This window comes from Xenopus laevis, chromosome 4L, assembly GCF_017654675.1.
Source record: "Xenopus laevis strain J_2021 chromosome 4L, Xenopus_laevis_v10.1, whole genome shotgun sequence".
Classification (NCBI taxonomy): domain Eukaryota; kingdom Metazoa; phylum Chordata; class Amphibia; order Anura; family Pipidae; genus Xenopus; species Xenopus laevis.
The window spans coordinates 62948123-63230988 of record NC_054377.1 but is presented as its reverse complement, the minus strand read 5'-3'; the positions used below and the strand labels follow the sequence as shown (position 1 = coordinate 63230988).

The following is a 282866-nucleotide window of genomic DNA, read 5'->3' as shown; positions in this document are numbered from 1 at the left end:
TGTTCTAAACTGTAAATCACGTTTTAGATTTTTTAATTGACAATGTAATTATAAATAAATAGTTATTTTTAATGATATAGTATTAAAATTTTGCAATTCCAAGCCTAATATTCAGAATTACAGTTACAGGATTGTTGCCTTTTTTGCAATTCTAGCTAGATTCTTGACACCCTTTCAGGAAGCCTGCAAAATAAATGGAAGTTCAGACAAGTAGAAATATCGGGGCACTACATTTGGAAGGGAAAGAAGTAAAGGTTGGGTACGGTAGTTTAGAAAAAAAAATAAAACAAATAAGAAATGGATAATGGTAGGGTATTGCATGTAATGACCATGAAGATTTTCATTCATCCAGGTCATGGTATATCTAGTATAAGTAATTCGAAAACAACTGGACTTGCTGAATAATCAATGAAGACGTTTCACTACTCATCCGAGCAGCTTCTTCAGTTCAACTGCCTGGTGTCAGCTTCTTTCTCTGCATAAACCATCAGAGACCTTCATTCATTAGTGGCAGGCTAGATATATACTGCTGTGTTATGCAGACTGCTCTTGTATCTATGCTATTCTATTTTTCAGAATACAACTGTTGCCTTTATTGTCTTAAATGATCTACTTTGCAAGGACCAAATATGAAGTAACCTCAGTCCCCTGTTTGCCTAGTTCATTGTACTCATATTGACGAAGGCGGCATACTGCCTCTTTAATAGTTTCCTAACCTACCATTGTCTTAGGCTGGTTATACACATTGCATAGATCTTGTGCATTATTATAATCCATTCCATCGCAAGTCAGCAGGATGTGCGGTTATTTTTGCGAAGGCAGTAGAATGTGAGACATAACAGTGGCATGCACAAAATTGTTTCTGTCTGTCCAATGTTATACTTGTTAACTTCTCCATGATGAATACCCTATCCATTCTAGCTTTGACCGACCTCCAAAAAGTTTTTTATTTTTTTAGCACAAATCACCAGGGGCATGTAAATGTACAGTGTCAAAAGTTGTTGTATTTGTATCTTTCATTTCAGGTGATACAACTTTGTTTAGACTGTGAAAAAATATCGGTACTGTTACGGAATTTGGATTTCACGCCAGAGAATGCTCAAAAGGTCTTGATATTTGTTGGCTCTGATAAAGAGGCTGAGCTGGTTCACAAAGTGAGTATGAACATTTTTTAGTATAGTTAGATTGTATAGGGAATATTTTGTAAATATATTTGCTTAATTTGTACAATGTATAATTTTTTTGCTTGTATATATCTTTCTTATTAGCACATATTTATAGCCAAGACAACATCTGCCTTTCCTGTATTGGCTAGCAAACAGTTCAGATGCTCTGCCCCAGTGTAGGGGAGCTTTCCTCAAAGGGTCATATTTTATGTGAATTTTATCCTTGCTTAACTCCATTAAAGTTTGCTTCTATTTGTCAGGTGTTTTTTCACAACACGAGAGGAGGTGCTGTATATTATGAGATGCAAAAGTGGCTGCTCTGTCTATATTATAATTGTAAATGCCTGAACCTGACTGTGGCCTTCCAGATTTCCCCAATTAATAATCATCAACCAAGGGCACACACAGGAGCATAGGGCAGGCAGAGTATGTCACGCACAGGGAGTATAGGGCAAGCAGAGTATGGCACACACAGGGAGCAAAGGGCAGGTAGAGTATGTACACACAGAGAGCACAGGGAAGGCAAAGTATGGCATGCAAAGGGAGCATAGGGCAGGCAGAGTAGGGCACACACAGGGAGCATAGGTCAGGCAGAGTATGGCACAAGGAGCATAGGGCAGGTAGAGTAGGGCACACAAAGGGAGCATAGGGCAGGCAGAGTATGGCGCGCACACACAGGGAGCATAGGGCAGGCAGAGTATGGCGCGCACACACAGGGAGCATAGGGCAGGCAGAGTATGGCACACACACAGGGAGCATAGGGCAGGCAAATTATGGCGCACACACAGGGAGCATAGAGCAGGCAGAGTATGGCACACACACAGGGAGCATAGGACAGGCAGAGTATGGCACGCACAGGGAATATAGGTAGGGCAGCAGATAGGCAAATTTATCAGGCCCCTCCAGCAGTTTGTATAAGGTGTGAAAAATGTGGGCACTTTCAGTCTGGGTCTGAGGTGTGAAGAGTAGAGGTGATACAGATGTAAACAATGTAGAGGGGAGTATAGGTGTGAACAATACAGGGCTTTTTAGAGTCTCTTCTTAACATTTACAAATTCTTCCTGAGAATGCTCCCTGCCAGTCCTGTATAATTTAACAGCCTCCATGGGTTCTCCTGGTTATTTGTAGCATTAATTTGTATTGGGATTATGAAAAAGACAGAAGCCAAAGTTCTGAACTCTTTCCCTACGTGGTTGTCTTTCGTGAATTGATATCCCCAGGCTCCATGTATTAAAATGCAAGCAAAAACTGAAAAAAAAACATATCAAAGGATTATTGCTGTGTGCTCCAGAAAGGAAGCAGGCCCACCAGCGATATGCTGTTTCTCTATATCTGTAATTTGCATTTGTCTTACCTAACTACATAAAAAATAAAAACAATCTGCAGACAAAGCTTTTGCACGTGTTTGAATATTTGAAATGTTGTTATGAAGATGGGTACAATACATGTTGATTGACATTGATGGCCTCTCATTTTAGGCTGTCCAAAACCATTCCATTTATAGTTTAGTGGTGAACAAGAAGCAAGTGCAAAGTTTCAGTAATGTGTTAGAACAATGGAAGAAGATGTTAAGTCGTGGAACACACATTGTTTTAGGTAAGCAGTAATTTAAAAAGTGTGATCCTTAGTTTTTTTTATTGTTTATTATTTAAAGTTATATTTTGTAAATATATTTGCTTAATTTGTACAATGTATAATTTTTTTGCTTGTGTATATATCTTTCTTATTAGCACATATTTATAGCCAAGACAACATCTGCCTTTCCTGTATTGGTTAGCAAACAGTTCAGATGCTCTGCCCCAGTGTAGGGGAGCTTTCCTCAAAGGGTCATATTTTATGTGAATTTTATCCTTGCTTAACTCCATTAAAGTTTGCTTCTATTTGTCAGGTGTTTTTTCACAACACGAGAGGAGGTGCTGTATATTATGAGATTATTTTTTGGGAGGAGGCGTTGTTATCCTGATAACTGCTATCCTGGTAGATTTATTGATTTACCTGTCTTTGATGTTCACCAAAATTCAACTCTGCCAGAGCTGTAGGCAGTTCTGATTTTTTTGCTAATAATGTAAGTAAACTCAAGTTTAGATCCAGTCATTCGTTTTGAGGCCTCAGTTGGAAGAGTCTATAATGGAGTTTGCATTGAGATGCTTGACAAAGGGGCTTGCCCCGAAACGTTGCACTTCCGGTAATAAATCTTTGCAAGGTGTTCACCTGCATTCACAGCTTGTGTGCCAGTGTGCCTTTTCTAAGTTTGCATTGGCCATACACGTAACAATTACGATCTTTCCTGCAACCATTGGTCACACAAAAGATTGTTCATTTTCATTGTCAGATACACAGGTATAAATAATATAATTCTATCTGACAAATCCGCAATATTCCCTGGCTGATGTTTCCCGATCCAAATTTTTCTCCTTCGCCGATCGTCAAGACGACCATTATACAAGCCAATATCGGTCGCCTTGACTCCCACAATACATGCACCAAACTAAGTGAAAATGTGTTTGTGTGTGGCAGGTTTGCTTTTTTCTTTTTTTATTATAGCACTCCATGGTGAGGAGAGGTCTTTGTAGTCAGAACAGCCAGGGATTAATAATGGTTACAAGCCAAATTTCATTTGAAGGCAAGTCCTCCAGAGATCTCAGAGATGAAGGGTGCCCCCATAAAAACCAGGAAAAGATAATTGGACAACCCATTTTTTTTTATGATTAATCTATTTCATATTTGCTCAATGAGTGGAAAAAGTTCTCTTTGATGTGGAGAGGTCTGGGTGGTGGACTATCTTGGCTCTGTCAGATTCTGTTTTGCCCACCTCCCTAGTGCAAACTGCACTTAAGTCATGCAGAGCATTTAAAGGCTAACTAAACCCCTAAAAATTATGCTATGCGTTATATATACATAAGTTCCTGCACCAGCAGTTCATTATCTCTACAACAGTAATGATTTATGCCTTTAAAGCTGTACACAGGAGCTTGCCATCTTGGATTTTGTTATAAGTGCCAGTGACATGCTCAGTGAGCTCAGGTTAGTTGAGAAACTAAGTATAGGGGTTGCCATGTAACAGAAAATGAGATCTCAGATGTTGTTGTTACAGGGCTGTGCAAATTGCACAGGTTTCTGTGCTGCCAAGTAATGTGACTCTAAATTATCAGCCTTATATCATGAATTTATATTATGTATACACTGTATATTGTGTCGGTCCCTAGCTCAGAAAAACTTATAGGGTATAACTTTTGATTTGGAACATAACAAAAGTGGTGTAAAGGTGATACCTTTATTGTGCCAACATCGCTTCTTTGTAATCAGCTTTGAAGAAGGAACTGCAATGTTCTGAAATGCTTGCTGTGATTATCATTAGTTAGCCAATAAAGGTATCACATTTACACCACTTTTGTTATGCTTCATATGCTTCTACTTGATAAATTTTTCAACAGGCTAAAACTGTACAAAGGACGTTATTTGAATCCCTAGCTCATACAACTTCTAGAGCAACAAATTGCAACACTGTGGTAGATTGATAATCTTGAGAGGAGTCTCTTGGTCACTAAGCAAGATTTTCGCGGGGTCAGATAGTTTGGGGCAGTGATGAGGCAGTTAGCTGGGTGGCCATTATAAAATCTGGTGCGGGCAAAAGTAAAAGGATTGCTGCTCCGGGGTTTATATATCTTAACAGACTCACCAGATTGTGTGAGGAAGATGGGAGTGTGAACTCTGGATTGGCAGTTCTAGATGGGGCTGATCTCTCTAATACCCTGGAAACCAGTTTCTCTAGTAGTGGTGGGGAGGGGAGGGGAGGAGAGCTAGGCCAAAACAGATTGTGGTTATAGGGGATTCAATTATTAAAAAAGTGGATAGGGTAATTTATTGTCGGGATCGATACAGCCAAACAGTTTGCTGTGTTCCTGGTGCCAGGTTGATCGGGTAGACAAATTATTGGGTGGGGTGGAGCTGGGCATGACCCAGCTGCCTTAGAATAAATTGGTTCTAATGACAAAATAAATGGTAGATGGAGAACCTTAAAGAATGAGTTTAGGGATCTATACTCAAAGATTAAGGGAAGGTCTTCCAATGTAATTTTTTCCAAAATATTTACTGTGCCACGTGCAGGTTTAGGAAGACAGACGGAGCTTAGGGAGTTAAATATGTGGCTAAAGTCTTGGTGTATCAAGGAAGGGTTTGGTTTCCTAGAGCACTAGGCTGATTTTTCCTTGGTGTACAATCTATATAGTCATGACAGATTGCACTTCAATGGAAGGGGGTCCACTGTGCTAGAGGAAAGAATGACTAAGAGGGTGGAGGAGTGTTTAAACTAGGCAAGAGGGGGGGGTGAGTGAAACAGAGTATTATGGGGAAGCTAAAGTAGATGTCTTTAAAATGCTATTTAATAAATATACATGTCTGTATATTCCCCTTGTAAGCAAGGAACGTTGTCGCAAAGGAAAACCTTTGTGGTTTGACAGAATTGTTGAGGTTGGTAAGAAAAGACGTGCTTTTAAGGCTTTCAAGTTAGTCGGGAGAGCTGAATCATTTGCCGGGTATAAGGAGGCCAATAAATCATGAAAAAAGATAAAATCAAGGAGTAAATCCGACAAGCTAAAATCGAGCAGTATAATTAACCCCAAAAAAACTTTTTAAATGCTTAGATAAAAAATTAAGCAGGATGGGGTTGGAACATTGTTATCAGAGGGGGTCAGTAAAGCAGAGTTTCTGAGCTGTTATTTTTCATCTGTCTATACAACAGAGGAACCAAGTAATGAAGGTTTTCTTCTAAATAGTCCTAATTCTATTAATTCAACAAATGATGCATGGTTTACATAAGGAGAAATTCAAAAGAGACTTGAATATGTAAAGATATGCAAAGGACCGGGACCGGATGGTATTCATCCCAGGGTACTAAACGAGCTTAGCTCTGTGATTGCCATACCTCTTTATTTATTTTTTTTAGGATTCATTGAGGTCTGGCATTGTGCAGAGAGACTGGTTAATTGCTGTGTTGCCGCAATTCAAAAAAGGGATCCCATTCTCAGCCTCAAAACTATAGGCCAATTAGTCTGACGTCATGGTAGGAAAGAGTTACGGAGGGGTATCCTATATAATAAAGTTGAAGTGTCTCTGCGTCCAGTCCCTGTGTCCGTGGGATTGCGCTACTGCGCATGTGCCCCACGGACCACCTAGCGCCCGTTAATTTAATGGGCTTAATGTCTAGTTAAGGGATAAAATACTTGACTTTATTGCAAATCTTAAGTTTGTACCAGCATGGTGTAACTGATCTTTCCAAACAAATGTTATTGCCTTTTATGAGGAAGTGAGCAGGAACCTCAATGTTACAATGGCAGTGGATGTAATCTACTTGGATTTTACTAAAGCATTTGACAGAGTACCACAGAGAGGGTTAATGGTTAAATTAACGAATATTGGCCTGAAACATAGTGTTTGTAATTGGATCGAGAACTGGCTAAAAGATTCAAAAAGTGGTGGTAAATGGAACATTTTCTGATTGGACCAGTCAGTGGAGTACTGCATGGGGTCTGTGCTTGGTCCTTTGCTTTTCAACTTGTTTATTAATGACCTGGAGGCATTGAAAGTACTGTTTCTATTTTTGCTGATGATTTCTAAATTGTGCAGAACTATATGTTCCATGCAGGATGCTGCCACTTTACAGAGTGATTTGACTAGATTAGAAAACTGGGCAGGAAACTGCAAAATGAGGTCCAATGTTGATAAATGCAAGGTTATGTTCTTAGGCAGAAATAATATAAATGCAAGTTATACCCTTAATGGTAGTGTGTTGTTGGGGCTTTCCTTAATTGAGAAGGGTCTAGGGTTTTTTGTAGACAACACGTTGTCTAATTCCAGTCAGTGTCATTCTGTTGCTACTAAAGAAAATAAAGTTTTGACTTGCATAAAAAAAGACATTAACTCAAGGGATGAAAACCTAAGGTTTCCTCTTTATAAGGCCCTGGTAAGGCCTCGCCTTGAGTATGCAGTGCAGTTTTGGGCTCTGGTCCTTAAAGGAAAACTATACCCCCCAAACAATGTAGGTCTCTATTAAAAGATACTGAGTAAAACAGCTCATGTGTAAAACCCTGCTTCATGTAAATGAACCATTATCATAATAATATACTTTTTCAGTAGTATGTGCCATTGGGTAATCATAAATAGAAAATTGCCATTTTAAAAAATAAGGGCCGCCCCCTGAGATCGTAAGATTCACTGTGCACACATACAAACCACATGTAAGGTCACATGAGCCAATTAACAGACAGAGTTCTGCCTTTTGCTTCCTCACTTCTTCCTGTTACAGTTAGTGTTGTAGTATTTCTGGTCAGGTGATCTCTGAGGCAGCACGGATAGAGTCACGAAATGGTGGTTCAAGGCAAGAGATGTAAAAGGGCAATATTTATGTAAATATATATTCCAGTTTGGTAAGATTCTTTAATATGTCATTCAATTTGATATAAACTATCTGTTGCTTAAGTATTCATTTTGGGGGTATAGTTTTCCTTTAAAAAGGATTTAAGTGCAGAGATGTGCAATAAACTGGTTAAGGGGATGGAAGATTTAAAGGGATGCTGTCATTATTTTTATGGTGTAACTTGTATTTCTAATTTACACTGTTTACACTGCAAATAATTCACTCTACCATATAAAATGTCATTCCTGAACCAATAAGTGTACTTTTGTAATTGTAATATTGGTGTGTAGGCCGCCATCTCAGGTCATTTTGCCCGGTCATGTTCTTTGAAAAAAAGCCAGTGCTGCACAATGGAACTGTTTTCAGACAGGCTATTATTTCTCCCACTCAGTGTAACTGAAGGTGTTGCAGTGGGACCTGGATGTTTACTATTGAGTGCTGTTCTTAGATATACCAGGGAGCTGTTATCTTGTGTTAAGTTGTTGCTATATGGTTACCTTCCAATTGTTCTGTTGTTAAACTGCTGGAATAAAAACATGTTTTCCCATGACAGTATCCCTTTAAAATATGAGGGTAGATTGTCAAGGTTGGTTTTGTTTTCTTTGGAGAAAATATGCTTGCAAAGGGACATAATTACTCTTTATAAGTACATTTGAGGGCATTATAGACCTCTAGTGGCAGATCTATTTTCAATAAAATGGATCATCAGACCAGAGGCCTTCCCTTTAGACTAGAGGTACTTTCATTTGAAGCAGCTTAGGTGGTTGTTCACAGTGAGGGCAGTTATCTAATGCCTTCCCAGATGATATTGTGAGAGCTGATTCTGTTTACACCTGTAAGAGTGGCTTGGATGATTTCTTGGACAAGCATAATATCCAAGGCTATAGTGATGCTAAAATCTACAAATAATATAGTGAATGTGTGTAGTTATGTGTGCTGGGTTTGAACTTGATGGACTTTGGTCTTTTTTCAACCCAACTAATCTATGTAGTGACAGCAGCATAGGGGATGTGCTGTCAATCAGCAGAAGAGAAGACTGGAGCTACTTGGGACATGTTCAGTGGCACAGATCTTCACAATTGAAGTGCTGTGGTGGAATTGGGCTGGCATAAAACCCAGTAATAGTAGTTCCTGGGCTCTCCACCCCTCCGGATGCAATTTTCATGCTGGATTTGTTCTGGTGTGATGGTCCGGCAGGCCTGGGTGCATCTGCCGCAACCAGGTAGTTCTGCCCCTGATAGAACCCCAAAAATTATTTACAGCATTTTTAGCCTGCTTCTTTTCAAAGCTTTAAGTTCTCTGTTCATTTTAGGTTCCAACTTGCAGATCTTTCAGTTATAACAGACAGGAAGTAGCATTATACACCCATAGAATGGAGTAGAAATGTAAACAATAGCCTGCTGCAAAATCATGCCACCCCCAGCCCAGTATTACTGACAACTGCAACCTGTGTCGGACTGGGCTGGCGGGACACCGGGAAAAAACCCGGTGAGCCCCGGCCCTCATGGACCCCGCCAGCCCAGACCTGCTCCCCCTAAAAACAATACTGCACCTCTGTGCACGTGCGCGCAGTGATGGCATTCGCTCAGGCACGCTCCGCACCGGCATTCGTGCAGGCGCGCATTGCACCAACAGGCAAGCAGAGGGAAGCCGGGAGGTGGTCCCCGGTGACTGCCTAGATGGGCCCTTCATGTGGCAGTCCTGGTGGGCCCCTATTGCTCCAGTCCGACCCTGACTGCAACACTCCCTGTTGACTATCATAGAGAGCAAGTACTGCTAAAATCATGAGAATACCTATCATTGTATCACAATCACTTTAAGTTTGGTCTGCAGTGTGTTCTGCAATATATTGCTGTATTGAATGAATCTATATTTTAAAATAAATTAGGAGCTTTTATGCAATTAAAATATTAAAACCCCTGAATTTTTCTATTATATTGTATGTAACCTTTCTTTTCTGCTGTTTTCCACAGTTGTTACAGATGAATATTTACCTCTTCTCGAAATCACAGATGCCACATGTATAATTCACTTCAGTTTTCCAGACAGTGAAAATGTCTTTGGTCTGCGCCTCTATTCTTTGCTGGGTTACATACAAAGTAAAACGGAGCAGGTAATAAATTTCATTGTGCTTTATAGTATTGATTTCTTGGCACTCATTGTCTGTATGGGTTTGCTTTCCTTTCCAAGGCTGTCATTTTCTTCTGCCTAGTAGAACATAAAAGTAGAAAATAAGTAACTCTTCCTGTCAGTGCAGACTTCTGGAGGTTAAGCCTGGCCACCTTTTGAAGCAGGACAAAAAAAAACAATTTATATCTGCTCCCTCTCCGTATATCCACAGAAAAGTCATCATCTGTTTTTCCATAGGAGGCAAGGCGCTGGGGATATTCCTCAGCAGTTTTCAGAATAGTGTTGTTAGGGTTTTAGGCTAATGTTGTATAGTTTGAAGTAACAGTAACGGATCTCCCGGTCACTTGGGGTGGATTCTGTCCAGAAGACACTTGAATGTGCATTTTATTTTCTGGTCCAAATCTGCTTGTGTGCAATAAGAGGTGGGTTCAATTCATGCTTGTTACTACACACAATTAGTTTGCACCTGCACGTTCCTTATAAACCAATATCAACTAGTTTCATCTAGTGCAGCCAGGAAGTGCCTACTAAAATGCTGCAGCTATATCTATCTCTATCACATCTAATGTTAGATCCCCAACCTTCTAACCTGTCCAATTAAAAACAGAAAACATGAATATGCAAAAGTGCAGGTATAACATGTTAATATCCTAGGATACCGATTATTAAAAGCCCATTAGCATTCCTTCTGTGGATTAAGCTAAAGGGACATTACCCTGTTCTCCATAACCTTAAAATCACCACTTAAAAATACCTAAGCCCTTACCTCTTTACTAAGAGCAAAATACCTCTGCAGGAAGTGCAAGTTTTAAGTTGCTTTTTAAACTGTATTATCTGCAAGAAAGTATTATGCATTTTAATGATGACCTTGTGCTTTTGTATTTGAAGATTTAAGCATAGAAATTAGTTTACATTAGTTATGCTTTTATGCATATCTTCATATTCATTTTCCCCCTAAATGTAGGTCATGCCTTTAGAAGACAGCTTCTCAGTAGCCAGATCTGTTTTGCTTATGACGGAAAAACATATTCACCATTCAACTGATATACTGCGTTACTTACGACACACAGAGGCCACAATTCCGCCAGAGCTAAGTGATCTAACTCAAGGAATTTTGCAGGCCAATGAGAGCAGGAAGTTTGCTAAAGATATCTGCCGGTATATCAAAACTTTTGGGTTTTGCAGGTAAGCTGAATACTATTGCAAGTTTTGTATAAACACATTTGCGGCTGAATGGCAATGTGAATGGTGTTTTTTAAGTAACCAATTGTCCGCAAAGGAGAACTGAAGTCTGAAAAAAACTTAGAGGTAGTTGACCTTTGAATTTGTTTTTATCATGTAGACCGTGATATTCTGAGACAGTTGGTCTTTATGTTTTATTGTTGTGGTTTTACATAATTTGGTTGCTAAGGTCCAGTTTACCCAAGCAACCAGAAAGTTTTATGTAAGAAGCTGAAAAGGATAAGGCCTGGGTAGTAAGATATTTAATAAAAAGTACTTATGACAATACCAATGACAATCCAAATTAAGCCCCAGCAAATTTTCATATGCCGGGTTCAGTGACCCGCATTTAAATGCTAGAAAGATCCAAGAGTTCTCACTCAATGCATGCCTGACAGGAGAAAATGTAGGTGCATTGACTGACTGATGTTAACGCAGCATGTATGTTGCCCTTTGTGTGTGAGCCCTGTTCTTCCTGAAGGACTGACTTAAAAGTGTTGTTTACCTTCAAACAACTAGTTGTTTTCCGATAGATCACCAGAAATAACGACTTTTTCCAATGACTTTCTATTTTCTATGTATCACAGTTTTTCTAATATTGAAGTGTAAAGTGTCTTTTGTCACCTTGTAAAGCAGCTCTGGGAGGGGGGTCGCCGACCCCCTAAACTGTTCTAAATTGATACATTTAGTTGATACATTTCTTATCTCTGTCCCTGCTGAGCAGAATCTCTGGGTTTCATTAAAGGCAGCTGTTAGAATTGATACAATATTTGCTAATACTCCAGAGGAGATGCTGCTGTGAAATGTATCAACTAAAAATTGCAAAATTGTAACAGTTCAGAGTCTGCACCTGAATTACTGAGCTGCCAGACTGAAACACCAGAGACACGAACATTCAACTGTAAACTTAGATTTTGGAAAAACAGTAAAAAATAAATAATGAAGAGTAATTGAAAAAAGTCTTTAGTTTTGGGGAACAATCTGAAAACAACCGAACTGAAAACAGTGTTTGGAAGGGGAACAACCCCTTTAAGTAGAAAGACACAAAAAAGAGTGTGTACAAAACAGTTAAGTTCACCAGTCTTAACATGGGATCCGGGTGCACATGCCTCAAATCCGCATCTCGAGAGATTTTCTGTCAATCACTCACTCAGGGGCAAGAATTGACCCTTGGTAGGTATTTGGCACTGGCCTTAATTTACAGCAAACATTCTGTAGGGGGAGCACATTTTGAAGTTGGCCATTTTATACACATTCATCTTAAAAGTAGTTTTGTGGGGGTTTTTTTTCCTTTTTTTAGGTTAGATTCTTTTACATGCCCTGATTGCCATAACCTCCTTCCACCTTCAGACCTTCAGAGTGAAAAGTCTTCCATGTCAACTGACCAGTACATATCTGTAAGTATACTAAGAATTTTAGCATAAACGTGTGTGTTTGACTGTAAACTAGTAACCCTTTACATAATAATACACAACCTTTTTTATTTTGTATATTAAATTTATAAACTCAGTAGGTTCTCTCTCTCTCTCTTTCTAGATATATACACTTATACATGTTTGCCTGTAAAATAAATCGTATAACTTTGTTGTTCTAGAAATCATAATTTATTTAAAAATATTTTTTTTTCACCTTTCCTTTTTGATTCAATAGGTTCTGCCACTACAGATTTTGACTCCAGTTCACTTTTTTGGAAGAATTGTAATTAAAGATGATAAATATACTCATCTACTTGAAGAAATAAATGCATTTTATAAAATGCCAGGCAATCAGATATTGGCCCAGGAAGTGAACATTTCACAAATATATGCTATGCAGGAGGGGCTACTTTATCATAGGTATGTTCATTGACGGTACATGGTTAACATAATCCCTTTTATATTAAATATAGTGTTTACTTAAAGGGATACTGTCATGGGAAAACATGTTATTTTCAAAATGCGTCAGTTAATAGTGCTGATCCAGCAGAATTCTGCACTGAAATCCAATTTTCAAAAGAGCAAACAGATTTTTTAATATTCGATTTTGAAATCTGACATGGAACTAGACATATTGTCAGTTTCCCAGCTGCCACTTAGAAATCTATTCACTATTATTAAAACCTGCTATAATCTCACAAAAAGACTGAAAATGTAAGACAAACTCCCTCTTGTGGGTCCCCAGTGTATAAATACATTTTTTGTCTAAATTACCACCCTGTCCATCTCCATGTACACGATCTATACTAACAACATGTCTAGCTCCATGTCAGATTTCAAAATTAAATATTAAAAAAACTGTTTGCTCTTTTGAATAATGGATTCCAATTCAGAATTTTGCTGGAACAGCACTTAATGGAGCGCATTTAAACAAATGTTTTCCTGTGACAGAATTCCTTTAAAAACTCTGGATGACCTGTTTCATGCTTCATATATGCATGGTTATAGGAAAGTTCCTTTTATGTGTCAGCCACAAAAAATAAGAGTTAGAAAAAATAGACTGTTTAATTAGCCATACTAGATATTTAGTAGTAGGTAATTGAATTAAACACACAACCAAAGTGCTCCTGTAGAAAACACTACTGATTCATCCCCTTTAAGGCACCTGCACTAACTATTTAAAAAATAATATTACAGGTATGGGATCTGTTTACCTGGAAACCTGTTACCAAAAAGCACCAATTTACATGATGGCCGTCTCCTATAGACTTCATTGTAATGAAATAAATATAAATAAATATATATATATATATATATATATATATATATATATATATATGTGTATATATATATGTGTGTATATATATATATGTGTGTATATAATATCCATCTGAAAGCCAGCACTCTCAAAAAGTGGAAATAGCTTGCCTGGGTGCAGTGTCAATCATTTCAATTATAATCCATCCGGTAGTGCGGTTTCTACTGGTTGGATTTTGTATGTATATATATATATATATATATAGTGGATAATGTACCCCCTACTGTAATTTATAAAGATATGTCACCGAGGAGTTATGTGACCAAATAAAAGCACGAGGCCGAGTGCTTTTATACAGGTCACATAACTCCGAGGTGACTTCTAGTATCTTTATAAATTTCAGTAGGGGGTACATTATGCATTATAATGTACATTTGTGTGAAATGCCGGGAGGGGGGGTGGGGGGTTCGGAGGGGTTGGCGTCCAATTCTGGTTGCCGGCGTCCAATTTGGGAGCACCCGGGTCAAATTCAGACGCGCTGCATAAAATTTGGACGTGCTACGTCAAATTCGCCAGCCGGGGACCCCCTTTTATAAACTGCGCGTTCTGATGTCCGAACGCGCTGTTTATAAGGATATAATTTACAGTTTGGTCCTATAGGGAAATGACCAGACTGTAGAATATACATATATAATACACAAAAGCCATGAATATCCTGTAAATTATATCCTTATAAACGGTGAGTTCTGATGTCATCAGTTATAAACGGTGAGTTCTGATGTAATTTCTGTCACATGACTCATTGAAATTTGTGTATTATAATAAATAAAGTACCCCCCAGTTGTAAAATATGAGGATATTCGAAGTTACCTCGGAGTTCCATGACCTGTATAAAAACACTCAGCCTTCGGCCTCGTGTTTTTATATGGTCATGAAACTCCTTGGTAACTTATAATATCCCTATATTTTACAAAAGGGGGTACTTTATTCACTATATATATATATCAGGAAAAAAAGCACTCCAAGAGCTTTGTATTGGAGAAAAAAAAATTTGTGTTTATTCTTCAATGTTTCGGCACCATAACTCGGGCCGTCTTCTAGGCTTCTGTTTCCTATTAATCTACTTAGTATCTGCATGGAAAATCTTATTGTTGTGAGCAGTGGAAAGCTTTTAATTTTTATTTTATTATACATAGTTGTAAAAAACAAGATTCAGGATAGCTGAATACTGTACCATGACACATAGAAATGTTCCTGCTAATATTATTACTAGCAAACAGCCAGTCACTTAGAGAGACACACTACTTACACAGTTTGATACTGGAGTAGTGTGGAGTGCGGTTTTACTGTGTAGCTTGTGGTTTTTTGGACTACTCTTACTACACCTCATAAGTGCAGTGTATTGTAATTTTTGTGATCTAATTTTTCATTTGTGCAAGTCATTTCCTTTAAACACTATGGATGGTTATTCCTCACTTCCCTCCCTTCCAAAAATTCTGATGATGTGCACATGCAGCCTGTCACCAGTCAGTCAAACTGTGCATGTGTAATAGTAAGAAAGCTGCTTAAAGTAGAACCAAAGTATAAAGGGATACTGTCATGGAAAATTTTTTTTTTTCAAAAAGCATCAGTTAATAATGTTGCTCCAGCAGAATTCCATTTCTCAAGAGTAAACAGATTTTTTTTTTATATTTAATTCTGAAATCTGACATGGGCCTAGACATATTGTCAGTTTCCCAGCTGCCCAGAGTCATGTGACTTGTGCTCTGATAAACCAGTCACTTTACTGCTGTACTGCAAGTTGGAGTGATATCATCCCGCCCCCCCCAGCAGCCTAACAACAGAACAATGGGGAGGTATCCAGATAGCAGCTCCCTAAAACAGGATAACAGCTGCCTGGTAGATCTAAAAACAGCACTCAATAGTAAAATCCAGGTCCCACTGCGACAAATTCAGTTACATTGAATAGGAGAAACAGCAGCATGCCAGAAAGCAGTTCCATTCTAAAGTGCTGCCTCTTTCTGAAATCACATGACTAGGCTTGGGCGAATTTGACCCATTTCGTTTGCGAAAAAATTGCCGCCGGTGAAATGTAGCCGACGCCCATTAAAGTCTATAGCATAGCGCTATACAAGTGTATGGGCGTCATTTCCGCAGCGAAACAAGGCGAAAAAATTATTATAACTATATTATATAGTGAATTATTAGCAATGTAAACAATTTAATTTAGAAATAAAAACTACATCATAAAAAATACTGACAGAATCCCTTTAACATAAGTAGAGAAGAAATGCTGTACATTATGTTCTGAGCTCCTGTACGAGCCCAAGGCAACTACAGCCCTTTAGCAGTAGAGATCTGTGCCTCAAAATATGCCCCAGTAGCTCCCCATCTTCTTTTCTGCTGATTAACTGCACATGCTCTGTGCTGCTGTTAGTTATTGAGCCTAGGGACTGGCTTGGCAGTACACATAGAATATAAATGTTACAATATAAGGCTGATAATTACTACAAGGAAACCAGTACAACTGGCATCAGAATTTAATAATCAGCCTTGTACCATCAGCTTATATTACAGGCCAACCTTACTTTCTGCTTGATATTTTGCAAGAACCCCTAAGCTTAGCTTCACAACAGCTGCTCAGAGCCCACTGAGCATGTGAGTGTCACAGACACTACCAAACAGTGACCCCTTGTGACAGGTTTAAAGTCCTGGATCATTGCTGCTATTCAGCAGCTGAAACCGTATAAATATTGATAGATAGACAGACAGAGAGAGAGAAATGATAGCATTTTTAGCCATATTAATTTTAAGGGTTAAGTTCTCCTTTATCACTTTTATATTGTTACCTTTATAGTAGTTACCCTGGCCAGAAAGATTCTTGTGAAGGAAAAAGTGTAAGTTGTAGTGTTCTTAGCCCAATAATTCTATTAAAGGGTAGGGTTTTTTGATAAATTTCTTCTTGTATTTCTTTAAAGGGTTAAAGTATTTTCTGAAAAAAAGGAGAATGGAGTTTTGAATTTTAGCGTACAATTTATTGATGATGGAAGAATTGATAAAGTTCGAGACACCCAGCTATTGCAGTTGCCTTCTGAGTTTGAAAAAATACCACCACAGTCAACTGAGTTTATCATATGCAGAGTTCAACCCATTGATAATGAGGTTGAATGGGATCCCATTGTAAGTTACTTTATTTTCATTGTTAGCATTGTTTTCTTAAAAGGCCAGTATAACTTTATTCATGTTGCCTATTTATTTATTTATTTAAACCCATGCAAATGTTAAAAATGACTGCTGCAAAATTCTGCCATAATATTATGGGGATTATTTACTAAAATCCGAATTTCTCATATTTTATTAAAAAAATACCACCGCCAAACTCCCATGGCCGATTTAAGCTTACTTATTAATTAAAAAAACTTTGTTTAATTGGATAACAGAAAACTTTATAAAACCGAGTGAATACCTGAAGAGCTCAAATTTTTCGGGTTTTTTTTCCAGAATTGCTCAAATGTTTTGAGTGTTTGCCTGAAAACGTCAGCAGAAAAAGTCTGATTTTTGGGCTAAACATGGCCAAGACCATGAAAACTTCAAATTCAAATAGGTACCTCTCCCATTGACTTATACAGTAGCTCGACTGGTCTGAGATGGCAGATTTTCAGATTCGGGCTTTTTGCAGGGCTATAACAAATTTCTAAATTTGAGATTTTTTTCAAACTTTAAGGGGCAGATTCATTAAGGGTCGAATTTCGAAGTTAAAAATACTTCGAAATTCGACCCTCGAATTGAAATCCTTCGACTTCGAATATCGAAGTCGAAGGATTTAGCGCTAATCCTGCGATCGATCGATCGAAGGATTTTTCATTCGATCGAACGATTAAATCCTTCGAAACGAACGATTCGAAGGATTTTAATCCAACGATCGAAGGAAAATCCTTCGATCAAAAAATCACAGGCAAGCCTATGGGGACCTTCCCCATAGGCTAACATTGACTTCGGTAGGTTTTACCTGCCGAAGTAGAGGGTCGAAGTTTTTTTTAAAGGGGAAGTACTTCGACTATCGAATGGTCGAATAGTCGAACGATTTTTCGTTCGATTTCGTTCGAATTCGAACGAATTTAACCAATTCGATGGTCGAAGTACCAAAAAAATACTTCGAAATTCGAATTTTTTTCATTCGAATCCTTCACTCGAGCTTAGTGAATCGGCCCCTAAATGTTCAGAATTTAATAACACCCTATATGTTCAGTTTATAGCTTAGCCTTGTATAAGCAGCCATGGTCTCAATCCTCCTTTATGATCCAGTTTTGAGAAGTGAGGTGGGGCAAGGCCTGATCTTCATTGGGGCATAGTGTGATGATATTCTGTTACATGATCAGATAAATGTGGTGGTATTTTGCATTCTTCATATCAGGGTAAAATCAGGGTTTTTGCCTTGGGAAAATAAAAAATATTGCAAGTAGTCTTATATATATATATATATATATATATTTATATATATATATATATATATATATATATATATATATATATATATATATATATATATATATATATATATATATATATATATATATATATATATATATAATCCCCCCTTGCTAAACATACTGCTCAAATAGGTTAGGTCATAGTAGAACATAATCTACATAGTAGACTTTATGGCATAGGCAAGGCACTCACATGTCTACTTAATTGTCCTTAAATTTATTTAGTGAACCAAGATTAAGATTTGTCAGTATGTATTTATATGATTAAAAATGGATTAATAGCTGTTTTCTTAAACAAGTTGGTATCATCTTTTTGAAATAGGTTACAAGGAGCATTAGTAAAGCCATTAAAGGGAAACTTCATACAGCAAAAGTTGTACTCCATATTGGCAATACCTACTGGCTGGATCCAATGGTAAGATGCCCTATTTTAAAGTAGCCATAGTTGAGATTATGTAAATCTTTTATAATAAAACAATATTGATGAACTAACACAGATCATATATCCTTATGATCAAATCGATAACATACAGTGGTGTGAAAAACTATTTGCCCCCTTCCTGATTTCTTATTCTTTTGCATGTTTGTCACACTTAAATGTTTCTGCTCATCAAAAACCGTTAACTATTAGTCAAAGATAAAATAATGCAGTTTTTAAATGAAGGTTTACGTTAAGGGAGAAAAAAAACTCCAAATCTACATGGGCCTGTGTGAAAAAGTGATTGCCCCCCTTGTTAAAAAATAACTTAACTGTGGTTTATCACACCTGAGTTCAATTTCAAAGGTTATAAAGCCATTTCTAAAGCTTTGGGAACCACAGTGAGAGCCATTATCCACAAATGGCAAAAACATGGAACAGTGGTGAACCTTCCCAGGAGTGGCCGGCCGACCAAAATTACCCCAAGAGCGCAGAGACAACTCATCCGAGAGGCCACAAAAGACCCCAGGACAACATCTAAAGAACTGCAGGCCTCACTTGCCTCAATTAAGGTCAGTGTTCACGACTCCACCATAAGAAAGAGACTGGGCAAAAACGGCCTGCATGGCAGATTTCCAAGGCGCAAACCACTTTTAAGCAAAAAGAACATTAAGGCTCGTCTCAATTTTGCTAAAAAAACATCTCAATGATTGCCAAGACTTTTGGGAAAATACCTTGTGGACCGACGAGACAAAAGTTGAACTTTTTGGAAGGTGCGCGTCCCGTTACATCTGGCGTAAAAGTAACACAGCATTTCAGAAAAAGAACATCATACCAACAGTAAAATATGGTGGTGGTAGTGTGATGGTCTGGGGTTGTTTTGCTGCTTCAGGACCTGGAAGACTTGCTGTGGTAGATGGAACCATGAATTCTACTGTCTACCAAAAAATCCTGAAGGAGAATGTCCGGCCATCTGTTCGTCAACTCAAGCTGAAGCGATCTTGGGTGCTGCAGCAGGACAATGACCCAAAACACACCAGCAAATCCACCTCTGAATGGCTGAAGAAAAACAAAATGAAGACTTTGGAGTGGCCTAGTCAAAGTCCTGACCTGAATCCTATTGAGATGTTGTGGCATGACCTTAAAAAGGCGGTTCATGCTAGAAAACCCTCAAATAAAGCTGAATTACAACAATTCTGCAAAGATGAGTGGGCCAAAATTGCAAGTTATCGCAAACGCTTGATTGCAGTTATTGCTGCTAAGGGTGGCCCAACCAGTTATTAGGTTCAGGGGGCAATTACTTTTTCACACAGGTTTGGATTTCTTTTCTCCCTAAATAATAAAAACCCTCATTTAAAAACTGCATTTTGTGTTTACTTGTGTTATCTTTGACTAATAGTTAAATGTGATTGATGATCAGAAACATTTTGTGTGACAAACATGCAAAAGAATAAGAAATCAGGAAGGGGGCAAATAGTTTTTCACACCACTGTAGATAACTACATTATTTGATTTGTTATAACTCCCTGATGTAGCTGTTCTTGTACTGTTTTGGCCATTTGAAGGGAAAATATACTCCCTATATAATGTAGTTGCTAATGATCTTCCCTCTGTCCCCTCTGCATACCAATTTATGGCTTTTTTAAGGCTTGTATTAGGCCAATGTCACGTGGAGTTTTTCCGCTGGTGTAAATATGGTGAAAGAGAAAATGCCATTCTGCTGCCATCTGCACTATGTTTAGTAAGCACAGACAGGCACGACATTCCCCTATCAGTGTGCTTCTTTTGCATTGTTTTTAAACTGGTTGTGAAAACTCTGCATGGGACATCTGTGATATCTTCATTATCAGCAGTTATTGGAGAGATTCAGGGCAAACAATTTATAGATTACACCATTTTGTATATGTTTAATTGGAATCTGAAAGTCCTGTTTGCATCACATTTCATCTCATATTATTTGATTGATAGTTTAGAATTTTTAGTAGTAAACTACTATACCATTTACCATGAGCATTTGGGGATGTAGGTTTCAAAGCAGATTTCAGTGTAACAGGGGTACTATATTATGATGAGATAACAAAGGGGTCTTCACAAAGTGGAGTAGTTACTCACCACATTTAGGAAGTGGCCCAGGTGCACCGCCCTGAGCCCTCAGCATGTGGAGCGGACAACCGTGAAAAAATTGGAGCAGGCACTCAAATAAAGGCAATCTTCCATCAAGTTGTAGGAATCAAGTAGAAAAGATTTATTGTGACCTCTGCCTTACGCGTTTCATGTTACAAACACTTAATCATAGGCCTATGATTAAGTGTTTGTAACACGAAACGCGTAAGGCAGAGGACACAATAAATCTTTTCTACTTGATTCCTACACCTTGATGGAAGATTGCCTTTATTTGAGTGCCTGCTCCAATTTTTTAACAGGGGTACTATGTAACATTGTAATTTAAAAACTGTTTTTGTTCAATGTTGTAGGTGCAAATAAGCAAACTGTCTGGCTTTGGAGCTTGTATAAATGAGCTGAATGTTCGCCATGAGATCTTGTCTACTGGGATGGGGATTGATAATCCCCAACACATAATTCATCTTGAGGAATTATTGAAAAAGACACAAGTAGCAACTATTCAGCAAAACTCAACTAACAGGTGTGTGTAGTATTAATTGTTGTAAAGGTTGTGGGTTTGTCTTATGCTAATTATAGTTCTTACAGTCTGATAACTTGTGGAAGTTTTACTCTAAAATCTGATTCATTTCACACACAAACAAAATGTTGATTTTGCAGGGTATCGGATGCAGATTTATCAAGCAATAATTTGAGCACTAATCACTGTATTTCTACTTCCAATTTGGATGCAAACTGTAGTAAGTGCTTGCCTTTTCATTTCCTTACTAATACTCTTTATAACTTATCAGTCCATAAAGATGTGTACAAGTATACAGGCCTGATTGCCTCGGTTCTAGATACCCACATTGTCAAAAGGTTTTTCTTTTAGAAAATCATTTTAGAATAGGCACCAACAATTGATTATATTGTAAAGCAATTTTCTCTGTTTATAAACAAAAGCAAATTACAAACTCACATATGACACCCAAGTCTCTACTCAGTAAAAGTTCCTGGTTGGTTGGATTGCAACCTATCTGCCTGTGGCATGTTACTTTTCTCCATGCTTCATTGGGGAGCCATTGGGCAACCTAGCATGTGGGCTATGGACCCTGGCTGTTGGACCCTGGCTCTGGCAGAGAATTAGAAGGAGAGTTTTATGCACTTGATTTGGTTATATAGATGTGGGATTTCAGTAGGGGGGAAAGTAATATCTGCTCTGAAACAGTGGGAAGAAAAGGGGTTAAATGCTGCTACAGAGATGGGTTAATGGCTGATGTATGGGATCTGGGAGGTAAGCTTTTAGGCTAATATCACACTGGGGTACTTTTCAGATGATGTATATCAGCAACTGTACAAGCCACTTTATCTGAAGAATTAATGGCTCCAGGGGATACATATGTGTCAATATGTCCTGTGCAATTATTTATTTTTGACAGTAGAAGATTGAATCTCCTGCAGTGACAAATCTGCCATTAAAGGAGAACTAACCCCTAAAAATGAATATGGCTAAAAATGCCACATTTTATATACTGAACCTATTGCATTAGTGTAAAGTTTCAGCTTCTCAATAGCAGCAGTAACGCCGGATTTCAAACCTGTCACGGGGTCACCATCTTGGAAAGTGTCTGCAACACTCAAATGCTCAGTGGGCTCTGAGCAGCTGTTGAGAAGCTAAGCTTTGAGGTCACCACAAATTATCAAGCAGAAAATTAGGCTGGTCTGTAATATAAGATGATGCTACAGGGCTGATTATTAAATTCTGATGCTAACTGCTCTGAATTCTGAGTTGCCATGTAGTAATTATCTGTATTAATTACTAATCAGCCTAATATTGTGACATGTATATTCTAAATGTACTGTATATTGTGAGTTGGTCTCTAAGCTCAGTAAGTGACAGCAGCACAGAGCATGTGCAGTGAATCAGCAGAAAATAAGATGGGGAGCTATTGGGGCATCTTTGAAGAACAGATCTTTACTGATAAAGGGCTCTGGTTGCCTTGGGCTGGTACAGAAGCCTAAAACATAATGTACTTCATTTATTAAGCTAAATTCTCCTTTAAACTCCCTCTACCAGTCTTGTAATAGTACTAAGAGCACAGGTGTGCATACCACTGTTAATGGCAAAGGGATTCGATCATAATCAGGTCTAGACTGGAATTCATAATAGGCCCTGTTATTTCAGGTACACAGAGGCTCAAACAGCCTCCCCCCACGTGCCCAATAAACAGTGACTGTCTATGGTGTTTTACAACAGCCCCCTGTCATTTGCTAGAATCCACAGATTCACAGTCCAGTCCTGGCAGAGATTAGATGAGTTAGACAGAGCAGAGAATTGACACTTGTTGTTGGTCCCTATGAATGAAGCTCCTTAGAATCATCAAGAATGTCATCATATGATATTTGCTTACTAAAAACTGGGACTGGAACACCCAGGCATATTTCCACCAAATTTTACAGTTTGGCATTATGCATCTTCTGACATCAGCCAAATTCTTCTCCTCATTCATTTATTAGACTGCCAGATAGTGAAACACCATTCAGCATTTACAGAACAAGTTTCTTTTACTGCAGAGAGCAGTAGTAGAGACCTATATTATCACACTCCATCCTATGCTTGGCATTGCACAAGGTGATATTCACTTGTGTGTAGCTGATTGCCCATAACATGTAAGTTTATTTCATTTTAGTGCTTGGGCAGTAACTCACAGCAACAATTATGCTTTGGTTGTTTTGCCTGCACCCTACTAAAAAAAAAAAGTTAATAGCTGACTGGTTGCCTTGGCTTACAGGTTTGTCCAGTGTTACTTAATGATCCCAGCTGACTTTAAGGCAGATACATATCTGGTTGCTCTTAAGGTGGCCATAGACACACAGATCGGATCGTACGAATCGAGGATTCGTACGATTTTCGGATCGTGTGTGGCGTGTGCCGACATCTTTCGCCCAGCGGAGATCGGTCGTTTGGTCGATCGGTCAGGATTGATTTTGACCCGACCGATCCCGCCGGAGCTCATGGCACATCGTAATCTGATCGTTCGGCCATACGGCCGTACAATCAGATTACCCCCGATATAGCCATGCCTGTTAATGGCATATCGGGGAAAGATCCGCTCGTTTGGCAACATCGCATCTGCATTGCATCTATGGCCACCTTTATAGTCAGGTAGCCACTGCCTACAGCTCAGATCTAAATTAATCCCAAAACCAATTTTGTTATTGTAATGTTATGGGTGGAGTTAAAGTGGTCCTGACCCAAACCTTGATTTTTGCTGCAGAAAATATCATTTTAAGTCACATTCCAGGACAAATTAATTAAATATATTCAATGGATTTAATATGTATATATGAATATTATTGTCATCAAAAGCAGTGTTTGTTTATCATATCTTGTTAGCTAGGTCTGTCAAAGAAATGGCATTTTTGGATGTTTTGCCACTTGTGGCGAGTACTATTTTCCCACAGGCACAAAGAGCCCCGTGTGCCATTGTCTTAAGAAAAATTTAACCAAACTCAGGACTCTTAGCATTCATTTAATCAGCTTTTATTGTCTCTGATAACTGTAAGAGCCACATTAAAAAAAAAAAAAATTTGTCTCTGCTAATGCCAAGAGCAAAATAGTGCTCTCCACACTATTGATGCAGCCCCCCTCTTACACTATCCACACTACCTTACACTACCCACTTTTAAGAGAGTGGGGGAATCACCCCTAAATTTAAAATAAATGAACGTTATAGTTTTGTGTTAACTACTTATGCAGAAATTACTGGGACAAGGGTCATAGTTTAGACTAAAGTACACACCCACTGGAGATGCAGGCTAATAGGTTGGAGGAGCTCCCAGTGTAGACAGCCATGTTTGGTCACATGCATGCACCCGGAACGCATCTCATGAGCAATCGGGGCGCTAAAGGTTGGCATCCATGGGCAGATGTTTTCATTTGGAGATGTTGCCAAACCTGTCCCATCGACAATTTTTTAGGCACCAAACTGTTTCATCAAGCTGATACAAGGCATCCTTTATATTTGTACATATCACTGACAATATATACATGATTTGATTACCTACATTTCAGAAAAGAAATGTAGTGTTCTGTTGTTCACTAGTAGTCTCTGTTAATAATGTGTTTTATTGTTTTGTTTCCCAAAAAGGTGCAGGGGATGTGGGCCTACAAAACAAACTGCAGTACAATCCACTAAAAAGTAATAGGTAAACTTGCATGCCATATATGACACAATATGTAAGCATGTTAATTAAATTGCTGTTATTATTAATAGGACGGTATAGCATCCATTTCTGGTTCTGGAAGCAAAACATATTGGGAAATTCCAAAAAGTGGTGATATTAAGACAAAATAAAAGTGGAGATAGGTTTGTCAGATTTCCCACAAACCTTTATCTCCATTTCCAGATTTAGTCTATCGCCAAACGTTTTAAACAACATTTTACCTCATTTTTTTGAATTTGTCTTTAGCTATAACCTGTCAGTCTGCCAATAGGGGACTCACAGCAGTACCTGTGCCTTGTAATAATGTTTATGCATTTCAGACGAGATTCCGTGATATTTTTATAGGCCATTGTGGCAGAACACTCACTTTATCACATAAACTGAGCAAATTACCTTACCTCTCAGTTAATGAATGCGGCACCTTATGAGTTTTATATCCATTAGGCGTTGTCTCCTGTTAAAGGGGCAGTAAAACCACCACTAGTTATTTTATTTTAGTGTCAGTGCACAGATCATCCATCCCCTTTCTCCAACCACATCAGTTACACTTGCACCAATTTAATTGTGACCCATTGTGCATCCAGAAATTAAATTAAGAGCCAGACCTGCATCTTTGGCCATGTGATTTCCATTCCCATAATTTAAGATGATGCTACAAGGCTGATTATTAAATTCTGATGCTAGTTGCATTGGTTTCTGTGCTGCCATGTAGTAATTATCTGTATTAATTACTTATCAGCCTTATATTGTGATGTATATTCTATGTGTACTGTATATTGTGAGTGGGTCCTTAAGTTTAGTAAGGACTAAAACATATTTATTACATCAGTTCTAGCCCACTGCTTTAGTTCTCCTATAAATGTAGTGTTCGTAATCGGTCTTTCTTTCGCCAAAAAGTTTCGATTGAGTTGGTATTTTGGCAGATTTCTTTTTGTGAATACAGAGATTGTATTTAAACCAGTTTTTAAAAAAAATGATTCCTCCTCTTTTGTGAATTCCCGATTTGTGTCTTAAAAGCGACCAGTCTGCATGCTGGCGATAAATAGGGCTGTTTATAGTGATTTGTGCTATAGTGAAAACAATAGCCTATTTATATATATATATATATATATATATATAAAACATTTCTTTTTAAGCTTGCATCCAGAAGTGAAATGGTTTCAGAAAGATACAGCAGTAATCCTGACGATCAAGTTACGCGATGTTACAGATCATGCCTGTATGTTTTATGATTCTAGAGTTGTGTTTAGGTAAGTGTGCCTACCAATTTTAACAAAACAAAATGAACTATAGTGTATAACCCTGTATGCAAATATGCACAATTATTTTGAATGTGGTTCTCACTTACTGATAGCTATGGTGAAATGCACTTACATTTTCATTGTTATCCTTTATATAGTGCCAAAATACTACTATACAGTACTATACAGTTTTGTGCATTTAAAAATTACACCCGGTTATTAACATAAAGCAAAGAAGGACAATTCTAAAAACATTCTCCTATGCAAAGAGTTATAAATTACCGGGGCAGTAAATGCTCTAAATCACACCATGTGCCATTATGACCAGCTATGAATTTCAGAAACTCTTCAGATTTAGCCTGGCTTAGTGTTGTGGACACATTCCTGTGAATGATAAAACTCAGGTCAGTATCAACACCAGAAAACCTACCTTTGGGATTTTTGTATGTATGTTTTTTTAATCTCACGCTAATTCCCCCCTCAGCTCTCTATACAGTTAATTGAACATAATTTGAAGGAGTACAAACTAGTGAGAGCAGAAAAAGATGAATAAAGACAAATAATTCCTCAGAGGGCTTTGCTTGCCTCTTCAATTAAACAGATCATTATCATACCCTTTTCTATGAAAAAGAATGTGTGACATGCTTATCTGTACATGTATGGGCTGCTTTACTAACTGGACAAGCATTCTTTATTCGTTATTCTGTATTTTTTATGCAGTTGTTGTGCTGGAGCAAAGGACTATGTGGCAGATTTGAAACTAAGTGAGGCAATACTAAGTGAAAACTGTGAGTGCAGCATGAAGAGTGGGGAACCAGTAATAACATTAATGAAGGCAAGCAACAGACCTTGGAACAGCCTTCTGAAAGAAAAGGTAGGTATGAACTTGGCCATAAATACAAAGATGAAGTCATATGAATCTTTGTTTTGTCCAATTTTTGGAGCGTGTGTGGGTTGTGCAGACATTTTTCATGCCATGGCGATTGAGTGTTTAGTCATTCTGAAAGCTTAGAAGATTTCTGTCGGCTAATGATAATATCTCTGCATGAATTGTCAATCTGACGATATCAATGGGTGACTGTCACTACTCTTTATTGGACATATTGTCTGTGAATCAATGGCCAGAACATCATCTGTTTTGTTATTTTTGCTACTTTATTTAACCTCAATGTTTAGTGGTAGGTCAGGAGATTGCAATGAACAATCGTCCATTGGGACATAAGGATATATCTGCACGTCTATGGCCAGCTTTACTCTGCAATTTACCATTTTGTTTCTTTTGAAACCGTAAATTATGATAAATTGAAATAACTTATCAACTTTTTCTTTAGCATCCAAATGTGAGTCTTGATTTTGACCACTGGGAAGATTCTGAGGACAGTGATGGTTTCCCTTTTGGTAAGAAATGTTTTCAGAAAGATCAGGATCTAATAATACATTGATCAGGGCAAAGCCTGGGGAGACCGAAAAAAAGATCTCATTGCCTGTAAATATATTTTCACTGATTTACTAGACACCCATGTTAAATATCATACGGGATATGTGTTGTCGTAGCGAAGGATGCACCTAATGCTGATCACTGGCTCGATCACTTGAAACTGCTTTTATACTAATTGCAAGTTATCTCTATACACTGTCAGAAAAAAAGTGCCAGTGTAAATTGAAATTATTATGGATTATATTCTTAGCTAGTGAGCACACAAAAAGCCATAAAAGCATGAAGTCAAGAGAGACAGTGGATGTATGATATCCATGTATGACGGATATTGATCTGTTCAGGGATTGGCATGGTGCATCACAGAGTAAATTTTCAGATACCCAAAAGTACCAATATCCATTGTACATGAATATCAGTGTGAATCAACAGGGAGCCAGTTGTTTGCATTAATGCACTAAACAGTCATTTAAACCTGTAGGCATAACTGTATAATGGCAAGGCCTGGAGACTTACATTCCATGCTGTTTATGATAGCTTCTCTGAGGAGAATGTTACATATTGATAACATTGAACAGAAGTAGGCAACTCACTGAAGCATAGGACAGGTAGGCTCCAAAAAACACACGCTGCAGCACTTGCTTATTGTGCGAACAAACTAGGCAACGTTCGGGCCCTTTCTCAAGCCTAAGACAGGTATGCATTAGGGATGCACCGAATCCACTATTTTGGATTCAGCCGAACCCCCGGCTCGTTCACGAAAGATTCGTCCTAATTTGAATCCTAATTAGGGGTGGGAAGGGGAAAACATTTTTTTACTTCCTTGTTTTGTGAAAAAAAGTCATTCAATTTCCCTCCCCACCCCTATTTGCATATGCAAATTAGGATCTGGTTTGACTGGCCAGAAGAATTGGGCCGAATCCTGGATTTGGTGCATCCCTAGTAAGCGTTAATAGTCATTATACGCATGTAATGTATTCCTTGAACTTTTATACACAGATGCATAGATGTAGCCTGAAAGGAAAAGTCAACCCAAAAAATATATAAAAAGTAAATGTGCCTGATAAAAGAAAACATGATTCTAAAAAACCTTTCAGTATACATTCATTACACCTATTCTATAGTTGTTAAGTTATTTATTATGTGTATTGCTATTGAAGGCAGTGTTTGTCCCTTTAAATTCCTTTAGTCATATAAACCTTTAATGCTATGTCAATTTTTTTCAGAAATAAAATTCTATTTTTTTTTTTCCTTTCTAGTCTCCTGCAAGCCCAAGTGTCTTGACAAATTTGTAATTGAAGAAGTTGAGTCTTCGGAGTTCAGTGAATCTGACACTGAATCTGATTAGCTTTACACTTTCTTCACTTCATTCCCTGCTTTGAAACAACCAACAGCATGGAAAGACATACAGATGATTTTTAACATGTTTATTTCTTATCTGTCTTCAAAACATAATTGTTAATGCTTCTGCAGTTAACTTTGTTACTTTGGACCTGACAAGTGGTGCAGTGTCAGTGTAAAATATAACCAAAGTACAGCTTAGAGCTGTGTGTAAAAGTCATTTGTAATCATCATCATTTAAAGCCTTTATGTGGTTGGTTATGCAATAAAAGGTGCAAAGTTTGCTACAGGTCTACTCACCTATATTAACCAATCAGCAGGTGGCATTTACTGGTCACCAGTTTAAAAGTGAACATCTTATTGGTTGCTATAGGTTACTGCACTTGAGTAAACTGTTTTATTACATGTGGAGGAAAGTGTTTTCAGAGGGGTCGTTCAACTTAGAGTGACAATGTAAGACAATTTACAATTGGTTTTCATTTGTTATTATTTGTGTTTTTTTGTGTACTTGTTTTATGAGTTATTTAGCTTTTTATTCAGCAGCTTTCCAGTTTGCAATTTCAGGAATCTGGTTGCTAGGGTCCAAATTACCCTAGCAATAATGCACTGATTTGAATAAGAAACTGGACTATGAATAGGAGAGGCCTGAATAGAAAGACAAATAAATAATGAAGAACAGCTAAAAAGTTGGTTAGAATTGGCCATTCTATAACATACTAAAAGTTAACTTAAAGGTGAACCACTCCTTTAAAGTAGCCTTCATTTGGGTGTCATACACATCTGGGTTACATAAGAATGCTGATTTATGATTTATCAAAAAGAAACCACAAACATATAGTTTCTGATGGTGTATTTTACAAATACCTGTTTCTATTTTTGTCAAACTGTTATCCAAGTATGGGAATTACGGAAAGGCTGTATCCCATAGACTCCTTTGATATACAAATATTTTTTTTTTTTTTTTTAATTCTCTGTAGTAATAAAACAGTAGCTTGTACTTGATCCCAACTAAGATATAATTAATCCTTATTGGAAGCAAAACCAGCCTATTGGGTTTATTTAATGTTTACATGATTTTCTAGTAGACTTAAAGGAGAAGGAAAGTCATCCTGCAATTGGGGTTGCAAATGTTAGGCACCCCCAAGTGAATGTATTTACTTATCCGAAACCCCGGGCCGGTGCTCCTATCAGCAGAAAACTGCACTGGCCTGAGGATCTTCCAGTTAGCACCACGGAGCGATCCACTTCCGGCTTCTTCTTGCTTCAAATTTCCCAGGGCAAACGCTTGCACAGTTCAGCGAAATAGCCGGCTTTTTAGTTCTACTGTGCATGCACAGCCGTGCGAAGAAAGAGGAAAACGGAAGAGGATCACTCCGTAGTGCTCACTTGTATAACCCCCGGGCCGGTGCAGTTTTCTGCTGATAGGAACACCAGCCGAGGGTTTCAGGTAAGTCAATTCTTAAGGGTGCCTAAAATTTGGCACCCCCAAGTGCAGGATGACTTTCCTTATCCTTCAAAGGAGAATTCAACCCGTAGTTTAAAAAAACCCTCTCCCCCTACCCTGGGTAGACCCTCCTCCCCCCAGCCTACCTGCCCCCCGGGCAAATGCCCCTAATTTTTTACTCACCCCTCCGTGCAGATTCTGGCCTTGGAGTTCACGGCAGCCATCTTCTTCTTCACCGGTAATCTTTGTGTATTGACAGCATTTTCAGCACATGCGCAGTTGGAGTAAATTTCTGGTCCCGAACAACTGCGCATGCGACGAAAGTCACGGAAATTTCCAAAAAATTTTCAGAAATTTTCGTGATTTTTGGCACACGCGTAGTGGTTCGGGACAGGAAATTTACTCCAACTGCGCATGAGCCAAAACTTCCGAAAAAGACCAAAGAAAAAATATGGCGCCCATGAATTCCCGTGGCCAGAGTCTTCACAGAGGGGTAAGTAAAAAATTAGGGGCATTTGCCTGGGGGGGCAGGTAGGCTGGTGGGAGGGGGGGGGTCTACCCAGGGTAGGGGGAGGGGTTTTTTTTATTACGTGTTGAATTCTCCTTTAGGTGTAAAAATTCAAATTATGGAAAGCTCCATTATCTGGAAAACCCCAAGCATTCTGGATAACTGGTCCCATTCCTGTATATTATTTGGCATGCCATTTAGAATGCAGTGGAGAATATGTTTCTGACATATACTTGGTTGTATTGTTTTGCCTGTTGAGCTTATTTTTCGAAATATAAACCAAATATAAACCAAAGAAAATGTAGGAGAATAGCATAACATAATTAGAGTAGCATACTTAGTTTATTGCAAGTTTTGAGTTTTAGCAAACAATGTAAGAAAAATGCTCTTACTGATTTTCTGATTAGCGTATTAGTGATCCATATTCCTAACTAGTGCCTTTTAAAACCTTACACTGGTAACCTTAACCTAAAGAGCAAGAGAAGTGACCCCCTGTTTGAAGGAAAAAACAAGTGGGCTCAAAGATCAGTGAGCAATTAAGCCTCATTTAAAGGGACACTATCATCAATTTCTTAACTTTGTCTTAGAAAAATAAAACATTGAGGGGGAAAAAAACTTGAATTTGAGAAAGTAGTAGCCAGCTCTATGTTTGATATGAGGGTTTCCTGCCCTGGAATGCTTTATGATTTATTTATGAGATTCTAGCTAGAGTATTCTGTCACAGTGCTCATCATGGATACTGAGTGAAATCAACAAAATGGTACCTGTCCACCAAGGAATGTTGTATCATTTCCTACCAGTGTAACGGCAGACTTACTTAACCCTGCTTTCTAGTTTGGGGAAAAATATCTCACCGACGTCTCAGTTCACTTGTTGCATTAGAAGAACCCAAGGGATGAAGGTGACATTTTTGATTGTGAGGCTTGCAGTAGAATTGCATATTAATATTTAGCAGTTGGTCTCTGTTTTGTGAGGCCAAGCTGGAAAAGTAGACTTTCAGCCGACAGCTGTGTTGATTAGAATATTGGATGCTAATATGAATCTTCTTTATAGAAATGGTTGCTGTCACACCTCCATACTGGAACAAGATGGTAGCCTTTCCTATTCACTGTCTGATGCTGTTCATTCAGATATTGTTTGGGTCAATCAGATAATTGTATTAGCCAGGGACTGCATCATTGCATGTATGTGATGGACAGCTGACTGCATTCAGGTCCCCCCAACAGGATCTGTTCATTCAAATGCCAAACATTTTTTCCAGTTCAGACCATCACATTTGTTCAAACCTTACTGAACAATAATAGAAGATCTAAACTGTCTTATGTTTAATAAATTTGCTTTACAAATAGCCTTTATCTTTTTTTCTTGCATTAGTTTTAGGTATTTAACAATATATTTGTCATTTCCTCCGCGTTATTGCAGGGTTTTTTTTCTGGTTGCAAAAAACACACTTGTGTTGTGAGCAACAAAATTTCACCTGCTAGCAACGGTCAGAATTTTGCTTGTAATAGATGAAATTAGTTGTCTGTGGTTGGAAAAAACATGTTAAATATTTGATGCACAGTAATAAACCATTTATACAATTGTGGCCAAATTACTGGCACCTTTGCACTTTTTCCCCTTAACTCACAAATTATTTTTAAATTCATTGGTCTACTGCAAGTTTGACAAAACCAAGCTTTCCACAATTCCTTGTTTCATTAGTAAGAAGTTTGTTATTCCATTCTGAACTTAATAATATCAATGACACTGATAGTGTTACACACCTAGGGGGCATACTGTATTTATTATGCTGTGTAAAACCAAACTCGCCAAACAAACAATGTAAAAAGCTGTATAAATTAAAGGGGGGATTTATCAAGGTGCGTGTAATTTTATGCCATGCAAACGTTCGATTTGCTGACGTTATTTTACATTGCTTCCGGCTTTCAACGTTTTTTACACCGCAAATCCTGGCCATGTGTCATGTTTTATCCCTCACAGCATAATAAATATGCCCTCTAGACTAAGAGGAACATTTATTAAAGGTCGAATTTCAATTCATGTGAGTTTTTTTTAAATCTCCTTTTAAATTCAAATATACTCAAAATTCGGTTGGTGCATTAATAAAAACTATAATATCAAAAACTCTCAGTAATTTAACAGACTCAAATCGAATTTCACAAAACTCGATTCAAGTTTTTTTCTCCGAAAAAAACCTTGAATGTCAGGAAGGCTACTAACGTCCAAATTGGTCCTCTCCCATTTCTAGATGAACTCGGCAGGTTTTAGGTGGCGAATAGACCTATTCGAGTTTTAAAGGGCCAGAGTATGATAAATCTCGAAATTTGAATTAAAACTCAAATCGAGTTTGGATAATTCACAATTCAATTCATATCTAGTATAGGTCAATCTAAAATCAACTGGACTTGCTGAGTAATCAATGAAGACGTTTCACTACTCATCCGAGCAGCTTCTTCAGTTCAACTGACTGGTGTGGGAAGTTTTCGGCATATAAACTCTTCCACTAATCCATTTACAATGGCACATTGTAACTCTTCAAAGAGGTGACATCTGAAGAAATTCACAGAGGTGTTGATTCTGTGTAGTTACTGTGATTATCCAATGTGTCATGCATTGTAATGGATGTGTGAAGTGTTCTGAATCCGCCGGGGTACAGATGTTAGAACAGCATTGTATGTAGCAGACAGGTGGTGTCGAAGGCCCCCGCCTCTGTTCAGAGATGGTTTCTCCACCATGACATGAATTGCCTCTTTCACTCCTCGTTCAAACCAGCGGTCTTCTTTATCCAAGATTTGGACCTTGCTGTCTTCAAAGGAGTGTCCCTTGTCTTTTAAGTGGATAATCCTATGACAACTACACAGAATCAACACCTCTGTGAAATTCTTCAGATGTCACCTCTTTGAAGAGTTACAATGTGCCATTGTAAATGGATTAGTGGAAGAGTTTAAATGCAGAAAACTTCCCACACCAGTCAGTTGAACTGAAGAAGCTGCTCGGATGAGTAGTGAAACGTCTTCATTGATTACTCAGCAAGTCCAGTTGCTTTTAGATTGACCTATACTAGATATACCATGACCTGGATGAATGAAAATCTTCATAGTCAATTCAATTCATGTGAGACTTTTGCTTCCTATAGCATTAAATGAGATTTATATGTGACTACTGAAAGTTTAGTACACTTTTTTTTTGTAATCTGTACCAGTTTCTCAAATTTGAATGATGCGTTCTCCCTATTGCAGTTTTCACAATAGGATGTAGATTTGGACTATTTGCTGAAACTTTTGAACAGTCCTGCTTTATGCCTGTAACCATTTCTGGGTGCTTTTTGAAATGTGCTGCTACAGTTGTGCTGGAGATCTGCAATGGAGACCACGCTTTCTGACAGTAGATTAAGGGACAGATTTATTAAGGTTCGAGTTGTGTTTTTCACAAAAATTTTAGTTTTCAAGGGGGTTTTTTTGGTCAAAAATCTATTTTTCAGTTTTAAAAAAACTTGGATTTTGAGGTTTTTTTTTTTTTAAAAAAAAAACAACAAATTTTTGGAGATTTATTATATTCCAGTCGAGGTCATGTAGGAGTCAATGGCAGAGGTCCCTTGAACCATTTGAAGATGTTAATAGCCTTAAATTTTTTTTGGAGGGATTTGCCCAACATCAATTTGAGCGATTTGAGTTTTTTTCGAGTTTTTGGGTTGTTAACCCTTAATTTGCTGATTCAAGTGTTTTCTTAAATTAGAAACTATTCAAGTTGTGAGCACATTCGAGGTATAAAAGAAACTCTAACATTGGACCTTTGATAAGTAACTTCCTAAGTGTATTTCACTATGTCAGTCATTCTCTACAATATTTGATCAGCTTTTCTCTTGGGTCTATGTACTGATAGATTGTACCATGGGCCTCTCACTTCTTTATAACTTTGCATATGGGGAACACAGAAACTGGTCTCTGGACTTAGACTTGCTGTCTTGAGACACAAAATTTATATAATTTTTCACCTTTCTCCTTTTCTTTCTATTGTAAAATTGTCCATTTTTTTTGCATTATTTCACTGCAAATAAAACCCGTAAATACTAACAATTGTAATTTTCAATAGTCTTACACAACTGGTGCATTTTTTTTAAAGTGTGGCAATATTGTTGGTCGATTATGCAGCTAAATTCAAATGTCTTGAGCACCCTTGCAAAATTAAATATTGAGTTAATTTGAAATTAATAGTGTAGAAGTGTGTTAAAAAAAGCAAAATGAAAATGTAAGTGCACACTTACATGTCATTTCACAGCAGTAAAAAAATAGTTCTTTCATGTGCAAAAGTTTTCACAGATTGGTTTCATGATCAAGTCTTTCACATGTAGGGATTTTTGCCCACTCTTCCTTGTGGATCACTTGTAATTCTGAGATTTTCTTGGAATAAAATGCATGTTTACCCACAGATTTTTGATTATGTTTAAGTCTAGACTGTAAGGGCTATTCCAAAACCAGGAAACATATACAGTTTGGTTTCTGCTATACTCCATACCTATCCGTGTTGCTTTTCTTCCAAGTAGCTTGTGGTGGTGTTTGAGGTATGTTCAGGCATTGTCTTGTATAGGAGCTATCTCCTTTTTCCCTTTTTTTTATCCCTTCAGCTTCTTAGTTGACTTTCATATTGGCATCCAGAATTTGCCAATATTTAATGGAATATTTAGTAGAGGGAATTCTTCCCTCTACACGCAAAATGTCTCCTGGGTCGCTGCCTGCCACACAACCCCAAACCATCCCATGTTTAAAAGCAAGCAAGGTGCTTTTTCATCAATATTTACGTCGTCATTCCACAGCGATTGTTTCCAAAAGGCCTTCTTGTCTTGTAAAGAAACCTGCATCAGATAAATATGTCTGTGAATTCTTTGCATCTTCGTCTTCTGGGTCTTGCCTCGACGTCCACAGTTCCAGATCAGTCAGCTTAATTTTAAGATCCTCACTCGGTTGCTTAGAGGAGCAATTCAAAATGACTGTAAAGGCCTAATGAGGTAGGGAAGGTGCAAAAGCAGTGGAAAGGTGCCCACATTTTTGCACGCCACACTATTTTTTTTATTTATATTTTGTTAAATAGGTATACAGCTGGATAGTAACATTTGATTCTAGCAGTTGTTTGTGTACTACTTTTCACTTAAAACATTAAATATGTAATTTGGCCAGGGGTGCCAAAACATTTGCATTTAACTGTATATCTAAAATAATTAGAAAAAATAAAATATATTTGTAAAAAAAACTATTTTTATATATTGACCAAATGTCAGTGATGGTTCCAATTTAAATATATACCAAAATGTTGAGCTGTTAAAACAGACTGATGAAAGGAAAAGAGTGCTAAGGAAACTAGCCAATGTAATTTAAAATATATATACTTTACAAAAGCTGGATGACCTAACTGAAGGGAAAACTCCCCCAAAAAAACTTTTTTTCTTTTTGCACAATGAAAAATATAATTGTAAGTAACTTTCCATCATTTTAGGGTTCTTTCCCAGCATTTCTTGTACTTTTCATATGAATGAAAAGTGCAAGTCTGTTCAACCAAAATGCTTTTCATGTAATTGTGCCACTTGATCACGGAAAATTCATATTTTTTCAGATCCATGACCACCATGAAACTTTTTCCAAGTAGACACTTGCCTGCACCATAATTGACTCAACATTCATAAAATTCACCTGCTCTCCATGCCAGCCTATTTATTTTTAGCCTTAACATATGGTTAATGTGCCCTGGCAAAGTTACTTTATGTATTTGGTTCACTTTAAGGTCCTCTCATTAGCAGACACCATAAGAGCTACAGTTTGGAAAATATTATGTGTAGTTTTTACAAATATATATTTTGAGGTTGAAAAAAAAAAAAACGACAAAATTCGCTGGACTTTTTTCTTGAACTCTAGCTTATTTAACAACAAAATATTATTGCACGCTTTTGGTAATCAGTTTTTTCCATTCATTTTTATAAGGCTGAAAAATATCCCATGCTGTGTCGCTTGTTCATCCATTAGCAAAGTCTGTAAGGAGCACTTTAATTTATAACTTTTTTTTATTTCTGTTCCTTTTTCCCCAGGAAACTAAAAATAAAATGTATATAATTGTTCCCATTAACTTCTATACAGCCTTGGCAGCTTTTATTTGTCAAGCTTTTTTTTGTCCAATTTTTCAGTCTTCTGCTTCACTAAACGGAGTATTTATGGAAATACTTGCACATATTTATTTAGCATCTATGTTTTTCTCAAATCAAAAAAAATGGCAAAAATGATTTTTGATAAATCTATGTTCAAATCCTGATGGTTATCCATTTGGGAAAAGACATGGGGGCAGATTCACTAATGGGCAAAGTGGGCGTCGCTAGCGAAAATTCTCCAAAAATCTCATCTGCAGGGACATCGCCAATTCATGAACAGGTGTAGAGTAATTTGCTAGCAAACGAGACTGTCGCTAGCATTCATTCGCACCCTATCACCAGGCGACTTCTCGCTCTGGCGAACGGCCGTTACTCCGCAAATTGACTAAGATGAGAATTTTACTGAACGTTACCTCTTTCTCCAGAGTTTACTTTGCCACCTCAGACCAGGCAAACTGATAAAACGAAGCTACATCTTCCTCAATCTTATGTCAGTGACATCATATCCTGTATGTCGGAAATGCATTAAAGTTGTAAAAAAAGCTTCAAAAGTCAGAACTATTAAAGATTTTTGTGTTACAAATGCCTTTTTTTCAGACATTTGAGGGGCACGCCACATTTGTTTTAGGGTGGGCTCATGTGTAGGGTATTAGAGGATCTCTTCTGTCTTTATTATGGTTCCTTGGACAAAAAGTGGCCACTTCAAGCATTTGCACCAGTTTCTCTAATAAAGACGCACTATTCAAATTCACCTAAGCGTACTAACAAAGTTACGCTAGGCATAAATGAACGCAAGCGAAACTTCACAATACAATTCTGGCACTGCAGAAGTAACGCTAGCGTTAATTTGCCAGCGTTCGGCTGCTGAGATGCAACTTTGCATTTTAGTGAATTAGCGTTGTTTTTTTTGCACCTGGTAGAGTGCGGGGAATCGGTCGCTGGCAAAAAATCATCACCCTTTGCCCCATGGTTCCAGGTCAGTCCCTGTACCAACCAAGTAAATATTTTTTTTTTTTAAGGGTGCCCCCTTGGCATGGATGTGCGTTTCTCACAAAAAAAATACACAATTACCTACAGATAATTAATATAAATAATTTCAACATCTGTCAACTCTTCCCCTTGGGAGTTTGTTTATGACCCAGTTCTATTGACCCCCATCACTCTGTCATTCCCCCAATTTTTTCACAGCAGTTAGATATGCACATGTTGAGTGACACAAAAATGGATTTGTGCATATGCACATTGACAGCACTCACGGAATTGCATTAGCCATGCCCATACAGGAAGATAAGCAGGATACAAATACCTTTCATGATGCTCTACAGGACCTCAGACAGTGAGCCATTCTTTTATGAAATAGTACATGTGTTGGCAAGAAACAGTTTATATGTAGGTGCCTGTTCAACAGTTCCAAACTTCGAATGTGTAATAATGAATTTCTACTTTTGTTGTTACTGGTCTTTCAAGTCAATTCTGCTGCTGTAGGGAGAATTTTATCAATGAGAAAATGGTACATTTCAAGTGTTCATGTAGCTTCAGATGTGATGGAGGCACCAACATTGATAGGTATAGGAACCCTTTTGCACACTCCTTGCTTAGTTGCCCTGCATTTCAGTGGTGTCCCAGGCAGCCACTTCTGTCTACACCTAGTTGGGGCCCTGAGTAATAGGAGTTTTGATCCCAGTATTTTTCCTGATACAACTGTGGAGTTGAAAGTCCCTGGTTTATTGTAAAGTTTAGGGGCATAACTAGCTCAACAATATTTTATCTTCAGAAAAATGTCACTTAACTAAAGACTAAAGTTTGCTTTCAGGCCCAGTTGACCAGTTTTATGTTGATGATAGTGTCCTTTATTACATGTAAGCTTGTTCCCAACTTAATCAATAGATGTCCTGTGAAGCATGTTGGATTGGTACACTACAAAGTCATAGTCAAAAGTATCCAGGTACCTGTCATTTCTTGACTTTGATTTTACTATACATGCCTTTGTTTGCTCAAGGATTACTTGTAAATATAATTTGAATTCTTTGATTCACCAAATGTAGTTGCCTGTTTAATGTTTGTGTTGTGGTTACATGTCACAGGATTGTGATTAAACTGAAAAATATTATTGTATTGCTTTTTTCTGTTCTGCTTTTGCTTGCTAAATGTAAATATGAAATAAATTGATGCAAAACTCTATATATATATATATATATATATATTTTTCATTTCTTATAAAATGTCAAGTTACTTTGAAAGAACCGTTTATTAATGAAACATTTTCAATATAGGGGACTATTTATCAAGTGGTAGTGAAGTTTACAAAAAAATTGAGGGGCTCATATTAATTTGTTTCAGCACAAATAAAAACTGTCCACATCCTTAATAATGACTTGTATTTTGGGAGGGTTCCTTCTCTGTTATAGACTGTGGATTGTAGTAATTATTTGCAGTAACATTTGACTTTACTGAAAAACACAATGGCAAATAAGGTTCAGTGTTGATAAATAAACAGTTATGTACTTATTTATGTAGACATAACAAATACTAGTTATTTATGTAGACATAACAAATACTAGTTATACACTAAATCATAGTGTGTCAGGGATCTCTTTAATTGAGAAGGATTTGAGGATTTTTGTGGATAACAAACAGTGTAACTCTAGACAGTAGCAGTCAGTGGCTACTAATTCTGAATAAAGTGTTGTCTGGCATAACAAACAGTATTAACTTGAGATCCCTGGTGAGGCCTCATCTGGAGTATGCAGTGCAGTTTTGGACTCCAGTCCTTAAGAGGGATATAAATGAGCTGGAGAGAGTGCAGAGACGTGCAACTAAATTGGTTAGAGGGACGGAAGACTTAAATTATGAGGGTAGACTGTCAAGGTTGGGGTTGTTTTCTCTGGAAAAACGGAACTTGCAATGGGACATGATTACTCTTCAAGTACATTAGAGGACATTATAGACAAATACTGGGGAACTTTTTTCAATAGAAAACAACTACCTTATAATAAACAGTGCTTAGTGAAGTAATTTCTGTCACATTTTAAAAATACAATAGTAAAATATGATGCTATTATAAATCACCTTGGAGTTCCATGACCTGTATAAAAGCTCTCAACCTTCAGCCTTAAACTTTTATGTGGTCATGAAACTCCATGGTGACAGGGGAGAGGTACAATATTTACTATATAAAAAGTCGGACATCTGATGTAGGGGTATGTGCAATGCAGAACAGTGTAAAAATGGCAAAAGACCACAAATGGCCATATGTTAGTACTTTGCACACTATGTCCTGCATTTTATTAATTGCAACCAGGGGAGCGCAGACACCAGCATTAGCCATCGCTTTATTGATGATGGGCAGGAGGAGACTCTTAACCACTTCAGATTCACAACTTGGGAAGTGGAGGACAACCTCCTATTATAAAATCTTCAGACTCCTAGTATAAAATAAGTGTCTGCAGCTCTCTTCCAACCCCGATTTGAATTTTAATTGGAATTTCGAGATTTTTCAAACCCTGGAAATAATTAGAATTGGACTATTCCCCACCTTAAACCTGCTGAATTCATGTATAAGTCAAAGGGGCAAATTCACCAATTTACTAACGGGCGCTGGCGTAAATTCGCTAGGACATACTCTAGCGCTACTTCACACCCTTATGCCAGGCGAAGTTGCACTATGGTGAAGGGACGTAACTACACTAATTCACTAACTTGCGAATTTTACTGAACGTTACCTCTTGCGCCAGACTTGCCTTCGCCACCTCAGACCAGGTGAAGTGCAATAGAGAAGATAGGGATTGCTTAAAAAAAAATGTCCCAACAAACGCTGACGTCTTTTACTTTTTTAAGGGTGATAGGCTGAAAAAGATCGAAAAATTTTGGGGGGTACCCTCCTTCCCCCCTACATTTCCTAACATATGGCACATAAACTATACAGTGGGCACATGTATAGGGCAATATAACAACTCTATTTTATTTTATGAAGGCTTCCCAGGCTTGTGTAGTGTAATGTATTTGCCGCTACATATACTTCCATTGTACTTTAACTTGGCGTCGTATGCAAATTAGGCATCGCTAGTGTAACTTCGCTTTGCTTGACGAATTAATGCTAGTGCAACTTCGCTACCGTTCACCTCCCTGTGTGCAAATTCGCATTTTAGTGAATTTGTGTAGCGCTGGCGAAACTACACCTGCCAAATTGCGGCGAAGCTGTCGCTGGCGCATGTTCGGATCTTAGTGAATTTGCCCCAAAGGGAGAGGTCCGGTAAACAATTTGAAGATGTTATTAGCCTTCCTGACATTCAAGTTTTTTTTCGGAGAAAAAAAGTCGATTCGAGTTTTCGGGTCAGTAATATTTGTTCGAGTTTTAGATATTATTTATGTTTTATTAGAGTTTCAAAAAAACTCGCATGAATTTGAAATTCAACCTTTGATAAATGGGCCAGTAGATCATAAAGGAATTATTAAAGGATTTATAGTGTCACATGCAACTCAGTGAAGATCTTACTACACCAGTCACATGGTGACCCAATCTACTTACCAGACTTAAATAGATATCCAAGCATTTCAAAGTGCTCATACAAAACACATAGAACTACTGGCCTTGATATGCGCTGTTGTCCATTGAATGTTTGTACTGTAAGTAGCCAGGATGCCATAATCTTTTATACCTTTTAGTAAATTTATTTCACTATATGCACTTTTATCTCATATATGATGGGTTTAGCATTCCACTGAGGAGTCGGAGCAAGTCCCTGTTTAATTAACTGGTACAGTAGTTATATGGAATGATGATGGCTATTATCATGCCATAACTAAGGCAAAATACATTCTCAGATATGTGCCCATGTACTCACACATGTTTTAAGGCCAATGTACAAAGTATTTTGCGTGAAAACACAAAATGTTGTACTTATCCCAGCCCTGACACTTCTCTAAGCACACAGAGGGAACATTGCTATGAGCACTTGCCTTCTCTAGTCAACCTTTTATGAAATAACAGTACTGTATATATCTATATCTATACCTGACACACACTTATTTCCAGTGACATAACTATATAGGGCAAATGCCCCAGGATTCATAGGACTTGTTGGGGGGAGCTGGAAATTATAGGTTGCAAAGGTGATGGATCCAAAATGACCCACAACCTGGGATTTTCAGGGGGGGGGGGGGCGATTTTAAGGTTTTAAATTCATGCAAATGTGTATTTCTTCAAATGATTAGATTAGATTTTGATCCTGAAGTTTTTACATTTTTGTTTGCAGAATAAAAGGTCACCAGTAATAATGTGTGTTTTTGTCACATTTATTTTGTTGTAGTCATTTTTTCTAGGGGTAGAGGGAACTCGTGAAAATAACAGGTAACGGAATCAGACAAACTGTGGACCCATAATTATAAAGAACATGGTTCGTTCTTCATATGTTACTTCTACTTTTGCTCAGAACGAAGAATGGAATGCTTTTTTTTTTTTTTTATATATATATTTGAAATATCCCAGGGTGGTCCCATGGTGTTTATAACAATGGGAGATGTCAGCAAACCAGTTTAACATTTTAGAAAGACAGGTATGGGACCTAATTTCCAGAATGCTCAAGACCTGGGGTTTTCCAGATAACGGATCTTTCCATAATTTGGATCTTCATACCTTAAAGGGATACTGTCATTGGAAAAAAAAAAATTTCAGAATGAATCAGTTAATAGTGCTGCTCCAGCAGAATTTTGCACTGAAATCCATTTCTCAAAAGAGCAAACAGATTTTTTTATATTCAGTTTTGAAATCTGACATGGGGCTAGACATTTTGTCAATTTCCCAGCTGCCCCAAGTCATGTGACTTGTGTTCTGATAAACTTCAATCACTCTTTACTGCTGTACTGCAAGTTGGAGTGATATCACCCCCCCTCCCTTTCCCCCTCCCCCCCCAGCAGCCAAACAAAAGAACAATGGGAAGGTAACCAGATAGCAGCTCCCTAACACAAGATAACAGCTGCCTGGTAGATCTAAGAACAACACTCAATAGTAAAAACCCATGTCTCACTGAGACACATTCAGTTACATTGAGAAGGAAAAACAGCAGCCTGCCAGAAAGCATTTCTCTCCTAAAGTGCAGGCACAAGTCACATGACCAGGGGCAGCTGGGAAATTGACAAAATGTCTAGCCCCATGTCAGATTTCAAAATTGAATATAAAAAAATCTGTTTGCTCTTTTGAGAAATGGATTTCAGTGCAGAATTCTGCTTGAGCAGCACTATTAACTGATTCATTTTGAAAAAAAACATTTTTTCCCATGACAGTATCCCTTTAAGTCTACTAGAAAATCATGTAAAGAATATATCACAATTTGCACATCGTCACAATATCTGCTGCGTAGATGTTTTAATACCTGAAAAATACATTTGTAAGTTCATTTACCTCATAAGGCGAATGAACGTAATAACATTTACAATATGTACAAAAAAAAGGGGCAATGGGGCCCCACAGAATGCAATTAAATAATTGTTTTCAGCAGTCCATGGTTACATTCGTTCATTAGCTCTGGTCGGTAGCGCACTTATTCTTTTTTCTCTTCAGGCGGAACCACTTCCATCAACATCTGGACAAATGTAGTTATTGGTCCTGGAATTTAGACGAAAATAATGTTTAAAAGATTTAAAAGAAATCCAAGACATTTTTTAAAAAAGATTCGTACTTCCTTGAGTAACCAGAACCAGTGTTTGTGATTGTTTCCCTTTCTTATGATACTGCCATTATTGCTTTTAACCAGTCCACAAAAAAAGACTATAAGAATATGTCGTACTTGCTCAAGATGGATATGGTCCAAGTCAATAAATGAATAACTAAACTGATATAGTAAAAATGGTGATAGCTGATAATGGAATAAATTGATTATTCACTAAAATATGCTGATGAGTTGAACTTGCAGTCATAAATGTGCCAAGTACGATAAGATGTAACTCGCAATCCATAAAGGAAATATAAAAGTCACAAACTTGTAACTTAATCATCACCAGTCGATTCATACATAGGCTGCTCCCACTATATAATCGTGGACCGTGAACTATTTTTTCAAGGCAAACGATACACCTTTTCTACTTCTCCATGCAGATACTGATAGTTTTGAATTAATATCACAAAAACCCAGGAAATAAGGTACTAAAGGCAAGGATCTTCATTATTTATTTTGTATGGTTTTTATATTATTAGCGTTGTTATAGTGTTGACGGTTGACTGATCCCCTCAACCAGTTTCACACTGGTCCACCAGGATACCAGTAAAAATCCTAGTGGCCCTGACCCTTTTGTGCCTTGCCAGCTGCCCGCAAGCCACCAATGTGCAACATCGGAAAAGATTCAAGCAAAAATAAAGATGGCTGTGCATTCCACTGTGGAATGCACCACCATAATTAATTTTTTATGACTTATTGAGAGCAAAATGAGTAAGTATCTCAGCAGGAGAGGCTGTGGCTGAGGGCGGAGTGGAAGCGGGGAGTGCCAGTGACTGTGTGGTGGGCCTTTGGGTTGGTATTCAGTGGGCCCCATGTTCCCCAGTCCAACTCTTCCCACAACCAGAGGCCACCCCTTTAGACTAGAAGAAAAGAACTTTCATTTGAAGCAACATAGGGGGTTCTTCACAGTCAGGACAGTGAGGTTGTGGAATGCACTGCCGGGTGATGTTGTGATGGCTGATTCAGTTAATGCCTTTAAGAATGGCTTGGATGATTTTTTGGACAGACATAATATCAAATGCTATTGTGATACTAAACTGTTAGTATAGGTATGGGTATATAGAATTGAATTCAAAGTAGGGAGGGGTGTGTGTATGGATGCTGGGTTTTCATTTGGAGGGGTTGAACTTGATGGACTTTGTCTTTTTTCAACCCAATTTAACTATGTAACTATGTAACTATGTAACTATGTAACCACTAACCCCAAAACAAATTGCCCTCATTTTTTTTTTATTGCTCATTGGTTTTTTTCAGGCCCTCTGCTATTCATTTTCATTCATATTTCTAATGTAAAATTAGAGTAATTAACTCGTCTCTCAGCAACCATATAGCAGTTCAAATTCCAAGCTTTGTATTTCAGAAAAAATTATGCAAATTGTTTCAAGTACTGCTTTCTACATCATACTAAATGTTAATAGTATGGTAAAACAGCCCTTTGAATTAAAATAGAGGTTTTTTTTCTCTTACCCAGGGACTGGCGATAAGTTTTTATTAAGCCCCCATACAGTGGATTATATATAACATAAAAAACACATTGAATGCAAATCGAATACGCAGACCCTGGTGTTTTATAGCAGAGGTTCTGGAAATGAATCATTAGTAAAGGCGCTGTTTCTTTACAGAGTTAAATTGGTAGCTCAAGACCCCTCCAAAATGAAGAATGAATTAGAAAACAGGTTTCTGGATAACAGATCCCATACCTGTACTAACTTATCCATGGGGAATCTGACTACATAGCTCCATCTGAAAACTAACTACGGACTTTAACTTCTATAAAAACAAATTGTGCTAAATTACGATTTAAATGAAATGATATCGGAAATGTGACTTACTTGTTATTTTTTGTGCCCATTTGACTTTGTAATGCACGAACGGGAAATATACTATAAGACCACTTAAAATAAATAGCACGCAATACAGGTAAGCTAATTCCGGCTCGTCGATGATAGGCGCCAACACCAAATAAATCGAGATTAAAACCATGATAATGGGGATTACTATTGGAACCTGGAAAAAAAAAAAAAAAAGTGTGATTATTAGAATATAGTATTTTTTAGTATTTCAGAATTCATATAGTTTGCCCCTAAACAAAAGCTGAAAAGAATGTTGTGCTGTGTCGATCATAAATATTAGCTACGTTTACACAAATGATTCATTTACTTGTATACATAAAATGTATTTCATGATATGAATTGTATCCATGATATGGATAGATTATTTTGCTTTTATTATAAAGTATTATCAATAAAGAAAGGCCTTCATCTTAATACAAAGGACATATTGGAATACAACCCACTGGTAAGAAAATCCATAGAGGGGATTCACAATAGTGGAGGAAGCATTCTTTTTGGAAGAAAATGGTGTTAAAACTGGTGTTAATACAATCTCTGAATTCACCAACAGAAATCCGCCAAAATACCGACCAACCGGCCACTTTTCATTTTTTGGTGAAAGAAAGACAATTTACAGACACTTTTGTGAATATGTCATTAAAACTACAAAAAATGTAGTTAAAAATAATGTTTTCTGCTCCATTTTCAAAATGGAGTAAAACTCAGTGTCCCTCTTCCCTCGGTGTCAGCTCTGCATTGTTTCACCCAATCACAATTCACCCCATTTTTTAGGTGCAGTTTAGAGCCCTGTTTTTTTGTATAACCAGAACTGAGAAACAATCGGTTTATAAACAAGAACAAAAATGATATTTGATATTACAGTAGTTTATTGGAAACATAAAATATGTGGGGCACAGATACTGCTGTGAGTTACCTAATGGCAGACTTACAGATTTAGAAGATAAATTCAGAATAAAATCGGTAAAACATACCTCCCAACATTTTTAAAATAGAGAGAGGGACAAAAAGATTTGGTGCTCGCAGTGCGTTGAAAATGTTTGACCACGCACATTTGGTGACCACACCCCCTAATTAACATGTTAATTTTACAAAATTTGGCAGGTTATGAAGGTTTGAACACATTTCAGTGGTTTTTGTGTTTTAGTATAGTTTTGCTAATGAAGGTGAATTGCCCTTTAAGCTGCAAGTCACAGTTTCCCCAAGAGACCTGCTTATCTTAAATTGTTACCATTGCTTCTGTGCTGATCTGAAATTGTTACAAAAGTATCTAAGTGCACCTGCACGTATTCTGGGCTCTCTGCCACAAGCCAATTAAGTTAGAAACTTTGTATCTTTTTCTGGCTGTTCAGTGTAGGAGATCAAGGAGAAAGTCGTGACATTTCACTAACAAACCCAGGACTGTGGGTTGAGCTGTCAAAATCGGGACTGTCCCACGAAAAACAGGACAGTTGGGAGGTATCTTTAAAATGTTTTGTAAAAGACTAAGGGGGAAGTCACAAAAGTGGTGATAATGAGACAAAATAAAAGTGGAGATAGATTTGTTGGATGTTCCACTATATTTAAAAATCTCTTTTTCCATTTCTGTGAATTTGTCTTTTAAACAGACAGTTACTGTACCAGTCTTTCACCCAATATTATAAACAAAAAGTTACCAATTTTTTTCTGAATTTGTCTTTAGCCATAACCTGTCAGTCTGCCATTAGTTATGAGTTATATCCATTAGGCATTGTCTCCTGTTAAACAAGCATGAAAACTGCCACCAGTTTTAGTGTCCGTGCACAGATCATCCATCCCCTTTCCCCAACCACATCAGTTACACTTGCATTAACTTAATTGTGACCCATTGTGCATCCAGAAATTAAATTAAGAGCCAGACATGCATCTTTGGACATGGGACTTCAGTAACAGGACAAAAAAAAAAAAAAAAGAGGAAACAACAGGAGGGAAGAGCACTGCATAAGTAAATACATAAAAATATAACAGAATAAGTAACACAGTAGGATAGCAATGGAGGATACCGCATAGCAGAAAGGGTGAATGATGAACTATGGTGCCTTTTTTATTACTGGCTTTACCTTAATAGGTCGTTTCAGTTCTTTCCTGGTGAATCTCATAACAACAAGAGCAGCAATGGTTAAACCATAAAACAGCCAAACAGCAAAGCTGAAGTAGTTAATGAGGGTGTCGATGTCAGCTGGAATAATGTAAATCATCCCAATAATGCCCTGTATGATAAGAGAAATGAAACAAATAGATATGAAATGTGGGGACCTAGATAGATACATACACATTTTCTGCTGCCAGCATTAAACCATAGCACTAGACTGAACACCCAGAGTTTGCTATTTCTCTTTTACCCAGTCTTATTATTTTTGTAAGCGTGTTTCCAAATTCTATACAAATAAGAGTAATACTCAAAAATTGCTTTGGCAACGACACTTTATTGGATCTTTTCTTTGTGTATTAGCCTCATCCCTTAGTCATCCTTTTCTTAGAGGCCCATTTACTATTGGTTGAATATCGAGGGTTAATTAACCCTCGATATTTGTCCCTCGAAGTAAAATCCTTTGACTATCGAAGTCGAAGGATTTACCGCAAATGCTTTGATCGAACGATCGAAGGAAAAACGAATCGAACGATTCGAAGGATTTTAATCCATCGATCGAAGGATTTTCCTTCAATCAAAAAAAAAGCTTAGAAAGCTTATGAGGACCTTCCCCATAGGCTAACATTGGTGCTCGGTAGGTTTTAGGTGGCGAAGTAGGTAGTCAAAGTTTTTTTTAAAGAGACAGTACTTCGACTATCGAATGGTCAAGCGATTTTTAGTTCGATTCGAAGTCGTAGTCGAGGTTGAAGTAGCCAAAAAAAAAAAACTTCGAAATTCGAAGTTTTTTTCATTCGAATCCTTCACTCGAGCTTAGTAAATGTGCCCCTTAGTGTTCAAGTTTCAGTTGCTAGTAAAGGTATGGGATCTGTTATCCAGAAAGCTCTGAATCAGTGACATAACTAGATGTTACTAGGCCTCACAGCAAATTCGTTTTAGGGCCCCCAACATATACAAAGGTTGTCCTGTTTTACCAATATATGTTGAATTTGCTCTTTCTTTGGTCCTCTATACCTTCAGTTGCCACCTGGCCAGTATTTTACCGGCCTGGCCGGTAAAAATGGTGGTTGATCCCAATGTTATTAATAGGGAAAAAAGATAAATATATAGGAAGGCCGGTATTTTCCAGAAAAGGTGGCAACCCTATCTATACCTCCTGGGACCCCCTGCAGCCGCAGGGTCTGCTTCCTCTGTTGTTACGCCCCTGCTCTGAATTACAGAAAGGCCGTTTCCCATGCATTATAAAAAATGATTTCCTTTTTCTCTGTAATAATAAAACAGTACCTTGAACTTGATCCCAACTAAGATATAATTCATGCTTATTGGAAGCAAAACCAGCCTATTGGGGTTATTTAATATTTAAATGATTTTCTAGTAGAATTAGGGAATGAAGATCCAAATTACAGAAAGATTCATTATCCCCACATCCTGACCATTTTCAATTACAGGCCCCTTACCTGTACTGTAGATTGCAGTTTAAATGTGACTAGACTCAACGTGTTGTGCAAAAAAGCTGCGGTTGCTTTTGTGGGAAATAAATCGCCTGACTTTTCCCCATTTATTTTACATTGCTTTTTTTACACAAATTTCCAGTATAAATCATTTTACACAGCATAATAAATAGACCCCTTATTGTACAGTGACTTCTATGAGAAAGCAGTAGAGGAATCCATAAAACTGGTTCGTGACACTTACGTAGAAGACAATTGCAGGAGATGGAGTTAAACGCTTGACACTGATATAGGACAAGAATTTCAACATGTGACCCTCGCGGCCGGCAACATAGGCAAGTCTGTGGGAAGAGAGACATTTTGAGTTTGGAGAATGCCGACTATTGAATAAAGACATTAGTTATCATATATTTTCCAAATGCTTTCCCAGGAGCAATTTATTGGGAAAACATACAAAACGCTTCAGCTTCAGCCAGGCAAGTAAAGTTCGGGCAAATTCGGAAAGCGAAAGCAACTGGTATGTTTTCCCACTGGTGATTTTTCATTATTTCCAGTAGGAAAGCATTTGGAGGAGACTAATTGTGTCAGTGGTATAAACTGGCCATATACAGGCTAATATTTGCTTCTGACTAGGCCAATCCTGCCTACACCAGAAGTCTACTGACCTGTATATGGGGGTCAGAACAGCAATCTCATGGATGTGATAGTCTTTTTGTGCAGCCTGACCAAATGAGCAGATCTTTGTATGGCTCTTTAGTGATAATTCATGAGCCTGACTATTGAAGATTTAATGCCATGCAGGCAATGGGAAATCCTGGGTAACAGCACCCCCAGTGCTAAGAGATATATAGAACTACAAGTGCTAGTAATACCTGTTTCACGCCAGCAGATAACGCTTTATCAATAGTGGTGTAAACCCTTAATTAATTAATCTTCTCACTGCTTTACCTGGCTCATTAACAGGGTTGGATTTTTTCCAACCAGCACCCACCCTAACTTACCACTTCTAAACCCAGAGCTGACCCAGCCATAGCTGAGAAGGGACTTGAAGACCCAAGCTCAACCCTGGAGGAAGAAGCAGGATCCAAAAATTCTATACAACCAAAGAAGGGGCTAGATATTGGGAGCCTGACCACAGCACACAAACAATGAGTTAAATATCTAAACCTACCTGACCTGTAGGTAAATACAAGTGTCCTGTGGCTAGCTATAGACATAAAAAGACCTTTGTCCAATTTGGGTACCATATTCGACTGATCTGACAGTTTGGCCTGCAATCAGATCACATTGGAGGCATGTGTAGACCTGTTGGGAGAGGACCATGTCCAGTGGCTGAGGTGTTCCTCACCTGGCATGAGATTCAGACCTGATCTATAGAAATCTTGCTGATCCCCAACTAAACACCACTCCAGAGGATCATCATTTTTCCCTATTAATTAGCCAATAAGATGCTAGTTTGATCAGGAATGGGCAGGTTAGCAGACAATATTATGTATGACTATCGTAGACAGTAAATAACCACCTCCCTCTCCATAATACACACGGGAATATTATTTATTATGCTGAGTAAAACGAAATTAGCCAAAAAAACTGTAAAAATCTGTGTAAAATATCACATGGTGTGTGTCAGTGGCGTAACTAGATATTACTGGGCCCCACAGCAAATTATTTTTCAGGCCCCCAAAATGTTGGGGTCTGCTTCCTCTATAGTTACGCCCCTGGTGTGTGTCATTTTACGCCATGCGAATGCCAGATTTGCCGTCATTATTTTACAATGCTTCCTTCGGAAGTCACTCTAAGAAAAAACGCATAAAATTGTTACGCCATTTCTACACAGTTTTTTACACTGTGAAGCCTGGTGATTTGTGGTGTATCATCCTGCTATTTTTTTACACAGCATAATAAATATGTCCCACAGTCTCTTCTTGCCGCAGTGAGACTTTTTTTTGTAGGTAAATAGATATTATTATTTTTTACTCTATTTATATAGTGCTGCCCTCATGGGTATTCACAGAAGCTATTTGTTTAACATGTATATACAATACAGAAATATAATCCGAGTCATATCATCCTTGTGTCAAATGCTATGTTTCCTATTTTATAAGTATATTTTAAAGGAGAAGGAAAGGTTAAAACTAAGTAAGCCTTATCAGAAAGGTCCACCTAAATATACCAGTAAACCCTCAAAGTAGTTCTGCTCTGAGTCCTCTGTCAAAAGAAACACAGCATTTCTTTCCTTCTATTGTGTACACATGGGCTTCTGTATCAGACTTCCTGCATTCAACTTAAACCTCCTTGCCCCGGGCGTGAGCATGCTCAGTTTGCTCCTCTTTCCCCCTCCCCTCTCTGCTGTAATCTGAGCACAGAGCTATAAGTGAGGCAGGAATGGATGTCACACAAAGCTAATACTGCAGCTGCTATCCTAAACAGAGAGCTTCTAGAGCTTTTTACTTAGGCATGTAAAACATTCTACAGAATTAATATAGCATTCTAGCTTGCACTATTGCAGATAATCTTTTGGCAATAAAATGCTTCTGTAGCTTTACTTCTCCTTTAAGAATAGGGCTCCTTGTTTTCTCTTGCACATACGTTTCCTAGTTGTGTGTTCTGCTCACTTCTGGTTTCGTGCTTATTCAAAATCAAATGATGTAAATACATAGACAAACAAAACTACTGACCTTCCAGAAGTAAAACATGTGCCATTGGCTGCTCCAATAGTTGAAAATGCTACAAACAATGGAACCACCCAGGATGCAGGGTACAGAACTCGATCCCCAAATGTCTGAAATTAAATAATATATATATTTTTTTTTTTTTTTTTAAGATTCAAATACTTTAAATAATTCAAATATCCCTTTACTATAGGGATAATATGCCTATAAAATCCAAGGTTAAAGGAGACACAAATCTTCCCCATTTGAGGCAGCTAGCTTCCAAAAGCTGGCATCAAAAACGTATGGATTATTCTTCAATAAAAAGCATCCCTTCTAGTGCTATGTCAGCCATCTTGCTGCTGTCTAATATTTTGGAATAGTGACTTCATTTTTGCCTGATGACAATGTGTTTACAAAATAAATTTTGCCTAATCCACAGGAATTTTTCTGTAGTCTTTATTAAATCTGTATAAACCATTTATATATCAAAAGAGTTATCACACATCCACTGAAGTTTAGAGGATTTTCTATCTTAGTGATAGTTTCCCTTTAAAGCTTAATTTACCAGGGTCACTTTACATTATCCGGTCCAATATACTTGCCCTGCTTAAGAATAGATCATCTACCAAATTAATGATGAACAAGGGCACTGTTAAAGAATACAAAAATAACAATATAACAGTAGGACCTAAACAGAGTAGTGTGTGAATCTTGTAATCAAAGTCTTCACATATATGGGATTACCCCTACTGTGATCTCTAGTAATAAATGTGAATAATAGATAGAGAGACAGATGAACTGTAATCATTAAAAGCGCATTATACATGTTATTACTATTTTTGCTTATTAGGGTAGACCCAGATGTTATTAACGTGCTGCCAGTGGATAAGTATATACAAAGGCATTTTATATTAAAGGGTTATTCACCTTCAAACAACTAGTTGTTTTCCGATTGATCACCAGAAATAACGTATTTTTCCAATTACTTTCCATTTTCTATGTGTCACCGTTTTTCTATTATTGAAGTGTAAAGTGTCTTTTTTCACCTTCTAAAGCAGCTCTGGGAGGGGGGTCGCCGACCCTGTAAATTTCTAGATTGATACTTTAGTTGATACATTTCTTATCTTTGTCCCTGCTGAGCAGAATCTCTGGGTTTCATTATAGGCAGCTGATAGACTTGATACAATAGTTGCTAATACTCCAGAGATGCTGCTGAGAAATGTATCAACTGAATGTTGCAAAATTGTAACAGTTTAGAGTCTGCACCGGAATTACTGAGCTGCCAGACGCAAACACCAGAGACACGAACATTCAACTTTAAACTTAGATTTTGGAAAAACAGTAAAAAATAAATAACTGAAGGTTATTGAAAAAAGTCTATTTCTGGGGAACAATCTGAAAACAACTGAGCTGAAAAAAGTGTTTGGAAGGTGAACAACCCCTATAAACGTACTAGGAGAAGCTAGCAAGCCTTGGGAGAAGCCCTGCTGTTTCAATACTGTCTGCTTCACTGCTATTCTCAGAGCTTTTCAGTAAATCAGCAGCTAGAGGGGATTTTAATTCCAAAGTGTTGCGGCTATTGTTTGTTTGACGTAGGTTGGATATGCCTAAGAATACGTAGCCTCATCCCCAGCAATATTTTACCTCTTATACTTTTTAGTTCTGCTAAGCTCCTGCAAGCACAAATATTTATTTACCAGTGCTACCACATTGCATACATAATAGTGTACACATAAGTATATGTCTATATTTATCTGTCTTTCTGCCAGCTGGGTTACGTGTACCTTGTTTTATAATAGGTCTTTGATTTTGAAGCAGGGAGATGGGCTGTCCCTCTATTTCTGTTATAACATATATATGACAATATAACTATATCCTTACTTGCCCTTGCCCTATGGGTGTGATTCCTCACTGGATAAGGGTCAGGGCAAACAGGCAGATTTGGGGAGATTAGTCGCCCAGCGACAAATCTCCTCTTCTTCGGGCGACTAATCTCCCTGAACTGCCTCCCCTGCCTTCCCGCTGGCTAAAATGTAAATCGCCGACAGGATGGCACTCAGCGCGATTCATTTTTCAAAGTTGCCCGAAGTTTCCTCCCTGAATCTGCCTGTGTGCCCTGACCCTTAGTGCTTGGAAGTCTGTAACTCCGCACAATGAATAATGAACTAAATAACCCTTAACAAAAATCGAACTGCTATTAACTTACCACTGCTACAGCTTGAGACTGCAGAAGCTCTGTCGGTGTCAAGACAGTGAAGTAAGCAATGTTGATCAAAATGTAGCAAACAATGACAAGAGGAATTCCAATAATTATAGATAGGGGTAGATTTCTAGGGAAAAAAAGAAAACCGTTCAGTTTACATTATTTATAAATTACTGCCAAAGAGTTACAGTCCCTTATATAATAGGAATACTTATGCTGGCATAAATTTATTGTATATCTCATTAAGGGGCAGATGTATCAAGGGTCGAATTTCGAGGGGTTAAATCCCTCGAAATTCGACTGGGGAATAGATTCGCATAGGGAATTCGGGCAAATTTACACGCTGGCTAATAGTCGAATGGGCGAATATTCGCTCGGGGGAAAAGTCGAGCAAAGGATTTTCATTCGATCGAATGCCTTTTTATTCGATCAAAAACTTAGAAAAAAAGCCTATGGGACTTTCCCATAGGCTTTTAAAGCAATTCGGTAGGTTTAATCTGGTGAAGTAGGCAGTCGAATGATTTTTAAAAGAGACAGTACTTCAACTATTGAATGGGCGAATAGTCGCAGCGTCACAGCGTTTTTTCGCTCGATCTATTGGAATCAGTCGAGTCGAGAGTCGAGATGTTAAGAGAAAACCTAAGAAGTTTCTATAGAAAATATCATATATGCCATGTTCATCTAGAAACAACCCAACTGACACCTTACCAGACTCCCACAGTGGCCTAATTATGCCCAGTGACAAGATGCAAATATTTGCAAAAACCTGCTTTGAGTATTTTAGTAAATTGCAAATAGCAAATTTTAATTTCTGGTGAAAAGTAATTTTGACGTTTCCCACTTTTGCAAATATTTTCCCATTTTTGATGGTTTTCCTTAAAGATGATTCTATTTCCATAAAATAATGCTTTGAAAGGAAAACCTGCAACTACAGATAATGACAATTTTAAATCAGTTCACTAAATTAGAAATCAAATTAATATGGAAATCACTGGAGATTATGGCTGCTGCAAGGTGCAATTGAAAAATAATAGAATAATATATGTAGGTTCTCTATGCCAAGAGGTCAGAGACTTTTTGAAATGTGAAATATGGGGTTCCACATGAAAGGGGGTGCTGAGCTGATCAGGGTTCTTCTGTAAACATCTGGTAACAGCAACATTTGATATTGAAATGTAATTTATTTTGTTTTTTAATGTTATAGTCTCACTTTCTAGTAAGTGAATGGCATCTACAGTAATTTTTATGCAAATGGTACCATTAATCCTAAAGACAGCCCCATAAATTGCCTAGCTTCTCCTTCAGGATTTTTACTACTGAACTCTGAAGGCACTTAGATTCAGGATTTTTACCTGTATGGATTTTTAAGCTCTTCGGTGATATAATTTAGCTGGTTCCTAAAGAAAGGGAACATTTAGTAAATGGTTGTTGGAATATTACTTGTATTTGTACTAAAATTACTATTATGAATCCTAAGAATCTGAGGAGTTTGAGCCTGACAAATAACTGTAAATGTGTGACCAGTACAACTATATACACTAACAAGCACAATCTTGACATGATGATCCATATTATAATTATATATATATAGAGAGAGAGAGAGAGAGAGAGAGAGAGAGAGAGAGAGAGAGAGAGAGGGATATCCTTCACAATAGACCAGCACTCCAGTAGAATTTCAAATTCTACTGGAGTGCTGGTCTATTGTGAAGGATACATATTAATTTATGTATATATAGTAAAGCACCTACTTCTCAAAGCTCTCAGCAAATCTACCGAAGTAGCTATATTATATGTATATATATATTTACAGTATAAATACTGTGTTTTCAAACTGTTACAAGAATAACTAATATAGTAATGGACAAGTAAGCACACTTGATCAAGGGTAAGAATCTAACTGAGAGAGAAATGTAGAGGACTAACACTATAAATAATGTTTTAGAGCAGTGATGCCCACCCAGTGGCTCGGGAGCGGCATGTTGCTCACCAACCCCTTGGATGTTGCTCTCAGTGGCCTTAAAGGAATTGTTCAGTGTAAAAATAAAAACTGGATAAATAGATAGGCTGTGCAAAATAAAAAATGTTTCTAATATAGTTAGTTAGCCAAAAACGCAATGTATAAAGGCTGGAGTGATTTGATGTATATTATGTCAGTCAGACACTACTTCCTGCTTTTCAGCTCTCTTGGTTTACAATGACTGGTTACCCTGGTTACCAGGCAGTAACCAATCAGAGACTTGAGGGGGCACATGGGTCATATCTTTTGCTTTTGAATCTGAGCTCAATGCTGAGGATCAATTACAAACTCACTGAACAGAAATGTACCATGTGGCCCCCCTTCAAGTCGCTGACAAACTCAGAGTTATAGAGCTGAAAAGCAGGAAGTTGGATTCTGGCTGTTTTATTAGACATCCAGTCACTCCAGCCTTTATACATTACATTTTTGGCTAACTAACTATATTAGAAACATTTTTTATTTTGCACAGCCTATCTATTTACACAGTTTTTATTTTTACACTGAACTATTCCTTTAAAGCAGGTGATTATTTTTCAATTCTTGGCTTGATGGCAAGCTTAAGTTACATAAAACATGTGTACTGCCAAACACAGCCTCCTGTAGGCTGCCAGTGAACATATTAAACTCAAGAAATGCTTCACATTAGCGATCAGTCTTAACTTAACTTTATATCTTCTGAGTGGGGTTTAACCTGTCCAAAGTCCAAACTGCAGCTAATAAGCTATCAAATCAAATATGTATAAGTGTGGGAACACACAGCAACATGAACAGACTTTTCATAAATAAGAGATATGCCATCATGAGCTTTATGTTTCCCTGCAGATTTATATTATAGGAGCTCATTACTTTGCATTGAAATTTATAGCAGGCTCACATAAAAATTGGGGGAGTGCTGGATCTGGAATTCCTTTGTGGAAGCAGCCAAACAATCTCTATATAGGGAAGAAAAGGCTACACCTGCTATGAAGCAAGATGTTTTGGCCATGTAGTCATGGGAATTTAGGCTGATAGCTACTGAGCATTTTTGGGAGGGGAGTTTGCAGGAGGCAAACGCAGAAAAGCAAGTCATGTAGGTCTTGGGAAACTCTGAACACTAATGGGCCGAAATATTATTTGTTGTTAGATGAACAATACAGCAAATAATATCCCAGTTGGATGTTGCAGCACTAATATCCAAATTCTCAATCAATTGTTACTACTGTTAATTATGCTTCCAGTGTCAGACTCAGTACAGTAGGAACTATCATCAATGCAACAGAAATAATTCTCAACAGACAACAAAAAGCTTACCATCCATCATATGCCCACAGGCCATTATACAAAGCCAAACTGATACCCCCAGCCGTGATTTTAGCACCATCAAAACTATTTTCAAAGTTCTGGGTTTTTCCTGGAGAAGATATTGTTTATTGATTATTAAGTATTTATAAAGTGTCAACACATTGCCCAGGGCTGTACAATATATACATCAAGCACACAGAGAATGTACAAACAAATGCTTATTAAAGCTTATAAGGAGAATGGGGTATGAGACACAAGATATCGGGATGGGCAATATCACGAGTTAGCAAAGTAAGATATATAGCACAGACTCAGAGTATTACATTTTGCAAAATTATATATTTGTAAAGGAGACATTGCAAACAAACAAAAAGCACATCAAGGCAATGAGAACACACTGTACAATTGTCCCTCTGCACCCCCTCAGGTCAATAAATTGGCTGACCCAAATATATTTACAGATTTTACCAGTGGGAATACTTCTTTAAGGGATAAGGTCATGGGAAAACATGTTTTTTTTTAAAACACATCAGTTAATAGTGCTGCTCCAGCAGAATTCTGCACTGAAATCCATTTGTGAAAAGAGCAAACTGATTTTTTTACATTTAATTTTTAAATCTGACATGGGGCTAGACATAGTGTCAGTTTCCTAGGAACCCCCAATCATGTGACTTGTGTTCTGATAAACTTCAGTCACTCTTTACTGCAAGTTACAGTGATATCACCACCTCCCTCCCCCCCAATGGGAAGGTAACCAGATAGCAACTCCCTGACACAAGATAACAGCTCCCTGGTAGAGCTCAATGGTAAAAATCCAGGTCCCACTGCGACTCCTTCAGTTACACCAAGTAGGAGAAAAACAGCCTGTCAGAAAGCAGTTCCATAGTGCAGCACTGGCTCTTTCTGAAAGCAAATGACCTGAGATGGCTGTCTACACACAATATTACAACTAAAAAAATACACATTGGTTCAGGAATCAAATTTTATATTGTAGAGTGCATTATTTGCAGTGTAAACAGTGTAATTTAGAAATAAAAACTACACCATAAAAATAATGACAGAATCCCTTTAATGACACAATACCAGTGACTGGTGTAATTAAACTTACAAGGATCACTGTACAAATGTTGCGTTCCCAATATTTTATTATAATGAATTGAAGAGGGCATATTGATGATGAATTTTGGATGCTAGAAAACTGTTTAAATCATCCAGCTCCATTTGCAGAACCACACAACATGGGGCCAGAATTACACAGGTCACATGCAATTAGCAAAAAAGCATTCTCATGCAATTATTGGGTCACTGACCCTGGAGATCAGAGAGATGTTGCTTTAAGAATACAATTGTGATGTTGCTGCACTGCAGCCCCCAGCATGCTTTAATCCTTGATCATATGTTAGAGGATGCTGGAAATTGTCCAGCAAAACCAGAGTATGGTTAATAAATTATATTTACATCCCTTTAAAGGAAACATAATGGATCTGACTAACTTAGGTAATAAATTATTCCAGTACAGTTACCCATAGCAACAAAACAAATCTTAATAAACTGCTTATTAAAAAAATTAAACGGCTAACGATAATTATCATGCTTGCATGACATCTGAATTGCAATTACTAAGTAATCAAAACAAACAACGGTAAAAAGAGAAACGTATAATCCGATAGACAGATACTTCCCGAGATACTCATTGTGTGTATGTACAATAAGCATATGAATCTCTGAAATCTATATTTGAAATATACAAGCTGAACTTGGCTAAACACTCTAGTTGTGACTAGGACACAACAAAGCTAATATATTTCAAATATCCTCCTGATGTGGAGTTTCATTTACTAAATGAAAAATACTCCTAAGTGGCAAAATCCAAAATGACCAGGTTAAACATGTTTTTTTTCAAATGCTCCACTTCCAATGTTATTTTAAGGGAATTTTCATAAAACTGGAATTCAGAATCTGCTCGTAGTATTCGCCAGCTGGGTGAGGAATGTTAGGTCCAACATATTGTCGCTGTGGGCAATGGCCAAATAGATAGACATAGCTGAAGTGTTTATCCAAATTAGTATAAGGCCAGGCTTAAATATGATTTATGGTTGCACACCTACTGCAGATTCCTTGGTCACCATATATGGAAGTAGTATTTGTTCATATAGTGAATCTAAAATCTCATCCCATTCTGGTTATGATCTTTTCCACGTATGTTAATGATAGCACTGTTGGAACATATAGGTAACCATACCTCAGCTATAATGTTGCCCTAGTGTAGATGAATATAGTGAATTAGTTTGATTTGGAACAAAATTCCCAAACATTTAGTTATCTCCATGCAAAGACCACTGACACTGCTCTCAAAGAAGTGCCCAAAAATATGTCTTTTCTCTTACCCCACCCTTAGTTTCAGGATACCTCTATACCCAGTGCTCAGCAGTTTACAGCAATGTCCTTGTCATGGTGGGGATTATAGACATTCAGATGTATTCCTTGATGAGTGGGAGAAGCTTTGTTTCCCAAGTGTGGCAGAAATTGTATGTTTTTGTGTTGTATTTGATTGGATGTCTATCAAACTGAACTTCCTACATGGCAATAACAAAGAGCAATCTACTGAAGCAGAGTATGTACATTTATACCATAGAAAACAATTTGAAAGAATAATGAATGATTTGTTGCTGTCACTGTATTTACAATGAAACACGTACCTTGTGCTAGCAGAACGATGCCACTTACAATAATGATTATAACAATAATCATCTTGGCCGCCGTGAAGAAATTCTGAACATAACTTGCCAGCTTTACGCTGAGTGAATTCACCAGTGTGATTGTCACTGAGAAACAAAGCAGACGGTTATAATTACAGCAGATACAACTCCATCAGTTTATCAACTCACAGGTGTCTAAGGGGCTTGATATGAACCAGCCAGTTTAGAGAATAAACGATTAGGGATTAAATTGCTGACGTAAACCTTATGGGATATTGTTTTTTGCTTGTGATCTTCCTTCTTCATTGATTTGTAACATATATATATATATATATATATATATATATATATATATATATATATATATATATATATATTTAATGAGATATTGCTATATTTAATGAGATATTGAGATATTTAATGAGGTATTAACTATGAACCTGTGGAATTTAAAACATATTTTTAGAAATGGATACAGAGATTTCACAGGAAAGGTGCTGAATTAAAAGCCTTTTTGTCAATTTACCCATCCACTGTTGAAGGTTCCCTATATCATTTATTATCAATTATATAAAAAAAAATAGGTACTGAATATCTATGGGAATTTTCTTCACTGGAACTCTTTAATAGAGTAGGGTTTTTTGGGGGGAGGGAGTACTAGGGGGGGGATCAGAAGGTTCTGCAGGTCCTGGACAAATAGAACATCTGGCCCCCATTTTTACTTTGTTATTTGTAAATGTCAATGTGACTAAAATAAATGTGAATTTTAAGTATTTCAACATATATTCTTGATAGATCATGGCAATTAAATAATAAAAACCACTGTAAATTGTGTCATGCATGCTGCAAGTTTTACAGCCCTAAACAACGTTAACCCTATAGATACACTGAAGCCTTAATAAATCAGAAGTAGAATTATTATTAGCAATAAGCAGACTAAAAAAATCAAGTATCGATGACTGGATTTTAATTCATATTTTAAATATTATTTGATATATACTGTATATATATATATATATATATATATATATATATATATATATATATATATATATATATATATATAATATTAATTTTTATTGTATATTTGTCCCATTTGTCTGGTTGTTATGCTGGGTACCCGCATTGTTTTTGTTAATTTATCAGGCCAGCCCAGCTGGCTCACTGCGGGGAATTTCTAGAGCAAGGGGTTGTCAGTGTTTATTAACAAAGACTGTTTCTTGTGGAACCTGCTTGCTAGGTCTAAAGATAAACAGGCATTCAACCAAAATGTGTGATTTATTAAATGTTAGATAAGCTTCTGTCAATTATCCTTTGGTGTTAATAGGAAATCTGTTTGTATCAACATATCATCTAAGCAGAGGTGACCTGCAAAATACTAACTGCAATCTAGGAGGTGACTTATCGTGCTAGATCCGTTGTTGGTTGGACAGTCACTGATGGAAAGTATTGAGAAGAGACTAGAATAAGTTGAATAAGGGGTGGGAGAATAGGTATTGGTTTTTAGGAAAATGTGGGAGATTGGGTAGATAAAGTAAAAGAATACAGATGAAATTAAAGGCAATACTATAACTTAAACAAATATAATTCTCAACACTTCCATTGGTACATAACCTTGTTACTTACAGATTGCAGCAGCAGCCAGACACTTAACGACAACCACTGGGGGGTCACAGCCAGGGTAAAACGCCGCTGACACATACTCTGCAAAGCTGAGGCATATTATAGCAAATGAGGATGGTTTCATGACAATGAGGCTGGCCCATGAGAAAAGGAAAGCTGGGATTGGCCCAAAAGCTTCCATGAGGTAGGGATACTCTCCTCCAGACTTTGTTATCATTGTGCCAAGCTCAGCAAAGCACAAGGCACCTGAAAATAAACAAAGTACAGATAAATATTTGCATACAGGTAGGACTCTAGTTGGATACAGAACAATAAAGCAGCTATACATGTATAAATTCATCGTTTCTAAGAAACATCGAAATATGCACTGAAAGAACAATTACCTAAAGTTATTTTTGCTCCTCCTAATCGAGCGCCTCACTCATCTCAGCATAAAGGGGGTTGTTCACATTTAGTAATTGGGCTTCATGTTTTATTATTTGTGGTTTTTCAGTTATTTAGCTTTAGTAATTGGGCTTCATGTTTTATTATTGAGTTATTTAGCTTTAGTAATTGGGCTTCATGTTTTATTATTTGTGGTTTTTGAGTTATTTAGTTTTTTATTCAGAAACTCTCCAGTTTGCAGTTTCATCAATCTGGCTGCTAGAGTCCAAATGACCAGATATCAGTAGGAGAATGCCTGAATACAAAAATGAGTAATAAAAAGCGATGACAATCAGGGTCGGACTGGGCCGGCCCAGATCCGCGCTTCTTCCTCTCTACCCTGCGTCTTCCTCCTTATGCCGCCCGCGGCAAAAACAGTGCACGTAAGCCCATTTCACACATGCCCCTTTTCCTGTCTGGTGGGTTAATTTTCTGGTAAAACAAATGTTCCGAGATACAGCTTGCTTAAAAGACATTACTACAAGCACTTGGCATTGTTTTGATCTTTACCCATTGTAGCGATAACTCCACAAACTGCCCAAATAATCAGGCACGGTCCTATTGCTCCTGTGTTGGAAAGGACAGATTTAGGGGAAATGAAGATGCCCGATCCAATTATGGTTCCAACAATAAGGCTTATTCCACTGATTAGACCAACCTAAAGAGAAACAGAAGGTGTCTGGTTCATTATGAAGTCATCATTTTTAACATTTCCATTTTGGCATATAAGCATGGACCAAATGAGCAGCCTTCTCAGGAAAGCCTTCCTGTACCCCACAATCAAGACAAAGCCTGAAAACAAGCATTCAAAGCATGAACAATAAAATTGAATAGGCTAAGTATGTTAGTCACTGAGATGCATGAAAGAAGTCCCTGGGGTGAAAAATAAGTTCTTTGATTAGCTATTTGGTAGCCTCTGTGTGGGCTGGAAACCTACAGGAGGCTCGGTTTGGCGGTACACCTGGTTTATATGGAACCAAATTTGTCTCCAAACCAGGAATTCAAAAATAAGCACCTGCTTTGAGGACACTGGGAACAATATCCAAGGGGTCGCTCACAAGCCACTGGTTGGGGATCACTGCTTCTGACCATTGGTAGTGGTACTTAAAATAGTGCACCCTAGTATTATGAAAGCGAGAGCCTTTTGTCCATTTTTGACAATAAAATAGTTTTAACTTGTTTGCACCTCTGAAGTGTAACTAATAACAGGCTCAACGTGTGACTTAAATGAACCTTTAGTCTTGGCATGGTACAGCAGAACATTTCTTCAATGGTATCTTTTTTTTTTTACAGTGCATAAGGCAGATTTAAGTAGTAATATCTAGAATGAAAATTATAGATGTTTTTAATATTTTATTATATTATATATATATATAAAAAAAAAGAAAAAGAAAACCAGATCACAGACACACCCACAGATGGTGCATTGTATAAAGGGAGAGTAAAGTATGTCAGGGTTTAAAAATAATGACAAAAAGAGAAACTTACCATAAAACTTGGTGGGTGGTTACATCAGTCCCAAGGGATTCAAAACAGAATGAAATCCCTGATTTCTATATACACATAGCCCACATGAAGGGTAAGGGTAGAAAGGGGGTCTCAGGAGCTAGTTAAATGCAATCACACATAATTTGCGCTTCTATATAAATATCAGAATTATAATTTTTTTTAATATTCATTTGTCATTTAATTTCAAACATGACTAAAGTGACAGATTTACACATTCCAGTGTGCCATAATTTGTACTGCAGAAATGCTGATTTAACACTTTACGGACTTTAACCCTGGCTATAAGATATTTTTCAAACTCATATATACTCTGTGCCCTTTTGTTTAAGTTCAATGATAAGCCTTCAACAAGTAATTATATGTCATTTAAGAAATGCCATAAAGTTCATCCAGCAGCCATATAGAGTTTTATAATAATTATCTCAAGTGCCAAGAATGTTCAGTTGTATGTGCAGAACATATACGGTAATGAAACTATATCTATTTTCTTACAATATAAAGTAAACCTTATTGAAAGGTTATGGGGCTCATTTATGTGGTGCAAGGGCCAAAGGTAGACCCAATTGTGCATCAATGCAAGCACTAGATATTATATGTGCCACCAAATCTTTAGCATGTATAGTGCATAAACCATAGCAGTATGAGGTGCAAAGTGCAGCATTACATGAGAGTGCATGGCCTGTATCTGACACGTGCCTTTGAATACCAATTAAATCCTGAGTTCCACTAGCACTACTTGCATGTATATTATTTTGCTACAGATTATTAAATTGCAAACTGAAGGCCTAGGAGTTGTACTTATGGGGATTCTGTCATGATTTTAATGGTGTGGTTTTCATTTCTAAATTACACTGTTAACACTGCAAATAATTCACTCTACCATATAAAATTTCATACAATATAAAATTTAATTCCTGAACCGACAGGTGTATTTTATTAGTTGTAATAGTGGTGTGTAGGCAGCCATCTCTGGTAATTTTGCCTGGTCATGTGCATTCAGAAAGAGCCAGCACTTTAGGATGGAACTGCTTTCTGGCATTTTCTGGCTCTTGATGAAGTGGCAGGAAGCCACGAAACGCGTTAAGTGGGCAGCCCTCATGAGAGATCTGCTGATTTGATTTTTAATGGGTGACCAATAAAAGGAAAGGGAAGGGGGGGTGATATCACTCAAATTTGCAGTACAGCAGTAAAGAGTGACTGAAGTTTATCAGTGCACATGACTGGGGACACCTGGGAAACTGACAATATGTCTAGGCCCATGTCAGATTTCAAAATTAAATATAAAAAAAAAAATGGATTTCAGTGCGGAAGTCTGCTGGAGCAGCACTATAAACTGATTTTTTTGAAAAAAACCCCAGTAACCCTTTAAATCCATTTTTAATTTGCAGCTTGAAGGCACTAATGAAAACAAATAAAAATGTCTAACTCTACATTTTGCATATCAGATGAGCAGGTTTCCCAGGGAAAAACATTTCTCTAATACACTACATTCTAATACATTCTCTAATTTGCAACTCGCCCCATGAAGTTCAGTGGAGCAAGATTTATGAATGCCGGAATGCTGACTAACCAAAAGTTCTTACTCACTGGGCCAGATTTATGACAATACAGTAAGGGGCATATTTATTATGCTGTGTAAAACAAAATTCACAGAAAATACGGTGTAAAAAACTGTGTAAAATTTCTCATGGTGTGTGTAAACTTTTTTATGCCATTTTTACACGCCGAAACCTGGCGTATTATCCTGCCGTTTTTTACACAGCATCTCCGACACCCTCTCCATGTTTATGTAGCTTCCTTCCTACATTTGCACCAAACAATCTTATGTATATTAAGGGAAACTCACTACTGTTAAATATAAGTCTGTTAGAAGACACATTAGATTATCTTATACATACTGGGATTGCAGGTCTTGGTGACTATTGTATGATAATGTTTAACACTAAGGGGCAGATTTATCAGTTAAAAATACTTCGTAATTCGACCATTGAATTGAAATACTTCGACTTCAAAAATTGAAGTCAAAGTTTTTTTCATCCAATTTGGGTATCCTGTGGTCGAAATAAAATTGTTCGATCTATATACTAAATCCTTCGAATCGAACGATTCGAAGGATTTTACTTTGACTTCCAAAAACTTAGAAAAATGCTCTAGAAGGTCCCCATAGGCTAACATAGCACTTCGGCAGGTTTAATTTAGCGAAGTATTGAAGTCGAAGTTTTTTTAAAGAGACAGTACTTCGATTATTGAATGGTCGAATATTCAAACGATTTTACTTCAAATCGAATTCGAAGTCGTAGTATCCTATTCCATGGTCGAATTTTTTTTCTTCGAAAATTCCCTCGAATTCACTTCGACCCTCGATAAATCTGCCTCTAGGAGTATATACATATATATTATCTATCCATTTTATCCGCATGCTACAAAACCCTTGCTTACAGAAATCAATAAGGTACTTGATACTTTGCACTTTGTATTTTCCTATATGACAGCAGGATTTTCACTTTTAAAAGGTGCAGTAAACAGTGACGCAAAGCAGCATAATAAACATGGTATTTTCTTTATCAGCTGGAATGTTGCATTTTTTCTAGAAGCATGTCAAGGCCAAAGAAAATCTGGACACTAAAACTATTTAACTTACATAATATAACTAATTGCCTATATTCTAAGTGAGTGCTGCTGCGAGTGAGTCAGCCACTGGCAATAAAATAGCTTTACATACAGCTGATCATATTTAACTATATAAATGCAAAATTTCATACAACAATTTCAGTGAGTGAGTGATGTGTTATCTCTCACCACTCTGTGATTTACAGTTTCATATATTTTGCCTTCTTAGTAGCAGCGCGCAACATGTTACTCCCAAACCCATTGGATGTTGCTCCCAGTGGCCTCAAAGCAGGTGCTTATTTTTGAATTCCAGGCTTGGAGGCAAACAAACAAACAATGTATATTGCCAAACCAAGTCTCAGGTAGGCTGCCAGTCCACATACTGACAAGGTGCACTGACTTTCCTGACTGTACAGGGATGCATTGATTCCTTTTGTATTTCTTGATGATGTTGGCTTTAAAGCTGGCCATAGACATGCCGATTATTAGGCTATATGCCCTCAGACCTGCAACTAACCAGTCAGATAAATAAAGTAGTAAAGAGAACAAATCAGACAATGTTCTGACCATGAATTGACAGGACGCAATCTAATGAAAGTTAAAGTATGTCCGACAAATATTTCTGACAATCTCCCATTGATATCGTCAGATAGGCAATAGATGCAGAGATATTATCGTTAGCCAACAAAATCTTCTAACCTGTCTGATCAACTAAACGACCAATCATCATGGTATGAAAATTGTCAGGACAATCCACACAGTCCAAAAATCGTATGAACTAGGGATGCACCGAATCCAGGATTCGGTTCGGGATTTGGATTTTTTCAGCAGGATTCGGATTCGGGCGAATCCTTCTGCCCAGCCGAACTGAATCCGAATCCTAATTTGCATATGCAAATTAGGGGCAGGGAGGGAAATCGTGTGACTTTTTGTCACAAAACAAGGAAGTAAAATTTTTTCCCATTCCCACCCCTAATTAGCATATTCAAATTAGGGTTCAGATTCGGTTCGGTATTCGGCTGAATCTTTCACGAAGGATTCGGGGGTTCGGCCGAATCCAAAATAGTAGATTCGATGCATCCCTAGTATGAACCTTTGTTTCATATGACGTTATCTTTACGTCTATGGCCAGCTTTAAGCTAGCAAGGGTGGTCTGAACAATCACAACCCATGAATTTCAATGCAGAGATTTATTTTCTAGAATTATTTTCCCCTGGAACTGCTACATTTAAGGGGGGAGTGGTTAATCGGTAAAATGCTCACCAGGCTTCTGTCCTCTGGTTTGAAACCTCAATAAGAAAAGAAAAAAAAGTGCATGGAACGCACAAGAAGAGTAAACTCATGTGTAGGTGGTTAGCACAGTTGTTTAAAACAAACAGGCATTTAGGGGCTACCAATAGCCAATCACAGCCCACATTTGGCACCCCCAGGAGCTTTTGGCATGTTTGTGTTGCTCTCCAAATTCTTTTACATTCAAATTGGGGACTTCTGTCCTAGACTGTGGTGTATGACACCCAGTGGCGTAACTACCAGGGGAGCAGGGGCTGCGATTGGGCCATGAGACCCCCCACAAACGATGACTGACAGTATATAATTCCTACTTCCCACCACCACTTGGGAGGATTTCTGGGCAAGATTACTTTGGTTTCCAGTTTTTATTATTTGTGTTTTTTGAGCTGACTTTTTTTTCAGCAGCTCTCCAGCAATTTCAGCCATCTGGTTGCTAGGGTCCAAATTTCCCTAGCAACCATGCATTGATTTGCATAACAAAAATGAAGTATGACTAGGAGAGGGCCTGAATAGAAAGATGAGTAATATAAAGTAACAATAACAATACATCTGTAGCTTTACAGAGCATTTGTTTTAGATGAGGTCAGTGATCCCCACTTGAAAGGCAAATAATTAATAAACAACAAATAACGAAGACCAATTGAAAGGTTTCTTAGAATTAGCCATTCTATAACATACTAAAAGCTTATGGTGAGCCACCCCTTTAAGTTGGTTTCATACAACATAGTTTAGTATTATTAGAACAATATTGGATTGTAGACCAGAAATAAAAAGACAGGGGTTAGGATTCCAGTATGGAAGCTCTCCTTCAATAAAGGCATTTGTGCAAGGGGAGAAGCAATACCCTGTAGACAATATTCGTGCAGGGAGGCAAATCTTGCTGCAGAAGGTAGTTTGCTTGCACAGAATGCATGTAAGCGTCGAACTATTTCTTCATTGAAACGTGACAGCCATAACAAAGCTCATGGACTATACATGAGATAATCCTGACTAACTTCAGATCCCACATCATTAAGGAATACATAGGAAGTAATGCCACCGTGTATAGTCAGGAAAGTCTCCTGTACAATACACCCTGTCAGACAACACTTCAGCATTCAGCAGGGGGTAGTTATGTGTCTGTCTGAAGAGTTTAGGCAGAAACCACTCCTGTGTCTCTTAGCACACACTCACAGTACTTTATCTTTCTTGTAACTCTGTGTATCTATATTTATTGCAGTGTATGTTCTTTTGCAGGAATGTAAAAGTGCTGCATATGCAAAAAGCACTATAGAAGGAAACTTATAGATGCATACAACTGTAACACATTAACAAATCAGAAAGCCAGTTCTTGCCTGTTGCTTTAGATTCATGGAGTTGGATTCTTGGCTTTGAATGGATTTCTGGTCTGCGTCCCCATTCTGCAGCCCCTTGCGTTTCTTGGCCATTGCTGCTCAGTCGGATTGTCCGTCTGTCTGAGGCCCCTGTATTAAAATATTGCAAATTGTGTACAATTACTGATTTCTTCTAGAACTTCTACCTCTGTTCACAGTTTCTGTGTTAAAATACCTGGAACTATACTCTGACAATTACCATCAAGCAAGAGTCTGTGTATTTCAGCTCCGGGGTGTATATTGTTTATTCTGTTGCAGTTATATTACTGGTCAAAATGAACTCTTCCTTTTGAAACACTGCCAATGTTATAGCTGCTATACAATAAGTACATTCAGGGGAAGAGATAAATACTTATTTATATATAGAGGAGGCATCCTTGGGACCTGACATATAAAAAAGACAAATGCAGCTTTTTTTTTTAGTATCGTTTTGTGCTCGATAAATTGCCATTGATTAATCAATAAGTTAAAGGCTAAACAGCAAGTGTTGACTGTGAATAACTGTTAAACAGGCATTAAAAACATTTGGTGGTTAACTGTGCATTCTGGGAGTGCTTGGTATTAGTAGGATAAAGAGAAATTGACAATTAACAGTTGGCTGCTGTGTTACCTGCCTGATGGTGATAAACTGCTTTCTCTGTGTGCTAAAGTAAAATTGAATCCACAGGAGGTAGGCTGCAAATAATTGCAATAATAGTTAATATATTTATATAATTCTTGTATAAGGCCAGATTAACTGGTGAATGGTGAATTTCATTTATTGTTTAAATTAGCTATATTCCCCCCCCCCCCGAGGAATACTAAATTTAAAGGGAGTGGCTAATTACTAACATTTTCAGCAGGCTTTCTGGTTAGATCAAGTGAAATTTAGGGTGGGGCTAAACACCACGGGAGATTTTGATCAGATTTTGTGGGTCAGATTTTATCTCATCTTGCCAACAGTGGTGGGATGCTGGGACGTGTACCTCTTTTTCTGCCTTACATTTGGGAATTATGTGCATGTTTGCATACCTCCCAACATTTTGGAAATAAAAAGAGGGATAAAAAATTTGCCGCGCCAAATTTTTTTTGTCCACTCCCATTTTTGTGGCCACACCCCGTAATTACCATGTTCATTTTACAAAATTTGGCAGGTTATGAAAGTTTGAACATGTTTCTGTGTTTTTCCCCCAGTTATTACAGTTTTGCTAATGAAGGGGAATTGCCCTTTAAGCTGTGAGTAGGGTTGCCACCTTTTCTAGAAAAAAATGGCAACCCTAGCTGTGAGTCTAACTTCTCCCAAGGCACCTGTTATCTTATATTGTTACAATTACTTATTTGCTTATCTCAAAATGGTTACGAAAGTATCTTATCTGAACAGCCAGGCTGTTCTGGGCTCTCTGCCAAAAGCCAATTAAGTTAGAAACATTGTTTCTTTATTTTTAGCTGTTCAGTGCAGAGGAAATTGAGATTTTCCAGGACAAACGCGGGTCTGCGGGTTGAGCGGTCAAATGAGGGACTGTCGGGAGGTATGTGTTAGCACATGGAGGGGGGGTTGTTTGTGCGAGCATGCTCATGAAGCTGAAACAGCAGGCGGGTGCCCTGCACCTCAGGCCCTTTCACTGTGCAGATGCCTTCAGATTTAATCCATCCTCTGTATAACGAATCATGCCGCCATCATTCTTTACTTTCTTGGGGTTCCCTCAGCAGGCATAGGCATGTGTCTGTATATTTGGATAACATTTTATGATTTTACTCTGCAGGCACAAGTACGTGTCTTTGCAAGAATCCTAAAAAATTAAAGGCATGTAAAAACCTAATAGGATGAACATGGAGTTATGCTCATATATCAAACACCCAGCACTTTGTACTGCCCTATTAAAAGAAAAAGCAAATCAGCTACAAATGGAAAACTATTGTTTAATGACATTACCGTATTTCACACGCTTTCTGGATAAAGGCATTATTGATCCCACACGTGTATTGTAATGTACTGTGCACAAGGCATCCCTTGTACTTTAATTTCCTTATAATTTGCCCTTGAACAGGCAATACATGTGATATTATAATAAACTATTCTTTGTTCTTTCCATTAATATAATTAAACTCTGGTTCCTTACCAATAACTAAATAAGAAAACAATTGAGGCATACATATAATTGTGCAAATCTACAGGTTGAAATTATAAACTCTCCTTAAACAGCTTCATTTTCACCAATCATATCATGATTGTTGGCTGCCGAGAAATGTAATGACGTTTGAACTGATTAATTAATATTAATAATCTGTTTCTATCAAGGGAAATGATGATGCTTAAGTTCTTGTTTTATAGTTTAAGGATGTTATCTGAAGGTTGGTCCCTTGTCTATCACATGGATAGCTCAATACAGTTAGAATGTTTGCAATATAAGATGTTTGATACCCAGAAGAGCCCTGGAAAGGATCAGTATTAATATGAATATGATAACAGATTACCCATTAACACAAAAAACTTTGAAACTGCTGTAGAATAATGTGTGAAATTATAGTCATGCAGGATTTTGATTGTGGCAAGGAAAAAAAAAACACAACTTTTTTGTAATTATCAAAACATTAGGCATTTTAAACCACAAACAAAAAGACGAGCTCCTCAGGTGCCCTAGAAATATTCTATGATCAAGATAAGGGTCAGACTTTTAGAAACAAACATGTCATCTACTGACACTATTTCAATAAAATATAAATATGAAAGAACAGTACCTGGTTTGTGGAAGGCTTCTGGATTGAGAACTAAAATCCTTCAAGCTCCACTTTCCTTAAACCCTATCGGTAAGGTTCAGAAGGTAAAGATTGCCAGCCCAGAAGAGGGTTGGGGAGCTACAGAGCAGAGGTCACTGTCAGTAATTATTAAACATGCTCCTAATTGCCCCAGAAGAATTTAAAAGCATCATGTTAAGCAAGTTCATTGATTGTTCTTGCCGTTGCCTTTCTGGGTTCAGTATGACTTCTCGCCCAACACTTTGCAGATAATGTGTACTAGAATGTGTCGGAACAGGCTGAGGTCAGATTGCCATGAGGCAGCTTCCTGGCTCACTATACAAAGTGCTGTTTGTCCTGCTAAACCTACACACAAAGGAACTTTGAAACTAATTACAGCAGTCATCCACATAGAAACAAATTCTTCAAAATAAGCAAAACAATGCCTGCCATTACTTGGAAATATTATGACTGTACTATTTTTAACATTTGTATTGTAAATAATAAACTTTTCTCATTAGTGCAAGATAAAGGGCAAGATCTCGGCTTTTTTTTTAGAATACTGCCCTCAACACAGGCATTTCATCGAGTATTCCTGACAATATCTAGAAAAAAATGGTTTTATATTTTGTATTCCAGGAAAGGCAAAAACACACATTATCTCTGTAGATCACCGTAAGCTGCCATGGGCTTTCCCTGATTCTTTTTTCATTGACGTATAGCCAACATGTCTTCCGTCTCCTCTGAGATGACCAGCTGTCCGTTTTAATAATGTATTTATTATTTTTATTATTGATAAAATATATTTATCCAGTGCCAACATATCCCACAGTGCTATACATTAAGGGGCCGATTCACTAACTTTGAGTGAAGGATTCGAAGGTAAAAAACTTTGAATTTTGAAGTTTTTTTTGGGCTACTTTGACCATTGAATGGGCTACTTCGACCTTCGACTACGACTTCGAATCAAAGGATTCGTAGTAAAAATCGTTCGACTATTCGACCATTCGATAGTCGAAGTACTGTCTCTTTAAAAAAAACTTGGACCCCCTAGTTCGCCATCTAAAAGCTACCGAAGTCAATGTTTCAATGTTAGCCTATGGGGAAGGTTATCCTTCAATCGAACTATCTGCGCTAAATCCTTCGACTTCGATATTCGAAGTCGAAGGATTTTAATTCCTAGTCAAATATCGAGGGTTAATTAACCCTCGATATTCGACCCTTAGAGAATCGGCCCCTAAATGGGAGTATACACTGAACATAAAGATTACATAAAAAAAAAAAAAACAACCGCTACAAGAGTCAAAGTGGGTCCTTCCTCAGAAAGATACGTTTACATAGCTGTGTTCAGTGTCGGACTGGCCCGGCGGGACACCGGGAAAAAACCCGGTGGGCCCCGACCCTCGTGGGCCCCCGCCGGGCCAGGCCCCCTCAACAGATATCTTGTTTTTTGAAATAAAAAAAAAAATCTTCGTCGATGCGCAGTGTGCGCATGCGTGCAGACGCAGCGCCGTGCGCGCGTACACACAGAGGGTGCCACCGTGTGCGCATGCACACTGAAGGGCGCCGCACGGCGCGTTGCAGCAGGGGGACGGGGGCCTGTAGGGGGGCCCTGGACTGGAGTCCCGGTGGGCCCCGGGCCCCCCAGTCCGACCCTGGCTGTGTTCCACCTGCATTTTGGAGTATAGCCAATCAGATAGCATGGGCTGTGTTTGTTCCTGCCTTGCTCAGCAGTGGAACCCACGAAGGAGCAAACAGTTGTGTGTAAGGGCCCTAAGGTCATAAGTTTCCCAACTTACAGAGACACAGCTGACCCAATCCATTTGATCCAATCGTTTGGGCATTAACCCCAAGATGGGCATATTGAGGAAAGACCCACTTGTTTGTTGACCTTGCCAAATGAGTGGATCTTCAGTGTATGGCCATCTTTAGGCCCCCTTCTAATATTAATTTTTGTTCAAGCCACTTCATGGTTTCTAGGTGGAATTGCTAATATACTGCTGATGTTATACTGATAACATTGCAAACTGGAGAAATCCTACAAAGTGTCAAGTTGCATTGTTCTATTCATGTTTTTAAAAAAAAATCTTGAAATATGAAATTGATTGAATGTTGAAGATACACTTCTGACTTGACCATCAGGTTTTAGTTGGCAATTTTACTGAGATTTTTTTTTCTATTGATAAAATTTAAACTCGAGTTCGCAAAAAACTTTGGGGCAAATTCACTAAGAATCGAAGTTGCGCCAGGCGCAACTTCGCCGCTCTTTGCCGCACTTCGCCAGGCGAATTTTCGCCAGCGCTCCGCAAATTCACTAAAATGCGAAGTTGGGCTAGCGTTGATTAGCTATATAAAGCGAAGTTGCGCTAGCGAAGGCTAATTTGCATACGGCGCGAAATTCAAATTTCAATGGAGGAACACGTATCTGCACTACAAATGCCTAGAAAACCTTCAAATCTGCAAATAAAAATTTTATTTTGCCCTACACATGTGCCCACTGTCTAGGTAAGTTGCCATGAGTCAGGAAATGTAGGGGGGAGGAAGGGGAGCCCCAAAAAAATTTCGATCTTTTTCAGCCTATCAGCCATCATGTAGAAAACACGCCAGCGTTTTTTGGGACTTAGAAAAAATTTTGACTTTTTTTGAAACAATCCCTATCTACTCTATTGCGCTTCGCCAGGTCTGAGGTGGCGAACGAAGTCTAGCGTAAAAGGTAGCGTTCGCTACACTGCGCAAGTTAGTGAATTTGCGTAGTTTCGTCACTAGCGAAAATTCACCTGGCGTAAGGTTGCGAAGTATCTGCAAATAAAAATTTTATTTTGCCCTACACATGTGCCCACTGTCTAGGTAAGTTGCCATGAGTCAGGAAATGTAGGGGGGAGGAAGGGGAGCCCCAAAAAAATTTCGATCTTTTTCAGCCTATCACCCATCATGTAGAAAACACGCCAGCGTTTTTTGGGACTTAGAAAAAATTTTGACTTTTTTTGAAACAATCCCTATCTACTCTATTGCGCTTCGCCAGGTCTGAGGTGGCGAACGAAGTCTAGCGTAAAAGGTAGCGTTCACTACACTGCGCAAGTTAGTGAATTTGCGTAGTTTCGTCACTAGCGAAAATTCGCCTGGCGTAAGGTTGCGAAGTAACACTAGCGAAACTACGCCAGCGTTCGTTAGTGAATTTGCGCAGTAGCGAAAATGCCGAACGCTAGCGAAAAAACGCTAGCGAAAAAACGCTAGCGTTCGGCGCTTCGTGCCTTAGTGAATTTGCCCCTTTGTGTCCAGGTTTTTTGTTACAATTTTCTAAAATTGCAGAAAAAAATCCCAAATTGGAATAAATGTGCACCTTATTGTCTATATCATACTAAAAGTTTGTTTTATTGAAAACTAGTCATTCACACCACAAGGAATAATGTCAGACGAAAAGTTTTGTTTTTTTCAACAGCAGAACAAGCACTGTTACTAATTGAAACATTTTTTCAAAAGAGCAAACAGATTTTTAATTTAATTTTGAAATCTGACATCAGTTTTACAGGTGCCTCCAGTAATGTGACTTGTGCATTGCTTACAATGCTCCAACTTAGTGGTAGATATGAGAATAGCACTCATAGTAAAAATCCAAGTCCCACTTTGACTCCTTCAGTTATATAGTAGGAGAAGCAATAGCTTAACTAAAAGCATTTCTATTATGAAGTGCTGGCTTTTTTTTGGAAGCACAGGATCAGGCAAAATTACCTGAGATGGCTGCCTGCACACACCAATATTACAACTAAAAAAATATTTTATTGGTTCAATAATAACATTTTAAATGATAGAATGAATTATGTGCAATGCACACAGTGTAATTTAGTACAGTTAGCAATAAACAGTTTTGGCAGGGAACTGGTAATACCAGAAAGAACAAGAGAGAAACGACTCAATGTTCTATGACTGATTGCTGCCGAAAAGCTGAAGAAACTCCAAAGGGCTCACATGCAAAGCAGAATTGCAGTTGCGTGAATCAGCATCATTGTGTGTCTAAAGCTTCTCTTTGCAGTTGCTCCTTTTAGCGCATTTGCTCAGATGCCACATAGTGTGGCTATTGTCACTGGGGAACCTTGGAGTTACCACCTGTCACGGCCGGCACCGAATACCAGAACAAGTGCCAAGTACCCTGGTCTCGGCTTCACCAGTAGTGTGACAACCGTTGGGCTTCGGGAGGAGCCCTCAGCTTACTTGGGTGCCACGTGGACTTGTTCTGGCTGGCAAAGGGGCACGGCTGTTAGCAGAGTCTTTTTGGGCCGAAGGTCACGGTACAAAGGATTAGGCAGAATTGTAGTCAGGCAGGCTGGGTTGAGGCAGGCAGATAGCAAGGATCGTCAAGCAGGCAAAAAGGGTCAAAACCGGGTGATCAATCAAAGGGTTAACAGAAGAGTAGTCGTAAGCAGGCAAAGGTCAGGATCCAGAAGTCAGAATAGTCAAAGTAGCCAGGCAGGGGTCACAACAGGAATCAAACAGGTTCAGAAGAAAGCAGACAAATAGCACAAGGCTCAGGAGCACCAGGAATACAATCCTATCACAGGCAATGACAAACAGTAAGAATACCCCTTTAATACTTAAAATTTCGCGCCATTGCGCGCTGACGTCATCACACGCTGATGTCATCACGACAGCGTGCATGCGCCTTCAAAATCCCCGCCGCACCACTAGACTGCCAGGGCAAGGTATTTTTATTACACCACCATCTTGAAGGTGGTGGTAGCTCCAGGGTCCTTACGGCAGCCTGTGTCAATAAACAGTGTACAGTACTTCTGCCTAACAAATCACACGCACAACATTTTTATGAAGGCATTGAAAATGATGACTTCCCGATTTCACCAAATTTTAGCATGTTTACGTCCAATTTGCTTTGAAGTGGAAGCATTTTTTTTAACATATCTTTTTTTATTTCGTGAATAAAATGTCAACAGTACAGGTTTGTCATTGCGTCATTTTTCACAATATCGTGTTTCATATGTGATATACATTGAAAGGTAGTTCAACAATATTAACTTGCGTAAATATATGGCAATTATTACAATTTCCATTAAACAACAGAAAAAGAAAAAGAAAATAAACCAAGAATAACCAAAAAAAAAACAAAAAAAAACAAAACAAAAAAAAAAAAAAACAAAGGGGGAAGTGGAAGCATTTTAATGCAGTTGCACAAATGCAACTCCCCTTTGGTGAACCTGACACTGAAACTGCTGAATTGTGGGTAAAAAATTGCATTTTGCATCTGAAATTGCACTTTATACAAAACTACTCTTTAGAGAAAATCACTGGCAACAGGAGTGGCAACGCTCCCATTGTGCCCTCCCTCGCACATGCTGTGACACACAGGGGGAGTGGCCAGAGGCGAGTGTCGGTGACGAGCAGCAGTGGGGGGAACAAGGGTCTGGGCCAGGAGTAGGTGAAAAAAGAAGTACGTGCCTAGTGCCCCTTCATAGATGTTCCCTAGGCATGTGCTTCTTCTGCCTAACCCTGGTTCTGGCCCTGCTCCCATGGTTGGAAATGTGTCATTCTCAGGAGATTTGTCCTCGGATATATATTTCTTTGTTTGGAGAATGCCTAATGCAGTCTACACTAGCACAATGAGTAAAACATTATGCAGCATTATCATTATATTACTTCCTATTACCACCCTACAGCGAAGACTTAAATCCAGAAAAAATTCTCCAGCAAATATGGTGCCCTTTTGGAGACCAGGTTCTAAATCTAAATGCATAACCATTGCTCCATGCTTGCTATTATCCAGGATAAATCATTATTACCATTAGTTTAAACTTGATGCTGTTCTTGGCTTCATATGATTGTTGCTGAAATGCATTAAACATGGTTTTTCAGCCTCAGAACACTTATCCACCCTTCTGACCTTATATTACAGTGTAAAATTATCCAGCAAAAACTGTGTAATCTCAGATAGATAACAATGAGATGAATGACATAGTACTAGTAGGGATCTTTCTCTGGGAAAATTCTCTTGCATCTTTAATCTTGGGAATCCTAGTCAGAGGGACTGATAGTACTAGAGACTTTTTTGCTTTACAACCCATTTAAACAAGGGGGCAGGGAATGTAGATGTATATAATGGCACATGAGTGTTACCTTAAAGGGGAACTAAAGTCTAAAATAGAATAAGGCTAGAAATGCTGTATTTTGTATACTTAACATAAACATGAACTTACTGCACCACAAGCCTAACCAAACAAATGATTTATGCTTTTAAAGTTGGCCACAGGGGGTCACCATCTTGTAACTTTATTAAACATCTTTGCAAGACCAAGACTATGCACATGCCCAGTGTGGTCTGGGCCTAGGCTAAGCTTAGGGATCGTCATAAATTATCAAAACCGCACAAGTCAAATAATTTCTGCCATAGAAGCCGATACAGAAAGATTATTATAATAATAGACAATACAGACTGTACTGGGCCCTGTGTTGGCATGTAATCTAATTTGGATTTTATAGTTCTCCAACTCTGCAGAACCAGAATCCCAGTTTATCTGTTTAAATCTGGCTTCATGATCGTTGTTCCTGCCAGTGGAGTTGGAAACATTAAAGGGGATGTAAAGGCAAAAATAAAATCCAATATGAATCTCTACACAGTCGCCGACTGCTATACCGGAAAACAAACAAAACTGCTTGAGTTCTGCATGGCTGGGAAGTTAGGTTGGGGTTCCCCCCTAATGTTTGAAATTATGATTGTTTCCACAGCAGTCAGAACAAGTAAAACAAATGGGGAATTTCACTGCATACAGTCAGGTACACATTTTTTAAATTAAAGTATATTGGAGATTGTTTCCTTTTTCATTAAATAAAGTAATAATGGGATTTTATTTTTTTGCCTTTACATCCCCCTTTAAATCTAGACCTGAAGATCTACTTGTTTGGCGAGGATGACAAATTGGCAGATCTTCACCTAATATGACCACCATGAGCTAGGCAATATTGGACTGATCCAATTAGTTGGCCTTCGGGCCAATGATCAGTCATGGTAGGCACCTATGCAGGCCCGTTGGGAGAGAACTGCATCAATGTAGCCATACAGTCTCCATGCAACAGGATTTTAAACCTGTCCAATAGATATCTGGCTGGTATACAACAAGGTGAAAGATGGATTTAAGTCAGAATTCCTTTTGTAGGATTTATGCATATAATCATTTCCCTATTATTTGAATAGATCATCTGTGGATTCTAGACTGAGCACACTGGATGACATAACAGTAGAATACTGCTAAAAAAAACAGACCTAGAAATTGCCAAATGGCACAGAGGAATTTGCTCTTAAGAGGGCATCCTCTTCTCTTTCAAGAGAATTGAACTTATCTACTCTGGTTAAACACGAATAGGGTTATTTAATAAAATACACAAAAGTTACCTAGGTGCAGTAACCTATAGCAACCAAACATTGGGTAACTTTTACTGGTCAAATAAAAGACACTGAGGGGTGCTATAGACATATATAAGCAAACATCTTTTTTTGTTGACATTTGTTACTGCACCTGGGTAAACATAGTGCCTTTTATTACATATAGGGGTAACTCATTTGGCAAACACCAGTGGCCAAAATCAGGACAAGAACTAGGCATAGGCAAAAGAGGGGCATGCCTAGGCTGAAAAGGATGGGGTGGCATTGGGCACATACCTCTTCTACCTGCCTACTCCTAGTTGGGCTTATTGTTATCACCGCTCAAGCATGTTTTGGTTGCTTAGATCTTCTGTACAACTTGGACTGGCACTGCCCAAAACCACTTGTCAGTTTACCTTTAATTATGGCACATGCTGGAGATGAACGGCAGTTCATAAATGATGACAGTTTTTCTGAATGGAGACTGCCTCCCACCACCAGCAGGTGACAATTGGTTTGACCACCCCTATGTTCCACCTGAGCACACCAGTTGTTAAAACAACAATGTCGTTTACAAGAGATTAGCATCTTTATATACTCACATACTAATTACAGCTGCTCTTACAAAAAGAGTATTTGGTCTGTATACCTTTTAGTCTAATTACTGGATAATGTGTAATCTAACTGGAGAAACATGCAAAATATAAGCTCTATGCATTATCACATCTATAAGCACAGTTAAGATAAAACATTGTTGGGTGTGTAACCATTAATGTGCCCTAGAGATGTGTAACATGATTCAGCTTACTGTATAACTTGCAGAGGGACTGTGAGTGTTGATGCTGCAGAAAACGATCCATATTGCAAGTCTGATAGCTTTATATCTGCATCTGGGTTGCTCTCATGAACCCCATGCCCCATCCTGATCAATAGTTGTCAGCATGAAAAATAGCACAAAGATAAGAAACGCAGTGTGCTGGAACATTTGTCATTACAGGTACATCTGTATAAATCACCTGTCTGGGTAACCATGTGCCCCTATTGCAAAGCCTCTCATACAGAACTGGACTAGGGAAATAGGCCCTGGTATTTAAGTGCACAAAATTCCAAACAGCCGCCTCCCCCCACCAGCCCAATAAACAGTGACTGTCTATGGCATCTTACAGCAGCCAGTCTGGCATTTGCCAGAAGCCATAGCCAGTCCGGGGCTGCTATCAAACAATACTTTAGGGGGCAGATTTATCAAGGGTTTAACAGTTTTGAATTCGAATTTCAAGTGTCAAAATTCACACATTTAAATTTTAATCCCCCTATTCGAATGTAAGTTCAAATGTAAATTCGAATGTTAGATTTATCACACCTTGACCATGGATACAGCCCCAAAGGGTAAGGGCACACCTGGCGATTCAGGGAGATTTAGTCGCCTGGCAACTAATTGTCTCTTCTTTGGGGCGAATAATCTCCCTGAACGGCTTTTCCGTCTTGCGCCGGCTATAATGAAAAATCGTCTGCGGTATGGCACACACGGCGCTTTGTTTTCTGAAGTTGCCTCACGAGGGAACCAGTCGACTTTGGAATACGAAGCACCACGTGTGCCATGCCGCAGGCATTCGAATAGGGGGATTAAAATTTAAATGTGTGAATTTTGACACTTGAAATTCGAATTCAAAACTGTTCAACCCTTGATGGAGAAATTAGTCGCCCCAAAGAAGAAGCGATTAGTCTCAGGCCACTAAATCTCCCTGAATTGCCAGGTGTGCCCTTACCCTAAAACCTGGCAAGTTCATTTACAAGTCAATGCCACTTGTACGAGCATTATGGATAAAACATCCTATACCTGTATGTACAGTGTAATAAAATAATACATTATGCCCCCCCAGACATTTTCTTGCAATTAATTGTTTTTATACAGTATGCTTCCTGTATTGCTTCCTTACTTGAATATAAATCCATAAACATATCCAGATTAAAAGAAGATCATAAAAAACGGCCTAATCACTATATGGCTGTGATAACTGTCTTGTGTTCTTGTGTCAATGTCCCTTTCAAGATTATTTCTAATCATTAATAGTATGTACACTGCTATCAGTCTGCATTTTTCATTATCTACGTATATTATACATTTTATAAACGTATAAACATTTAACATAATCAAGCTGCTATATCTACGCACTAAGGCCAAGGCAATGTATTTTGATCCTTGTATATACAGTATCCATGTTACCTGCAATGACATACAAGCTAGGGGCATTTCAATTCAAATTTACATCAGCATTTAGCCAACAAAAATGTGGTTCTGGACTCAAGGACCATAGTAAATAGTATGAGGTCACTTTCTGAAATCTCCAAGCTGCAGTTTAAGTTCAAGGAATGTTCTGGGTAGTCAATCAAGTGAAATAAATAGTGTAGAAATATTTGCCTGGTCTCTTAAATAATGAAGAATTAGTAGTGATTGTAAAAGTTGGTTGTAAATTTGTAGCATGGAAAGCACCTTGTCGACTAGTGTTTTCCAAACAGAACTTCGTTCTTCTCATAATTGGTTATGAACCTGAGGCAGACATAAATGTGGTTCAAGACGTTGTGTTACATGTAGTTTTGATGGTATCCACATACTCTGTATGCATCCCATTTTTCGTGGGACAGTCCCGATTTTGACAGCTCAGCCCACAGTTCTGGATTGTAACTGAAATGTCCCGGCTTTCTCTTTGATCTCCTGCACTGAACAGCCAGGAGATGTCCCGTTTATAAAATACTCAAGGTACTCACTCTTCACTATCCCTCTATCCGCATCTGTCTTTTTTTTGGAGGGGGCTTCCTTTCCTTGAAGTTATATTAGAGCTATCAAAATCTGACTTCAGCACAATTCTGCATACAGAGAGGCAGGATTTAAGGTAGTTTTAAAAAAGTAAACTCTAATGTATATTTTAGTGGGAAGGAGCTCCACTCAAAGGCTATATTAGACCTAACTGTCAATAAAAACCAGACTCCCAACTCCTGCATTAAAGGAGAACTAAATTCTAAATGAATATGGCTAAAAATGCCATATTTTATATACTGAACTTATTGCACCAGCCTATCGTTTCAGCTTGTGAATAGCAGCAATGATCCAGGACTTCAAACTTGTGACAGGGGGTCACCATCTTGGAAAGTGTCTGCAACACTCACATGCTCAGTGGGCTCTGAGCAGCTGTTGAGAAGCTAAGCTTAGGGGTCATTGCAAATTATCAAGCAGAAAATTAGTTCGGCCTCTAATATAAGTTGATGCTACAGGGCTGTAAGTGACAGCAGCACAGAGCATGTGCAGTGAATCAGCAGAAAAAAAGATGGGGAGCTACTGGGGCATCTTTGGAGACACAGATCTTTACTGCTAAAGGGTTGTGGTTGCCTTGGGCTGGTACAGAAGCCCAAAACATAATGTACAACATTTCTAGCTACTTCTTTACTTAAAGCGATTCTGACACCTTTTTTTTTTTTTTTTTTTTAACACTGCCTGTGGATTTCTGATGGTGTATTGATCTTAGCTGTGTTTTTTTTTTTTAAAAACGAAGTTTCCCTTACTTTTGCCAAGCGATCTTCAGTGCAGCCTTTGGGGCATCCATTTTGGATAGTCCATTCAGAGCTTCCGCTTCTCAACGCGTCCTGTTTGAAGTAAATCCGCCGACAGCCAATCGGATGCGTCTTAGTTATGCTACAGATTCTGCCCTTACTGCTTCAGCGTCGCGTGTGACGTCATCACGCATTGCGCCGCACCATGTGACTTTGGCGGCCAATAGGAAACTACTATACCGGCTTTCAGTGTTATAGGCACGAAATTCGAACTTTTGAAAGCAGTTGAAACTTTGTTGCCTATTGTAAGTATGTATGGCAATTCACTGCACTCACTGACACATATTTAATACACTTTTAATACATATTATACCTTTTCTGGACACGAATCTTTTAGGAGATATTTTATTGGAATAAATGACAGCCAGGCAGCATTTCAAGAGATAACATTATTATTTTATATGGCTGTCTCCTTATTCACATACTTCTATGGAAATTTCATGACACAATTAATTCAGCAGAATAACTTTTATTACAAGCTTACAGCTTTCCATATATAAGTTTATATACAGTATATACTGTATGTATGTTGCTTTTTTTCGTTAAATTCTCTCTTTATAGATCATTTATTATTTTCTATATTTAAATTAAACTTTTCAATTGGTCTTTTTTTTTTTTTTAATTTGATAGTTTTGCATTTATTTGTCATCAGTCTTTTTTTTCCAAATCGGGGTTATAGACCCATGTAAATACAAAATATCTGTAAGATGAGACATGTCATTGCTAATTATTCTATATTTATTATATATTTCAGGCCCATTACTATTTTTTTTAACTGCCTCTTTATCAAATTAATGTCTGGTTGCTATGTATATTTGGATCCTAACAACCAGATTTTTAAATTTGTAAACTGGAGAGCTGACCAATAAAATAATTTAACATGTAAAGCCATCTCTTTTTTAAAACAAATTTCAAATTGTTCCCAAATATCACTCGATGTTCAGCACACAAATTTAAAGGAACAGTATCACCCAAAATTTTTTAATGTTTGTTTTTATTTTTTGTACTGTGTTTGATTCAGAATCACTATTGTAGTTCATAGATCGCTATTTAGCAAAGGTGTAAAATTTAAAAAGGCTATATGGCACAGGTTGATTAGTGAATAAAAGATAACACCATTATGTTTTACAGAGCTTATCTGCTGTGTTGATATACTACTGAGCCTTTTCTCCTTTGAATGGCTGCCCCCATGGCTACACAGCAGCTTGTTTATAGAAACTATAGTAGTACTTATCTGTTATCTACTGTGTATCCTGTGCTTGAATGGCTGCCCCCATGGCTACACAGCAGCTTGTTTATAGAAACTATAGTAGTACTTATCTGTTATCTACTGTGTATCCTGTGCTTGAATGGCTGCCCCAATGGCTACACAGCAGCTTGTTTATATAAACCATAGTAGTACTTATCTGTTATCTACTGTGTATCCTGTGCTTGAATGGCTGCCCCCATGGCTACACAGCAGCTTGTTTTTATAAACTATAGTAGTACTTATCTGTTATCTACTGTGTGTCCTGTGCTTGAATGACTGTCCCCATGGCTACACAGCAGCTTGTTTATATAAACTATAGTAGTAATTATCTGTTATCTACTGTGTGTCCTGTGCTTGAATTGCAGCCTGTTTATATCAACTATAGTAGTACTCATCTGTTATCTACTGTGTATCCTGTGCTTGAATGGCTACACAGCAACTTGTTTATATCAACTATAGTAGTAATTATCTGTTATCTACTGTGTATCCTGTGCTTGATTTGCAGCCTGTTTATATCAACTATAGTAGTAATTATCTGTTATCTACTGTGTATCCTGTGCTTGATTTGCAGCCTGTTTATATCAACTATAGTAGTACTCATCTGTTATCTACTGTGTATCCTGAGATTGAATTGCTACACAGCAACTTGTTTATATCAACTATAGTAGTAATTTTCTGTTATCTACTGTGTATCCTGTGCTTGATTTGCAGGCTGTTTATATCAACTATAGTAGTACTCATCTGTTATCTACTGTGTATCCTGTGCTTGAATGGCTACACAGCAACTTGTTTATATCAACTATAGTAGTAATTATCTGTTATCTACTGTGTATCCTGTGCTTGATTTGCAGCCTGTTTATATCAACTATAGTAGTAATTATCTGTTATCTACCGTGTATCCTGTGCTTGAATGGCTGCCACACAGCAACTTGTTTAAATAAACTATAGCAATAATTATCTGTTATCTACTGTGTGTCCTGTGCTTGAATGGCTACATAGCAACTTGTTTATATCAACTATAGTAGTACTTATCTGTTATCTACTGTGTATCCTGTGCTTGAATTGCAGCCTGTTTATATCAACTATAGTAGAAACTATCTGTTATCTACTGTGTATCCTGTGTTTGAATGCCTGCCTCACAGCAACTTGTTTATATAAACTATAGTAGTAGTAATTATCTGTTATCTACTGTGTATCCTGTGCTTGAATGGCTGCCCCCATGGCTACACAGCAACTTGTTTATTACAACTACAGTAGTAATTATCTGTTATCGACTGTGTATCTTGTGCTTGAATTGCAGCCTGTTTATATCAACTATAGTAGTAATTATCTGTTATCTACTGTGTATCCTGTGCTTGAATTGCAGCCTGTTTATATCAACTATAGTAGTACTCGTCTGTTATCTACTGTGTATCCTGTGCTTGAATGGCTACAGAGCAACTTGTTTATATCAACTATAGTAGTAATTATCTGTTATCTACTGTGTATCCTGTACTTGAATTGCAGCCTGTTTATATCAACTATAGTAGTACTCATCTGTTATCAACTGTGTATCCTGTGCTTGAATGGCTACAGAGCAACTTGTTTATATCAACTATAGTTGTAATTATCTGTTATCTACTGTGTATCCTGTTCTTGATTTGCAGCCTGTTTATATCAACTATAGTAGTAATTATCTGTTATCTACTGTGTATCCTGTGCTTGAATGGCTGCCCCCATGGCTACACAGCAGCTTGTTTATATAAACTATAGTAGTACTTATCTGTTATCTACTGTGTGTCCTGTGCTTGAATGGCTGCCCCATGGCTACTCAGCAGCTTAATCAGATAGTAGCTCCCTAACACAATAACATTTATGTTGTTTGTGTGTTTTGACTAATATTGCTAATTTACTAATCTTAATGCTACATTTATTTCAGCTTTTTTCAAGATGCCTCAATGTATAGTGAAAGGATGTAGCAGTAGAAGTAATATTAAAACCAAATTAAAAAATATTATTCTACACGTCTTTCCAAAAAATGTACAAAGAATACAACTGTGGTTAACATCAATTGGGCAATTTCTTGATGAACAAATTGTTTCTCTAGCTGCACGAATTCTTGAGAAAAAAAACACAGATAGTTTTCGGATCTGTTCACAGCACTTCACACCGGATTGTTATTTTCTTCAAAGAGAACGAAGGTTGCTAAAGGAAAGTGCAGTCCCCACTGTCTTCCCAGAACTTTCTACAATCAATAAGGAATCTGCAGATAGTGTGGATGAAAACCCAGAGTCCATGGAAAAAGATTCACTGGATTCCATAAGCAGGCCAAGAAAACGAAAAAGAAAAAATACTTTTAGTGATGCAAGCACCAACACTGAAACCACAGCGTATGTGGATAATGGCACTCAATGTGATTTTGACATTGCAGAAAAGTACGCTCAGGTACCTGAGGAATCACACATCTATGAACCTGTCATTGTGGATATTTTTAAAGAACATTCTTATATCCAGTATGAATCCACTCATATGAAGCAAGATCCAATAACATCCCCCATTCTTCATCCTGTGGCTCTTTCAAATGAAAATGACATTTTAGATATCAGCGGCATTTTTGACGATATTTGTAGTACTATTGAAAATGCAGATGTTAGTCATTCTACGGTTTCATCATCTCTGCGGTGCATAACTACTACACCAAAGAAAACACCTGCAAACATAATCAATTTACCATCATTTGCTGAATTGACAATTATTTCTGACAAAACTCAACTTGAGGAATCTCTCAATGAATCTGTTGACGAAGCATTTGTAAGTTGTACAAATGATCCTGACTTTAGTATTGGCAGTGAGGCAATCGAAGAAAGCTTTGTTAGTGAACTTGATTCTGAAATACAAGAGTCTTTTATTCTTTCTCAAGAACGCACTCTGCTTCTAGACAGAAAATTCCTAATTTTTGAATCCAGTTTAGATACCTTACTTTACAAAGTTAAATGCCAGGCTTTTTCCGATTGCAATTGTCTGGTTGATAATTTTACCAAGAAAACAGAAGGATCGTTACTAACGGTTATGGGTTACTGCTCGGCAGGGCACCGGTTTCCACTTTTTGAGAGTCAGCCGAGGATAAATAGATATGCAGCAGGTAATATTCTTATAGCAGCTGCTACATTGTGTAGCGGTTCCAGCATACACAAGGTGCATGAATTTTTTAATATAATAGGCATGGAGCAAATTTCAGAAAGAACTTTTTTTCGATACCAGAAAAAATTCCTGTTTCCTGCTGTGTACAATATGTGGCTCAAAGAAAAAAAAGAAGTCAAACAAATAATCGGACGCCAACCAGTAGGCTTGATGGGAGATGGGCAGTGCGACAGCCCTGGATTTTCTGCAAAATATTGCGCATACTCAATGATGGAGTTATCTTCCAAAAAAGTAGTTGACTTCCAAATTGCACAAAAAAGCGAGACGAAAACCTCTCCTGCAATGGAAAAGTATGCATTTGAAAAATGCCTAGATAGAATTATCGAAGCTGGGATGGATGTGCGTTTACTAGCCACAGACAAACATCCTGGCATTAAAAGTTTAATGGAAAAAAAATATGGTGGCATTCATCACGAATTAGATATATGGCATTATGCCAAGAATATTAAGAAAAAAATAATTGCAGCAAGTAAAGGCAAACAGTGCAAAATTTTGGCATCCTGGTCAGAGCCTGTCGTGAGGCATTTTTGGTGGTCTTCCAGAAACTGTCAGGAAGATCCTGAAATGCTTCGAGAAATGTGGCAGTCAGTTTTGCACCATTCTATTAACGAGCATACATGGAGAGGTGCAGAGATTTACAAAAAGTGCTCCCATGCAACACTCACGGAAGAACAAGTTACAAGAACGGATTGGCTGATTAAGGATTCCCCAGCTTATGTGAAGTTACATGAAATTGTAAACAATCCACAGCTTCTAAAAGATCTACCACAACTTATACATTATTGCCATACAGGTGCATTGGAATCCTATCACAGTGTTATGCTAAAATACAGAACAAAAAGGATTCATTTTAGCATGGACTCCATGGAAGCCCGTACCGTTCTGGCCATTTTATCGCATAATCATAATACAGACAGAAAGCAAGCTACAGTGACATGCCCTAGAAAGGGAACAGGCTCCAAAGGCGAAGCTAGAACAAACCTTGTTTTTCCAAGATCAAGAAAGAGATGGGTTGTTAGAAACATTTTCGAAAAAAGATCGAATGAACATCTGATTGATGTACTTGAAGAAATTCTTCTACTATGCCAAAACAAGATTTGCAGCAACTGGCAATCACGATCATCCATTCTTCCAAAACATCTGACTGAGGAGCCAAAACCGGATAAGAAAGCAGCTGTAGCTGAACATTTTTCAAGATTTCCTTCTCCTTTAAGAAAGAATGAAGAGAGACAGGTGCTGAGAGGGAGGATAGTGAAGAGTACCTTGAATATTTCAGAAACACTAGAGATTTTTTAATTGAGATTTAGAAAATTTCTTATTTAAGTGAGATGAAGCTTATATTAAAGGGATACTGTCATGGGGAATTTTTTTTTATCAGTTAATAGTGCTGCTCCAGCAGAATTCAGCACTGAAATCCATTTCTCAAAAGAGCAAATAGATTTTTTTTATATTCAATTTTGAAATCTGACATGGGGCTAGACATTTTGTCAATTTCCGAGCTGCCCCAGGTCATGTGACTTGTGCTCTGATAAACTTCAATCACTTTACTGCAAGTTGGAGTGATATCTACCCCCCCTTTCCCCCCCAGCAGCCAAACAAAAGAACAATGGGAAGGTAACCAGATAGCAGCTCCCTAACACAAGATAACAGCTGCCTGGTAGATCTAAGAATAGCACTCAATAGTAAAAACCCATGTGTCACTGAGACACATTCAGTTACATCGAGAAGGAAAAACAGCAGCCTGCCAGAAAGCATTTCTCTCCTAAAGTGCAGGCACAAGTCACATGACCAGGGGCAGCTGGGAAATTGACAAAATGTCTAGCCCCATGTCAGATTTCAAAATTGAATATAAAAAAAATCTATTTGCTCTTTTGAGAAATGGATTTCAGTGCTGAATTCTGCTGGAGCAGCACTATTAACTGATTCATTTTGAATCAGTTAATAGTATCCCTTTAAATTTTCATTTTTGTGATGGCTCCCCTTTAAAGACAACTTAAAGGTGAACTACCTCTTTAAGTAAATATATAATCATTTGAGTTGGTATCTAGGGATCTAATACCTGCACTAAGTATATAATCCTCTTGTGAATGCTAATGACAAGTGATTGAACATCTGACATTCCTATGGGTGAATCGTAAAACACAGAGCTATGGAACAGTGCAAGAATGGCACATGCCATTTTTCTTTACAGCCGTTCATAATCACTTCTACATGGTGCACATTATGATAAGCTCATCCAGATATACAATTATTGCCCAGTAAAATAGAATTTCTAAAACTCTAGATAACATCCTTAGTGAACCTGCCGACCTTTCTCATTCCATTGTGGTTTTACTGCCCGACTGCAGATTTATTTTCTATTTCTAAAATCTTAAAGGTGTAATTCACATTGTTATTAACTTTCAATATGATGTAGACCGTGGTATTTTAAAACAATTTGCAATTGGTCTTTATTATGTTTTAATTATTTAGCTCTCAAAGTTTGGAATTTCAGAAGCTATCTTGTTTTTAGAATTTACCACAGTGGTTTAAATAGGAGATTGGATGATTAATCGGAGAGGGCCTGAACAGAAAGATAAGTTGTAAAGAATAACCATTGGGTTGTATAGTGTAGAGCAGTGATCCCCAATCAGTAGTTTGTGAGCAACATGATGCTCACCAACCCCTTGGATGTAGCTCTCAGGGTTCAAAGCAAGTGATTATTTTTGAATTTCAAGCTTGAAAGCAAGTTTAAATTGTATATATACTGAGTATGGTGCCAAGTAGAGCCTCCTGTAGGATGCCAGTCCACATAGGGGCTACTAAATAGCCAATCACAGCCCTTATTTGACACCCCAAGGGACTTTTCATGCTTGTGTTGCTCCCCAACTCTTTTTACATTTGAATATGGCTCACGAGTAAAAAAGTTTGGGGACCCTTGGTGTAGAGCAATAGTTTTTTTTTACTGCTTGGGTTAGTTACCCAAATTTAAAGCTGGAAAGTGACAGAAGGCAGCAATGGCAAATAAACAATAAAAACGAAGACCATTTGAAAATTTGCTAAGAATAGGTCATTATATAATATACTAAAAAACGCTACTCTGGGACCTTTCTCAAGGCCTTGAGAAAGGTCCCAGAGGGGACCGAAACGTAACGTTGGCTGTATATGCACTTTCAAAATATAGACTTTTGACTTGTTTCACATAAACTCCCAGTGTTGCTGGTCGTTTTTGTCGAGAGTGCCAGCATCTCTTGGAGATATATATGTGTGTGTTTGTTTAAAAAAGACATTTACATTTACTAGGTGGCATTACATAGTAACATAGTAACATAGTAAGTAAGGTTGAAAAAAAGACACGTCCATCGAGTTCAACCTTTTTTTTTTTTTTTTTTTATTAACTACCTATCTGCCAGTTGATCCAGAGGAAGGCAAAAAACCCATCTGAAGCCTCTCCAATTGCCTTAGAGGGGGAAAAATTCCTTCCTGACTCCAAAATGGCAATCGGACTAGTCCCTGGATCAACTTGGACTATGAGCTATTTCCCATAACCCTGTATTCCCTTACTTGCTAAAAAGCCATCCAACCCCTTCTTAAAGCTATCTAATGTATCAGCCTGTACAACTGATTCAGGGAGAGAATTCCACATCTTCACAGCTCTCACTGTAAAAAGCCCCTTCCAAATATTTAGGCGGAACCTCTTTTCTTCTAATCGGAATGGGTGACCTCGTGTCAGCTGGAAAGACCTACTGGTAAATAAAGCATTAGAGAGATTATTATATGATCCCCTTATATATTTATACATAGTCATCATATCACCCCTTAAGCGCCTCTTCTCCAGCGTGAACATCTCCAATTTGGCCAGTCTTTCCTCATAGCTAAGATTTTCAATACCTTTTACCAGCTTAGTTGCCCTTCTCTGTACCCTCTCTAATACAATAATGTCCTGTTTGAGTGATGGAGACCAAAACTGTATGGCATATTCTAGATGGGGCCTTACAAGTGCTCTATACAGTGGAAGAATGACCCCCTCCTCCCTTGACTCTATGCCCCTTTTAATACAGCTCAAGACTTTATTTGCCCTTGATGCTGCTGACTGGCATTGCTTGCTACAACCAAGTTTATCATCTACAAGGGCTCCAAGGTCCTTTTCCATAATGGATTTGCCTATTGCAGTCCCATTAAGGGTATAAGTGGCTTGGATATTTTTACATCCCAGGTGCATGACTTTACATTTATCAACATTGAATTTCATTTGCCACTTAGCTGCCCAGATTGCCAGTTTGTCAAGATCATGTTGCAAGGATGCCACATCCTGGATGGAATTAATTGGGCTGGATAATTTTGTGTCATCTGCAAACACTGATACATTACTTACAACACCCTCCCCTAAGTCATTAATGAACAAGTTAAATAAAAGTGGACCCAATACTGAGCCCTGGGGACCCCACTAAGAACCTTACTCCAAGTAGAGAATGTCCCATTAACAACCACCCTCTGTACCCGATCCTGTAGCCAGTTTCCTATCCACGTGCAAACGACTTCATTAAGCCCAACAGACCTTAGTTTAGAAAGCAGTCGTTTGTGGGGCACAGTATCAAACGCTTTGGCAAAATCCAAATAGATCACATCTACTGCCCCCCCACTATCCAGAATCTTACTTACCACATCATAAAATGCAATCAAATTCGTCTGACATGACCTATCCTTCATTAAGCCATGCTGATTGTTGCTCATAATGCCATTCATTAGGACAAAATTTTGAATGTGATCCCTTAACAAGCCTTCAAATAATTTGCCCACCACAGATGTCAAATTTACTGGCCTATAATTGCCAGGCTGAGATCGTAATCCCTTTTTAAATATTGGAATAACATCAGCTTTTCTCCAATCCATAGGCACCATACCAGATGACAGTGAATCTGAGAAAATCAGAAATAAGGGCTGGTCTAAAACTGAACTAAGCTCTCTTAGAACCCGGGGGTGTATGCCATCAGGCCCTGGAGCCTTGTTTACATTAATTTGTATTAAAGCTTTTTGAATCATATCCTGAGTCAGCCACTGACTAGATTGAGCTGAACCATTCGTGCAGTTATTAAGTGAGCCTGTGAACCCAGACTCCTCTATTGTATACACTGATGAAAAGAACTGATTTAACACATTTGCCTTATCTGTATCTGTTACAACCATACTGGTACCATTATTTAATGGAGCAATACTCTCAACCTGCATCTTTTTACTATTAATATATTTAAAAAACTTTTTAGGGTTAGTTTTCACCTCCACCGCAATTAACTCTTCACTTATTTTCTTAGCCTTCCGGATTGCTGATTTACAACATTTATTACAGTGTTTATATTCATTAAATGCAGCTTCTGTCCCTACAGATTTGTAGTTTTTAAATGCCTTTCTCTTCTTTCCCATTAACTTCTTTACTTCTGTATTAAGCCACACAGGATGATTCTTAGAGCTTCTACGTTTAGTCCTTAAGGGAATAAATTGAGAACAGTAATGATTTAATATCATTTTAAAGGACAACCATTTCTGTTCTGTGTTTTTAGCTGAAAACCTAATGCCCCAATTAATGCTCTGTAGGGCAGCCCTCAAGGCACTAAAATTAGCTTTTGCAAAATTCATGGTTTTCGTTGCCCCAGTATATTTTTGTTTTTTGCACCAGACATTAAATGATATAACATTATGGTCACTATTACCCAGGGGTTCAATGACTTGCACATTTGCTATAAGTTCTGGGTCATTTGAGATCACTAAATCAAGAATAGCATTTTTTCTGGTTGGCTCCTCAACAACCTGTGCTAAAAAACTGTCGTGCAATAAGTTTATAAACTTGTTCCCATTAACTGATCTAGCAGTACCGTTGCTCCAGTCAATATCTGGGTAATTAAAATCCCCCATTATCATTACTCTACCTAAACTAGCAGCCTTTTCTATTTGCATTAGGAGCTTTGTCTCTTCCTCCTCACTTACATTAGGGGGTCTATAGCATACTCCTACAATTAATTTGCTGGATTCTTTACAATTGGTGAAGAACTCCACCCATACGACTTCTGCCCCCTCATTTTCTAACATAACCTCCTCCTTTATATGAGCTTTTAAATCCTGCCTAACATACAGACATACCCCTCCTCCTTTTCTATTGCCATTATGATGGAAAAAAACAAGAAAAACAAAGGATATGGCAAAAAATCTCAATAAAACTACAGATACAGTAACTGGGTCAGATCTACTTTCTCATGGAAATTTCAAGGGCAAATTACACATGACTGTATTTCTAAATCAAATTGTCGATCACCCTACACAAAAGAGAAGATAAAAATGACCCAAAGAGCCTGTAGGACGAATTTATTATTGTGGGGGAAGGTGCAAATGCAAAGTGACACCGATATTTTGTACTTTACTCCTTTGCAACCGTTTACACTAACCAAATTCAACACAGTTGTTTCCTTTCTGTCACAATTTGTTTGTGGTAAAACATATCGTGGCCATTCTTACCTGCTTATTCTCCATGGATCTCCATGGTCTTTGACACAAAATCTGTTCTGATCATTTAGGTGAAATTCTTCTTCACCATAGAATCAGCCATAGCTGATGTGAATAAGAGGAAACTACACTGTCCTGTGGGTATCTTCCTAGATTTTCTCCTTACTACAATACATCAGGCAACAACTTTTCCAGGATTATACCTGCTGATTCACATTGGCAAGTAATGAAGCACATACACTTTATTTATAAATAAAATCTATGTTTTTACTAAATAATTGTTATTACAAAATAAGTAAGGGAGCAAACAGCAGTGAATTATTCCAGAAACTCTGCTTAATCAGTCTCGTTGTCACAAGATTGCAAGCTCTTGCCAGCAGCTCCAATCCTGCTGTTTCATTCAGTAAGCCTTGTGCAAATGACAATAAAATGAGACAAGAATATTCCCTTTTATAGAGTATTTTTTAGTTGATTGTAGAGGAGAGAGTTGTCATCACTCTTCTTCTGCATTGAACAGGGTACATTTAATGGGATCTTTTGGTTTTTTCATAACAGAAAATAGAATTAGATATTTTATTTGCAATTATATTCAGATACATTATAAATTAAGTGTAGTAAGAAGAAGGGCAACTAAGCTGGTAAAGGTATGGAAAATCTTAGCTATGAGGAAAGACTGGCCAAATTGGGGATGTTCACGCTGGAGAAGAGGAGCTTAAGGGGTGATATGATGACTATGTATTAATATATAAGGGGATCATATAATAATCTCTCTAATGCTTTATTTACCAGTAGGAAGGGTTTTTTTTTTTACAGGGAGAGCGGTGAAGATGTGGCATTCTCTCCCTGAATCAGTTGTACAGGCTGATACATTAGATAGCTTTAAGAAGGGGTCGGACTGCTTTTTAGCAAGTGAAGGAATACAGGGTTATGGGAAATAGCTCATAGTACAAGTTGATCCATGGACTAGTCTGATTGTCATTTTGGAGTCATAAAGTTATAAAAAGTTAAAAGTTTGTACTTGATGGACGTGTCTTTTTTCAAACTAACTTACTATGTTACTCTGTATAGAACCCATAATGAAATACTAGAATGCTAACTGAATTAGAGAAGACTGAGGGGTTATTTACCAAAACACAAATTTTTCTGGTTGGTCTTTTTGGGGCAAAAACTCAAATTTTCCATGGAAAAAAAAAATCTAGAATTTTTGGAGATGTGTTATACCCCGAAGCTGCAAAAAGCACTGATCTGAAAATCTGCCATCTTAAACATGTCAAAGTCATGTATAAGTCAATGGCAGATGTCCCTATTCCAATTTGAAGATATCATGGTCTGCGCTGAGTTTAGCCCGATAATCTGAAATATTCAGAGTTTTAAGACAATAACCCGAAAAAAATCTAGCAATTCGGAAAAGTCCAAAAAAAAAAAAAAATTTGAGTTTTCTATTTTGGTCAAGCTTTCTTTATTAAAGAAAAAATAATTTGAGTATAGGGCTGGAGAGAGTGGACTTATGTAGTTGGCCATCTTGAATACATTAGAGTATATGAGTGGACAATCACTGTTTCACAAGCAGGGCTTTTGCACTAATTGCCTGGATTTTGTCTGCTGTCCTTCTCAAGTGTTTGGCCAAATCGAAGCCTTAAAATGGGCAAAATGTGTTTTGTCGTGAAAAGATTCAGGCTTTGGTTGAATCCGAAAAAAGTCGATTTGGTGCATTCCTACTATTAATACAGTACATCTATATGGGTAAATGAAGAGGAATTATGTGATCACACCCTTACTGCACTCCTGCTTTATAATTTGAAAATAATTGAATGTTTAATAGTGAACAAAACTACTTAACCTGTATAAATTAATATATGCAAGTGTATGTATGGCCTGTGCAAGTAGAAATCTGTGTCCTGTAAGAGAGATACTAACATATGCAGAACAGATATTTTTGCCTTTAACTCTACTTTATAGGATCATCCTCACGAGGAGAGGCATTGACATCACAGTAAGCAAAGCCAAATTCATTGACAGGACTGTGTTGGAAGACTTGTGAAGTCTCGCTGGTATTCCACTTGTTGTGCATGAGAGCATTATGTAAAAGCTCCTTCATCTGTTTATTTTCATTGGAGGTCGATTCCCAGATGACTTCAAGTTCACCTTCCACTTGCCTTGAAAAAAAGAAAAAAAAGAAACAGCTAATTGTTTGGAAGAGCAATCATGAAAATCAAATCAGGTCTCATCCGCCTCATGTTATTTTTAGTCGTACCAAGACGCCTCCTGAGATGATAAAAAATCATTTTCATTTGCCAGACACACAAGACCATTTAATGACACTACTGGGAAAATTCTGCTTTGTAGAGCGTCAGTACAGTGTATGCTTGTATTTACAAGAATAATATATATATATATATATATATATATATATATATATATATACACATACATAGAAGCATATCATCAATATTGCTACTTCCTAATAAAAACACAATCGTTCAACTTGTTAGCATTTAAAGTGACACGGACACCCTTCTTTTACTATAAATCATAGACCTACCTTAAAGGACCAGTAAAGTACCATCAAAATTTAAAAAAAAAAAAAAAATTCGTTAGTATACATTGAAAAAAAAAACCCTCCTCTTGCGCTCCTCTTCAGAAAAGGCGATCGCGATCCATCGTGCGGCGTTCTATTTCTCCACCCTGCCTTCCTTAAAGGAGATAGCCAGGGAGAAGAAATTGAGCGCCGCACGATGGATCATTGCCCTGTTGACTTTTCTGAAGAGGTGCAGAAGCGGAGTTTCAGTAAGTTATTTCTTAATGAAGGCTTTACGATTTTAAAGTTTAATTTGTCTTGGTGGTTTTTTTGTTTTTTTCCCAATGTATATATGATGATACTGGTCCTTTAAGCCTGTGCTTCATTTATGTGCTGAGAAAATATTCTTCTCTTCGATTTCAGGAGTGCAGAGGGGTGGGGGTTTTAAAGGGGTAGGTTGGACACACCGGTAATTAACTACATAATTTATAATTATTTAAGTCCTCTGTTCAGCCATATCTTACTTACAGTATATACTAGAGTGCCCATGTTGTCTCCATTAATTGTGTAAAATAAGGCTACCATTCATCATCACCACAAGGAAGTGGTAACACTATTCTGGGACTAATACACTGTGCTGTTAATTTGTCTGGACTAATATGCTCACGTTAATATACTGTAATACAGGCATGTCTGTGCAGGAAGCATAGGATTTAATCTAACACAGATGCTCCAGGCTAAAATCAAATACCAATATATATTTAGCAAATACCCCTTTTATTTTTAGATAAATAGATGCTGCATTGATGCCTATAAAGTATTGCTGCAATAAAATGCATTGCTGTGCACTTTCAGTTAAAGATGTTGACCAGGTCTGACTACTACAAAAATATGTAACATTGAATAGCTTAATCAGTTCTAAACATATATAGCAGACTGCACATGTAGTTAGGCGTAATGCAACTGAATTTATCGTTAAAACAGCCCTATCATTTGTGTAATGGACATGTTATCCAGAAAGCTCCAAATTACAGGAAGGCCATCTCCCATAGACTCAATTTTAATCAAATAATTGTATTTTTTTAATGACTTCCTTTTTCTCTGCAATAATAAAACAGTTCCTTGCACTTGATCTTAACAAAGATATAATTAATCCTTATTGGTGGCAACAAAATCCTATTGGGTTGTGGAATGCCCTGCTGGGTGATGTGATTGCAGATTCTATTAATGCCTTTAAGAATGGTTTGGATGATTCTTTGAACAAGCACAACATAAAATGCTATTGTGATACTATAATCTACAAATAGTGTAGATATTGGTATACGGTATATAGTTTATAGCTATATATATAATGTCCATAAAGGTGAACGCACTCTTACCGGATTTAATAGAAGTGGGTGCATCGGTCAAAAGCTTAATGATACATCATGATAAATGGACCCGCACTCCAAGGTTTTTCGTGAAAATCGTGATATATTTTATTCACAAATGCATATCCAACGTTTCGGTCCCCATCAGTGGCGGAACTACAGGGGGAGCAGGGGGTGCGATCGGGCCAGGGCCCGCACACCCTCAGGGCCCCCGGCAGCTCACGCGCTACTGACAAATGCGGCTGTGCGGAGCCCGGCTGCGTGTCACGCACCAGGGCCCGCCCCCTCTAGTGACGCTACTTTTTTTTCCTTGAAACGTTGGATATGCATATAGGCTAAGTAAAAACCTCATCTTGTAGGCAATATTGAATAATATATGGTTTTACACTGGGCTAAAAATTAATATCTTCAAGAATAGCTCTTTTTTGAAGCTTCCTATAGATCTGCTATGGTCTCTGTCCCAGTTTCAAATGAGGGGTGGGGCATGTCCTATCAGTCCCTGACAAAAGCACAGTAGGAGGGGGACAGTCACACAACTAAAGGGATACTGTCATGGGAATTTTTTTTTTAAAAAAAAATGAATCAGTTAATAGTGCTGCTCCAGCAGACTTCTGCACTGAAATCCATTTCTCAAAAGAGCAAACAGATTTTTTTATATTCAATTTTGAAATCTGACATGGGGCTAGACATTTTGTCATTTTCCCAGCTGCCCCTGGTCATGTGACTTGTGCCTGCACTTTAGGAGGGAAATGCTTTCTGGCAGGCTGCTGTTTTTCCTTCTCAATGTAACTGAATGTGTCTCAGTGAGACATGGGTTTTTACTATTGAGTGTTGTTCTTAGATCTACCAGGTAGCTGTTATCTTGTGTTAGGGAGCTGTTATCTGGTTACGTTCCCATTGTTCTTTTGTTAGGCTGCTGTGGGGGACAAGGGAGGGGGGTGAAATCACTCCAACTTGCAGTACAGCAGTAAAGAGTGATTGAAGTTTATCAGAGCACAAGTCACATGACTTGGGGCAGATGGGAAATTGACAAAATGTCTAGCCCCATGTCAGATTTCAAAATTGAATATAAAATATTCTGTTTGCTCTTTTGAGAAATGGATTTCAGTGCAGAATTCTGCTGGAGCAGCACTATTAACTGATTCATTTTGAAAAAAATGTTTTTTCCCATGACAGTATCCCTTAAAGACAGGCTTCAGCTCCCTATCAGGTCAGCCTAGATGCTAGGAAAAGGAGGCAGCAGGAAGTGGAACAGATGGGAGGGATTAGTAGGGTTCTTGCAGAAATTTTCAATAAATCAGCCAGAAGCACTACTTATTATCCAAATAAAGCATTACTGCATTGTTTGGAGCGTGTACTGAATTGTTATTGAAATATTGGGGAAGCGAGAGTCGCATGGTCATAGAACTCTTACAGCTCTATGTAATTAAACATATACATGGAGTAAATAAATTGCAAATAAATAATAAATATTTGCATTCCGCAAAGCAAAAACGCTGATTGCACAGTTTATTTTTATTACAATTGTTTGCCCAATGTAGCAGCTAAAGACATTTAGTATCAATATTTTTATTGAATGTTTCCTTTATTTTTATACCTTCTTGTCACAATATCCAAATTTGTAAGCAAATTATAAAACAGTATCTATACATTGCAGAAGGTTGAACCTATGGCTATACAATCTTGTGACAATTTTGCAGTAATGAATTGTAAGTTATAAGGTAAATAAACATAACCAGGAAAGAAAAAAACATAAATAAAAAACTTAACCAAAAATAAACCGCTGCCTCTCTAGAATGTTTCCGTTAAATCATTTGCCTTTACGTCCTATGCTTGTGGGAATGGAATCTTTGGATCTTTTCTATAAGGTCAATAGGTGTCTGGGGGTAATACCCTGAAACCTATATTCAACCCATGGTTACCAAGTCTGCTGAAAGATACTATGTTTATACCTTAATATATAGGTATGGGGCCTGTTATCTTTAATGCTTGGGACCTGGGGTTTTCAAGATAACGGATCTTTCCATAATTTGGTCCAAACATTATATCCACATAACAGTCCCACAAGCGGACTTTAAGGCAAATGATGTAAGGGAAACATTTTAGAGAGGCAGCTGTTTGTTGTACTTGTACTAAGATATTATTTATCCTTATTGGAAGCAAAACCAGCCTATTGGATTTTATTAAATGTTTATGATTTTCTAGTAGACTTAAGGTATGAAGATTCAAATTACAGAAACATCTGTTATCTGGAAAGTCCCAGGTACCAAACATTCTGGATTACAGGTCCCATACCTATACGAGGTACTATTTTATTATTACAGAGAAAAATCAAATGATTTATAAAAATTTGGGTTATTTGGATAAAATGGAGTCTATGGGAGAAGGCCTTGTAATTCGGAGAGCTTTCTAGGTAACAGGTTTCCAGATAACAGATCCCATACCTGTATTGGTAAACAAAGCTTGGTTACAAAGGATCCAGTCCATTTTAGTTTTTACCAACTCAAAGTTAATGAAAGGCTGTTTAGCAACTGTCATTGGGTTTTAGGTACTTCCTCAGGGATAGCGCCTAAAAGAGCTAAAAGAGCTACAAAGGCATTAATATGTAATATAGAAAATGTCAAATTGTACAGTGGTTTCTAGAAATGGACCACCTTGGGGCAGGACCATTGTCCCACGAGTGGGACACCCCCCGAAAAAATTCTCATTTGTCCGCGGATAGATCCTAGCTATTCTAGCTGGGGTAAGGTACCATTGGAATAAAATCTTATTTCCAGCCTCTAAGAGAATTGTGTTTAAGTAACTACCCCATATTTGAGACCACTCTTTTTCTGATAGCTTTTTACCAAAATCAGTTTCCCAAGATACTCTAGGTGTGTTTAACGGTCTATATAGTAACAAAATTGCACCTATGGGAGCTACACCAGCCTTGCACCACCTTTCACAATAAGATGATACTGTATCATGTGAGTCTGAGGAGGTCCAGCAGGCTAAAATAAAATGTAAAATTTGGTAGGCCCGAAACTTTTCATTAGGAGGCAGCAAAAATTCTGTTAAGGCCCCTATGGAATAAGCACCTCTTGGTGTCAACAAGGAGTGTACTGAAGTGACAGTTATGTTCCCACCATTCAAACTGAGATTGATAGATACCAGCAGGAAATTTAGGGTTTCCCAATATAGGGGCGGCTGGTGTGTGCGCCGTGATTAAATGGTGCTTTGGAGCCACTGGGTCCCAAATGTGTAGGGAATTTGCTAAAGTTCATTTTCCTCATTCCCTTAGAGATCCCTAGAGAGGAGGAGGCTGTATATGGGAAGGTATAAGAACTTTGCGGTCTACACATAGTGGCAGTTTGTCAGTATTATGATGTAATGGCAATTGTGCTAATTGTGCTAAGTCCAGCAACCATCCTTGAGGCATCCCTTTATTCCATACAAACTGCAACAATGGCTTTAAACATTTCATTACATTTATTTTATTTTATAATTGTATTACTGTACATTTAATTACAATCACTGCGCATTGTGGCAAACATTAAGGGGCACATTTACTAAGCTCGAGTGAAGGATTCGAATTAAAAAAACTTCGAATTTCGAAGTGTTTTTTTGGCTACTTCGACCATCGAATGGGCTACTTCGACCTTCGACTACTACTTCGACTTCGAAACGAACGATTCGAACTAAAAATCGTTCGACTATTCGACCATTCGATAATCGAAGTACTGTCTCTTTAAGAAAAACTTCGACCCCCTAGTTCGGCAGCTAAAAGCTACTAAACTCAATGTTAGCCTATGGGGAAGGTCCCCATAGGCTTGCCTGCGTTTTTTTTGATCGAAGGATATTCCTTCGATCGTTGGATTAAAATCCTTCGAATCGTTCGATTCGAAGGATTTAATCTTTCGATCGAACGAATAATCCTTCGATCGTTCGATCGCAGGATTTGCGCTAAATCGTTCGACTTCGATATTCGAAGTCGAACGATTTTAGTTCCTGGTCGAATATCGAGGGTTAATTAACCCTCGATATTCGACCCTTAGTAAATCTGCCCCTAAAACTGTGCAACTTTATTTTAGTTGTGGGTTGAGTTGCATGTTCGCAAAATATATTTTAAATGTGCTCAAAGAACAAATTAGCCACAAAGATGAAAAATTGCTCATGTTGAACACATCCTGTGATCTTATTGGACTGCAGATTATCATGTTCAAAAGTTTAATGTGCTACTGCACTATGTTCATGAGTGTGTTGTGCATGGGTTTGGAGGAGGAAGTAGAAGGAGATATATGGGCAGGCCATACTGTAAGGTTCTCATTCCTGATAAAATAACCAGGTCCTGTTTTAAAGACAAAACAAACCTGGCATTTACCACATGGTCCCAATCTCAATGTGGCCTCTTGGCTAAAGTGTGGTGCAATAAACCCTATATATAAAATTATATATTTTAATATCTTTATAAAGTTTGAACTGCAATAATTACCAGCACCCCCTGGCATTTATACATGGAGACAGAACAAACTATTCAAAGCGGGAGTGCAAGCCATGTTATGTTTGACGAAGGGGTTCTCCCCAAAATGTTACATGGCTTGCACTCTATTCTATGAACTCTGCATTTTTATTGTCTGTTCTGCTTGTCTCCACATTCATTCCAATAACTGTATAAAGAACCAGAAAGTAAAGTCTGTGGAGAACTATAACTTCCAGCATAGTGCCTACATTTGCTGGAAATCTAAATCTGCGCTTTGGGGTTCCTGCAGGATTGTCCATAAACCAGAATATTCTGCTAATGCAAGCCCCACATGTTAAAGGAAAGAAACAATATGATGAAGCGAGTTCTCGTTCTGCTCTGACAGAAGTGTAATATTCTATTCAAACCCCTACGAGTAAAACAATAAATTGATTGTTGAATTCACTGCAGCATCCAAATAACAGGACAGATGGAGGTTGCGTGTGGTTCCTGAGAGCCGAAGGCAATTACGACTGGCATATCTACCAGTGTCAGTTACTCATTTACACAGGGATTAACAGTTCACACTTTGTGAAATCTGCTCCAGCATTTCTGTACAGCTGTACATAGTTGCTTTTACAATAATAACTGGGAAATAAAGAAATTTAAACATTACAGATTGCAGATAAGTCTAAATATTGTTTCTTTATGACAAGGCAACAGGTTTATGTTATTTCTATGTATAACATCAGGGTAGTCATTTACATTGGGGGGGGGGGGGCTTGTAGTAGCCTAAAACTTATATCTGTTTATTTTATGAATGGCTACAGCTTACTAAGCAATGCAATGTAAACCTCCATTATGTCTGGATACAACTATTAATCCTATCTAAATATAACTGTAAATAGATTATACACACTATTGCCATACATCTGAAAGAAGTAAAGGGCATGACAGACCCTGTAATTGTTAAAGTACAAATGCTGCCACCTTTATCAGAAGCATGAAAAAACACATTGAGATGTGGCTGCTGACACAATGAGCAAGTACAAGCCTTGCACCTATCACAAATTAATACTGAATTGAAAGACACTGCAGCTGGACTGAATGGATCAGCTGTGTTTATATGCCTCTACTGTTGCTGTTTGTTGTATTTAGAGTGGCAATTAGATTTCAGGCATATACATTCATTACAGGTACCGTATATTGATCTTTATACGGTTGTTTTTTCGTTATTGCTAAAGGACAACCAAACAGAACACAGCATAACAATGCATGAAAACACCCTAATTTCAGCAGAGGTGCTGCATCTGTTTTGCTGAGGGAAGACAGCTGCAGTTTCTAATTATTATAGACCATAGTCTTTTTACACATTCGGGATGTGTATTCATGCATCGTATATGTTTTTTGATTTGTGTTAGATTCTCGTGTATTTCATTGTATGGCAATGCAAGTGTTAACTGATGTAACTCTGCCCTGTAAGTCTGTACCCAAAGGGCATTGCAGTTGAACACAGAAAAAAATGATTTGTAACACTAGCAAAAAACAAAGAATACATGGATCAATGAACCATTATTTACTGTAAGGGAAATATTTACTATTGATTACAGATTTTGCTATTTTTTTTCCTCTTCCCTGATTGTTCGAAAAGTGTTTACCATCTTGATCAGTTGGTCAGAGCGTATTTAACGGTTTTAAGTTCCATTCCTTTCTGTTACATGCGGTGTTAGCGGTTAGTGACAGTGCTAAGCTCTAACACCCCCTGAATTGTTAATTCCATCTGTAAATTAATTTGGGGTTTAACGATTTGTACAAACTCTGTTCCACACTGGAATGATTGTTTCCGATGTAAAATGGAGATTATTAAATCTGATCTTTGTTATGACTCTGGTGAATGTTACATAAGGCATTTTTTCTGTCTGCAAAAATCCAGAAATCAGTCAATGTGGCTCATTTATGACCGATTTTTTCCTTTTTTAAAGCAACAACAATCGATAATGATAGTTACTACTCAGTTAAACATAAAACAATCTGTCATATATCAGCCCATCAGTCATAACAAGTATTGTGTGTATAAATGCCATATCCATAGTAATAAAAATATTGAAATAAAACCCTTTAAGTGCTTTCTCTAACTCTGCTTTTGTAGCTTTCAGCTTGGCTTTGGAAACTTATTCCTTAGCAGACTATACATTTGTCTGAACAGTGTCTTCTGCTTAGACACAGACCTTGCCATGACTACAGATTCTTAGTGATTATCTTTCTGCAGCTGGGCTTCTTTTGGGGGTGGGAGGAGGGTATCCACCATTTTCTGTATGAATTGTACACAAACCACATGAGAGAGAGCAGAGCCTCGGCAGATGGGACCAAGATGAAAAGCCAAGTGCCCACAGCCCTGCAGCTGCCCTCCTTCCAACAGACATGTCTAAATGGTTTGTTTTTCGCTGTGACTGACTTACCTTTTCTGCTGCAACACTTCATCAAGGGTTTCCTGTCTATCTTGCAGCAGCCGCTGGAGGTGCCTCATTTCACGCTGATACTGGACTGCTTTCCCTGCAAAGTCTTCCTCCTGCTCTGACAGTCTGTGGCTGATGTCTTGCAGTTTTCCAGCAGCCTTCTTCTTGTACACCTGTAACAATTGAAATGAGTGTGCAGTTTGCAAGGATGCTTAAAATACAGCACCCATGCTCAGCTAATGTTTCGGCTCAATGAGGAGTTGCTAGAATAATAAGTCAGGTGGGTCTTTTTAAATATACAAAATCTGTTTAATTATCAACCCTAACTCGTCCCCAATATGTTCTATATAGCAAATAATGCTGACTAGAATGTCAGTGTAAAATCCATTTCACAACAGCAAAAGAGGTAGCTGTTTCCTTAAAATATATTTAAAGCAGACGTCCTATTGATTGAAGATTTAATAGGAAACAAAATTGACTTATGCATTTGTTATGCATCACATGAGGTAAGTAGATACATCTTTGCACACAAAATCTAACTCCTCTGACTTTTAACACAAACACATTAATGCATATTTTATTACTTTCTGATTTTTATTATTAATAGCTCAAAACATGCTGCAAGGAGAATTAAATAGTTCTGACTCATGACCCCTCTAGAGACTCTCAAGGTCATATATTAACAGGTCAACCATGTCCTCCCAGGAAACAATGTCAATCCCGAACCTCCCCGGAGAGGAAATTGTTAATAAATATAGATCTGTGTTGTTTTCAATAGCATTCCTTGATAGACTGTGGAGTGTGAGGGCATTCCCCTGTGTTAAGCCTTTGCTGTGTGATTACTCTAATTAACATGTACACCACTAAACTTGTATAGGATATACCCCATACTACAAGCATGAAACAGACTGCAGAATAGTCTTTGCTATAGAAAGGCAACTTAAAGCTGAACTGAAACAGGTTTACCTAAAAGCACACTGTAATGAAAGCCTTTAATGCTATGAGTCATGTATCTAATTAGCCAGTGTTCTGTTAGCTAATGGATGCAATAGATTTCACATAGGATCTGCATTACTAACATGTTAACAGAGTAGGGACTACATCCTTCATGTCCCACAGCACTGATATGAATTGGTTCATAAATGAAGCTTCAGATCCAGATGAGTTATTTTAGTACGTCTGTGGGTCCTCTGCTTCACTGATCACAGACTCAAGCTGCCAAGGAAGTGTAGTGAATGAGATCAATCAATGGATAAGCATGTAACAGAGTTAACACTGTCAGAAATGGAAGTGGGGTAACACTTTCTAGAACAGACCACAGACCGGTCCGAACATGCATTCCAATACCGGCAACACTTGCAACTTAATAACAAGGCAACTGTACTAAAGACTACAGATATGGGACTTGTTATTCAGAATGCTTGGGACTTGTGGTTTCAGGATAAGGAGTAACTCTGTGATTTGGATACTTTAAACCTGCTAAAAGAATTGTTTAAACATTAAATAAACCCAATTAGATTGTTTGTCTCGAATAAGGATTAATTATATCTTAGGTGCGATCAAGTATCAAATATTTATTTACGATTACAGAGAAAAAGGAACATGTTTAAAATTTTAAAATTATTTGATTAAAATGGAGATGACCTCCCCGTAATATGGAGCTTTTTGGATTACAGGTTTCTAGATAACGGACCAAATACCTGTATAAGCTTGCCACTCTCACCTAAAATAAAGCCACTGCCATAATATTCTCTTTTTTACCATAGTTTCAGACCAAAGCAATAAATAGACAAGTCAAGCTCTTCAATAATGCAGTTTAATTTTTTGAAACCTATCGAAAGTTATTGTTTAAAATAATGACTGGGGAAAAAGAATCTGTAAAATGGATAATTTCTATTTAATCTTATTTACTGTTTTTATTATAAAACAGGGGAGCTGCCATTTTAGTTGACGTCGTTTTCCCCCCAGAATTCCAGCGCAACTGCAGGCAAAACTAAGTTGCAAGCATCGCAACTTGTACGTGATGTACTTATATGGATGCAAATTGGCATCTGTTTGGTAAATTAGACTAAAGTGTCACAACAATAACTCGAAAGGCAGACGGCACTTCTGAAAATAGGGTTTATTGGAATTCCTGCTGGTAAAAACCTGACGCGTTTCGGGAGTTATCTCTTAGTCAACAGTATCATGTATCACAATAGTATCATGATGGAATACGATAACTTGAAAATTGGTGGTTATTCTGTTTTCCTACTTAAAGGGGTAGTTGGGCTTAACTAACCAATTAAATTGTAGTATGCTGTAGATAATGATCTCCGATAAACTGCAATTAATAATTTAAATTCTGAATTTTTTCCACAGTTTATAGATTTGGAACTGAAATTGCAATTGCAAGGGCTAAACCTAAACATGGAAGTCACAATATAAGAATAGCTGAGGGCCTCAGCAGAAAGAGAAGCAATAAAAACACAATGCAACTGAAGTCTCACACTCAATCTTTTTCTGCTTTGGTTGTCCAGGTCAGTGACTCGAACAACTAGACAGCATTTTATTTTTATATCAAGCTGGTAAGAAGCAGAATAGGAACTCTAATTATTCTCAAAACCATGAAAATGGATTCCAGTGGAAATGCTTTTTTTTTTTTTTTAGAACAGACTTATCTAGGTTGACCTTCCCCTTTAAATATTTTGTTTTTGTCTAGACAAGTACTATTCCAAAACTGTGCCACCTTAGCTGTGGTTGTACTATAACTCCCAGCCTCCAAAATGACAGGTTAAAAGCTTACACTTCCATTGCCACCTACACATTTATCTGCTGATGCACTAATGTAGCTTGTTGCTTTCTTTTCATTTATCCATCACATAATGTGCCATGCCTTGACATTTCTAGCTGACTCACAATTTGCATGACAAGAGTATTTGTGTGTGGCACACTATCCTCTCTAGAATATCTTTTTTTATATTGTCAGCAGCTGAGAACAACACTAGTTGTGCTTACTGTTGATATCATACTTCTTGCACATGGTGTCTACCTTGCTAAATTAATTCATTTGCTCAGGTACAAATGAGTTATACTGGCTGGCAAAATTCTTAGGTTGCAGCGCTAGGGTCCTAGGTTCCATTCCAGCCAGGGAACTATCAGAACTAAATTTGTATATTCTCCCCTTGCTTGTGTGGCTTTCCTCAAGATTCTCTGCTCCCTACCACTCCAAAAAAACACACAGACAAGTTAACAGCAAGTTAACAGTTCTTATAAAATTGACCATAGTGTGTGTGAATGATAAAGTTACTTTAGACTGTAAGACCCACTGGGGCAGGCACTGATGTTAATATATTCAATGTAATGTGCTATAGTATATAATTCATATTATTCAGATCACCTGAGCTAGTGGAGCAAGTGTGTACATGTCCCACTGTAATACTACATGTGCAGGATTAAAGGTTTAGTTATAGTAAAACAAAGAAGGGGATTTGTGTTTCTATATATCTATATTGCATCATAAACCTGCACTGAAAAAAACTGCTCCACAAGTACATTATAGCTTATATAAATAAGCTTCTTTGTAGCCTTTGGTGCTGCTTGGGCTGTTAGGCCCACATTTGCACATAAATAAGCTGGTTAGAATTGGAATACAGTGGCTTTAGTATTTAATTCCTGATAGAGATCAAATATTATTCATGTCGCTGTACTCCGCTACAGGATAGAAAACATTTCCATATAAAAATTCTGAGAAATAGTTTGCAGTTGCTGGACAAACAGATATAAGGGCCAATTAGCTAAACCTACTCAAAGTGTTAAAAAAAAAATTGCAATTTGTAATATGGAAAACAAAATTTGAGTCAGATACACGATATTCACCAGCCATTTATAGGCACTTTTCTGCAGCAAAAGGGGGCGGCACATGGGCATTTCCTTTACATGTGTGCACCTCTATTGGCAAAATATTAGTTCTCGCAGGTGCAAACTGCAAAGGAAGCCCTGTAATTGCTTAAAACGTGTGTTAAGGATAGTGTTTCTTTACACCCAATGCACCCAAGTCTCGTGCATCAAAATAGATGCAACCAGCAAACTCGTACTTGATGTTAGTACAGATTAATTCAAGCAGGCTTTGTGCAACAATATAGCAGAAGTCAGCTGATTGTACCAGAACAGACTTCTGGTACAGTCAGGTCAGAGGAAATACCATTTAGAAATGATTTATACAGAAAAGCCATTTACAGAGTGTTGTCAGAAGCATGCCTACTGTGTATTCTGCTCGAGATGCAGTTGTGAATGTATAATAGTTAAAATAGGACTGTACAATCTAGAAAAGCATGTCACTGCAGGCAGCATGTCATTATTGTGACATTTTGATGAATGAGAAATGGCAGCCAAAGAGCGGCCTCATGCTGTTAATCCAACATGGGTTCTAACCTTTTGCAGGATAAAGAAACCATTTATATGGATTTGTATTTGTTGGCATGGAGAAAACTTTGTTAAAATAGTTTGAATGCAGACACATTGGACAGTGCATGAAATGTATTATTTTCCCTTAATGACTATGCTTATTCCATGTCTTTTTTAGAAATCCAAAGCTGTATAAAATGCTACTTCGCCATAAACAAGGTACCTAGTGGACAACTATAAATGACATCTTGCTGTAAAGATGACAGTGGAAGAAAAGCTCACAACTGAAGAACTGGAATGCAAAATATGCTATCAGAGATTTAATGCTAATAGTCGCAAACCCAAAATTTTAGATTGCCTTCACCGTGTATGTGCTAGATGTCTAACAAAAATACTTAATATAGGAGACGGCTCCCCATGCATTTGCTGTCCATTCTGTCGCAATGAGACTGAACTGCAGGAAGATGAAGTGGAAGGATTGCCGGATGATACCAATATTATCTGTAAACTCAGTGAAAAAAACAAGGCGCAATGTAGTTCTAAATGCAATGAGGTGGTTTTGACACCTAAAAATCTTGCTTCATCTAGCCCATCTCATGGATCTTCAAACTGTTTAGTGATAACAATAATGGAAGTACAAAGAGACTCTATTCAGACGCCAAGTCAAAACACCCTTTCTGACTACTATGCTGAACAGAGTATTGAATCTGCTTCTGTAAGCTCACAGGGCCAAATAGATCATGACCTTTTCTCCAAACTCTGCAACCACGTGCCAAGAATACTAGTCTGGCTTCTTGGATTTTTCTATTTTGGCTCCCTTCCTCTTGGAATTTACCTGCTTGTAATTCAGAAAGTCACTCTTGGGATAGTATGTGTTAGTCTTGTTCCTTCTAGTCTAACTATATGCCTTGTATATGGCTTCTGTCAGTGCCTGTGCCAAGGAATGTGTGATTGCTCAAGAAGTTGACAAAATGCCATACTGCATAAATAACTGTTCAAGTGATAAATATTTTTTGTTAACTACAGCCTATAATAGCACGCTACAGAACCAGTGAAAACATGTAAAGTTGGCTAGGCATGTATAGCCAATATTAAACTGTAATTTTGATATATGTTTGATCTACATATGATGACTTTGCAGTTTTAAAATATACTGAAAGGAGATTTTTGTGCTGTATACTTGTCAGTAGAATAACCTGGTTAAAGCTCACACATGAAGATCTGCGTGAATTAATGTGTGGTACCTTGTTTAAAGATCAAACGCGCCCGTAAGACTTCTCACTTGCTGTTCTACACATGCCAAGTGCAGATATGGGACCTGTTATCCAGAATGATCAGGGGGTTTTCTGGATAAGGGGTCTTTCCGTAATTTGGATCTCCATATCTTAAGTCTAATTGAAAATAATTTAATAATCATTAAATAAACCCAATAGGATTCCAATAAAGATTAATTGTATCTTAATTAGGATCATGTACAAGGTACATTTTTACAGTTTTCTAATTACAGAGAAAAAGGAAATATTTTTTGAAAATTTATTATGAGTTATTTGATTATAATGGAGTCTATGGGAGATGGGCTTCTCATAATTCTCAGCTTTCTGGATAACTGGGTTCCAGGTAATGGATCCCATGCTTGTAATTATTGCTTTTATAAAGGATCATGAAATGAATGTAATGTTTTAATTTAATTTAGAGAGGCACAATACCAGTGGCACATTCTCTGACAGGACACCACTGAATATAGCAGCAAAGCCAGCTGTTCACCAAGTATTACAGTGAGTGACAGTATTATGAAACGACTGATCAAAACTGACAGCTACAGCGAGACAGCCTCCCTTTATTGTCGAGAAGCTAGGACTATAGACTATGAAAAAAAACTTACCAGATGGGATGTAAGTGCCTTCTGGGAATATTACAAAGCCTGAGCATGCTTAATGGCTCCCGTTTCCATGGTAGGCCACAAAGGGTTGGATGTACAATACAAACGTATAAAAAGTGTTCCTTTGAATATACACAATCTAGTTCTCAAACAGTTACAGACTACATAACAGAAAATGTAAAACACTGATATAATGCTATTAAAGACAACCTAACAATGAACTAGCTGCAGGATTTAGTAGCTCGAAATAGTAACTTTAAACCCCACACAAGTAATCAGGATGTCTGAATGTGACATTTTTGTTTGATTGGCAGAGATCTGTATCCTTGTATGTACCTCCACATTAAAGCTGGATAAGCTTTATTGTATTTGTGCACACCAGTAAAGTCTTAGTTGCAGCCAATGCAATTATAGGATAGCCATCTTTGCTTACTACAGTCTGGAGGCTCCCCTAGGCTGCATTATGCAGTAGTAGACCAATGGGACACAGGACGACTCTTGTGCATATTCTCCAGCGTGTATTTTAGAAAGAAATATAGGCCATAGTCCTCGGGCATCAAAGACCTAAAACTGCCCTCCATATTCTACCATATTCTATCGTGTTCAAAGGGAATCTCATTCTAGCAGTAATGGTTTGTAGGCAAATCTCTTCTTAAAATGTGTGTAAGAGCATTTTCTGACTAGTGCTTTCATGTGGTTCCTACTGACTACAATGAGAGGCAGAAGAGAATATCCTTGTGCCATATGGAATACATGGTGTTATGACTAGTACAATGTTCTCTGTAAGGGCCACGGAAAACAATTCCATATAATGGCAACTGTGATGACATATACATTGCAGTACTGTTTTACATTTATACTGTAAACATTCTGGTAATCATTACTTTTCTGGTGCAAAAGAAATAATGTAGACTTTTGTCAGCTTTATCAATGTCCTCATTAAACATTCATTAGAGGGTTAAGTAGTTTGAGTTTTGCACTAATTGCTTATTATAAAGCTGAGAAATTTCATATTATGTTTTACAATCTTCAGCTTTTCCATTTGAAGCATCTATTTTAGCCAGATTAATTGTCAGTAACCAGTACAATCCTTGTCGCTGCTTAATTTTGACAGTTCTTTGAACACATTAAACTGCTTGTTATTTACTAAAGAATTGTGCACATATTTATAATGCTCAATGATAATATGCATCAGGACTACATTATAAAAATTTTAGAAAATGCATAGAATTTAAAAGGGCCTCTAAGGGCAAAATCAAATACTGATGTTCATTTAGAACCACTTAAAGGGATTCCGTCATGATTTTTATGATGTAGTAGTTTTTATCTCTAAATTACATTGTTTACACTGCAAATACTTCACTCTACAATATAACATTTCATTCCTGAACCAGCAATTGTATTTTTTTAGTTGTAATATTGGTGTGCCATCTCAGGTGATTTTGCCTGGTCATGTACTTTCAGAAAGAGTCAGCACTTTTGGATGGAATTGCTTTCTGGCAGGCTGTTGTTTCTCCTACTCAATGTAACAATGTGTCGCAGTGGGACCTGGATTTTACTTTTGATGCTGTTCTTAGATCTGCCAGGCTGCTGGTATCTTGTGTCAGTGAGCTGCTTTCTGTTTACCTTCCCATTGTTCTGTTGTTAGGCTGCTGTTGGGGGAGGAGGGGTGATAGCACAGCAACTTGCAGTGCAGCAGTAAGGAGGAATGACTGAAGTTTATCAGTACACAAGTCACATGACTGGGGGCAGCTGGGAAACTGATATGTCTAGCCCCGTGTCAGATTTAAAAAAAAAATATGTTTGCTCTTTTGAGAAACGTATTTCAATGCAGAAGTTTGCTGGAGCAGCACTATTAACTGATGCCTTTGAAAAAAAAACATTTTCCCCCATGACAGAATACCTTTACGGGGCTTGTGTATTTAGTACACTTGGTAGGAATCCTGATTATAGCTAGCCATAGAAGATTGATAGTAAAACACCTAAACATTCTATTTTACATTCTGTAGGTATCATTTTTAAACACCGAACACTTCATCCCCATGAAGGCAAGGCATCTTTCCTATAACTGCTAAAAGAGCACCTTTAATGCAAAAGAGGAAACAAAAAAACACAATATATAGACTTTCAAGATTCAAAAACATACCTTCACTAATTCTTCGAGCTTTCCTAAACGTACATTTCCTTCCAACATCTTATTAAAGAAACTTTGTTTTTCAGATTTTAAGCTTTTAGCCTGTAGAGAAAAAAATATTAATCAACCTTGGTGCTGAGATATATTGGAACTGTGAATGACATTTATAAAACTGTAGATACTGTATGCATAAAATACACAGCCTAACTCAAAGATATTTAAATATATTACTTGTTGCAAAACAACAGGAAGTAATTTATGTGAAAAGAAAAGGTAAACTATCTATAAATATCCTACCAAACATATGTTTATGTTTTTATTTATTATCATGTACAGTGGTGTGAAAAACTATTTGCCCCCTTCCTGATTTCTTATTCTTTTGCATGTTTGTCACACAAAATGTTTCTGATCATCAAACACATTTAACTATTAGTCAAAGATAACACAAGTAAACACAAAATGCAGTTTTTAAATGAGGGTTTTTATTATTTAGGGAGAAAAGAAATCCAAACCTGTGTGAAAAAGTAATTGCCCCTTGAACCTAATAACTGGTTGGGCCAACCATAGCAGCAATAACTGCAATCAAGCGTTTGCGATAACTTGCAACGAGTCTTTTACAGCGCTCTGGAGGAATTTTGGCCCACTCATCTTTGCAGAATTGTTGTAATTCAGCTTTATTTGAGGGTTTTCTAGCATGAACCGCCTTTTTAAGGTCATGCCACAACATCTCAATAGGATTCAGGTCAGGACTTTGACTAGGCCACTCCAAAGTCTTCATTTTGTTTTTCTTCAGCCATTCAGAGGTGGATTTGCTGGTGTGTTTTGGGTCATTGTCCTGCTGCAGAACCCAAGATCGCTTCAGCTTGAGTTGACGAACAGATGGCCGGACATTCTCCTTCAGGATTTTCTGGTAGACAGTAGAATTCATGGTTCCATCTATCACAGCAAGTCTTCCAGGTCCTGAAGCAGCAAAACAACCCCAGACCATCACACTACCACCACCATATTTTACTGTTGGTATGATGTTCTTTTTCTGAAATGCTGTGTTACTTTTACGCCAGATGTAACGGGACGCGCACCTTCCAAAAAGTTCAACTTTTGTCTCGTCGGTCCACAAGGTATTTTCCCAAAAGTCTTGGCAATCATTGAGATGTTTTTTAGCAAAATTGAGACGAGCCTTAATGTTATTTTTGCTTAAAAGTGGTTTGCGCCTTGGAAATCTGCCATGCAGGCTGTTTTTGCCCAGTCTCTTTCTTATGGTGGAGTTGTGAACACTGACCTTAATTGAGGCAAGTGAGGCCTGCAGTTCTTTAGATGTTGTCCTGGGGTCTTTTGTGGCCTCTCGGATGAGTTGTCTCTGCGCTCTTGGGGTAATTTTGGTCGGCCGGCCACTCCTGGGAAGGTTCACCACTGTTCCATGTTTTTGCCATTTGTGGATAATGGCTCTCACTGTGGTTCGCTGGAGTCCCAAAGCTTTAGAAATGGCTTTATAACCTTTGAAATTGAACTCAGGTGTGATAAACCACAGTTAAGTTATTTTTTAACAAGGGGGGCAATCACTTTTTCACACAGGCCCATGTAGATTTGGAGTTTTTTTTCTCCCTTAATAACATAAACCTTCATTTAAAAACTGCATTTTGTGTTCAATTATGTTATCTTTGACTAATAGTTAACGGTTTTTGATGAGCAGAAACATTTAAGTGTGACAAACATGCAAAAGAATAAGAAATCAGGAAGGGGGCAAATAGTTTTTCACACCACTGTACATAGGGTTGCCACCTGGCCGGTAAAAATGATGGTTAATCCCAATGTTATTTATAGGGGAAAAAACATAAATCTATAGGAAGGCCAGTATTTTTTTCAGAAAAGGTGGCAACCCTACATGTACAATAGATGACAATAGCTACTGCAGTAATTTTGTGATGGCTTTGCACACTTGATCAGACTGCATAAGGATATTAGAATGCACAACACTTAAATGGAACACTATAAAAATCATATTCTATGTTCTTATTGTGGTCCTATGCATGTACTGCAAGTACTGGTTCATTTCATTATTTTCTAATGGATCTCTACTCAAAAAAAAAAAAAAAAAAAGATCAATGCTGGGGAATGGTGTTCAGTGTTACAATTTCCATGGTAACAGATGAATGAAATTGGTTACTCAAAAGAACACAGAATAACAACAAATAACAACAAATGACAAAAAAACGGTGAGTCTACTGTGTGTAAATGTAATTGAAAAAAAAAAAAAACTATGAAAAACAGATTTTATTAACAGATATGCAGTTTCCTTCTTGAAAAATGTAATACCCTTGGATCTAATACCTGGTATTGCCCTCTTTGGCATAAACAACCTCAACGATTTCTCTGAAATTGACTGAGAATTTTTTGCCTACTCCTTCAGGCAGATTTTTTTAGCTGTGTCATATTGGGGGGGGGTTAATATGGACAGTTATTTCAAATTCCCCCCGCAGTATCTCAAAAGGCTTTAGATCCAGGAGGCTTTGAATTGGCCATACCAGAACCATCATTTTTTTCAGCCATACATTGAAGGATTTATTGGAATGTTTAGGGTCAATCATGTTACAAGGTCCACTTTCAGCTGAGCTTCAATCTTCTGGCAGCTGGTCAAAGCATCCTGGTACAATGAAGAATTCATAGTGGATTCTATGCTAAGACCTTAATGCAGCAAAGTAGCCCTAAACCATAACATTTCCACCACCATTCTTTACAGGGTTTATCATGTTATTTAGGCAAAAAACGGTCTTTGGTTTTCGCCTTGCATGGCTTCTGGTTTTGTGAGCAAATAATTATCTCTGCCTTGTCTGCCCAGAGCATATTATTCCAGAAGTCTCAAGGTTTCATTTTTGACTGCAGCCACAGTTCTAGTTGTGTATAAATGGACCCATTCATAGTAGGTACTTGTGTCCAAAGCTAACCATTGTACTTCCATATAACAGAAGTTTCCAGTGGAACTTTGGAGCTACTGCACCAGCTACAGGGTTCCCCAGGGTTAACGTCATGCACTTTGACAACACTGGCAAGAGCTTTCAGTAGTTCCTGTGATTAAATTCTGGGTTTCTTAGAAACTTATTTCAGGATCTTGGATTCTGCTCTTGATCTCAACTTGCAGGGGAGGCCTGGTTTAAGCAAGTTTCCAGTTGTTTTATATCGTCTTCACTTGTAGATGATTTTCCAAACAGTGAATTAATTGATGTCCAATTATTTGGTCATCTTTTTAAATCCATTCACAGACCCATTTTTCTAAAGGCCTCAGAGACAGTGCACTTTTAATCTAGGAATGGTGATACCACAAATCAAACTAAATGTCTGAGGTTTGGATCCTCCAAGAATCTCTTTATCAAAATTTAAATAATTTGCACCTGATCTGGTGCAGCTGAATCAAATTTTGGTATTTGAGGTTGAGTGTTAACACATGAAATATACAATTAAATTACACAAAGGACTACAAAATGTAAATTGTGCATTCTATTTATTATATCACGTTTTCCCCATCAATATTGATAAAATAAAGTTTGTGTTTCTTGAAATATTCTGCAAAAAGTCAAAAAATGTCCTGGGGTGTTACCTTTTACCATGACAGTGATTAATTTATGTTAAAATCCATGTCACTTTGTGACTCACATAAAAGCTTTAACTTAAAGCATGTTGTGATTACCCTTAAATGACTGGGAAACACACACATCCAGTTCAGCGACATTAAAAATGAATTTTGCTTTCATGTTCAAGTTTAAATGCTGTGAAGCGTTACAAATCACGTGGAATACAATTGATTTACTAACAAGTACAGTATATATTTTTCTTGATTTTTAAACCGCAGTGGCTCAAAATCATTTGTACAACATCTTAATCAGGAGCTAAACAGCTCTGGACTTTGTGCTATGCTTCATAATGCTGTCAAATAAAACAAGCTAATGGAGTTCATCAAAGTGGTTTTCATGTTATAGTGTAAGATATACACTAACTGCTTAATTATACTGTTAAAGTTTTGTTTACGAGCCAAATCTTTTCATTGTGAAATATTTTCATGGTCAAAAATCAATTCACTGTGAAAGAATTTGTTCTTGACATGAATCCTACTGTTGAGGTAACCTTAAAATTATCAACATACAAGCATCAAAGCAAATCAAATTCTGCAAAGATGGCTCTGTGAGTAGCTCTGGCTTTAGGCAGATAATTGCTGCCTTCCATCTGTAGTGCCAGGAACTATTAACCATGTTCAGCCCTCTAATTCATCAAGGGCACACTTAGTAGCATTTTTTGCCTGGGTACAAGTAAATTAAATGTTAAATAAAATGATTACACATTAGCAGTAGTATATCTACACCACACAAGTCAGAAACTATTATTATAGATTAAATATGTTCCTTTTTTTCACTGTAGGCCCAAGGGTGTTGTTGGAGTATTTGTTTTATCTTGATGACAATAGTAGATAAGAACAAGAAAATGACAGACTTTGGACAGTACATATTTCAGAACCTTATATGTGCACTCAAAGAAAATGTGTTAAGGGATGGTCTACAAGGTCTTCCAAATGAATCACATAGGTGGCCTATCCTGTACCAATAATGTCTCAAAAAACTTGTTGATAAGTTACTTGAAACTATACCAACAGTCTCAAATTAGGGGTGGGAAGGGGAAAACATTTTTTACTTCCTTGTTTTGTGACAAAAAGTCACCAGATTTCCCTCCCTGCCCCTAATTTACATATGCAAATTCGGATTCGGTTTGGCCTAGCAGAAGGATTTGCTGAATCCGAATCCTGCTGAAAAAGACCAAATCCTGGATTCGGTGCATCCCTAGTTAAGGTACCATAATTGAAAATACAGTACTAAGAAAAACTATAAAATACTGTTGACTGATACTGCAAAAGGTAAACAAAATCTAAACTTGAGTTATTATGCATGTCATAATATGACATGAATAATAGTTCCCAGTAAGCACCACAAACAATGTAAGTACAAATTAAAACCAAGGAAAAAAGATAACTTTCATTACCTGGTACAATGCCAATTCTGACCTGGTTTTCAAGCAGGAAACAAATTACAAGCTCTCAAGAGCAGCTTGTTGTGAACTTCCATGACATTTATAAAATATCATGATAAAAGTGTTTAGTAATATCAGTATTCACTTATATAATGGATAGCATTTGTTACAAGAACTAAAAGAAGAGTTCAAATCACACAATGCTCCATACATATGTAACAATCTTATTTCTTCCAGTTCCATACCACTGATTCTGCCTCCCACAGCATACGATCTATATTAAGATCTGGAACTTGGATCAGAAGGAGGTGCAATTCCCTTTCATCTGGAGGAAGTGAGGCTGTTTAGCTTGTGTTGAACAGAGTAGATCCAAATGAAAGCGTATTTGCTATTTTTATGGGAACAATGCCCAACAAGAAAGATGTAGTGATATCTCAATTTGAGTGTTACTTATAACTCTGGTTTGGTGCCTCAAAGTTCACAACCAGGAGGACAAGTATTCAACATACTGTAGGATCGAGCACACAGTAGGCAGGCTCTGCTGCAATGACTTTTATTCGGATCACAACATGTTTCGGATCTGCTTGGATCCTTTTTCAAGTGAAAATACAAAAAACCAAAACACACCTTTTAAAAGTAACAAACTCCACCCCCAATGCATTCAATTGGTGTCAATCTTCCATACTGACAAGTAACCCTTTAATCACCAATTTGTATCCAGCAATAATATTAAAAATATTAAAATATTGGACACACATTTTTAATATTATTGCTGGATACAAATTGGTGATTAAAGGGTTACTCGTCAGTATGGAAGATTGACACCAATTGAATGCATTGGGGGTGGAGTTTGTTACTGAGTGTTTTAAAAGGTGTGTTTTGTTTTTTTGTATTTTCACTTGAAAAAGGATCCATGCAGATCCGAAACATGTTGTGATCCAAATAAAAGTCATTGCAGCAGAGCCTGCCTACTGTGTGCTGCATCCTACACTATGTTGAATGATTATATGTTGGTCTACTGGTGTGGCCCGATTGGAAAGTGAGCACTTTACACAAGTGGAAGCATTGGACTAAATAGATTGTATTATCCAGGAGGACAAGTATCCAGTGTTGACTCTTTTCCAAAGAACAAGCAACAACTACTGCCATGTACTGTATTGTCAAAAAGTACAGTTGAAACATGTACCATTTTAGCCATTCCAGTATAACAATTAGTGCTGTTTCTAACTGAGCATTGTAGTCCTGCAAATAACTATGAATGCTTCATTAAAAAATCAATTTTAAATATTTATGCAAAATACATTAAATGAAGGCACTTTTAAATTAACGACAAAGCACCTGCAAAAACCTTTGCTTAAATTCAGGTTTCTGTTCAATTTATAAAAGAAGGACAGGTGGAAACTATGACCAGATACACACAGGGGAATTGGAATATAAAGACATTGCACAATATGTAAAATATTCATGATAACAATTACTGAACATTTACCAGGTTGAATGAAGCTGCCCAGTGATCAGATAGGTCAGATAGAAATTGCTGGCATTAAAACCATTTTCCCTGAAACAAGGAAAGAGAAAAGATAACAGAAGCTTTGCACTTACCACTTGCATCAGTTCATCCCGTTCCAAGGAAATATTTTCTGCAAGTGTAATAATGTTGGCTAAATACTGATGGGCTGCAACCTCTTTCTCCAATGCATCTTCCAGCTGTTGCTTCAACTGGCCTAGTTTTCTCTGTAGTTTTCTATTCACACAGAATTGTAAATTGTAAACAACAGGCACAATGCAACTCTCATTTTGCCTTTATAGTTATTAAGAAAGGCTCGTAAACAGGGACCTTATGCCATATGCCGACTGGCAATACAAAAATATCCTAGTTGGATAATGAAACATCAAGGGGCAGATTTATTAAGGATCTAATTGAAAATTCAAATCAGATTTTTGAAAATGTTTTTAGGTCAAAACTATCAAAATTGACTATGCAATTATCCAAACTCGATTCAATTTTTTTTTAAAAATTCAACTTGATTTGAATTGCACTATTCGCCACCTAAAACCTGCCGAATTCCTGTATAAGTCAATGGGAGAGGTCCAATGACCAATTTGAAGCCTTCCTGACATTCAAGTTTTTTTCATAGAAAAAACACCAAATCGAGTTTGGCCGAATTTGTTTCGATTCAAACTTGAGTTTTCAGGTCAGTAAAATTTTTCAGAGTTTTCCATATTAAATTTTTTTAAAATAAATAATAGAATATTCGAATTTAAAGTTAAATCTAATTCATGTGAGTTAAAGAAAACGCACATGAATTCGAAATTCGGCACTTGATAAATGTGCCTCCCAAATGTTAATCTACCAGTAAAGTCATTGAATTAAAACAAACAAAACTATTTTAACCACACCAATGTTTATATAGAATTTAACAAATGTGAATAAAAATAATTTTTACATTTCTTATGTGTTTTTCTTATGCATGTGTATTACATACGAGTTCATCCATGACACATGTAAGTACTTGAACAGGCAGGCTATATTAGTCCGCATTCATAAACCTGTCTCTGGAGGGGAAGGCCAATTAAAAGAGAGTTACAGTAGTCTAGACGTGATATGACGAGAGAGTGAATAAGAATTTTGGCAGCATCTTGGGTGATAAATTATCGTATTTTGGATATGTTCCTTAGGTGGAAGTGACATGATTTAATAAGTGACTGGATATAAGGAGTGAATGACAGGGCAGAATCTAGGATAACCCCAAGGCACCGGGCCTGGGGAGAGGGGTAATAGTGGAATTGTTAGCAATGATGGATACTTCCGGGATGTTACTGGTGTAAGTTGGAGGAAAGAGAACCATTTCAGTTTTAGAGAGGTTTAATTTAAGGTAGTGTTGCGACATCCAGGCAGAGATAGTGGACAGGCAAGAGGAGACACAAGTTAGGAGTTCTGGGTTGAGATCAGGAGATGAGAGATAGATCTGGGTATCATCAGCATAGAGGTGGTAATGGAAACCATACAAGTTGCTTAATTTGCAGAGGGAGGAAGTATAGAGGGAGAATAGTAATGGTCCCAGGACAGAGCCTTGAGGAACCCCAACAGAAAGAGGTAGGGGAGAAGATGCTACTCCGTTGTAGGAGACACTGGGTTGCAAAACTTGCTTGATATTTTTGTGTTTAGGCATCTTCAGTGCACACGCCAGTAAAAAAAAAAAAAAAAAAAGTTTAATCAAATATTGCAGGTACGTGGTTGGTTTTTAAAAATGTAATCTGAGATAATAGTTTGATCCATTTCAAATCTCTGCGATGTTGCCAGGCGATAGTTTATGAAACATAGTTGTTTTTACATAGGTGCAAGCTCAGATTGCAGAAACAGTTGCTAATGTATATCATGTTGCTAATGTGTCTTATGAGCTTACATTCACACTGAGCATTTTATTATAGTGCAATATATATATATATATATATATATATATATATATATATATATATATATATATATATATATATATATATATATATATATATATATAGCAGTCCAGTGAAAGCACTCACGGCAATGACCCTTCAGGGGTATATCAAAATATTTTTATTAGTGCATGGTGCATCTCAACGCGTTTCGACTCGCAGAGAGCCGTATATACATATGTTTATATGAATAGCACCTGGGTGCCTTTTTGGATTTCAGTGGAGTGCGGATCACGAAGGACTGTATATATATGTATGCGCATTACAAAAATAAAACATGCTATTCAAAAGCAATCCCTGCCCTATTAATGTAAATGACAGTTTGCAGGCCCATATGACAATTGACTAGCATAGTAGTGTATAGTACAGTACTGTGCTCTTAATAGCACGTCAAGGTTCAAGTTATACTAAATTCTACTACAACGATTCTTTCCATAAAGTGTGCTACAGATGTAGACCATTATCAAATTACACATACGCCTTCCAGTTTCAACATATTACTATTATACTAAATATTAACAATCATTCATTTATGAAGAAATAATGAAAGTATAGGAAAAATTTTACAAATGAACCCCAGAGAAAAGTGAGTGCAAAAAATAAACCAACAAACCTATTCGATTTTTTCACTGTTTCTACTTCAGCATCAAGAATCTTGTTATCAGCCAATAGGTCGTTTCTCTCCAAAAGAAGACTCTTCTTTTGTAATTGCAACGTGGCTATCTTGTCCATTAGATCCTTTTCTTCAATTTTACTTGTATCTTGTTTGTGCTGCATCTGACTGCAGAATATGAGGACATTTATATGAAATAACAGCTCTATTATTCCTTGCATAATACCATCAAGTCAACTTTACTTAAAGAACGAAAGGTAACAACTAACTACTTCCCAGTATAATAGTTGCCACAATAGCTGGCCCATTGATTTGTTTTTAGCCCAAAAACGAATTAAATAAATTACTTTCGGTTGTTTAAAGTTGTTAAAGCTTTGTCTCTGAAAGCCACCGCCATCTTAGTTACATAAATGCTACTTCCCAGTGCCCAAATTTCACTAGTGTGCATGAGCAAAGGATCCCTCTAACTAACTAGGAGTGCGTCATTATGGTTAGTTAGGAGGATCTCATCATTTTTTAAGAATGCACACTGAGACTCAAGGGTACCCAGGGCAGTGGGGAGGAAACAGAGACTTATTTTGGTGACATCATCCAACTGAGAGACTAGATATTTTGAAGCAGCGCGCTTTCTAACACCATAAAGTGAAAGTGTCTTAAAGTGAGTAAAAAATAATGTACTGTGCTCTGTACTGGTAAAACGGGTATGGTTGCTTCAGAAAAACTATTATATAGCAATATATAAATAAGCCGCCTTGTAGCCATGGAGCAGGGATTCAAAGTAAAGAGCCAGGTTACATATTAGACTGCAGACTCAGTAGAATATAATGGTGTTCTACAGAGCTTATCTGTTATCGGCTATTTAACATGTGCCATCCCTGTGGATATTAGCTGCTGAGGAAAGATGATAGAAAGAAATTATGGAGATAAAGCAAGATGCCAGGGACAGGTATGGGTCATAAACATGACAAGTGTAAAAAAATCTTTCATCTTAGCTGCTGCAAAACTAATATTTATCATTACATATGTATGTTATCCATGTCAGTTCTCAGAGTATTTTGGTATTTGTCAACATCTCCATATAAAAATTAACCAAGGCAAAATGCTAGACACCGATCCTTGTGCTATGACCTGTTAGCTATAGACATTCCACACTGCCCTTTGCTGTTTAATGTTTTCCGCATAATAGTCTGCATTTCCCATCAGTGAGTTTTGTTCCTGAAATGCATTATATGTCAGTCTTGAGGGGTTAATATGTTACAGTCATATCAAAGAATGTAAATTTGTTCAGAACAAATGTTTGCTATGCAGAATGATTGCGATTTCGCCCTGAGGCTGATGACCCAGAGAAGAGGCAATTTAATCCACCATACCACACTGGTTAAATGCAAATATGTGCGAATAAAATCACACTTTTAACTTTCCTCTCTGCATATAAGTAGAGGTATTTAACACAGAATGTTGAAGAGTTATTCGCTGATTGAGACATTAGCCATTATTACACTGGGAGAGGAAATGTACCTTTTTAATTCATTCACCATAGCAACATGCTCTTCTGCAGCTATTCTGCCTTCCATGTTTGTTCTTAGCTCATCATACTTGGAGCGTGAAACTTCCTGCTGTTTCTGAAGCTCTAGTAGGTCTTCCTCTTGATTCTTGTTTTTGCCTTCTAAAACCGTCATCTGTTTTGTTAATCTAGAAACTGATAGCAAGGAAAAAAGTGAATTATAAAATATTAAAATACGGTATGTAATGTATGATCTATCTCATTTCTTCTGAAATCAAGTAGCAGTATCTAATACACTGAATAAGTAAAACAAAACCTAAGGTTAAAGAAGTACAGATATGGGAGCCGATATCCAGAATGCACGGTGCATGTTCCCAATAACGGGTCTTTCCGTAATTTGGATCAACATACTTTAATTCAACTAAAAATTATTTAAACATTAAATAAACCCAATAGGATTGTTTTTCCTCTTTGGACAGAGACAACTTTTTTCTAAATTTGGTTCAGTACATTACCACAATGAATTTTAAATGAAACAACTCAGATGCAGTTAAACTAGACTTTCAGCTTTAATTCAGAGGGTTGAACAAAAAGATTGCATAAAAATGTGAGAACTAAAGCCTTTTTTCTTTTCGAAACTTTTTTATTGGTTAGCAATACAATATTCACTACTAACATTATTATCTAATTTATCCTGTTGAATATACGAGTTTAATATAGATTTTCAATATACTGGCAGTATTACAAACTAGTATATGTTATCCAAGGTGTCCAGATTTTGGTGTAAGTATTATATTTATCCGCATTGATGCTCAACAATTTTTAGTTAACCATTATCCAGTTCATTTTGAGACGAAACATAGGTATAGGAATGGAACGTTTCTTCCAGGAGGCTGCAATAAAATGTTTTACTGCTATGAAAACGAACTGTATCATTTTTCGAGTATATTTATTTGATATAGGAATAACGGTATTCAGTAGTACTTGCATGGAGTCTTTTCGAAGATTAATGCCCGTGATAGAGTCAATTAATGTAAATATCCTAGAAAAAAATCGGAACGCCTCCCTACACTTCAACCAAGTATGTAGCATTGTATGTTCCATACCATGATTTCTAAAGCACAATGAACTAGAATTGGGGTAATATTTATGTAATTTAGCAGGAACCATGTACCATCCAAATATTACTTTGTATTGAGTGTCTTGTGCCAAAATATTAATTGAACTCTTGGCTGTATTTTCCCAAGTCTGCTGCCAAGATGTCTCATCAATTGTTCTATTCAATTCCTTTTCCCATTGTTTAGTATTGATTGTTAGAGCAGTGGTTGAGGAGTTTAAAATTTCTTTGTAAAGCATGGTTATAATTCCTCTATTACAGGGGAATTTAATACGCATTTGCTCCCAGGCAGTTGAAGCTAAAGCATTATTACAACCTGTAGTCACTTTTTTAATGATTTATAGATTTGGAGATATCTAAAGCCTTCTATCTAGGAGGATCGTATTGGACAGTTATAGTAGACCATTTTATAATACCTTGTAAACCCAAAAATCTATTTATATAAAGCATATTATGTAATTGCCACCATTGAAAATCTCTTTCTTGTAGTCCAGGTCTAAACATGGGGTTTCCAATTACAGGCATAGCTGGACAGTGAGGTGATTTCAAAGCTGTTTTTTGTATAACCTGGTCCCATGTAGCTTATGCCATTTTTAACACAGGGGTAGAAGCAGTAGGCCTTTCTTGCTTGGGAATCCATGGCAACACTGCTGGATTTATTGGTTTTAACCGTTTGATTTAAATTTGAGCCCATAGTGGAAGAGTGGGCCTATAAAAATTAATTATTGGCATAATTTGTGCCATCTGATAATAGAAAAACAAGTCAGGAACACTCAATCCTCCTTTATTTTTAACCATTATGAGAGTTTTCTGTGATAATCTTGATTTTTTCCCAGACCAAATAAATTTTGTAAGCCTTGACTGCATTTTGATTATATTACATTTTGGGACCTCTATTGGTAAAACTCAGAAATAATATAATATTTTAGGAAGGATTATCATCTTTATCGCATTTATTTTACCAAACCATGATATATGTAATTTTGTCCACGCTGCCAACATTTTTTTAATTTCTATCCAAAGTGGGGGATAATTGTCTTGATATAATCCCTCAAGATTGGGAGTTATTTTAACCCATAAATAAATCAAACATTTATCTTTCCATTGCAAGTCAAAATTAAGTTGAATTAATTTTTTTTGCATCTGATTTATACACAAAGACAAGGCTTCAGATTTTGTCGGATTTATCTTTAGACCTGAAATTGTTCCAAAAGTATCAAGAATGTTAAATAAATGGGGTAAGGATGTAAGTGGGTTAGTTATCGTCATTAACTTATTATCTGCAAACAGCATTTGTTTATGTACTTGTTGTCCTATTGGTACCCCAGTTATACCAGGATCCTGTATGACCAACATTGCTAGGGGTTCAATTGCTAGTATAAATAGATTATATAAATAAGAGCGGCGATAAAGGACATCCTTGTCTCGTCCCTATATGTAACGTAATGTTGTTGGAAGTAAAAGAACCCCATTTTAAAAAGGATTGCGGAGTGTTATATAAAGCCTGAATTAGAAGAATGAACTTGTCTCCAAAATTCCATTTCTTTATTACTAAAGGGCAGATTTAACAAGGGTAGAAGTGAATTCGAGGGAATTTTCGGAGTAAAAAAATTCAAAATTCAAAGTAATTTTTTGATACTTCAACCATCGAATAGGATACTACGACTTCGATTCGCAGTAAAAATAGTTTGAATATTTGACCATTCGATAATCTAAGTACTGTCTGTCTTTAAAAAAAAAAACTTCGACTTCAATACTTTGCCAAATTAAACCTGCCGAAGTGCTATGTTAGCCTATGGGGACCTTCTACAGCATTTTTCTAAGTTTTTTTTTAAGTCGAAGTAAAATCGTTCGACCCGAAGGATTTAATCGTTCGATCGCACAATTTTACTTCGACCGCAGAATACCCAAATTCAATGAAAAAAGTTTGCATTCGATAATCGAAGTATTTAAACTCAATGGTATTTTTTTCAAAGTATTTTTTAGTTTAAAATTCGACCCTTGATAAATCTACCCATAGTATAGATAGTCCCAGGTGACTGTGTCGAACACTTTCTGGATATCTAGGAATAATATTAAAGCTGGGGTCTTGGAGGAGTTAAGGGTATATATTAATTGTACTAACCTCCTTATATTCCCCCCACCCTCTCTATTAGAAACAAACCCTACTTGATCTGGGTGCAGTAAAGTTGCTAAGTAAGAATTTAATCAGGTAGCTAATATTTTCCCTAAGATTTTAACATCGTTGTTCAATATGGAGATAGGGCGGTAGCTGCCACAATCTAAAGGGTTTTTATTAGGTTTGGGCACTAATACTACTTGCGCTAAAATAGATTCTGAATGCATTTCATTTCCTTGTAGGAGTTTGTTAAACATTGCAGTAAGATGAGGGGACAAAAGTGGGGCAAATTTTTTATAGTATAATATTGAGTAACCATCTGGTACAGGCGTTTTGGAATTTGGAAGCAATTTAATAGCTAATAAAGTTTTCTCGTTTGTAATGTCATTGTCCATAATTTGTCTTTGCTCTGGGGTAAGAGCAGGTAATTGGAAATGAGCAAATAAGTTATCTGCTTGATTTTCATTAAATTTAGTAGGAGCTTGATATATCTTAGAATAAAATTCTGTAAATTCCTGCAATATTTTGTCTGGATTACCTGTAGTTGTTCCAATTTTGGTTCGGATTTTATGTAGAGGTGTATTGTACAGAGTGCAGTGTACGAGCTAAAGGAATATCTGGTTTATTACCTTTACAATATTGTCTATTAGTTTGCCATTGAGCTACATTCTCTATATCAAGAGTGTATTGTAAATCTAGTTCTCTTTTAACATTTATTATATCATTTTGTGTTCTAGGAGAATATTTGGCCTTATTTTTGTTTTTTTACGAGCTGTTGCTATACTTAATAGTTCTCCCCTAAGAACAGATTTGTGAGCTTCCCATAGTGTTATGATTCATATGATTCAAAGCAAAATATTGTTTTATTTGTATATATTCTATTTGTAGACAGATTAATCGCTAAGAATAATTACTAAATTCCAAAAATTGAAAAAAGTAGAAATAATCTATCTGGATAAAGATGTCACATATATTTAAATGCATGTATATATTTTAGTATAATACACAGTAACTTGTTCAAACAAAAATATGGAAAAAATAATACAAAAAATAATACAAATGAGTCTTTGTTTAGTATATTTTCAGCCAGAAGACACATGTCCCTATACTGTAGCTGTTGCTAAAATAACAATGTACTAATTCCCCTCTTCATATCAACCCTCTAGTTAGGTGCAGTAGGAAATGTAAGCAGATAAATGTTTCTTGCAGCTATTCACCTGTGGTAGCTTTTGGTATTCCAATGCTTCATCTCTTTCTCAGGTTTAAATATTAATTAGGACAACGATAGATTGCAACCTTTTAAAAAGATCTTGTGTAAAGAATATCCACTGCACCTGTCAGAGAGTGGTCTGACCATGCTATTGGTAAAATGTTATCAGTGATTAAATTTGATATTAGAGTTTGTGATAAGAAAATGTGATCTATTTGGGAATATATTTTATGCTGATTAGAAAAGAAAGTATGGTCTTTAGTTGTCGGCCATCTCTCTCTCCAAGCATCAATTACTGACAGCTTTTGTAGTATGTCTAATATTTTTTTAGCTTGAGGTGCATCTACGTTAGTTTGAGAGACATCTTTATAAGTTTTGTCAAGTTAAGCATTTAAACAAATGTTAAGAGTCACCTGCCATTATTAATGGACCTTGTTGGTTTAGTTGTATTATGTTCTCTAACATTTCAAAGAAGCGCCCCTGGTCTGTATTTGGCGCATAATAGTTTAGTAATGTTATTACCATATCTTGTATACTAAAGCCTTTTTTTAACAGAATCACTTTATTTCAGGGGCTCAAAAGCAATTGGACAAATTAAAAAACTGAAAATAAAATGTTCATTTCTAATACTTGGTTGAAAAGCCTGGCAATGACAGCCTGAAGTCTTGAACTCATGGACATCACCAGATTCTGGGTTTCCTCTTTTTTAATGCCCTGCCAGGTCTTTACTGCAGCGGTTTTAAGTTGCTGTTTGTTTGTGGGCATTCTGCCCGAAAATTAGTCTTCAACAAGTGAAATGCATGCTCAGTTGGGTTCAGATCAGGTGACTGACTCGGTCATTCAAGAATATTCCACTTCTTTGCTTTAATAAACTCCTGGGTTGCTTTGGCTGTATGTTTTGGGTCATTGTCCTGTATTATGAAACACCTCCCTATCAATTTGACTGCATATAGCTGGATTTGAGCAGATTGTCTCTGAACACCTCAGAATTCGAACATTACTATATGCATCAAAAATCCAAGAAATCTTGTGAGTATATACCCGAAAGGGGGAATCTTAAAGAATATCACACTGGTGGATCTTCTGCAATATAGCTCTCCAGGCACCATTTTTAAACACTCTGTGGCTCTAGGGGCTTAATTGCTTATCTTAATTGAGACAATACTACTCTATGTGTGCGCTTCCTTCGCTTTATAGACTTGGATATTGATACACCTACCTCCTGGAGAGTTTTGTTCACTGTTTGGCTGTTGTGAAGGGGTTTCACCAATTTTTCACCAGTGCTTTAGTTTTTAGGATGTACCACTCCACACTTGCCACTCCTAATATTGTAGCAATTTCTCGGGTGGTTTTTTATGTTTTTGCAGCTTAAGGGTGGCTTGTTTCACCTGCATGGAGAGCAACTTTGACCGCATGTTGTCTGTTCACAGCAAAATCTTCCACATACAAGCACCCCCCCTCAAATCAACTCCAGGGCTTTTATCTGCTTCATTGATAATGAAATTATGAAAGAATTGCCCACACCTGCCCATGAAATAGCCTTTGAGTCAATTGTCAAATTGCTTTTGAGCCCATGAAATTAAGTGATTGTGTTAAAAAAAAGGCTTTAGTTCCTCACATTTTTATGCAATCTTTTGGTTCAACCCACTGAATTAAAGCTGAAAGTCTGCAGTTCAACTGCATCTGAGCTTCCATTTAAAATTTATTGTGGAAATGTACAGAACCAAAATTAGATACAGATTTATATATTTATTTATATTTATAGTACACTGTTAAAAAAACATAGTAATGATAATTTATTGAACTTACTTTCCATCAGGTGGTTTCTCTCAGTTTCCTTTGCTTTTGATTGTTCTAGCTGTAGTTGTTCCATCAAGGTCTGGTTTTCTTCCAGTACTAGCCTGGCTTGTGCTTGTATTAGCTGCCTATCAACACAAAGCATCAGAAAAAACTTTATTTTTTGTAATACAGTAGAATCCTGATTTTACATTTCCCAGAGAACATTGTCAAAATGGTTTAGACATTTAATACTAAAACTGGATGGGTGGAGAATTGAAGGCCAGGCTAAAGCCCTTACAAAATGTGACTGAATGAGCCATAGCAGTGGGTTTTCAGTCACATGTGGGTTTTCAATTGCTACATGTACATGGAGCCACATCGTGCGATGGCCAAAAGACGGAGAAAAGGTACGTTTCCAGCAGAGGGCCAATGGCTTTTGTTAAAGGTATTACAAATGTACCTGCATCTAAATTGTCTGTAAATTTCTAATACCGGCCGGATGGCAAACCTACCTATACATAAGTTCTCATTGCCAAACTTATTTAGTTCCCAACTCAACTTCAAGTTGGTCTTTTGGTTGTATCTAGGAGAGCAAATAGGAATTATCCCCACTCTTACTTATCTTGGTGATCAGGCTCAGTCACTCCTGAAACTGTTTCAAGTCTCCACAGATGGGCCAGTCACACAGTTTGGGAGTGTGAAAGTTTGGCTGGAACACTACAAAGATTGATACACATATAAAAGGTAACCCTTCGTCTGAATAAAACCAGTTTAAATCTCCTACTAACTTGTCTCCCAGACTCCTACCTCCCTCCCACTTCTCAATATTAAACTCTGCTGCTAGAATCCTCCTGTTCAGACACTGGTAAAATCCCTATCATGGCTTCCTGTTAAGCCAAGAATAACATGCAAAATCCTTCTACTAACATTTAATGCTCTTCATGCGTCTCCTCCTCAATGCATTTCTTTAAAATAGTTAGTAGTTTTTAATAGTGCTGCTCCAACAGAATTCTGCACTGAAATCCATTTCTCAAAAGAGCAAACGGATTTTTTTGAAATCTGACATGGGGCTAGACATATTGTCAATTTCCCAGCTGCACCAAGTCATGTGCTCTGATAAACTTCAATCACTCTTTACTGCAAGTTAGAGTGATAGCACCCCCTAGAACAATGGGAAGGTGACCAGATAGCAGCTCCCTAACACAAGATAGCTGCCTGGTAGATCTAAGAACAGCACTCAATAGTAAAAACCCATGTCCCACTGAGACATTCAGTTACATTGAGAAGGAAAAACAGCAGCCTGCCAGAAAGCATTTCTCTCCTTAAGTGCAGGCACAAGTCACATGACTGGGGGCAGCTGGGAAATTGACAAAATGTCTAGCCCCATGTCAGATTTCAAAATTGAATATAAAAAAATCTGTTTGCTCTTTTGAGAAATGGAGTAGCACTATTAACTGATGTGTTTTGAAAAAAAAAACATGTTTTCCGATGACATGATCCCTTTAATTGTCTCACTGTACACTCCTGGCTGTCTCCTCTGCTTATCTCAGAGTCACAGTCTTTTTACACCATCCACACCCACTGCTATCTCTCATCTTTAACATTTCTACCTTGAATCTCCTTCCCACTTGAATTGTAGGCCTGAATTCATCCATAGGGAATACTCTCTAACTTTGGACCACTATAACATACCTTGTCTATTTCAGTTCTGGCCCAAAACTCTGTACATTCTTCCCTTTGATTTGTGCCTGTATGTTATCCATCAGCATAGACTGTAAGCTCTACAGACAGGAACCTCATTTCTACTGTGTCTTTTAGCACAAGGCACATAATCTATTTTTATATATACTTATTTATTACTGTGTTTGTTTTGTATTTATTATTATGCTTGTCCTCCCAGTGTGTACCTTTTCTAATCTGTAAAATTTAACAGTGTTGTGTCTTTGTGTAGTGCATTATGAATTAAGTTATACATACATACATACATACATACAAGTGCTGCAATAGTAATCTAAGCAACCACATAATTACCATTCAGGATTAGATATGGCTCTGTTCCCTTGTAGTTCTCTGTGTAACTGCTTATTCTCTTCAACAACCTTTTTAACTCGTGTTTTGAAATTTTTAACTTCTTCCTAAAAACAGGGAAATAAAAGAGAAAGTATGTTGCTCTAAATCCAAACACCCTGCTATAAATTTTTTAGAGCTTCAGATACCATAACATTCAAAGCAGATATTCAGTTATACATTGCAGCATTTAAAATATAAAAGTTCCTACTCAAGCACTCAAAAATGATTCACTGTTGTCATAAATTGTGTCTGCTTGGAATATAAAATGAACCTTTAGACACATGACCAAAATAATAATACAACAGCATCTCTTTCAAATTGGGATGCTCAATGTTTGCAAGATAACCTATCCAAACACAATATGTGGCTTTATGTATAATAGTTAAGAGCAGAAAAGAATAATGTACAATCAGACAGATTGCCTAGCAAAATGTAAAAATAAAGGTCAAATGAAAAAAAAAATGGACAGTATAGGCCAACATAAGCAACGATGATAGGTATTCCAAAACAGTACAAATTTTAGCCTTCAAATGTTTAGCCTTTAGGTGAACAAATCCTGCAGTATCTTGGTTACAAAATCTAAATATTGATATCTGTAGTTTATGTTCTAAATTACAGTTAACATGACTTTAATCATCTCTAGAGGCCCTCCACAAGCTTACATATTTATCCTAGCTGACCTTTTCATAATGTGACACAGCTTTAAAGATACTGAATGTCAAACGCTAATAAATAAAAATGTTTACTTGTGATAAAAACAGCACCTCGTTGTTTTCTGGGCATAATAAGGTTCATTTTTGGCATTTTATTTCATGTGGAATTCTAAGAAAACTCCTGCCAGATTGTTTTTGAATGAAAACCAGTGGTTTCTGAAGTCCAGTATCACCTACTGAGCTACTGAAATATCAGTGCACTATATAGTCCAATCCATGTTGTGTATTGTGAACATGAACATTTCATTTAGGTATGTATTACAGATTCTGTCTTCCTGTAGGGTTTCCTTTTAAAAACCCAGTTCTCATAAGAATACACCAGATATTTTTCTGGCAGAATTGAAAGGGTAAAATAAATTGGCACATTCACCAATGTGTCTGCTCGTGCTGCTTCCGGGCACCTTCTAAATGAAGTGTAATGGAAGTGAAAGTAATTGAGAACGAAACAAGGAACAGAACTGGAACCACAGAAATGATCAGAGCCACAAGACTGAAAGACCTCAAATTTGTTGGGCACCTTTGTAGGATGGATGAATTTGAGCTTGTCCAATGAATCACTTGGGCTCACTTATAAGCACTGGGCAAATCTGCAGCTGGAAATTAATGCATAGCAACCAAATCAAATGTTTACTTTCATTGTTCAACATGCAGCTGATTGGTTGCTATGGGTTAGTTCCCAGGTGCAAATTTGCTCAGTGTTTATAAATGAGCCCCACTGTGTCTGTAAAATGCTCAGTACTGGGCCAAGTCCCACTTGGGCACTGTAAATGATCATGTTAAACATAAATGTTGTAGTGGAATGAATGAAAGCTTTAAAATGGTTTGCTTCCACCATCAACAAATACAGTATCATTTATTTAAAATCTGGGAAAAAACCCATATTAATTAGTTTAAATTCGCCTTTTAAAAAAATATCACGACTGAGTGTGACAGATAACAATAGAAGAAAATTGCTTCTTCTCAGAGGCATAAAACCTTAATAAGAAATCTTTAATGTTTTTAAATTAGTCTTCTGTAAATTCTGAAAAAGGGATGGAAATTGCAAATCCATTTCTTGCCATTTAAACCTAGGTACAGTCATTTATTCTGAGGACCCTCTAAATCAATCTTTTAGGAAAAGATTATTACAAAGGATCACTCCAATCACACCGACTCTACCTCTGCATCTTTTGAAGACATGGAGTTCAATTTGCTTTGTGGTTACATTAACCATTATCATTGAAAGTGTATAATATTATAAAGATCTCAGTTTTGTGTATATAGGTCATCATCTGAGGATGAAAATAAAGCACTTCAACATTTATATATATATATATATATATATATATATATACATATATACATATATACATATATATATATATATATATATATATATATATATATATACACACACACATATATATATATATATATATATGTATATATATACACACACACATATATATATATATATATATATATAAATACACACACACACATATACATATATATATATATATATATATATATATATATATATATATATATATATATATATATATATACATACACACACACACACACACATATGTGTGTGTGGTGTGTGTGTGTGTGTGTGTGGTGTGTGTACCAGACTGTAAAGTGCTTCACATTTAACAACCAATGATAAAATACTTCACTAGCATTAATGCCAAAACTTGCAGGTGATATGATACTAGAAAATAATTAATGTTTAAAATAAGAACCTATAGCAAAATAAATTAGACAAATTTACTATTATTTTTATGTAGACAATCCAAATGAGCGTAGAAGCTAAACTTGGACAGTGGGGCATGAACAGGAGATAAGGTAATGTCAATGTCCACTGTTATATTTATACTTTCTTATATTATTCAGGTATCAGGAACCCTTGCTTCCATCCAGAGCAATGTAGTCAATAATTCAGTAGATGGGTAATGATACCAATAGGCGCAGGGATTCTGCTGCAAGGTGCCTTTATTAGCAAAACAACATGTTTCGAGCTTAACAGCTCGTGTGATCACACTTGATAAAGAGCTGTTAAGCTCGAAACATGTTGTTTTGCTAATAAAGGCACCTTGCAGCAGAATCCCTGCGCCTATTGGTATCATTACCCATCTACTGAATTATTGAGATAAGGTGAAGGACTATATTAACCGGAAATGGGGTGATTTTGCACATTTTAAGACAACATGCACCAAAATGCTTCGACCTGCCTGTACCTGTGGACCAAATCTCATACAATCAATTTAATATCAAAATAGGTAAAAATACCATAAGGAATTGAACAAGAAACATTTTTTCCTGTAATGTTACCAGTATTAAGCCAAAAATATTCTACAACATTGTTAGAGGCCCCGGGATAGAACATCACACGAACATCCCACCTCAAATGAAATGATTAAATCATCTTTTTCCCTCATTCTGTCTTCATATGCAAGCAACAGCGGTGATAAATATTTCATATCCAGCTGGGAGAGAGAACAGAAAACAAAATAGAATATAAATAAAACAGTTCACATACACCAAAACAAAACTTTAAAGCTACTCTACTGGAGTGATGTCCACATTAACTAAAGACAGTGGTTCTCAAAGTGGGCTAAAAGCAAAGGAAGGAAACCCAGGGTGTTGACGAACTATGGCATGATGAATACTTATTCATAATGTTGCTTATCCCATGATGCTGCATATTGGAGAGTGACCATTACTACCATGGTTTCTGGTATCTGCAACCTTGATTCTAGACACAGCTTGAGCACACTTAAAGGAACCGTTTAGTGTAAAAATAAAAACTAGGTAAACAGATAGGCTATGCAAAATAAAAAATGTTTCTAATATAGTTAGTTAGGCAAAAATCGAATCTATAAAGGCTGGAGTGACTGGATAATAGAGCAGTACACTACTTCCTGCTTTTCAGCTCTCTAACTCTGAGTCAGCAACTTGAAGGGGGGCCACATGGGAGATAATTGTTCAGAGAGTTTGCAATTAATCCTTAGCATTCAGCTCAGATTTAAAAGCAAAAATTATGACCCACATGACCCCCCTCAAGTCACTGATTGGTTACTACTTGGTAACCAGGGTAACCAGTCAGTGGAAACCAAGACAGCTGAAAAGCAGGAAATAGTGTTCTGTTCTATTATGTTAGACATCCAGTCACTTTATAGATTATATTTTTGCCTAACTATATTAGAAACATTTTTTTTTTATTTTGCACAGCCTATTTACCCAGTTTTTATTTTTATAATGAACAATTCCTTTAAGCATGCAAGGGGTCATAGGTTTTCATTAAATAGATCTTTTACTACATCATATTTCACCTGGAAATTCTAACTTACCAGCCAGGGAGGTGGAGGTCCCTTTTGAGGCAAACTGCCTAGCTTTACTTTCTGAAAAGTTGTAAAAGAAAAAAGAAAGCAAATCAGTTATCTATATACAGCACCATGGCAAAAGTACTGAGTTTCTTGATCAATTCTCTCATATTACTAAATAATACATTTATATTTCTAAGCACTGATACTTAAAGGAGAAGGAAACCCCCTGGGCGCAAAACCCCTCCCCCCCTCCCCTGTGTTGCCCCCCCTTCCTCCTCCCCCCTGGCCTACCTGTCCCCCTGGGCAAATGCCCCTAACTTGTTACTCACCCCTCTGCGCAGGTCCTGTCCACGGAGTTCACAGTCGCCATCTTCTCCCAAGCGCGTCTCCATCCTGCTTTGACCGGCGTCTTCTGGCGCATGTGCAGTAGGAACAGTTACCGGTACGGATCTACTGCGCATGCGCCGAATGTCACGAATGAAATCGGAAAACTTTGTGACATTTGGCGCATGCGCAGTAGAGCCGTACTGGTAACTGTTCCTACTGCGCATGCGCCAGAAGACGCCGGTCAAAGCAGGAAGAAGACCCGCGTAGGAGAAGATGGCGACTGTGAACTCTGTGGACAGGACCTGCGCAGAGGGGTGAGTAACAAGTTAGGGCCATTTGCCCAGGGGGACAAGTAGGCCAGGGGGGAGGAGGCAACACAGGGGAGGGGGGAGGGGTTTTGCGCCCAGAGGGTTTCCTTCTCCTTTAAGGGCAGATTTATCAAAATGTGAGATAAGAGCAAAACGCTTTCTTTTCATTCCTATGGAATTAAAGTTCACTTTTCGAAAATAAGCTTCTAAAAAATCCACAGTAATTAATAGATAGATGGTTCATTTTTCTGAGCATGTTGTAAGCTCATGTTTTGATGAATCTGTCCCTTAAAATAAATTTTTTTATATCATTAAAAAATGACAAAAAATGGAAAGTGGTATAAAAAAGTATTCAGGCCCACAATTTAATATTTTTTTGGCCAGCTGTTTGGTATTTAAGGGCAGTATAAACTCTTTGTTTAATGAGTTTAATAAATAGGGTTTGTGGTTATCATACTTTTGCCTATTGTTTTAAACATGGAAAGTCTATGGTTTTTATTCCATATCTGTTCCATGTCAGGTAGATAATGGATTACCAATTCACAGATAAAGCTAGGGGCACATAGGGAGTATTTTCTCCACCTACGTTTTGCTCCCATCATTCGATTGTGTAGCTCCACTTGCAGGCACTGCATTGGCCTGTGTGTTGCTTAACATACCATAAAAATACAAATTGATACTTGGTGTGTAAAAAATGTTTACTCCATTTTTTCCTCCTAATACACAGTCCTGTGAAAAATCAAATACACTATCATGGCAAATCTTGAAAATAATTCTTCAATGTCAAAAACTGGTAGACAGTTATATAAATATGACTACTTGAGGTTATTTCTTCCAGTGGGGGCAAAAGTGTATTTTTTGGCAAATAGCATTCCTGTATTTTGAAGCTTTCTGAATAACAGGTGTCCATACATATATACAGGTATGGGATCTGTTATCTGGAAACCAGTTATCCAGAAAAAATGAACATTTCCCATAGACTCCATTACAATCAAATAATCCAAATTTTTGAAAATTATTTCCTTTTTCTCTGTAATAACAAAACAGTAGCTTCTACTTGATCCCAACTAAGATGTAATTAATCCTTATGGGAAGCAAAACCCATTAGAATTCTAATATTTCTAACTGGATATCGGCAGCTTTGGCAGAAAATGTAGAATTCACTTGCATGACAAATCATTCTTGAGACAACAAAGCATACCTACTTATAAAAGTACATACAATCATAAAATATAGTTTCAACCATATATATTCTTAATAATTATCTAAATTTGGCTTTTAACATTGTATAATTTAAGGATTATTTCAACCTTACAAGATATTAATAAACGGTATATCCACTACTGAAGAGGAAAAGATTATGAACAAGGAAAGGTAAAGCAGATTGATATTTTAAAAGAAAGGGGAAGAGGTTCTCAATGGAAGGTTCCATTTCATGTTCTTACAAATGAATGTAAGCATGGCTTCAAAGACTTCTACAATTCATGCTTAATATTATAATATCAAACCACTCTTTCCCCCAAGCAATAAAAAAAAGCCTGTATGAAACTACAACTGATGAAATGTTAAAAACACAATCAACTATAAATTATTGGCAAGACTTGGCTTTGCAGCATCCCTTTGCAAGAGTCAGGATGAAGATTGCTCTGAAAATTAGAAGTCAAAAGCGGTTTCTTGTGGGAGGAACATTGTGGGATTTGCTGTCGCAACGAATTAGAAGGTAGCATAGGGACTTCAATAAAATGCCCCTCTTCTCTAGTGTAAACAGCTTAGAGAAAAGAAACTCTCAATCACGGTTCAGTAAGCTTTCCGCTTCTGTTGAAGATGAACTGCTATAAAAAGCTTAAAACAAGTCAAGCAGCAATTCTTCAACAATGTTACATAGATTTAGTATGTAAGTTAGTCTAATGCCAATATTTCAAGTCGTGTTATGACTTCATTTCATTAGGAATCATTATGCAACCCAGGTTTTCAGCTACGGAGTCATTTTCATAAATGTTAATTAAATTACACATTTGAAAATGGCTGTTATTGCAAGTAGAGAAATCTAGGTCACTTGCTCCCTTCGTGTTATTATGGATGGTGCCAAGAGGCAAGCATCAACAAGGAGTTTATGATTATATTATGTCACATATACACACACACACAGATATATGATCTTTCAATAAACCTTCCCTTTATTTTTTTTAAAACAAATCCTGAGAGAACTGTTCTAAGCAACAAGGTAATCTTCAATCACCTTTACAGCAAAAAATGTACAGACCAACATTTCGATTTAGAATATGTTACACTGTAAAAGAGGCTGAAGATTATCTTTCAAATCAGGCACAGATATTATCAGATTATTTCCAGTTCCATTATTTAAACATGAAACATAAAGTTGACCATATGAAAATCGGGGTGTCTCTAGGTATATCTTGCCAACCTACAGGGTTCCCTTGAGCTATGTAGAGATCGCAAAAGCAAGATACACTGGAAATTAAGTAAAATATGCTGTTTCTGGCCCTTGAGCTATGTAGAGATCGCAAAAGCAAGATACACTGGAAATTAAGTAAAATATGTTGTTTCTTGCATTGTTCTATTGTTGTACTATTGATACCCATTGATCAGATTAGTCGAGGGTATCTGCATTTTTTTGAACATACATCAGTTAACAACCTCCTCCTGGATAAGAGGATGTCCCCTGAAATTGTTCTTTCCATTGGTCATACCCTATGTAATGCTTAAAATTCCATTTTTTCACAGACGCACATTGCCAGATATAAGTGTAAATACATAAATAGTAGTGATGTGTGGGTCGGGTATTTCCCAACCTGCGCCCATTTTTATTTCCATCTATCCTTTCTTACATACACTATATGGCCTTAAATGTTTGGGCACCTATCTAACCATAACCAATATTAAATTTAAAAACTACGGACAGTAACAAAGTCAGGTCTGCTTTTGCTGGTACAGGTATGGGATCCGTTATCCGGAAACCCATTATCCAGAAAGCTCTGAATTATGGAATGGGCATCTCCCACAGACCCATTTTATCCAAATAATCAAATTTTTGAAAAATGATTTCCTTTTTCTCTATAATAAAACAGTACACTGTACTCAATTCAAACTAAGATATAATTAATCCTTATTGGATGTAAAACCATTCTACCTGTATAGGCTTCCCACTAGATGTAAAAAAATTGGTGAGAATGTCTTCCATTCAGCCACAACAGCATTAGGATAGAACAACATGGGCAATTTAGCTCCGATCTGACGCCACGTGACGAAACGATGGCGTCAAGTCAGATGCGACGAAGATAAGGTTAGTTGTAGGAACGTTGTAGGAACGTCGGATGTAGTCGCAGCATGCATCCAACACAACACGACTGTCGGATGCATACCTTATTTCCGGGGCATCCGACTTGACGCCAGCGTTTCGTCGCAGCTAAATCGCCCATTTAGTTCTACCCTTCGTGAGATTTAGTACTGATGTTTAGCAATCAGATATTCTGTTGGCTTGAGGTCAGGGTCCTGTACATGTCAATAAAGTTGTTAGGTGCTTTAACCATAAAATGTATATTTTCAGCAATTTCATGCTGCTTTGACACTGTATAGAATCACAAACAAATATCATTATGGAAAAAAACCTTTTCTCACTTCCCGGTACAATTTATTTTACAAGTATCTCAAATGAAGTTTGAAGCAATATCAAAACAAGCCTTAAAAATATTTCACTGCTTGTTATAGTCAAAAGGCAGATTATATTCATACACCAGCAATGCACTGTGTGACGGAAACTTGCTTTGAATTATTTATAATAAAAGACCAAAATCAAAAGCAGACTGAAAAACAAAACTTAAAAAACAAAACATTTCAGCATCATTAAAAACAGTGGTGGATGAGACTAATTAGAGTCACATTTAGATATACATATAATGCAGCAATGTGTTTTTAGCCATTCTGATGAACATTAAATATCAGATAAAGTAAAACCATAAAATAATTATAGGGGCATAATTTTCTCTTTCTGCTGCTGCTGCTGCTGCTGCTGCTGCTACTGCTACTGCTACTACTACTACTACTACTACTAATAATAATAATAGAAGTAGCTGTGCCCTCATCCCAGTATTACCAGTGTTTTTGGGATATTTCATAAGGAGTTTGCTTTAAAAGAGAAGTAACAGTAATTTAGAAGGAGAAACTCTAGACCAGGGAATCCCTAACTTTTTTTTTTACCCGTGAGCCACATTCAAATGTAAAAAGAGCAACACAAGCATAAAAAAGTCCCTGGAGGAGCCAAATAAGTATTGTGATTGGCTATTGGGTAGCCCCTATGTGGACTGGCAGCCTACAGGAGACTCTTTTTTGCAGAACTCCTGGTTTCAAAGCAACCAAAACGGTCTCCAAACCAGGAATTCAAAAATAAGCACCTGCTTTGAGGACACTAGGAGCAACATCCAAGGGTTTGTTGAGCAACATGTTGCTAACCACTGGTTGGGGATCACTGCACTATACCGTTCAGGAGGCACAAAAAGTAACCATAATAACAGTGTTCATTTCAACAGATTTAAGAAGCAACAGCTATACTTTTTAAAATGATAGCACAACACACTTTCATTAAATCCTTTAATTACCAGTCCTCCTATAGTGTTAGGATTCCAACGCACCCCAACAAAACAATGCTGCACTGTAGCCGATTGGCTGATACAATCGGTGTGGTCTGACATAAAATGAGTTCCACACAAATAGGTGCATTTCACCGTTGAAGCCTAATTTATAAGAAGTTACTATTTTCTCATTTGTAGTGATGAGTGAATTTTTTGCCAGGTTTTGTTGTGAAAAAAAACTGCCCATAGACTCCAATGAGTGAAAAAAATTGTTGAATGTCAAAAAATTTTTTTCGTGGTTATGTGAGTTTTCGGTGAACCGAAATAGTTCAGATTCACCCACCACTACTTGTATAAAAAAAAATGCTTTGACCCAGCTTGAATGATATTTAGAAACAAAATATATCTGACCTGATGGGATTAAAGAGGCAGATGAGCACAGAGAAGTCTTACAGCAGACCAATGTGATGCTGTTGCAGACACCCTACCTGCTAATTCTGGCAAATGCCAGTGGAGCTTCTCTCTCTTTATAGTGTAAAATGAGATGCACATTGAGTGATGATGATGATTTGTCTACTCAGCTAAATCATATTTGCAATAGAAATGGCCTCATAACTCCTACATACAGCAGACATTGTTGGTGTCAGGCACCTCTCAAAAACTCACTTCAGCATTCTTAATTTGTGGTCACCACTGTTGACAAGTAATTAATGGCATTAATGGAACATGAATGCGATTAGGGGGGGGGGTTATTTACTAAAACTCAAATTTATCTCATCTTTTATTAAACCAAGCTTGACCAAACTGCCATTCATGATTTTAACTTACTAAAATAACTGAAAACAATTGTTGCCGGGAAAGACTCAAAGATATAATCGAGCGATAACTCGCATCATACAAATTTTTCAGATGTGACGCCCGAATTGCTCGATTTTTTTCGGGTTATCGCCCCAAAAACCCCAAGTTTTTCAGGTTATCAGATGAAACCCAACACAGATCACAATATCTTCAAATTGTAAAAGGGACATCTGCCATTGACATCTACATGACCATGGCACATTTGAGATGGAGGATTTTTGAAATCGGACTGTTAGCAGCTTTGAGGTATAACTCCATGAAAAATGTTGAGCTTTCCCCCCAAAAAACCTCAACCAGAAAAAAAAATCAAGGTTTAGTAAATAACCCCCAAAAAGTACTTTAGTATGTACCCATAGAGGTATGCAGGGCCCCATATTTTGTCTGCTTGTGTAAGGTGTCTTTCTTTCTTCCCTCCACTGTCCTATGCTCTGATGATTAACAAAACACTACTAACAAAAGTTACTAAAATACTCTATATAGGTGCACCTACTGAAAATGGTGAAGTTTAAATGCCGCAAGTGTTAAACATGTGGTCTGATTGGAGAATATTTATGGAAGGTAACTAAAACGAGCCTGCCTGCCTGCCATGTGTAAATTACGGTACAGTATTATTTACAATTCGTGAACTGAAAAACAGACAATACCTCTTCCTTTAACAGAGGCCGAAACTTAGTTTGATAACGACTCAGTTCCACATTTAGCCGGTAGACTGTAGTTTTTAGTGCATCATTTTCATCAACTAATTCTTGTGCCTGTTCTCTTAGAGATGCCAGTTCTGCTGCATCAGCTTAAAAGGAAAAAATAACGAAACAAATGAAATAATTAAAAAAAAATGTTAGGCAACAGTTCAAGAATTATTATTTGTTAGTGTAAATTCTAACACTTAGACAATAGGTGTCAAAAACAGAACATTAAGGTTGAGGTGCCTAAATGAATTTTCCTAGCATTCTAAACAATACACGTTATTTTCAAGCACAAAGATCATATTTTTTCATTTTAAAGAGATACACAAGAAATGAACCCTGTTTTTACATTTATCATAACATTACCTTTGTATGTGATTTATAACTTTTCCATAAAAATATTTGCCCCATGCTTCATCTGATCCCCTATGTTCCTTTATGAGAGGGCTGCCATATTTGTGCAATGCTGACAGGTTGAGAAGGGACAGTCAGGTTGGCAAAATTCACATAACTTCAAGTAATAATTATTTACAAAAGCAGCCCTATCAGTAAATAAATGATCAACGTGACCTATAGGTAACTTGTAATGTACATTAACATTTTAAAGAGTAGTTTTTTGTGTCACTTGTATCTTGTGACTATGTAATTTTACAAAAAGTGGGGTGACCAAATTAGTATTTCTTTCTCGACTGCAACCCTTGGACTTTTTATTTGAGAACATAAAACAGCTCATGTGTAAGACCCTGCTTCATCTAAATAGACAATTTTCATAAAAATGTACTTTTTTTAGTAGTATGTCTCATTGGGTAATTGTAAATAGAAAATTGCCAATTTAAGTAATATGTGCTGTCCCCCGGGATCATTCATTTCACGGTGCACACAAACAAACCAAAGGAACACATACATGTTAGTTCCCATCAGCCAATTAATGGACAAAGTCCTGGCTTTTACTCTTACACTTCTTCATATTACAGTAAGAGCTTTGTTATTTCTGGTCAGGTGATCTCTCATAGAAGATATCATAAAATGGTGGCTCAAGGGAAAAATATGTAAAAGGGCAATTATTTCTGTTTGTTTGTGGGCCTTTCTGTCCGAAGTTTTGTCTTCAACAAGTGAAATGCATACTCAATTGGGTTCAGATCAGGTGACTGACTTGGCCATTCAAGAATATTCCACTTCTTTGCTTAAATAAACTCCTGGGTTGCTTTGGTTGTATGTTTTGGGTCATTGTCTATCTGTATTATGAAACCTCCCAATCAATTTGACTGCATTTAGCTGGATTTCAGCAGCCATGCACGCCCAAGCCATCACACTGCCTCCACCATGTTTTAAAAATGATATGGCATGCTTGGGATAATGAGCTGTTCCACGCCTTCTCCATACTTTTTTCTTGCTTTCATTCTGGTAGAGGTTGATCTTGGTTTCATCTGTCCAAAGAATGTTTTTCCAGAACTGTGCTGGCTTTTTTAGTCCAATCTAGCCTTTCTATTCTTGATGCTTATGAGTGGCTTGCACTTTGCAGTGCACCCTCTGAATTTACTATCATGCAGTCTTCTCTTTATGGTAGACTTGGATATTGATACGTCTACCTCCTGAAGAGTGTTGTTCACTTGTTTGGCTGTTGTGAAGGAGTTTCTCTTCACCATGGAAATGATTCTGCGACCATCCACCACTGTTGTCTTCCTTGGACGTGCAGGTCTTTTTTTTTTTTGCGTTGCCGAGTTCACTAGTGCTCTCTTTCTTGTATCAAACTGTAGATTTTGCCACTCCTAATACTGTAACAATTTCTCAGATTTTTTTCTGTTTTTGCAGCTTAAAGATGGAGAGCTCTTTTGACCGCATGTCACAGCAAAATCTTCCACATACAAGCACCCCCCTCAAATCAACTCCAGGGCTTTTATCTGCTTAATTGATAATGACATAATGAAGTAATTGCCCATGTCTGCCCATGAAATAGCCTTTGAGTCAATTGTGAGTCAATTACTTTTGAGCCCCTGAAATGAAGTGATTGTCACTGAATTAAAGCTGAAAATCTGCAGTTCAACTGCATCAGAGTTGTTTCATTTAAAATTCATTGTGGTAATGTACAGAACCAAAATTAGAATAAAGATGCCTCTGTCCAAATATTTATGGACCCAACTGTATTCTTATTTGGTAATATTCTAAGGCCACTTAATAAGATATAATCTGTTGGTTAAGTATTCATTCTGGGGGTATAGTTTTCCTTTAAGACTTACTAATATAGTAAGTATTGTATAAAAAGTCCCAACACACATGAATAAAGGTTCCAACATTAGTGCCACATTTGGGATATAGGTCTGAAGCATCAGTATAGGTATTAGGTATAGGTAAGATAAACTGTTTAAGAAAACTCTGACTAATGGTAAGTTTAAATACCAGACCTCAAGAAATCTTTTCACATGTCCTCTTATAAGGGATAGCCCTCTGCCATTGCAACTGAGCTTTACCTAGTGGACTGGGGTTAGCTTGGAGCAGTATTGTGCAGTACCAAGACATTGGTTTATTTAAGTCTGGTCTAAGGGATATCTCTCTAGGGTTGTTTCATCCAGCTCAGCCATGCCACTGGGGAATTTCGTCTGGAAAGCATGTCGTATTTGCAACTAGCGGAACTGCATCCTTTAGGGGAGTTGGAAGTCTTGCTGCATATCTCAAGAATTGCTTAGAGACCCTACATATTCACAAATAATTTAATGAACTGACTTGATCTGCCTTGTCATTGGATTTTTGCTCCTAAAGCTTACAAAATTAGTTTATACACGGCAGAATTGGAGCTGCAGTTAATTTTAGCTATCCAATAGAATACTATATGAAGTAATATGCATAATTAGAGCAGATTCAGTGTGGATCAATAGCTCATTGTGACATGCTCTAACCTCAAGTTCTCGCCATAGCTCATTAGCAAAGCAGTAACAGCAGAATATAACAAAGAATGACAAAAAGCACAATTAGAAATTCTCCTAATTGAAGTGTGATCCTTCATTACAAAGTGAACAAATTAATCAAAGCAGCAGGATTAATGTGATGACCGCTGACAGGTATATCATTTTGCTTATTACAGAAATAATCTTCTCTGCGGGAGAAGTAAGAAAGCTTTACTCTGTTCTCCTGGCTCCTCCAGCAATAAGAAGGCTGTATTCTAAATGACCTACGAGTGCTAATTGTAGGAAACAATTGTGTATTATTGAGGTAATGTGATAACATACCCTCCGTCTGCTGTTTTTTCATAGACTGGGAAAGATCTCTTTTTTCATTTTTCACTTCTTTAAGCTTAATTCTCATGGCTTTTATTTGCTGTTTCAGTTCCTGAAGTTTATCAGATAGTGCCTGGTTTTCATCAGAGAGATACAGATTTCTTGCCCTTAGCTGTTCCGCTTCACACACACTTGGAATAGCTGGACCTTTAATTAATATATGGCCGCCATCTGTAAAATAAGATACAATGCAATAATATGGTCGCCTCAAAGAAATTAGAATCCTAAATAAATAGAAACATAACAAAATACCATGTGTAGGCTCCACAGCTTGATGTACATTCATCTGTATACATATATTGCTGTACGGATTAGTAGTAACAGTGCTGCAAGGGTTGAACAAGAACAATCAATCCCTGCCAATTTGAGATCTTCTGGCAGAACCTGCTGCTGGACAGATGCTGCAACCGCAGGCACCAAAGAGCATAGGCAACACCTTGTGGGCCAATTATTTGACACCACATGACTGGAGGACAGCATTGATACTGTCACGTATACAAAGGTCTATAGTGCGCTGGAGCAGTATGGGGGTTAACAAAATATTTGCTTTGTGGGCCACATCCAGCCTACAGGTATTAAGCAATAGAGCTGTCATGTGTAACATGCCATCAAAAATGTCAGTGAGGAGGAATAGCTTGTGCATTTATGTCAGCAGAAAGAATAAATCCTGAAAAATCCCTGCTAGACTGAAGGATCATGTCTCTTCTATTACCCATTAAGGGGTGAGCATCTTTCATGAGTGGTATGACCAGGTTGCAGATTTAATCACTGAAGTTCACCTTTGTGCAAGCTGTCTGCAAAGAGTGGGAGAGGAATGTGTCATTCAATGTTTGGAACTGGAACTATATCATAATTATGAGCCATCTATATGGCTCTGTTTGAGGAAAAATATGTGTACAACAATTTATTATTTAAAGCCCACTGTATTTGGTGGAATCACTTTACAGACAATGTTTTCATATAGCTAGAGCAATTTGCACAGGAAGTAAACACAGTTACGATTAATTGTGATAAAAATGTAATCAGTTTTCTTGATACAAATATTTATAAACAGAATGGGTGTTTTAATATGTAAAATCTACAGATAGGAATACCCTACTCCATTATAAATCGTTCCATCGATGGCAGTTAGACCTCTATCTATATATATCCCAATATACTATAATAAAACAGGTTGTTTCCAATGAGGCACAGAGTGATGACAAAATCACTGAAATTACCCAAAAAATTGCTACACAAGTGTCTCCACTCAAATTAAAGGATTCTGAAAGACAAAAAGTGAATGCTATAAATAAGGAAATATTGCTTACACCACATGTAAGGGAAAGACCTAAAAGTTTGTCCTTCGTAAGCAAATAAAAGACATTACATTCTCATATTTCAGGTATCTTAAAGGGATACCCTCTGATGCTCCAGCGGACTTCTGCATTGAAATATACTTTTCAAAAGATCAAACGGATATTTTTAGATTTAATTTTGAAATCAGACATAGGGCTAGACATAGTGCCAGTTTCCCAGATGCCCCCAGTCATGTTTTTTGTGCTCTGATAAACTTGAGTCACTCTTTACTGCTGCGCTGCAAGTTGGAGTGGTATCACCCTCTCCCTTCCCCCCCAGCAGTCGATCAGCAGACCAATGGGAAGGTAACCAGATAATAGTTCCCTGGTAGATACAAGAACAGCACTTAATAGTAAAAACTCATGTCCCACTGAGACTCCTTCAGTTACACTGAATAGGAGAAACAATAGCCTGTCAGAAAGCAGTTATATAGTGCAGTATTGGCTCTTTCTGAAAGCACATGACCAGGCAAAATGACCTGAGATGCATGTCTACACACCAATATTACAACTAAAAATAAATACACTTAATGTCAGGGGTCTGAATTCTAAGTTCAAAAGGGCCTTAATGTTTGACTATGTCAAGAAGCATGTACCAGATGTTCTTCTCCTACAGGAAACACACCTAGTGGGCGAGAGATTAATGGAACTTAAGAAGCTGTGGGGCGCACACACATATCATGCTACCTTTTCTACTCATGCCAGGGGTACCTCCATTCTGGTTCGCAAAGTTATACAATTCGAATTGCTAGATATCGCTACTGATCACTATGGACGATATGTACTTCTGGGGTGTACTATATCCAATCAACTGTTAACCATAGCTAATGTGTATATGCCCCCCCCCTTTGAAAGCACGTTATTGGATAATATAATGAGCAAACTAGCAAATTTTCCATCAGCACCATTGCTTTTAATGGGAGATTTCAATGCATTATTGAACCCCTCGCTAGACAGGTTAACCCCAAGCCCCCAAACAACCTCTAGACTTTCTCTCTGGACACAGGCCATGAATCTTACTGATCTCTGGCGCTGGAGAAATCCTGATACAAGTGAATTTTCCTGCTTCTCAGCTACCTATAACACCCTATCCCGTATTGACCTTGCTCTAGCGTCTGCGGAAGTGTTACCCTGGGTGAACTCGGTAGAATACTTACCTAGAGCGGTATCTGATCATTCCCCCTTGTTGGTAAAACTGGACCTTATTCCAGGACCCAGAGAACGTCTCTGGCGTCTTAGCCCAATTTGGTTAACACAACCTAATATAAAGGAAGCAAATGAGGCAGCCCTTATAGAATATTGGGGTCTTAATCCTGGAACGGCAAGCATGGGGACTGTGTGGGAGGCAGGTAAAGCCACGCTGAGGGGAGCACTTACCTCAGCAATCAAAGGAGCTAGGAAGGAAGCTACTCAAGCACTAGAAGAAAAACAGAAGACGCTAACTGAGGCAGAGGAAAACTATATCCAAAATGTAGGACCAGATACACTCCACACCTTTAGGGCAGCACAAATAGCGCTAGAAGAAGCTAGAGTTAAATTGACGCAAAAAAAGTTGCTCTATGCCTCCCAAAGAACATTCGATAAAGGGGAGAAAAATGGGAAAATCCTAGCATACCTCTCTAAATCCCAAAGTCCATCCAACACTATCCCCAGAATTACCTCCCCCTCAGGTAACATAGTAACAAACCCCTCTCAGATAGCCGATGCCTTTGCAACTTACTACCAAACTCTGTACGCCACAAAAGTCAACTACTCATCAGAACAATTAACAAATTATCTTGATGATATCCAATTTCCTCAACTATCGTCACATACAAATGCCCTCCTTAATGCCCCTATTACTTTAGTAGAAGTGCAAGACGCAATAGCCTCCCTTCAATCTAACAAAACGCCTGGTCCCGATGGCCTTCCGGTGGACTGGTACAAAGCCTCCAGTGAGATCCTCTCACCCTGGCTACACAAGACTATAATACATGCCACTGAGGAAGACCACCTCCCTCCCTCCTTCAATGAGGCTGTGATCGTGGTTATTCCGAAAGAAGGGAAGGATCCCCTTGATTGTGGATCGTATCGACCTATCTCCCTCCTAAACACAGATGCCAAGGTATTTGCTAAGGTCCTGGCCAACAGACTTAAGCAAGCTATACAGGAAATAGTTGAACCAGACCAAACTGGATTTATGCCTAATAGATCTACCGATGTGAATGTTCGAAGACTATTTACAAATTTGCATGCAACTCATAGTAACCAGGGCTCACGAGTGGTAGTATCCTTGGATGCGGCTAAAGCATTTGACTCTATAGAATGGCCATACCTTTGGGAAATCCTGAGGAGATTTGGCTTGGGGGACCAATTCATTGGATGGGTGCGACTATTATACAAACAGCCGATAGCGAAAGTCAACGCTAATGGCTATCTATCAGCTGCACTCAACCTACATAGGGGCACCCGACAGGGATGCCCATTATCACCATTCCTTTTAGCCCTGGCAGTGGAGCCTCTGGCAATCCTGGTCCGCCAAGCAAATAATATCACAGGCCTCCGCCTGGGGAGAGTGGAAGAACGCATCTCTCTATATGCAGATGACATACTGTTGTATCTGGATAACCCAGGCAACTCCCTGCAGGCTGTCCTGGATATAGTGGACCACTTTGGGCGATTTTCAGGACTTAAAATCAATTGGGGAAAATCAAGCATACTCTCTATTGACGCCAACATTAATCCCGACCTATTTCCTCCCACCCCTCTGGTCTGGGTGGATTCCTTCAAATACCTTGGCATTGTGATACATAGAAATCTAGACGCCTTTATACCCTCTAATCTTGAACCAATTCTCTCCACTATGAAAGATAAGCTAAAAGTGTGGGCTAACCTACCCATTTCTATCTGGGGCAGAATCAATCTTCTAAAAATTATATTTCTCCCTAAATTCCTCTACATCTTCCACAATTCCCCTGTTCTCATACCCCGGTCCTTCTTTGTCTCTATTGATATGGCCCAAACAGCGTTTCTCTGGGCGAACAAGCCCCCCAGGTTTGCTAGAGCCAAACTGCGGGCACCTGTTAGCGAAGGGGGATTGGGCCTCCCGCAGTGGTATTTCTACTCATTGGCTGCTCAGATTTACTATATACACTGGTGGCTTAATCCAGATCCGTATAATCCAAATTTCCCATTGCAGGCCACTTTGGCGAGCTCAATAGAGTCCCTCTCATATATCCCATTCCGCAAATCTTCCGATCTACACACCACCCACCCAATTATAATCACCCCATACAAAGCATGGGTGGCAGCACTTAAAGTTTGCAATCTAGCATTACCTCTTCTGTCGCCCCAACTACCCCTATGGGGAAATTCCTTACTCCCACACTTGAGGCACATAGCGGAATACAAAATATGGCCACAATGGGGCCTACGTACACTAGGGGACTTGGTTACGGATGGAGCGATGCGCCCTAGGGCTGAATTTAAACATGTCCAAACCCAGGAGCCTCTTCCCTGGTTCTCCTATTTCCAGCTTAGACAGGCCGCCACTACCCAATTTCAAGGCAACGCCATGGATCTCACAACCTCTAAAATAGAAGCAGCCCTTAGAGCCCCCACCGCCAAAAAACTTGTCACCAGGCTGTACTCGCTTCTCCTAGCTACTATTAAACCTCCATTTCATGCAGCGGGTGCAGCCTGGAGCAGAGACATCCCGGGGCTAGAGGACGAAGATTGGGAAGAGGCGACGGCTAGGGCCTATGACTACCTCGTCTCAACCAGAGATAGACTAATCCAGTTCAAGATCCTACATAGACTCCACTTAACCCCAAATAGGCTGTTCCGTATGAACCGACGGGAATCACCACAGTGTCCTAAGTGTAGGGCCTCAGAGGCATCTTATCTACATCTTATCTGGTCATGCCCCCGAATCCAAGCCTTCTGGTCTCAGGTTCTCAACTATATCCAGGATAAAATTGCACTGCCTCAATTATTAACTCCTCAGGTATGCATTCTCGGTGTAATAGATGAGGTCACCCCTAGGGCGGCCATGAGAATACTCTTTCGTACATTACTGTTCTATGCCAGGAAATGTATCCTCCGGAATTGGATGTCCCCCCTCTCCCCCACAGTTAATGGCTGGTTGAACTTGATTAAAGCAACACTCCCCCTAATACAACTCACCTACACTGCAAGAGGATGTCCCCAGAAGTATGATCTAGTGTGGCGAGATTGGCTAGAAGCCATAGAGGAGCCGTAGGATGAAGGGGGATAATAAGCTAACAGTGACAGAACTAGCTGCACCACCTATTCCAGGGATTTAGGACTAACAGGATCAGAACCTTTCTGAAATAGAGTGTATGCAAATGTACAGGACTCAAATGTATTAAATATGTAAGCTGTGCTATAATGTTTGTAAGAAGATGGAACCGCAAACCATATAATGTTTGTTTATTTGTTGTTATAAAATGCAAAATAAAAACTTTTTTAAAAAAAAATAAATAAATACACTTGTTGGGTTAGGAATAAAACTTTACAAAAAAAGTGTATTATTTGCAGTGTAAACAGTGTAATTTAGAAATAAAATGTACACCATTAAAATCATGACAAAATCCCTTGAAAGAGACATTGGCCATGTATGAGTAAAAATTTGAGTGGAACTGAAGAATGTAAATGTCCCAAATGTATGGCAAAATTTAGGTTTTAATTTTATAAAATTCAAATTGGGACCGGTAAGATCAATTAAACAAAGGGGTTTTGCCCTGCAGAACAATTTAACTTTTGAATTTTGCACACTAAACTGTTGTATGAATTGTATGGAAAGTAAATACATTTACCCTCCAGGAAAGGGGAAACAGTCTCAAGTAATTCATAGACTTCATGGGTAATTCAATTAAAATTTCAAATAATAGATGCAGTGAGTAAAATCTGCCACTGTGGAGCTTTTCTGCAGAGAGACTAAATGGATTAAGACATTGGAGACTTTGCTACCCCAAGGTTTGAACAAGGAATATGATTTAACTTCTATTTTAGATAGGATGTTTTATCTTGTGATATTCTTTTACCCATATATAGGTATGGGATCAGTTATTTGGAAACCCTTTATCCAGAAAGTTCAGAATTATGGAATGGCCATCTCAATTTTATCCAAATAATACAATTTTTTAAATGATTTCCTTTTTCTCTGTAATAATAAAACAGTTTTGTATTTCATCAATACTAAGTTATAATTAATCCGTATTGAAGGCAAAATCAGCCTATTGGGTTAATTTAAAGCTTACATGATTGTCTTGTAGACTTAAGGTATAAAGATGCAAATTACAGACAGATCTGTTATCAGGAAAACCTCAGGTCCCATACCCATATTGGGTTTTGCAAAAATCATGTGGCTTACAATACCACTAGGTGGCGATGTGTATTGCACATTTGTGGTAATGAGAGGATGTGGTTAGCTTGATAAAAAGTCAGTAAAGACTTGAAACTTTTTTCAATCTGGAATCTATGCCAAATATGTGCAATAAATGCATTTAAAGTAATGAAAATGTTTTTGATTGCAGGGTGAATGCAGTGGGACTTGCACCCAGCTAAATGTTTAAGCCTATTGGGTGCTGACTACAAGTTTGGTGCTAAACTCATAGCTAATTGCCTGTGGCCTTATTCCCTTTCCACCAATTCTGTTGTAGCCATTATTTTTCACTTCTTAAAACATAAAGTGGGTCTCGCAGCAAGCAAGGATATTTGCTTTTCAGTCTGATACATAAAAGCTGGACTATAATAAAATATATTTTCTAGGCTTTTAAGTTCTACTGATATCAACCACACAGAGGGCAATTTTATCCAGTTCATCTATTTTGTGGGTAACAATAAAGTAGCCAATGTGCAAAAGAAGATATATGGAAACTGCAAGCCAAATACACGTACCAATGGCAATCACACTCTATAAACTATCTAGGAGTGGACTTGTCCAGCACCATTGCCAAAACCTATGAGGCAAACTATCCCAAACTACTAACAGAAGTACAAGAACTATTGCAAAATGGACCCCTCTTTACACCTCCTGGCTGGGTAGAATCACTACTGCCGATAGCCATCCCACAATCTTATTTCCACAAAGCCCAGAAGCTCATTCAAGACTTCATATGGGCCAAACGAAAACTGAGAATAAAACAAAAACATATGCAACTTGCAAAACAGGAAGGGGGATTCGGAGTACCTTGCCTAGAAATATACTACCAAGCCACTGTATTAGATCAAATGAGAGCATGGAATCTCACAACAAAGGATCTACACTGGCTCCAGCTAGAACAACATTCCTTAACTCAAAGGCCCAATATGGGCTAAAAAAAATGGACACAGCGGCACAACATCACAAAGCCAACCATACCACTTGAGTAGCAGCAAAAATAAACCACTCCTAAACTACCCGGCCCACCAGGCCGGAGTGGAAATGCTAGAAACAACTATCCCAAATCTTAACTCAACAAATTGGAGAAACGCTAATTTAACAACAATAGGCCAGCTTTATGAAAGCACAATCATAAAAACATATGCGCAATTAACAAGTGAATACAACCTACCCACACATGACTTCTACAAATACCGCCAGATAAAACACCTGTTGGGGGACAACCAGGACGGCAGGAAGTATAAAACCCACAGCGTTCGAAACATTAATGGCCCATAACCCACGCAGCCCCAAAGGCATAGCAAAGATCTACAAGATGCTCACAGAGGAGAACATGGACACTAAACCTAAGCATTTTGAAAAATGGGAGCAAGACCTACACACTACAATACCCACGCCACAGTGGCTAAAAATGGCAAATACGGTTTACAAACTTTCAAAATGCACAAACCACATTGAAAATGCCAGAAAATTATTCTATAGATGGTACAAGACACCAACCAACCTAAACCAACACTACCCAAACGTTCCTAAAACTTGCTGGAGAGGTTGCAAGGAAGAAGGCAACCTGCTGCACATATGGTGGAAATGCCCCAAAATCAAGGCGCTATGGCTAGCCACAGAACAAATTCTGGAACAAGCAACACATCTACAACTAACACCATTACTTGCTCTGCTAAACTATGAACTCAATGAATACCCGAAAAAAGTACATCTATACTTTCACATACTGACAGCAACCAGGCTCCTCATCCCTAGATACTGGAAACAAACTGATGTGCCCATCAAAAAGGAACTCATAATACTAACTGATTCAAACATCACTCATGAACAAATGGCACTTAGATCTAATCAACAAATAAACTTGAGCTCAGCATCGATTCAATTGTGGAAGCTGTGGAAAAAAGAATGTCTCCTACCTAAAAAGGAATGAAGAACACTTTTCCCAGTCTCATAGGCAAAGGTTTGCAAACACGGATCAAAAACCAGTAAAGAAGAGATAACGGAACATTAACTCCCAAGCTTATAAGGACCCCCACAATCACCCAACCCTTTCCAACCTACACTAAGGCCCCAATCTCCCCCCCACCACCTTTCTCCTCCCCTCTTTCTCTTCTCCTACACTGTTTTTTCTACTCTATCACTCTGTTTTACTTATGAAAATGTTAAAACAATAAAAAAACCTTTGAATTAAAAAATAAAAATAAAGTAGCCAACGTGGGCTTCCAATTTCAGCAGCTGAACATGACTCCAAGGATACTTATGGGGTGTATGTGTTACCTCTGGCCTGCTCTGACTGCATGAGCTGGACTGTGAACTGAAGGAGAAGCTCCCCAAGTGAGTCATTATCTCGCCACTATGGAATGCTATTTAATGTTGCTGCACAGGTTATGACAAAATAGCTGCAAAGCTGCCTTTCTTTACATTACATAGTACAGCAATCTCTGCATCTCTGGAACTGTTCGACTTCTTTGCATCACAATTGTATTCAATAACAGAACTAACAGTATACCACCAGAAATTGAAAATAAAAACTACCGGAAAGATCAGTGTAAACTTGAGTATCCTCGGGCCAATTTCCTGCTTTGGATAACCTTTAATTTATGAAGATAGCATACTGAAAACAATTTCTAATATACCTACTACTTGGAATACAGCATTGGGGCAATGGCACCTGAAAATGCATATTTTTCAGCATGAATTAAACCAGTAAAGGACACCTGGTATCAGCCATAGCAGCTATGGAACTAGGGATCCAGTAGCTTTCTCCAGTTGATATGCCATGGTACTCTCCAATTGATGGAGGGAAAAAAGTATCTCAACTCTCATGTCAACCATTAGAATAGCGAAAGGCACCCTACAAAGAAACTAGGGAGCACTTTAAACATACAGCAATGCAAATGTATAAATTTACAGATATATAAGTTTCTACTGCAATGTATAATGTGCATCAACCACTTGGTTTAAGAAAACTGAATGCAACTAATTTGGATACCCTTGGATAAACCCATAACAATTATGTACACCATGAAAGGCAATGATTAATGGGCAGCTACTCATAGTGGGGCTCATTTATAAACACTGGGCAAATTTGCATCTGGGCAGTAACCCATATCAACTAATCAGTGATTAGCTTTTTTTTGGGTCGGCAGCAGGTCGAAAATGGAAAGAAATTATCTGATTGGCTGCCATGGGTTACAGCCCAGGTGCAAATTTGCCAAGAGTTTATAAATGACCACCAGTGTAATGGAATTGTTTTAAGCACAATACTGAGGTAATCATATCCCGCTCTGAGTATCAACAACACTTGAAGCCCTATAATTATAATGGATGCAAATTGCTATTTTTTCTTCAACCCTGAACCCCACCACAAAATTCAAGAATCGTTGTGGAGCTTGCGCAGCTTGTGTGCAAATCCACCACATTAGCACTTACGTAAGGTGTTAAGTATAGACACACATACCTTTATTACTAGTGTTTAAAGGGCATGCATATATTTTAGCATACTGCACTTGCCGTCATGATCACTCTTGTCTTTTTCCCCCATTTATAAACATTTTCCTGACAGTCAATAATATGTTTGGAAAAAACTAACCTATTTATGTATGCAGATTCATGTTATGAATTTGAATATTTTGAACTGCTTTAAGCAGTTAAACACCTTTCTGCTCTGTGAAGTGTCATGATTTGTTCAAGGGCACCTTGCCCTTTTGAATGTTTGGCAACCCGAATTAACAACAAATTATAGGTGCAAGGAATGTCAAATGGTGACACTCAGCTGCTGCTAAAAGGAAGGCAAATAATGCAGGTAGCTTAGCTTATAGATATATAAGCTGACCATCTCTTATTGAAAACAACAGTGTAATAATAACGAATACCCGCCTGGTTCAATTGTTTCTTTATTTGGCTTTTTCTCAATTTCTGCTTTTTGATTTTGTCCAAGAGGTCTTTTGCTTATCTGCTTGGTTGGAGGAGGAGGAGATGGTGATGCCGAAGGGTCCCCAATGCCATTGATTGATTCTTCTGAAATTAAGAAAAATATTACTTGTAGAATTATAAGTCGTGAGAAAGATGCTGAACATGAACAAGAATAGATAAGCAATGGGGATGCCATTCCATATGATACATATTTGTATATTTGATATAAAATAGAATACTTTGGCACTTGACAGGACTTAAAGTAAATGTCTGTCAATTTATTTTTATTGCCTTACAATACAATTGAACACCACATCTATACATACCTGCATCATCCCAAAAAAATATTAACCCCACCCACCAGTGTCTGTAAAACTCAGAGAAACCCTGTACTATATTGACAACGTACCTAAAGGAAAAACAACTTTTAAGAGTGGTGCGAGACTTAGATGGAAATTCGCAGAAGTGGACAAAGTATTTTTGTGGAGTAAAAGTGGCGTTAAAACTGGTGTAAATACAATTTCTATATTTACAAAGAAAAGTCCACCGAAATACCGACTCTGCTGTCACTTTTCAGTTTTTGGTGAAAGAAAGACAAATTACACTTTGTCATTAAAAAAAAAAAAATAGGAAAAGAAAAATATTTGTAACTAAATTTGCTCCCATTTTTTAAAGTGAAGTAAAGCTCAGTGTCACCATGTCAGCTCTGCACTGTTTCCTTTAATCTCCATTCACCCCACTTTTAGGTGCAGTATGGGGGAATCAGCATATTCATGGGGATTTGCAGCCTATGGTCATGGTTCAAGCCCTGCTTTTCTTTTTATAACCAGAACTGAATTACAATAGGTTTATAAACAAGAAAATAAACATTTTATATATAAATTTCATTCATCAATTGGGCGATTTGAAATTCACTCAAAGTTTATTTGATAAACCGATAGTTCTGGCATATTGGCAATTAAAATAGCAGGGAATCTCTTGTCTGAAATGCATAAAACATTATTACAAGGCACAGTTTCCAAATTTAGTCTTTTGCCCAACATCTTAAAAAGCATTCTACCAAATTTTTCTGAAATTGTCTTTAGCAAAATATATACTAATGACTCCCCCCATACTGCACCTTAAAGTTGGGTGAATGGAGATTGAGGGAAACAATGCAGAGCAGACACAGGGAAGAGTTACATTTTCAATTTAAAAATGTCAGGAGAAAATATTGTTTTTCTTCTCCACTTCGGTCGTTTTAATGACATATTCACAAAAGTGTCTTTCTTTCACCAAATACTGAATAGTGGCTGTTGAGTCGAAAATTTTGGCGGATTTATAGCTGGCCATAGATGTTGAGATTTTTAAAAGATCAGATCCTCATCGTGAGACCACGATTTTCTCGGAACGATCGTATGATCGTACGATCGTGCGAATTTACCATCAACTAAAAAGACCAATTTGCCAGGAAAACAAAGGGGAGCTGCCTGCTTGGCCCTACAAACATAGATAGATTGCACTGGGGCCGACAAAGATTTTTTGACCTGGCCGATCAATTTCCTGACAGATGTCGGCCGAAAAATCGTAAGATGTAAGATCGTTCGAATCCCACTAACCGCACAATAATTTTGAAGGATTGGTCGGACTTCCCTAAAATCGGTCGTTCAGCAAGAAGAATCATCACGTTTATGGGGAGTTTTATGTTTGTGAATATGGATTTATGTATTTACGCCTGTTTTAACACCGCTTTTACAACAAAAAAATGATTCCGCCACTTTTGTGAATTGCACCCAAAGTGTTTGCTATTATGCACGTGGTCAATATTCTACATAATCAACTGGTTTGGCACAGTTTGGTGGGACTAATATTTTGGCACCATTGGTATGAATGTCACAAAATAATATATTGGCTAACTGACCAACTGCAGTCATACCTTCCTGCTCTTCAGGGCCACTCAAGGCCGGAGAATTCAATAAGTCAGCCCGCTGAGATGACAACTCGTTCGCAATTAGAGGCAGGATACTTTCCTTTTGCAAAAAGAAAAAAATGTTTATAAAAAGGCACACAGAATAATGTAAATTCTAAACCTCGGATTTCCTCTATGTATCAAAGGTCAGAAACAACTGTTTGGCAAGTGAAATCCTTAATTGAATCATCCTTAATCTTAATTCAGAAGATCTGTCATTTTAGGTCTGTTATAACAGAAACAGCTCCTCCAGCTGGTAGCACAGCAAAATATAAACAGTTATTGCATTTTACTCTCAAGAAACCTAGTATCGCTGCTTTATGTAAGTCCTCTATTACACATATCCTATATATGGTAATGTGAAGCTGCAAGTTTGAGTTAGTTTGCATTTTATAATACCATATGTTATAAAGAGATCTTGCTAAAATCAAATAAATTGGATTAAGTTACATCTAAACTTTGTGCAACATTAGAGGTTAGATGAAGTTTGCTCAGAGATACTCATACCAAGATGTCGGCAGAAGATATAGTTACTTGCATCTAACTCAATTAGGGTTTCTGTGCAGCGGTTGGAGCCCTGAATTACTTGTCTACTGAGCAGTTTTTTCAAACTTTTTAGAAATTTGCCCATGGATTAAATGTACTTTCTTTGTCTCATGTAATACTGTGTAGAAAAACAAAACAAAAGGAAACCATAGATACAGCAAAAATACTGGACTTATATGTACAATTTATTTTAATGGTGGCGAAAAAAATATAACCTGTGGGGGAAACCCCATTTGTATTTGTAACTGGCCAGATGTAATAAACTCAATGGGGTATATTTATCAAAGAGTGAAGTTAGAGATCACCTCAGTCCTCTAGAGTGAAATACTGCCACCCTTCGTTCATTTCTATGGGATTTTTAAAAGAGTATTTATCAATGGGTGGAAGTGAAAGTTCATCCTTTGATAAATACGCCTTTCATAATTCCATAGAAATTAATGGAGAGTGGCAGAATTTCACTCTAGCAGACTGTGGTGATCTTTAACTTCAGTCTTTAATAAATATACCCCAATATTTGGCTAGCCTGTCCCAATATGTATATAAACCTATGCTAGGAAAAACACAACATTAGCAAAATATGATCCCAGTAATTGTGAACATGCAACCTAAATACAGTTACACAAAAGTCTCATAAAGTTACGTAGAAGAAGCCACCCCATTTGAAGCTACTTCCAATTTACCTCCAATGGGGTAAAAAGTGATCCTTATTCCAGAGTCAGCCAAGCCGGGCTACCTGCCCCCCTGCACGTTGACAAGTGGGACTACAGGTAGGAAAAGGAGGTACCTGCACAGGTGCCTCTTCTGCCTGCCCATAGTTTCAAGTCCTGTCTGATTTGAAAAGGGCTATTTGGACTAATACCTGGATCATTGCAGTAAATGAACTACACTTCAACAAAAAAAAGTATTTTCATGGCTACCTATGCAGTTTCTAAAATTCTAAAGTTAGAAGTTTTCCTCAAGTATACAGTATTTCTGTGTTAAAATCTGCTTACCAAATCCTTTTTTCTTTAAATTTAAATTAAAACCAGAAACACCAGGCAAGGCATGTCCTTGCATTCCCACATTCCCCTCAGCCTTTCGAATTCTTTGGTAAGCTGCAGCCTCTCCTTATGACTGCCGTGCAAACTGGAGTGATGTAATATACATATACTACTATATATATATACACTATATACTACTATACTACTATATACTACTTTTTCAGCATGAGCAAAATAAATGAATAGAACTTAATTTTAAAATATATCTCTAGTGTCATGTTTAAATTAGAAATCAGAAAACCAACCCCTTCATTTAACCCCTACCTGTTGTGAGAGTTTTGGTTTAGAAGAATGCCAGAATAGGCGGATCTTGGCCATCAGAAAAAAAAATAATCTGCTCTTCCACTGCTGCTGTTCTGATCGATGTGCCTTCACCCGTAAACATTGCCTCTGCTCAGGTGCAGTCAGACGCAAATGATTTTGGCGTGAAATGCAAAATCTTGCGTTTTCGTGGCAGAACTTTGCCATGTCTATCATGTCTATATAAGACAGCAGCAGCAGAGCAGCAAATTCTCAGCATGCATTTCTCCGCAGGCCAAGATCTACCTAGTCTGGCACTATATGTATACTGGAATATCTTTATTACATTCACACAAATATGTATTAATCATTCAAATAATTCAAGGTAGTTCACCATTAAATAACTTATGTTAAAGAATAAGCCATTCTTAGCATCTTTTCAATTGGTCTTCATTTTTAATTGTTTATATGTTTTCTGACTATTTCCAGTTTCTAATGTGGGTCACTGGCAGACTAAAGTGTACTGCTCTGTAAGGCTTCAATTGTATTACTTACTGTTACTTATTCTTACTTACCTTTCTATTAAGGTCTTTCATTCATATGCCACTCTCTAGTCTGTAGTTCACACCACTGCTTGATTCCTAGGGTAGTCTGGATGCAGATAGCTGCTAAAATTCAAAACTGGAGAGCTACTGAACAAAAAGCTAAATAATTCTAAAACCACAGATAATAAAATGAAGACCAGTTGCAAATTATTTCAGAATATCACTATACACCATAATAAAAAGGTAATTTAAAGGTGAACAACCCCTTTCAACTATATAACAGTGAATACAAAAGGTATGCATAAATACTAACCTTTTTATTTTTTATTGGCAAGGAATATATTGGCTCATGTGATAACATTTCCACTTTCTTCTCTGAAATATTAACAGCATGTTCTCTCTCTATGTCTGACATCTCTTCATCTGTGCCTTCATCATCAAAATCAGAGGACATAACAGGGGAAACAATATTTTGCCTAGCACCATACTCCTTCCAGTTTTGCCTAAACAGTGAAGCAGTTGTCAAAAATGCATAATTTCTGTTATCATACACGTGAGATCTATATATTATTTGTTGTTGAACTGTAAGAAAACACAAGCTTTTATTTTTCATAATAAAATAAATGCATAAAAGAATCTGCAAATATTTAACAGCTTTTAAAAGAAAACCTGGTAAATTTTAGGATTATTAATTATCTATAAGCAATTAACTATAAGCGTTTCTTTGAAACCCGAAGCCTTCCCTGGCCTAAAATGGAATATATACCCCCCATTTTGACACAAGCTCATTCAGTTGGGCTTACATAGAAAAGGTACAAACAATGAACTTCCTAATATAGGCGTATTTTATTTTTACACAGACACCCCTTATTACACAGAAAGAAAACCATGATAGTCTTTATATGTGCCTGTTGTTTATGTGTTTGCTATTTCTCCAGCCCCTAGACTGACAGTAGTGCAATCCTAACCTCAACTTGTTCTAAATGGTTTATTCTGGAACTTAAAGGCCTTCTGCTTTCCAAACAATCTCTACACCACCTTTCCTTTCAATCTGTGGAATCAGATGTGTTTTTGCTTGCATAAAATTCAGTTGTACTGCCAAACAGTCTCCTTTAGATTGCCAGTCCACATAGGGGCTTCCAAATAGCCAGTCAATTCCCTTACTTTGCATCCCCAGGATTTTCATGCTTGTGCTGCTCTCCAAATCTTTTTAAAATTGATTGTGGCTCACGGGTAAAAAATAAAAATAAAATAAAAAGGTTTGAGACCCCTGGACTAACATATGGAAGAGTTTAACATAAACTGACTACACCTGGATTTCTAATGTAAATTCGATAGAAAAACAACATTGGACCATGGACCTTGTTCTCCTCCAACTGATTTCCAAAGTCCATTCATGTAATTTAATTGTTGGCCCAAGGACCAAACAACTAAAGAAGCTTGTTTGGCAAACCACTTCTTCCAAAGATTTTGGTCATTTGGTGACCTCATCAGACAGGGAGAGAAAGGAAGTCATATCCGTAATTGAAAAATGTGTCCAATGCCAAAGGAAATTACAATGCATTATTCTAATCCATGCAGAATTAACGCCCTGTATTGACCTAGCAGGAAGCAGAAAGGACAGTTCAACTTGTCTACCTTGGAATTTATATGTCTTGCAAACCCGGGCATGCATGCATGCATGCATGCATGCTATATATATATATATAGATATAGATATATATATATAGAGATATATATATAGAGATATATATATATATATATATATATATATATATATATATATATATATATATATATATATATATAGCAATATGGCAGATTAAAGGGGGGTGGCCAAGTGGTAGGACTTTGGAAAAGACGACTTTTCCCAATGCACCATTTTGATATTAATATTTGCTTCTTAAAGGACAATTAAAACTTAACTAAAGATGTTTGCTATAAAAGTTGTACATTATGTTTTGGGGTTATGTACCAGCCTAAGGCAACCACAGCCCTTTAGCAGTAAATATATGTGTCTTTGAAGATGCCCCCAGTAACTCCCCTGTCTTCTTGGTGACCTCCTGTGACAAGTTTGAAGTCCTGGGTCATTGCTGCTATTGAGAAGCTGAAACTTTAGGCTGGTGCAATAAGTTCAGTATATAAAATGTTTTTTAGCCACATTGTTAGGGTTTAGTTCTCCTTTAAGTAATAATTCACTAAAGTTTGTTCCTATCTATCCTATTAATTTCACATATACCTCTGCAGAAGATGGTTGCTGACCCTGTTCTCCTCTATTAAGATGCAGAAGCAACTCGGTGGGGAAAAAGAAACTCTGGCTATCCATAAAACTCCAGCACTTCTGCATGTCTGGTGTTTTTGTAATTCATTTGCATACAATTAATCCTACCGACAGCCAACAGAATTAACTATATAGAAATTAATTTGGACTGGTGTTTAAACAATGCAATTCACTTACTCTAATCCCAGATCTCTTGCAGTAGCATATGGATCAATTGTGCTACTTTCTTCAATATATGTGCTGTCATTTTCAGAATATGATCTCTGACGGGGCTGTGGTATTGCAACTGTACGTCCGGTTAAAGAGGTCATTAAAATAGCAGCTGCAAGTGCTGACCTAGATAACATAAAAGAAAATAAGAACACAAGAATATATATTTTAAATATGGTTAGTATATTTCTATATATGCACGTGCGTATTTTTATGAAACAAACATGTCTTTCCTTTCCAGGATAATGTAATAAATCTGCCCACATCTAGGAACCTATATCAACTAATCACATGCTTATGTGCATGCTACTTGATTGGTTGCTATGAGTCACTAGACAACTTATTAAAGTGGACCTATCACCCGGACATAAAAATCTGTGTTATAAAAGTTATTTTCAAATTAAACATGAAATCCAAATAATTTTTTTATTAAACAGTTCATATCTATTGTAACTGCATTTAAATATCTCAGCTATCAATTAAATATTGCCTGCCCCTCCTCTATGCCTTAGGCATAGAGACGGGGCAGGCAATTACTTTCACTTTCCATTCAGCACTTCCTAGATGTCACTGCTCTCCCCACATTCCCCCCTCTCTCGTTACCATTTAATTGTGTAGCCGGCGCATGGGGATGGACATCAGGTCCCCCATTCTGGTGCACAAACAAGATTCTGAGATGATGCAAGACTTGCCTTAATAACAGTGTCCACAAAATGGCTCCTGCCTGCTTGCTATAATTATGAATTCCCAGACTGAAGGAAACAAGATTCAAATAATTTATATAGTGTAATTAAAGTTTATTTTGCTAACTTGATAAAATAGGATCTGGAATAAATTTTTCAGGTGGCAGGTCCCCTTTAAATAACTCCAAAAATGACTTTATAAAAATAAGGTAAGCCATGAAGTCTCTGTTTAAGAATAAGATGCAAAAGCATGAACTGGACCTGACCCTGAAGGTGAAGACAGGACCTACCATTGGTTGAAAACATAATTTAGTTGTATATAATGGAAACGAACAGCAGATAGCTAAAATGTACTATTTATTAATTTTTAGAAAGCAAACTACTTATTACATTTAAATCAAGCCACGTGCAATCACACCTTGTCTCTCAATGCCTTTCAGTAATGTTTACGGGATGTCACTTGCAGATGAGATTCAGCCAATTGTTATTAAGCCAGCAGGTCAAACAAGTATATCAAAGCAAATTGGCCATTCATGTGTATGCATTAATTGCACATAATGTATTATTTTGGCAGGTCAATAAGGCTCATTACAGGGGCAGTGGTCTGTGTATGCAATTTAAACCTGTAGCTCCATTTTCATCAGACAATTGAAACGCTACAGTTTATGAGCTACTGGTTTTAAAACAGAGACATTTTTCAGAAAAAAACAATAAGAAAAAAACAGTAACATAACAGCATGAATGCGTTTGTTGCAGCCAAGTTAGATTGAGAAACTAACAAATAAATTGTTAGATATCTAAACTGGAAGAAAAAAAATTAAGACTATTGATAAAACAAATGTATTAGAAATCCACTACTGTTCATTTTCTGTGTCTATTATATAATAGATACTGCAAGACATTTCAGATCACATAAACATTAAAAACATTACCAACATTGAGGACCTCAAAGCAAGCCAAAAAAAGGAAAGAATGGATAAAAGATTATTTTAGATATTTTTTAAAAATGAAAAAAAAAATATTACAATCTAGAGTATGGGGGTAAATGCAATTATGAAAAATGAAGCAACATTCTCAATTAAAAATTATTCGGTACATGAATCTAGACATTTTTAATACAAATTATACAAACTATAAAAAAAATGCTTTATAAAGGAACCTGTGAGCTCAAAATGATTTTGAATCAGGTAAAACTACTGGTGCTAAATTCCAAGGCCTTTATCCATAGAAATGGAAAAAGAGTAAAGGATACTGTTGAAACCCATAATGTTATACATTAAAGCTGCAAGGGTCAAAAGTCTCAAATTGAAGCTTACTTTCAAGAGTACATTGACAATTAACAGAATACATGCTCAAAAGATACAAAGCAATTTGATCACTGTATTTTTCGGGGATTGCTCAGATGTTAATTCCCTAAAATAAGCCTCTCCAATTAGAGATGTTTCTGTGTCAGTAGTTTCTAATCCATAGGACTCGCTGCAGTGGCTGGCTAAGTTTGAAAGCTGGTTAGAGTTCAATTTGGACAGAATGCATATTTGATCTTTAGAAAGGCCTGCGGCAATCAGGGTGAAATTTGGGGTGAATACTTAATTTGCTGAATGTTTGATGCTGAAATATTTTTCAGTGTTATGAACTAGGTGCCCCTATAAGTGCACCCACCTGGGCCGGACCCTTACTCCTTAGCTGACATCAAGGATGATGTCACAGGGGGGTGAGCTTAAAGGGCATGTAAAGGCAAAAAAATAAATCCCATTTTTACTTTCACTGTATGCAGTTAAATTCTCCCTTCATTTGCTGCTGTGGATAGGAATTGTCAGACGGTCCCTAACTGCTCTGCAGGGAAACAATCATACTTGTGAACAGCAGGGAGGGGGGGAGCCCCCACCTTACTTACCAGCCATGCACAACTCAAGCAGCTTTGTTTATGATGATCCCTAAGCAGCCCAGACCACACTGAGCATGTGCACAGTCTTAGTCTTGCAAAGATGTTTAAAGGGGTTGTTCACCTTCAAACAACTAGTTGGTTTCAGACAGATCACCAGAAATAACGACTTTTTCCAATGACTTTCTATTTTCTATGCGTGACGGTTTTTCTAATATTGAAGTGTACAGTGTCATTTCTCTCCTTCTGAAGCAACCCTGGGAGGGGGGGTTGCCGATCTTGTAAACTGTTTTAAATGGATACATTTAGTTGATACATTTCTTATCTTTGTCCCTGCTGAGCAGAATCTCTGAGTTTCATTAGTTCATTAGCAGTTGTTAGAATTGATACAATTGTTGTTAATACTCCAGAGATGCTGCTGAGAAATGTATCAACTCAATGTTGCAAAATTGTAACAGTTTAGAGTCTGCACCTGAATTAATGAGCTGCCAGACTGCAACACCCAGAGACAGGGACATTCACCTTTAAACTTAAAAAATAAATAATGGAAAGTAATTGAAAAAAAGTCTTTATTTCTGGGGAACAATCTAAAAACAACTGAATTGAAAAAAGTGTTTGGAAGGTGAACAACCCCTTTAACAAAGTTACAAGATGGTGACCCCCTTTATCCAACTTTGAAACCATAAATCATTTGTTTGATTAGGCTTGTGGTGCAGTAATTTCATGTTAATATTTAGTATACAAAATACAGCATTTCTAGCCTTATTCTATTTTAGACTTTCCATGCCCTTTAAACAGTTTCACCACCCACCATTGAGGAAGGAGCCCGTACAAATAAAAAGTTAGATGTGCTATAGCTGGGAACTTTAACCTGTGTTCAACCTGCACTTGTATAGGCCTAATTTTTGGCTCAAATCTGCCTGACCTGCACCTAGACCAAGTCGGAAAACTAATGCTCAAAGTTAAGGAGTGGTTCACCTTTGAGTTAAACTTTTAGTATGATGTAGAGAATGATATTCTGAGACAATTTGCAATTGGTTTTCATTTTTTATTATTTATGGTTTTTGATTATTTTTTAACTTTTTATTTAGCAGCTCACCAATTTTCAATTTCAGCAATCTGGTTGCTAGGGCCCAAAATACCCTAGCAACCATTCATTGATTTGAATAAGAGACTGGAATATGCGAGGGCCTGAATAGAAAGAGAAGTAATAAAAAGTGGCAATAAAAATAAATTTGTATCCTTACAGAGCATCTGACTTTTAGATGGGGTCACTGACCCCGCCCCCCCATTTGAAAGCTGGAAAGCATCTGAAGATGACCGCAAATAATTCAAAAACTATAAATAATGAAGACCAATTGAAAAGTTGCTTAGAATTGGCCATACCAAAAATGTAATTAAAGGTGAACCAGCCCTTTAATAGTTCTCACACAAGGCCATGGACCTAAAGCACTTTTCTGGGCTCTGAAGGATGACTATGTGAAAGTTGAGAACAAACTGTCTGCATGTAGAACAATGAAGGCAATATACTGTAGGTGATCCAACAACGACTTGCAGAGAGGCTAGAGAAGCCTCCTGCATATGGAACAAAACCCTGAACTGACTCTTTTCCTGTGCTAAATGGATGATGCTGTGCATGTCACAGGTATACTACGTGGAAACAAATAAATATTTTAAGAAATTATTTAAAAATGAATGTGTAAACCATACAGCAGGAGTGTCCACACTTTACTACTTTCGAGATGTTGAGATGTTGTCCCATTATGGTCTACAGCCATAAAAGCATTGTTAGCATTCTATTCCATGGAAAATATTACCTAAATACAGATTTATGAGAAAATGTATATTGCTATAACAAACATCGATTTCTTATGTAACCTTAACATAATAATTATCTGAATGAAAAGCAAGAAATAGGAGGGTGATTTAGACAATGCCTTGAGATCTACTGATCACCAACTAACAGCGCTGGATTCGCTGGGCGGGCGCCCCTAGGCCGTGTGCTCCGCGCGGTTCTAGCGCCTGCACGTACTACCACACGCTGGCGTAAAAGCATCAGCGTGCGAGCGCCGAAGCACTGGGGAGCACAGGCGGCTCGGCGGCATGCCGACCCCAAAAATGTGCCGCCCTAGGTCAGGGCCTATGTGGCCTCGCCACAAATCCGGGCCTGCCAACTAAAGGTCTACTGGTAGACCCTGATCTACCTTTTGGGCATCCCTGCCATACTGTATTGCTAATCTGCCAGTCTCTAGTTTAACCTCAAATGGCAAACGTGTGCCTTATTAATTTGTAGCAGGGATTCTCAAGCTGTGTGTGGGATACAAAAAATGGTTGCCATGTTGTTTTGGTTGGATACCCATGAAGTTCTTTCTACAGTGTAAATACGACGACGGTTTCTAAACTAATTTTCTTTTCCGAAGTTTTGCATACACTTTAAAGGGCCTTCATCCAAAATCTATTCTTCGCATAGAAAATGAAATCATAAGCAACTTTGTGAATAAACAATAATTACAAATAATTAATGGTTGTCCGGTAATTTGTAAATATAATTGCTACTGAAAGCAGCTACTGAAAACAGCTTTGCCCAGCTTTTTCTGCACTCCTGGATCCGACTTCTGACACAATTTTGCAGGTCGGCTGATTAAAGAAAGACTTGGAGATCTCATATTTCAACTGACTATTCTGTGTAAGTTTACATCTATTCATTTTATAGGGTTTCTTATTATTATTAAGATGTATTTATATAGATAGATCCCCTTTAATGTATATTGGAAACTTACTCAGAATTACATCTTTCATTGGGCAAATATGTTTTTATGTGAAGACTCCTTTAAAAGGAGAAGGAAAGTCATTTTTACTTGGGGGTGCCAAAAGTTAGGCACCCCAAGTGATCACATTTACTTATCTGAAACCCTGAGTCGGTGATCCTATCAGGAGAAAACCCGGGGTTATTCCAGCGAGCACCACAGAGCAATCATCTTCCTGCTTCTTCTGTCTTCAAATTTCCCGGGGCAGATGCATGTGCAGTAGAATAAAAGTCGGCTTTTTCGTTAAAGTTCGGCTTTTCGCCCTAAGTTTTGGCACCCCCAAGTGTAAACGGACGTTCCTTCTCCTTTAAAATGTTTGGTGTGCCCATATAGTAGAAACCATTCTATTAAAAACATTTTACAATAAAAAAAAACTAAAAACTTACCGGGGCCTTTCTGGAGAAGGGTTTGGACTACGTGGGGGAGGAGTACGGGGAACAGCAGATCTAGGCGCTACGGTAGCAGCAGGGATCAAGCCATGGGCTATGTGTTTCTAAGTAAATTTTAACAGAGAACAATAAATAACTACAATTTCCTGGTGCAGCACAACAAAAGGAAAATTATCCCAATCCCAGGTATTTTACTATAAACCAAAAGTCAGATATTAAATGAATAAATTTTTTTTTTGATTTTAACAGCAAATATGATTTATAACATTGGACCACACACTTAAAGTGGACCTGTCACCCAGACACAAAAATCTGTATAATAAAAGTCCTTTTTAAATTAAACATGAAATCCAATTTCAATTTTTTATCAAAGCATTCATAGCTGTTGTAAGCTCATTTAAAAATCTCAGCTGTCAATCAAATATTGTCTGCCCCTCCTCTATGCCATGGGCATAAAAGCAGGGCAGACAATTACTTTCACTTTCCATTCAGCACTTCCTAGATGTCACTGCTCTCCACACATTCCCCTGTTCATTCATTGTTCTTCCTAGGTTCTCCCCCTGCCACCAGATTTATTTCAGAGCAGGGGAGAGGTTGGAGAGATATGTATTTATTCATCAGCATTTGTAAATAAAATTATTTCAGAGCGGGTAGAAGTTGGGGAGACATGTATTGACTGTCGGTTTAACATATGGGCCGCAATTGCATCAGGTTCATCTCCCCCTTGCGCAACCCCAACACTAGCAATGCAGGTGTAATTCAGTGTTGATGGGATTTAACTGACTGTAAGGCAGAATAAAGAATCCATAGATGTTCCAAGAAAAAAGAAGGCGTGTGGGGGTCTATTATACGGAATGCTTAGGGCACTTTCCACATTTTTTAAAAAATTTAATTTCAGGGAATAAACAAATGCGGAAGAAAATATTGAATGGCTTGAGTAAACGACATTGCTACATTTCAGAAAAATGAATTTACAGATAGTACCCATATCCTAAAGGAAATGTAAAGCATAAAAAAAAATGCATCTATAGCACTAAATTAGACAGCTTTGTAATGAATGTCTGTTAAAAATGTTGTACCCATTTTGAAATATACATGATCATTTCTGCAGTTTTCCCTCCCCCTCTTGAAATTCAGTAGTCACTGCCTGTCTGCACTGGGCTGTCAAGTGTTGTTTAATCCTCACATATATACATTCTTATTCAGGAATTGAAGCCCCTCGGACCACCAGAGAGTAGGACAGCTGGTGGCCACTTAAAGGGGTTGTTCACCTTTAAGTTAACTTTTAGTATGATGTAGAGAGTGATATTCTGAGACAAAATGCAATTGTTTTTCATTTTTTATTATTGAAAGTTTTGAGTTATTTAGATTTTTATTCAGCAGCTCTTCAATTTTCATTATAAATAATCTGGTAGCTAGGGTCTAAATTACCCTAGCAACCGTGCATTGGTTTGAATAAGAGACTGGAATATGAATAGGAAAGGACCTTACTAGAAAGATGAGCAATAATAATAAATAATAAAAATAATGTGTGCAGCCTTTTTTTTTTTTTAAAAAAAAAAAAAAGTTTTTATTCATGTTTTTATTATAACAACAGTTAATAACAAGAAAGAGCATTTGCTTTTAAGATGGGGTCATGACGCCCATTTGAAAGCTGTAAATAGTCAGAAGAAAAGGGGCAAACAATCATAAAACTAGAAAATTAAATAATATAAATCAATGGAAAAAGTTGCTTAGAACTAGCCATTCTATTACATGCTAAAAGTTTACTTTCAGGTGAACCACCCCTTTAACTTCAAGGTGGGATTCCGATCAAGGGAGAGGAGGGAAAGTGGCAGAAACCATCAAGTTCAAATCTCAAAACAGATACAAAAACATTCATTACAAAGTTGTTTAATTTAGTGCACTGCTAAGGGCCTATAGATGTATTTTTAAAAATTACTTTACATCCACTTCAAGATTATCAGATCACCTGAAAACTCAGTTACACCTCCAATAAATACATGCTGCAGAGCTGCATTTATTGCATTGAAAAGTAAATTGCAACGAGTCCAGCCCTTTTGGATATTATAGACATTTCCCTGAATGTTCAAGTGGCCTGGTAAACACGACCTATACCTGTAAACAAATTTAGTTTGGAGTTTCTGATAGAGTAGATACAAGCAGTGGCATAACTAGATATCACTGGGCCCCACAGCAAATTATGTTTCAGGCTCCCAAAATGTCTTCAGGTTGACCAGTTTTTCCAATATTTATTGAAATTGTATATGAATTAGGGCCCCTAAACCTCCTGGGCAGCTGCAGCCGCAGGGTCTGTTTCTCTGTAGTTATGCCCCTGGATACAAGGACAGTGTTCTACAGATTGGGGTTCTAAATATTACAGAAGGAAGTGGAACGCTCTATAATGTACATGTTACACAGTTAGGTAGCTGCTACTTGTATCTGGCTATGAATAGACTGCATTCGTTCTTAAAGGAGACATATAGGATGAATGAAAAAACCCTAATTTTGTAGGCAATTATAAGTAGTATATGGTGTTGTGTTTACATGGTGCTAAAAATTATTGGTAAAAATTAATATTATCTTTAAAAATAATTGGAGCTTTATTGGAGCTCCCTAAAGTTGATTTCTGGTCCTGGTTTTCAAATGAAGGGTGCCAGAAGCACAGTAGAAGGGGGACAGCCAATCACAGCCCTGCAGTCACACAAGCACAGGCAGGCTTCAGTTCCCTATCAGGTCCTGCTAGCTGTTGATTGGTTCCTGTCCTACAGTACAATGAGTGCCCCCAGCTCCCATGCACAGCCAGGGAATTCAGGGAAGAGAAGGGAGGGATTATTAGGGTTTTTGCAGAAATATTAAATAAATCAGCCTAAAACACTTCTTTTTAAAGTCTTCTATATCTAAATGAGAAGAATGCACTGGTACATTCTTATTCTTTACACAAAATATCTCCTTTAAAAAAGTGGTCTACTAGGGCACTGGCAGGATGTGTCCCTTACTACTTGTAGCAACCACTAGCCCCATTATTAATCATTATATTAGTGTTGACTGATGATGACAGATATATGGTGGGTGTCTCCAGAGCAGTGATTATCCCCCCCTGCAGCAGGGTGACCCACGTGATGACGATTCGTGTTGCCATTGGCAAAAGAACTAATGAGTAACAGTCGTGTGTCATAGCTCATAGGGAACCATGAAATGTTTCCTAGCTAATAGCAGCTATTCACCTAAGACGACAAAACAGGGACACTGCAAACTAAACGCAGTTGGCTGAACGGTGGCAATTTCATAGTGAATGCATATAAACGAGGTTGCTAGTAGCAAATAGTAAGTATCGGACTTTTTAAATCATCTATAAAATAAAATAACTCGACGCAAGGAAGCACAGAGTAAGAAGGATATGTTATACGTGGCTACATCGTCCCTACTCACAAACTCATTCCGCGACCTCCTTCTGAAAGGAAAAGACATGGTAGCGCTTCGCCCAGGTAACTGCGAACGTTGTTCAGAATAAAATAATAAACGCCTCTCCAACCCTAATAGCTATAATTCTCTCCCCTGCCACTCTATCGTGCATTTCCTTGTACAGATTTCTCACTGTCACACGCCATTGGACAGCGCAGACGAATCCACCAATTAGAGGCCACGTTACTCAGTCTCCTAGCAACCGTAGGCGTCCTAAAGCCTAAGCACAAACTTTTGCGCGTCCGGTAAATGGGAGTGGAACGAATGGAACACGCCTTACGCAAGCTTACTTATCATTGGACGGTCTACAGCGACTGACAGAGTATTTGTCCAACAAGCGTTGGGCAGCTATGATGGCGGTAGATATGGCCGAGGTGGGTAGCGTTGTACTTTGAGTATTTGTGTCTTTTAGTAGTAGTGTTGTTTGCGTATTGTGTGGGCAGGTGCTTTTTACTTGGAAAGCAGTACCTTGGAATAGTGGATAGATAAAATAGCTTACCAAAGTAGCAAGATGGTAGTTATCCTGTCCTGTTCTTTTAAAGAGGCTGTTCACCTTCAAATTAACTTAGTACGATGTAGATCGTGATATTCCTAGACAATTTGCAAATGGTTTTCATTATTTTGTTGGTTTTTGAGTTCTTTAGCAGCACCCCAGCTTGCAATCTGGTTGCTAGAGTGCAAATTATCCTAGCAACCCTGCATTGATTTGCATAAGAGACTGGAATATGAATAGGAAAATGAACTAGAAAGATGAGTAATAAAAAGTAGCAATAACTATACATATGAACAATTGATTTTTAGAAGGCCAATTGAACGTCGCTTAGAATTGAAGGTGAACCAGCCCTTTAAAACACAATTTCTTTTAACTATAAGTTTTACATTTTTATAAAGTTTACAAAATGCCAGGATTGGATTCTTATATCTCTATGTGCCTCTGAGGTTTGGTAAAATCTCTGAGCCAATGTGGAAAGGCCTATGTTATTGCAGAGGCGACAACACTGACTGTGTGACTAGATAAGAGGTTTTTGGACTTAACGTACTTAAGCTGGCCATAGACGCAAAGATCCCATCGTACGAATCAACATACGATCGGACTTTCCCATCTCCCGACCCGCCACTAACCATTCAGATCAAAGTCTTACCATTCCGATCAAATAAAGTAGTTAAAGAACAGATCAGCCAATGTACTACCTCTGACAGCAATCGTCTCCCACTGAAAATCGTACGATCGGCAATACACGCAGAGATATTATCAGCAGCCGACAGAAATTTCCTAACCTGTCCGATCGACCAAACGACCGATCTCCGCCGGACGAAAAATGTCGGGACTCTCCACACACGGTCTGAAAATTGTACGAATCCACGATTCATACGATCGGATCGTTGCGTCTATGGCCAGCTTTATAGACTGGTCTTCAGTTGTATCTAGTAAATGAAATGAGAATGCTCTACAAGTAGCATCCTAAACAGAAATAAAACCTATTTTTGACAAAACTCATTCAGTTTTGTAGGATTGATCCAGTATTTTGCTGGTATAAATGAAGCTTGAAGTCAGTGTTATTAGTAAGGAAAATGATAAAAGTATAGAAAAACTGGTCATTTTTTTTACAAAAAGTGGCAGATATTTGTGCTGTTGCATGATAAGATTTTTGTGGGTCTGATAATGTTTCACCCTCAGAATCTGCTGTGTAGTTTTGGTCTGAGTTACTGGTGGAGTGGTATTACTCTATTTTGAGTATCACTCAGTATTCAAAGACATCCTTTTAGGGTCCATACTGGCACCCTAGACACCAGACCTTAGTGCACCCCCAAGTTGTGTCACTTCAGGTTACGCTTGACGTCATTTCCGCAGTCACCGCACCACGATGTGCACTTTACCCCCTCAACTCCCCCCAGCCAAATTTACAAGGCAAGACTCAGCGGGTGGCTGGGGAGAATGTTTTATTTCTTTTTTTAAAAAACTTAAAGGAGAACGAAATCCTCCGTTAATCAAAAATCCCCATCCCCTTCCGTCCATTGGACCCCCTCAATGCTTTCTCCCTCCTCAGTGGAAAAAGTATCCCTGTCATGTACCTTGGCATAATTATGCAGAGCAGCGCAGCGGAGCTCTTCAGCACCATCTTCTGTATCTTTGGATACTCGTCTTTTCCTTTGGCAATCTTCTGAGCTTTCCGCTCGTGCGCAGTAGGCGCGAATACCAGAATGGTTCCAACTGTGAATGCGCGAAAAGTATTCCATTTATATGCTTTTTTAGAAATACAATTAAATAAATCATGGAAATAAGAAACTTTCAAAATATTAAAAATGCCAGTACTGTGTCTGGAATATTCAAGTTACTCTTCACTATCCTCCCGTCAGCAATCTGTCTGTCTTCATGCAGGAGTTGGAGTTAGAAGCAATGTTAGAGGAGCAACTCTACTGTAGTACAGAAGGCTTATTCAAGTTAAGTTGTCAGGGTATGACACAGTATTTTGCACATAAATGAAGTTAATGCGAACAAGGCCCTGATGGAATATGTCTTGGAGTAATTGGCTTAGTTCATTTCAATCTTTCTCCATTGCAAAGTATGGTTTCAACAACGTTTTTGAAACGCTGTTTATTTCTTTGCACCAAATAATGTACAATTATGAAAGATTAAAAATAATAGTTGTTGAAAGAAAGTTTCAAAAGTTAAATGTATTTACTAATATTTAATTCTCATTAGAATGCTGCCTCGCTGTAAATGTAACCCTACGCAAATGGTTTCATGGCTGCTATCGAGAGCACTCCCGTGAGGGCTGGCGCTACATCTGTGCCGTGTGGCCATGCTATTGGAAGTGAGAAATGGAGAGGAACAGAACTTGCCAAGTTGTTACAAGGTTTGTGCGAGAAATCTGAATTAATACGATTTCCCTGTATCAGCAGGTGTTATGGCCTATTTAACCAGGAGCCTGGCCTGAGTGTGCTTTAAAGGTGTGGTTCACCTTTAAGTTAACTCTTCATCTTATTCTAAGCAACTTTAAACGTGTCTTTATTTTGTATAGTTTTTGAATTACTTCTTATTTTTTCTTCTTCTGACTCTTTTACAGCTTTCAAATGGGGGTCACTGACCCATCTAAAAAAACAAATGCTCTGTAAGGCTACTGTTGTATTGTTATTGCTACTTTTTATTACTCCTCTTTCTGTTCATGTCCTCTTCTATTCATATTCCAGTCTCTTAATTAAATCATTGCAGTTGGTTATCCATTTCTTATTATTTGTGGTTTTTGATGTATTTAGCTTTTTATTCCACAGCTCTGCAGTTTCAGTAATCTGATTGCTAGGGTCAAAATTACCCTAGCAACCAGATTACTGAAATTGCAAACTGGAGAGCTGCTGAACAAAAGCTAAATAACTCGAAAACCACAAAAAATAATAAATGAATACCAGCTGCAGTCTGTCTTAGAATATCACTCTCTACATCATACTAAAGGTTAATTTAAAGTTGAACAACCCCTTTAAGATAGAATGCTGTAGGTTTAGTATTACCTGAAACTGTCAGAAGAAGATCATGTAACTATGTTAACTGGTATTACAATGTATTAAGGCTCTTATACATGAGTGTTTATTGGGCTTTCCCCAATAAATAATTGTACTCGCAGTTGGAACGCAGCTTGATTCATTCCTCCATAGCACCTTGGTATAATAGTGAGTGTCACCTGCAAGATTTTATTGTGAAATCTAGTTAGCAGCTTCAAGGTCCAGGAAGTGATAGCTAAAAGGGAACTATCCATGATCAAAATGTACTGCACATGTAATCATGTTTTTTCACAAATAGATTTCTTTTGTTATAGTATTTATATCTCATAAAGTATGGACATTTAACATTTCTGTTGCCTTTCATAGTATTTTTTTGTACCGTAGGAAAAGTAAAAGTTGTGTTTGAAGACGGCTTGGGACTGGTGGATTTCCATCTATCCAATAGAACCTGCATATTGTACATATCCGAGAGTGATCTTGTGTCAGGAAATGCTTTTAGAAGGAGACTTGTTCGTTTTAGAAAAGTATGTCATTTCATTAGAAATATCATTTGTATTATTATTTATTTACAGTGCCACTGATGCAATCAACTTCTGATCCTCAGTCACAATCTAATTCGCATAGAATATAATGACCTCTCTTAAAGGAAAACTATACCCCCAAAATTAATACTTAAGCAACAGTTTATATCATATTAAGGGGCATATTAAAGAATCTTGCCAAACTGGTCCATATATTTAAGTAAATCTTGCCCTTTTACATCTCTTGTCTTGAGCCGCCATTTTGTGATGGTCTGTGTGCTGCCTCAGAGATCACCTGACCAGAAATACTACAACTGTAACAGGAAGAAGTGTTGAAGCAAAAGACACAACTCTGTCTGTTAATTGGTTCATGTGACCTAACATGTATGGTTTGTTGGTATGTTTGTGAATACAGTGAATCCTACGATCCCAGGGGGCGGCCCTTATTTTTTAAAATGGCAATTTTCTATTTATGATTACTCAATGGCACATACTACTAGAAAAGTATATTATTATGAAAATGGTTTATTTACATGAAGCAGGGTTTTACATATGAGCTGTTTTATGTCATATCTTTTTATAGAGACCTACATTGTTTGGGGGGTATATTTTTTTCACATAATTCAAATTTGATGATTGAGACTGACTTTCATACAAAAGTAATTTTAGACATTTCCGCCAGAGGAGAGGCACCAAAATGTCCCACTAGCTGTGCTGACCAAGAAAGCACAAACTGTATTTTATGGATTTTGTATTCCTGTTTTAACCTCATAAAACTGGTAACTTTACCTATTCTAAGGGTCACGCTGGCCCAGTTGGATACCAGGAGAAATTCGGGTGGACTAGTCTAGCAGCATCTTTATAGTATTTCCCTGCACAGCAAATTTATTTCAATGTCAAGGCCTGCTATCAGAAGGTATAATACTGGAGTATGCGGAATTTTCAATTTTCCTCAGGATATGGGGAGAGCAGGACTGTCCCATTTGTACCTGCTGTGCTCCTGTTATATTATTATATTGTATCCTATTTTTTACCTTTCCATATGCAGCACAGGATCTTGCCTTCCGCCTACTTGTGTAAGAATATTTGCTTATTTCTCTCTTTCATTTGTCTTCCTCATTGCAAAGCTATACAGAGGGAATACAGACAAACCACTAAATGTGACCATACACAGCAGCTGCCCCATTCAGATCAAATTGTCAGCTTGTGTGTTGACAAGAATATCTGTCTGAAAACTGTCCAGATGTTGATTGGGCAGATTAAAAATACCATTATGGTGAGAGCTTGTTGCTACGGTCCTCGTCCCAACAGCTTGTAACCCCAATCTTATAGTAAGCCTGATATTGCCCACCTTAAGGTGAGCATATCAGGGAAAGATTCTCTCATGAGTGGATCACTACATGCATGGCCAGCTTAGGACTGGATAAGCAGCTGGAGTTTAATGTGTTAGCCGATTGCCTGTATTTTGAAGGAGCTGCAAATCTATGCCATGGGGAAGACAAACAAAAATCAGAGTAACATATTATTTATTCAAATTATAAAAAAAATATTAAAATTTGAATAAATAATATTTGTATGTCTGAAGAATTTGGAAATTAATATAAGTAAGAGGAATAAGTGGTGTCCTTATCAATTGAGTAACAAATATTAAGCAAAGCATTTGTGTCAGGACATATGCATGGTGTAAATCCGGGCATGCACAGGCAGGCTTCGACTGTACCTGAAAGGCCTTTTCTATAGATTTAATTTTTTTGTTGTTGAAATCTTCTGCTTTTTGCTTTCAAGGCCTGTAACCTGAATGGCATTGTAATAGCAGAGAGAACCAGACTGAGTGACCAGTATTACCCCCCTGTACAGAATTTCGTGGTGCTAGAACTTGGCATGGCATTACTTCCTGTGACCAACCAGAAAGAAGCAGCACAACTGATATTTCATTTAGTAAGTTACAACTAATTTATGCTATTTTAATGAAATGGTAAAAAAGTGTTAAGCAATACCATCTTTAGACCCCTCTTTTCTAGCTGTCTGATCTTTTATATTGTGTAGAGAGAACCATTATGTAATTTAAAAAGTGGTCAACTCTCAGCAGGTCATGTACAGTAACTTAACCGCTCTATTAAAATGCATCACCAGAACTAACCCAAAGCAGCTGAGCAAGGAAGCATTAATGATGGGGGGGGGATATCTGTAGCGCCCGTAGCAAATAATTCAAGTTGCATCTGTATGCATCAGTCCAATCTAGGTTTGCATCTCTGTGACTGATTACCCTTTGGTTTTCATAAATGATTTTTCCATGGGAAATAGGAGGGTTTTATGGATGGAGTTATACTGATCACTCGGGAATTAAAGTTTCATTAAATGTTTTTTGTTAGTTTGTTTTTTGAGTAAAAGTTGCTTTACAGGCCTCTTTCCTTGATACCTCCTACAAAAATCAAAGATTGCTGCAAAATGTATTATTCCCTCTATAGGTGGTACCTCTATTCAGAAGACACCTTTATAGGGATACCTCCATTTGGGGTACACTGAGAATAGTGGGTGTGAGGGCTTCTTCTGCAAGAAGACTTCTGATTGGAGAGGGCTTCTGCAGAGGAATTACTCTCTGGATTCAGGTCTGAGAATCTTTGGAAGAGTTGACCAACAAAGACATGTTTTAAAGCCTCTATATATCAAATGGTCACATGGAAAAAATGAAAGTAAATTCTTAAATATATTTTTCTGCATACACATTACTTTTCTTTAATGTCTTATTAAAGGTTCAAGAGCGAAGCCGAGAAGGAAACTGTAATCTTTTCATTCGCAAAAAGTCTTTTCAGCTTCCAGATGCAAGTGTGCTGCAGACAGTCCAAAAAATTCCAGGTGTTGGGAGAGTGAAAGCACTGCAACTTCTACAGCATTTCCCAAGCATCCAGAAGCTTTCGAATGCTTCTGTCGCACAACTAGAGTCTGTGTTGGGACGAGCCATTGCACTTAACATTCATTCATTTTTCCATACAACATAGTCAACTGTTGTAGTCTGATCTATAAGTCCAACTGTTGTGATGGCCATAGTGCAACTAATAAAAATAAGTGATACATTAAACAGCACAGAGAAGTTTAAGTTAGTATTTATTTATTCTTTATGTAACCTTCAGTATAATGAATTGCTGTCTCTATGCCTGAGACACCATTGTTGAGAAAGGAGAGGTGGGGCTGCTGTTACTACAGAGACCTTTGTCTGTACCTTGGGAGGTGTAAATAGATTTGTAAGGGGAAGGGCACACTGAGCGTTCCACTGCTCTTAGCCTGCGGGCTTTTTCCTGCAGGTTGGAGTGAAGCAGATCCGCTGTCTTCCGCATCTCCACTTAAAGGGACTGTTTACCTTCCAAACACTTTTTCAGTTCAGCAGTTTTAAAGATTGTTCACCAGAAGTAAAGCGATTTTTCAATTGCATTCCATCTTTTATTTTTTCTGTTTCTCCAAATCTGATATTTAAAAGAATTGTTCAGTATAAAAATAAATACTGGATAAATAGGTTGTGCAAAATAAAACATGTTTCTAATATAGTTAGCCAAAAATGTAATGTATAAAGGCTGGAGTGACTGGATGTAACCTAATAGCCAGAACACTACTCTCTTGGTTTCCACTGATTGCTTACCAGGCACTAACCAATCAGTGACTTGAAGGGGGAGGGGCGTACATGGGTCATAATTGTTTGATTTTGAATCTGAGCTGAATGCTGAGGATCAATTACAAAGTCACTGAACAGTTATGTCCCATGTGGCCCCCCTTCAAGTCGCTGACTAACTCAGAGTTATAGAGCTGAAAAGCAGGAAGTAATGTTCTGGCTAAAATAGCCAGTCTTTTTACATTACATTTTTGGCTAATTATATTAGAAATTTTTTATTTTATTTTGCACAGCCTATCTATTTACCCAGTTTTTATTTTTACACTGAGCTGTTATGTATTGTTCCTGTCGCTGGTGTTTCAGTGTGGCTGCTTGGTAATCCAGGTGCAGATTCTTAACGGTTACAATTTGCTATATTTGTTGATACATTTCTCAGTAGCAACTATTGTATCAATACTAACAGCTGCCTTTAATAAGACTTAGGGACAGACATAACAAATGTATCAATTTAGAAGTAAGAGTCTGCAACCCCCTCCCTCCCATAACTGCTTGAGAAAGACCAAGGAAGGTGAAAAATGAAACAAACGGAAGCTGTACTTTTGAGTGTATATATATGGAAGGGATCGGATCCGCTGCAGAAAAAGCACAGCCCAAGAGCAGCAAAATCAATGCTCCCCTTGCCCTACTGCCAGAGTTTCTAAGCCTGTGTAAAAATGCAAAGGGCACTGATTTTAGAAACACTCCTGCATTAATGGGCATTTGCTTTCTAGACACTGCGTAGACTTGGGTGCAGACATACGGCGCAGATTTCTTTACTGAAATGTGCAACCATTCTTTCATCATCAAATTTGCTAAGCATATGTGTCCTGAGAGTTTACATTCTATTTAGATCAGAGCTCATTCACTGGCACTCGTCAAATCTACAGTAACCAGTGGCAACTAGTAACTTGCAACAGACAGATCAACATCACTTGCTGAATGGCTGCTCTTGGATCCTGCACTGGGCAGATTTTTCCCACTAGTAGAAAATAATCCCAAAGGTGTATATTGCTACTGTACAATCTGCTGCTGTACTTACAGCCTGAAGCTGTGAGCAAGTAGTTGATTTTATTAATAAAATGGATTTACCATAAACTGTTGAAGTTCAAAAAAACATTTTTTTTTTAAATACTTCATAATACAACATAGATATAAACAATCAATCTATATATTGCACAATAAAACAAATGTATTATATAGAAAATCAGACTGCTTTTCCTAATTCCACTGGAGTGAATACATATGTGTTCCAGACAATTCAGACTGCAGTCATTAGCAAGCCAGGCTGTTCTGTATCACACTCTAAATGCCTGACTATTTGATTCCCACATATGCATTTAAATAGACTTTTAATTCTATTCACTGCACTTTTATTGGGTACTTCATAATAGGTATTTTTAATAACCTATGTAATTGTGTTCTAGAACTTTGTGGAATATTTCATTGCTACTTAAAGAAGGCATAATATATGTATGATAATTCGGTGATGCTGAGTGGTTGGTTATTGCAGGAGCAGTAACCAGTAACTGCCTCAGTTACCACCCATTGTCAACTGTGCAGTTTCCTCTGCAGCACTCCTTTTTTTTGTGTCCTTTTTTGTGGTTGTCACATTGTGCAGGGACACATCTATAAGGATAATAATTATCAGTAGGAGAATGATCCAGGTCTAGTATGCTCAAAAATATACTCTAATCCATTAAATGAATTTGAAAACGGTAACCTCTTTAGCAAACGAAGAACGTGCTGTTCATCATGTGCCTAATGAATCCTCTGCAGTGTTATAGTACAATAATCACATTGCAGTTTTTACAATATGATAAAGAGTAAAAAATGGCTAAGAAAAGCGAAAATGGAGATTAATATCCTTCAAGACATGCCTGGGGTGTTTTCCCTTCGCCTCAGAACCTTCGATAACAAGTTTAAAAAGAGACATTTCTTTTCAACAACAAGGATAGGATACAATTCTGTACATAGTACCATACTTCAGTATAAGACCATAATCCTAAATGTTGTATTTCATTTACATTACAAACTGTTAATAGAAAACAATTAAAAGGAGTTCTGTAATATGCAAAGTCGCAATCAGCTCCAGCAAAGTTGATGTCGCTTCCTGCTATTCCCCTTCTATACAGTGTAATTAATGAGGGGACAGGTTTAGCTTTTACAGTACTTCTAGCAGCATCCAAGTAGATTTGGTTTGAATATAGACTGATTATATTCAATTCTGTTTATAAAATAGTTAACTATTTGTTTTAATTCAGCTACATGAAACAGTCCTAAAAGCATTTTATCTGTTGCACTTCCTTCATTTAGCGCCCCCCCCAAAGTAAATTCTTATCCATTTTCCTGAATAATGCATTTTCAATCAAACTGACAATGGTTATTATTTTTCAGCAAATGATTATCATAACAAGGAATAGGCATATCAGGGCAATCTGTAATGGGTTTGGTACTTTGCTCATATTAGGAGACTTCCACCCATACAAACTGACTACTCAATGCCTTTTAAATGATTTTTTAAATAATATACCAGTAGTAAAACAAATCTGAATTATATATAATTGCATATTTAAAACCTAATCTAAACCATGTATCAATTGATGGAAGCTTTCATATGGACAACGTACAAGTATTTAAAGAAATGCAGTAAGTTCAACTGTGTACTTTAGTAGTAGTTTCCCCTCACTTTTTCTTTCAAATAAACTCTAGCTTTAACAGCAGGAAAAAAAACCTATAAAACATATTTACATTTGGTCATTTTTCTTTTAAAATATATACTGTATATAGTATTTAAATCACAGAGAAAGCTAGTACTACATTAACAGTCAATGTATCCCGTGTGCTGCAGCAGTAGTGATCAATGGTTCACACTGTTGTACAGTATAGGGGTGCAGGTAACCATGTGCTACATACATGTAGTCTTCTGGCAAGAATGATGGAGTAAAAGTTTATATTCATCACAGTTCCAGGTTAATGGGCTTATCACAGTGGTCCCTGATATGCACATGATTCCTATTGCTGGAATAGTCTATAGGTGTGCAGGGCACCTTAGTATAATGCACTTTCAGTGCTCAGGGAGTTGTCTGGAAAAGAGAACACCATGTCTGTTTTTGGTTTTCCTTTAACTTCTGAAGGGAGGCAGATAGTACTTGCAGCTTTCTGACGGTTTTTAAATCCCCAGCTGAGAAAAGATAATTTTTTCGTTGCCTTTTGTGTCTTTGTATTTTTGTCATTGTCCATGGTCAAACACACTAAGGAGTAGGTCTTCTGCATCCCGGCATAGTATGTTGCACTTTTATTAGCCTGGGAAGTACAAAGGAGAAACTGTTGAAACAGCAGCCCAAGCTGAATAACAATGAACATCATTATTATAAGTAAGATGGAACTTAAAAATAGGTATAAAATAAGTAGGTAGATTAGATGGCATAACTAGTAATTCAATATAAGATTTTCTTAGTTTCTTTCACCTATACATTCCCCTCAAGCAACATTCAGATGTAAAAAGAGTTGGGGAGCAACACAAGCATGATATATTTTCCTAGGTTGTTCCAAATAAGGGTTGTGAAGGGTAGCCCCTATGTGGACTGGCAGCCTACATGAGCCTCTGTTTGGCAGTACAACACGTTTTTATGGAACCAAAACTTGCCTCCCAGCCTGGAATTCAAAAACAAACTCCTGCTTTGAGGCCACTGGGAGCAACATCCAAGGGTGTTGGGAGCAACATGTTGCTCACAAGCTACAGGTTGGGGATCACTGTCCTAGATAAATGATCCTAAGACGCAGTGCTATTTTGCATAATATTGAAATTTGTATCAAAAATATGTTTTATTACCTTATGTCAAGTGTCTAAGTGCGGCTAAAATTAAAAAAATGGCTGGGAGGCTTTACTTTTCCTTTAGAAAATATATATACTCTTATTGCTAATATTGCCTCATTTATTGAGATAAAACAAGTAAAATAACACAAATGTGAGTTAAAAACTTTTTACATATCAAACTGTATAAAATACACTTTTTTGTTTAATCAATGTTTTACTTGTTTTGTTAATGAGGCTTTTATGCCTATAGGGTTAGACAGAAACTTGGCCCGGACTGTAAAATGTTAATCACTATTAATAGGTTTATAATTCCCCAATGGTGTACCTATAAGAGGTGTGAAATGAAGATTGGGTGAACCAAAGCAGAGCAAATTATCTTAGAATTGATCAGACACATTGGGGGGGGGGGGGGGGGAGTTATACTGAGCTATTTTTTCTTCCGACATTTTTAAAATGTCGGAAGAAAATGTAGTTTAAAAATGAAAAGTGGTGGTTAAATTAGAATTTAAGTGGATTTCTATTTGTGAATATAGAGAAAGTATTTTACCAGTTTACCACCACGCTTATTCCAACAATGGGCTCTCTCCACTTTTGTGAATTTCCCCAATGACTTTAAAAGAGAAAAACAAAAACTCACCAAACTATTCGTCTGGTCCTGTATACTGATGATCTGTATCTCTATAGAGTCTTGACCAGTTTCTTGGAGCATGTCCATAACTTGGCTTGTACTGCACCACTTGCAGTCTTTACCTGCTACTGAAACAATGTAGTCTCCTTCCTTCAGTCCTTCTGTCTGTGGAGTGAAGAGTTGCAAACCGCTTTATAAATGTGCAACTATGTTAATATAACAATAATATAATATATTACAAGCTAGGCCATGTTACTTTGGTGAGAGGAGGACTAGTGATCTGCTACGGCTATACTATTTAGTTCTGGGCGTTATTTGTGGCATAGCTGCATACAAAATCCTTAAAGGTTAAGTTCCCCCTCATTTTCAACATGAGTTCAATGAATAGGACTTGTGCTCTCATTGTCTAATTTTTTTTTTAATAACACGTGCCTAATAGAACAAACAAATGATTTCCAAAATATTAATGATTATGATCTCAATATTTACATTAGTATGCATATCTTTTCACAAGATGGTCAGTCTACATAAGCATGCAAACAAAATAGGACACAGCCAGGTACCAGCTTGATTAAGCAAATACAGCTTTGCACATATTATGGAAGAAACTGTGAACTTACTGCTGCAGGACAGAGTGGATCCAGCGAAATCACTTGCACCGGACAGTCACCTTTTAAGACAAAGCCAAAGTCTCCATCTTCTTTTGTTATGCACATCTTCCTAGGTGCTGACCATCTCTGCTTCACTGAAAATATGGAGAGTGGACCCTGAACGTTGAAGGTAAAAAAATATCTGGAATAAGTCTCTTCAGACAGTATATATATATGCATATTAACATATTACATGGTATGGTAAATCAGTGGTTACCATTTTTGCATTAGAATCTGAAGTTTTTGACCAGAGCACTGTGAGTGGAGTACTCTGATTTCCTTCCACAATCCAAAAACATGAATGCAGATAACTGGCTCCTGAAGTAATTGAACCTAGTCTGTGTATGGTGTAATGTCACAGCTTGTATTGTATGCTGCACTGGTACTGATACAAGGACTAGGTAAGATGTTGTATAGAAAGGTGACTAGAGTAGCAACAAAACTTGTATACTCTGTATCAGAGATCTGCAAACCAAACAGTAATGCTAAATATTTAATGGGTAATAATATGTACCTTTAATTTTCTATAATGCACAAATAATTTTAATACTGATGTGCAAATATAAAATTTCATTCCTGAACCAATAAGTGTATTTTTTGTAGTTGTAATATTGGTGTGTAGGCAGCCATCTCAGGTCATTTTGCCTGATCATGTGCTTTCAGAAAGAGCCAGCACTTTAGGATATAACTGTTTTCTGGCAGGCTGTTGTTTCTCCTACTCAATGTAACAATGTGTTGCAGTGAGACCTGGGGGTATATTTATCAAAGAGTGAAGTTAATAGTGAAGTTCCGCCACTAGAGTGAAATTCCCCAGCTCTCCATTCATCTCTATGGGATTTTGAAAGGCGTATTTATCAATGGGTGAAAGTGAAATTTCACCCTTTGATAAATACGCCTTTAAAAACCCCATAGAAATGAATGGGAAGTGGCGGAATTTCACTCTAGTGGCGGAACTTCACTCTTTGATAAATATACCCCCTGGATTTTACTTTAGATTTACCAGGGAGCTGTTATCTGGCATTAGGGAGCTGCTATCTGGTTACGTTCCTTCCCTTCCCCTAACTTTGTTCTGTTGTTAGACTGCTGGAGGGAGGGGTGTAGGGGTGATATCACTCAAATTTGCAGTACAGCAGTAAATAGTGACTGACGTTTTCCAGAACACAAGCCACATGATTGGGAGCTCCTAGGAAACTGACAATATGTCTAGCCCCATGTCAGATTTCAAAATTGCTCTTTTGAAAAATGGAAACACCTAAAAAAAGTGTTTTAAAGTAATTAAAATATAATGTACTGCTGTCCTGCACTGGTTGACTTTGCTTCAGAAAGACTACTATAGTTTATATAACTAAGTTGCTGTGTTACCATGGGGGCAGCCATTCAAAGGAGGAAAGGCTCAGGTTACATTGCAGATAAGCTCTGTAGAATATAATGGTGTTCTACAGAGCTTATCGGTTAACGACTATGTAAAGGAATTGTTCAGTATAAAAATTGGGTAAATAGGCTGTGCAAAATAAAAAATGGTTTTCAATATAATTAGTTAGCCAAAAATGGAATTTATAAAGGCTGGAGTGACTGGATGTGTAACATAATAGCCAGAACACTACTTGTTGTTTTGCAGCTTTCTTGCTTTCCACCGATTCGTTACCAGGCAGCAACCAATCAGTGACTTGAGGGGGGGGGCACATGGGTCATATCTGTTGCTTTTGAATCTGAGCTGAATGCTGAGGATCAATTGCAAGCTCACTAAACAGTTATGTCCCATGTGGCCCCCCCCCCTTCAATTTTCTAACTTACAGAGTTAGAGAACTGAAACAATTGTTATGTTTGGCCTGGACTTACCTTTCCCTTTAACACAGTCACAACAATAATTTGTTTAAAATGGATTATGATGTTTACTCAAACAGTAATCATATTTTTGTAAACAGGTCCAAAGTACTTATTATAAAAAAATAAAGATTGAGGTTGGCACTTACCAGACGTTGAAAGATATCCGTTACTTTATCCTTTGAAAGTTGAGGTGGAATAGTTTCGGCTTGATATTCCGTTTTACCTAAATAAAAAAACAAAATTGTTATACTCCAGAAATACTGCTTGCTTTATAATGATAGCTTACTAAACTGATATTCACGTGCCCTACTTAAATTATAAGATTTTGGAACCCTGGTGTGTTTTACACTTACTGAAGACAGTGGTGAGTGGGTATTTGCTTCCATTACTACTAAATTCAGCAGATTACTTAGCTGGAGTGAAGGATTAGAATAAAAAATACTTTGAATTTCGAAGTATTTCTTTGGCTACTTCGACCATCGAATTGGCTACTTCAACCTTCGAGTCGAAGTACTGTCTCTTTATAAAAAACTTCGACCACCTACTTTTCCACCTAAAACCTACCGAACATCAATGTTAGCCTATGGGGAAGGTCCCCATAGAATTTCTAGCCAATTTGTGATCGAAGGAAAATCGTTCGATCGATGGATTAAAATCCTTTGAATCTTTCGTTCGATCGTACTAAATGCGGTAAATCCTTCAACTTCGATATTTGAAGTCGAAGGATTTTACTTAGACGGTCGAATATCGAGGGTTAATTAACCCTCGATATTCGACCCTAAGTAAATGTGCCCCTACATGTTCGATATTTGTTAAAAACAGAATTAAAACTCAGTCTCTGTTGCTCCATATACTGTATGTTGTTTAATCAAATAAATATTTTACAGGCAACTGAATTCACCAGCAGAGGGAGCAATTGTCCTTTGCACTTTCTAAACCATCAGGATAACCACATTTGTGGGCTTTGGGGTGTTATTGGATCAACAGTCCTACAACCATTATAATTTGCTTCCCAACTAAAAAAAACTTTAGTTTAAACCATGTTAAAATGAATTCAGATTTAAAAGAGCATATTCTGAGTTAAACTGCCCAAGACTTCTGGCATTATAACCATCACAAGGCTTTTTGGCCCTTCTCTGCAATTTGGCATTAGGTCCAAGCAGAGATCCAACGATGCTTGGTAGCACTTTATAAGCACAGAGCAAAAGAAATAAGGGAAAGCCATACTTACTAACAATGTCAGGTGCTGACAACAAATCAAGGAAGTCATCAGGTTTCTGATGCTGGGAGAATTTTAATAGTGACCTTTGATGGAAAGCTGAAAGTATCAACTGGAGCACATCAATCTGTCTCAGAGTACTGCATAAAGTAGAAAATCTGATGGCTTCCTCATGACTTCTAATAGCTTTACTCAAATGTGCCTTTCCTAAATAGGGAAAAAAAAAAATTGAAGCATGAAATGCAAAATACAGGATGAACTAAACTAAACATAGGCCTAAATGGCTGGGATTCACAACTGCATTTTAGCTTGAAGTAATCTCAGCAGATTGTGTGTGTGTGTGTGTGTGTGAAGATTGCTTGCTATTTTTCTGGTGGTTTTCCTATTGTCGTAGAACAAACAAGGATCTAAACTATGCCCAAACTAAAAAGGTGCGGTCATCAGGCAATTTCAAGGGAATGTCAACAAAGCACGCCCTACAGCGACATCGAAACACTGTACATTGTAGGCTTTTGTCTATAAAATTTCTTGAGCCATTACATCATGATTTGTTGAAGGATCTACATATCCCTTTACTCATTAAAACAGTTTGTGACAACAGTGCTCTGTCACTTTCTCTCTGAGGTGTGTTCATTTACTGTTGACCTGATTCATCAGAGATTCAAAATGAAGTGTGCAGTTCTCAATGTCCTGCGTTGCTTGGTGGTTATATGCAAGGGCGGGTTTCACTAAAAAAACAAATATAGGGATGCAACCATCAAAGGGCATTTGGCTGGGTGCCTATACACACCCTGTTATATTGAATTATGGTACAGGAGCAAATGTCTGTAAAATGTTCCTGAACTGCTTTTGGCTTAGGGTGGTAATTCTCTAATATCAATACAAAATAAATATGTTTACATTTAGAAGAAGCATGTTCATCCTAATTATGAGAGAGGATAAGGGAATGACAGTAAATGGCACTTAAATTAAACTGACAATCAGTGGATTCAAACACTAGCTCGATGTGAGCAACTATACTGTTTGTGGGACATCCCCCATATTAAATCCTTTTGAATGAACATCAATGATTGGCCCATGAGTCCTCTGGTCAACTATGAGCCACTGTCCCCTGAATGGGTAATATTTAATTTGGATAGCCAGTGGCAATTTAAACTTACCAAGGGAAGCAAAATTCCATCATTGATTATATTTCAAAGTTATAATTGAGGTACTGTGCTTTATGTTTATTATTTGTGTCTGAAGTACCATTGCCCATTGGGCAGACACCTGCTATCACCACACATATAATAGAGCACCATGAGAAAGTATCACACATTACCTTTCAGATTATTGATAGCCCCAAATTTAATATAAGAAGGGGTGCTAAAACACTCTCCAAGATGAAAGCAAATTGGATATATCAACTTAAACCCACAGCACTATATGGAAGGTTAAACCGAGAATTGGAGCCGACATGGTTTTTCTGATTTTTTTCAATAAATGTTTTCTGATGTTTCTTTTTTGATTAATTTTTTCTGATGATGAACTTTTTGTGATGAATTTTTGTCCCTATGTAATTAAGTCTCTGTTTCTCATTTAATTCCTCATGTAATTAATCTTTCTAATGAATGGATTCAGTAATTTACTTATTTATTGTAGGAACTGATATTTAGTACAACACATTTTGTAGTCTCCTCCGCCATTTTAGTGCATGTATTGCCATATTAATTGATATTAATCCCAATGACTGGCAGAGGCTACTAAGCTAAAAATACATATTATGTTTAAGCTGACAGCAATGTAATTTAATTTTGTTTCTAATAAAGGTTTACTTTTAGTTACCTAGCAATGTCCTCTGTTGTTGGTCCTTTAATATGGTCTGGGCAGTAAGTCCCTCAGGCATTGAGTCATAAAGCTGTGAAATAGCCTTCTCCTGCTTATCTTCATCATCACTCAGGTTCACTGAAAAGGAGACGTGTCATTAAAATAATTGTTAATATAAAGGTCACTCCTACAAACATTGGCTTTATTCTTATTAAACAAAACATACTTCATATTCCTCTAACAATTCTATACTTTCAGAAAGGTTTGGCTGTGGATGGCTTAAGTAGAGGTTTAATATTAAAATTTGCTCTGCCTTTATTTTAATTAGTTAAATATTGCTTTCTGCACCTCCCTAGAATCTGGGTCACAGAAAGAAAAGAGGAAACTATTTCTACTCTTTAGAGGAGCTAATTATGTATGTAAAAAAAAGCATCTGCCCTTTCTTCTTCCTTAAAACAACAAGACTGGATTAAGCAAAAAACAACAAGATATTTACTGGACTGATAATGAACATTTACCATTTTATTTATTTTATTTAATGCATGACAGCTTTATGATCTACCTATGTATTGCTTATCCTTGCTGACGACCCTACAAACAACGTAATTTGGCTTGTGATACAAATGCAATAATAGCCAACAAATGTTATTTGAACTGGGAGGCAATATGAGACAATACTCCATGAAGTGGATATCTTAAAATCAGTGGCATTTAAGTTAAGCTAGCCCTAAGGAAAGATAAGCTTGCTTGGCAAGGTCACCAAATGAGTAGATATTTGACCAACCGGTTGGTGGGCCAAACCAGTCTGATCTGATTGTTTTGCCCTCAGGCCAGCAATTAAGACCATACAAAGGACCTATGCCGGTCCTTGCCAGAATTTATTTTCATACCTTCCCAAGAGAGATCTTACTGAACAAATATCAGTTGGGCAGGCACATACGTTGGCCAATGAGCTGCCGATTCTGTCTGGACTGACCTGAATCAGCAGCTAATATTAGCTTGTGTGTTGTCTATTAAGTTCTGTTTCTCTATTCTTTATTCTCTAATTCTCTATTATACGGGTGGCTAAAATTTCTGTCATAAAGCATGGCAGGGTACAAATACTGCTGCAGGAAATAGACTACCATATTCAAGCCCCAAACAACAATATCACTGACAGACAGTACTCTTCTCAGTTAACATCACACACTGTTTTCAGGCACAGATACTGATTATATTTGAGATAAAGCCAGTACTTACATTGATAATCAATGAGTGTAATTGCCACAAAATAGTTAGCCAGAGCTTTGTAATGCTCTGCTTTCACTTGCACCATAACAGACCACGAGTATGGGACATTCTCTTTGATTGGAGCCTGGTTCATTAATGTGTAAACTTGCATGTGGACGTCACTGACCTGTAATGTGTAAAATAAATAAAAACTCAATCATATACTGAATAAAATATATAAAATAAAAGTAACACCAAAAAAGAAAGTGTTTTAGAGGAATGACAATAAAATATACTGTTGCCCTGGACTGGTAAAACTAGTGTATTTGTTTCAGAAACACTACTATAGTTTATATAAACAAGCTGCTGTGTAGCTAAGGGGGCAGCCATTCAAAACTGAAAAACACAGGATACACAGCAGGAAACAGATAAGCTCTGAAGAATCCCATTGTATACTAAAACTTATCTGCTGTCTACTGTGCATTCTGTGCTTGAATGGCTGCCCATATCGCTACACAGCAGCTTGTTTATATAAACTATAATTGTGTTTCTGAAGTAACCACATCATTTTTACCAGTGCAGGGCAACACTACATTATATTGTCATTCCGCTCATCCTTCAGAGAAGAGACAGTAATACCAAAAAATAAAATCATTTTAAAGTAATTAAAATATAATTTACGGTTTCCCTGTATTGGTAAAAGTTATGTTTGCTTCAGAAAGACTACTATAGTTTATATAAACAAGATGCTGTGTAGCCATGGGGGCAGCCATTCAAACTGAAAAAAGAAAAAAAAAAGGCACAGGATACTTAGCAGCAACGGATTTGTAATTGAATACAGTGGTTTTCTACAGAGTGCATCTGTTAAAATGTTAAGATCTACATAAAATAAATTGCTAAGCAAGTCCATAAACTAGACTTAATAAAATACATACCTTTGCAGCTTCCTGTGCTGCCTTTAACAGTGTACAGAACTCATTCTGTATCCCAGATAAGATCATTTTCTCAAAATAGCACTCGTGTGCCTCTGCCAGTAACATTTTGATCAGGGCTCCCAGCATGGCTGGACTCATGTCATAGCTGGGTGTATGAGTGAAGGTTTCCTTTAGATAGTTAAGTACTCCTAAAAATGAAGGTTCATAGGAAATCTATTATTACAAATATAATAGTACAAGATACCCATAAGTATGCCATTAAGTTGTCAAAAGCCAACAGCATAGTTTAGCCATCAACACAGATTCATGCTAGATTTCTTACTAGGGGTTACAAAGGGGTTGTTCACCTTAGAGATATATTTTGGTATGATGTAGAGAGTGATATTTTGAGACAATTTGCAATTGGCTTTTTATTATTTATGCTTTTTTCAGCAGCTCTCCAGTTTGCAAATTCAGCAATCTGGTTGCTAGGGTTCAAATTTTCCTAGCAACCATACTTTGATATGAATAAGAGACTGGACTATGGGATAGCAGAGGACCTGAATAGAAAAATGAGCAATAAAAAGTAGCAATATCAATAACTTTGTAACCTCGCAGAGCATTTGTTTTTAGATAGGGTCAGTGGCCCCCATTTGAAAGCAGGAAAGAGTCAGTAGAAGGAGGAAAAAATGTAAAAACTATAAAATAAATAAAAGTTGCTCTGTATTGGCCATTCTATAACATACTTAAAGCAAACTTAAAGGTATACCATCCCCTACTGGCTTATTAATGCAGAGAAAAAGCAAATCAGTCAAATATGAACTGTCTGCATAAATAGGACCCTATAGGAAATGGCATTTCCATATTTTGGATCTCTCTGGACACCTCTGGTATGAGTTGTCTTTTGTATGTAATCTGTATGTTCAATGTATACATTCATTTATTGTACAGAAGTGCACAATCGTCAGCACTTTATAAATACAGTTAGGAGGCGTTTCATAATACAGATGGACAATGACCCAAAACATACAGCCAAAGCAACCCAGGAGTTTATTAAAGCAAAGAAGTGCATTATTCTTGAATGGCCAAGTCAGTCATCTGATCTGAACCCAATTGAGCATGCATTTCATGTTGAAGACTAAACTTTGGACATAAAGGCCCACAAACAAACTGAAAGCCGCTACAGTAAAGGCCTGGCAGAGCATTAAAAAGGAGGAAACCCAGAATCTGGTGATGTCCATGAGTTCAAGACTTCTGGATGTCATTGCCAGCAAAGGGGTTTCAACCAAGTATTAGAAATGAACATTTTATTTTCAGTTTTTAATTTGTCCAATTGCTTTTGAGCCCCTGAAATGAAGTGATTGCGTTAAAAAAAGGCTTTAGTTCCTCACATTTTTATGCAATCTTTTTGTTCAACCCACTGAATTAAAGCTGGAAGTCGGCAGTTCAACTGCATCTTAGTTGTTTCATTTAAAATTCATTGTGGTAATGTACAGAACGATCCAAAATTAGAAAAAAGTTGTCTCTGTCCAAAGATTTATAGACCTAACTATACGTCATATGGCAATAATAATAATAGAAATACAGGTATAGGATCCCCAATCCGGAAACCCGATATCCAGCAAGCTCCGAATTACGGCATAGCTATCTCCCATAGACTCCATTTTATCCAAATAATCCAAATTTTTAAAAATGATTTCCTTTTTCTCTGAAATGATAAAACAGTAGCTTGTACTTGATCCCAACTAAGATATAATTAATCCTTATTGGAAACAAAACCAGCCTATTGGGTTTATTTAATGTTTAAATGAATTTCTAGTAGATTTAAGGCATGAAGACCCAAATTACGGAAAGATCTGTTATCTAGAAAACCTCAGGTCCCGAGCATTCTGGATAACAGGTCCCATACCTGTAATACATTTTTCATAATATAGTGCTTTTACATTGGATTTTACTATTCTGACATCTCTTCTCCCCTCAATTACATTTCTTAGCAGTTCAAACACTTCAGATTAGCTGGAAATGGCCAGGATTAGCCTTACAGACTGGGAACAGGGAAGAAATGATGGGATCTAAAGGGGATATAACCTATTCAATAGCCCTGGGCAAAATCAGTCCTTGCTTTTGCTGGTCAGATACTGGCTGATATTACTGGCTTGCACAGGAAGCAGAGTAGTTTGTATTTCAGGGTCACACAAGAGGAATGTGGAAGGTAAGTGCAGGGTTGGATAAGGGATAGTACAGGGTGGCTGAAGTATACCTATGCTTGCCTTCTAAGGGCTGGACCACTTTATCCTGTGTATGTAGTGCTCCAATTGGTTAAAAAATTGGGGTAATGCTGTAATATTGCCTTTTTAAGTAAAAGAGTTGCAGAGCCATAATATACAACCATAACTGACTTTTCTAGTAGTTATAAAAAAAAAAAAAAAAAAAGATATTCATGTGACTTTCCAGATGGTAAGGCTTGTGATTTACAAGCACTGTTGACATTTCTTGTTTTGCAAGTTATCATTTGTATAACAGTACCTCGGAACAGGCCTACAGTTCTCAGATACATTCATAAAATGCCAGTCATATTCAGAATCGGTTTTCTAAAAGAAAATCTAGTTACATTTTGGTTTTGTCTTCTTTTGTAAAGTCTTGCAAGTTCTGTTCCTTGTACCCAAGTTGCCTAGCTCAGCTGCTATGAAATGTACATAACATGTTGTGCTACCAGGATATTTACTCTAACTGGTCTGACCAGTTGCACCTCTCAGCAAACAGCAGTGTTAAAGGAACAATAACGTAATCTTACAAAAGACACATATCAGTATGTAACTAGTCTAACTAGTGCTGCTGCAGCCATACCAAATGGAGTAGTGGTTTGGTAATACAAATGAGATATGTGCCAGCATGGTTATGACTGCAACTTTTGAATATGCAAAGGTGTGGCTGGATGTCACAGAAAAATATTCACATTTCTAAAGCCCGGGCTAGGAAATAATGGAAGGGTTTAGATAATGGCCCAATATATGCACTAGGTCGGGTCATCGGTTTCAAGTATATGGATGTATCTTTTGGGATGTAAATGTTCAGCAAGGGATTGAAACCTGTACCCTGGAATGCCTAGTATACATCACAAGAGGGATTCCCAACAAGTTCCATAAAATCTGGGGTCAAGGATTAGATAAATATCCTCTTCCGAATGCTGATAACGGTCTGTAATATGTTTTCAATACACCATTTTTGCTCGTTTACCCCACAATGTGATGCAATAAGTACCTACTGTTTTACTCCTGATGGTATATTGTACAAGGACGATACATGCTTTGCCCTTAAAATAAAAGGTATATAATTTTACTCAACAAAGGGTCCCTGCTTCCTTTAAAAATCTCATCCTCCAAAACAGGATGATAATAGGGCTTTAGAATTAAATCCAATACATAGGAATAACCATCAGAATCTGCCTTAGAATGTGCTGGGCAGGAAGGTTTTGGGTGATTTTCCCAAAAGCTTGATGAAGCAAACAATTATCAGTTGTCTAAAGGTGGCCATACAAGGGCAGATTAAAGCTGCAACCCGTCGGGAGACAATTCGTAGTATTGTAATCCGATATCACCCAGCAGTTAGTGAGCATATCGGGCTAAGATCCGCTTGGTGGCGACCTTGCCAAACGAGCAGATCTTATAGTGTATGGCCACGTTAACTCTGTATATTAAGATTGGCTGTGTAGGATGAAGAATTTGTCAGCTACAAACAATTTTTGGTGACAGAGCAAGCATACATGAGACACCCATGACCACAGATTAATGTTAACAAAATGTGAAAAACTGGAGAAGCTTGAAGCAGCAGTTTTGCACTGCTTTGTGGCTAGCATTCTAGATTAGGAAAATATTCATATGGCTCTTCAGGGCTCCTAATATATTTAGGGCCGAGACACTAATGGAGATTCGGGGAGATTTAGTCGCCCGGCGTGTGTCTCTGCCCTTAGGGCTATAGGATGAGGCATTTTAATTTCATCTACACAGTATCACCCTACTCCCAAATGGTGCAAGTGACTGCATTCAGTGATTTTAAGGAGTAATTAAATGCTATGGGCAATAACCCTGTTGTAAAAGTATCTTAAAATAATGAAAAGCATTGTTATTGAAATGACTTGGTTTGTTCTATCAGAGCAGATTAATCATTAACTCGAATGTTCTCTCAGCCAAAAACCAGCAAACATTGTTCAGCTATAAAGTACCAGATGTACTGTAGCAAAGTTCTTTGTTTTGAAGACATTTTCTTCTCTTACTGTTATTTGAAACTAGACACCCATATCTTATCACTCGTTCTTTCCATCCAGCAGATACGTTGCATTTTTTGCACATGACACAAATCCAAACTGTGCACGTCAGAAATTGAAAACCAGTCAGCACAAGGTGTAGTTCAGAGCTCTGATTTCTAGGAGTGGTTACCAAGCCCTTTGACATCACTGGTTTTATTAGTCGGTTTGTCTAACATTCAGGTGATTATTTAAAGATATAATTTACCTCACTCCACCCTGAACAGTGTATTTACATTTGTATGCATCATAACTAGCACCTCAACAAACATGCAGGATTACTGAAACCACCCTTTATTTTTACCATTAGTGTTACACATGGTGGGAAATTTACTAAAGGGCAAGTGGCCATGGCTAATGAAAATTTGCCAAAAAGACAGTTCGCAAGGACACTGGCAATATACTAAAAGGTATAGAGGACAATTCTTTAGCGAAAGATCTCAGCGCTAACAAAGTTTTGCACCTGATCACCAGGCGGATTTTCGCACAGGCGAACAATAGTTACTCGGCAAATTCATCAAAATGCGAACCAAAAATTTCACCAACACTCCAAAGACATATTTATTAACTATATGTACCCGCTATATTTGGCAAGTATGTTAACAAAACTTTGCATTTTGATAAATAAGCGTATTCACTGCATATTAGCATTAGCGAAGTTGCGTGAAGTGTGGCGGAGTCTTCCGAGAAGAAAATACGTACATTAGTAAATTTGCCCCATGGCGATATTTGTCTTTGTTTAAACCTGTGCCAAGCAATAGAGCAGGGATCCCCAACCTTTTGAACCCATGAGCAACATTCAGAAATAAAAGGAGTTGTGGAGCAACACAAGCATGAAAAATGTTCTTGGGCTGCAAAACAAGTGCTGTGATTGGCCATTTGGTGGCCCCTATGTAGATTGTCAACCTACATTGAGGCTCTGTTTGGCAGTGCATCTGTTTTTTATGCAACCAAAACTTGCCTTCAAGCCTGAAATTCAAAGATAAGCACCTGCTTTGAGGCCACCAGGAGCAACATCCAAGGAGTTTAAGAGCAACATGTTGCTCACGAGCTGCTGGTTGGGGATCACTGCAATAGAGTATGGGAGAACAATTAGGACATCTAAGGATATGAAGGTATAGTTGCCATTGCAATTTGCTTTCCACAGACATTGGAGAAAATTCACAAAAATGTGAAGTTTCATCTCGCTGGCAAACTTTCGCTAGCGTTACTTTCGCTAGCGTTCATGTATGCCTATTTTCTGCACTTAGGTTAATTTGAATAGGGCGGGTACCTAAAAATCATATGATTGTCTTTATTAGTGATGTTGGTGCAAATGCTTGAAGTGGCCACTTTTTAAAACAAATGTCCAATGAGCCATAATAAAGACAGAAGAGATCCTCTAATGCCCTAGATATGAGCCCACCCTTATATAAATGTGGTGTGCCCCTCAAATTAGTTAAAAAATCGTTAATAGTTTGGACATTTGAAGGCAATCCCACTTTAAAAAGAGAAAAGTCGCCAGCGTTTTTTACAACTTTATGCATTTCCGGCATACAGGATATGATGTCACTGACATAAGATTGAGAAAGATGTTCCTTCAATTTATCAGTTCGCCTGGTCTGTGGTGGCGAAGTAAACTCTGGCTAAAGAGGTAACGTTCAGTAAAATTCTCATCTTAGTGAATTTGTGGAGTTTTGCCGTTCATCAGATCGAAAAGTCGCCTGGCGATAGGATGTGAACGAATGCTAGCGACAGTCTCGTTTGGTATTGAATTTTCTCTACGCCTGTTAGTGAATTGGCGATGTCTCTGCGAATGAGATTTCTGGTGAATTGACTTCGCCCTTTTGTGAATCTGCCCCTTAAGAGTCAGTTCAAATATTTTGTTTTAGAGAAAGAAAACCGCTAAGGTCTGAAATATTTAAAGTTTAAAACCCCACCTATACAATTATAATTCGTAGCTATTTAACTAGTTTCAGAAACTCATTAGTCACAAGTGATTCATAATTTAATTACCTGCTGCTTTTTGAAAAGTAGTGACTGCTTCCTCCAAGCCAATTTTAGTCTGCCTGTTACATCGGGTTCCGATCTGTGAGTATAGAGCTGCAATGTTGAATAAAATGCTGGCCTTCTCCAGGGAGATGTTTGGCTGACTAACAGGGACCCCAGTAAATGAATCATACCTTTAAAAAAAAAGAATGCACATTAAATTCTCTTCACCTATATACTATACATGGAGCAAAAAAAAACTTAAATATCATATACAGTTAAGACATTATAAATTCTAATCTATGCATCAGCATCATAAATCTGATGTCACATTTTCTCCAAGCAGCCGTCCTGTGAAAATGCATTCACAGGTATGCATATGTGCTTATTTTTTGTATGAATTACCAATAAATCATATTTGTTATTCTGTTCTTAAGGATACAGGTATCCTTTGTACTATTCACTCCATCTGAAATTCTCTGGTATCTAATGAATGTCTTGTGTAGATATGAATTATACAGTAAAAGAAAACAGCTTTCCTTTTAAGACTTATTTGACTTCAGTTTCAACACAATGTTACAACTCTGCAGGCCATTGTTATCAGTTTAAACTTTCACAAGTTCAACTCTTTCACCGTAAAGACTGAAGTAATAGTTTGTTTAAAATAAATGTAATCTAGCCAAGAGCTGTTTTTCTCCTTTGCTCAATGCTTCTGGTTACACTTGATGGCACTTCTAATTGTTTTATGCATGATTTACTTGAGCCCTTCCCCTGTTTTATGCTTTTGCAATTAGTAAAACTTTGAGCCTTAAAGCAGAACACTGTTTACTGAAACTATGTGACAATGGTTGCACATTAAGTTCAGATTGTCTTCATTACCACGTCTGCTCTAGAATATCAAAATACAAAGAGTTGAAAAATTATCCTAAGTGCAGAACTTGTACTTAACAAATTCCCAGTTCTTATAATTATCACATGTTTTATTTAGAAGCTATGGGTGGCTAATATAAAATCTCTGGAAGTCAGTCTATCTTTGCACCTCATTCATACAAATGTAAACAATTGTCCCAACCTTCTTGTCTGAAATTGAGCTTGCCCTGAATTACTTAAAAACACAACAGTCGGGTTTCTTTACTCTGCAGTCTCCTCCCACAGTCAAATAAATCTTCTTCCCTGTTTCTCTAGAATGGACTCAATAGAACATAGAGATGATTCGTTTAGGGCTACGGCTACACTGGGCTGATTTTCGTCCTGTGTATAGGCCGCTGCTTTCAGCCTATGTATTTTTTTCAGGTGAAGCAGATATGCTCCATGCCCCATTTCCATTGATTTGAATAAGATCCACTTATGTGCAGTCACACACAGCAGAGTGGATGTCAGTCTGAAAATCAGATCTTATTCTTATGGCCCTTGGCCATAAACGCAGGCCAAAAATCAGCCCCTATGTTTGAATCAGCAATCTTCTGTGTCTGCACCCAAAGCCACTGTGACAGCACAGGTACAGGCTCATGGAATGGATTTCAGCTCCAAAACAGCTACTGAAACTGCTATTTCCAAGGATTTCTGTAGAGGGGTTTTTTCTGCATAATGATGCACAATCTATAAACATATATATGGATTCAAAATATAAACAAATAAAACAATATTCTAAAAAGCACCAAGAAAATAATCAGTGAAGAAAAAGCAAAAGTCTCCTGGCAAACTTATGCTAGACAAAAGGTAGAAATGGCAGTGAACCAGGGCAACATAGATTTATATCAGCAATCTAAATAATCTGGGCTGACACTTTTAGGACAATGGTACATGGTAAGATTGATCACCCGCATTTCAATCTCTGCTATCGCAGATGACAAATCTCCAAAAAATTACTTTTAATTGTATAACACTAGGATCACCACATATAAAACATAATACCCACTGTGATCTGGCTTAATTTCGGGAAAGGGAGGCAATTCACCACGATTGAGCCAGATAGCTGCAATTAATCCTGATCGCCATGAAAACATGTTTTACTTACAGCGATTTTAATGTTATGTAATGGCAAGTCATTTTTCAGAGAATTGACGCCCGCAGTAGCACGGATTTAACCACAGATGACAAATCTTACTGCCCTTATGCAGTGTAGGTACATTAGGGTAAGGTCACTCTGGGCGTTTTGGGAGATTTAATTTTAGCCAGCGCAGAGTGAGGGAAGGCGTTTGGGGAGATTGATTGCCGCAAAGACGAGGCGATTAGTCGCCAGGCGACTAAATCTCGCCTAAACGCCCACTGTGACCTTACCCTTAGGCATGGTCTGTAGCTTTTTCTGAGAAACTATAAAAACTTACCATGTAAATAGGATCCCTATGTTTCTACTGGGGGGAAAAAATCTGTTCTCAAGATATCCAAGCTGTTGAAAGTAGCTCACCAACAACTCAACCCCAGCTTCATCTCTGCTAGGAGTTCTGCAAGCCTGGAACAAAACAATAGGCTTTAGGTTAAAATCAGTCACACATGCAACAAAGTAAAAACCAATCGTGAAGCTTTGTGATAAAGTGTCAAATATATATGTGTATCTCTTTGGCAGATATCTCTGTCTGCTGGTGACAAATCTACTTGTGTGCCATTGCCCCAAAAAGACCCTATTGCATGCAGAGAATGCGCACAGAAATCAATCATGCTGCATGCATAAACCTGATTAACTTGCTAAACATTGGATTGAAAGTTAAAAAACAATTAATTTGAAAACTACTTGTATTAGCCAAGTATATTATTATTTTTTTTTTTTTTAAATGTTTTTATTTGCACCAGAAATATCCAACAGACATTACAAAGCAAACATGTTATTACATTTGTGAATAAAACTTTGCAGTTTTGAGACTGGGTCTGGTCTGCACACCCTTCTTGACCGTCACCAGTCATAATAGCATAACATGCAACTACAGTTCAATATAAGACAGAGTTAACATAATGGAAATTATGTAATTGAATATTCCCCCAGTTCCCCAAACCTTTCCCATCTTCATAATCAATTAGCCTGCCATTTATCGATCCCTATGTCAGACTCCCTGTGGGTATTATTTGCCTCCCCGACAATTCCTCGGACATATACCATGATGTGAATCTGAATACCGAAGCTATTTCTTGTTGTCTTTGAGGGGACAAAGTATACACATATTTTGACCAAGTGTTGAAGAAACTTGCTACCTGACGTTCCCTATTAAGATTAGCCTCCAGCCAGTCCATTTGAAATGCAAAATCCAGTTTCAAGTATATTATTTTTATATACTACCAATATGCTCCTTGCAGTGCTCCCAAGTACCCCCATATAAATACATGAAACCTTGCACAATTAGCAGCAGTTGTTAGCAACAGGAAACTAAAAAAATACTTTTAGAACATTTTAATACAATGTTTGTGTTCATAGAGTGGAAGACAAGTCACGAGTCCTGTAGTACATATATAACTGTTTATACCTGTCTAAGGTCCATTAGGTCAGCCAGCTCATTCTCATACTCTGACGCATCTTCACTGTAGTGTTCTAAGATAAAATCCTACAAAATAAGCAGTTGAGGTGGTTATTAACACAGGCAAGTGTCAAGAAGAATGTAACCTTCAGTATGAAGCAAATAACCCTGATGGCCCAATCAGTGAGCAATACCTACACAGGTACAAGGTTCTGCACCTGTAGCACAAGGATACACTTTCACATGGAGGATTTATAGCTCGAAAGGCAATGTCAGTTGTGTATTTTTAAATGTCACCCAGTTGTGTATTTCTAAAGATTAATTATATAGAACCTCTGCACTTTTGTATGATTAATTCCAATAAAACCTCAAAAAATTAGCCACATTTATTGTAGTATAATTATGAAAATGTTATGGTTTAAGGATTACTCATTTCTTTTTCTCTAATGTTTCTTTAAATCCTCTACTTAGCAGTAATACAGAGCCAAGAAGGAAATGCATCACACTTAATTCAAAAGCCAGCCTAGGTAGTTTCTTTATTAGAGGGTGAAACTGTGACTTAATGCTTAATGCTGCTCTTTGCACTTGCATCTCATTATGACAAATATATGTTGCACAATGACTACTACTTGACGTGTAGGTTAATTACTCTAGTCAATAAATAGCTACAGCCGCCAAGTATCAACACTTCTAAAATTAGAGCTTATCTATGCCTCCTAATTTTAGACACTTCTTATCATCTAAACCATATGTTGTCGTGTATAGCATAAATGGTAAAATGTAGAATCATAAAAGCTATTTGTGCATAACAGGTATGGGACCTTTTATACAAAATGCATGGGACCTGGGATCTTCTGGATAACGGATCTTTCTGTAATTTGGATCTTCATACCTTAAGTCTACTAGAAAATCCATTAAATATTAAATAAACCCAATAGGCTGGTTTTGCTTCCAATAAGGATTAATTATATCTTAATTTGGATCAAGTACAAGGTACTGTTTTATTATTACAGAGAAAAAGGAAATAATTTTTTTAACACTTGGATTTGGATAAAATGGAGTCTATGGGAGACGCCCATTCTGTAATTCAGAACTTTCTGGATAACGGATCCCATACCTGTATTTGGAACATGGATTTTTTGTCCTTGACCAAGATTCTCATAACTATAAATGCTATAAAAAGCATACGTGCCTTAAAAAAGTAATGATACCCATGGTAACTCACTTTAATGAATAATAAACATCACAGGTGAATTTCGTTCTCTGTGATAATTTTATTTCAAAGCACCCAAATTTCCGTTTTTTTGTGACATTGTTTCGTTATGAAAATAATGTTAACATATTTAAAATATGGAATGATGTTTGCATAAGTATTCAATCCCCACAATTTAAAATTTTGTAGCAATAACAGCAGAAATAATAACTTTAGGTCTTTTCGGTAAATGTATACAAGTTTGCACACCGCTTGGGAGTGATTTAATTATTCCAGGCAGATTTTCTTCAGTTTGTTCAGCTCCTCAGCTTTTAAATAGTACCAGGCTTTCTCAAATGGACTGAGAGTAGGTCATTGATTGGGACATTGGTATTCAATGTTCTGTCCCTGAGCCATTTGTATTATTTTGGCATTGTTGTTGCCATTTTTGTTCTGCTGAAAGAGGTTATGTGCATGGCTCACAGTAGCATCATGCTATAGGGCTACATTCCAACAGCAGAGATTAGGCATCTTGTTAGAAATAGATAGTACAAGACACTTGGAAATACTGCAAGAAAACTTGTTTTACTCTACTAAAAAGCTGAAGCTGATATTTTGGCAGAACAACAATCCCAAACACAAGGTAAAAGTAACACTGTAGTGGCTCGAGAACAAAATGATGAATGTTCTACCATGACCCAGTCCTGATTTCAAACCAACTCACATTTGGTGGCACTTTGCAAGTTTTATACTTACTCTAAAAGATTAAAATGTAATTCGCCTTAACATAACTTATTATATTTAGCATGGCTCCTCGGAAGGATTTGGCTGCTTCTGAAATGGGTGATTGTTTTATTTTTTTAACCCCCGGGGAGAGATACAGAGCTTAAAAATCAGAAGTAGGTTTAAGGAGAAATGGTAAGCGGATTAAATTACTTCTCCTTCGGTGTTCCAAAGACAAAAATAAACTGAAATTTGTATTTGAATGTGCTCTGATGTATGTTTAGTACAAGAAACAAAAATATAACTTAATTCATAACTAATAATCAAGCAGCACGCTTTTTTAATGCAAGTCCTATGCACTGGACTTATTTTGAATACAGGTGCATGTTGCCTCTTTAAAGACTTATCTTCGTTTGGAAAAGTAAATATCTTATGTTACCTTGAATGCAGTTGTGAAATCTACATCTTTTGTCTCCTTGAGCCCTAATGGGATCAATGGAATGTTGGAGGCCTGCCTAGAAAAGAAATAATGGATTGCAGCGCATAAAGAGGAACTCTTTCTCAGAGAAACAGTTTCAACAGTTAACTGGAAAATGTGTTCAATGGGACCATTTTTTATATCTAAAATGAGTATACTTAACTAAAAAATAACTCTCATATACAGTTAATTGATCTGGATAAAAAAAAAAAATCAGAGGCATAATTACACCACTAAACAAAAAAGCCAATGCATGTAAGCTCTTCATGTATGCATATACAACCTTTGTAAAAAAAAAAAAAAAAAAAATTAAAATTAAAATCAGACCTATGTAAATTCATAGTATCCTGAGAAAACACCACTTGCCCTGGACATTGCGTTCACTACTTCCCAGATTTTTGTAATTTTTTTTTATTTTTATTTTTCAAGTTTAAAGAAGAGGAACAAACATTGTTTTTACAATGCAAGATCAATAAGATGACAACAGATGTAGATGTTATGTTCATGCTATAAAGTCAATAAAATTATCAATAAAGTCAATAAAAAGTCACTGATTCTTGTGTGTTAAGGTGTAGTGGGGGAAAGAGGGAGACAAAGTCAGAGAATAGGGTTCCTTGTAGTTTGTGTGATTCTGGTTCTCTTACGGTTCAAACTTATTAAATGTTAAAAACTTTAGAAACTGTAAAATCAGCCTCCATTATTTCCCCTTAAGTCCCCAAGGTTTTTGCATTACATTTCTCAGGGAACTTCTAGACAAGTAGGACAGGAAGGAAAAACGTAGTTTTGGTGTCCCTTTCCAATGTTGCCTTTTTTTTAAAAAAAAATAATAATTTTCTAGACTACTCAATAGGAATAGTCTCAAACGATTTCCAGTTCTTTTTAATGAGACAAAATTTGAAACTATTCCTGGTGTTTTGTCTCTGGAGAAAATAAGGGGCATGCAAATCAAATGTGCCAAAAACATTAGTAGTGCTGACCTTATTGTTGATATTTTCAACAAGATAATTGCTTTAAAACTAAACAAAACAGGTATAAAATAACAACGGTATTCAGGACTTTAGTCTGTGTCTTCATAAAGAAACCTCACGTATGTCCTCATGAAATATTTGAGGTATTTCTTAATCTTATCATCATCTGTGAGGAAGAACAAACAGACTGCCATAAAATAAGAGACTTACTCAGTGTGCTGGTACACTTCCACTGATATATTGAGTCGTTCTAACTCCTCCTTAAGACGCTGAAGGTTGGAGTTCACAAAGCTGAGCTCTAAAAGCACCTGCTCTCGAATTTTATTGTTTGCAGTTGCCCTGGAGATGCAAATAGAAGAATTCAATCATTGCTTAAGTTCTAAACATGATCCTGAACTTGTTTACCCCAGCAACATTGCTAGAATTTTTAAAATATTTGTGTTACCCTGTAGAAATGATTGGGCCTCTGGTCTATGATTTTGTAGAGCAACTTACCTGCATGGGAAGAAACCTCACAGACAGACCACAAATTACTTTCATTGTATAAAATACATTTTAGAGAAATACAATGCCTGTTATGCTTTTGCTGTTTAACAAGAAGTTTGAAAAGTTGTGAGGCCTATGGCTTACATGGCCTTTTTCTCAGACATTGGGGGAAAGCCCAGTCTTGCATGTGTAGTGACAGGAATGTGATTTGCAATAGCATGGAATTGTAGCCCCATCATAACTGCTGTTTATGCTCCACACTGAAGCAAAGTGAAGTAAAAAAGTTGTGGATTGATTAATTGTCGTTCTCCAAAGCTCTCACTAATGGAGGAAGTTTAAAAAGTGCTTTTAAGTATTCGTTTAGACATTAAAAACAAACATAATTGTATTGAGGTTTCATCTTTTGAGCATTTGACACACTCGCAGGGATCAGGAACCTTGGCTCTCCAGCTGTTAAGGAACTACAAGTCCCACAATGCAATAATGGAGCCTTTTGAAGGAGTCTAAAGGCAAATGCATTGTGGGACTTGTAGTTCCTTAACAGCTGGAGAGCCAAGGTTCCTGATCCCTGAATTCTGGAGGAAACCGCTTTCAGAAAAAATGTGCTACACTCCCTCATAGATGTGCCAAGATGGAAACAGGGCCGGGTGTCACCTGCAAAAGTGACACTTCTCTCTCCAGTTCCTGCAGCTGGAATATAAGTGCAAATAAACAACAGACGAGACCGACTGTGTGATGAATGAGGATTTAGAGAGAGGTACTGGAAATGGACCTGTTTTTCAGAATGCTTGGGGGCTGGGGTTTTCCGGATAAGAGATCTTTCCGTAATTTGGATCTTCATACCTTAAGTCTACTAGAAAATAATATAAACATTAAAGAAACCCAATAGGCTGGTTTAGCTTCCATAAGGATTAAATACATCTAAGTTTGGATCACGTACAAGGGTCTGTTTTATTATTACAGAGAAAAAGGAAATAATTTGGATAAAACAGTCTATCGGAAATGGCCCTTCCGTAATATGGAGCTTTCTGGATAATGGGTTTCCGGATAATGGATACATTGGAAAATCAAGTAAAACAGAAATAGCAGAAGGGAATCAAGTGGTAGAAGAAAAGATTAACTATTCAACTAACATTTGCTAACCCCTCCCCCAACCCATCCCTTAGTTACAAAAGCACCAGTGGGTGCAGGGTGCAAAGTAGTCCTGTACTTACTGCCTGAAAATGGTAACCAAACTAAAGTCTTGCCATATGAAATACAGTTTCCTTATTAAACTAATAAAGGTAATAAACTGGTTTGCATGGCATAATCTCTGTGAAGGGGAGCAATTGTGTTCAGAATAGGACAAAGTAACAAGCAGTAAGAAAAAAAATCTTTCTGACCTAAGACTAGATGAACCAAGACAGTGGCGTAACTAGTTGTTACTGGGCCCCATAGCAAATTCAATTTAGGGCCCCAAAATATTTATAAGTTGGCCTATTTTACCAAGATATATTAAAATTGCTAATTAATTAGGGTCTCACTGGGCCCCCTACACTCCTGGGCCCCCTGCAACCGCAGGGTCTGCTTCCTCTATAGTTACGCCCCTGAACCAAGTATTAGGATTAATTTCCAATTAATTCGATGAGATGGACACTTCTTGTATATTTATACCCAGATGTACTGAATGATAACAGCATAATAGAACACACAGATCTCCTACCAACCGGCCTTTCTGACTCCTACCTTTCTCCCCTCAAACCAATCAAGAAAAAAACTAAGTCTACATTTTGGAGCATTAGAACAAAATCCTAACCCTGTTACCTATTGGACAATGCCTTTACCTTGTGCACTTTTTTCCCCTTAATTTGTGCCTGTATGTTAGCCACCCACCCACTCAGACTGTAAGCTCGAAGTGCCATAATAATAAGACTAAACATGAAGTTGGATGCAGCAAAATGCCTCAAATCGCACAATGTGATGTGGCTACACAATTCAGTGGCCTGTCTTGCAGTCCTGTGGAACTACAATATTATCACAGCCTGTCATTTGTAGGCTTCAGTTAATTCACAATGATTGTGCATGGTTTGCTGTGCAAAATGTTAAACCAGCCATAACTCATTAAATAATCTGTTTATTTTCTTTTTTACTGGACACTAATTAAGACAACATTACAATGTTTTCATCAACATAAAAGTTCTCTTTTGATGCTTCATCCATGTAAATCCTACTCGCTATTTACAGACAATTCTAAAACACTGGCTACAATTTCCCTTTGACCGAGCCTCTGTAAAACAGAAGATTCAAGTGATACTCTCACATTATTAGAGAAACTGCATCATTACACAATATTGTGTGTGAGAGGGGAGAGTAACCTAAGCGTGACCTGACACTACAAGTGCTGTCTCTTGTGTTCATTAGGCAGTGGCATCTGTTGGGAACTTTGCTCTGGGAACCAGATTTACCCAAGCAGGGCAGAACAAAGCCTGCATTTTGTAGCTCTTCACATGAAGGAAATTAAATGGTGGGAACATACCGTAAAAGGTTTTCAGCCCCAGCTCTCATCCGCATTGCTTTCAGGATCTGCTGGTTTAAGATGGCCCTTTGATTCTGCAGTTTACTGCGGCCAGTCTGGGCAATGGATTTCCCCTAAATCAAATAAAAGCAATTTGTTAGAAAAAAATAAACATTATCTTCTACTTTGACTTTAGAAGGGATTACAGTACATGGAAGTACAAAGATACAGGCTATAACAATCTCTGCGTAATAGACCCGACTACTGCCAGGGAGAAAATAATGTGTTTCTATGCATTTTAGATTTATCGGAAAACGTAAGGCAACTTATTGCTGCTTTTATTGAACGATTTCATTTATGTACAGGTAGCATAGCACAAGGTTGAGCTATTTGCAGAATTGATGTGGATGGTTAATGAGCTGAAAGTGATGTGGGGGCTGAAAAGTGTTCCTGTTCCAAGGAGAAGGGGTAAAAATGTCACTGTTCCTTAGGAATAATTTTTGATTTTGGCATATTTTACACTGTAAGATTTACAATAATGTCTTTCAGGCTTAGTTGGATCAGAATAGCACCCAGTCATTTGAAGTGAATAGGTTGGAACAGGTTTCTCCTGCTTTTAAAAAAATAGTTCACAGCCCTCATGTAGTGACATGGCATAGCTGCTTCCAATTCATTGAAAGTATCAGGAGGAGTTTACAGCATTTAGCCAGAGGGTAACAGGTGCTCTGGCAGCTAAAAAAAACTGTAAATGTCCTTCACAGAGTAACTAATAACACTGGTCTGAGAAAAAGCATAGTTTAAAGCAGGGGTGCCCAACCTTTTGAACCCATGAGCAACATTCAGAAGAAAAAGGAGTTGGGGAGCAACACAAGCATGAAAAATGTTCTTGGGATGCCAAATAAGTATTGTGATTGGCCATTTGGTAGCCCCTGTGTGGATTGTCAACCTACATTGAGGTTTTTATGCAGCCAAAACTTGCCTCCAAGCCAAGAATTCAAAAATAAGCACCTACTTTGAGGCCACTGGGAGCAACATCCAAGGGGTTGGAGAGCAACATGTTGCTCACGAGCTACTGGTTGGGGATCACTGGTTTAAAGGAACAGTAACAACAAAAAATTAAAGTAATTAAAATATGATGTACGGTTGCCCTGCAATGGTAAAACTGATGTGTTTGCTTCAGAAAGTGCTATAGTTTATGTAAACAAGCTGCTATGCATCAAGGGGCAGCCATTCAGTTTGGCATAGGCTACATAGTAGATATCATAAAAGTTCCCATTGTTATCTGTAACCCTTATCTGTTATTTGCTATGTATGGCCATTAGCATAACTACATATTTTAAGCACACAGCAAATTATTCTTGGGAGTCCACAAAATGTTTAGAGAGTGACCTGTCTTGCCAATATTTATTGAAATTGTACATTAATGAGGGCCTCATGGGGCCCCTATAGCTCCTGGACCCCCCTGCTTCCTCTGTAGTTATGCCCCTGGCCTGAGATTTTTCAGCTTTGAATGGCTGCCCTCATGGCTACACAGCAGCTTATTTATATAAACTATAGTAGTGTTTCTGAAGCAAACACACACATTTTACCAGTGCAGGGCAACAGTACATTATAAATAAATTACTTTAAAAACTCTTTTTTTTTTATATTACTGTTCCTTTAACTACATTCAGCTCCTGGTATTCAATTTTGTCAGGGCTTTAGGCCCATAGCCCATTAGGTGCTGTCTCCATTAGAGCATCTCAGTCAATGAAGAAGCTACTGAAGGTGTGTATTCAGACTCACATTTACTTGAATGAAATTCACCTTTTGATTGTCAGACTGAAAATGTGCAGTTAAAGGTGTTTTCCTGCAAAACACTTGTAGAGAATACACTGTGTGCCGTGTAATTGTATATAAATTAGCTCAAACATGCCAAATGGGCAGGGCACCCCTAGGCCAGCTGCCATTTGTAGTCCCCTGTCCTCACCCCTTCATTACCTGGCCTTAGGAATGACTCAGTAATATATAATATATAAACCACCATAAAATTCCTATTTTGAATTAAATCAGATTTATATTTTACAGCATAATAAAAAAACTGTCTATTTTGTATCTGCATACTTTAAAAAACAGCCCTGTAACATGAGCTGTTATCAGAGATGTAACCACTCTTACTGCTGTTTGATATTTTTCAACACACCCTAAGCTTAGCACCAGCACAGAGCCCACTGAGCATGTGCAGTGTCACTGGCACACCCAAGATGGCCTTACAAGATCAAACAGGAGGATGCTGCTGCAGACCACTTTGAAGTCATGCATTATTACATTATAGGGCTGCTGAACCTTTCTAGCTATAATGTTTGTAATACTTTAAGTATCCTTTAACCAACAATGTTACACAAAAAAAAAAAGAATCTTCCTTATCTCTGAATTTTTATTAAATGTCCCTAACTGTTTGGCCCTACAACTACAAATTGTCAGCATAAATAATATACAGGTATAGGATCCCTTATCCGGAAACCAGATACATTTTTAAAAATTATTTTCTTTTTCTCTGTAATAATAAGATAGTAGCTTGTACTTGATCCCAACTAAGATATAATTAATCATTATTGGAAGCAAAACCAGTCTATTGGGTTTATTTAATGTTTAAATGAATTTCTAGTAGAATTAAGGCATGTAGACCGAAAGATCCAGTATCTGGAAAACCCCAGGTCCCGAGCATTCTGGATAACAGGTCCAATACCTGTACTATAATTGCATTATACTTCCTTGCATGAATATGTTTGTCTAATTCATATCCAGCTAACGCTGCTTTGTTTGTGCATATGCTGGAAAGGCAGGTAAATTTATACAGTAAAGCTTTCAAACAGATTGTTTTTAATGAGTTTTGAGGAACATTAATGGCCTTTGGAACTGCTGACAAGGTGGGCATGTAAGGTGACCTGCATTTCCCGGTAACCATTGTTCAGTCTATTCAGATATTATACAGGATATTAAAAGTAATCTTCTGTATTAGGCTAAACTGATGCTAGTGTCTTACATTTTGTCTCACAGACATCATGACCTCGAAAAAAGAACAGGTAATGATACATTTCTTATGTAATCTTGAAGCACGTATCTAGAATTGAGGCTTCAGAGTTTGAAAATAAAATGTGAAATAACCTCTAAATTCAAGGGAAAAAAGGATTCTGCATATCTGCAAAATTCTCTGAAAAATTCACTGATTGTAGCATACAGTATTTGCATGCAAACATCTGCACCACTTGCAGGCTATGATACTGTATGAAATTAATATAGGAGGAGTAAAAGTGTAATTTGCCATTCTGAAAAACTATGAAGGTTAATTAATAGGACTTAAAGGTATAAGTATGCCTAGTAGACAAGAATACAAGTGCTACAACAGCTTTATCAAATGAAGTGTTCTGGAAAGAAGACAGAACACCTGAGCTTTATCCCAAGAAAGAATCTGCAAGGTGTGTCAGCAACAAAGACAAGGTGTGTCTGCAACAAAAATGATCATATGGTCATTACACAAACAGAAAAAAGAAAATAAAGGAAGCTTTAGCAGCATTTAAAATGCATATTGCTCCTACTATAGTATGCCTCTTCAGCAGCTAGCTAAACCTCAACTGTTTATATTGGACTGAGAACAAGACTATTTATTCCTCATCTTGTATACAGAAGTGGGCAATGTTTCTTTTTCAAATAACTCACATCAATAAACTGATCTACTGCGAAATTAAGTCTGAAGTTGACAAAGCCAGGTTTCCATAATCTCTACTTTCACTTTTAATATTACAGAATTGTATTATTTCATTCAGAATTTAACATTTCATTTTAATATCAATTCTCTGGGTCTTTGTGCTGCAGGAAAACGTGCAACAGAGACCCATAGTTCAATATTGAACACTGGGTTTAGTATTGCACTTCAAAATGCCTTGTTAATCTCTTGATTTCAAGATGGTATTCCTAGATCATACCTCCCAACATTTCAAAAATGGAAAAAAAGGACAAAAAGATCTGCTGCGAGGAGCACGTCAAAACATTTGACCATACCCATTTTATGGTCACAACCCCTAAATACCATGTCCATTTGACAAAATTTGGCAGGTTATGGAAAGTTTGAACACAATTCTAGTAGTATGGCAATGTTTTGGTAATGACGGTGAATTACCCTTTAAGCTGTGAGTCTCAGTTCTCCAAAGAGACCTGTTCTTAAATAGTTATAATTGTATCTTTGTTTATCTTAAATTGTTACAAATGTATCAAAGTGGCACTGAGTGTTCCGGGTTCTTTGCTAAGAGCCTCTTAATTAATTACATTTCAGAAACTTTGTATATTTTACTGGCTGTTCAATGCAGGTACATCAAAGAGAAAGTCAGGACATTTCACTGACAATCCAGGACTGTGGGCTGAGCTGTCAAAATCGGGACTTTCCCGTGGAAAAACTGGACAGTTGGGAGATATGGCCTAGATTGAAGTCACCCAGGTCCAGTGTAGAAAAGCAACTTTAACAAAAAGCTACGAGTTAGTCTTTACTGTATACAGGTTTTTATCAAAAAAGATAAAAACAACTTTATTTATTATGTTGGCTTTGAAGAAGCCAACATACTGCTCTACTAGTTAGAATATGCAATACTAGGTTTTAGTCATCTCCCAAGAGTAATCCATTGATTACATCACCCGTGCTCAGATATATATTTAAATCGTAGCCCACTGGAGCCTCTGAGGAATGCAGTAACACCCTTCTTATCTAGAAACATATCAGCACTTTGGAAATGAAAGGCTACATTTATGTTCAGTATAATATATATTATAATATATAAACAGGGTAATGTAATAAAAAGTCTTTCGTTTGCCCACATATATGGGATGCACCGAATCCAGGATTCATGTGATTTTGAAGCTCTGGACAACCGTCAACAACAAAAAATGTCTTTGTTGACACAATCATTGGCTTTTTCTTAAATTTGAATCTATGAATTAGGTTTTGTAAAATCTTTAGTGAAGGATTCTGACTTTTATTCAGTAATCAAGGACTGGGTGCAATTCTGTTTTGACATGCCTCGATATATTGGATATAGGTAACAAATAGTTAGCCCTTGTCACTAAAAGGAGAATAATTAACCATGAAGAATTTATTTGATCAATCTTGATAGGTCCATCTATACAAGGCAGAAACTCAGTATTTGTACTTGGCTAATATTTCCTGAACGAATCAGTAAACTGGAAGACATTAGGGGTCATTTACCAAAAAAACAACATTTTTACGTCCAACACCACAAATTTTGCGCAACCATGAATTGTAACGCAGGGGAATCCTGGAGCTAGCACAGTGAAATTTATATGTTTTTGCTTTTGAGGTAAATTCAGTTATTTATCAAAACCGCTATTAGCAATTCTCAAGTCCTGCCAATCACTCCCACCATTCTATCCTGCAGAGCAGCCAGAAGTGTGTTTTTAGCATTCTGGGGCTTTAATTAGGAATAGTAACACCAAAAAATTAAAATATCAAGTAGTGTTGCCCTGCACTGGTAAAACTGCCAGTTCAGAAACACTACTATAGTTCATATACACAAGCTGCTGTGTAGCAATGGCGGAAATTTAAAAAAGGCTATATGGCACAGGTTAAATAGTGGATAACAGATAACACCATTATGTTCTACAGAGCTTATCTGTTATCTGCTGTGTAACCTGAGCCTTTTCTCCTTTGAATGGCTGCCCCCATTGCTACACAGCAGCTTATTTATATAAACAATTGTAGTGCAAACACACCAGTTTTACCAGTGCAGGACAACACTGCGCTATATTTTTATTACTTATTTTTTGCCGTTACGGTTCCTTTATGAACAGTCAGGAGTTTTAGGTCACTCAAGTGTGTGGTTTATAAGAAAAATCGGTAAACTAGGCAAAAAGTGTACAGCAATTTTAACCAAATTGAAATTATTTGGTCCTTTAAATTCATAGAAACAGAAATACACGGAATAAGGTGTTTTCTTATAAGAGGGAGAGTAAAGTGCATTATGGGTTTCCCTCTAGGGCTAATGTCACCCAAGAAGGGTTGCTACCTGTCTGGTTTTGACCCTGACAGCCCGGTTTTTGGAAAGGCTAAATGCCTGGTGTTCCAAGCTAAGAAAAACCAGGCAGGTGACAACCCTACACACAGGCCTGAAACTCAGCCTGCTGAGAATCAGCCCTTCACCTTGCCTGTACCCAGATCCATTTCATCAGGCTGGATACAGGCAGACACAGTGAATTTTGGTGGCGATATGCGAGAGGTAAGGGGCTGATTCCGACAGAGGGGCCGATTCTTGGCCTTCGTTTTTCAGCAGGCCGATTTTCAGCCCCTTGTAGGATTAGCCTAACAATATTTACTATTAATTTGAAACACAAAACAAGAGTACAAAACAGAAATACAACAGAGTGGTTCAGCAGAAGGACAGTCAGTGAATAACTGAGCATCTAAACAGTGGTAATTAAATGACAGGTGTGTTTGGATAGTGCCTTTCTATACATTTCAGTAATTTGGGCCGAGTTTGCTGAGGAATATAAAAAGGTTACCTCCATTTTAAAGAGGTAGGTCCTAGTTTATCTAACCTTTTCTACCAGAATGGATGTTTCATGATGGTCCTTCACAAGTTAACAATAATATTGCCTGCCCACCAATAGACAGCCACGGTAACTTAACACTGCACTAGGGCAAAATCAAAACACTAAGGCTACGGACACACATGCGGATTTCGCAAGCGGGTTCGGCACAGTCCTCATCGCAGTTTTTAAGAAAAAGCCGTCACCACATAGATACTCTAGTGGTTTATGCTTTGGCAATGGCACAATAACACTAGTGTATATGTGGCAGTCAGCAGTGTGAAGCGGGCTACGCCGAAACCGCTTGCTAAATCCGCATGTATGTCTGTAGCCAAAATACAGATTTTTTCACTACAGTAGAACACACATTTTATGTTTTCAGGGGACCAGCAAAAAAATATGTAAAATCTGGGAAAATGTAAAATCAGCAAAGGTCATATGCTTTATATATTGGTGGGACCACAAAAACTGTGTAAAATGAGTGAAAACTTAAAATCGAGGGATATAAAATTGAAGCTCCACTGTATTCCAATCTGTTCTTTTATGCTGGATATTCAGTACTGGTTCAGGGTTATAACTTTTTGGCAATATAAATATGTTTATGTGTGAGGGCAGCTAAATCATAAGCCCACCAGTTGAAATGTTTAATCATGTCTGTTAATTTGCTGCTGCGCCCACACAAATACACCAAAAGGAATGGGTTCCAGCAGAACTTAAAGATGGACAATTCAGCTTTAGAACATAAGCTCAGTTACTTGTAATGAGTATCTGAAATAGGATGCTCCTTCCTATAGCAAACCATAGACTGTATAGTTTACATTATTTGGTCATTCAATTTCATGTATTATAATGATTCTTTCAAAAGACAAAAATGAGCGTGACAGAGCCCTGTCATACAGCATCTGTTTATTTGATGTCAATCTAATTGTTGTGTAAATACGCTATGGTCCCTGTGCAAAACTGAAAAGGGCCTTTGTACTGGTTTTTATTTCCATGTCAGTTTTTCACATATGCATTGTTGTTATTTCACAAATTAGTAAATGTAGCTAACAGTGGCGTACAGTGTCACACCTAGTGCTCATTACTGCTGTAAACATAGATTTGTCAAATAAAAAGGTACCAAAAAGCTCCAAATTATATCACAGAGATGCCAATTTTTGCCTTATTTACCAGAATAGAATCTGGTTTTTCCCATCTGGAGATTGGACTGAAGGTGTTTTTTTTTGGTTTTTTTTTTTTTTTTTTGTACAATGTGATTACAATAGCATATTCTTTAAATAGTCTACTACACAACTTCTGACATGTTATTATCATTAAGACTTTTTTGTTCTTATGTTAAACCCTTAAATGGCTGAAAAATAAATAAAAAGCTATGAGTGCCTCAGGTAATCTATGAATGAATAGATGATTCTATGTTTGTAAACCAGCTGGAGAAGTCTTTGTGATGAAACAAATTGACAGATTACAAAATAAATATACATATTAAATGTACTATATTATAAAATAGGGGTCATAAATCCTTTAGTATCTGATGAATTAATTTCCTGCTTCACAAAATGTACAGTTTCCCAAGTTACAACCTACATTTTCGCTCCGAAATCCGCACCATGTGTCTGCACCTCTGCAGACAGAGGAGCAATTGGATCAGCTGTTTCTCAGCCTGTGTTAATACATGTATGGGATCTGCAGGCCCGGACTGGCAATCTGTGGGTTCTGGCAAATGCCAGAGGGGCTGCTATAAGGTCCCATAGAAAGTCAGTATTTAGTGGGCTGATGGGGGCTGTTTGGGCCTCTGTGTGGGCTGATTGGACCTCTGTGTGCCTTAAATGCCAGGGCCCATTTTAATTCTCAGTTTGGACCTGGGGATCCGTTATCTGGAAACCCATTAGCCAGAAAGTTCCGAATTACAGAAAGGTTGTCTCACTTGGGCTCCTTTATAATCAAATAATCCAAATTTTTAAAAATGATTTCCTTTTTCTCTTTAATAATAAAACAGTAGCTTGTACTTGGTCCAAACTAACATAAATAATCCTTATTGGAAGCAAAAACAGCTTATTGGGTGTATTTAGGGGCAGATTTATCAAGGGTGGAATTTTGAAGTAATACTTTGAATTTGAATATCGAATTCGAACTTTTTTCATTGAATTTGTGTTTTCTGGATCAAACGATTAAATACTTCGAATCGAACAATTTTATCGGACAATCGAACGATTTTACTTCGACTTCAAAAAACTTAGAAAAATGCTGTAGAAGGTCCACATAGGCTAACATAGAACTTCGGCAGGTTTAATTTGGCGAAGTATAGAAGTCAAAGTTTTTTTAAAGACACAGTACTTTGATTATCGAATATTCAAACTATTTTACTTTGAATCCAATTCCAAGTAAATTCGAAGTCATAGTATCCTATTCGATGGTCGAAGTATCCAAAAAATTACTTTGAATTTCGAATTTTTTTACTTTGAAAATTCCCTCTAATTCACTTCGACCCTTGATAAATCTGCCTCTTAATGTTTACATGATTTTCTAGTAGTCTTAAAGGGATACTGTCATGGGGAAAAAAAAATTTCAAAATGAATCAGTTAATAGTGCTGCTCCAGCAGAATTCTGCACTGAAATCCATTTCTCAAAAGAGCAAATAGATTTTTTTATATTCAATTATTAAATCTGACATGGGGCTAGACATATTGTCAATTTCCCAGCTGCCCCAAGTCATGTGACTTCAATCACTCTTTACTGCAAGTTAGAGTGATATCACCCCCCTCCCTTTCCCCCCCAGCAGCCAAACAAAAGAACAATGGGAAGGTAACCAGATAACAGCTCCCTAATACAAGATAACAGCTGCCTGGTAGATCTAAGAACAGCACTCAATAGTAAAAACCCATGTCCCACTGAGACACATTCAGTTACATTGAGAAGAAAAAACAGCAGCCTGCCAGAAAGCATTTCTCTCCTAAAGTGCAGGCACAAGTCACATGACCAGGGGCAGCTGGGAAATTGACTAAATGTCTAGCCCCATGTCAGATTTCAAAATTGAATATAAAAAAAATCAGTTGCTCTTTTGAGAAATGGTTTTCAGTTTAGAATTCTGCTGGAGTAGCACTATTAACTGATGCGTTTTGAAAAAAACATATTTTCCGATGACAGGATCCCTTTAAAGGTGTGAAGATTCAAATTACAGAAAGATCCATTATCCAGAAATCCCCAAGTCTCGAGCATTCTGGATAATAGGACCCAAACCTGTATACAGATGGAGAAAAAGCCAAATATGGCGTTTGTCTTGGACACTCAAAATACATGATCAGAGATCCCACACACGCATTGATGCAGATTTAATGATCTCAGCCAGATGTGGTTTTGGAAAACAACTGAATGAAACTATTTTTTTTTTTTTTTTTTTTTTTTAATAATGGGTTTTACAAAAAACAAGTCTTTTTTCCACAAGTTTTTTTTTTTTTTTTTACATAAATCAAAAGTAAGCAACATTAAACCTGAAAAAAAAACATTTAGGAACTAATTTGTGGTTTCTGCAGTTCCAAACCGAACAGGCGAAATTATATAAATCTGCCCCTAAGGGTAATGCCAAAGAGCAGGATTCCAAGTGGTTTGCTGCCTGACTATTAATTAGTTCCTTGGCAGGGTAACCAAATCCCTTATAATGATTTCAATAGCAATCTTTTGGACTATACTGGTCAGCAGTTGATTTTTGCTCTGCAATGTGTAGCCTGCTCCTCATTGGGGGGAGGCCAAACCAGAAAAACAATGTTGCTGACAGGGTGGGCTCAGCCTTAATATTAACTTTGCAGCTATTCATTGAACATGAGGTTACATGTGTTATTTAAAACTCTTTTCAGGCCAAAACATAGAAATGTAAAAGGTCTGCAAACTCCACCAACACCATCAATCCCAAACTATAAGAGGTTCAAAATACAAGCATTGTCCAATTTTATTTTACTTTATTAAAGATTTCCGAAATACCGTCTAGAAAACCAATCAACAAAAAATATTCTACAGAAGTGCCAGGCTTTGTTTATTGCCAGTGAGTTAGATAAGCAACCACCTATTGTGCCACATTATTAAATTACGGCTCCCCTGTGTTCGGCTGCCCCTTTTAGCAAGGGTATGTTTCCTCTGACAAAAGTCACAGTGTGCACACATTGTTTCTCCGTCTTTATCAGGGAAGTATTTGACAGAGACTTAGAATCTGAGATTACCAGGCCAGCGACACAGCAGGAAGGGTAATAAATTAAATTGTCTCAGAATACCCCCCCATAAACACATTACGGTCCTTTGTTTCGTTCAGACAGGTGAATAGTTTTGTTTGGAGAAAAGCAGATCCCTTACAATGGCTTTCGGGACAGCAGAAGTAAATCCTCTTATGCCTCTTTGAGCTCCACTAGACAAAAAAAAAAACACTTTTCCAGGACACAGTTAAACAACCCATTCATGTATGCAATTCCTATTTCCCGTGCTAGCCAAGACAACAATTATTTTAAGGATTTTGTTTTCAAAAACATCACCACTAAATTTATTATCTGCAATTATACCAGATACACTTTTTTATGACCTACAAAGATCAGCCAATTACCTCCAGCAGTTTCTATAAAAAGACACATTTACTGAACCTGTCCTGAACAGTAAAGTAGTATTTATTGGTGCTGTGAAGGTTATTGTAGTGACTAAGCCCTTGGATATTGCAGAGGTTTTCAAGGTCCTCTTAATCAGCATATTTATTGTTTCCTTTTTTTGCAGTCAGACTTTCACCTGAGTATTGAAAGCCATATCATCTCATCACCTCCAAATTCTGTAGTACTAACAGGGTTAAACCTTGTTTCGAGCAGTGAGCATTCAAAAAGGAAGCTGGAGACTAGTTAAACCAGAAATGTAAGATCCTGAAATTCGACGGAGAGAAGGCTTATTCTTTCTAACAACTCATAGATCCTTTGCCTGTTTGTATAACAGCAAATAGAATTTTAAAACTACATTTTACAGAAGTTGCCATGTTACCCAATAAAAATATGTTCTGTTGTCATCAGATACGACGAGCAGCCAGAGTCATTTTATGTGTTCAAAAGGCAAAATAAATAAACACTTCAGTATATGGATTATTCTGCAAAGGTGTAGTTTAATAACAGTTTATGAGCATATAAAGCAATAGTAACACATTTCATTAGGAAGCACCTTACAATTTTAGATGTGAATGACCTAAGTGTTGCAGGATATGCCAGTCCTATAAATGATAAGTATGGGATCCGTTATCCAGAAGCCGGTTATCCAGAAAACCCAGAATTACAGAAAGGCCATCTCCTATAGACTCCACTTTATCCAAATTTTTTAAAAAGGATTTGCTTTTTTCTCTGTAATAATAAAACAGTAGCTTGTACTTGATTCAAAGTAAGATATCATTAATCCTTATTGGAAGCAAAGCACCCTATTGGGTTTATTTAATGTTTACATGATTTTCTAGCAGACGTAAGGTATGAAGATCCAAATTACAGAAAGATCTGTTATCTGGAAAACCCCAGGTCCTGAGCATTCTGGATAACAGGTCCCATACTTGTACTTGCATAGCTGTGTTCATGTGACCCTGGTGTAGGCATATTTCTTGTATGTTCTTTTATTAAAAGAGGATTTATTGTTAGACCTAATAGAAGGTGTACAGAACAAAGTGATCTTATGATTGGCTGCTTTGGTACACAAATTTGTAATTGTAAAAAAAAAACTTTATGCAATTGGACGAGCACAAATTACACCCCTCTCCACCTGTCACTGCTCTAAGGACAAGCAGTGTCCTGGCTGATGCCCACATAGTAGTGACAGGCAGACCTCCACACCAAACAATTGCTTGAGATTTGTGCATAGTTCTGCCTTACATCTGTGTGCTTCAGCTGGGGTGCTTGTCATTAAAAAACAACAGGAACAGTGAAAGGTGAAGAGGGGCATTTTGACTACCTCTGTTCTCTGCCTGTGGGCATTGGCAGTCAAAAAGACTTTGAGTGTTAATAGCCTACTTTGGGTAACTGCAATGTTAGTGGGTTTTTCTGTGCATTTGATAAGCATGTTTAAGAGCAAATAAATGTATATGCTATTTTATTCTGCCTCGTTGTACCCCTGAGCATTCAGGTCTACACTTTAGCACATGTTTTAAAATAAGGAATGTTGCAGATTTATGCATTTAACATGCTTTCAGAATAAGAGAAATGGTTTCTGACAAAAATCACACTTAAAGGGGTTGTTAAGCTTTTAAGTATGATATAGGGAGTGATGTTCCATACATCAAAACCAATTTGCAATTGGTTTTCATTTTTCATTATTTGCGTTTTTTTTCAGTCTTGCAGTTTGTAACTTCAGCAATCTGGTTGCTAGGGTCCAAACTACCCTAGCAACCATAAATTGATTTGAAGGAGAGACTGGAATAGGAATAGGAGAGGGACTGAATAGAAAGTTAAGTAATAAAAAGCAGCACTGTTTGTTTTAGATGGAATCAGTGACCCCCATTTGTAAGCTGTGAAGAAGGCAAATAATTCAAAAACTATAAAAAATAAATAATGAAGAATGAAAAGTCGCTTAAAACTAGCCATTCTATAACATACTTAAAGTTAACTTACTTTGCAAAGATTTATGCTGTTGATTTGGCCCCTTCAGACCACTTTGGCAAATATTAGCCAGATACCAATGGGCCATGTTTGAATGAGGACCATATTAGCATGTTGATGTGGTCCTCAATCCTCATGGTGGGCATATTGGTGAAAGACCTCAATAAACGAGTGGATCTTATAATGAATGGCTTTTAAAAGCATATAAGGACCCTATTGCTCTCTACCCACTGGCGTTTCAATTTGCGTTTGTTCTCTGCTTCAGTTTCATTCATTCCAAAGTGTTGTGCAGGTGTGTATGGATTTAATTCCGCCCTGTGGGTCTACAAACATGGGAGTGGGATCATTGCAGGAAAAAAAAAAAAAAAAAAGTCTTGCTCAGGGGAAGGAGAATAATTCTCATTTCCTAGTGTTCTCAAGGGCTTGCATTCTATTTACATACCTAATCCATTGCAGCTGTTTGACCCTTCTGAACACTTTGTGCGCCTCAAGGTCACTTGTTCATAGTTAATAGCAGGAGTGTACATTCAACATAAATATGACAGAATGCATAGAAATGGGTAAAAATGCTCAAGGACCCACTGGCAGCAGCATTTATAGACATGTCATACACAGATACCATTACCTGTGCATTACATTGTTTCCAAGCAACAAGTGAATCTGCTCTACACTGTCTTCCATTTGGAAATAGCACAAAAGATAAACCGTTCCAAATGTATGAAAACAAATCCAGACCAATACCTTTGTTTTATAAATATTTATGTGTGTGCTGGCTATATAAAAATCAATCTCTGCAAAGGTGCACATATATAAGGCTTGATTTATTTATGTAGTGCTGGATATTATTCTCATATGTGCCAATTTGCCTTTGAATATCAAATATCCGTGGTCACCATGTGTACCAGGTATTTACAGCTAAATTCCGGTTTTAATCTACAAAACCGCCTGATCGGTGTGAAATGCAATGACCTTTTACAACACATGCATACACATGATTACGCATAAAAACTGACGTCTGGACGACACAAAAGTTAAACTGGAAATGGCCACTTATCAGTTACACTTTTTTCTTTCTAAAAAGGTGCCCCAGATAAACAATAACTTCTAATAAACTAAAAAACAATGTAGCAGATGTCAGCTGTCATTCAGCCAAGACAGGTTTGTTAACTTGAACAGCTTCTGTTTTGTTTCAAAAGTCAGAAGCTCCAATGCAGAGAGTAGTAAACGACAGACAGGTACTACTTTTAACAGCAATTACATTTACAAACAGCATTGAAACCACTGAAAATTGTTATTAAATGTATTTTCATCAGGGACCCTTTAAAGGGGTTGTTCACCTTTCAGTTAGCTTTTAACAATTGGTAGAGAGTGATATTCTGAGACAATTTGCATTTGGTTTTTGTAGTTTTTAAGCTACTTATCTTTATATTCAGCAGCTCTCCAGATTCACTTTAAACAATCTGGTTGCTAGGGTCCAAATTACCCTAGCAACCATGTATTGATTTGCATTAGAGACTGAAACATGAACAGGAAAGGGCCTGAATAGAAAGATGAGAAATACAGAGTAGCAATAAAATACATTTGTAGCCTTACAGGGCATTTATTCAGAGTCAGTAGAAAAAGGCAAATAATTCAAAAACTATAAAAAATAAAAATCAATAATAAAGGCCAGTTGAACAGTTGCTTAGAATTAGACATTCTATAATGCACTAAACATTAACTTACAGGTGAACCACCACTTTAATGTGATTTCAGGATGGCTCAGGGGTGACTAGGAGGCGATGTCAGGCCTCCCTTTATAAAGATACTACAGGTATTAATGCTATGTACAAGAATCAGTCATCCCCCAATAGAGATACTACAGGTATTAATGCTATGTACAAGAATCAGTCCTCCCCCATAGAGATACTACAGGTATTAATGCTATGTACAAGAATCAGTCACCCCTAGGGTTGCCAACTGGCCGGTATTTTACCGGCCTGGCCGGTAAAAATGATGGTTGATCCTAATGTTATTAATAGGGAAAAAAGATAAATATATAGGTAGGCAGGTATTTTTTCCCCTGAAAAGGTGGGAACCTTAGTCACCCCCTATAGAGATACTACAAGTACTAATGCTATGTACAAGAATCAGTCATCCCCCATAGAGATACTACAGGTATTAATGTTATTCACAAGAATCAGTCCTCCTCCTAAAGAGATACTACAGGTACTAATGCTATTTACAAGAATCAGTCCTCCTCCTATAGAGATACTACAGGTACTAATGCTATTTACAAGAATCAGTCCTCCTCCTAAAGAGATACTACAGGTACTAATGCTATTTACAAGAATCAGTCCTCCTCCTATAGAGATACTACAGGTATTAATGTTATGCACAATAATCAGTCATCCTCCTATAGAGATACAGGCACTAATGCTATGTACAAGAATCAGTCCTCCTCCTGTAGAGATACTACAGGTATTCATGCTATGTACAAGATTCAAGCCTCCCCCCATAGAGATACTACAGCTACTAATACTATGAGCAGGAATTGAGCCTCCCCTACAGAGATACTACAGGTACTAAAGCTATATACAAGAATTAGTTCTCCCCCTACAGAGATACTACAGCTATTAATGCTATGGGCAGGAATCGAGCCTCCCCCTACAGAGATACTAATGTTATGGGCAGGAATGAGTCCTCCCCAATGAACTGTAAGCGGGGAACCCTAGGGACATCCACCTGAGTCACCAAACCCTGTGAGAAACGGCATTAACCCCTTCAGGCTGCGCATCAGCAGTTTCATAGTGAGGAGGGCTAGTGACTGTAAGAAGTAAGAAGTCACAATGTGCGTACACACAGCAGGACATGTTTCTCATCGCCCTGGGCCAAGGAGCTCCTGTTAATGATTCGCAGGGAGTGTGATAGTGAATGTAGCGAGCGAGACACAGCGCAAGTCCGGCTACACATACAGGGACGGCGGTGTAAGTCAGTAGGAGCTACAGCTAGTCCAATCCCCATGCCTTAAGTCACGCCAACTCTATAGTTCGAGAAGCCGCCGCTTACCTTTCTGAAGTAGTTCTGCTCCGACAGTCTTTTAGCGTTCAGGTTGGCTGGCAGCAAGGCGTCTGTCATTTTTCCAGTTGGATGGCACCAAATCCCCTTGTAGCAATGCAGGCGCCCCAATTCCCCGAGATACCACCCCAATGAGCAAACAGACACAGTAGCAGGTGCCTGGGTCGGGAATAGGAAGCTGTACGTGCACTATCCACACTCCCTCTGCTGCTTTCTTCCACTCTCGCTCTATTCAGCCTGCCTAGGGCGGGGACCCTTCTGGCTGCGAACTCGGACACGCCCCTTTCCACTGTACTCCATGAAATCACGCCCTGGGCAACTTTGCTATTCTACCAGTGTTATTACGTGCGCACTGCACCGGCTCATACTCTGCAGCAACTTCCTGGCCGCTAGGCTACCTGCTGTGCAATTCTCTGCTGCCTGGGTGCTGTTTAGCCTGTAATCTAGGGTGGGTGTGGGGTGCCATAGGAAGTAAGTGCAGCTGCTCCACCTGATGGGGACTCATCTCCTTGGTGCTGACAATTGATTAGGGTGGGAGGCAGTCACCTTACTAGTAGTTAACGGTCCCACAGCTAAAACCAGTACATGAGGGGTTTGTACCATTTGCAATATTTGCCACAAACTTTAGAGGGAAATTAAAAAAAACTAAGTAGGGTCACTCAGAAACAAATACACAGAGAATAGGTAAGGGTGCTGCTATGGGTAACAGAAAGCAGAACACAGGGGCAGTTTTGGGGGTCAACTTCAAGGCAGCAGGAGTGGAAATAGAGTTGTCCCCTGCTCAGTTTTGACCCGAACAGTTTGGTTTTTCTAAGGCCTGTTTGGGTCTGCAGTTTCTGTTCAGCCTTGTGAAAACTAATCTGGCCAATAAATGATCAAGTCAGGTTAATGTCTTATTACAGAGACAACAAAAAAAAGAGCAAATCAATCAAAAATAAGAAATCCGTTTTTCTAAATTATCATTGCTGTATTTCAAAGCTTTCTGGATAATTGATTTCTGTATAAGGGTAGGGACACACTGGACGATTTGTCGCCAACGTTTTTAAAAAGTAAATCGCGGCGACAAGACGATCGTCTTTTTTGAACAGACGATTCACAGCGACTATTGGCACAGAGCGATTTGTATCCCATTACTCTGTGCGGTACGTGCTCCACCCAAATCGGAAACGGTTTGTGCTTCCTGCTGTAACCTGGCGTCTTTACGTGCTTGCGTTCTTGTGTCATTGCGTTCGCATTGTAATTTGAATACAATTGCTGCTACTTATCTGTATGTGTGTGCGTGTCTAGGAGATTTCAGTGCTTTTCTAAGTACATGCTATTTCTGATAAATCGCTCGGAAAAGGGTCTCAGTGCGTTTTGGAGCTACAGGCGATTCACAAACGCGCTGTGGGCACAGGAGCTGGCGTCTTTCATTTGTTTTTGTTCAGAGACAAAACGAGCGATATGTCGCCGCGATTTGCTTTTTAAAAACGTTGGCGACAAATCTGTGTCCCTACCCTAAAAGATCCCATATCTGTAATTAAAGGATTGGGCTTACTCATCAGGCAGAATATAGATAAGAGATAGGGTTGCCACCAGTGTGGTTTTGAACAGGACATCAAAACTTTCTGTCCGGTTTGCAACATTGGGAAAACTGGATAGAAAGCCAGTTAGTTGCTTCTAAAGGTGGCCATTAGGGATGCACCGAATCCAGGATTCGGTTCGGGATTCGGCCAGGATTCGACCTTTTTCAGCAGGATTCGGATTCGGCCGAATCCTTCTGCCCAGTCGAACCGAATCCGAATCCTAATTTGCATATGCAAATTAGGGGCGGGGAGGGCAATCGCGTGACTTTTTGTCACAAAACAAGGAAGTAAAAAATGTTTTCCCCTTCCAACCCCTAATTTGCATATGCAAATTTGCATATGCAAATTAGGGTTCGGTTCGGTATTCGGCCGAATCTTTCACAAAGGATTCGGGGGTTCGGCCGAATCCAAAATAGTGGATTCGGTGCATCCCTAGTGGCCATACACAGGGAGACATCGCCAAACAAGCTGATCTCTCCCCGATATGCCCACATTGAGGTGGGCGATATCAGGCTGATCCGATCGTCAGCCCTAGGATGTAGGCAATATCGTCGGATCGCGGGACCGCATCAACGATCAGATGCGGCCACGATCTAACTGGATTTTTTTACCCTGCTCGATCGATAATCTGGCTGACCATCGGCCAGATATCGATCAGGGACGCCCATCGCATGGCCCCACCCACAGGCCAATAAGCTGCCGACTCGGTCTGTCGGCAGCTTTTATTAGCGCATGCATGGGGGCCTTTAGTGATGCAATAACCCCATCCTAGCATCATAACTCCACCTACTTTAATGTGTCTGCCTCTTATGTCATTACTGCTCCACCCCCAAAGCTATCCACCCCAGCCCCTTTTTTTGGGTTTAGGCACCAGCAAAAGTGGCAACCCTAAGTGGAAAGCGTCTCAGTGTTGGGATTGGCAACAGAAAGTGCCACACCAAGAGGCACATCAGAAATTTCACAAGAAACTGTACAGATCTGATGCAGTTTCGTAGGAAATTTTGAAAGTAAATTGAATGGACTGCCTGATTTCTGGCCACTTAATCAGGTAGGCCTGTTGGAGGGCCCCAGATAAACTACCAACTTGGTCTGAGGAGTCGGTAAATTATGAATGTATTTTGCAGTGTTTTGTGGCAAATGATTACATTAAAATTATGTTATTTTTGAAAGAATTTAGTGAAACAGACAAAATTATTGAGAAGCATGCTTACATTTTAGGAGAATCTATGTATAGTCTGATTAACTACGTGAATTGAAATAAATAGTCTGATGGCTTGACTGCAGTGGTCAGGGGTGCTTCGCCAATGAGGCAAGTTGAGGCTGTCGCCTCAGGCAGCAGCGCCCCACTAGGTACCAGGGGCAGCAAAAATGCTGCTCCTGGTACTTTAAGAGCGAATTTCCGGGGGAGGGGGGGCAGCAGCAACTGCTGCTGCCTCAGGCGGCGGATGGGCCAGGATCGCCCCTGGCAGTGGTGTAACTATAGAGGAGGCAAACCCCAGAACTACGGCAGGGACGGGCCTGCTTCCTCTAAAAGTTGGTTCGCGGGGGGGGGTCACGGGTGGACAATTTTTTGGGTGACCTGCAAGGCAAGCAATTTTCGGCTCTCTTGTGGGGGGCCTACAAAAATATTAACAGGGGGCTCAGTACCAACATCACTGCTTGAATGCTTTTGTTAAACCATCTGATAACTTTGCTCCAGTGGGAATAAAACATTCTTCATAAACATATTGACTGCTTAGTCAGTGCCTCACTGAGGCATGCCAGTACAATTTTTTATGAAGCTCGAGCGTGCTTCAAAACGAACCACCCAGTGCAAGTGTCACACACAATGTGCACACACAAGTGCAAGGGGTGCAATGGGCCTTAGTCTTAAAAAAGACTAAGACCCCCCCCATAAAACTCCGGATTTATCCGGCTCAAAAGGCACCAAGATAAAAACAAGGGTCTTCAGAACCACCGTCACCCGAAGGCTAAGGTGGAACCCTTTATCCCGACCCCCCCCCCGCACATAAGGCACAGATGGGGGCAAGGGTCTTCAGGACCCCTTCGCCAGAAGGCTAGGGGGACCCCTTTTATGCAATCCCTAAAAGGGAAAGGACACCAATGACCTCCGAAGAGGTCCAAAAACGTTTGCGCCCACTCGGGCCAGATTTCGAGGGTTGAAGGAACCAGATGGCCACACATCTCCCCCCTAGACAAGTGAAAACCCGGAGATATTGCACCCATCCTAAAAAGTGCATAAGTGCTAAAAATATAAATAGAGGGTGGGGGAAAAATTAATAAAAGTGCGGCTGTATGCAGCCGCGACCTATCGGCCGGATTTTAAAAATTCCATAGCTCCTACCCAAAAGGCCCGGAGCATATGAGCAAAAGTGCATACGAAAAAGTGCACTAAAGTGTCAGTGTTTGCAATACTGTATTATATCATAGGACTCATTTCAGAAATAAGGGCTGGTCCACCAGGGGGCTCAGACCAGTGTATGGAAGCCAGTTGTAAGCTAGTTAGGGTGAGACTTGGGGTGAATGCAGATTTGCTGCTCTAGATAGTCCTGGAAATATAGCAGGGTCAAGGTGATGACAACAAAGGGGCTCATCTACTAATCGTAAAGTTGCTAAATGTACACATAATCCACCATGGGTTTATTATCCAGAATTCCAGTTAAATGATGTGTGATTTACTATTGCTTTCTTCCTTACAGTTATTTATAAGAAATTAAATAAATCAATGGTATTTCATTCAGCATGCACTCATTGTTTATTGTAATATTCTGAGATTCCAGCATAATTCTTTGTTTGGTATACAATATCATATCTTCTAAAATGCTGACCTCTCTCTTTTCTAATCAGGTTCCCTCTAACAATGACTAATGACATTGAGTAAACATTGGTTGCTAAGGATGGTATAGTGCTGTGCCTGTGTCAAAGAATTTGCTTGCTATACTGATACTGACCAGATATAGCACAAAAAGCTGTAAAACCTTATTTAAATGGACAACGGAAAATCACAGGGCTTCATATACAGTACCTTACAAAATTACTACAAAATTTGTTCATTTTACTGAATAAAAAAAACATATATTCACATTTTGTTCTTTGTGATATTTTTATTGCAAAGTGCTGAAGCTCAAAATAATTTTTTTCTAATAAACCCTGAGATAAATTGTAGTATGCTGTTTGTACATGCTATAGTAAACTATGGGGATGCATCTGCTTTTTGGTCTCCACCAGTGAATCATTAAAATAACTGCCACCATTTCTGGATACAACTCTCATAGTAAAAGATCATAATTCAGTTTGGGAATCTGAAGGACAGCTGTAAAAAGAAAGACTAAAGCTGGCCATAGACGCAAAGATTTGATCATACCAATCTCCGATTCGTATAAATTTTGACCCGTGTGTGAAGTGTCCCGACATTTTTTGTGTGATGACGATCGGTGGGCTGGTGGGGGGCTGTTTGGTCCTCTGTGTACTTGAAATGCCACGGTCTATTTTGACTCCCAATCCAGACCTGGCCATGGTCATACTCATGCATGGTCACCTTCCATTAATTAATTGCAGTCAACAGCCAAAAAATGGCAACTGCAGTTATTGAGTTAAGGGTGTTTTGTCATCCACAGTGTAAGACTAGCCTGCCGGAGAAATCCAGATGGGCCCAGGTCCTGTTGGGTCAGCTCACACATTACAGGAATGGTGTATGCTTTTCTCTGGTTATCTGGAGGGTTCCACCTCCCCCAGTCACCCACAGTTTCAGGAGAGTGACAAAATGCCCCATGTTTGTTGCCCTAATGGACAATAAAACTCAATTTCACTGGGGTGTGTGAATGTGTCAGGCCAATCCCCCCAGAGAGACTGTAATTGTAAACTGTAAGAGCCTGTTGCACCATTTTGTTTCTTTGTCCCACCACCATGAGTAGGAGCATGCTCAGTACAGAATGTCAGTGATTTGTGTACTGCATATACACACACCATTAGTCAAGATGTCATGTATTTTCTGATGAAACCTGTAATGTGTGAGCTGACAGGCTGTTTGTAGTACCTGTCAGTGCATTTGAAGACATGGATGGAAGGCAGCAGATCACATGTAGAGAAAACACAGGGAGGCAGATTTCTTAATTCGATTGTGGGTTATTTATTAATTAAATCTAAAATCTAAAACTCGGACTCATTTTACTGACGCAAAACTTTAATTGAATTAGAATCAAATTCGACCCAACTCGATTCAAGTTTTTTCTCCAAAAAAAACTCGAATGTCAGGAAGGCTACAAACATCTTCAATTTGGTCACTGGACCTATCCCATTGACTTATACATCAATTCCGCAGGTTTTTAGGTGGCGAATAGTCAAATTTGAATTCTTAAAGGGTCAGAGTTTGATAAATCTCGAAAATCATATTCAAATTTTTTTTAAAATGAGTTTGGATAATTCACTAGTTGAATTTGACAGTTTAGACCATAAAAAAAATGTAATTTTCAATTTGACCCTTAATAAATCTGCCCCATTATGTGACCCTAGCCTTAGAGTTACTGGAGGCTTTGGCACATGTCAAGAGTATGAAACTACTGCATTATTTTTCTAAATCACCCTCTGCTGTTGACACCCACTGACCCATTCTGCATGCCCCACAGCCAACAGTTCACAATGTTTTTAACCAATTGCTATGATGCTTAAAGGAGAATTCAACCCTGTATAGAAAAAACCCTGTACCACCCACCCCCAGGTAGACCCCCTCCCTCCTCCCCCTAGCCTAACTGCCCCCCCGGGTAAATGCCCCATACTTTATACTTACCCCTCGGCGCAGATTCTGCCAGCGGAGTTCCACGCATCCATCTTCTGGGTCCTCGGTAAGCTGATTGGGAGATCGGTATGCCGGCGTATGCGCAGTTGGAGCAGTTTGCCGGTGTGCAACAACTGCGCATGTGACAAATTGGTCAGCTTACCAGAGACCCGGAAGATCAGAGACCCGGAAGATGGATGCATGGAACTCCGCTGGCAGAATCTGCACCGAGTGGTAAGTATAAAGTATGGGCCATTTCCCTGCGGGGGCATTTAGGCTGGGGGAAGGAGGGAGAGGGTCTACCTGGGGTGGGGGGGGTACAGGTTTTTTTATACAGGGTTGAATTCTCCTTTAAGAATAAAATGCATATGTTTTAGATTTTGTATCTATATTATTTTGGAGTGCAAGTTCCAAGTTTCAACCTTGTGGTTTATAGTTTCAATATTTGTCTGGTTCTAACTCCCAAAAAACCTTTCAAATGTGGCAAATCACTGCACTTCACCGCAATTGAAAAGACATTGCAGGGTTTTGTTGCCCTTACGGAGCACATATTTCCCTTGGATGATAAAGGGCAATTGTGACATTTCCCTTAAGGTGAAATGCCTGAAAGCACCAGTAAAGTAATTTATATCTGAAAAGTCAGTTATTGCAAATTAACTATAAGGTAACAAATATATATATATATATACAGTAATGTAAGTGCCCTTTGTCATAGGATGAATGACTATTCTTAGATTATTGTTCAATAAAAATTATGATTCAACTGCTTTTTTTCTAGAATGATTCAATTATCACAATCTCTTGAGCAGAGGCTATTTCTGTTTCGTTCCCACTTTTATGTAATTTTTTTCCAAGAAATCAGTTATGAATCGTTTCTTGATGACTAAACTGCTTAGCCAACAATGCTAAAAGATTTTCATGTAATTTCACATGTGCCATGTTCCTTTACAGCTGAATAAAAGTACACCATTCAGTACCTTTCCCCTGGTATTCATGAGCATAAAATGTGTGTGAAGGTGTATCCAGTTTAGAAACAATAAATGAGTAATTGTTCTGTGAAGAAAACATTGCCATTATCATGTGGCTCCCCACACCTCACAAAACAAAGTAAAAACTCAAGGTTAGATTCTTTAGATATCGTTGTACTGCTGAAAGTTCACCTGTTTTTCCACAGATTTTTTTTTTTTTATGGTTATTTTAGAAACATACCTGCTATTACAGAACCAGAATGTGAAACATATATATTTTAAATGCATTAACCCTATACAATAATATTGCATAAATGAGGTCAATGTAGTGTTAATCTTGACTCATTGTAGTTTTTGTCTCTTCTCTTAAAATAAAATAAAGTTTGTCTATACGCATCAGTGGCGAATGGCCTTGTTGACTCCAGGTTCAGTCGATCCACTGCCCAGATCAACTGCTGCAGGGCAAAAAAACAGGACCTGCCCCTGCAAAGCACTTTCTTACAGCACTACAGGAATGAGTCACTACTTAGAACCAATGAAACAGGTATGCAAATGAGGTACCAATATGTTACATGGGTTTTAACCCTGCAACAGGGAAGGAGACACTGGCAGGGAATGAAGCCATAAGGACCATTACACTTATGGGTCCCTACACATATATGCCACAGAAAGCCCTGAAAAACTCAAAACTATTTCTAAATAAAAATGTCAAGCTTTCTAAAGCTGGCCATACAAACAAATATCCACAGAGAGTCGCCTGATATGCCCTTGAGGTGGGTGATATCTGGCTGATCCTGGGCCCTAGGGCCCAACTAACGGATTACAGCTAGCAGAATTCGGGTGTTGGATCAAGGACTTTATCAATGAACAAATGTGGTCCTTGATCCAATATCGATACCTTGATATCGATCAGGGTAACCGGTCGGAGGTCCCCATACACTGCCCAATAAGCTGCTGACTTAATCTTTCGGTAGTTTATATCTGCCCATGTATGGGGACATCAAGTGAACATTATAAATGTCTTTAAATGCAGATTTTACATCAAATAAAGGGTTTGTAGTGTGAAAAACTAATGCAATGCAGTCCTGATCTGATATTAATGAGGGAGATTATTATTATTACACCAAGAAGCTGCTTACTCAGTCTGTATGTTTAAATATGGTTATGGGTTTTGTTATCCAGAAACCCAGAGAGCTCTGAATTCCAGGATGGCCATCTCCCATAGACATCACTTTAATCAAAAAATTAAACAGCACCTTATACTTAATCCTACCTAAGATATAATTAATCCTTATTGGAAGCAAAACAATCCTGTTGGATTTAATTAATGTTTAAATGATTTTTAGAAGACCTACAGTATGGAGATCCAAATTTCAGAAAGACCCCTTATACAGAAAACCTCAGGTCCACGAGCGTTCTGGAAAACAGGTTCCATACCTGTACATGCATGTAGATCTGCCTAGGGAATGTTTGCAGACCTCTCTCCACCATCTGCCAAGGACCTTAGAAGTTAATCACTCACTTGACTAGAGTTGCTTTTGCCAAGCAGCGTGAGTAAGTTGTTAAAATAAAACAAAAGGGTCATTTTGGAGCCCGAGTTGAAGTGAAGGAAGAGCCAAAATGCTACGTCATTGCTGCAATGTAAATTGCCATTGGTAAATTATTCAAAACTTATAACCAGCCAGGTTTTTTTCTCGCAATTATGCAGTTTGAATAATTTATTTCAGTAATTAATAATGCTGACAATGGCATGGCATTTTGGTTGTTTTATCACCTGCTTTTAACGTGGGCAGCAAAATGACCCGTGTGTCCTTGCCTTAAGCTTTTTACACAGAGCCTGACACACATTACCTACTTTGGCTCCAATTTGAAAAGACTGAAACCTTTGGAACAGGAGTTTTTAATTCCTAAAGTTGCTATGCACCTAAAGCTGCCTCTGTGCCAGACCTAGATATGTTAGTTAGCACATAAGCTATGTGCCCAGAACTAGATATGTTGAGTTTGGGCCTATTTAGACAGAGATGAGTCTCTTGAAGGAACACAGAAAAAAAAGCTGGTTCTACTATTACTGTGTTGTGTCTGTGATTTTAACTTTAAAGTATTTAAACAAGAACGTCATACTTGAAAGGACACTGTTATGCCATAATTACCATTCTTTTGTACAAGCTTAAAGAGCCTCAAGTCATTTTATGTTGCACAATATATAGCTATTTTTAATAATGTTTATGCTCAGTTGTACAAATTAAAATCTCATTGGTTTTCTTTGATGGTAATCTCCCTTATAATGCCAATGTGATTTATTCAGGCTTTCCATCTCCCGGTGAGTTAAGTATAATTGATGGGAAATTAATAAAATCAGAAGAAAGCCTATCAGTTATTTAGGATTTTAAAATTTTCATATATCAGTATAACACTAAGATTACTACAGTATAACATGCCCTTTATTGCTGTCAAACACCTAGGTCATTAATGATCACCTGTTTCCACATAATGTTACTTTATCTACCCTTTTGCTGCTATCAGTTCTTGGAGCCCCTAAACCTCACCCACAGACTGACACTGTGAAATATTTACATATGAGGGTGAAACTCATGCCCGTCCTATTGTTTGAAGATTTCCCAGAATTCTCAGCCATAAATGTACTGACGGAGTTGCGCCCCTGTGACCGTAACTACAGAGGAAGCAGACCCTGTGGCTGCAGCAAGGCCCAAGAAGTATACGGTACCCATGAGTCCCTAATTCATATGCAGATTCACTAAATACTGGTAAAACAGGTCAACTTCTAGACATTTTGGGGGCATGAAAAATATCCTCAGATAAGCAACTGACCTTAAAGGAGAACTAAAGCCTAACTAAAGAAGTAGTAGTAGAAATGTATTACATTATATGTTGGGCTTCTGTACCAGCCCAAGGCAACCACATCCCTTCAGCAGGGAAGAGTTGTACCTCCAAAGATGCCCCAGTAGCTCCCCATCTTCTTTTCTGCTGATTCACTGCACATGCTCTGTGCTGATGTCACTTACTGAGCTTAGGGACTCACAATATACAGTACACATAGAACTGAAATGTCACAATAATTAATACAGATAACTACTACATGGAAGCACAGAAACCAGTACAATTAGCATCAGCATTTAATAATCAGCCCTGTAGCATCATCTTATATTACAGATCAGCCTTCTTTTCTGCTGCATAATTTGTGACGACCCCTAAGCTTAACTTCTCAACAGCTGCTCAGAGCCCACTAAGCCTGTGAGTGTCTCATTGCTGCTATTGAGAAGCTGAAACTTTAAGCTGGTGCAATAAGTTCAGTGTATAAAATATGGCATTTTAAGACAAATTATTTTTTAAGGTTTAGTTTAAGACTGATCTCCACCATTGTATCAGACCCCCTCGGGTGGGGCAACTCTGACATTTGGGAATCACTTTACAATAATGGCTATGACACACTGTGTGACTTGTAGTGGCTACAAAGCGCCAGAAAATACCATGCCATAGAGAATGCTAAGCATTGTCTCTGCTAAAACACATGTAGTGCCTTAGCAGTATTGTTAATCTTGTAGTCGCAACAAGTAGCTGACTACTAGCAGCTCCATGAGTCATTGCCTTAAAGATAAGCAACACACACAATGTTGCAGAACTACAGTTCCCACATTTCCTCTTATCTCTTGAGCTGACAAGTGCAGTCCAGTTTACTCCAACACTCCAAAAACATATAGGCAGATTGATTGGGTTTTGATAGGGTTGACCCTAGTATGTGTGACTGTGATAAGGACATAAGCTCTACAGGGATATAATTGATTGATTGAGTTGTTTCAACTTTATAAAGCACAAGCGACAAATCTCCCCATCGGCCACTGCCATAAATGTGTCAGCTCTATATAAAGGATAATAAAAATACAGGTATGCGACCTGCTATCCAGAATCCTTAGAACTTGGGGTTTTCCAGATAATGGAATCTTTTCGTAATTTGAATCTTCATACATTGTTTACTAGAAAATCATATTAACATTAAATTAACCCAATAGGCTGAATTTGCTTCAACTAAGGATTAATTATATCTTAGTTTGGATTAAGTTCAATGTACTGTTTTATTATTACAGAGAAAAAGGAAATAATTTTTAAAACATTGGATTTTTTGGATAAAATAGTCTATGGGAAACAGCCTTTCTTTAATTCTGAGCTTTCTGGATAATGGGTTTCTGAATAAACCCATACTTGTATATGAGAAACTAGGAAGTTTGCCTGTCCTTGCTATAGGAAATCTACTTTTGCTAATGTGTTTCATATTGTGCACACTTTCACTGGTGCTGAATAGAGCTGGGATTGTTCTTTATATATGCTAATAAAGTATCACAAAGTGGCTTATTAGGCTAAATTAAAAAAGACTGTAGACTGTATTGTCTTTTTTTGTTTCCTACAATTCACAGCATTTCTCCAAGTTCTTTGTGATGTGTCAAATAGTGATAGGGGTTTCTACCGCTCTTGTGAAAACTAGGAATATAAATTGTGAAAGACAAATGAAGTTAGAGCACACACAGCGAGAATACAACCATGACGCCCCAAATAACATCCATTCATAGACATGTGATAGGAAAAGCTTGGACTTATTGCTTAATAAACCATTTTAGATCACTGAAGGAGTCGGTTTGTAGTTTCCTGTCTCCAGACTCATCATACTCTCCCAGCAAATTTCACACATGGGTGGGATGCTCTAAGTTACTTTGAAAGGTTTTGAAAAAGGCCAAATTGGGTTGTGGTCTCTCTATAAAAGTCATGGCTAAATGAAGGCCAAAGAAAGTGTGCTTTGTTTTCTCAACAATGAGCATGAACCACAAAATATTTTAAAGAAAAGGAAAAGGCTGCTAAGAATTGTAGCCCACAGGCATCACACTTCTTAAAAGACTGCACAATAGGACTGATGATTTTAAAAATCTGAGGTCAAGGTGTGCACTGTCAGTCATTTAGCAAATAGAGGTGCCTTGTGTAATACTGTGGCTATAAATATATTCCGTGCAATAATAGTTTGTGGCTTCAATTCAGAAAGACTGTAAATCTCATTGGGTGGCCATTTGAGCTGTGCTTTTATTATCTAGTGCTGACGTCTTTTTCCATTGTTATTAAATCCCAGCTTCCCTGAGTTGTTGATGAGTAGTTCCCTGCAGGCTTTTATTTATTTACACTCTACGGAGTGGCATTTTACAATGCGCCAAACTGTAACTTTGCTAAATGTTCCAACAGTGCACTAGACAGCACCATTTATACAGAGCTGAACATCCATGCTAGGGCATTTCATAGCAGATATGGCAGTGATGGCTTGACAGTGCACCATGCTAGTGCCAACCAGTGCTACCGTTGACACTAACATCAGTATAAAGTGAGAGCAGTGTAAAACAAAAAATCGGGCTGAAAGCTTCTTTCAGCTTAAAAAAGGAACAAGGGACAGACCCACTCCCTGCATCATGACCCTGCCACTGCTTCTGACCTTCCTACCTGGCCCCAAGAAGAAAAAGGTACGTGGGTGGGAGACCAGAGGCAGGTTGCAGCTCAGGAAGGGCGCCGGAGTGGGCCTTTGCTGCTGCCCGACCACTGACAATGAGAAAAGGCGTTTGGATCTGTTGAAGGGAACTGTAGATAGTGAAGCCCTCTCCTTTAAGGTACTAGATAAATATAACTATGCAGGTTAGATGGCTACATTGTGTAGTCATAAAATAAAACTGCAGGGCTGCCTATGTTAGGGTTTGACAGAATACCAGCCTCTACAACATACTTTAAGTTAATTTAAAGGTGAACAGACCCTTTAAGGTAATTTTCTTACTACAAATCATTACATGACTATAACCAGGTGTGATTTTACATGGTGTAAATATCATGACATTTGTTGTTGTTTTTTTTGCACGGCTTTTGACAGCATACATCTTAATCATATTATATACCATGTCTTGACAATTAGCAGATCCATTTTTATTTTCCTTGAACTACATTTGATTGGGTTGTACAACAGTTCATAGCTTTGCATATGCTTTCCTGCTAGATCCTTTTACCTTTATATTCATGGCCCACTTTACTGAGAGACCCACACCCACAGGCTAAGTTGGAGTGGGTATTAAAGGGGTGATTCACCTTTAGGTAACTTTTATTATGTTATAGAACGACCAATTCTAAGCAACTTTTCAATTGGTTTTCATTATTTATTTTTTATAGTTATTTGCCTTTTCCTTCTGATGCTTTGCAGCTTCCAAATTGGCGTCGCTGACTCCCTTCTAAAAACAAATGCTCTGTAAGGCTACAAATGTATTCTTATTGTTACTTTCTATTACTGATCCTTCTATTTAGGCCCTCTCCTATTCATATTCGAGTCTCTTATTCTAATCAATGCATGGTTGCTAGAGTAATTTGGACCCTGGTTACCAGATTGGTTAAGATGCAAATTGAAGCTGCTGAATAAAAAAAGCTAAATAATTCAAAAACCACAAATAATAAAATATGAAATTGTCTCAGAATATCACGATACTAAAAGTTAATTTAAAGGTGAACAACCCGTTTAATAAATGGTTTTATTAGCAAGCTGTGCAGTAGTTCAGACATGGGACTTCCAAACGATGAATCACGTATCGGCGCCACCTGGGGGTGAAGTGCATCTAGGACATAATTATTAATCCATCCCAATTCATAATGCGCCTCGCTTACCCTTTTCAGATAATTGCTCTAATATTATTTTTTGCACAGTTGGACTGCAGTCACCTTAAAGGAACAGTAACACCATATATTTAAAATATCATGTACTGTTGCCCTGCACTGGCAAAACTTATCTGTTTGCTTCAGAAACACTACTATAGTTCATTTAAACAAGCTTCTGTGTAGCAATGGCGGAAATTGAAAAAAGGCTATATGGCACAGGTTAAATAGTGGATAACAGATACCACCATTATATTCTGCAAAGCTTATCTGCTGTGTAACCTGAGCCTTTTCTCCTTTGAATGGCTGCCCCCATTGCTACATAACAGCTTATTTATATAAACAATAGTAGTGTTTCTAAAGCAAACACAGCAGTTTTACCAGTGCAGGGCAACACTGCATTATATTTTTATTACTTTAAAACAACTTAATTGTTTGATGTTACTGTTCCTTTAACGTCCTGTCGTGGGGCCCGCACAACCCTGTCTGACACTGATTTTGTGCAGTATTATGAATGTCATAACAAACGATTTTCAAGGATTATTATTACAAATCCATATTCAACCACGACAGGCGTTACAGAAGTTAGAACGGTTTTTTTCTCCCCGTCCGCGAAAATGACAACTCGTTAGCACTGTCACCTGTCTGAAGACAGAACGCGTAAACAGAGAGAGGGTCACGTGGGGCGGGGGCTTGACCGCTCTAAGCGCCCGTAGCTGGGAAGCAAGATGGCAGCCCAGGATAGTGATAGCGAGGAGGATTTTGTCACTTATGGGAAGCCTTTAGAACAGTACGAAGAAGGTAAGTAGGAGAGCTACTGTATGTGCATGCGGATATTTTTATGCTGTCTGCTGCAAAGGATTCTGTGTCTGGCGCCAGTGGCCCCGGGTTTTTTTTGCACATGTTGATGTTTCATGTAAGGCTGAACTAGTAGCTGCCTTTAATATCATGAAGAACACCGATGTGTTTTATCTTCTGTATCACCAGCTCTTGTTTACATTCAGACCCCATTTAAAAGGAGTTGTATCCCCCAACAAACATGCTGTGTTTCTAGTATACATTCATTACACAGTGTCATCATCGTTGTAAGGTTCATGTAATCACTGTCTTATGTTTTTTTATATGCTCTGCACTCGTGGTTCAGACTTTCGAAGCAATGTAGCAGAAGCCGGAAATTTGAAGAAGCATACAAGGCTGACTTCTGCTACACTGAACCAAATAAATGCAGCAAGGCGCAGGAAAATGCAGCTTTCAATTGCCATTACATGTACAAGTACCAGTAACACCACTGTAAAGGTTTAATAATCAGAATTGTATTATATCCGATTGTTTGGCCCTAGGGCCTGGTCGATGTGGTCTTCGAACGCGAAAGAAATCAAACCTGCATGATCGATATCTGAGCGATTTTTGGCTTGATATCGATCGGGGAGACCCATCGGAACGCCCCCTACACGCACAGATAAACTGCTGAATCTGTCTAAAGGACTGCTATTGACAGCTTTAATCTGCCCATATACAGCCGACCTATGTGTATGGGGGATTTGGTTGATATATGTATTCAAGCTGTGGAGGGCTTTAAAGGGATACTGTTATCGGAAAACATGTTTTTTTTTCAAAATGCATCCAGCTCTAGCAGAATTCTGCACTGAAATCCATTTTTCAAAAGAGCAAACATATTTTGTTATATTCAATTTTGAAATCTGACATGGGGCTAGACATTTTGTCAATTTTCCAGCTGCCTCCAGTCATGTGACTTGTGCTCTGATAAACTTCAATCACTCTTTACTGCTGTACTGCAAGTTGGAGTGATATGGAGTGACTTGTGCCTGCACTTAAGGAGAGAAATGATTTCTGGAAGGCTACTGTCTTTCCTTCTCAATGTAACTGAATGTGTCTCAGTGGGACATGGGTTTTTAATATTGAGTGTTTTTCTTAGATCTGTTCTGTTATCTTGTGTTAGGGAGCTGCTATCTGGTTACCTTCCCATTGTTCTTTTGTTTGGCTGCTGGGGGGGGGGGAGGGAGATGATATCACTCCAACTTGCAGTACAGCAGCAAAGAGTGATTGAAGTTTATCAGAGCACAAGTCACATGACTTGGGGCAGCTGGAAAATTGACAATATGTCTAGCCCCCATGTCCAATTTCAAAATTGAATATAAAAAACATCTGTTTGCTCTTTTGAGAAATGGATTTCAGTGCAGAATTCTGCTGGAGCAGCACTATTAACTGATTCATTTTGAAAAAAACATTTTTTCTCATGACAGTATCCCTTTAAGTAGGAGAAATAGCAGCCTGCCAGAAAGTAATTCCATCCTAAAGTGCAGGCACAAGTCACATGACTGGGGGCAGCTGGGAAACTGACAAAATGTCTAGCCCCATGTCAGATTTTAAAAAAAAAAAAAAATCTGTTTGCTCTTTTGAGAAATGGATTTCAGTGCAGAATTCTGCTAGAGCAGCGCTATTAACTGATGTGTTTTGGGAAAAAACATGTTTTTCCATGATAGTATCCCTTTAAGCTCCTGTGGTTGCACTGTGAATATGCTCTTAATGGGTGTTAATTGGGATGCTTTGTTGTAATATCACAAACATAGTATATCAACCATATGCACCCATCCTGAGTCTTAAGTCTTAATCAATGTATGCTGAAATCTGAATACACTGAAAATCTAATGTTTTGCACACAGAACCAGGGCTTTCTCTTTGGAAAATATGACACACTCACCATTTAAATAGTCTAAAATTCCTTTTAATGTGTGCGCGGGTCCCCAGTTGCAGAACTATGCTGAGGCAGAACCCCCTTTGCCTCCCCCATACTTATTGCACACTGGTGTGCTGCTGACACGTGCCTTGAAAATCTCCCCCTGCCCTGCTGCCTGCTTTAAAACTTATCGCAGCTCCATGGGCACCCCCAGTAGTTATGCCACTGAAACTATGGCCCCAAGTTACCTGCTCTTCATGTCATTTGAGTTTACATTTCTAATCTAGGTAAATATGAATCATGTCATTTATTATTGTATGTCTAGATCTTATTAATATATGCTATGCCAATGTATTCAAATACACATTTTTGTTTCAGGAGAACAGCCCAAGAAGCCAATTCCTCTTCATGATCAGACAGTTAAAGATGAAAAAGGAAGGTATAAGCGATTCCATGGAGCATTTACTGGAGGATTCTCTGCTGGGTACTTTAACACTGTTGGTTCTAAAGGAGGTATGTTGCAGTACATTCTTTAGTCTGCATTTTATTTCTCCATCAGCTTTGAAGACTATGTATTTGATGGAGTAGTAAACACTAGATCTAGTAAAGATTTGATGGAGTAAAATTAAATACATTTTACATATTATCTGCAGAATGTTGCAGTATTTAGTCTTATGTGTATCTAAATCCAAGATATTGTTTGGGGATTTACTAGTAGATGAAAATAAGACTTGGAAGTTACCTACCTCACCCATCCTAAAGAGATGGAAATCTATAATAAACCAATCACTCCCCATTTACAAGCTAACATATCTCAGTAGAGGCTGCCAAGATACATTTGAGAAAGTCTGGAGTGTTTGGGCTGATATGACTGATACAAACACCCCAGGAATCCAGTTAGTTAGCAAAATTACCTAAATATCTGGGAACAGTTGCTAATGCAAGCCCACATGGCCTAAATCACACACCCCTGTTTGAATGTTTGAATTATGAAAAACAAAAAAGTAGGGTTTGCTCTTCATTTGTGGAAACAAAGATGGCTCTCCTGTTGGTGAAGGGTTACTGTAAATTATCCTTTATTTCTGTATGTTGAAGATGCAACCAATAAATAAAAGTAAAAAATTTAAAAAACTTTATAAATTAGAGATTTTTTTTTGTGATTTTATTCGAGGTAGAAAACAACCTCACAAACTGAACCTTTAATAAATAACCCCCTCAATGTATGTAAAACTTTCTGTTATTTGGATCACCATACCTTTAGTCTGCTAAAAATCATATAAATATTAAATAAAAACAGAATTGTTTTGCCACCAATATGGATTTATTAAAATTACCGTAGCCTAAAATTTACTCCCTGATTTACTTGCAGAATAGACCACAATGGGGAAAAATACAAAGGCCCAAATGTTATATAAAAGGCATTGTAATGATATTTCATTTCTTACAATAAGGTTGGGCGCCATCTACATTTGTTTCATCGCGTCAGGGGAGAAGTGAAAGGACAGTCAGCAGACCTGAGGATTTTATGGATGAGGACGTAAGTGATCATTCAAAATCTAAAACTGCTTATGTTTTTGACACAGAACATTGTGTTATCAGACAATGAATAATAAAGTTTTCCTTGTTTATTATTGCATATGCAGGGAAATTTCTTGACTACCCAGCTCTGTTCCTGCGCCTCTCATGTTATTTTTAAATTCATTAGTCCAATGTAAAAACAAAAATCCATTCCATCTCTGCAGAAGGTTTACACATATCAAGTAATTGCTTTTTATCAAATTTGCGCAAATTTTCTAAATTAAGATGACAGGATTATACATATGCCATGGTTTAACTTCAAAATTATCTGTACCTAAGACCTGCGCATTTTATTTTGCCCTTTCAGCAGCTCTTGATAATACCCAGTGTCGGGCTGGAGGGCCAGGTCCTACCAGAGAACATGACATCTGATCCAGGGCTCAGAATTACAGAAAGGCCGTCTCCCATAGACTCCATTATATCCAAACAATCCAAATTTAAAACATTTGTTTTTTTCTTTTTCTCTGTAGTAATAAAATAGTACCTTGTACTTGATCCCAGCTAAAGATATAATTACTCCTTACTGGAAGCAAAACCAGCCTATTGGGTTTATTTAACAAAAAAAAACCCTACCCTTTGTAGACCCCCCCCCAGCTTAGGTGGTACCCAGGGCAAATGCGACTTACTTTTTACTTACCCCTCTGTGTAGATTCTGTCCCCGCAGTTCGCGGCAGCCATATTCTTTTCTTCGTTAGCCTTTGTTTTCGGCACATGCACAGTTGGAGTAATTTTCCGGTACTGAACAACTGTGTCTAGGTCATTTGCGCCGGGTACCACCTAGGCTGAGGAGGGAGGGGGGGGTCTACAGAGGGTAGGGGTTTTTTGTTACCAGTTTGCTTCTCCTTTAAGGTATGAAGATCCATAGTACAGAAAGATCCGTTATTTGGAAAACCCCCAGGTCCCAGCATTTTGGGTCTGTTCATTTGCCAACCTGACCAAATGAGGGATCTTAAGGTGTATGCGCAGAATATACACTGGATTTCGTCAGCCACATTGTTAAATCCTATTTAAATGTTAAAATATAATTTATAATAATTCAAAACCTTTCAAAGCAAAACCAGTATACATTTTATAGCGTATAGCAATTGTTTTTTTTGTTTTTTTTAATTGTTTTACTGTGTTTTTAATACAACAAGAGGATTTCACACGTTCTAAGATGTATTTTTATAGCTTTAAACATTGTGAACATAGCCTCAGTGGTGTTCATATGAAGACTTAGAGGCACATTTATCAAAGGTCGAATTTCGAGTTCATGTAAGTTTTTTAAATCTCGAAAATCGAATTTGAATTTTTAAAAAAATAAATCGAATTTTAACAATTCCCTAGTCGAATTTTACAATTTTGGCAATAAACAAAACTCGAAAATTTTAAATTTCACTTCAACCCTTGATAGAATTGACCCACAGAGTCTATTTTGCAGTCAACAGTATAGTTGCAGGTTTCAGAGTTCTTAAAGAAAGTAAAGGTGGAGCAGCTGGCATACACACATTGGGGTATACCATACTGCTGCATGGAAATGGTAAAGGAAATCACAATTTATTAACATGAAAAAAAAAAAAAGACAAGAACTTAGAACTAAATCAACTTAGACTGCCTGTGCTCATTTTTTCTTCACATCTTTCTCTGGAATAGCGTCTGCTATCAGCTGTTTAGTGGATCCTGTGAGGCAGCTACTGTTAGAGTCACAGCAGTGTCTTCCTATTCAATAGTAGGGGTTTAGTACCCAGTAAGCTTTCCAGGTCATACCAGGTGGTATACTTCTAGAAAAGATCCCAATGTAGAAAGAATGGTATCTCACCAGTAATATGTGGGGCCTGGGTGCTCATGTCCCAGACCTACAACTCAAGGAGGAGGTATCCATCCAAAAGAGAACGGCAGACACTCACAGATCCCACAAACAGGCTTGTAAAAGAACTGAGAACTATTTAGGCCACAAAGTAGGCACTTAATCATAGGCTGTACCAAGTGGTATGCTTATATGTGTCAACTCTGAGTTGTCTGATTGGGGGGGGAGGTTTAGGACGTAGGTGGCCATGTGTCAGAATGTCCTTGTTTGGGTTGTTTTGCAAACTGTGGCCTTTTTTTTTAAGAATTCTCATCAGTATTGCATTTGTTAGTTTCTATGAAAAATAAAACAAAAGAAAAAATGCCTGATTCTTTTCAATGTTATTTTCATCAGGATCTCGGCGAATTTGGAATAGCACCAAAACAAATTGTGACAACTGAAGACTTTGCATCCAAAAGCAAAGACAGGATCAGGGAAAAGGCCAGGGAGCTTGCATCTGTCTCCGCACCAATTCCTGGAGCAACTATACTAGATGATTTAATTGCGCCAGCAAAGTATGTAATTTTCTTCAAAACAGCATGGAAAGCAATAGTTTATTTTTATTTGTTTAGGGGTTGTACTGTCACCCAGGAAATTCACAGCAATCACATTTTGCTACAAATAGCTAGCCTTATCCTGTTATTTCATCTGAAGAAAATGTTGGTAATAAAACAGCTTAGTTCCCCAGTGCCCTTATTGTTGTAATTTTATTGTTTACACTACATAAACTTTGTAACATAAATCCATTCCATTAAATAAAGAAAAGGGTACTCTACTGTGTATGCATAGCACATATACAATATACCAATCGGTTAAAGGGGACCTGTCATCCACACATTAAACATGTTATAATAAAAGTCCTTTGCAAATTAAACCTGAAATCCAAATTATTTTTATTTTATTAAAACGGTAATCCCTGTTATAAAGCTATTACAAAATCGGAGCTCTCAATCATATATTGCCTGCTATGCATCTAGGCCTTAGGCATAGAGAAAGGGCAGTCAATTACTTTCACTTTCCATCCAGCACTTCAGATGTTCCTGCCCAACTCACATTGTTTCTCCTTCATGATTGTCTATAATAATAATGTAGCCTGTGATTAGCATGGGCATAAGGTCCCTCTAATTTTTTGGAAATTTTAGGGTGATACAAAACTTACCTTAATAGGAGTGGCCATAAAATGGCGCCTGCCTTTTTCTTTGATTGTGAATTCTGAGACTGAAAGAAACTAGGTTTAAATAATTTATATAGTGTAGGAAAAGTTTATTTTGATTAACATAATATTAAAGTATTTGGAATTTTTTTAGGGGACCCCAAGCATTTTTTTACTTGTGAGCCACATTTAGATGTAAAAAGAGTTGGGGAGAAAAACAAGCATAATAAATGTTACTGGATGATGCATCATAAGTGTTGTTGGCCGTTTGCTAGCCACTATGTGTACTGACAGCCTACAGGAGGCTCTCTTTGGCAGTCCACATGGTCTTTATGCCTCCACAACTTGCCTTCAAGTTAGAAATGTAAAAATGAGCTCCTGCATTGAGGCCACTGGGAACAATATCCAAAGTATTGGTGAGCAACATGTTGCTCACAAGCCACTGGTTGGGGATCACAGTCTTGGGGTGACAGGTCGCCTTTAAAAAAGCACTCCTTTCAAGGTTTCCTTCAAGTACTGCCATGGAGTGCAAGATTTGGCTGGGGTTACAGTGTAGACTAATGACATCATCCCATGTATCTTTTTAAAGATTCATAAAGCTTGTTTGCTAATACCTTGTTTGCGCAGCTATTGACAGATTATTAGGTCTACTATGAGCAGACTACTGGCTTGCCTGTACTTATTATTATGAATCCCAATAAAATGAAGTCTCCAGATAAATTGGAGACGGCCTTTCCATAATTTAGAGATTTCTGGATAACGGGTTTGCGGATAACGTTTCTCAAACCTGTACAATGGAAGTGCAACTGATCTGATCCAACTAGCTACAAACATACAAAAGGATTGATCGATATACAATTCCTAGTCCTCTGTTCCATTAGTAATTTAGTATCTGTGTAAGTGCATATATTTTCTAAAACAGGGTTGTTAATTACAAAATGATGATCATAAAATTGATAAGCCACCATACCACGTCATGGTAAAGCCCCCTATGGTGAGTTTAAAATGAACTCTGTTCATATTTTTCATAGACTGACACCTCCCTGCATGGTAATAGTTCTCCTGAACTGAGCATTAGTCTAAAGGTGGCCATACACGGGCCGATAAAAGCTGCCGACAGACCGAGTCGGCAGCTTATTGGCCCGTGTATGGGGGCCCCCGACGGGCTTCCCCGATCGAGATCTGGCCGAAAGTCGGCCAGATCTCGATCGGATGGGGTTAAAAATCCCGCCGCATCTGTTCGTTGATGCGGTCCCGCGATCCGACCGCCCGTTTGCGAACGTGAAGGATCCGATCGTTGGGCCCTAGGGCCCACAATCGGATCAGCCCGATATTGCCCACCTCAAGGTGGGCATATCGGAGGGAGATCGGCTCGTTTGGCGACATCGCCAAACGAGCGGATCTATCCGTGTATGGCCACCTTTAGTCAGAGGCTTGATCCTCCCCCCCCCCACCATTAGCTTATATAAGGAGAAAGATTGCCAAGACTAAAAGTATTGGTTTCACAGACGTAATCCTCCCCGGCTTGCAGCTTTCATAAAAGGGGAAAAAAAACAAAGTCATGGGACCACCATTAAACGGATTGATGTGGGGGTGCCACAATCACAAGGAAGTACTAATTTATCATAAATGTTTTGTTGTTTTTTTTACTCTTTTGTGCATTTCATTTGTATTAGAATAACCATTGGTATTCAGCTACTGAGACAGATGGGCTGGAAAGAAGGACAAGGAGTGGGTCCTCGGACAAAGAGGAGAGCAAAGAAGCAGAAGCCTGGTATGTGGAAATGGAATTTGACACCACAATTTGATTGGGTGGGATTGGGAGATTGGAGGGAAAATTGTGGAAGCACTCAAGGCTAAATCAAAATATATTTAAATATAATGGAAGTGCTACTTACAATGCACTTCCCTGGGCCCCTGTCTCATAAATAATTCAGTATAAATGCAAGTGCATGTTTACAAAACAGGGGTTTTTTAGTTACCAAAGTTATGATCATAAAATTGAAAAGCCACCATACCACGTCAAGGTAAACCCCACATGGCGGTCCCTAACTTATTTTAAAAAGAAAAATTTCTCTGCATAATAGCATTACCTGTGTTCAGTGTGTGTTGAGCATTGGTTTCAATTTGAAGGCTGAATCCTCCCCCGCCAGTAAAGGCTTTTAAGAGAGAGGGATTGCCCAAACCAACGCCCACATTTAAAAGCGTAGGACCACCAATAGTTTTAAAGGGTGGGTATGGGGTGCTATTGAAAAACCACATGAAGCTATGCCACAGCTTCAGGCCAATATACTATATTAGAGGGAAAATTGTGGAAGCACTCAAGGCTAAACCAAAATATATTTAAATATAATGGAAGTGCTACTTACAATGCACTTCCCTGGGCCCCTGTCTCATAAATAATTCAGTATAAATGCAAGTGCATGTTTACAAAACAGGGGTTTTTTGGGAGATTGAACAAAAAGATTGCTTAATAACTTAATTTCTGGGCCTCAAGTAATTGGACAATTGACTCATAGGCTATTTCATGGCCAGGTGTGGGCAATTCCTTCATATGTTATTATCAATGAAGCAGATAAAAAGCCCTGGACTTGATTTGAGGGGGGTGCTTGTATGTGGAAGTTTTTGTTGTGAACAGACAACATGCGGTCATGGAGCTCTCCATGCAGGTGAAACAAGCCAAAACAGAAAAAACCCATCCGAGAAATAGCTACAATATCAGCATGGGCGTCCGCAGAAAATTTTCCAGGGGGGGGCAAGTAATTTAGTTTAGGGTAGCATCCCCCAACAGACATATATATATATATATATATATATATCCCTATATATATATATATATATATATATAGGGATATAATAAAGGGTGGAATGAATTTATGGAATGTAATTGCTTAGGTGCCCCAGTGTGGAAGTGGTTGGGATAGTTTATTGGCAGATTTGGAAGTAGATGGAGTGTACTACTAATGTGAGGCAGGGTCTTGACATGAAGGGGCCAGGGATGGGGGACCTCGTGAATCAGGAAGGAGCAGGCTGAGATCAGGTTGGGGAGAGAAAAGGGCAGGTCCTCACCTATTTCTTTTTCATCGCTCAGCTCCCGCGCATTCGACTCGTCCTCACAAAACACCCTGGCGAGTGGCGTCGTGACGTCGCATTGCGTCGGCGACATTGCGTCGGCGACGTCACGTTGCGTCGGCGTCCGTGACGTCAATCAGAGTCAGCCCGGAGACTGGGGGAGGCAGTTGGGAAGCGCTGGCTGTGGGTAAAATTAAGCGTGCAGAGAGATTTGTGTGGACAGTCCCAGGGGGGGGCACTGCCCCCTCTTGCCCCCCTCTGTGGACGCCCATGAATATCAGGAGTGGCAAAATCTTCAGTTTGGTACATCCTGCGAAAGAAAGCACTGGTGAACTCAGCAACACATAAAGACCTGGACATCCACGGAAGACAACAGTGGTGGATGATCACAGAATCATTTCTATGGTGAAGAGAAACCCCTTCACAACAGCCAAACAAGTGAACAACACTCTCCAGGAGGTAGGTGTATCGATATCCAAGTCTACCATAAAGAGAAGACTGCGTGAAAGTAAATACAGACGGTGCACTGCAAGGTGCAAGCCACTCATAAGCATCAAGAATAGAAAGGCTAGATTGGATTTTGCAAAAAAAAAAAAAAAAATCTAAAAAAGCCAGCACAGTTCTGGAAAAACATTCTTTGGACAGATTAAACCAAGTTCAAACTCTACCAGATTGATAGCAAAAAAAAAGTACAGAGAAGGCGTGGAACAGCTCAAGATCCAAAGCATACCACATCATCTATAAAATATGGCGGAGGCAATGTGATGGCTTGGGCGTGCATGGCTGCCAGTGGCACTGGGACACTAGTGTTTATCCATGATGTGACACAGGACAGACGCACCCAAATGAAATCTGAGGTGTTCAGAGACACGGTCTGCTCAAATCCAGGTAAATGCAGTCAAATTGATTGGGAGGCGTTTCATAATACAGATGGACAATGACCCAAAACATTCAGCCAAAGCAACCCAGGAGTTTATTAAAGCAAAGAAGTGGAATATTCTTGAATGGCCAAGTCAGTCACCTGATCTGAACCCAATTGAGCTGCATTTCCCTTGTTGAAGACAAAACTTCAGACAGAGAGGCCAACAAACAAGTGGCAACTGAAAGCTGCTGCAGTAAAGGCCTGGCAGAGTATTAAAAAGGAGGAAACCTAGAATCTGGTGATATCCATGAGTTCAAGACTTCAGGCTGTCATTGCCAGCAAAGGGTTTTCAACAGAGTATTTGAAATTAATATTTTTTAATGTGTCCAATTACTTTTGAGCCCCTGAAATAAAGTGATTGTTTTAAAAAAAGGCTTTAGTTCCTCACATATTTTATGCAATTATTTTGTTCAACCTACTGAATTAAAGCTGGAAGTCTGCAGTTCAACTGCATCTGAGTTCTTTCATTTAAAATTCATTGTGGTAATGTACAGAACCAAAATTAGATAAAAGTTGTCTCTGTCCAAATATTTTGGACCTAACTGTAGCTGTGGAGCCATGGAACTATGTTATTGTGCAACATACTAAAACCTTGCTTGCTCCCTGCTTTCTTTGGGGACGTTTTCTGCACATTTTGTGTCAGCTTGCGCCCCCCTGGTTGCTATAATCCCAATTTAATATATGCATATACAATTTATGTTTTAATATACACTCCTTATTCCCCCCCACATTATGGGTTTATGGTAATAGGTGTGTAAGCTCACTGTGCACTGCAGCAAACAATTAATAACTATTTTTACCATTGTATATATTGTTTATGAAAATGCATGTTTTATATAATGTAATGAGGTTGGGCACTGAAGGTAATCAGGTCTAGCTCACAATCTGCATTCTAATGCATCTCATAGATATTCAGTTGGGTTGAGGTCAGGGCTCTCTGCAGGTTTCCACAAACCCCTGTAGAAACCTTGCTGTGACACCGCATTCTTGTCAAATTGGTCGACAAATATGAATTTCTTTTTAAATTTTCTTCACTTTTAGATCAAATTTGATAAACAGTATGATGAATTTTGTACCTGATTTCTGAATATTTGTTACATGAATTTCAATGTTGATCATATTTGTATGATTATATTTTTGTAATGTTTGTATATTTCATTTATTTTGTATTTATGGTGATAGTAATATTTCACCAGTTTGGGATAAGGCATAACATATTCCAAAAAAGACTTTTCAGTCAGACTGCTAGTTTGTGAAATGCCATTTATCACGCCAGAGTCCAAAAGCAGTGACCTTTACACCATTTCAAAAGTACATATGGTTACGTTAGGTTTGCTTGCCTTTGATCGACCACTAAAAACCCACACTCCTAACAAATATTGATTATACTGACCAGAGACAGTTTGGACCTTGGCAGCAAGTGTTCCATCTGAGGATATGGAATTTTAAAAAGTTAATCTCTGGATACTTTTGGCCATATTGTGTGTAACTAGTAATAGGAGATATTGTATATTCTTAAAGAATAATCCTTGGGGTATGTACGTGACACAATATAATTACAGAAACTTCTGCAGTCTTATTGAACTATAGTTTTTTTTTTTTTGTATATTTTCCTCCTAGAAAGCTGTGTTAGGATGTATGCCTGTGCATTACCCCCAATGGGCTCTGAAGGATCAGAAGTAAGTTCACATATTTAATAATATCTAAAGATATTTGTGGTATACACAGAAGCATGGGCAAAGCGTATCCATATCAACCAATTAACAGTTAGCTTTTATTGTGTTAGTGCTGTTAGAATAATACATAATTTTGACAGGTTTTTTTTCTGGGTTCATGAACTAGAGCAAATTTTGCCAGTGTTTTTACATTACCATGTTTAATTGGCTTCCTCAATCAAATACATTGCTTAATTTAAATACATTTTTTACAGGATGAAGAAGATGAATATGTGCCTGAAAATGTAACCTTTGCACCCAAAGATGTGATACCAATAGATTTCACAATAAAAGATAATGTACATGGCTTGGGCTATCGAGGCCTGGATCCGAGCCAAGCTTTGTTTGGTTCTCAGAACAAACATATTCATTTATTTGGTGATGGCAATGAAGAGACAAATAGTCTGCTTGGTGATTATAAACACAGCAGAGGGAGGAAGGTTGGAATGTCTGGACAGGTGAGCTTTGCAATTGTTAAGGTACAAAATAAAAATTAAATAAACTTTCACTCTTTGAAGTAAAAACCAGACTGCTGCCTGGGATGTGTGATGCTTTTGACAAACGGTATTAGGTAGGGATCATTTAGGAATGCTCACATTTGCATTCAAAGGCAATCCCTTCCAACAGCACCAGCACATCGACAAACGAGCTGATCTCTACGTGTATGGCCACCTTAAGAGGCTAAATCAGTAAAACAAAGCTATATATTGAACAGTACAGAAGCTCCCAAACTGTGGGACTGGCCTCCTAGTGGGAATTACTGCAGGCCGTTTGTCTGAAGGACCGTTTTGGTCGAGAATTTGGAAGACTAGCTCCTGACACCGAAATTTTCCAATATCTGTACTCTTTTCATGAGCTAAGATGGGCCCTGGCCAAAGGGTCTCAACTTAAGGTGGCCATACACTGAGAGATCCGCTCGTTTGACGATGTCGCCTTGAGGTGGGCAATATCGGGCTGATCCGATCGTGGGCCCTAGGGCCCAACAATCAGATCCTAACGCATGGGAAACGGGGATTTTTCGTGCCATCCGATCGAGATCTGGCCGACTTTCGGCCAGATCTCGATCGGTGAAGCCGTCGGGGGGGCCCCATACACGGGCCAATAAGCTGCCGACACTCTCTGTCGGCAGCTTTTATCGGCCCGTGTATGGCCACCTTTAAAAAGTTCCAATATAGCGCTTGCTATAAAAACACTGAATTTGTTTTTTTCTCTTCAATTAGGCATTTGGCGTTGGGGTTTTGGAGGAAGAAGATGATGACATCTATGGTAGGGAGTCTTTGTCAAAGTATGATACTGTACTCCGTGAGGAAGAAAGTGGAGATGGGCTTTTTGGGTGGACAGCACCAAAAGAGTACAGAAACAGTAAAGGTGAATTACTTATACAATTTGCATGCTAATATCATTGAGAGCAGTGCTTGCCTAAATTGTACTGTCCGTTCCAACACTAGTTTTCTTTATAGCCTGAAAACAGCACAGCTGTTCCTATAAACACTGACAGAGTTTTTATATACATACACATATAAATATATATTTTTTTGTACCATTATATGAAAATAATCAGCAATTATAGACACAATATGTTGTGTGCTCTGGCCTCAAAATGTGTGTGCGAGCACACAGCTTGATGAAACATCGGGTGCAGTTAAAAAAAAAAAAAAAATTACTGTAGGGGGCCATTCTACTGGAGAGGCCCAGTGATCATTTTTGGCAGAACAGGAATGGGTGTAAAATGGCATTTTAAATTTATGACGGTCATATAGGTTTGAAAACTCCATATCCCAAGTATGCTGGATAACAGGTCCCTACCCGTGTAATTAAAAATGGCAAGCTTTTTTTGTGATTCATATGGCACAGATCATCATCATTTATTTATATAGCTTTAGCAAGTTATACAGCACCATACATTAACTTATAACAAACAGGGGTCTTACAATAATTTAATAAATGAGGATCAGTGGGTCCTGCTTACAATCAAATAGTATAGCTGCTAGGCACTATTTATCACAGTATATATATTGGTTATTCATAGCTTTTGTGAATGATAATGTTTCAATATAATATCTTTATTTTTCTGCTCTTTGAAACTTAAGTGTGCTGAGGTGGCCTTTGCAGCACAAGTAGTTCTGTCAACAGAGGTGTGCCTCTTAGATTATTTGCAGAGTTATTGGCAGGAAAGAGCTGGATTGTCGTTGAGAATGTCTGCAATGTGTTCTTGTTTACAAAGTCATAATACCTCTTCAATGTTATAGATAAACCGCTTGAATCACATTAACTCTTTTCTGGTGCAAGAGGGCAGTGAAGTCTTGGGGGGAAAAGGTTCCAAAACTACAGATTATGAGAGCATGAACCTTAGCGTGAGAGAATGTGAGGATGAGCATGTTAGTGTTTGAGTGAGTGTGAACCTGTGTGGGTAAAAGTTGTGTAGAGGAGGTGTTAAATCTTCCAGCAATGATTTCTAGTAGCCTCCATGATGCTATCCATGTCCTCCAGTGGATAACAAGAATCAATGTTCCTTCTTATATATTTTCTTTTTTTTCAACCGTGCATGCAAAAGGTATCTCTTGTGCACACCTTTGAAAACAGTGTGCAGAGAAGTGTTTAATCTTCCAGCAAAGATTTCCAGTAGCCTCCATGATGCTAAAATGCAGCTTTTTCTTTTTAAGGTCTTCACAAGCAACTTATGTATGTTGGTAAAATATTGGATGGATACTGTGCAGCTATGAAGCCAACTGCATCAAAGAAGGTAGAGAAACGATCATTCTTCTAATTTGGAGATATGGACATATTTCTATCAATGACAGGATTTGTCACTGTATCATTCCAAGAGAAAATTTGGGGTGTTGCTTATTAAATATATACAATTCTCCAGTCTATAGTAGGATCGCACCTTGCCCAGCGTGAATGCAAGCACTCCTAAAAGCGTACTGTCGTGTGGCTTCGACTGCACATGTTCTCAAGTGTCATTTATAAATCGCATCTTGCATCTAACTAAAATGTATTGACTGGAATTATATCTAAAATGTGTTACTTTCTGGCAACAGAATAATCCTAAAATGTATCTAATTATGGAAGAAGCGATTACCACACAGTTTTGTCATTTTTGTGCTTCTGCAGACTGCATGATATTCTCACATCAACAATTTTTCTCCTGCTGTTAAATAACTGAAAATAGTGGAAAATGTGCCTCTTAGTCAAATCAAACAACTCATACTGAAACTCTTGCCAACCACATTCAAGTAATAATATTATAAGTTTGCAGCTTTTTGCTGCAGTGAGTTTGCTTTGAGCTTCCATAGACTCATGGTGGGTTTTTCTCCCAGAGTGCTTTGCTGTAAAATTCTCTCAAATGAATCCATTTTTCAGACATATTCAGCACTGTCTGAACCTAATCCGCTTCTATCCATGTCCTCAATGGATGTTCAGAAGTAATGTTCCTATGAATTCTTTTCCACCGTACATGCAAACGTTAAAAGTGTGCAGAGAAGTGGGACGGTCAGAGTACAAAAAGTATGTAATTTTACACAAAAATCCAGCTGACATCTATCTGACAGATGTCGGCCGAAAAATCGTAAGATGTACGATCATTCGAATCCCACTAACTGCACAATAATTTTGAAGGATCGGTCGCACTTCCCTAAAATCGGTCGTTCGGCAAGAATCGTCGCGTCTATGGGGAGCTTTACTGTTTTGAAATTCTGATATAGTTGACAGTTCATAGGCACTGTTATTTATGTAAACTACCCCTTTTTTTAGTACCTTTACAACATCAGTAACTTGTTTTTGTTGGAATTCAATGTTGTGTGCTATGCCATATTTTAATATAGCACTTAATTTCCATTCTGTAGGTATATGCACCCCCAGAGCTCCCTAAAGATTACCGACCAGTGCACTATTTCAGGCCTGTACTTGCAAGCAATCAAACCTCTCCAGCTCTCCAAGCACTGCTTGATGCTTCTCAGAAACCTCCTTCATTACTCCCGGATGCAACTGCCAAGCAAAGCAGGCACCATCTTAATTCTGATCAGAGAAGAGAAATGCTGGGCGAAACACCTCTGCAGGGTAGGTAATCTGCCTGCTAACTGTTCTGCTATGCTTGCAGCTACTGGCTACCTGTAACTTTGCACACAAACTGTCATTTAATATGTAATATCTTTATATTGTGTTTTGTTCACAACAGAAATATACTTAGATATTGTTAAACAAAATGTCCAAAGTTACATTCCTACCGGAATTAATAAAAATCGCTGTTTGAATAAAATATGTGGGCTACTAAACTAAGCATATTTTTACCACCTACATTATTATTAATCCTGTTTGGAATGTAACTTTGAATGTTCTGTTGCCCACACTGGAGGACATTAAGCATTGGCAATACAATTTTTCCTCTGTCATTGTCCTAATAGGCAGGGCTCTGAAGAATGTAGATGTTTTACAGGGATAGAGCAGGATGGAGTGTGCTTTAAGTTTTCCTTGGGATCTTGTACCTATAATCTTTTATTTATGCTTCTCACTGGGCAGGATACACTGGAGGTAACTGCATATTGCTTCAATGAGAGCTGTTTGTTTGTTTTCTTCTTCTAATGGGACAAAAAACTCAAAGTCCCTTGCTGAATTGCACTTAGTATTACATAGGAGTGCCTCTGGTAGCATTCTTTTGTAAGTTCTGAAAGAGCAAATATGCATTTTTGGGGCTTGTTCCTGTTTAATGCCTGGGGATTTCCAATTACTATCATTTTCGTTTCAATAAATTTTTATTATTTTTCCAAAAGAAAAAGTGTTGTCGTTTGTTACAGACAAGAAAGTATCGTAATGCATTAGTCATGTACATCTCAAAGCATATAGCATTACATAATAAACAAATCCTGTATCATATTAAAACATGTTGTATGTAACAACTGACCAGTATGCTCAACATAAATATCAAACTAAAATTATACATATTGAGTAATAATAAGAAAGAAAAAGGAAAATATTTATAAAGAAAAATAACTGAAGCAAGAAGGTGGTTTACTACGTCATCATATCGTTCCCATTGTTTTTGTAATAGAACAATTGTACGTTATATCTGGATGGTCAGAGTGTCAGCAAATGAGGAGGGAGGGTTCCTCCATATCTGCAGTCTATCCAGGGCTGCCATATTTTCAGAAACATGGGCCATTACTATCATTTTATGGCTATCCTCCATCCAGTAAATCATACCAGGTCTTTTGTCAAAAAGGGCCACAACACACATACTTACTTCCTGTAAGCAGTCAGAGGAGGGCTAGGGCAATATATGATTATGGCCACATTGCCTGGCAATACTGGAGGCTTATGCAAGCCTGAAACAACTGTATGAAAAGAAACAAAGCAAGAAAATAATCATATGGTTTGGTGTTTTTGTTAAAACAGTATATTTAGACGAAAATCACACCATAAGAAAACTATGGGGCAACTTTATTAATACAAAAAAGGGGGGTTGTGGGTGCACTCCTTGAAGGGTTAACATGCGCATGTTAACCCTTCACTCCTAAGGCTAAATTATAATATTTTTGAGTACAATGGAAGTGCTACTGACCTGGCCAATTAATCAATGCACATTCCCTGGTCCCCTGTCTAAGTAATTCAATAAATATGCAAGTGCTGCGTGTATTTTTTTTTTTTTTTTTTTTTTAAAAAACAGGGTATTTTTGTTACAAATTTATGATCATAAAATTGATAAGCCACCATACCACGTCATGGTAAACCCCACACGGTGGTCCCTAACTTGTTTACCGCTGGTCATAGAATAAAAGGTCTCTTATACTTCTCTGCTTAATAACATTACTATGTCTCCTGAACCTTGGTTTCAACCTGTGGGCGAGATCCTCCCCGCCACCTGCTTTTGTGGCTTTTAAGAGAAAGAGAGAGAGAGTGCGCCCACAAACCCCTTTTTTGTATTTGCAACTTTATTAATAACCGGGTCCATTTGCATCTTGGTATTAATCCATGGCAGCCAATAACATTTTTGCTTTCAACCAGGCCCAGACTACACCGGGACTCCTGATCGTACCCCTGTATTGATTATGCTTTTAATTTTTGGTAAATTTCATGTTAGGTCCTGCCTCTGTATTGGAGTTGCTTTCTGAAAAAGATCGGGAGAGAATCCAAGACATGAAACATGCCGTTGAACAGCAGAGAGTAAAAGCACAGAAGCTGGCGGACGAAGCCGTAAAAAGACGTTCAGCAGAAGAAAAACTCCAAGAGAGTCTTCAAACAAGAATGCTGGTTCCAACACATTCTGGAGACTTCCAACCATTTGAAAAAAATCCAGAGAAACAGAAGAGATATGAAACATATGTAAGAAACCTTCATAAAGACCAGAAAGGTACTAAGCTTAGCATTCTGATTCCTTGATAGTGTTTAGTAACTCTGTCATCAAAAAAATGTATCAGTTGGAAGCAGCCATAATACTTTCCAAATATTTGATTGATAAGAATGAAGTCATGAATTCTGCTAAGGTGCAATCTGCTGATAGGACATACATACCAAGATAGCTGTTAATACTATGCTGTCATTTATACAACATTTGGTTGGCATGCATTCTACTGCAGTTTTAATGATTACTAGGATCCTTGAGAGACAAAAATTGTTTTGACTGGGAGCTGTTTTTTTGTATAAGCAGATGCTTTAGAAAACTGTCTGGATGAAAATATGACAGAATGGGAACGTGAAAGGGAGCAGGAGGAGTTTATGAGATCAGCGATGCTCTACAAACCTTCAAGTTCAACACTGTCTTCACGATTCACTAGGGCTAAATATGATGATAATACTGATAAAGTTGAAGTTCCAAGAGATCAAGAGGTATGGCTTATTTTATTCTCTTTTTTGGTTAAAGGGGTGGTTCACCTTTAAGTTAACTTTTAGTATGTTATAGAATGGCTGGCTAATTCTTTTATTTTATTATTGATTTTTATAGTTTTTTTTTTGTTAATTTGCCCGTTTCTGTGGCTCTTTTTTAAGCTTTCAAATGGGGGTCACTGACCCTTATTTAAAAACACTGTGTAGGGCTACAAATTTACTGTTAAAGGAGAAGGAAAGCCTTAAAAATAAACCCCCTCTCAGATGTTCATCTTAACCCCTTCTCCTGAAACGCTGCCTTATTAACTTTCAAATCCTTACCATTCTCACACAGTATTAGTTGAAAAATCCCCACTATTTAAAAGTTTGCCGCCGCCATATTCCTCTGTGCACGTCACTTCCCTTCCTCCACTTTAATGCTACTGTGCTCTCGCCAGAATTTGATCCCACTACGTCAGTTTGTAAATTGAATGCTGTGTTCGTACAGACGACTGTCTGACAGACCTGAATGCAGCTGATATCTCTGTGTACTGCTCCTGAGGAGCGCAGTAGCTTCCAAACTTATCTTAACTTCGGGGCGTCTCCATGGCAACGGGACAGCAGTAATCCTACTGGCGCTTGAGCTAGAACAGGCAGGGGCAGCGAGGTCAGCAATTCCTTTCAGGTCACGTGACGTCTATATGCTGGGGAAAGCTTTCGACGTTGTGCGCATGTACAGGGCACCTCAGAAACTAACTGCGCCTGCGTGTGCCCTGAATAGAAGAATTTCTGGACTGCAGCAGAGGTATACTTTGCAGAACAGCTTAAAGCTTTTTTTAAAATTGATTCCACCTTCAGAATAACTGACTAATTGTAGGAAAAAAATACTGATGGTATGTATATGTACATTTTACGGCCAATGATTAGAGCTTTATTTATTTTTAGCCTTTCCTTCTCCTTTTTAATGCTAATTTTTATTACTCGTCTTTCTAATCAGGCCTCTCCTATTCATATTCCAGTCTCTCATTCAAATCAATGCATGGTTGCTAGGGTAATTTGGGCCCTAGCAACCAATTTGCTAATATTGTAAACCAGAGAGCTACTGAATAAACAGCTAAATATGTCAGAAATCAGAAAAATGAAAGCCATTAAATATTGAAATGTACTCAGATGTTGAGTATTCTTTTCAGTCTCTGGAATTTCCCACATGCTTTAGATCAGTAATACCATCTAGAGAGCGTGCTGGATGCATGGTTATAATTTCATGATATAAATTAATTTTATTAACACAAAGTAGCAGCAAACACAAACTTGAACCTCCAGTCTCTTTGGCCCATTTCTGGGAGCACTGCTCCCTATGGTTTTTTGGGTTTGTCCAAGATTACATTTACAGGGTCAGTCAGATTTCTTTCTGGTATAATTTACAAATTCACCCACAAGTGCAGTGCTTCTATACGCAATCTATGTACTTGCAGGGAGCCCCAATTTGTCCACCGTTGATACTTGGGAACTGTGGAATTACCACCAGCCTGGATGTGGCAGTAGTTGTAGGGTTCCACAAGCGGCTCTTGTCAGTAGCCAAAGCTGTCAACCAAATAACACGCTTAACGCTGCATCTGAATGACAGAAGTGACACCATCCCCAACTCTGAAAATATTTCAACCCCTTGCACTTTCCATAAGAGATCTGTGGTTGGTAGCAAATTTTGGTGTCCGGTACAAATAGTAAAATTAAGTTTCCTGTGGGGGAACCTTTGTATTTACTGCTCTGTCGTCTGCAATGCACATAATGAAATTAGAAACGTAATTAATTTTTCCTGCAATTCTGCTTGGTTTTGCACCAGAGCGATGTTGGGGACAAAGCAGCAGCTGTGAAAATGAAAATGTTTGGAAAACTTACAAGAGATACATTTGAGTGGCACCCTGACAAACTGCTGTGCAAGAGATTTAACATCCCAGATCCTTATTCTGGGTAAGCTCTTTACTAATACTAATCTGTTTGCTCATATGATGCATGCCTGGACATGTTGAAATATATGAATGGTGTGTACAGTGAAACCACTTCTTTTAATCTATCTCTTGAGCTAGAAATACAAAATCCGAATGAATGATTCCTGTATATGGTATCAAAAACATCTGCGTTCTTCCCCTCTGTTTCAGATTTGTCATTGATGTTGGGCGTCAGGTTGCATAAATTGTCATCCACTTTCTGTAGCTGAGAACAGGTGATAATACCTGCATGATACAAAGAATGTCCTTCCAGTTATGACGTTAAACGCTGCCCAAACAGGAACCAGCATCTGAAATACTAATTATCACTGTCTGGCCAGTAATGAGTGTTGTCAAGAATACATCAACGTTTCAAATATCTGTACAGGAAATTATGCCTATTATGCTAGTTGTTTTTCAAATATAGCATTCTTTAAATTGCTAAAACTAAAGTAAATTGGCCCTTCCCTCCATCCCTCCCCCCTTTTTATAAAGGCACATCAGACTTGACTATGTAAACTACATTTGTGTTCTACAGGTCAATGCCTTTGCTATACATTCAACAGTAAATTATCTTTCTGTATACTCAAGGGCCATGAATATCCTGTAAATTGTATCCTTCTAAATGTTGCTTAGTGATGTCATTGGTTATAGTTACTGCTCAGTTATTTAATTGGTATCACGTGACTCACTGAAACTTGTTCTGAAAAACAAATGTTATGTCCCAAGTACTCACCTAAAGGAGGCCCAGGTGCTCTCATGATCTTTTAGCTTAAAGGAGAACCAAACCCTTAATTATAAAAACCCCTACCCTACATAGACCCCCCCTCCCTGCTTCCCGCCCCCCAGCCTAGGTTTTACCCCCAGTAAATGCCCCTCTTACCTCTTTACTTACCCCTTGTGCAGATTCTGTGCAGTGGAGTTCATGGGCGCCATCTTCTTTTCGGTAATCTTTGGGTCCCTGTGCTTCGACAATTTCCGTCACTTTCGGCGCATGCGAAGGTGTGGCGAACCGGAAGATTGCTCCAACTGCGAATGCGTCGATCCCGAAGATTACCGAACAGAAGAAGATGGCGCCTGTGAACTCCACCACACAGAATCTGCACCGAGGGGTAAGTAAAGAGGTAGGCGCATTTACCGGGGGGAGCAGGGAAGGCGGTCTATGGGGGTAGGGGTTTTTATAATTAAGGTTTTGGTTCTCCTTTAAGGGAGCGGAAACCACAGTATAGGTGGTAAAGCAGGCACTCAAAAGAGCAGTCCTCCAAAATTCAAAGGTGTTTATGGAAGTACAAGAAGCCGTAACAGCCTTAAATGTATTTTGTTTTCTAGGTCAACCTTAGTTGGACTACCAAAAGTGAAAAGGGATAAGTTTTCTGTATTTAATTTCCTGACGATTCCTGAAAACCCAAAACCACATGAGAGTTCGATGAAAAAGGAATTGTTAAAGCCAAGTGCAACTGAAAATAGTAAGAAACCAACTTATTTGTTCTTAAAGTGCAAATATAATACAATAATGTAAGGATCATAGAAATTTTAAGGGCGACAGGAGCAGCTGACAAATAGGATGAAGCTTTGTAACCTTAATCGAAGTACTAGGAAGTGTTGCTGTGTAGTAGTAATAATCAGGGGTGCTGAGCCAATGAGGTGAGTTGAAAAACTTGCCTCAGGCAACAGCGCTGAGCAGTTTACCAGAGGCAGCAAAAAGCCACTCCAGACACCTTTTTAAGAGCAGAATTTCCATTTTTTAAACCAGAAATCTAGTTTAAGTGTCAGAGAGTGCAGTAATATATAACAGGATGTTTGATCTGTGCAGTAGATACAATGTGGCCATACACCATGTCAGATTTGCTTGGAGTGTTTGTGTCTATGTGATAACTGTCCCCTTTTATTTTAGAACCAAAGAAATTATCTAGGTGGGATGTGTCCGGCAGAGCCCAAGAGGAAACAGTCAGTGATGTTAACAAGCAAATTCCAGACCCGACAACAAAAGAAATGAACAAAGCAACAGCAACACTTCCTTCCAAGGTGCAAAATTTGGACATAGAAATTCTGTTTCTCCTTTTTTACCCAGTTACAAGGTTTATCCCTCCTTTCCCTCCACTACTGACCTTTCTTCTCACACAGCAGAGTCTTACCTTTAGGCTAGAAACTCCCATAAACTGCCAGGGGATTCGGCCAGGATTCAGCTTTTTTCAGCAGGATTCGGCCTAGCAAATTAGGGGCAAGGAGGGAAATTGTGTGACTTTTTGTCACAAAACAAGGAAGTAAAAAGATGTTTTCGCCTTCCCACCCCTTATTTGCATATGCAAATTAGGATTTGGTTCGGTAGTCGCCCGAGAGACAGACATAGCGAATCTTAGCCTGTGGAGAATCTGCTCCTCCGCTGTTCCATGTGCCTGCTCCCAGATGCATTGCCTCCACTCAGGTGCAGGCAAACATGGCAGATTTTGGTGCGAAATGCAAAATCTTGAGTTAACTCCCATAAATTCGAAATTCGACCAATCGAATTTGTCAAAATCAAATATTTTCAACTCGGACAAAATTGAACGACCCGAAAACTCGAATCGAATTCGATTTAGAAAAACTAATCAAATTTAAAAAATTCAATTGTCATGAAGGCTGCAAACCTCACCAAATTGATCCTGAACCTCTTCCATTGACTTATTCAGTAATTCGGCAGGTTTTAGGTGGCGAATAGTCGAATTCTAGTTCTTAAAGGGCAAGAGTTAAATCTCGAAATTCAAATTAAAACTCAAATCGAATTTGGATAATTCACAATTCGAATTTGAGGGTTTTGACCGAAAATTCTAATTTTCACTTCAACCCTTAATAAATCTGCTCCTTAGTTTTAGGCTAGGGACAGACAAAACGGATATCATCCTAAGGAAAAACATCAGGCCAAATCAACAGAATAGAAATGAGATGGCCAGTCGTGCAGTATCCATTTGTTCTATCCACAGACCACTGTGGATACTGTAGAGGATCAGCCAATGATAAAAAAAAACACTCTGTTGTTTTTTTTTACCCTTTAGTTCTACTTTTGACAAGAGTTTGTTTTGTTTTTTTATCATTGGCGGATCCTCTACAGTATCCACAGTGGTCTGTGGGTAGAACAAATGGATACTGCACGACTGGCCATCTCATTTCTATTCTGTTGATTTGGCCTGACAGCCAGAATTATTGGAACTGCAGGAAGTGAAGAGGAGCAGCAGCTTTCTTCACTTTATTCATCTGCTGATGCACCGTGCAATGACTGGCATGGGGCAACAACAGATTGTTTTCAAACCTGCTCGTCTGATATCCTTGGTACATAGATATTGTCCAGGATCATCATATGTATGGAAAGTCTAACCGAACAATTTAATCGGTATGTGTATGGCCTACATTTGATGCTGATGTTTACCTCACTATTGGTCAGTAACCCCAGATCCTGGTTGGCGCTAAACTCGGAGAAAGTGTACATGTTTTTTATTTAGTTGGGTTATGCTTTTAAGGAATATGGAATAAAAGTAACGTTTTTTTGTCACTTCCTCTGGGGAGATTATCTTAAAGTAGCTCAGGTGTGCCCTGTCTAAAAGAGTCTCTTTCCTTGCTTCCATATATTTGATTTAATGTTTACCCCATTAGCAATGGATTAGGGACAGAACTCAATCCTGTGGGAATTAAGGAATAATAGAGTTTTAATCCTGCACTAAATGAGAATTTTTCTGGTATGTGAATTGTGCTGTTTACATTAGATACCGCTCAATAGAATCTCAGTAACTGTTTCTAAGAACCTTTATTTTCCAACTTCTATGAAAACAGTAAAGTATGGTATTAAATAAACTATTATTTCAGCATCATTTTTAAATTACCAAACTCTTACAGTGCTTTTCGATAAAGTGGCAATAACTTGAATTCAATCTTTTTTTGCAAATACATTTTTGTTGTGTCTTTGCGTCACCTCCAAGAAGGTAAAATAAAATAATGATGTTTTTAAGATTACAATTGAAGGAACAGACAAGATATCGGAGGATGAAGAGAAGAGACCGCCAATAGATTTATTCAAAGCAATATTTGAAGATTCATCTGATGAGAAATCCTCTTCTTCAGAAGAGGAGAGCGGGGAGGAAGAGGAGGAGACTTTACCTATCACAAACTCTCAGAGAGCTGAACCAATGACCTCCAGAGCACCAGGTGAGCTCAGTCAGGCCTAAAAGTAGGGATGCACCGAATCCAGGATTCGGTTCGGGATTCGGCCTGGATTTGGCTTTTTTCAGCATGATTCGGCCTAATCCATGACCGAACCAAATACTAATTTGCGTATGCAAAATCTTTGTATATATGCAAATTAGGGGCAGGGGGGAAATTGAGTGACCTGACAAAACAAGGAAGTAAAACATTTTCCCTTTCCAACCCTAATTTGCATACACAAATTAGGATCCGGTTAGGTATTCAGCGGAATATTTCGCAATGGCTTCAGCGGTTCGGCCGAATCCAAATTGTGGATTTGGTGCATCCCTACCTAAAAGCAAATACTCCTTTTGGGTTCGCATAACCACCTCTTTAATCACAGAAGTGCTATCAGTCATTATACCAAAATTTCACTACTTTCAGATTACTAATTATGGGTTTTTAAACCAATATTTTTGATAGGGCATTCCTATTCTTCTTCCTCTTGTAGCAGACTTTGTGGCATCGCTAAACCTGCTCTCTTGCAAAGATTTTGAGCAATTGAATTTTCACTTTGTGGGGTTTTCACTTGTCTGGGGGGCTCTAATTAAAAGTCGCATTTCCCACTGCCGACTGGGAAAGAATCAGACGTTCCCCATATGAGGGGGTATGGTGAAGCCTCAATAAATGTTATATGGTGAAGCTATATTTAATAAGCAGTACAACTACCTAACCAAGACACTTCTGGTCTTCAAAATGCTTTGTGTTGATCCCGGGTTTCCTCGAATATGATGGACTGGAAATTCTTTTCTTTTCCAGAGCCTGAAATACAGGAGCCCGTGCTGTCAGTAGCACCAAAAGTAAAGGTGGTTCCTGAAAAGATTCTTCCGGAAGAAGAATTTGGTCCCAAACTGCCTCCTACATTGCCTTCTAGTAAGTTTGAAATTTCCTTTGGTACAATCAGATTACAAAAATTTCATATTTCTCTTTAAGTAAGCAAAGGCAGTATTACATTTGCAAATGTTGTAATATTAATCGTTAAAGGGATTTTGTCATGGAAATACAGCAGAATCCTGCATTGAAATATATGTTTTGTAATTTTGAAATCTGACTTGGGGCTAGATATGTTGTCAGTTTCCCAGGTGCCCCCAGTCATGTGACTTGTAAAACTTCCATCACTCTTTACTGCTGTGCTGCAAGATGGAGTGATATCACCCCCACACTTCCCCCTCAGCAGAACAATGGGAAGGTAACCAGATAACAGCTTCCTGACACCTGCATTGCTAAAAATGCTCCCATGCATCTAGTGGTAGATATGAGAACAGCACTCAATAATATAAATCCAAGTCTGGCTAACCCAAGTTGCAACTGAAAGTAGTTACATTGTGAAGTGCTGTCTCTTTCTGAAAGCACATGACCAGGCACAATGACCTGAGATGGCTGCCTACACATGTTACAACTAAAAAAAATACATTTATTGGTTCAGGAATAACATTTTGAATGGTAGATTAAATTACGTGCAATGTACACCATCTGATTAACTAATACAACTATACCATAAACATCATGACAGAACATCAAAGAAACTGCTGCTGGTCTGACTTTGTGCATTGGCTGTAAATGATGAAACACTTTAGCTTGTGTACTAATGGTGGCAAATTTGTCCAAAAAACTTTTACCTATACAAATCATATTACATCATCAGGGATCCTTACCATTTGCCATCTCTCAAGAATAATCACTGTTCTGTTTTACTACCCATCCCAGAAGTCAGTCAGTCATGAATAAAAATTCACCTCAAAGAGCTGCAAAATAATTTTCAGCCAGCAGACTGTAGGAGAAGAATCATTTATAATGTGAACAGTACATCAAATGAAACCCCAAAATCCTAGCTAGTGATCTCCCCCCCCCCACTTTTGATTGGTTGATGCTTTGTAAAACCAAGGGTTAAGGCATGGGGGCAAATTTAAGTGTTTTGTCTCCTGTGCTTACAACAAAACACTCATCGCCTCAATTCATCCCTCTGGGAATTCAGGAGATCATTGCTAGAAAATGCATTAGCCAGCTTTTTGGAACAATAATTGCCTGATCCGCAAGTAGCCATGGGTGCAAGTGATTCCCATAGGGATGAATGGGAATCAATTCCAAGTGTTTAATCGCCTGCCTGCGAAAGCTGGAAAACTCTGGAAGGAAAAACACTTCACTTGTGCAGTTACCCCAATTCATAATTGTTATCCTACATAATCTTTTTACATCATTAGCTACTATTTTAATGAAATTGTTATGAATAATGTGAAAATGTGTGGCTGATAAAAACTTTCCTAAAGAGAGCCATTATTTTGCAGTGGTATGTAAGATTGTATTCTCTAATGCAGGCTTAACACTACTCCAAACGTTTTTAGGTGCTTCAGGGGGAAACACGTTTACTCCATTCACAGTGTCAGATGAATCTGTTAAAAAACAGAAGCATAATAAGAAAGATAAGGAGAAACACAAACTGAAAAAAGGACACAAGCATAAGAAAGAAAAGGTGATTTTTTTTTCTCTAATAAAATTCATGCTTTAGTTTGAATTTAGCTTTAAATGTTTGTTGCAGACAGTACATTACATTTTTCTGTCAAGCACATCATTCAGTTATAAATACTGTGTTAGTTCTGTCTTTATCAGCATCTTCTGGAACGAATGACATGTAAACCTTATGGGTCACTTATTTACTAACCATGGGCATAGAATCACTTGGGCAATAGTTTATGGCAACCAGTCAGATTAGCTTTGTTTAGCCATTTGTAAATGAAACACTGAAAGTAAAAATGTAATAGGTTGCCATGATTTTACTGTCCAGGAGTTACAACTACCTGCAGTTAAGTTTACCCTTAAAATGCACCACTAAGTATCCATTTAGCTCTGATCTGCCAAGTTATCAAACCAAAATGCTATTTTGGGTGCTGTGGTCGAGTTCTCTGGAGCAAAAGCAAACTTGTTCCTTTTGGGTAGGACTACATGGACGTTTTCAGCGTGATCCGACGCGCTGCATCAGATCAACGATGCGACTTCATTCGACATTTCTATCTCTTACCTTATTTCTGTCGCATGTGACTTGTCGCAGGCGTTTTGTCACAGCGCGTCAGATCGCGCCAAAAACGTCTGTAGTCCTACCCTTTTTAAGAATGGCCCCCATATCTGTATTCTCTATGTCTATAACATATACTGTCTATTATAGCATGGATTTATTTGCAGTAGGCTATCCTACTCTGGGGAAAAAAGTGACGTGACTTTTTTTTATGTTATTTATATTGAATTACAGAAAAAGAAGCATAAAAAGCAAAAACATAAAAATAAACATAGGAGTAAAAAAGCAGAGGATAAGAACTCTGATTCAGAAGACAGCAACACAAGCCTTAGTGATATGGAGCATACTACAGATCTGACACCAAAGGAACTTTTGAAAAGGTCAGTAGAGAAGGTTGTTCCTGTCATTATACAATATGTGAAATGTATTGATTTTTTTCTGTTCTTGAATGTTATGAATAGAGATAATGGAGTTTTCACGGGGAATGCTCCTCATTTTTTCCATGGTATTAAGCATTATATTAATGCCAAGTAGCTTTCATGGCACCCCATACATTATCTGATCTTCTTAAGAAGTTTTAAGTTAAGAAGAGAAAGTACTGATAAATACAACTGTGAAATGTTAGGATTTAAGCCTGATGAAGGCAGCTAAGGTTAATGGCAGACCCCCCCAATAATTTAGAACACCAAAAGGATGGGGGCAAAACAACTACAATTTACCCAGTACTCTTCCATTTAACGTGAATTGGAAACACTGTCACCACACCTTGTCCTGTCCAGTGACCAATATGTGTTGCCTGTATATGTAGGGCCACATGCTTTTAAACACTAAGCACCTGTCAATAGGCAGGAGAAGGCACAATCAAAGTGCGTGGAGGGGTAGCTTTACAGCATTTCGTCTTCCCCCTCCGTTGGAGCAACTAAATTTCTTGGGTGAAATAGTACTACAAAATCTACTTTGTGCCATTAACCTAAGGCTGTAGAAATAAGTGGTTAAACCGCCTACATGGGATAAAAAGACGGAGTTAAGACTGATGGGTAATATTGTTGTGGTTAAAGGGGCAGTATATACCCTCTTGTTTAACATGAGTTCAATGAATGGGGTTTATCCTGACCATACTATTAGCCTATTGTTTTAATCACTAAAAATCTTTGGGCTTTGTCAGTTCTTGCACTAAACAGGGAAATTGAAGCTACTCGTTGAGTGGGCCTTGCGAGGTAGAAAGATTATCGGAGTTTAGATAATCCCCCCCCCACATAGTGGACCCTTGCTAATCACAACAAAGTGTTTGGGGTGGGTGGGAGTACTGGTAATAGAAGTATCTACCTTGCAAGGACCAAACATGGAGTAGCTTCAATCCCCCTGTTTGTACCAACACATGTAGAGTAGGCACTTAAAGAACAGTGTTAGTGTTCTATTTTACAATCATAAGTGAAGACACAAATACCTCAAATTCAGTGGTGGGGTGCTCCCAGTTTTATTGCGGTGCTCTGGACACATAGGGTAGAATCAAACATTTCAGGACAATAGTACCACTGAATTTCCGGTAGAGGTATTTGTGTCTTCACTTATGATTGCTATACCTACTGGCGAAGGCAGTAAAAGCAAGGAGCTAGCAAGAATATCTCTATCCCCTAACGGATATTTATCGAATGTCATAGTTTCACCTTGCTGTATGCAAAGACTGTTTATGGGCTTTCTGTGATCAGTGATTGACAGTATACAAACTGCCCAGTAATTACATATCCGTGATAAATGATTTGTAGCCGCCAACACTTTCCTGGGAGACCATACTGTGTATACGGTCACTGAAACAACCAATGGCAATAGTAGTACATCTTGCTATGTGGCACTATATATGTGTCTGAATTATCTGTTCACATAAGGCTGTAATTGCAAAGTATGGATCTTTTATTCATTTCAGTTTGTACAATTTTGTTACATATTTTGTGGCACTAGTAACCATACTAGCATATTCTAATGCTGATAAAACATGTAACAAATACGTGACATATTTTTTTCTCTTATTCTTTACAGGCTAAAAAATCTTCCAATTCCACGATAGCTGCCAGATGTGCCTTAATGCTGCTTTTGTAGTGAATGTTTCCAGTTTGAAGTCCTAGATCTTCCCCTGGAGGCAAAGATGTAACCTGTGACTGGCGACACTAGTCTGCTAATGACAGCTGCATATACAGGCTGTGCTGTAGGGCAAAACTGCTCACATGCAACACTCTCTGCTGCTGCTTTGAATTTATTAATTCAGCCTGTTTCTTTGTAAACGATACTTACATTTTGTAATGTATTCTGTTAATATACTTGTGATGAACCTTTCTTAATAGATTGTAAATATTACTTGTGTTCTAATTGACTTTCTGAATGAAGAAACAATAAGTCTCAGGCTCCTTGAGTACCTTGTTTTAAATGTGGCACTAAATCAACTGAAACCATCCTCAATGACTTGCATGTTAATTGCCTGCAAACATTTGTGCTTGTTTTTACGGGCAAAAGTTGGTTAGAATCGCAGACGACTAATGTGTTTTGGGGCTAATTAAAAAATAGCTCTCAAAGAGCCAGAAATCAGGTTGTGTGCCATTGCCCTAAGTATGAGTAGACGCAACAGAAAACAGAATTTTAAAGTGAGAGTCAGTCTTCTTATTATGGTGCTGCTGTAAATCTGAAGAGGAATATGCTGCCACATGTAAATGTAAATTGACACATTTCTCTACACAGTGAGAAAATTTACAATATACACAATATTCAGATTTTATGGGCAAAACAGAATCACAGCCAGGGCCACAATGAGAGGGGGATGGGGCAGGCAGGAGTCTTTTAAGGGTCCATTCCAAATAGAGTGCCAGGAATAAAAGGGACATAGTCAGTGCGTAAGGGCCCCATGATTCCAGCTACATACCACAAAGTACAGGTATGGGGAAAATGCTCAGAACCAAGGGCTCTTTCCATAATTTGGATCATTATACTTTAAGGGGCTGATATATCAAAATGTGAGATTAGAGTTTACCACAGAAAAATTTACCCGATTTCTATTCATTCCTATGGGATTTTTAAAGTTATTTATCAGTGGGTGAAAGTTACAGTTCACCATTTAATAAATAAGCTTCTAAAAATGTCATAGGAATGAATAGAAAGTGGGTGAATTTTTCTGTGGTAAACACTAATCTCGCATTTTGCTCTATCTGCCCTTAAATCTTCTAAAAAAATCATTTTTTAATAAGGATTAATTATACAGTCATAGGAAAAAATTTGGGAACCCCTCTCAGCCTGCTTAATAATTTGCTCCATTTTCAACAAAAAAGATAAGTGGTATGTCTTTCATTTCCCAGGAAAATCTGAGTACTGTGGTGTTTTTAAGATCTTTAGTGAAGCAGTATTCCGTTGTATGAAATCAAATGTCAAAAATTGGCTATTTTTGCTAATTTGAATGCCTGTAACTGCTCCATACTGATTAGTGGCCATACCAAATTGGTTGGATTAGCTGGTTAAGCCTTGAACTTCATAGGCAGGTGTGTTTAATCATGAGAAAAGGTATTTAAGGTGGCCAATTGCAAGTTGTGCTTCTGTTTGACTCTCCTTTGAAGAGTGACAGCATGGGATCCTCCGAGCAAGTTTAAAAATATCATCGAAAATTTGAAGCAGGCTATCCATGCTCGGCAGCCATCAAATTTAACTGAACTGGAGAGATTTTGTATGGAGGAATGGTCAAAAATACCGCCATCCAGAATACAGACACTCATCAAAGGCTATAGGAGGCATCTACAGGCTGTTACATTTGCAAAAGGAGGCTCAACTAATATCTCTCTTAGTGTGCCCAAATTTATGCATCTCTGTACCTCATGAATAAGAGCTGCAAAACACTGGCCGTGCTGCATTTATGAGAGGAGAGCAAGTCTTTGTATGCCATTCTGCAGCACAACCCCCTTCATCAGTGGTGAAAATGTGCAAATAAAATAGGACTTCGCTTATCATTGCATATATTCTAAATTCACTGTACCGTGCTTAATGGGTCAAAATACTGCTCCACTGCAAAATCTATGGAGGGAGCCTCACTAGAGAAAGTCTTATGTTTGCTTCTACTTGCATGTTTAGTAAACATAATGTTTTGCTAGAAATTGCTTATACCCCTAATTCTGAATAGATACTTTGCATACTTAAAAGAACAGTAACACCAAAAAATGAAAGTGTTTTAAAGTAATGAAAATATCATGTACTGTTGCCCTGCACTGGTAAAACGGATGTGTTTGCTTCAGAAACACTACTATAGTTCATATAAACAAGCTGCTGTGTAGCAATGGCGGAAATTGAAAAAAGGCTACATGGCACAGGTTAAATAGTGGATAACAGATAACACAATTATAGTCTACAAAGCTTATCTGATGTGTAACCTGAGCCTTTTTTTTCATTTGAATGGCTGCCCCCATTGCTACACAGCAGCTTATTTATATAAACAATAGTAGTGTTCCTGAAGCAAACACAGCAGTTTTACCAGTGCAGGGCAACACTGTGTTATATTTTTATTACTTTTAAAACTTTTTTTGATGTTCCTGGTACAGGTATGGGACCTGTTGTCCAGAATGCTCAGGACCTGGGATTTTTCTGTTTCCTGGTAACGGATACCATACCTGTACTAGTGAGGCTCAGAAGTAATCATTGTGGGGGAAAAAAAAGGTTAAAATAAATGGACAATACATTTTGGTTTCAACATTCTTGATTAAGATTCCCGCTACATTTGTGCTGTTTTTTACAAACATATTTTTTGTAATTTCATTAGTACATGGCATGACAAGCTTAATATGGGCTTTTAGGTGTAGGACTTGTATGTGTATATTTAATCTTTCCTTAATTCAAAAATTGCCAGGATTAATCGGTATTATCTGAAATAAAAAAGGAAGATAGAGAAGCTCCATGCTAAAGTTTTAAATAACTGCAGTTAGTATTAAAGGTGCGTGTGAAGAAAGTTTACATAATCACAGCTAGAAAACTTGAGCAGACCAGAACTGTGAGTTCTGCTTAGTCAGTAACTGCTCCAGATTCTAGGTAGAACCTATTTAACATACATACCAGTTGAGCTTGTTACAGCATTATATGGGAAGCAATGTAAATATGTAAATAAAAGTAATGTTTACAGATGCTTGTAGGCACAGCTAGAAAACTTGAGCAGACCAGAACTGTGAGTTCTGCTTAGTCAGTAACTGCTCCAGATTCTAGGTAGAACCTATTTAACATACATACCAGTTGAGCTTGTTACAGCATTATATGGGAAGCAATGTAAATATGTAAATAAAAGTAATGTTTACAGATGCTTGTAGGCACAGCTAGAAAACTTGAGCAGACCAGAACTGTGAGTTCTTGTTAGTCATACATTAAAGTAACTGCTCCAGATTCTAGGTAGAACCTATTTAACATTCATACCAGTTGTGCTTGTTGCAACATTACCTGTGAAGCAATGTAGGCTCTGTGTGACCTTACTGTGCCTCAAGCTTCACATTGCTGTTCTGGCACATTCAAAACTCATTTTGTTATTCAATAGAGGAAATTTTCGATTATGGTAGTGTCTCAACTGCAATGGGTGGGTTGTGACCAGAATTTTTCTCAGTGCTTAAAGGCTGCAATGATGTCTGTTTTGCCTTTTGAGAGTATAGGCTGGTAATTGTTTATAAATACTGTATATGTGAATTATACTGTATGAAATGCTTGGCTGTAATAGAATGACTATGCATTTGGAACCCTAGCCTGCTTCTTTTACAATGGATAACTACTGTGCTGCGTCTCTTTGGATATTAATACTATTAGTGCAGTTTTGTTTTTTCTATCCTCCCTTTTTCTTTTAAAAAATGGGATGGTGGTGCCCTCTAGCTTACAGCAAGGTAACCAATACAATATAGGATGCACCAGGCAACTTGCTGTAGTTCCAACTCGAAAAAACACCAAACTTCAGCTTAAAGGAAAACTTTACCCCCAAAATGAATGCTTAAACAAGATTAATATTAAGTGGCATATTACAGAAGTAAATATTGCCCTTTTCTATCTTTTACCTTGAGATCACCTGACCAGAAATAACGCAAAAGACAGAATTTTGTCCGTTAATTGGCTTGTGACCTAACATGTACGGTTTGTTTATGTGCACCGTAAATCATAGGATCCCAAGGGGTGGCCCTTAGTTCTTAAAATGGCACATAATACTAAAAAAAATATTATTATGAAAATTGTTTATTTATATGAACCAGGGTTTGAGCTGTTTATCTATTTTATGCAATATATTTTTTTATAGAGACCTACATTGTTTGGGCGTATAGTTTTACTCTGAGGGCTAAACTCCACAAGAGCTTTTATAGGATGGTGTCAGATCGACCAAACTCGTCCTACAATAGTCATGTGGGTCAAAATAAAATGGGACTGATACAAAAATCTGATGTGAAAGTTACATGGAAAATTTTCCATCCACCGTGACACGACAGTTGGATGTGAATGCTTCGTCTTCATCCAACGAGAGAAAATCTGATGGTGTCTGACTTTTTCTCTCATTGAGATACATTACATTGTCTTTATATGATCTGACTTTACGTTCTAGCTATAGGGGGATCAGATTCCGTGGCATCCTACAAATCTTGTGGTGTTGGATGGCAAGATCAGATAAAGTGTGACCCACAAAATCTCCTGTGTAGTTTGAGGGTAAGGACACGCACTAAGATTCGGGGAGATTTAGTAGCCCGGTGACAAATTGACACTTGTTCGCACTTCTAATCTCCCCGAAAAGCCTTTCCGCTGGCTAGAATCTAAATCGGCGGCGGGATCGCACTCGGAACAATTCGTTTTCCAAAGTCATCCGAAGTTTCCTCGTGAGGCGACTTCAGAAAACGAAGCGCTCTGAGTGCCATCCTGCTGGCGATTTAGATTCTAGCGGGCGGGAAAGCTTTGCGGGAAGATTAGTCGCCTGAAGAAGAGGCGATTCGTGGCCCGTCTACCCAAATCTTAGCGTGTGCCCTTACCCTGACTGGGCTTCTACGATATACAGGACAGTGAACTATTCAGCTTATATTTCACTCTATCTGGCCTTCTCGGCTACAGCACTTTGTTTGAGTCCCCTTAGAACAAGTCTGTCCAACTGGAGGCCCACGGGTAATAAGTTGGACACCACTCCCTTTACTGTATATCCCCATAGCTCTTATGATCCAGTCAGTTTATTCTCTGGAAACACCATAGTATGTCTGCATGGCAACCTATGCTGCATTTCTTATATACAGCAGTTCCATGTCAGGTCTGCCTTTGGCTGTCCACTCCTAAGGGGAACTTGCTGGTATTTTAGGGTTTGGTGGTACTTATATGGTTACTGGGGAGACTGTAATTAAAGCAGTGGAAATGTAAATCTACTAGCTTTTGACACATTCCATATTAAAGAGACTGCCTCCTCGCCGGCTTCCGTAATCAAGTAACCGTGGAGACGGGACGCATTCCATAGACTCGCGTCGGGTTCTACAATGGACTGCACCATGTTGTTGAACCCGCTGGCTGTGGAAAAGGAGAGGCCCGTGGTAGAGCCAGCGTCATGCGAAGAGTCCCTGTGGGAGAGTGAGCGATTATCCCAGGTTAATACTAACTACCTCACACAACTTCATTACTTTGCCCACTTTCTCCCAGCAAATAAACATCACAGTGAGCCCCGTTCTTTGCTACTGCCTATGAATCCCCTAGGGGGCGTACTGACTCAAAGTGACTAAAGCGCGGACGAGATCACAGTCTGGAAGTAGTTTCGGGCAGTGCCAATTGAAAAAACTCAGGGGCGCTTTCAAATATACAAATGGCAGCGCTGAAGGGATTGCATTTACTTTTTAGCATCTACATTTGTAGAAGGGTCCGGGATATTGCAAGTGCACGGATCACTTTACCATGGAAACGGGTTTACTGCTAGACCAACTGACGTAAGGAGACCCAGTTGTTCATCTTTCAATGAACTTTTAGTATGATGTACAGAGTGATAGTCTGAGACAATTTGCTATTGGTTTTCATTTTTTATTATCTGTGGTTTTTGAGTTATTTGGCTTTTTATTCAGCAGCTCTCCAGTTTGCTATTACGGCAATCTGGTTACCAGGGTCCAAATGACCCTAGCAACCATGCACTGATTTGAATAAGAGACTGAATATGGATGGAAAAGGGTCTGAATAGAAATAGAAGCAAAAAAAAGTCATTTCTTTAGATGGGGTTAGTTAGTGATCTCCATTTGAAAGCTGGAAAAAGTCACAAGTGCTGTGGTACACTGTCTGCTCAGTACAAATGGGCCCTATTGTCTTTTGTGAGCCAGTGTGGCTTCTCTTGACCAAGCTGACATAACATTTATGGGCCCAATATGACCACCTCATGATCAGTAATTGATTGTGGTTTTTATACATTGATTTGCTTGCACAAGACCAATGTTGGTCAGCCCTATATGACCCTGTGGTGGCCTTAAAGGAGTGGTTTACCTTTAAATTCACAGTTTAGTATGTTATAGAATGGCTAATTCTAAACTTTTCAATTGGCCTTCATTTTTCTTTTCTTATAGTTTTTTAATTATTTGCCTTCTTCTTATGACTGTTTCCAGCTTTCAAATAGGGGTCACTGACCCCATCTAAAAAACAAATGCTCTGTAAGGCTATAAATGTATTCTTACTGCTACTTTTTATTACTCATCTTTATATGCAGACCTCTCCTATTCGTATTCGAGCCTCTTATTCAAATCAGTGCATGGTTGCTAGGGTAATCTGGACCCTAGCAACCAGACTGATGCAATTTCAAACTGGAGAGCTGCTGAATAACAAGCGAAATAACCCAAAAACCGCAAATAATAAAAACCAATTGCAAATTGTCTCAGAATCTCGCTCTCTACATCATCCTGCAAGGTAATTTAAATGTGAACAAACCCTTTAATGAGCAAATCCTTTATTTGGTGATCTGGTTAAATTAATCAATCTATCCACATATGTTCAGGTCTTGTTTCCAAAAGCCCTGCAATTACTAGTTATTTTAAACTAAAAAAATATTATGTTTTCTAGCTGTGGCATAGAATATCTCAAAACCTACTTGAGCATTTATGTAATTGAAATTTTCTGGGGTAACTGGTCCTATAAAAGAGTTGAAAGAGTCTGTTCCTGGGTACAGTACTGATGTGACAAAGTCCAGTACAGTTAGGGTCGGACTGGGGGCCCACCGGGGCTTCTGTGCCAGGGCCCCCTTAGGCCTCCCTCGCTGAGCTGGCACACATGCATGCTGTACACGCAATGTTTTTGCCCTGACCGCCCAACAAAGGGAGGTTGCAGCACAAAGAAATTTCTGGATGCGGATCTGGGCCCAGTCTGACCCGGAGTACAGTTAATGACCTAACAAAAAAAACACTGTTTAGTTTTGAACAATATCACTCTTTTCATGGAAAGCTTTTCTCATGGGTAAATGAAATCAATATGCAGGAAAATCTAAGGAAATAACAGAGCAATTGAATTTATTGAAGACCTTTTAACTGAACTGATATCTATTATTCTTATTCTTTATCTAATTATTTATCCACAGGTACCTTTCCGGGTTTTTAGAGGACATAAAGGCGCTGTGAACTCCTGTCATTTTTGCTTTGAGGATACAAAAATATTATCATGCTCACATGACGCAACAGCAAGACTTTGGGTAGGTCAGATGGGAAAAGGGGACATTAATATTGGGTGCAAATGAAGGATATAGATATGTTTCCTGTACAGGTACAATACTTGTTTTTATCAATTAAAAATGCTTCAGCTACTGATGATACAGAGATATATCACTTCTGCAGCTTGGAAATTCATTGGGGTATATTTATCAAAAAGTGAAGTTAAAGATCTCCACAGTCCTCTAGAGGGAAATTCTGCCACTCTACATTAATTTCTATGGGATTTTTAAAAGAATATTTATCAGTGGGTGAAAGCGAAAGTTCATCCTTTGATAAATATGCCTTTCAAAATCCCATAGAAATGAATGGAGAGTGGCGGAATTTCACTCTAGAGGATGGTGGCGATCTCTAACTTTTCTCTTTGATAAATATACCCCATTATGTTGTAGGAGTAGAAAAACTGCTGTAGAAAAACTAAAATGTTAAATTTCTTGTACAGCATACCATAAATGTAACTATTGTACAATGTCCCTAATCCCCTGTCAATATTAATACACATTTTATTTTCCAGGATGTTTCCAGATGTGATCCCGTGCATGTATTTGGAGATGAACACCAGGCTCCCATTTCTGAATGTAATCTTACCTCTGATAACAAAAGGTGGCCTTCTTAATATATTCCGTGTTATCCCAAAAATTACACTGATTTCTACTGGGGTGTAGTGTAGGCATACCTCCCAACATTTTGGAAGTAAAAAGAGGGACCAAAAATTTTTGGCCGCATGAAGCGCATCAATTGTTTGACCACACCCCTTTCTGTGGCCACACCCCCTAATTACCATGTTTGTTTTACAAAATTTGGCAGGTTATGAAAGTTTGAAAATATTTCTCCTTATCTAAACTGTGTTTTTGTGTCTCAAAATTGTTACAAAGTATCTTATTTGCACCTGTTAGCTGTTCTGGGCTCTCTGCTAAAAGCCAATTAAGTGAGAAACTTTGTTTCTTTTTCTGGCTGTTCAGTGCAGAGAAAAGAGGGACTTTCCAGTACAAATGAGGGACTGCGGGTTGAGCTGTCAAAAGAAGGACTGTCCCTCTGAAAAAAGGGACAGTTGGGAGGTATGGTGTAGGTATTGTTGACATTTTTAAAGAAGTGTACTCTATGCAGAAAATAGAATAACAGCCAACTGCTTTAATCATTATGGGGTATTTGTTTTAATTATATAATAATAATGTTTTAACCTGGTAAGTGCTGTGACTGGTCTGTTTTTGTTTACTAGGATGGTGACATCATCTTATGATAAAACCATAAAGTTGTGGGACATGGAGTGTGGCCAAGTGATTGTAAGTACATGATACTAATATGTGATTGTTGTAACCTGCCTAGGGCACAACATGTACCAGATGAACTGAAATGTGGCCTTTGGTCTGATATCTGGTATCATATCTAATAAAAAACAGTTATCACGGATTAGAGTCAAGAGTCATTTACAGATAAATCTGTCCTAAGTGTGTCTGTACTTATTATTGATCATTGCGTTTCCTTTGTGCTGGACTGTTTGCAAAGTCAATTGCAGAAATGGAAACCTGTTAAGCAGCCAATTGTGGAACAGGTGAATGGTACCAGCAGATGGCCATTATGGCTACTTGCCAGTAAGTTTTTGTAAGAGTCAGTCAATGTACACAACTTTTTACAGTGTTTGATGCTGCTGCAGCCCTCCTTATACAGTATACTATGTGAGATTTGGGGGCAGATTTATCAAGGGTCGAAGTGAATTTGAGTGAATTTTCAAAGTAAAAAAATTAGAAATTCAAAGTAATTTTTTGGATACTTCGACCATCGAATAGGATACTACGACTTCGAATTTACTTTGATTCTAGGTAAAAATCTTACGAATATTCGACCATTCGAAAGTCGAAGTACTGTCTCTTTAAAAAAACTTTGACTTCAATACTTCGCCAAATTAAACCTGCCGAAGTGCTATGTTAGCCTATGGGGACCTTCTACAACCATTTTCTAAAATCGTTAGATCGATCGCTAAAATCGTTCGAAACGAACGTTTTTTATTCGACCGCAGGATTGCCAAATTTGTTGAAAAAACTTAGAATTCTATATTCGAATTCGAAGTTTTTTAATTCGATGGTCGAATTTCAACGTTTTTTGTACTTCAAAATTCGACCCTTCGATAAATCTGCCCCCTAATGTGAGGTTGTGAACATCTGCTTACTATTTTTTGCTTATATGTATATATAAAGTAAATGTACTTTATATATTCATATAAGGCAAGCAAATTAGTTTAGGAATTTGGCAGAACAAGATCAACCATATCTCAAAAAATAGAGAGCAACACATGAAGCCCTACAAAGGACATGTAACGTAACAGATACTATACAACCAAACCTGCAACGTGAAAGAACTGACCTTAACAATTGTGTAAACCACATATACGTAAGCCAACCCAAAGTGCCTAAATTAGCAGCTAGATTTCAATCTGTATCCAGTGACCAGGCACTTAAAGAGATATTAACACCAGAAATTAAACCTTTTTTTTACATCTATCATAATATTGTCTTCTTATGCTATCTATAATTTTGCCATAAAAATATTTACAGATGCTTTTACATTATCCATCTGATCCCCTATGTTCCTCTATAAGGGGGCTGCCATATTTGAGCTTCAGCGGTCTGTTAGCTTTAGAATCTCTAACTGACATGTTGAGATGGGACAGTCAGGTTGGCAAAACAGTCAGGTTTAGGAACTTTAACTAACAATTACTTACAAAAGCAGCCCTATCAGTGTAAAAACGATCAGCATGAGCTATAGGTAACTTTTGATGTACATTAATATTTTGAATAATAATTTTTTAGTGTCATTATCACTTTAAGGATCAGTGGGCAATATGGAGACAGGCATTTCAGACAACTGAACAGTAGAGGCATAGGCATTGCATAAACACGTAATCATTGGCTAATCAGTCTGCCTAAACTACTGTATACTGTAATTTAGAATCTATTTGATTCAAAATTGCAGATTTTTGGATTAGGTGCCAGGATTTAGCCAAAGTCCAAACCAAAGCCTGGATTCATGCATCACTAATTATTATTTCATAAAATTACCCTCTGGGAAAACTATAACTAGAGTCCATTTATATAGAGGTAGAAAAGTAGAACTTCAGACAGCATTGAAAGAAGGTACAAAAAAATCATGGAACACGATCTATAGAATTTTCACTAAAAAATAAGGTCCAGACAAATTGATCTAATGGATTGTAGAGGAAAGGAACCTCCATCCAATTGTGTCATAAATCCAGTACACAGTTAAAGGTATCTAATGAACCCCTCGGTATGAGTGATTTTGTATTGTGCATAGTATAGTGCCAAGAGTGCTAGCCTAATGCTATAGAAGGAAGTAAAAATACAGTACAGCTGTACATAGCTGCCACTGTATTTGATTCACACCTTACATTTTTGTCTACTAACTATATAAGAAACATTTTTTATTTTGCACATACTATATATTTAACCAGTTTTTATTTTCACACTGAACTGTTCCTTTAAGTAATCCAAAACACATACACAATGTTCAATATCTCATACATTCACATTCACACTGATTCAAAGTTGGATGTATTTTACAGCTGCTTTCCTCCTGTCTAAGCTCAGGCTTGTCCTGCCACAATGGATGTTTTTGATTTGGTACAGGCTAATGAAAGGGTAGTTGCTCACAAAAATATGAAGAAAGACCTATGGCGTAGAATGTATTAATTGGATAACTTACTAAGAGTTGCAACACTATAAAATAATGACTGGATGGATTTTTATGGATGTTTTTTTTTCTATTTTTAGTGGTCTGTTAGCCTGGAAGGCCTTGTCAACTCATGTAATATTTCTTCTGATGGAAAGCTTGTACTCTGTGCTTTGGATGTGGAAAACTCTTTGTATATCATCGATTCTGCAACAGCCTCAAAGGTTGCATTTATAAAAGGTTTGTTCTCGAATAATCATGGATTTGAAATTCGACCTTTAATAAACGTGTCTCCCCTAGTTTAGCAGTCTGACTTACTTAGTTACTGGGGCCAAACGTTTGGATCAACCCGATATGCACATTTACCTTGATGTGCTTGCTTATTGGTGATGATGAGCAGATAGCAATAGAGACTACAAACATTCCTGACTGGAAGTTGGCCAGGAGTATAAATGTTTAAGGACAAACTGCCAGTATTTTCCTGGATCCTCTGACCAGTGCTGTCCAACCGTTTCCACTTATTGGGTAACACATACTCAATGTCTGGAATATAATGAAATTATTATGTTCTACAGGGAAAATCATAAAGTGGTAAGGTAAGATAGGTGCCATAAAAATGACATATGGCAGCATTTGGCATGCAACCCTCCAGATGGCTCTGCACAGAGCTTTCAATATCATTTTCTTAACTGTACTTTTACATATATATTTATTTTTAGATTGCTGGAAATGCTTGAAATAGTTTGCATATGTTTCTCATTGACATCTTTCAATGAAGAATAGTCTTTAATAGTAAAGATTGTGATGGCTAGGTTGATCTTAAAGGGAATGCGTGAAACTGATTTTCTTTTCCAGATCAGCACCTGAGCACCATAACAAGATGCTGCTTTGATCCAGAGATTCAGAGAGTGTGTTCAGTATCCTCTGACAGAACTATAAAGCTATGGGATATTAAAGCTCAGCATGCCACCATTACAATAAGAAAGTAAGAATTTATATAAAATAACCGTAATGGAGGAGGCATGGTTTAATTCCACAATTATTGGCTTATTGATGTTTTATTATTGAACTGATATATGATTTTAAAAAGTTATAGTCACTCTCTGTGCTTACATGGGGCATATTTTTCCAGCTACTTGAATAAATGCTGCTTCTTCCTTTCTTGTAAGAGCAGTCATTTAACTGTTTATGTCTTTAACTTTACCTAGTATGGCACATGCGTTTTTTTACTACCACTACCTGTATATATATATATATGCACCGGCAGGGCTGCCATCAGAAATCACGAGGGCCCATACAAAAAAAATTGAAACATTGGAGGCCAGGGTCCCACATAGAAGTTTTTTTTTTTTAAAAAAAATTTGAAACATTGCTGGTCAGGGTCCTATATAGTATTAAAATGTTACATTGGTGGTCAGGGGTTTAAATAAAAAAAAAACACATTGATGTTCAGTGGAACTTACTTTAGGCTCCTTTCGTGTCTTCGTGTCTTCTCAAAGTTCGGGGCTTCAGCTTCAGCTCCTTTTGTGGCTTCAGGTCTTTTTGAGGCTTCAGGACTTCAACTTTGGGTCTTTTTGTGGCTTTTGGGTCTCTTTGCGGCTGTGGCTTTGTTCGCAGCTTCGGCTCAGTTTGGTTCTTGGACATTCAGGTCTTTTCACGGCTTTGGCTCCGGACACTCACAGATTTTTTTACTTCTGTGGTCCTCTCTATGGAAACCACAAAGGCCAAAGCTTTTTTGCAGTTTTTGGCTTCTTCAAAATTCTGTATTTGAAATGGATAAACACTGCCTTTGGTGGTCCCTGTCCGTGGATTTAGGCGGGAATGCCCACTTTTGCACTGTCGAGCCTGACAGCCCCAGTGTCTGCTGTAGGCAGCACATTTCACATAAAAATCTTTTTTTGAGAGGAGCACATCAGTTAATAATAGTGCATATGCCATGAACAAAACTAAGACCAAGCTGCAATTGTATAACAGCTACACTTTACAGAGGTGTATCAACCTTTCTATTCTACTGATGGGGACAGTTTGAAAGGTCTTATGATATCCCAAGCCTCATTATCTCTCATTAATATACATACAATATATTTGTATACATATTAGTGTACCTATTAGTCAGCTTTTGTGTTCAATTGAATGATATTTCTTTTGGAGTGCACACTCCAATGTCATTTCAGACTGCAACTTTACTTCGAATGGCCATTTTTTATGCACAGCATCTTGGGACAAAAGTTTAAAACTCTGGGATATCAATGCTGGACAGTTTCGCCATCACCGACCTGATGTTCTTCATAAAGTGCATAAAGGATCTGTTAGTTCCTGTGCATTTTCAGATGACAGTAAGTACTTTTTCTTTTACCATTGTAGGTACCTGACAAAAATAATGGCAACACGTGAGGTA

At 37.9% G+C, this 282866-nt stretch overlaps 7 protein-coding genes across 11 annotated transcripts in view; 4 read left to right on the top strand and 3 right to left on the bottom strand.

Annotated features, from left to right (window-relative positions):
- Positions 1-43292: 43292 nt before the first annotated feature.
- On the bottom strand, positions 43293-71638 carry slc7a9.L (solute carrier family 7 (amino acid transporter light chain, bo,+ system), member 9 L homeolog). 4 transcript variants are annotated; one of them, XM_041589075.1, is made up of 14 exons: positions 71467-71638; positions 69359-69423; positions 68710-68838; positions 62477-62624; positions 61547-61789; positions 59921-60046; positions 57231-57330; positions 55276-55320; positions 53927-54050; positions 51745-51848; positions 49311-49407; positions 47587-47736; positions 45491-45665; positions 43293-43549 (listed from the first exon to the last, which is right to left on the bottom strand). In XM_041589075.1, the coding sequence occupies exons 3-14, from the start codon at positions 68800-68802 to the stop codon at positions 43485-43487; spliced, it is 1470 nt and encodes a 489-aa protein (XP_041445009.1). In that variant the 5' UTR covers positions 68803-68838; positions 69359-69423; positions 71467-71638; the 3' UTR covers positions 43293-43484.
- A 23132-nt stretch (positions 71639-94770) lies between these two features.
- Positions 94771-172280, bottom strand: cep89.L (centrosomal protein 89 L homeolog). Its single transcript, XM_018258026.2, has 18 exons — positions 172100-172280; positions 168665-168771; positions 162874-163032; positions 160729-160918; positions 158012-158105; positions 156061-156201; positions 145408-145626; positions 142145-142287; positions 135443-135493; positions 134495-134578; positions 131356-131459; positions 129355-129470; positions 123114-123294; positions 121596-121763; positions 119129-119270; positions 112529-112618; positions 104121-104290; positions 94771-95491 (listed from the first exon to the last, which is right to left on the bottom strand). The coding sequence occupies exons 1-18, from the start codon at positions 172136-172138 to the stop codon at positions 95284-95286; spliced, it is 2406 nt and encodes an 801-aa protein (XP_018113515.1). The 5' UTR covers positions 172139-172280; the 3' UTR covers positions 94771-95283.
- LOC108714119 (E3 ubiquitin-protein ligase RNF182) lies at positions 104311-109617 on the top strand. Its single transcript, XM_041590224.1, has 2 exons — positions 104311-104397; positions 108682-109617. Exon 2 carries the CDS (start codon positions 108763-108765, stop codon positions 109468-109470), a length of 708 nt encoding a protein of 235 aa, XP_041446158.1. The 5' UTR covers positions 104311-104397; positions 108682-108762; the 3' UTR covers positions 109471-109617.
- A 90-nt stretch (positions 172281-172370) lies between the features above and the next one.
- On the top strand, positions 172371-179235 carry faap24.L (FA core complex associated protein 24 L homeolog). Of its 2 annotated transcripts, XM_018256886.2 has the most exons (5): positions 172371-172506; positions 174837-174990; positions 176015-176154; positions 177937-178089; positions 178905-179235. In XM_018256886.2, exons 2-5 carry the CDS (start codon positions 174879-174881, stop codon positions 179148-179150), a joined length of 651 nt encoding a protein of 216 aa, XP_018112375.1. In that variant the 5' UTR covers positions 172371-172506; positions 174837-174878; the 3' UTR covers positions 179151-179235.
- Positions 179236-182720: 3485 nt separating this feature from the next.
- On the bottom strand, positions 182721-224443 carry rhpn2.L (rhophilin, Rho GTPase binding protein 2 L homeolog). Its single transcript, NM_001094585.1, is given in 15 exon segments — positions 182721-183097; positions 184249-184404; positions 184860-185006; positions 186863-186939; positions 187948-188142; positions 189760-189879; positions 190981-191137; positions 191886-192073; positions 198163-198329; positions 200463-200587; positions 201591-201668; positions 203936-204011; positions 205153-205281; positions 207944-208056; positions 224137-224443. Coding segments are annotated over 15 exon segments (2052 nt in total). The 5' UTR covers positions 224206-224443; the 3' UTR covers positions 182721-182842.
- Positions 224444-238773: 14330 nt separating this feature from the next.
- gpatch1.L (G-patch domain containing 1 L homeolog) lies at positions 238774-269548 on the top strand. Its single transcript, XM_018258025.2, has 20 exons — positions 238774-238931; positions 241207-241341; positions 242280-242365; positions 244586-244746; positions 247061-247158; positions 250999-251057; positions 251309-251551; positions 252314-252461; positions 253757-253836; positions 254939-255152; positions 257170-257439; positions 257737-257915; positions 259735-259862; positions 261209-261345; positions 261774-261904; positions 263860-264055; positions 264851-264964; positions 266434-266561; positions 267336-267481; positions 269139-269548. Exons 1-20 carry the CDS (start codon positions 238859-238861, stop codon positions 269164-269166), a joined length of 2754 nt encoding a protein of 917 aa, XP_018113514.1. The 5' UTR covers positions 238774-238858; the 3' UTR covers positions 269167-269548.
- Positions 269549-274063: 4515 nt separating this feature from the next.
- wdr88.L (WD repeat domain 88 L homeolog) overlaps positions 274064-282866 on the top strand; it is a 16268-nt gene continuing 7465 nt past the window's right edge. Inside the window, exons 1-7 of the mRNA XM_018258024.2 lie at positions 274064-274702; positions 276658-276768; positions 277299-277387; positions 278004-278067; positions 280570-280708; positions 281324-281453; positions 282620-282804. Coding sequence (XP_018113513.1) covers positions 274595-274702; positions 276658-276768; positions 277299-277387; positions 278004-278067; positions 280570-280708; positions 281324-281453; positions 282620-282804 — 826 coding nt within the window. The 5' untranslated portion in view covers positions 274064-274594. The remainder of the gene's footprint in view (positions 274703-276657; positions 276769-277298; positions 277388-278003; positions 278068-280569; positions 280709-281323; positions 281454-282619; positions 282805-282866) is intronic.

What these genes read in the sequence shown, in the direction of transcription:
- slc7a9.L (XM_041589075.1), bottom strand. Translation starts at nt 68,802, where the DNA reads ATGGCCAAGAAACGCAAGGGGCTGCAGAATGGGGACGCAGACCAGAAA. An exon ending in TGGAGTTATCGCTACAATGG is followed by an intron (nt 61,790 to 62,476) that starts GTAAAGATCAAA and finishes GTTTATTTTCAG; the next exon opens with GTGCCTTGTGCTTTGCTGAG. An exon ending in GAGCTTAAAAATCCATACAG is followed by an intron (nt 54,051 to 55,275) that starts GTAAAAATCCTG and finishes TTTTTTCCCTAG; the next exon opens with AAATCTACCCCTATCTATAA.
- LOC108714119 (XM_041590224.1), top strand. Translation starts at nt 108,763, where the DNA reads ATGACAGTGGAAGAAAAGCTCACAACTGAAGAACTGGAATGCAAAATA.
- cep89.L (XM_018258026.2), bottom strand. Translation starts at nt 172,138, where the DNA reads ATGTCTTTTCCTTTCAGAAGGAGGTCGCGGAATGAGTTT. An exon ending in GCAAGAGATCTGGGATTAGA is followed by an intron (nt 160,919 to 162,873) that starts GTAAGTGAATTG and finishes TTCACTGTTTAG; the next exon opens with GCAAAACTGGAAGGAGTATG. An exon ending in GCCATATCTAATCCTGAATG is followed by an intron (nt 129,471 to 131,355) that starts GTAATTATGTGG and finishes TTGTGTTGATAG; the next exon opens with GCAGCTAATACAAGCACAAG.
- faap24.L (XM_018256886.2), top strand. Translation starts at nt 174,879, where the DNA reads ATGGCTGCTATCGAGAGCACTCCCGTGAGGGCTGGCGCTACATCTGTG. An exon ending in ACTTGCCAAGTTGTTACAAG is followed by an intron (nt 174,991 to 176,014) that starts GTTTGTGCGAGA and finishes TTTGTACCGTAG; the next exon opens with GAAAAGTAAAAGTTGTGTTT. An exon ending in CACAACTGATATTTCATTTA is followed by an intron (nt 178,090 to 178,904) that starts GTAAGTTACAAC and finishes GTCTTATTAAAG; the next exon opens with GTTCAAGAGCGAAGCCGAGA.
- gpatch1.L (XM_018258025.2), top strand. Translation starts at nt 238,859, where the DNA reads ATGGCAGCCCAGGATAGTGATAGCGAGGAGGATTTTGTCACTTATGGG. An exon ending in TTTAGAACAGTACGAAGAAG is followed by an intron (nt 238,932 to 241,206) that starts GTAAGTAGGAGA and finishes TTTTTGTTTCAG; the next exon opens with GAGAACAGCCCAAGAAGCCA. An exon ending in AGGTTGGAATGTCTGGACAG is followed by an intron (nt 251,552 to 252,313) that starts GTGAGCTTTGCA and finishes CTCTTCAATTAG; the next exon opens with GCATTTGGCGTTGGGGTTTT.